The 237,253-nt window shown below is 40.7% G+C and overlaps 9 protein-coding genes across 9 annotated transcripts; 5 read left to right on the top strand and 4 right to left on the bottom strand.

Moving 5' to 3' along the window:
- Positions 1-34,890: 34,890 nt before the first annotated feature.
- Positions 34,891-142,271, top strand: LOC308144648 (complement C3-like; the record flags this gene model as incomplete). The annotated part of the gene is made up of 41 exons (XM_080515823.1): positions 34,891-35,047; positions 120,641-120,849; positions 121,686-121,851; positions 122,597-122,667; positions 122,879-122,970; positions 123,396-123,478; positions 123,556-123,643; positions 123,720-123,822; positions 123,913-124,027; positions 124,751-124,866; positions 124,954-125,097; positions 126,293-126,508; positions 126,596-126,796; positions 127,211-127,366; positions 127,544-127,673; positions 128,535-128,603; positions 130,017-130,313; positions 130,472-130,751; positions 132,170-132,255; positions 132,865-133,004; positions 133,079-133,288; positions 133,710-133,770; positions 133,857-133,944; positions 134,034-134,233; positions 135,023-135,098; positions 135,920-136,082; positions 136,482-136,595; positions 136,690-136,843; positions 137,714-137,877; positions 137,972-138,127; positions 138,222-138,281; positions 138,390-138,480; positions 139,308-139,359; positions 139,695-139,782; positions 139,891-139,980; positions 140,396-140,501; positions 140,593-140,682; positions 140,767-140,850; positions 141,090-141,170; positions 141,379-141,526; positions 142,074-142,271. The coding sequence occupies 41 exons, from the start codon at positions 34,891-34,893 to the stop codon at positions 142,216-142,218; spliced, it is 5,340 nt and encodes a 1,779-aa protein (XP_080371949.1). The 3' UTR covers positions 142,219-142,271.
- Positions 87,487-92,613, bottom strand: wdr83os (WD repeat domain 83 opposite strand). Its single transcript, XM_080521017.1, has 4 exons — positions 92,476-92,613; positions 91,315-91,420; positions 90,816-90,913; positions 87,487-87,865 (listed from the first exon to the last, which is right to left on the bottom strand). Exons 1-4 carry the CDS (start codon positions 92,523-92,525, stop codon positions 87,799-87,801), a joined length of 321 nt encoding a protein of 106 aa, XP_080377143.1. The 5' UTR covers positions 92,526-92,613; the 3' UTR covers positions 87,487-87,798.
- wdr83 (WD repeat domain containing 83) lies at positions 92,737-100,234 on the top strand. Its single transcript, XM_080521016.1, has 10 exons — positions 92,737-92,861; positions 93,728-93,838; positions 94,797-94,917; positions 95,009-95,114; positions 95,246-95,294; positions 96,102-96,228; positions 96,892-96,959; positions 97,188-97,296; positions 98,699-98,813; positions 98,967-100,234. Exons 2-10 carry the CDS (start codon positions 93,736-93,738, stop codon positions 99,114-99,116), a joined length of 948 nt encoding a protein of 315 aa, XP_080377142.1. The 5' UTR covers positions 92,737-92,861; positions 93,728-93,735; the 3' UTR covers positions 99,117-100,234.
- On the bottom strand, positions 110,181-111,345 carry LOC308149320 (transcription factor IIIA-like). The gene has a single exon (XM_080521015.1). It carries the CDS (start codon positions 111,341-111,343, stop codon positions 110,294-110,296), a length of 1,050 nt encoding a protein of 349 aa, XP_080377141.1. The 5' UTR covers positions 111,344-111,345; the 3' UTR covers positions 110,181-110,293.
- yju2b (YJU2 splicing factor homolog B) lies at positions 111,577-117,392 on the top strand. Its single transcript, XM_080521014.1, has 10 exons — positions 111,577-111,695; positions 112,283-112,396; positions 112,484-112,537; positions 112,623-112,705; positions 113,795-113,850; positions 113,940-114,000; positions 114,730-114,872; positions 114,965-115,137; positions 116,143-116,281; positions 116,754-117,392. Exons 2-10 carry the CDS (start codon positions 112,394-112,396, stop codon positions 117,131-117,133), a joined length of 1,092 nt encoding a protein of 363 aa, XP_080377140.1. The 5' UTR covers positions 111,577-111,695; positions 112,283-112,393; the 3' UTR covers positions 117,134-117,392.
- Positions 142,272-169,054: 26,783 nt separating the features above from the next.
- LOC308144639 (B-cell receptor CD22-like) lies at positions 169,055-174,525 on the bottom strand (the record flags this gene model as incomplete). The annotated part of the gene is made up of 9 exons (XM_080515811.1): positions 169,055-169,121; positions 169,200-169,408; positions 170,318-170,384; positions 170,479-170,560; positions 170,682-170,942; positions 171,455-171,715; positions 172,247-172,501; positions 173,414-173,623; positions 174,360-174,525. 9 exons carry the CDS (start codon positions 174,523-174,525, stop codon positions 169,055-169,057), a joined length of 1,578 nt encoding a protein of 525 aa, XP_080371937.1.
- An 8,602-nt stretch (positions 174,526-183,127) lies between these two features.
- fam83fb (family with sequence similarity 83 member Fb) lies at positions 183,128-193,873 on the top strand. The gene is made up of 5 exons (XM_080494357.1): positions 183,128-183,683; positions 188,274-188,441; positions 189,230-189,351; positions 190,204-190,913; positions 192,920-193,873. The coding sequence occupies exons 1-5, from the start codon at positions 183,186-183,188 to the stop codon at positions 192,964-192,966; spliced, it is 1,545 nt and encodes a 514-aa protein (XP_080350483.1). The 5' UTR covers positions 183,128-183,185; the 3' UTR covers positions 192,967-193,873.
- Positions 193,874-196,985: 3,112 nt separating this feature from the next.
- On the bottom strand, positions 196,986-203,798 carry cyth4b (cytohesin 4b). The gene is made up of 12 exons (XM_080520537.1): positions 203,752-203,798; positions 203,508-203,572; positions 202,273-202,339; positions 201,552-201,670; positions 201,388-201,468; positions 200,912-201,024; positions 200,574-200,722; positions 199,558-199,669; positions 199,288-199,364; positions 198,427-198,498; positions 198,163-198,317; positions 196,986-197,717 (listed from the first exon to the last, which is right to left on the bottom strand). The coding sequence occupies exons 2-12, from the start codon at positions 203,543-203,545 to the stop codon at positions 197,636-197,638; spliced, it is 1,065 nt and encodes a 354-aa protein (XP_080376663.1). The 5' UTR covers positions 203,546-203,572; positions 203,752-203,798; the 3' UTR covers positions 196,986-197,635.
- A 5,737-nt stretch (positions 203,799-209,535) lies between these two features.
- rac2 (Rac family small GTPase 2) lies at positions 209,536-224,807 on the top strand. The gene is made up of 7 exons (XM_080520305.1): positions 209,536-209,640; positions 215,053-215,124; positions 217,050-217,167; positions 217,643-217,705; positions 219,666-219,825; positions 220,331-220,464; positions 223,695-224,807. The coding sequence occupies exons 1-6, from the start codon at positions 209,606-209,608 to the stop codon at positions 220,459-220,461; spliced, it is 579 nt and encodes a 192-aa protein (XP_080376431.1). The 5' UTR covers positions 209,536-209,605; the 3' UTR covers positions 220,462-220,464; positions 223,695-224,807.
- The last annotated feature ends 12,446 nt before the right edge of the window (positions 224,808-237,253 follow it).

Raw genomic sequence — 237,253 nt, 5'->3', positions numbered from 1 at the left:
GGGACAAAGAAGCCTTAAAAAAACTAATATTAGGACTGCTGATCATCTATATTACACAAGTCGAAATTACACTGCCCTTTACTAGATGTATCGCTTAATCACCACGTGAACATAAAGAACACATGGCAGTAGGATGGCAGCCATGCTTGACAATGTTCCAGATGCACGTACAAATTTACACGCATAAAGGGAGCATATTTGGACATTAAAAGCAAATTTGTTACAATTAAGCATAATTAAAAGCCCAATATAGCTGTTGAAGAATGTGATTAACGTCCTAAAATGGCTCTCAATGCACACAAAAACATAGGTTTGAAGTACTCGATTATAAATTATGCAAAGGTTTGACAGTTTTTTTGACCATTTTCTTTCTGTTGACTGGTTGACTCTCCTCATTTAAATTTACTTTCAACTTATTTCTCAGAGAAATTAACTGTCAGGAACATTTCTATCGCTGATACACTGCATGCACACCATGTAATCTGCTACCAGCGTACCTCAGGGGTCACCAAAGATTTTCAATTAGGTTCAAATATGTTGACGTACAATTGTCTGATGGAAACACTTTCTGATCACATGATTTTAAACAATAAAAAATTGTATTTGAACATCTATTAATGGGCCTTCAATTCTCTGCACTACAACATAGAAGCTAGAAAAGCATAGAGTGGCAAACCGTGTTGTCTAATCGTAACAATAACTTTCCGTGATCACTGTCCGCAAACGATATTAGATGCATCATGTTGACGATGTGAAGAAATGCTGCTATGTGGCTGGGCTGTGTTGAAATAACTATAATTTGCAAACATAGCTGCTTTTTGATTACCTTATTGCATCACCATATTTTGTTGTGTAGTGTCTAATTATATTACGTACATTCATTCATAAAGACAATGGTTCCATGTCTTTTTTAGTTAATATATATACTTCACAATGATGGTGCCATCATAAGTTGGAGCTGCACTTTAGACAAATCTTAGTATATGAGCTCACAGTTCAAACATTCATAAAAAAATAATGTTTGTATGGGAATCTCTCATTAGATTCACATTAAAAGAAAATGAAACATGTTAAGTCATCAAAATAAAACATATTAGAAAAAAAGATCCAGCATTTAAAGTTGCAGCATTTTCAGCTGATAATGAAAATATACCTAAAAAGAGATTAGATTTATTTCCTTTTATGCAACTTTAGCTTTCAAAAATGTTCTTCATTACTGTGATAATTTGCGGGCTGAGTACAGTGAGCACATTCATAACATGCTGCCATTCTGTAGCAGGCACACCGTGACCACCTAAGCTCCTCCTTCAGGACTGGTAGTTCATGCAAGAATACAATATTTCACTGTGTTGTTTAATGTCATTGTTTGGCTTTTCAAGCTGATTTAACATTGCATTCTTCTGTTTTTGCATAACCTCTCTCTCCGTACGGCTGCATGCATGTGTGTGTGTGTGTGTGTGTGTGTGTGTGTGTGTGTGTGTGTGTGTGTGTGTGTGTGTGTGTGTGTGTGTGTGTGTGTGTGTGTGTGTGTGTGTGTGTACTACATGCAGGCCTGCCACACCATCTATTATTCATCAGACACACACTCTACTGGACTAACAACCTGCTGAAAGCAGGAGGTAACACTCCTTTAGTGAGTGTCTCTCTCCCTCTCCCTCGAACATTTCTTCATCCCACTGCAGTGTCCTGTAATATGTATTGATACTTCTACTTTCCCGTTTCTTTTGTTAAGCATTCCTAAAAACGAAATGAGAGCGAGAGAGCGAGAGAGGGAGAGAGGGAGAGAGGGAGAGAGGGAGAGAGAGAGAGAGAGAGAGAGAGAGAGAGAGAGAGAGAGAGAGAGAGAGAGAGAGAGAGAGAGAGAATACTGAGTGAATCAGAAGCAAGGAGACAGCAGAAATTTTTGGCAACTATGGTATTGGTGAGCACTGCAAAAAAGTGAGTGTTCCTCTCTTGTTAATTAAAATGGCTTTCTGATGGCTACAAACAAGCACTGCACTGTAGAACACACACACACACGCACACACACACACACACACACACACACACACACACACACACACACACACACACACACACACACACACACACACACACACACACACACACACACACACACACACACACACACACACACACACACACACACAATTTTCCAGAAGACAATGACTGTATTTTTTTTCATAATTAAATCCTACTTTCCAGATCAAAACCTTGATATAACCTTCAAGTAATTTGAAGGTGATATTGAATTCCAATGTAGTGTGAAATTATGGAACTTTTTGTACTTTTACATTTTAAGGCAGCATTTCCAAAAACATGACAAATGACCCATCAAGCATTTTTTCTTATGAAAAAAGCTAAACAAGAATGCAAAAGAAAAGTGTTACTGGTTAGTAGTGGTAAATTTGACCGTAAAGTTTCTACGACTTTGCTGGGATTTGCAAACTAGGGTAAACTTGTACATGTTAAGTTTTTCTCTATTAGCTGAATTAGCCTTACTCCGCCAATTCCCCATTTACATGACTATGTTTCAAGTGACAAGGTATCGTAGTTGTGTTTTCATTTCATAAAAGATCCACCTTTACACAGCAACATTCTGAAACCGGAATTGGCAGACAGGCTGAAAAGGATGTATTTAACATGCCAAGACATGAGTTGGTGCTGTTGGTTGTTTTTGCAAAGAAACCCCACACAAGCACGGAAATAACAATGCAATAAACATTGACAATGGCGAGTACATAGATAATCTTATGGACAGACGACCAAGTTAGACTGGGATTACGATTGACTCAACTATAAAACTAAGTCTCAAGAGAATATGAACTGAGAGTCATGACGTGGTTTCTAAGAAGTTGCATTTTCAGTGACTCCAACATTATTGTCGTGTGAAGCGAAAGCCACGTACACCATGCCAAGGACTTGTTTAATGTCATAGTGGTACCTGAACCTCCACAAACTCCTACACCTCTTTAGATTCCTCGGTCTAAGTCGCCCTGTGAAAAATGTCCTTGCAAAGTGGGTGGCTTGTCGGCGTGTGTGTGTGTGTGTGTGTGTGTGTGTGTGTGTGTGTGTGTGTGTGTGTGTGTGTGTGTGTGTGTGTGTGTGTGTGTGTGTGTGTGTGTGTGTGTGTGTGTTTTCAGCTGATGAGGCATTTTGGCGTGGCGCTGAGGCTGTGCTTTAGGGGAGCCGAGGCTGATGAGGGGGGAGATTTTAAATCACACCAAATGAAGCTTTATCAAATAAATGAAACTGTGTAGCACTCGACTCAGCAAGAGTCGGTTCCTTTATGGGAGTGATGCAAACTTTCTCTCTTCCTCTCTCTTTCTCTCTCCCCCTCACTCTCACTCTATCGCCCTTCACAAACACGCAGAGCTGAGAAATAGCCAGCGAGCTCACACACGGTCAATTATTCTCTGTATTCAAACCCAAATTAGGATTCATAAAAAGTATGATAGCACGCTGTATATTTTTAAAGTGTTGTGGGGGTGAATGCAAAAGTGAAAATCAGAACACATGCCAACAAGAAAAAGGTGAAAGAGAAATAACATAGAAAGAGCTGGAAGACAACAAGACACAAGTATTAACAAGCAACCCGGTTATTCTGAAGAAAACCTGAAAACTTCCATTTAATTAGTCATTCAAACACTGAACTGAGAGGTAACTGGTAATCTCTTGACAAAGCATTTCTTCAATTTCAACTCAAATCAACTCAAATATGAAACAGCACGATAGTCCTTATTATGGATGCACAAAACTATCAGCTCAATATATTAATAATTTAGTGTTTTATTCATGGACAAAATGTTAAACTGTCATGAGCCCCACCACTAACCAATACTCACAAAAGACTCAAGTCGATGCCAACATTAAGGCTCTTGTACACAACAACATTTCAACTGAAAATACATTGTTTTTGCATTTTTGTTGTTGTTCAGACGGCAACATTTTGAAAACAATCTTCTTGTAAATGATGTCGTTTTTCTGTAGGGCCACTAATGGCTGCTGTTTTATGTAATGACACTATCTACAAATCCACACAGAGAACTGAAAACACTGAAGCTCATTTACTGTCTTTCTTTGTTGTTTTGGTTTTTTGTAAAAAACAAAGACGAAAGTATAATAAATGTACACTTTATTGGAGAAGCGCTGTTGAATTCAACAGCACACGTTGCATGTTCATTGTGATGAAATAATAAATTAAATAATGTATAATTTTAGAGGTCTAACGTGGGAGCCATTTTCAAAAAGCTGCATTTTCACTGGCTCTGGGCACCGTTGTCGTGCACAGACACCCAAAATGCTCCAAAGGTTGGCTGTTTTAACTTGAAGACATTGGCTGAAACGGCACTATGAGAAATGAGGAGATGTTGTCCTGCACAACCAGCAGGGATTGTCGTTTTGTTGATCTAGAAAAATTAAACTGAGGTACTGTGTATGCTGTGTCAGAGTCACCCTATGGGAGCGATGCACAATCACAATGGACAGTGACATTGCTTAAAAGTTCCATCTTGCTCAGTTGCAAGAAGCAGCTCGTCACGACAATGACCTCACAAATCACAACCTCCAGTACTGCATAAAGCAACATGCATCATACGTCAGCAGCATTTAAACTTAGTAGTTGTTGAAGACTGATTTAAGGTTTGAAATAGGCTCTTAATACAGATAAATTATTACCGGGAATATTTTCAAAATGGAATCAATCTGGACTTTTCTTTAGTTTTTGTCTAACCAGTTGAGGAATTGAGAAATTAGTTATCATAAGCAGGGAAACAAGAGATGCCAGCAGGCAAATTCACAACATACCGACAAGGATGGACTATGCAGAAGTATACTGCCCCTTCTACTGTCATTTGTCATAGGAATAAAGAAAGAAACAAGAACACAGAGTACCTGAGCATAGCTACTAACCATTTACAAGCACAGCTCAATGAGTCCACTGGACTTAAATGGCCTCCACAGTCAGCAGATCTCAGTCCATCAGAGTACCTTTGGGATGTGGCGGAGTGGGAGGTTGACATCATGGATGTGCAGCCAACTGATATGCAGCAACTGTCTCATGCTGTCAAATATGGAGGAAACTCTCCAGGGAACGTGTCTTCATGGATCTATGACACCAAGAAGTAAGCAGCTCTGAAGGCCAGACCATTGCTAGCAAAGAGGCTCGAATGCTGGGGCCAGGAAGTCACAGTTGATTTGTTCATTTCAAATCGAAAAATCAGGGTAAAACGAGTTCTTGGGGAGGTTTCAGCTGGTCTTGTTTAGTGCAGCATGTTCCATCGTGTTCTTAAGCCGTTCTCCACCATCTATATTTTGACCAGTTTGGCTGTATATGGTTTTAATGTCACTGGAACGGTAAAAGGTAAACCAGTAAAACTTGACCGGTACCCAAAGTCTACCACATTCACCCATTCACACGCACACACACACACACAAACACACATACATTCTCACATACATTCACGCACTAGTGGAGGTATGCGAGCTGCTCAATCCATCCATTGGAAATCAAACTTGCAACCTTCGACTACTCGAAAGCCACCTCTAAGAAATTCCTCCACACCCTTTTCTTTCAGCGCCGCTCAAATTCAGCCATGTTGTCTTTTCGTCATCTTGAGCGCGATCATTTCCTCCTCTACCTCTGCTTCCCAGCCCTCCCTTCCATCCTGCGCCGCTCCTCTCCTCCATAAACTGCTATATATAGACACGTGAAAGATAAAAGGGTCTCTCTCTCTCTCTCTCTCTATTTCCTGACCCCAGATCTTTTTGATTCGCAGAGGAAGATTGTATTTATTTGGAGGGGGGGTTGTGCACAACATCCAGCCCGCCACTTTCCTCCCGTGTTGTCCTCAGTCGAGACGTCGCGTCCACCATTTCCAAACCGAAAGGAGATTAAAGTCTCGCACACACTCCATCCATGCACGCCGAAGCAACTGCTCGCGCACGTCCACGCTCGCTTGCGAGCACGCAGGAGCAGTTGCCGCATCTCCTGTGATGCAACTTGAAGAAACAGAGTCATTTCTAGAGAGTGAGAGCTGTGTGTACACACACACACACACACACACACACACACACACACACACACACACACACACACACACACACACACACACACACACACACACACCAGTGTTGATCCAGCTCAGCCGTGTCTCTGCCTGAACTGCCCACTCAAAAATCACAAAACGCCGTTCATCCAAACTTGATCTCCACTTTACTCCTTTGGAGTAAACATTGAAGTCATGTGGAATCAGTCCTCTCTTCTGTTTGCTTTACAATAAATCACCGTCTACGAGGCCAGAAACAAGATTAGATTACAGCAAATGAGATTATAGAAGATCTGATTTTAATCACTGCCATGTGGATTGAGTTATATTGTGTATCAAGGAAATAATGCCTCGCTGGTCGTCAATTTCTTGATTTGGACGACTTAAGTTTTGGTAGCCAGCGTGTTCAATTTCCACGTGACAAAAAAAGAAGGTCTGCTACTTTGCCGGTTCTAACTCTGGCAGGTAACTTTGCTTGAGCAGCTTCTTTTGTAGGTCAACCATCATCTGGAGTCCTGTTCTATTTTAACAATCCAGCCATCGTGTGAATTATTCAATGGGGTGGCTGGTGAATTTACCAGCTGCACAGGACAAAAAAAAAGTATACTTTCTCATGACTTTTTCAGGCTGTCTCGCTCCCAAAATTGGAACAAAGTTTCACCTTTTTGTCGTCCGTTTTTCCAAAGTTGAATCCGCCTCTGTTATACCTACAACGTAGCTTTAATAATCCAACAACACAGGAGGGAGACGGAGTCGAGACACATCAACGAGGTTTGCAATTAGATATAAACAACATCAAAATTAAATATATTCCAAATGTATTTAGAAAAGTGAAACAACACAGTCTGACGCATCTAAACAATCGCTTTTAATAATCGAATATTACAACGTAAACCTGTTTTTGTTAAATGGAAGGAAAAAACACTTCCAAGGTTAACTTGAAGGGCATATTTAAACTCAAACCTTTATAAGAAACTTGTATAAATGGTAGTTTAAAAAGGAAAGTGTCAGCCACGGAACGTGATGTGAGGATATTTAAAGTATTAATAAGCTCCATGATGTCCTTTTTATAGAATAGTCAATCTATGCAAGAAAACTAAACTTATTAAAATACGGATTTCACCATTTACTGGTCTGAAATCATCTAAATTGGACAAAACTTTTGTTGAACTCCTTTAAATGTTTGCCTGTACATGACTGAGTCCAACCACAACATCTATTATTCCCTTTAAAATAAGAAGCAAGTGTGCTTGAATCAACACACGGTGTGTTGTTACAAGCTGCCGAGTCGTACACGTTCCCCCTCAGTTAACGACCAGTAGGTTCAGTAGGAACAGTCGGCACTCAAGTGAAAATACTGATGACACTGTAGTAAATTGGAAATTCAAGAAATTGATGCTTCAGAAAATTTTTATTTAATCAAGTTGATGTCTTTCTTTGCAATTCACTTCAAGATTAAATGTCAATGCAAAAGTTAATTTAGATTTGAATAAGATTTCAAAAATATATATTTTTTAATATTGTGTTTCTTGAGGGCAATTGATTGATTGATTGATTGATTTCTGTAGTTTTTCAAAGAGCTTGAAGGACTTGTTGGAATATATAAACCACAACTGAATGAAATTTAAAAAAATGAAAGTTTTAAAGCAATTGCTACACTTAGGCACCATTTACACAATGTCTGCGTTTTGAAATAATGTCCATTTACGCTGAAACGGCAGAAGCACTGAATACTATGTAGTCATTATGCCAGGCCATCCACAAGTTCAAAAACTTCCATTTTTGGCATTGGGAGGCATTGTTAAAAGTGATTTTAGTGGCTCAGAGCACCTTTGTCATGTAAACAGACCCCTGAAATGCTTTGAAAGTTTTCTATTCTCACAATAGTTCATGTTCACTTTGTGACAACGCTCTTTTTCTTTTCGTGTGACAGTTTACATATGTATACTTTTCAGATTTCCATTTTTCTTCGGTGCGCGCACTGATCTCCACTCACCTCTGTTTGTACCGCAATGACTGTTCGCTCCGCTGAGCTGTCTTGTCTTGTACAAAATGCAATATTTTAGATTCTCTTTGCATCCGGACCTATCGTAAATTAATTTATGCATGGAAACACTCAAGTCTCTTCAATGCATCTTTCCCGTTCAGCAATGCAAAATATGATAATAAACATTTTGAGTCACAGAAAAACTAATTTCAACGCAGCTTCCTGCTTCTCTCATTCAGCCAAAAGGCATCACATCCTTCCATCGTCGCTCCTAATGCTCCCTCCCGGTTTCAGGCTACTACTCTGTCTGAGTAAGAACAAATCTGGATCAACGGAAGTGCCGGAAGAAACTTTCCTGCTGTTATTCCCTCCACCTCTCTTTCTCTTTCTATGCTCCTCTTCTTTCCATCTCTCATTTCGCTCCCTCCTCTCTGACTAATACCAGCATGCAATCTTAACTCGGCCACACTGCAGATGGCTGCAGTTCCCGCATCTCTCCACCAGGACGAGCACGAGTGTGTGTGTGTGTGTGGGGGGGGGGGGGGGGGGGGACGGAACTAAACCAAAGAAAAAAACAAGACAAATTAAACAGAATAATAGAGGATGGATGACAAAAGCAACACAATTAGGGATGAAAGGAGGAGGAATGAAGAAAGTTGGGTAAAGACAAAAAGGAAGAGGACGGAGTGGATGAGGTCGTCGTGGATTTGAAGGATGATGAAGGATGCAAGGAGAAGGAAAGCATGATGATGGAGTCGGGGAATTCAGACGAAGGCAGAGGTAAAGATGAGAGGGATGAAAAAGAGATGGACGGATGCAGGGAGAGAAAAGAGGAAGCGGCACAGGAGGTTGAGCGGGAAGTAAGAGGAGGGGAGTGGAGATGGAAGTAAAGATAGAGCGAGGGAGGAGAGGAGGGAGAATTGCAGTATTTTTATCATTCAGAGTGAGTGGACTCCATAAAAGTAGGTTACTGTCAGCAGACAAGCGCGCGCACACACACGCACACACACACGCACACACACACATGTGTGCGTGTGTGTCTGAGAGGCAGCCTTGAGCATGCTCAATGAGCCACCAGCTAAACTGTTGGTTCCTGCATGAAAATACCAAGTGGACTGTCTAAATGGCAGCAGGAGGAGAAGGAGCAGAACATATCTGCCCCGGAGGCGATCTGGCAACGATGCACCGCCCCAACACAGTGAGTCAACACCAGTACTGAACTCATGGAGGGGGGGTCAGGTAGTGGCCAGACGTGCCTTCACAAGAGTGAAGCTGATTGTCTTCGTTTTCGCATTTTCACTTCAGACAGGTTTTGCGTTTACACAACAATGTTTGGAAAACTACGTCCATTTGAACAGAAGCGACAGAAACACTGAAAATGATGGTCCGCTTGTCGGTCTATCTACTAGCCTATGTGCAGAAGAACTATTTACTACGGCTGTGGTGCATTTCAGACAAGTTGTATTTCCAGAAAGTTCCACCACTGACTGAACACTCCCATGTCAGTTTGCATCTCTTCATTCACATTTTGAAAGAAATTTTCAAATCAGGTTTATTTCTGATGTTACTTGGACTGCATTTCTGAGAATAACTTATTTATCAGTGCTATATGCAGGCCAATCACCAGACTAACTAACTGAAATAAGAACGCCAAAGCTTAGAAAACCGTTGTTTGTACTAGATTTAGCTTCCCGTGGCACATATCCACTGTGTTTTTTAACCAGTTGTGATGTCAGTGGACCCCTCAATCATATGCTGCTCATTCAACCCGTTGCATAAATGCCGCATGTTTATTGGAACATGTCCTTTCTTTTTTTAACACGCGGTTTTCATGCTAAGTTAGCAAATGTGTCCGCAACATGGCGGCACATTAAGGCTTTCGCTGAGCCTCTGCAGCTGTAAATGCTGCGCGTGCACATCGGGCGCAGAATGTCATTGATTTCCTCCAGAAATCACTGCTGCTGAGCACAGTATCACTACAGGAGAAACTACAATGCTTTAAGGAGTGAAATGAGACATGATGCTGACATGGCGCATGAGTGTAAATGCTCCCCCTCCGGCTGTAGCATATCCTCGCTTAATTGCCTTCTGGTCTATAAAGACCACAGTGGGGGGCCAAGTTGTGAATAATGTCAGCGTGACACTTAAAATGAGGTTAGCCAATGAGGGCTTTACATTACAATCCTCCCTGCACAAACTTAGATAATGATTTTAATAATATTTTGAACTGCTTTGAAATTTTACCTGAGACCTCGTTCAAAAAACCCAAAAAACCCTTTCTATGTTTTGACAGGAATTGAAAAACTTATTTGAAAACTGATAAAAGGCTAGGCCCTTTAAAGTCTCTGGATGCTCTGGTCTTGGTCTTGACTCTGTCGTAGCCACTCAAACTCTTGTTCTTAACCTTTAAAATCTTGGTCTTGACTCAGTCTTAGTCTTAGTCTTGTGTTGGGACGATCTGGTCTTGGCTCAGTCTCAGCCTCTTAAAGTATTGGTTGTGTGTCTCTAGAAATTTGCAGTTTATGGGAAATCCAGACTTGTGACTGTATTGAGTATAAGTTGCTTTTATTTCTCCATGCTCAGATGTAACTGCAGAGTTGATCATCCTGGTTACTTTTAACTTTCGGTTTCAATTCAATTCAGTAGTAATGGAGGATTTTGTGACGTACTGTTGCATCGTTTTGTTGACTGGAAATCCCGGTGACTGACCTTCTGACCATAAAATCAGATCCAGATTCGAAGCCTGAAAAAGAAAACCACCTCAAAATCTTTTTAGACCCTCTGAAGGACTCTTGTGTGGCTCACCGCTGGAGCTCTCCCCTTCATAAACTAATCACACTTGGCTTTTTCTTAATTTTTCATATATGACTTGACCCATTTTTCAACTTCTTCCTTGTAGAATTTTTGATGGTCGTGGAAAGACAAAGTTACTCTCTACGTGCTCTGAGACTTCCAAGTCAGAATAATGTTTTTTTTTGTTGTTGTTTCTGAGTATTTTTGATACTATAGTACTTGTATTTAACAATTAGTTTATACATGTGGTTCTGATAAAGTATCAAAATATAAAGATGATGTGTTGCATGTTTATCCTTTCAAGAAAAGAAACTTGAGTTCTTTCTAGATCTTCATTTTAGCCTCAAACACACACAAACCATGACACGTTGAGGGCCTTCAGGTCGACAAGACAGGGTCAAAGTCAATGAGCTCCATAGGTATGTCAATGGAGCTGCCACTGGATGAATAAGCACCCCACACACAGACCGACCCACACACACACACACACACACCCACACACACACACAGGACATAAAGTACTCATGCACACACACACACACACACGTCTGATGTGCGAAGAGGTGGGCTAACTAACATCCCACCACGTCCTGCTAGCTCAGCAGCCGTAAAGCTGTCAGGAGAGCCGATGACCGACCGGTCTGCCTTCCCTCTCACATACACGCCATTCACCTTCGCCACAAATCTTTCAGCCGCCCCTCCTCCGCTGTCACTCGCTCGACACCCGTGCGCACTCATGCGTGGGCATAAATATGCACTCGCACATTGCTCACACATTTCACCTAAAGTGTGCGAAGGATGATGAAGGCAGAGCATGTTGATGAGGAATCTGCAACTGAGGACATGACCAACACCTGGAATCGGACTGATGCACAATCTTTGAGGGTTGAATCTGTAATTCCAACGTATTGAATTAAACTGATACCAAACTTAAACATGGAAAGTTTTGTCGAAAGGAACTTCTGTGCTTTCGTTTCCCTTCAGCTTTAAATGAAGGTTTCTTGCATGATGACTTTCCTAGCAAACCCAAATTCTGTCTGGTTTCGACACAAGCAAGCCGGCTTTTATCCAACGCCAACCTCCACTGCAAATAGTAAAGGTGTGAAAGTTGTGCTGACGGATGAGGACATAACACCTTTTCTCATAACACCGAAGCTGGGCTTGTGTCCTATTCTGTATTTGCTGCTGAAATTTTAATTCCTTCCCCGACCAGTGTTTGCACTGGCAAAAAGTGAATATGATCTTGGTGTCGGCTCTCTGTGCAGTCGGCTTATAGGAATATAGGCTCGTGCTAAATGGCCAAGTATCAGTTGAGATCTTAGGTTAATGCTTCTCTGCCTAATTTGCACTAGCCTACAAACCATCTTCATGCAAGAAGGGATGTGGAACCTCTCACTAATCTGTGATTGGTTGAAATATTATAGTGAAGGTTAACACTGGCAGCAGTTACCAACATACAAGAGCCTTTAAAAGAAAAAAAGTAGGGGAATCTTAATGCAGGCGAATCTATAGACCAGCTTTCTCACAATAAGTTGGAAACCATTGCCTCAGATAATATCTTAATTTGTTAAAGCTTAAAACCCCATTTACAAGACACATCGTTTAGCATTTTTGTCTCAAAAACGTTTCGCATTTACATGGAAACGTTTTGAAAATGATGCCCGTTTACACACAATGGCAGAAATGTAAAAAAATAAACAAAGTAAATTTAATGTTGGGCCACTAGTGGGTGCTGCTGATGGTTGTTTTTGTAATGAAAGCAGAATTGATTATATAAAGTACCATATTAGTCACCTTTGTCAAAACATGTGCTATGAACAGTACAGAAACAAGACACGCTGGTATAGTATTTTAATAATCTGCAAAACTTCCTCGAGAAAATCAAATTACATATATCTGCATCATAAGATAGTGACGGATCCTTGATCCTTCACTATCAAGGATCATACGTTGATAATGAAGTCGTGCTGCAGCGTTCTGGACTAACTGGGGATGTGTGATGGAAAATGGGCCGACTCCAGATTAATGTTAAATGTCTATTCTTGCATAACAACATATGTTTCAGAGATTATTAAATCTCAAACATACTATACAGTCAAGTGCAAGTTTCATATTTGGTCCATTTTCCAGCGGGCCAATTAAAAATGAGCACGGGGCCGCAGTGGGTCTGTAAGCCATATTCTGAGTCCTGTGATCAATTGTAAATCGAAAACAAGTGTTTTTGTTTTCACTGAACTAAAAATCTAACAGAGTGATCATCTGTGTTTATTCCTGTGTGTTGATGCAAAAACGAGTTTAAATTGTTTCTGATGTTGGTAACAATTCCTGACGTGTTGGTTCCACATAGAGGTTTGGGCAATCTTTGTCTTTTTTGTCGGTCCTGTTGAACCAACATATGGTGCAACTGGCAAATCGAAGCTGGATCTGAACATCTCGTTTGCACAGATGCATTTTTTTTTTTGAAGGGGGAATATGAATGAAGGTACGCCATTCAACCTGAATCAGATCATGACCTGAATCATCAGAGACCACCAACAGCAGGAAATAGATTACTGCTGCCACTAAAGCTTGTTTCTTCACACTGATGTTACATTGAAGAATCTTTTCTTGATCCACATGAACTAGAATTAGATGTAAAGGGGCCACAATAAGACAGAAACAGAAACTAAGACTGCAAATCACTATGATATTCATGAGTCTGATGCTCTGATCAATGTCTGAAGAAGAGGCAGGTTATCTAACACACCTGCATGCTACTACTAGTGCACCTACTACTGTCACTAGTTTGATTTCACACCCTCTCAGTCGCTCTCTTGCAGGCTGCTCGCCTGAGCCACGCATCTATACCACTGCTTCATCTCTCGTCCCTCACTTCCTATCTTCCGCATTACTCACAGCCCCTTAAATACAAGCAGCTTGTCATATCGTATCAATAGCTTATATCCTGCATATTGTACTGCCTGCAACTTTGAGACTGAATGTGCCTGCTTGTGTGTGTGTGTGTGTGTGTGTGTGTGTGTGTGTGTGTGTGTGTGTGTGTGTGTGTGTGTGTGTGTGTGTGTGTGTGTGTGTGTGTGTGTGTGTGTGTGTGTACATGCATGCAGTGATTGGCTGATCAATGTCAATGATGAATATCCAGGAAATGAGAAGTCCAGCAACAAAGAGAAGCAAACATATGACATCAGCAGCTTTTACATTAGTCACCAAAACACATCTGCAAAATGAAGCACTATCCCATTATTTAGTGCTTGCACGCATGCAGGCAAGCACGCACACTCACACACACACAAACACAAATATCTTTACGAGAACACACAATGAAACTTCACATGCATGTACACAGCAATGGGGTACTTAATATGCGCGTGTGTGTGTGTGTGGCTGGTTGTGCTCGTGCCGCTGCGGTGACTCATCAACCCCGTGAATCGCACAGAGATTTGATTTAGAAACAGACTGCGTCCACCTGGCTGCTGATTCCACTGTGCACGTGTGTGCATGTGGATCTGCAGACCCACGTATGCACATTTCTGCACACTCAACAATACACACTGATGAGGATTCATAGTTGATGTTGGGTTGTTTCTTTCCCCCCCAGACACACGGATTGAGATAATTTCAGTCGAAAATTTTTGAAACTACCATTAATTTTCTGACACATTGGGGCACTCCAGAGAGCTGATGGAGGTCAAACGATCTTGCTCAGTGATCCTGCGAATGCCTCAACCCAAGTTTTGAGTTGTCAAAAAAAAATCTGGTATTCAAAGATTGTGCGCTCCGAATTTACTGGTTTGGCCCATCCTAATTGAGAAGGACAACCTTCCACCTTGTCATAAATTCAAGCAATTCCTCTTTGGCTTTTTGTGAACATAATTTGGCCTCATTTGTGTTGAATACAACATTTTGTCCGTGATTGTGTCTGCTTGTGTCATCTGGTGCTCATTGTGCTCCGCAGTGTTTCCCCATTGTGTAATACACTTGTAAATCCATTCTGCAAACAAAATCCCATTCAGAATGTGACCCTGTTAAAAACCGAGCTGAATTGTGCTCACTGATATAGTCAGTGAGCCTAAAAACCTTTTAATAAGGCGGCGACAGCCAGTTATTCTGCCTCCTTGTCCTCCTTTAACGCTAAATCCATATTACACTGTGGATAAGTCTACAGCTGAAAAGGAGCCTAACTTCAGCTCGCTCGTCGTCCTCCCCTCCCCCTGATGATTTTGACTTCAGCTTCAAGGGATTTCAGGAGCACGCTGATCTGCATGCAAAAAAAGGGGGGGGAAAAAGCCTTTCAATTACCAGGTGAGCTCAAAGCGAGGAAAACACCTGTCTGCAGCTCTGGCAGCATTTCAGAGGATGACACAAGTGCAGAGATGTGCGCCTCAAATAATTAGCCCAATACCAGAGTCCCCTGTCGCCAAATAGTTAATTAAAAGCTCACCCGGTTTGGGTTTATGCATGTGTCTGGAGGATTAAAGGCTGTAATTATAATTACGTTCGCTCCTCTCCGTCTCTTCTTCCCCACCCTGCCCGTCCCCGAACACGTAGTCTCTTGGTATTTTTACAAACACACACAATTCTCTTTCCTCTACACATATATGGCCACAGTGGGCGACGACGGTGCTTCTTCAGTTTGTGCCAACTGCCAAATTAACAGAAAGTGATGTCTCCTTATCACTGCAGTGAGTCGAGCGATCAGTCTGAGGCTCTCACTGCTCACATCTACTATCTCGCAACTCGAAAATCGACTTTATCCATCACTGGTAGAATCCAAGACAAGAAAGTATTGACGATGACATCCGCCGATGCCCTTTGGAGTTCGAGGGGAGAAACTTTTACCTTCCAGATTGTCGGCATTCTCCCTCTTTTGGCCCAAGTGCCGCATAAGAGATTGAAAATAGCTTCATATAAGTTTCTGTCCAATTGGATTACAGTAGTGTTGCCATGGAAACACCCCAAATCTTCCCAATTTTGAGGGCAATCCAAACTTGTTTCTGTTCCAGTGATGAGGAGGAATGTGTTTGGTCACATGACACCAGACAACAGACTCAGCAAACACTGCCGTCTGCCGCAGCAAAATGTGGCGATGGGAGGTCTCCTCTAAAACAGGAGTCCTGAACGTTTTTGATCTCGTGGCCCAATTTTCCCAGTGCAAAGTGGCCCGGGGTCCGTCTGAAAATTAACGTTTCATTTCAACTGAAACGAGTCTTGGATTGATTTGTATTCAGTAACTGAATCAAGTCCACTTAGATTAACAAGGTAAAACCTTGTGAAATATACGATACACTGTGATAATCTCAAAAACATCTCTTGATCTCGGCTATGTAAACCTACACATACACCACTGAGCAGGAGAGCAATTATAACAACTCAAGTTGCTAAAAGGATTGACATAAAGGCTCAAATCAATATTAACACAAAATAAAAATCAGAAACCCCAAAATATTTTGATTTAAATACTCAAACAACTGAAGAGAAATTCTGATAAAATAAAATGCTGTGGTAAAACCAGTGGCAGTGCAGCTTTTGGGACATCAGTGGAAGAGAAAAGCTCGCTATGCTTTCTTCATTTTAAAAGGCGACAAATATGACGCCATGTCAGCAATACGGCGACTCACAGTGTCGTTCAAGAGTTTGACATCATCAGCATCGCCAGTCAGTGACACGATAGATCGTTACTGCATCTGGAGCCCATTTCCATTTTCTCTTGAAATATTCCACCGGCTTTCCAACCAGCTGTGGACGTTTGATTTCGAGATGCTTTCGGTGGCTCCAAGTACCGTTGTCGTGTAAAAACACAACAGAAGTTTTGCAATTTGACAAAACGTTTGACGTTTTTGTGCCATTATTACCAGCAGATTAAAACTAAATTAAACCATGACACGCAAACATCACACAACAAGTGGGGCTTGGCCATCAACCGTGCACCTGAGTAAGTTCCTTTCACTTCCTGGTCATACACAGCAGATACAAACAGACAACTCATTGACTGCTTTCAGTGCATTCACTCCAACAGAGGGTCATTATACAATTAAAATAATCATTACTTGTTGAATGTATAGCACGTTTTCATATGCTTTATGACAAACAGCTGGTCTTTGCCAAAATCCACAAATGAGATCCATGCACACAGAATATAAAGGAGAAGGATGATTTTGGCAGGGATATACCACAAAGACAACTGATTTTTAAACAATATGCATACTAAGAGGGCCTTTTTTAAGGGGCCAATGATGATGCTGGGATGTGTCAGCGGTGGAACCCGTGCCTGAAGTTGTCGGCCCATGTTGTTTTATTTCTTCAAACCGGCATTTAAACAATTCCTCGACTCAAATCAGTGTGATTTTGTCCTCAGTTTGCCTCTTCTCTCCGACCATATCCACTCCACCGTACCACCCAGAGCACGCCATGAGGAAGGTGCTCTGGGAGACTTAATGACATCGACGTCTCATCCACTCTGGTTCAAACAGGCGACCTCTGACCCCCAAGATCTGAGGACGGTATTGATGCTGCAACCCCGGCTGGAGTAGTAGACCTGCTGATAGACTGTGATAAGAGACTGTGTGTCCAGGCACTGCCGAGACGATCCGGTACAGTAACGCAATTAAAGCTCCTACGCGCTTGTATATGAAACCTAATGGCAGGTGACTTCAACATCCATTGTTTCAATGCTATGTTTTATATCAGGACATAAAAAAAATCAACAAGCAGCAAATTTCTTTGCGTAATAAGAATATAAAATGTTGCCAAAGAGAAAAATCTAATTTCTTTAAGCTATTCAGTTGTGACTCGTGATAATTCCCACAGGAATTGGCTCAGAAGTCTGTGATCATTAGTTGTGGTGTGATTACATGAATAATTATTATATTTGCAATTCGAGAATCCATTTTCACGTTTCACAGATGTGGTCAATCATGGAGAGAAAATGTCAAAACCAAAATGTTGAATTTCACCAAAGTGGACCTGCTAGTAAAGGTTTGCGTGTATACAATTAGTTGAAAACTCAATATTGTGTCGCTATAGTTGTGGTCAACTTGATGCTCTCAAGCTTGGCCAGCTTGAGATACCGCAGATATCAAGTGTTTTTTTTGTTTTGTTTGCTAAATTCAGATCAATTGGTTGTAACACTTGAACATGTCTGTTATGTCCCTCCACCATGACAAATCAATGGTATGACATTTCCGGATACAAGCAAACGAACATAGAAACGATAGTTCAAGCAGACCATTCACGGGTTAACAGGACTGACTGCATACAAAACATTCATTTTAATATTCCAGGTGTTATACTTACTTGATTACCTGCAAAACACACACAAACTCAAAGTGCAATCTCTTGTGCTGCCCATTTTTTGCAAACCGTGATGCTGGTCTCACCGATTCAAACACCAGAAAGTTCACGCAACCATTTACTTAATTTAAGTGTCAGGTCACTTATCCATCCATCTCCCTCCTTCCTCTGTCACCAGACTACTCTTCTGCTCTCTGTTATCCACTCATCTACCTCAGCGTCTTTGCTTCAGGGCCTGCTGATTGACAACCGTGCTGACCTGAGGGCCCACCCTCACAAAGTGTCAGGACCAATCCCCCGGCTCGGCCAAGTGACACGCTAATGTGTGGGACTGATTGTCAGGCCGACTGGCAGGCTGCTGATGCTGCAGTGTCCCAGGCAGCTGCCTGCAGTCGCTTCGCTGAGCAAACACCTGCCGACACCTGACCAAGAAAAACTTGTTTTCCTCCTAAGATTAAAGGTTAACAGGAAGAAAATGATTGAGTGGTTGTTTTTTTCCCCCCCCACACTTTCAGAATTTGCACATCAAGACATCAGGGGAGCTTACTGCTACTACCTGCAAAGAGGAGATTAAAAAAAAAAAAAAAAAATCCAAAAGGTTCAAGAATGCCCTGAAGTTACCAACAAAAAGACATCTTTCTTGTGCGATCAATATCACAAATAGCTTAGACAATATTGACATTAATGTAGAAGATCGGATTAATAAAAGTGACGTAGCTTTCGTTAAGCAACTACTGAGCGTTATTCACATTTACTCTTTCACGGAAAGTAAAAGAAGTGTTACGATAAGCATTACTTTCCACGATTCAGCTGGTAATGAGTTTAAACTAAACTGAAAACAATTCTACAAATAACAATGAATGCTACTCAGGTATATGACATAGTGTACAATACAAAAACATTCCTGAACTCATGGCCAGAGGAACTTCTTGACCAATTTTGTTCACCAAGGCTGGCTTTATCAGGTAAAACTACACCCTTGAAGTGAGTTATGGGTGGATGGGTTTAATTCTATCATTAGTGGCAGTAAAAATGATGGCTAATGACAAAAAATCCTAACAGCTGATTTGACTGTAGTAAAACCACTTTAAATTAACTCTGGGAATATGCACGCACGCACGCACGCACGCACACACGCACGCACGCACCCACACACACACACACACACACACACACACACACACACACACACACACACACACACACACACACACACACACACACACACACACACACACACCTGCACTTGGCCCTGTTTCTGGGGAGAGGCGCCCAGGGCTGCTCAGTTAGTGGTGGTGTGTGTGTGTGTGTGTGTGGTGGGGTGGGGGGGGGGGGGGGGGGGGGGGGGGGGGGGGGGGGGGGGGGGGGCAAAACCATCTCAGATCAAACACACACTGAGAGCATCATTTCTCCTTCATTCCTCCCCTCTTCTCCCGATTCCCCTCCCTCCCTTCTACTGCGTATTCCTCACTTTCCTCTCTGCATATCTCTTTTCTGCCGTCTCTCACCGCCGCGATCTGCTCTCCACACTGCAGTCGACAGCAGCAAGAAAGTAAAATGGAGGGGGGGAGATGGAGGGGGGGAGATGGAGGGAGAGCGGTGGAAGAGAGCGAAACAGAGGAGAGCCGTGAGGGGTGGGGTAAGACGGCGCAAGCGATGAAGGAGGAAGAGTAGGAGGTGGAGGGAACAGCTCGGTCAGGAAGGGCTGGATAAGAGAAGAAATGAAGCGAGAAGATGAAAAGCTGTGAAGAGCATTCAGTCTCTTTTACTTATTTATTTATTTATTTATTTTGGGTAATATCATCGACCTCTACTTTTATCGTGCTGTCCTCGCCTAGCCTTTTTCCCCACCACCATCACATCTCACACCAACCTACTTCTCCAATTATCTATCTGAAATCTGGAATAATGTTCTATTGCAGCTCAATTACAATGATTACAATCATTAAGGTGATCATTTCCCGACGCCACCGTTCATTACTTTGGCAAAATAGCTATTAGCGGAAGACTGGAGGGGATGGAGGGGTGGATTGCCCGCTTTTTACACACTCATTCATAAATTCATCGTCCTCCCCAATTCTATATCCCTTCATTAGCCTTGCATCCATAAGGTTGTGTAATCAAATCCTGCAGCACTTCCATTAATGAGATGCAATCTGTCATCAATTGGCTGTTTTTAGTCAAAAAAAGAAAGCGACCAAACTATGAATTCCAAAAGAAAATTATGTAAAATATAGTAAGAAACACATTAACAATGCAGTTCAGACAAGGTTCTCACAAGCACATTTTGTTTTGAAAACGATGTCCGTTTACGCAGAACCAGCAGAAACAATGTAGTTGGCATGTTGGGCCACACGTCCTTATTGTTGCAATGTAACCACAAAAGAACCGTTTGTGTTAAATTATGTATGTAGTTTTGCTAAACATAACACTTCATTACTATAATTTTGAATTAATTTTGCTGTTTTAACTTTTGTAGCCATTTTTGGCAGTTTAATTGTTTTATCCGACTTCATAGTTTGGTAGTTTTTGACATTTTGATTTATGTATGCAAATTGACTTAGGCATTCAAATAACATTTTAAAATAGATAATAGGGTGAAATATGCTCTCCACAGAATTTTCAAAAAGCTTCAGAGAACCAATGCGATGAAGTTGGTTTGCTATTCCCCACTATATAACTACCAAGTCCCAGGAGAATACGGACTGGGAGTCATGACATTCCAGAGACAGACGTTGTTATTGTTCTACCACAAGGGCAGGTTTTCACAAAAAATTGTTTTCGAAAAGTTGCATTTCCCCCCCCCATTTCCATGAGATGGTGCATTTTTGGAAAGTTGCCTTTTTATCTATTCCCACGGAGACATGTTTTCAAAAGGTTTGACCTTAGGAGCCGTTTTTCGAAAAGTTGCATTATCAGTGGCTCTTCTCGTCGTGTAATCGGACACGCAAAACACAAAATTTTCTATTTTCCCTTCGAGACATGTTTAAAAAAAAAAATGCAAACAATATTCAAAACGCTTCAGGAAACCATGTATTTTCATCTTAAATCTACATATTGGGGTCAGAAAAATAATCTGACAGCCACATTTTAGCGTTTTTTTTTTTTACCACCGTCGTCATGGCAATGAAAAATCTGGCAGCAGGCACAGAATACAGATGGAATGAAGACATCTTAACCAACGGCCATTTTTAACAAGCTTCGCACAATTTGGAGCATAAATAGATGCATAATGGATTTCCAGAAGATGACTAAGATACTGTTTGGGCACCTGAGACGCAGACTACAGAGAAGGAGATGAGACAGTCTGCAAATATAGAAAAGCCACCCACATGGAGAAGCAGTGCCTACTAATAACATCCTGATGTGCCAGCTCAGACATTGTGCAGGTGCATGAAGGAGAGAGAGAGAGAGAGAGAGAGAGAGAGAGAGAGAGAGAGAGAGAGAGAGAGAGAGAGAGAGAGAGAGAGAGAGAGAGAGAGAGAGAGAGAGAGAAAACTGATTTCAAATGTTTGCTATCAGCAAACCATTTTTTGGGGTTTTTTTTTTTTTGGGGGGGGGGGGTCTGGCTCTGGATCTGGATCTGGCCTGGGAGGACACAATGTCTGTAAGGTCAAGTCTGCCATGCGTGCTTTATTGTGCCTCACGGGATATTTAGTTACCGGCTGTGCGTCAGAGCTTGTTGGTTTCTCTCTGTGTGTGTGTGTGTGTGTGTGTGTGTGTGTGTGTGTGTGTTTACTGTGCCAGTGTATAATGTAAATGGATGGGTGACAGTGCTCATGTCTTTTCTGCATTGGGACACCTGCAAATCTGTGTATGAATGTGTGTGTGTGTGTGTGCGTGTGTGTGTGTGTGTGTGTGTGTGTCCATGCATGAATGACTAGGTGTGGTGTGTACACATTCACTCATGTCTGTGTGTGTCCATCTGTCCTATTCATTTCTATTTCCTGTGTCCCACTCTCCAGAAAACAGCACCACTGTGCTTTTCAGAAAAAGCATCTCAGCCCGCGCGCGCGCGCGCACACACACACACACACACACACACACACACACACACACACACACACACACACACACACACACACACACACACACACACACACACACACACACACACACACACACACACACACACACACACACACACACACACACACACACACACACACACACAGAGGCTAAAGGCCAATCAATAATTCACATAGTGCAGATTGAATGTAGATCAGTGACTCAACATGGGGGAAAACTCTTTGGGTCTCAACCTCTATGGCTCTTTAATTTAACTTTTTTTCTACATCTCTTTCTCTCCTCTTCACCTCTCTCTACTTTCTCCAGCCCCCGTCTTCCCTTGGACCGTCACGTTGATGATGTGCAAATAAAATGAACAAAAGTGCAGAACAAAAAAAAATACAATCCTACAGCCACTAAATCCACGAGAGGCACATTTTTCTGCATGAAAATAAGCATTTCTGACTTTTCACAAGCAATATCAGAGGACTCAAGTGCATTTTAGTTCATGAGCCACATAGAGCACAATTTCATCTTCAGTGGGCCAGACTAGTAAAATAGTTCAGGCAAAAACCGCAGGTTGGAAAATACTAAACATATACAAAATAATGCCATTAGTCTATAAATCTATAATGCAAGCGTTATAGATTTCCTTATATGGTCCCAGACTCTGGTGTGAAATGACTGCTCAAAATGACCGCTTGATTCAGACCAATCATGGAAGGCTTTGCAGCAAAGAATTTGGAATTCAATATAAAAGGTTATTTATTGTATGAAAAGGAAATTCAGCGGAGTGTCAAAATAATATAAAGTAGGATAATAGCCTGCCTTTAAAGTTTTTAAGCATATCATATCCATTATTCCCCTTTTCCAAGTCTTCTTTTCTTCCACTACTATTCATCTCTCTCCTCGCTACTGATTCTTTTGAACTGTGTTTTTTTCTATTCAATCTTTTGTCCACTCTTCCCCTCGATCTCTCCCTCATCTTCATCATTCCTACACCTTCAGTTTTTTTGTCTGCCATCCCTTTGAGATGATTTGTTTGAAGATTTTCTTAATCTTGACCTCTTTAAGATCACTTTTACACACACACACACACACACATGCACACAGTGAGTTGAGGAGAGGACAGCAGGGGCATCAGATTTCGCCACAGTGAGACAGACACACACACACACACACACACACACACACACACACACACACACACACACACACACACACACACACACACACACACACACACACACACACACACACACACACACACACACACACACACACACACACACACACACACACACACACACACACTGGGGGAATCGTCTGCGAGGGTCACATATCTGGAGTAGAGTTCTGTCAAAACAACCATCACTGGAGCTCGTCTGTCTGTTGTGTTGCCGTTTCCAGTGAGGACAAACATCCCTGCACTGCATGTAGATAAAAGTGAGGTTTGACAAATCAATCAAGATAAAGACAAATATTTTGGTATGTTATCCTCACAAAGTGAGCATCAGGCGAAGTGCAAGGTCCTTAAATATGAAACTGGTTGGTCGAGTGGTCGTCCCCCGATTGGAAGCTTGCAGGTTCAATTCCCCATTTCCACTTGCCCAATTACCAAAGTGTTCTTTGAGCAAGACACTGAACTCCAAATTGGTCCCAATGGATTGCCAGCTCATTGCATGGTCGCAGCGTTGATTGGTGTGTGTGTGAATGTGTGTGTTAATCGGTGAATGTGATTAATGATGTAAAGCGCTTTGGGACTGCTGACACTGCTGAAAAGCGCCGTATCAGTGAAGTCAATTTGCCATTTAAATACACAAATATTGAACCATGATAGGAACACCTGAGATGCCTCTCAGCATTTTCTTTGTGTGACGAATTCAAAGTATAACATGCAAACTTGACACTGGTTGGTCTTGATGTCTCATAAAAGCTCTAACCACTTCTCCACAGTGCCTACATCTTAAACTGGATATTAGGGCTGGGCTGGAAGATTCGAGTTTAGATTCAATTTTTTTTATTTTTTTCCTCAATGCACAGACTGCAAACATCAAATATATTGTCAAAAGTGCGACTTTATTGCTGTGATTGTTCTCAGCATTAAAATTCATATAAAAAAAACTAAACAGAAAGTATATGAGGCACTGTCATTCAACAAATTCAAGCTTTAACCCTGATTTAAGCAAAAGTGCAGCAGCAACGACAGAAACCCACAAGGAGTGGTAGAACGGAACGCAACACGCTTTTTTAGCTACAAATTCCTTTAATTGATTAAATTGATTTTTTTGGTTAGAAATAAAACTACTTTTTAAGTTAGCGATTATTGGGTTTATTTAGGCCTTGTTATCAAGTGAAAATGGAAATCTTTAATTGTCATGTGAACAGTGCCTCGGTCATCTTGTCTGGCAGACGTCGCTTTACTTGTACATTTTTTTTTTTGTCAGTAGAAATTTCCAGTGAGTTCATGAACCCAGCAGATGTGTACATGGCATGTCGCCTCTGGTTTCCTCCTACAGTAGTAATATGCATTTGCAGTTAATTGATGACTAAATGTGACCTGTCCAGACTTTAACCTGCCGTCACCCATAATCAGCTGCTCCTGCATCCCTAAATTGGATAAAAGCTGTGTAGATATATGGCTTTACCTCCTATTGGTTGATGCTGCGAGCTCTAATACCCCCGAGAAAGGGTTTCCTTAATAAAGATTAAGTTTACCACTGAAGTTATCTGCACTCACTTGCTATCCTAAGTTTATTGAATTCTGGCATTTTTTTGTTGACAATTTCCATTTCTGGGCCTTTTTCGAGCTCTGCCTGGTGTTGCATTCATGTGATATTCATCATATTTGAAGGGGGTCAATCAAAATAGTTGCATTTGAATTAAAAAGACGAACTCCACCTTTGGTCCTTCATGTAAATGTGTTTGTGCCTGGACTTGTGTGGACTTTGAGGGCATATGGACCAATTTCCTGACACTGTATTCTTTTATGTATTTTTTTTTTTTTAAAGCATTAGGTGGTGTAACAAAAGTTAGTTTGGTAAATCACTTGCCTGAACTCTGAGGTGTAGCATACAAGTGAGGAATAAATGATTGTAATCAATGATCCAAGTTCAGATTGTGATTCATGGTGACAGTGAAATGGAGTGATGTGTGTCTTGTTGCATCTTCAGGTTGTGTGTGTGTGTGAGAGAGCGAGAGAGAGAGAGAGAGCGAGAGAGCGAGAGAGCGAGAGCGAGAGAGAGAGAGAGATTGTGCATTGGAGCACGAACGTCCCAAATGGCTCTTTTTTTTGCCAACCACTGGGCTGCATTGACTATGTGTGTGTGTGTGTGTGTGTGTGTGTGTGTGTGTGTGTGTGTGTGTGTGTGTGTGTGTGTGTGTGTGTGTGTGTGTGTGTGTGTCTAGTGGCGGGATGCAGCAAAGCCCCCTGAGGTAAGTGATCCTGCTGAACAGGTGTTACAGTATCACCTGCCCCCCACTCACCACCACCCACCACACACACACACACACACACACACACACACACACACACACACACACACACACACACACACACACACACACACACACACACACACACACACACACACACACACACACACACACACACACACACACTCCAAACCTCAGTTTCATGGAGTCAGCTATTATCTTACCAAATGAACAACAGAATCTGTGGAGATTGCAACAAATGCTGAGCAGGACTCCACACACGGTGCTAATCTCTCCATCAATCCTGATCTTCTCTTTATTCTACGATGGTTGCCTCAAAAGCTTTAAACTGAGTTGTGAAGACGGCCAGCAATGAACCAACACTGAAATTAGAATTAATAATTATGTTTCATGTATTTATCTGCGTGGTGTTCTTAAGGGTTATATTTGAATGGACTCCTTCCCTCTTGCACTCCTTCAACACTTTTCCACCTTTTTCCAGCCGGTATCTCATGTGATTTCTCCCTTGTCAGTCTACAGCAGTCTTTGCGTGACATTGTGTGTTGCTTCTATTGGTCATTGAGCTATTAATCTATCGAGAGCAGTCCTGGATCACCATAAACAGGCCAGTTCAATACTGTACATTTTAGTCTTGGCCCACCCCAAACAAGTCCTAAAATATCTACATACAGAAGCAAATGTTTCTGTATGAAAATAAGCATAACTTCTTTTTCACAATCTATATCAATGGTGTCAAATCCATTTAGCCCTGCAGCCGCTTAAAGACCAATATTATCTTGAATGAGTCGGACCATTAAAATAGTGCCATAATAACCTTTAAACTTGAACATATTCTTTGTTGTGGCGCAGAGTACACATGATACAAATGGCTATATTTTCACCAAAATTGCTATTAATAATGACTACAATCTCAATATAATGCCAATTTTAATGAAACATGTTGGTGGAATACAGTGAAATGTCCAAAAAAAACTTTTCCTCTAGCTGTTGTATTATACATGTTTTGACTAACTCACCCTGACAGCTTGGTTTGGAGGCAAGTTTGAGAGCAACAAAGTAGCAAGCTTTCCTCGCAGCATCACTTATATTGCAGCTCGGGTCTTAGTATCGTGTAATGTCCGCTAATGTTAAGAACCATCTTTTAAAAAATCAATGTTTTCCTTGAAATCTTTACCCTTTGTTTGGTGGTCTAGTGGTATTTTTTGATAAAAAAAAAAATAAAAAAAAATTATTTTTCTTTTTTATAAGATTTTTAAAGGTCACTGTTGCTTCTATTTGGCAGAGATTTTCCAAAACAATGATGACAACATCTAAAAATATACTGAAATGATATAAAATTGATACATAAATAACATAAGCACATTTATTCTATAGATCTACTCAACTCAGATAAGATTTTGAATTGTAATTACAGATGCTTTTTATGTATAATTTTTTAATAATTTTCCAAATCTTCACATACATGACTGAATTAAAAATCATAATGATTCCTACAACTGAAGTCTTCTTTCTATTGAGCTAAAATTAGCATCTTAAAGGCCTATTTCCCTGCTTTATCTCCAGATTATTCATGTGAAATATTTAGAAATAAAAAGGTGTGATTCTTTTTTTTTGTTCGCCTTTGGTATTCGTCTCTAATCCCTGAACTCGCATAACAACAGGCTGCGCAGCCAGAGCCCGGCTGGTAACGTGTGAAACCCACACAGACGATGGACAACCGGGACAGATGGTCAGAGAACGAGTCAGAGACATAGAGAGAGGTGACGACTGCTGGTACTGTCACTTCAGATCATTGTGTCCAGCTCGGACAGTGTACAGGCATTTCATGCTTTTCTGCTCAAGTCAAGGAAGAAATTAGGTGAAAATATCAAGATAATATAATCAGGGTTGTGGTGCTTTCTGCTAGTGGCGTACATCTAAATGGTTATAGTCAGACTATTTCTGAGTTTCTATATTTTTTTTAAAAGAGAGATAGAAACTGAGTAATTAAGTGTTACTCAAACGTTTGTTAAGCTAAAACATTGGCAGACAAAATCTAGAACTTGTACAAGCTCCTGACAATGCAGTTATGTGTCTTTTTTTCTGCAGAATTCACCAAAATCAGTAGAAATTTGGCAACGGTTACCCTATGCAAAAGTAATTGTCCTGCCTCTATTGAAATTCCGTGTATTGTGACAATGAACTGAGGAGAGGAGAGTGATGGTTGCGTAAATGTAAACTGGTAAAGAGAAGTGAGAGAGAAAGAAGATGGAGGACAGTAGATTTAAGACTGGATTGCACCAAGGGGGGAGCAGCGGAGATGAAAGGGAGAGACCGAGACCGAGACCGAGACCGAGAGAGAGAGAGAGAGAGAGAGAGAGAGAGAGAGAGAGAGAGAGAGAGAGAGAGAGAGAGAGAGAGAGAGAGAGAGAGAGAGAGAGAGAGAGAGAGAGAGAGAGAGAGAGAGAGAGAGAGAGAGAGAGAGAGAGAGAGAGAGAGAGAGAGAGAGAGAGAGAGAGAGAGAGAGGAAGGAGGTATAATGAAGTCCTTTGGGTCTCTGGTGGAAGAAGCCACAGCGCCTGCCAGCCAACACAGCCCAGCTCTGCACAGATGGCAGCATGCTGCGAGACACTCGGTTCACTTTCAAATCAGGAAGTGGATGCTCTTTACATTTGAAAATGCCCTGCAATAAAAAGAAGAAAAAAAACCTCCTTGTATGCTGGTAGTAAAAAAAAAAAAAAAAAAAAATTCAGTTTCGAGGTGCGGTTTTTCTAACGACTTCAAAAAATAATACCCTACAGCCTCAAGTGGCTTCACACAACTGCACATATATAGATAAATAGAAAGTGAGTAGTAGCTTATTGTTTTTGTTTGAGAAACGTTTCACATTTACACAGTAATGTTGTAAAAACTATGTCTGTTTACACAGAATCATCAGAAAATTATGCAGTTTGCATGTTGGACCAGCAGTTGGTGCAATTGTTTGTTTTTATAGTGAAACCACAGAGAGAACAACAGGTTAGAAACAGTAACAATGGGGAGGACAGATATTCATATCGACGGACCACCAGGTTGTATTGTTTTTACAGGTCAAGAATAAAACTACCAAGTCCCAGGAGAATATGGACTGGGAGTCATGACAATCTGGAAGCTGCTATTGTTGTTATTATCCAACTACTTGCACATGTGCAGAACTATTTACCTGTAATTTTTTCCCCTCCGTTTCCACGGAGAGGGAGTGTTTTCGAAAACTTCCATCTCATGAGCTTTTTTCAAAGAGTTGTTTTGAGTGGCTCCAGATACTGTTTTAACTGCATCCAACTTCCTCATCTGTCTATACAAATGTTTGTATACTCGCCATTGTTAATGTCTATTGCACATTTTTCTCTTTGCGCATGTGTGTGTAGTAGTTAGGCACTCATACTGCATTGTTCTCAACGTTTCTGCCATTTCCTTGTAAATGTACACGGTTTTCAAAATGTTGATGTAAAACGTGAAATGCAAAAACTATGCATTTTCACTTGAAACGTTGTCTAAACAGGGTCTAAGTTCGCTATATATTATTATTGGAGGGAGTCAATTCAGGGTCATTATAGAATCCAATCACTGGATTTTCACTCTGAAGTTTGTCAGAATGCAAACAAAAGGTAATTAGAATTAATCTCACTTGTGCATTCAATCGACAGCACACGATGTATGTAGCATCACTCGCTAACACTGACATCTACGTCTACAAATCAAACCGTTTCAAAGCATTCAGATGAATTTAACTTGCGGCACCATGGTAAATGGTAAATAGGGATGACCTATGTAACACTTCTGCAATGTGCTCAGTCCACTGGGAGCAACTTGGATTGAACCTTTAACATTTCGATTGAGAGACAACCTGCATTACCAACGGAGAAATGGCTGCCCATGACAGTGAATATCTTGCATCCTTGTAACCTGCTACTCATCCATGATCAAATTTAACATTCTGGTATTTATTTATGGAAAGATGTCAGCTTGATAGATGCCACTGGATAGTGCCTTATTGCATTGTCTAGACGATGGCTGTGTACCAAAACTCAACCACGGGTTGCCCTTGGAAATACAGACTTTAACTTTGTTTGGATCAGCACAGATAGAATAAATCAGGGAGAAGACATAACTTGTACTCTCAAAATAACTTCAGTTGAGGAGCGACTTTACTGATGACTTTCTCTGTTTTCTCATCCTCACAAAGAGAAACTATGCTACAATGATTTGGTGAGTGGCACTCGTCTTCGAACTAAACCAGAAGAGCAAGAATCATTGCCTGAACACAGACAAACAGATTCAGTTCAACACACGTCTCCAACTTCAGAGTACCATGGGCACGGACAAGAAACAACTAACTCTGAGGAAAACGCTCTTTGTAAGTAGCTGTGTTGTAGTCCACCTCTGGACAGAAGACCGAGTCAAGACCAAGACCAGAGTATCCCAAGACCACTCAAGTACCACAACACCAGCAAGTAGTTCCTTCTGTTCAATCTGACGAATCTTCGAGATCCTTGTTGGGTACACTTCTTGACTATTATATATTTGATAAAGGCATAATTCTGCAATTAGAAATACATTACAAATGTTGGATATGATCAGAAATTCAGTTTTTCCAAAGGACATGAGCAGTAATGCAGAAATGACAATATATAATACCAACTTGATATTTCTTGCACAGACGTATGGGAGATGGTCTTCAAACGGGATGCACTGAGGGCTGTGTCTTCCGAAGTATATTCAGCATTTTCTAGATCGCAACAAATACTGGGAGGAGTTTATGCTGATCGATTGAACATAAAGAGCCGCAATGTCTAAAAGCGGATGCAATCATAAACAATGCAATCATTTTCAATGTGCTTGAAAAGGAGGTGTGAATAATCTCAGCCTTTAAATAGACACATTTCCCCAGCTGGCTCTGCACAATTTTTTTTTTTGACTTCCGAGTCATTTCTCTCAAACTCTCTTCTATTGCTCTTGTTTTTCCCCATAGTTTTGACTTTGTGACAGATCGTCTTCTTTTTCTCACAGTGTCACATCCAATCGCTGCATGGTAAATGCAAACAAACATGCAAAAATGCCCATTTGAATCCTCCCGATCACACATCACTGAGATGATCACCCTTCATACTCATGCAAACTAAAAACGCAATCTATTTGCATGAGGATGAAACTTAACAGGTGTTAAATAGGATAAAATGGATTGAACTTATACAACACTTTTTTTTTTTTAATTACTTCAATTGTCCTATAACCCTATGCACGCCAATGGGTTTGGCACTCACTCACCCTACACTGGGAGGAACTAGAAGTTCAATATCTTTTTTCAGGGACACTTTGGGTGAGATATTCAATCGAACCTAAAACTTTGCAATTAAAAGGCTACCTGCTCTACGAGCCAGAGAACGTAGTAAAGGATTCCTAGAGCCAGCTAATGGTATGGAGGGTATAAAGGCATCGAGGTACAACAATGTTTGCCTCCAGAGTATCCTGACTCCCATTCCATATTCTCCTGATACTTGGTAGTTTTATAGTTGACAGTCGCTGTAATAACATTTCAACTTGTCACTGTTCATGTTTATATTGTATTGTTCTCTGTGTGCATCTGTGTGGTTTCATTACAAAAACAAAACCATTGCACCAACTCCTGGGCCAACATGCAATTTATATCCTATTCTAACCTGACTGATCATCACAGTTGTAGATTTCACAAAGTGACAACATGGACGTAATTAAATTTTTGTCTTTAGTCTGTATGTATTTGTTCACATTTTTCGACCTCGACCTGTAAATACTTGTATGTATTTAGAGACGGTTACAAACAGCAGGTCCTCTTTAATCAGCTCTTCATAGGTTCGGGATGACGAATCAAATCCAAAATAAGACACTCAGCATTATGATTCACACTTTCATAGTCTGACAGAACACCGCTGAGTGTAACTACGACTCACCGGCTCTGTACACTTTTAGACTCTGAATCACGAGGTGAAAATAAAAAAAGAAGAAACATTTCACTTTGCAACTGGCATGCATTAACTGAATATAACGAGCCGCAGAGACAGAGCAAACTGGTGGCTTTCCTCAAAAGATTTTGGGTTTTCTTCAAAAAAAAAAAATCCAAAATCATTTTGGCAGGACGATAAGGAACCTTTACGAAGGCAGTCTGCCAAAAACAGTGCTCCCTTTCTCTTCCAATAAAACCTTTTCTCCAACGCTGCACTCCAAAAGTGGAGGGCGAGCAGTTTCAGCATCCTGTAAGTTAAAACACTTCTCAAATATGTGAGCAGTTCTCAACAAAAAGTTAACTTTCTAAATGTGCAATGATTTCAATGTGGAAGGAAAACAGAACTAAACGACAGAAAATAGATTTCAAATAAACCGTGGAGAGAGAGATGGAAAAAGTAAAATTGTAAAATTGTCCTTCAGTTAGATCGTTGTCATTTTCAGTTGTAATTCTTTTGTTTTTGTGAAAATACAGACATTTTCATCATGTATACTTTGCGCTACAACAAAGAAAGCCTTGAAAGTTAAAATGTAAAAGGTAATCGTGGCACTATTTTACCCGCACAGTTATGGTTCTTATGTATGTGGCTCCTACAGTTCCCATAATGCCAAGACAAAAAATTATGTAAGCCTTCCATATTCGGCTGCTTGAAAAGCAGGTTTAAAAAAAAAAAAAAAAAATAGAGGCATGAAACCACAGGAAGTGAAGGAAAGCCAAGGTTTTTATTTTTTTCTCTGGTACCGTGTGAATCTGGTACACACAACCAAGCTCAGCTCCTGTTTCCACCTGAAGCTGGCCTCAACCCTTCCAGGTCCTCAGCCGTCCAGAGGCCCTGAAAGCTGGTTCGCTCGCAGCTATTTGACTAATTACACCCGAGTTTGAAAAATATGCAACAAAGCGAATGGAGATCAGTCCTGTGATGCAATTATTGCTCGGCCTCGCCACGTGCTCGAACGGTCGTCTTAAGACGTAATTATTTTCCAGTTAAATCACAAACACGGTTGGAGGTGTTGGATCAGATGAGCACAGGCTAACAGATTCCGTGTCCAGGTGGGTTCATTTGAACAAGACACAGGAAAACTTGACTTTCTCTCTCTCTTTTTTTTTTTTTTTAAACAATTATTGCACTTTTCAGAAGTAAACCTTTCTTTCCAAAATGCTGAATTATTATTGTGGTATCACCTTTCAGAAATGCGTGACAATATTGACGAAACCAGCAGTTGGGCTATAGAGGAACATGTCGCACCAACATCAGGCCTGCTAAACTCGGGCTACGCAATTTTTCACAGATGTATCGTAATCGTGATATGAACACGTGCAACTTCCACAGGCAAACAAGACCGAGTTGTGGATGTTGCACATGTTCATAGCATGATATCACGTTTAAAAAAAACCATGGCAAGTCACAACTGGTATAAATTTGGGGCAAGAGAAAGAGCACTGTTTCATGAAGGAACAATTCTTAAAGTACGCCGATATGAACATCATCTGCATATGCCTTAGTATTCACCTCATATTGTATCGTTATTGTTCAGCCCTACGATAAAATTATTTTTATATTCATGCAAAACATTTTACCACTTGACTAACTGTTCATTTTTGTTACGTCTGGATAGATTAAAACTACATGAACTTGCTGTTTGTTGTAGCTTGTGAGCTAATGTTAAAGCTCCTTTTGGACATTTTCCCCAACTTCTCTCAGACTCGTGCTACTTTATACGGACAGCAGGTGTTGTTAATTAATATTCTCAGAGAAATCCAACCATTTCTGTTGGATTTGGAACATGGTTGTTGCCACTGGTGTATTGCTCCCTGGAGAAGTGGGTACACTCCTGACTTTTTTCTCCTTCTAAAGCAGCCCAAAATTCTGAGATGGAAACAAGACTTTAAAAAAAAACAAAAAACAAACAAACTAAATGAGCACATCTCTTGGCAGTGTTTTCTGAACCCTTTGGAGTCTCAAAACAATGACGGATAAATTATGACGTCCCTCGCTGAACTCAGGCAGCATAGCAATGGTCTCAAGTATAGCATATATCAGATTTTACTACTCACTTTGGCACCAACAGCTGGATTTTAAAGAAGAACCACATTTGATGCTTCTGTATTGGTAAAGGAGAAGTTAACATCAAGGCATCTATCTTTGTATGCGAGGAGTTTACATGTATAATGGCTACCCAACATAACTGCCATTGCTCAAATCAGGCTTGAAATGTTAAATTAGTGTCATTCCAAGTCAATATAATATACCAAAAGTAACAAAAATGTATAATAAGCTTCGACACTGCAGGACATACAATTCTCTTTTTTCTTAAAACAGGGCTTGATAGCAGTGCTCCAACAACAGAAGACCAATATGTCCTGACGATTACAGCTTTTTCCACTGCTGTCCTGTTGGACAAGCCACAGGCCAAAACCCATATATGGTCAGTAGTAATTAGAGAGAGAGCGAGAGAGAGAGAGAGCGAGAGAGAGAGAGAGAGAGAGAGAGAGTGGGAGAGAGTCATTTCCTCTCCCTTCTGGTGGCATGGTGCTTAAGCCTTCATAATGCTGACATCAGCACTCAGCTACAACAGCCCCAACGCACACGCGCGCACGCACGCACGCGCGCGCGCGCACGCACGCACGCACGCACACACACACACACACACACACACACAGGTCACTAACAGCTAAATTCAAGATGCATCCCAATCAACAGCAGCATCAGCGTAGTTTGTGACTGCATGGTGTCATGACAGCCGCCATCGTCAACAACATCTCTCATTCCTTCAGTGGAGGCATTTATCAGATGAGCCTGCAGCCTGCGGGGCGGCAGTGGGAGAGGAGGAAGGAGAAAGGAGGAGGAGGAGGAGGAGGAGGAAGGGGGGGGAATCATGGCTTCTGTCATGTATCAATCAACACTGAGGATAAAACACAGCATGCAACTTCTCAGATTGAAGAAACATGCACTTCAATGCACAACAAACAACTTTCACTCCTGGATCCAGTGAGAGCACTCCACACTAGGCCACACCTTAGAGCCAAGCACTCCTGCACGCACACACACACACACACACACACACACACACACACACACACACACACACACACACACACACACACACACACACACACACACACACACACACACACACACACACACACACACACACACACACACAGTACCTTGGCTTTGCATTCTGAAAGGATATGGCCATTCGGTGATCTTTTTGGCGTACTTCCTCACCAGGTTGTCTTCGCTGAAGAGGAAGAGGGAGCGGTTGACCGTTAGGCAGCTCTGCCGGACGGGTATGGGGTTGTACAGGGCCATGGTCCGGGCTCTCTGGGCCATCGACTGCTTGTACATCCGCTGCGCTCCGGGGGGCCCCCCTTGCCTGCTGCCACCACGGCCGGGCCCCCCTTGTCCGCCGGCACCCCCGCCACCACCGCCACCACCTCCTCCTCCTCCTCCTCCATACCTGTTGGGTAGCTCGTCTCCAAAACGCGCCATTCTGCAGACACCAAACGCCAGAGGTTAGGAAGGAGCCGCGGGGGAACCTCAGAGTGACACCTCCACATGCCACCACCCCATCAGCCTCGGCTCCAAACACACATGCAGAATGAAGTTTATTCTGAGGCCTCGCGTCTCTCTCTCTCCCCCTTGTCTTTCTCCCCCTCTTATCTATCCGTGTCTCCTTCCCAAGATCTTCAGAGCTGAGAAGATACCTCCATTAGTGAGTGTGGGAGGGGAGCAGAGGGGAGGGAGAAGAGAGGAGAGGGGAGAGGGAAAACTCACGGTGTCTCTGATCGTGTGTTTGGAATATAAATGGAGGGGGGAAATAAAGCATCAGATTTATGTAATTTCTTTCCAATCAGTATTGGCTTCAGTAGCTTGTCACCATAGGAAAGAGCCAAAAAATGTAGATCTCCGTAGTACAAGTACAAGGCATCATTTTATTCAGATGCTTCTTTTTTGGGGGGGAAACCTCTCCAGGAGTGATGACTGTGGATTAAAAAAAAAAAAGCAACACACCAATCAATCGCCTCAAACTAACGCGGTCAAGATGCATAGCTGTGTGTGAGAATAAACATTGCGATCATCTCCACTGCGTCTTTTCCCCTCTCACACCAGCATCTTGACAGGATCTGCAGGTTTTTCTCTCTCTCACTCTCTCCTTCCCCAGGTCCCCCCACCTTCTGTTTTTTTTCCCCTTTCCTTTTCTTCCTCCAGCGGGATAAAAATAGAAGAAAAAAAGATAAGAGTGAAACCTTTAATAATGCATTTATTCTTGTGCCATATATCTGCAGCGTTGGATGCGGCGCGCCCCGCTCGCGGCCGCTGCGCCGGTTAACGCCAACCAAGGGGGGCTTCCCCAAAAATCCGAGCCTGGTGACATTTGTTGATATTTGGGTGATGGACGGTGCGGCATCCCCCCTCTCCTCCTCCTCCACCCTCTCCTCTTCTCCTCCTCCTCCTCCTCCACCCCCTCCTGCTCCTCGCCAAGGCGTCGGTCACCGATTTTTGGGCGTGATTTTACGCGGCACTTGGAGGGACGAAAATAAGTCAATCGACCAAATGTATGTCTTTCCTTCCCCTCCCACCGGGCGCTTGTTGTGTTCTCTCCTCTTTCAACTTCTCCAAAAAATGGTACACAAGATGAATGGATGAAATGAAAAAGGCGTAAAATAAAAAAAGAACGTCCACATCAATCATCTATAATCCAGCGTTTGGAGAATCCCGGACGCGTTGGATCCGGAGGAGCAGAAGAAGACCACTGTGTGGGGAGGCAGCAGCACCACCATCATCATCATCATCATCAATTCTTGGTCGGAAAACACGGCGGCGGTGCGGGTGTGCTGTGGCCGCAGAAGCGGCGGTGGCGGCAACTCGCATCGTCTCCTTCGCCACCGGGCAGAAACCGTGAAGCATCCCCGCCCAGAGGCATCGCTCCTCGAAGCAGAGAGAGGCGGCCAGCCCCGCAGAGCCAAAGCAAGTCCAGCGTCTCCTCCGTCTCTCTCTCTCCCACTCTCTCCCTCCTTCCGTTTTTTTTTTTTTTTTTTTTATTATTTCTTCCCTTTCCTCCTTCGACCCTCCAGGGGGACGCGAGCCAGCGCGAGCGCAGTCAGGTACAGTGGCTGGGTTTGTGGAGCTCAGTTTTAGTTAGAAAAAAAAAAGAAAACATTAAAACAACTAAAAATATGAACCCAGATTAGTGAAGCGGGTTCTGGTGCCGAGCACCTCATCGGTGTGACGGGAACGTAGCGTTGCGCTGCGCCGCGATGCGCACATCCGTGGCCAAGCCTTGCAGCGCACGACACAAGCCGCCTCCTTGGAGCCCCCCCCCCCCTCCAACTTTAACCCACTCCAACCCACTCCCCATAGCACACGACCGGGATCTATGAGCGTCGAGTTGGGTCCCCTATACCTCAAAGGACTCAAGGGAATCAAACAGTTATCTAATCGTGAGCCCTGAAGGCCTTCGATGGTCGCTATATTGGTTATTCTGGTCTAATAACGAATGATTGAGTCTCTTACGAGGCAGAGTCACGTAAAAGTTTGCGCCTTCACCTCACGGCAGGAGCATCAAAACCAGGCTTAATATTTGCATGCTGGTTTTCTTTATTAATGTCCGTTTCTGCTGCTCGTCAATAAAACATGAATTGAAGCTATTTGGTGACTGGGTCCATGTTTGTCCAACATTCAAACAAAGTTAAATTGGATTGGCACCAACTACTAAGACCATTCATTTCATAAAATGCAATAGGTCAGACATACGGTCTGACGAACCACCAAGGGGTAAAAACGTCCATGAAAATATTTCCTTTTATGAACAAATGTGTTAAGAGTACACAACACAACTCTACGATCTGAGTTGAGGTATTGGTAATGCTGAAATGAAAGAAAGCTACCTCGTTGAGAAATACAGATTATTATTAGAATAATAGTAGTAGTAAAAATAATCATAAGAAGATAATAATAGGCGATAGCCTCAAAGCCACGCATTGTTTAAATCTAAAGGCCAATATGGCCCATTCAAGATGAAATTGAGTAGTGAACGTGTGGGGCCCCTCAACTAAAATGTGTTTGACACTGCTGATGTATAGAGGATGGATGGGTGCTTCCCTCATTAGCATGTTTGGGAAAGTATTGGTTGCCAATGCTTAATCTGAGCTTTAGGTTTCGGTGACTCGAATTGCCCTGAGGCGACGCCTCTCGCGGCTTCCTCTCATGGACGCCAAGTGTCAAAAACACAGGTCCAATTCGCCCTGCTCGCTGTTCACTCAAAGCAGAAGGCTCTGCCATGAGCAGAGATGTGTTTAGAGACGGAGGTGGAGGGACCGATACGAGGAATCCTTAAATGAATCACCATCAGGTTTCTGTCCAAAAATAGAAGCAGGACAGGAGATTTCATGGGATCCTCTCAGCAAACACAAAAAAGAAGCGAGTCGGGCTCAGTTGCCATCTTTTGGCCAGTGCACAGGGATGATTATGTTTGATCAATATTTCCTGAGCAACTACTTTTATCCCTCATCTGACAGACAGTTATATAATCAGAGTGCTAAGCCAAATCTAACAGTCAAGGGATCCTGAAGACAATGCGTACATGTTACCAACGCATTCCATTAGTTTATATGTAAAACAAAGGTTGCCAACTTTTGGGAGACTTTGGGATTTCATTTGTTTTCTTTTTTTCATTTTTGTTCTCTGAGGACGGACTGTTATTTTGAGGACAATTTGAAAGAGGTTTTCATATCGCTTCATTCCTCCTCTTCCTCCGAGCCGTCTGTCAGCCTGGCTGAGGCATCTGAGCCGTCTTTGAAGCAGTTCAGCAAGCTGTTTGCCTGGGCTAAACCGACCAAGCTGTCACCTCTCCAGCTCAGGGAGAAAGAGAAAAAAAAAAGGTAGTGTGTGCATGTTTGTACATGAGTGAGGAGAATAAGAAGAGCAGTAAAGGTAAAGGAGGCTGAAATCCACCACATTTGGCCACTTTGTCGCTGTCCTTGGTGCTGAAACAGCCTCCAAAGTCCTTTTTGATGAGTTTTGAAAGGATAAAGCACTGTGCACCACCACCACCACCACCACCACCAACTGCCTCCACGGTGCGTTGAGGTGGGTTTGTGAGCGTACCTCCCACCATCTGTTAAATGCTGACTACTATTTGCAGGTTCGTCTCATCCAGCAGCTCCTCTGGCAGATAACCACACATTGTTTGGAGGCCCGATTCGGCTCTGAAAAACAGTCAAAGAGGCCCATATGGTAGATTCCTTAAAGGAATCTGAAGGAGAACCGCGCACGAGCTCAAAAAGTGTCACAAAACTTCATAAAAGGGGATAACCTAGTTTGTGTAACGTACGATGATTCCTTTCTGCACAAGCAGCTCACATTCTTAACATGCTTATAAATGGACAAAACGGTTTGTTTGATGCTTGTATTGTGAATTAATTACTTTATTTCTTTTCTAAGTCCTTCCAGTAAAGTTTTTGAATCAATTATAAATAATCTAAGGAATAAATTGGCGTCACTTATTATATTGCTGGAATGTATGTACATCTCAGTGGCAGAAAGACACAACGACTAGTATAAAACCCGAATGGAAAAGTACTGCTCTAAGCTATCAACTTAATTACTTTTCAAAACCAGTCCTTTAACAAAGGACTCCCTTTCTTAAACTGCATTGATGGGAAAAGAAGATGGATATTTATGCATCTATAACAATTAAACTACTGTTATATTGTGATAGATGTAGTGGACTACTGTAGATACAAGTAACAGTTTGAGTGTTTCTTAGTAAGAAGGAAAGAGGTTTTAAAATGATTTGTGATTGTTACAAGGAAAAACAAACGATGTAAGAGATGTTGTTTTTAAAACAGTATGAAACGTAATAATAAATAAACCTAAATGGTTGCATGTTCGTATGCTGAATTAAAGTAATATTGTTGAATTTTGTGTAGCATACTTGATCTTTTAAAATGTAAAAGGAGCAGATAAAAAAGCATTGCAATATCTTAAAAACATGTATTTACTTCCTCAAATTGCATAAACTATCCCAAGTTGACATTATTAAAACACGGTTGAGTTTTCAGTTGAACATTATATAATAAATGTAATGAGAACAAAGTAAAAGTTATTGAACAGACATACTAAAGAATTAAAAACACTTCTACTAAAAGCCTGACTCATAAGTCACGTCAGGACATTCAAGCCCAATTTAATTCAACGCATTTGGTGGTGAACCACAGGATGTTTGTCTTCAATTTTTACAGCACCATAAACTTGACTTTCTCTCTACAAGTCACTTTCCCTCTTCAAATCATCTGTAGAAGTTTAAAACAAGTAGCAAGTTTTAGGAATACAAGCTGTAGAAATTGCAGCTATTATTGCTATTATATACACGTGCCATGTGTGCGTGGTTTTATGACAAAAATAAACAACTGCACCAACTTGTGGTCTGGCATGATAACTACATCTGTTTCAGTGCGTTGGTCATCTCCATGTAAACACATAGTTTTCAAAAGGTTGCCATAATAACGTGAAATGTTCAATGCTGTCTAACTCAAAACTTGGAAAAAGCTCAGAGAAGCCAATCTGAAATCACTCAAAATCAAAATCACGAATTCTGAATGTGTAAATGTTAAAGATAATATTGATATTTCAACCAGTAATTAATTAATCAATTAATTATATAGGTGATGAGAATATAATTTGGCATTTATCTGCAAAAGTATGTCGGACTGATGTGATAAATGTGTCTTGTCATGTAAACTGGGAAGTGGCGATTTCCCATCAGGTAACTGCTTATAGTTTTCCACCTGTGTGAATACAAATGTGACATTTTCATTGTTAACTAATGCTTTCAACTAATATATATATATATATATATATATATATATATATATATATATATATATATATATATATATATATATATATATATATATTAGTTAACAATGAAAAAAATTTAAAAAAATAAAAATAATAATGGGTAATGGGTATATAATATATATATTTTTTTTTTTTCTTTTTTTACCTGTGGATTTTAACAGGTGAATGTTAAATTAGCTACTTGGAGCAGTTGCAGTTTGACAGATGTATTTCTCTCCCCCATTGAGATGTCTAAACTTCCCCACTTCCCAGTCAAACGGTGAAGGTTAATCCTGTCTGAATCGTTCCCCTAAAGCGGTTTCAGATCAGTTTTCCATGCAACAGATCGGTTTCACAGGAGGACTGCGGCGTTAGCCTGAGGTCAGAGATCTGCTCGGCCCACACGCTGCAGAGTCAGAGCTCTGCCGGTATTTACGAGATGCCTCTTCAGCGTCACTACGCGTGCAGCTCGTCATCCGATTCCTGCAGACCAGCGGCTGCTAACAGGGTTTGATAAAAGCCCGCTGACAGTGCGGAGAGAGAGTGTCGGGAAGGAGTTGAGGAATGGTGGGGGCGGTGGGCGGATGACGAGGTGCTCGATACCTCGCTAATACTCGGGGACAGACGCAGTGGAAGGTGACGGCTTGGGGGGGGGTGTCTCAAGTCTCGCTTGTTTGCTTTTTTTTCATATTTCTCTGCCTTGTCAGCTGCTGCTGCGGCCATGCAGCTTTCGCAGGCACTGTGTGTGTGTGTGTGTGTGTGTGTGTGTGTGTGTGTGTGTGTGTGTGTGTGTGTGTGTGTGTGTGTGTGTGTGTGTGTGTGTGTGTGTGTGAGGGAGGGTTTCAGATCAGTGCATGCGCTGCCGAGGGGGAGTCGTGCTGAGGCCCCAATGCGCAGCATTATCATTCAGGCAGCGTTCACACAGGCAACCCCCGCAGGAAGCCCTGGCACCTTCCTCTTGAAATCCCCCCCCCCCACAACCTCCTTTTTACTCTCTCCCATCCTTACCCCTCCCCTCTGCTCCCTACTCACCCATCCCTCTCTGATCTCGCGCAGCAGGCCAGAGCTACAGCGCTGTCTGAGAGAATGAGAGGGAGGCGGGGGGGCGGGGGGGGTCAGACCACCTTCCAACTGAGGGAAAGGAGAAATGCTTAAAAATTCACTCTAACAATGAGGGAAAGGAGAGGACAGACCCCTCCCTCTCTGATCTACGCTCCATTACTGATAAAGTTGAACTACTCTGCAGAGATTAAAGCTACTCCAACAAAATACATCTAAATAAACTGATTTTAAATCAAAATAAAGAAGAGCTGTCACCCATGGAGGAATTTTCAATTTCTAAAACCCTTTCCTAAATCCTCGCTGCCGCTCCTTTAAGTTTCTTTATTCATTTGCAAGAGTCTGAACACAGGCAGTATTTTGTCTCGCTAAAGCCAGTTTAACCAGCAGCAGGTCTATTTCCATGTGACGTGTGGGTCAGAGGGTCTGAGCAGGCTGGTGCACAACTGATCAGACACTTGCAAAGAAGGCACATCCTAGGCCCCCAGCAAATTGTCAGTTGGCCTTGTTGTGAGCACTAAGGTAAACTACAGATAACTATCCCAAAGAGAGCAGACATCCTGTACTGAGCGGTGTGCACTGTTTACTGTTAACATACGGGATGTTGTGGAGGACAACTTTTTTTTTTATTAAAAAAAAAAAAGAGCACGACATGCTCCACCAGACAAGTTGAAGTTCAGTTATCCTCGCTTAGATTTCAAAATTCAAATGTCAGAAACTGTCAGAAATGGGAATCGTTTCCAGATTATGATAAAGGTACATGACTTTACACAGAAGTAGACTGTGAATGTAAAAATGTAAAAAGCATTCATTTTGTTTGTTTGCTGTTTCACCTGTGGTCCTTCCTTCACCAGTAATTAGGAATTGAAAAATTGAAGGCAATCCTCATGGTCTATTGCACAAGTATATTGTTGATAATTAGGACACTTAATATATGAATGGCAGATTAAAAACATCCACTGATGAAGAAATGACAATTCGCCCTACTGTAATACCTGGACTATAAGTTGCATCTGTCAAAAATATGTTGCACTGGTGAATAACTTGTATATATTTCTCTATGTCCAGGTAAACGCAGTGTTGATAATCCTGGTCCAGCAGCTGCTGTTCCAGAACCTTCTGTGAATTTCTTCGTCATGCTTTTAGAACACGATTAGCCTTCTGTGTTTTCTTCGTCACGGTAACACAGTTTTCTCGCTCCAATGTATGTTGATAGAAGAAGCTATTTGTTAATATAAGCCACCTGGTCAAACAAAGCAACTAAAAGGAATAGACTGGATGGAATTGAAAGACTATTAATCCCAGATGGAAACGCTTTCTTTAAAGTAAAACAAAGTGTGACTTGTAGTTCAGAAGATACATTAATAGATTTACTTTAAATCATCTTTATCATGATTTATTGATCATCAACATATGGAATGCGTGTATCTGATAGGTTGAATGATGATGTTGGTGTGTGTGTGTGTGGGGGGGGGGGGGGGGTTGTGCAGACAGTCAGAGAGATGTAGCGAGCTGATGTAGCGTCCAAGCTAATTAGAAGATTGCTTCTTTTTTTTTTTGGCCGCCTCTCTCGCCAACTCAACCTGGATTAATTGATTGGCTGCTTAATGGAAATGGAGAGGAGGAACGCTGGAGGAGGAGGAGGAGGAGGAGGCGAGAGAAGAGGAAGATGAGTGTGCTGGTCTCAGCTAATGGGCCTGGCTTTGGCATGTGGAGTAAGCATTCTAGTCAAAGAATCAGCACTATAAGAAAGAAGTTAAGACGGGGAGGGAGGGAGGGAGATCAGAGACCCGGGAGTTGAGTGTGACAAAAAGGAACAGATTCTCATGATTTATAATGAGCTGCATCAGAGAATAAGAAAAAGTACCCTATATCAATAGTTGAGTTTGATCCTCAAGGTGATGCATTTAAAGGAAAGCCACATTAAACTGGCATAACGTTTTCATTCTCGTGACTTGCTTTAAGAGTTGGCACACGATGTTATTTAAGTGTTTGGTTGACATAATCTTAAAGAAACTACACTTTTCACAACATAATGTGGTTCACAAAGCACATTGAAATATGTAACTGTTGAAATCACTATGTCACTTGTGGACAGCGTTCACAAGAAGATGTTTCGATAATCTCCAGTTAATAATAATAACGAATAATCCGGCTTTTGCTCAGGAATAGAAGCTCATCCACAAACAAAAAAAACCCCCACTGATTCTTTTATGGGCAAAGGATTTCTCAGCAGTGGAAAGTACGTTTGTATAAAATCAGCAGCAATTATCCAGCAGAATCCCACACAGACCAATCCCAGATCCTGCACCTTTCGGGCGAAAACCCCAAACGCTCGTTTCAGTGCGGCACAATGCGCGGCAGCCTGCCAGAGTGTGAGGGATGGCCAACATGAAGGCAAGTCAAGCACGTCAAGTCCATATGTCTCAGGATGTCTAATGCCCACCGAGGGGCTGTAAGAACCATCCACTTGGAGGAATGTTAAATTTACGAGACAATCAGCCCAAATAAGTCTGCTAAATATGCTCTGGTTGGTTTCCCCCTTTTCACTGTGTTTTCAAACGAGAGCTTCTGATTGATGTTAAAAATAACTACACTTTTTACTGGGGTCTGTAGGAATATCTAATTAGGGAAATGACAACCTAGACAGTTTAGAACGAACAGCTTGAATTATTCTGCGTAGTGTCATCCAGTAAAACATCTTAATTATGTATTCTAATCTCAGTTTTCCCTTTGGCTTTATGAAATGACTTAACTCGGCTTAAAAGGTGAAATATGCATTCTGTTTGATTTGAATCTACATATTCTCAAATACAACTTTGTGAGTTGCTGCTGTTACAAGTTTTCTTCAGCTCATTTAGTCATGCGGAGCAAGTTTGCACCACAAGATGGTGTATTGAGTTATTTCAAGACACTGCAGGATGAATAGTAAAGAGTATCTCAGACAAGTAAACTTAGCATTCTCTTTTAAGTCTCTTCTTAAAACTAATGTTTCTAAGCTCATATGCTGGTTTTTTAGCTTTCATTTTCTTATCTATATTTTTAATTGTTCTGTTTTTTTATTGTAACTGTAGGAAATGGAAGAATGGATGGAATGACCAGGAGGAGTGGGATGGAGGGGTGAAATTAGAAAAAGAGGGAGGATAGGAACAACAGAAGGTGACAAGACATCTGGCCATAAGGGTATGACGAAAAGTGGAGACGCTGAGAAGAAAGTGTGAGGAAAGAATCCGAGCGGAAGGTGAAAGACAAGGCAGGGAGGAGGGGGAGATGAAGAGGAGGCAGGAAATAAAGCCAGATAGGAAGAGAGAGAGCAGAGATAGTGAAATGACAAAAAGGATGCGAGGAGAGGAGCGGGGCAAGCGAGCGATTGGATGGGAACGATAAGGAGGTGGAGGAAGGTGAAAAGGATAGAGAACGGGGACAGAATGGGAGATAGAGAGAGGGTGAGGAGGAGGAGGAGGAGGAGGAGAAGAGCTGATATGAAAGCAGGGAACAAGATGGGAGGGTCAAGGAACAACTTGTTTTCTCTTCACTGTCAATAAACCGTCTTCCGGCTCTACCAGGTGAAATAACCTTTCTCGCACGTCCGAGTCTGACCCAAAAGCCCTCCACCCAATGGGCTCCATCGGGTTCACTCTGGGAAGCATGAGGTAAACTGTCTCAACTTGCTCCTCCAGCCTTTACTTTGAGTTCATGCCAGGTTACTGAATCTGTCACGATGTCCCTCTTATTTGTGATTTTTTTTTTCCCCCCACAATACGCAGCATGAGCTATAAAGGCCCTTTCAACATACAATGACAGGTTTGTTTGAAGTGCAGCGTTCTACACGTTCATTGTTTGTGAAATACACTGGGGTTCTCCTAACTGCAGGAGTGTGTGTGTTCAGTAAGTAATCCTGCGCAACAAAGGTAAACCAGTCAGTGATAAAGTGACTGGATAAATCTGTGCACTTTCTCCTCTCTGTTGCTTTTGGTGTCCTCACATGCCTCTTGGTCTTTTTAGTTCCGTTCTCTCCACACCACCTGCCTCGTCATTTATCCTCTCTTCACATTATCAACTCTTTAACCCCCCTCACACACACACACACACACACACACACACACACACCATACCTCACTTTGTCCACTCGCCATTATTTTTTTTTAGCATCTCTCTCTCTCTTTCTTTCCCTCTCTTTACCTTCAGTCTCACATATCTCCTTTTCTTTTTTCATCCCTTTGTCCTTCCTCCTACATCTGCCATTTTATCAATTTTGCTTTCCGTTCTGCTATTTCTTTACACTTCCGTCCCACTACAGCTGCCGGGGCTCAAACGTGCTTGTGGGCACGAGTGAAGTTTGGATTTGAGAAGCTATCCTCAGATTGTCTACCCACTCAAGCATGTCCAGGAAGTCTTTCGTCTGCCATCCGATCTCACGTTTTCATGAGATATTTAGAGCACACGACAAAACAGAATTTAAATGCCCAAGAAACTCCTCCCGACAATTTGCTCCAAGTCCAGCGCTTCTCCACAGCAATATGGATGTACACATCCGTCACCGATGGCTTTTCAATGGTAGCTGATGTAAAAGCATATAAGGGTACAGCTTTCTCACATTTATGAACGCGATTAGCATTTTATCTGTTTACACAGGAAAAAAAACACTCTGAACAATCAAACACTTCATTTGCGATGGAACTTTCTGAAGAACGGATTTGAATGAATGGATGCTACTTTGTGAAATGTTGAATACTGTGTGGCTACAATATAAAGCATTCTGTGAAACGTAATCCGGAGCAGAAATGCAAGTCCTGGATGGATTTGATGAGAGGAGCATGAAAGAACAAACAAGGTTGTTTTAGACCCAAAGAGGTTTCTTATACAACAAAACCAAAATATACCAAATGTGAATTTTTTTTCTCCTTTTATCCATGATTGTAAAAGCTCTGCGCAGCTGATGCCTGTTCACTGATAATTGTAATTTTGCAAAAAGTAAAGTTAGAGGCCGTCATGGCTAAGAGTGCCAACCTCCATGCCGCTTTGGAATTAAGCGTACACATCAGAATCCTGCGTTTCGTTCTCCAGCAGCTGTTGCTGAGTACCTGTCGACTAGTGACAGCTGCTGTTCAACATCCTGAACACTGCTTGTTTTCTCAATGAGAATGAGTCATAAAGTGTCTTGGTTAAGGACACAACCTCAAGAATCGAGAGCATTGGAAGCAAATCGGAAATGTACCCTAATTGCAGTATACGCCGTTCAATATATTGCCATCTTGCTATCCAAGTCGTGATGCATTTTCTTTGCGCCTTTTTTCCCCCCCGTGAGATTTCCACAGCGCATCATTAAAAGGCCCAATGCCCCAACTGATGAAGTCTGGTTACAGGCTCACTTCGGCCGTGTTTACACGACATCTTTATGCATTTTGGATGTCAGTTGACATGACAACAATGCTCAGCCCTTTAAATGATCATTTTCTCAAAATGGAGCTCAAGGTGGAACTTCATGAAAACCGTCTCTATGGAAATGGAGAGAAACAAAATTTTTCTGAAATGCTGCAACTGCACATGTGCATTGCGTGTAAATGCATTGTTTTTGCATTTGTTTCGGGACGATTTTGCGCTTACACAGCAGCGTTTTGAACATGCACAAGACAGTCCACAATGGCGGCCTCCAGAGTGTCATGACTCCCAGACCAGATTCTCCTTGGACTTGGTAGTTTTATGGTTGAGCGTCGCCGTAATAGCAAACTGAATTCATTGTCTGTCTATGCTCATGTTCGTGCACTTGCCATTGTTGATTGCTCATTGTTTTTCGCATAAATGTGTCTGGTTTCATTCCAAATACAAACAACAGCACTCACTGAAAACTACATTGTTTTCTACATTTCTGCCATTTTTATGTAAACTGACATTGTCTTCAAGACCAAAATCTGAGTTGAAAATGCAAAAAACTTGCATTTTCACTTCTACACACCAGGCCACACGTTTTTTTCAATCACAATAACTTACAAAAATGTAAGAAATCTGGTGGCTTGCAAGTCTTCAATATCCCCACATTCAAATAACAACCGGATGACATTGTACATAGGAAAATCTTATTAAATGCACCTAAAGATAAATAAACTGACCAGTAAAGACTTGATTGTGCTCGTAGCTCTAAAGCTCTACTGAATATGATCTCCCACAGAGGACAGGTGGGCAAACATTCAGCCAATATTTACTTTTTGTCGGAACACAGGTGGATTTTTAAGTGAAAGCCATGCTTCAATGTGTTTGAAAGCCATTGTTGGTTGACAGTCATTTGCAAAGTCAATACATCAAGCAAGAATAAAGTGGATGTGTTTGCATGTCAAACACGTAATGGTACGAATGCGCAGCAGCAGAACAAATATGGAGGTATTATTGGTGAAAAAGTGAATTTGTAGATGTATACTGTGAGTTGTGTACTTCTGTAGGATCGTTTTGTGAACCTGTAGAATTGTTTTGTGTAAGCTATATTTTACCAGCATTTTCAAGCTTTCTGTCTTGTAATAAGACATAAATGCTAAAAAAATTTACTTTTTCTCTTAAAAAAAAGATGTTTGATTTAATAATATTCATCTTCAACGTCTCCCTTCAAGATATTAAGATATTTTCAACTTATTTTGAGTTGTATTATAGTGACACTTCTCTAGATGTAAGACTGTCTTGTACTTGAAATAAGATTACAAGGATTAAATTAAGCAATTTTAAAATTGTATATGCATTTTACGAATTTCACCTTGTATAATCTTGTCCTTGAAAGAACATTGAATAGTGTTTACCAAACTTGGCTGAAAATACATTTGCTTGTAATATTACCACGGTTCTTTTTCTCATTTTAAATAACCATGCCATGTAAACAGTGCTCGAAATGAAATTAACTAAATTACTAAATTATATTCTCGCCTGTATATTTTCCCGTGCGTAATTTAAATTCGTTTTTTTTAAATGTTGTGTGAGAGGGAAATGTTATTTCAGTTCTTTATATGTGTGAAAATGTACAGCAGAACTGACAAATAAAAAATAGAGCAACTTTGAACTCCTCACTCCCATCTTTGTTGACACCCTGTATGTCACTGCTTGTTTTGCGAGAACTGTTACTTGAGTGTGTGTGTGTGTGTGTGTGTGTGTGTGTGTGTGTGTGTGTGTGTGTGTGTGTGTGTGTGTGTGTGTGTGTGTGTGTGTGTGTGTGTGTGTGTGTGTGTGTGTGTGTGTGTGTGTGTGTGTGTGTGTGTGTGTGTGATAAATGTCCCTGGTGTAAAGATTTCATTGAGAAAAAGCTGAAGCACAAAGTGTACACGGCACCCTCACTAAATGGGAGTGCCTGGCAGCCGGCCAATTACAAAGAGGGGGTGACAGCTCCAGAGAGAGAGAGAGAGAGAGAGAGTGAGAGAGCAAGAGAGACCATAAGAGAGAGGGAATGTCATCTAAATGATGTGGTCACCCTTGAACCAATCACGATGGAGCACTCCCTTGTTGACTCATTCATTATTCTCTTCATAAAACGCTCTCCAGTTCACTCTACGGGGAGCAGTCAATTGAAATTTGGGGAAAACGTGAGTCATGGTTTTGAATAACCATTAAGGTGCAGTGTTGCATTGCGGTAACTTTTACTTCTGTCACAATCAAAGAGCTGTGTGGTCAGATTTCGATGAGCGGTTCTCACCAGAAGCGTGATGGTGGTGATGGTGTGGTTGAAAACTGAAACCAGCATGTTTTTAATCATGATTTGCCCGATTCAACCTGTCCTACATCGCAAAGCTTGTCCACAGCTCAAAAAAAAATAATTTATGTAGCCATTTCAAATATGTTTTGCATTTACACTGCAACGTTTTGAAAATTATGTCCGTTTGACATGGAAACAGCAGAAACACTGAACGTTATGTAGTTTTCACCTTGGGCCACTATGGATAATTGCAATAAATTGCATTTTCAGCAGCTCAAAGCGCTCCTATTTTGCAAATGTACCCCCAAAACACAATGAAAGTTTTACATTGTAATGTAAAATGGGCCTAAAATAGCAATGGCAGTTGCTTTAGTCAGTCATGTGATTGTGTTGCACTCAAACGGAGGTTGAAGACTGAGGTGGTAAACAGTTATTATCTCATTATCACAACACCACATTCAGTTCTTGAAGTTGATGTGTTGACAGACGATGGCCATGGTAATCACAGCCTACAAAAAGTGGTCCAATGAAGAATGAATTTATCTGAAAATAGTTACTGAACTTGGTAAACGTAGACACTTTGTCCATCCTGTTGCAGGATCCATGAAGCCAGTTATCCCAGATTTTTCTGACACTTCCTGCTTAAATCCCACAGGTTGAATACAAACCAAAGGATGCAGAACCTTGGACAACAAGTGCAAGCCCTCAATACAGGAAGGACAAACTGCTCACTCCTCCTAAAGCAAGAATGACCACCTTTGGTGAACAGTACTAAGTGACAAAACACCATGAATGGTACAGACAAGTGATTCTGAAGTATCTGTGCCTGAAAACTGACCCTTTCCACTGAGGCAGTGACCTCCATCCTTGTCACAGACGTACATTTGCTGAATGACAGCAGATCATTTGGGACCAGAGAGTGTGTCAACTCATTTGACCTTTCCCCTACGATATCCAGACTACAGGCTCCCCCAAGAGTCCTCACTCCAAACAGAGTAGACGACAATATGAGCCTTTAACTGTGCTCATTTTGTGGCGGGGTCGTTTGTACTCTGGAGAGTTTTAAGGACTGCTGCACCAGCTGTTCTAGTGGCTACGTTGTTTGGGACCGAGCAGAAAGGCCAGGCCTCCTCTGGAGGCCAGGACCTTATTGTATTTGTAATGTTTCTTATTGTTTTTTCTTACTCCTGACACCTCATTGAGCCCAAGTTTGACCCTCTAAACACACTCAAAAACATCAAGACTGGCGCCAAAAATTTAAGGAAATGTAGAAATTAACCGACAGAATGCACAAATACCTAGAAACACAATAGTCAGAAATATCAGAAAGGCTAATCAGTGTATACTAATTTAGCAAAGCAATGAATTCATATTTGTGTAAGTGACAGTTATGTTGTGAGAGTCCAGCTTCAATTTCAACAATAGGTTAGATCATTTTGCCCAACACTCTTTTTTTTTTAGAGTTACCCAGTTTCATTGTAAGATGAACAGGAGGGTGCCTTCCAAATCTCCAACCCGAAACGCACCACCGTCCAAGACCTTGTCTCCACAGCATAGAAAGAGCTGCGTCATTACAGGAAGATAGCTGTGACTAAGACTATTAACTAATTGATAGGCTGGCTGTGTTGGCCGCCGCCGCCGTCGTCAGTCCAGGCTGACACGACAGAACCAACCACATCGGCCCACTGCAACAATCTCTCCAGATTCCGGGAGATGATTTCCTCCAACGTGAAGAAAAACGTCTTTCTTTGCTTCAGCAAAGAAAAGGAAGAAAAGCAAAAAGCATAAAATATAAAATGAGATGGTTTTCTTGAATCTCTGCATTTTCCATCACAGTGGACATTTAAAAAATGAAATTTTTTTTTAAATGTTGAAAAAGCAACGATGCTCTCGCAAGCCAAAAAAAAAGAAAGGGATCTGATGGAAATAGAGTAGATGAAGTAGCCAAATGATGCTTCCTAAAAGAATGAACCCCTTGCTGGGCTACGGCCCAAAACCTCCACATCTGAGCACACCTTTTGATTTACAGCCCCGAGACTGTAATAGAACAGGAAGTGGAGGCAGAAATTTGCTTTGTGGGGTAACAAGAAAAATGTTAAAGGAAGGCCAAAAACTTTCATAGAAGAATGAAAAGGAAGAATCCAAATGCAGTGACTAAGCTTGTATTTAGTCTTTCTGATTGTGCGTCACATGGTGTGTGTGTGTGTGTGTGTGTCTGACGGTTGTTTAAACTGCTTGCCTTGTACGGAGTTCACTCCTCTGAGAAAACAAATACGCTCTCGGTGGATTTCTCCTCATTAAAATAAAGGACGAATCGATGATTTCTAAACCCTCTATTTATCCTGGAGAAGAAATTGCTGAGCTTTCATGCTTCTTTTTTTTCTTCTTGCTTTTCTTTTTTCTCTTATAGAAAAACTTCACAGCGTGGGCTGCACATTTACACACCTTACATCTCATGTATATTTACATCTGAAATGTTCCCACTGTATTCAACCCAGTTCAGTTGATGATTTGGCTCATCTAGTGGAAAAATCCAAACGTTGAAAACAAGAACAAGGTCTTAGATGTATACAGGAGCCTAAAACACCTACAGAAAACATGGCATTTGTTGAAAATGTGAAGAATTCACACCTCTTCCCCATGATTATTCCAGAGTCATTATAGCACAGATGCGAAGTTGTACTCAGCGTCTCCCTGAAAAAAGGATTGATTCCTGAGTGTAAACCTCTGCTGACACCCTGTGGTCACATAAGGACTTGCGGATACCTGCAGGTACTGCAGATGGATTCTACATTGTTTTCAAAGTGTGAGAGGACAAACTATATTGTGCTTCCCCCTTCTGAGATATTGCTATTAGGACCAATGACCATCAACAATGCAACTCTTCTCGTGTTATTGAGATGAGTCCCGGTATAAACAAGAACATCTTAGACCCTGTTCACACATCAATGGTTTCAAGAGAAAACGGAAAACTTGTTTACATTTTCGGAGACCATTTACATGAAAACGAATCATTTCAAAACTGCTCAGACACATGGGAAAATGCAAGTTTTCAGAAACGCTGCTCCTGCGCATGTGCACCACGGCCGGAAAAAATAGTTTTTCGACACATGTGGAGGAGATGGACAATAACAACAATGGCTATCTCCACAGTGCCACGACTCCCTGTCCATATTCTTCTGAGACTTGGTAGTTTTTTATAGTTCAGAGTCACTCTAATAGCAATCCAACTTCATTATCTGCCATTGTTACTGCTTAAAATGCATTCCACATATATAATGCTTTTCCACCACTTGAGCCCCCAAAGTGCTTTAAACTGTTAACCACATTCACCCATATACACACACATTCACACATGCATTCACATGGAGGCTGCCAAGGGAGGTACTCTATTCATACAATTTCTTTCATTTAGGATACAGTAGCAAGTTCATACTATGATTTGTGTCATATAATCTGGAGCTGAACAAAAGTTTTAACAAAACCATTTACAGGAGGAAACAAAATGCCACCATTAGTATCGAACCAGCTCCTGGCCTTTGGGAAAGGACCTCATCAGACAACATGGCAACTTCAACCCGATGCAGTAGAACTCTCAGATGTGTGTCTACTGACACCTAGCGGTCTCACAGAGTACTGTAACACCCCTGGATTTCTCAGTGAAGGAAGACATGAATACCAGTGCAAAACCCAGAATGAATGCGAGAAAAGACTTCAGAGCATGTCTCGCTCAAGAAAAGTATTTAAAGTACTGGAAATACTTCATAAAAAAGTATCTTAGTTTTTAGAGTCAGGACAACTAAACACGCCTTCACACAATGTATCCCCATGAAAGTAGTACTAAAGAGTAAAAGTTAACAAAAATTTATTTATTTTCATTTTTTGAGGAAATCTTTACCCATTTTCTTTTGCTGAAAAATAACTATGTACTACCAACTTTAATTATTTTCGTTTAATCATTTTTACTGTATTTTTTTTAATAATTAATGTTTGAGTAGATTTAGCAATTCCATCCATCCAGTTAATTAGTTACTTGGTTGGTTAGTTAGTTAGTTAGTTAATGGGCAATTCTTGGTATTCTGGATGTTTTAGCTGTTTAAATTAATTTAGCTGTTTTGAACTGAGATTTGAAAATTGTGAAAATCAGTGTGGAATGAAAATGAAATATAAATGTAAACCAAATCTTTATTTAAAAATACTTTCATGAAAATGTCAGGGAACCACTGCAGATGGGCTGAAGAGATGATCAGTAAAAGGCCAGAGCATCCCAAGACCAAAACTTTGAGGGGCAGTCAAGACAAATACCATGAAAATATGTTTTGGAGACCAAGACCATCTACAACACTCGGGAGAAGAGGCCTCCACTGAGTGCCACCAAGAAACCAAATAAATGTGAAAAAGAGGAAACAAGATGTTTGAGTATTGCATCTAAGATAAGATGTGATCGGACTTTATTCATCCCACATGGGAATATTCAGTCATCACATCAGCCGAACATCACTCAAATGCTTAAAGATCATAAGGATAGATGCACACAGGAGAATAGATTATGTATATTAATAGATAATGGTGTATATATACAGTATGTAGACGTATGGAAATACAGGGGAGAAATATGGGTGGAAAATAGTCAGTAGAAATAATATTTACAGTATTCACAGTGTAACAGTGCCAGGACAGTGGTATTTACACAGTTTATTTCTCAGTTTCTGCCGTTGGAAAGGCTCAACAGAAGTGCTCCTTCCTGGATGGTGGCTGTGGGAGTCTGCCCTGAAGGAGCTGGTTTTCAGCTTAGTCAAAGGATGTAAAAACACAAAACAAGTCCTTCAAGCTTCCTAATTGTTACAAATGTCAGAAACAGCAATGAGCTTGGATGTCAGATGGGTTTTAGCTGCACTTAAGTTAACAAGGCGAAGAATAACTATGAGGCGCAGTGACAAAGTCCCCAGTGAAGAAAGAACAGTGCTTCAAATCATAATAATAAAACATAGCGTCTGTTCTGCCCTCTGAGCAGATACAACACAGATGAGCCCCATGTGGGCCACTGTACAGAAAAAAAAAAACCACCCCGGTCACGGGCCCCCAGACCTTCGGAACCCTTCAAAGTGTTAGTCCTAATCCTTGAATCATGTCCACTGTGTGGGCACAGAGCCTGCCTGCGTCAGTGTGTGTGTCACCATGACGCATTTAGTCCTCTATCACCTTGCTGGAGCGAATACGCACAGTCACACACACACACACACACACACACACACACACACACACACACACACACACACACACACACACACACACACACACACACACACACACACACACACACACACACACACACACACACACACACACACACACACACACACACACACACACACGCTGAAAGAACTGTGATTTATTCTCTTGAGCACATAAAATCAAACGCACGTCACTGTGGGGGAAAATCACTTCATCAGCATGAACACAAGAGGGCAGCACTTTTCCATCGGACGACTCCATCGCTGAAGGAGAGTGTTTATGTGTGTGTGTATGTTCTCGGCCCCCTTGACCGTAGGGACTCATGTCATTGTAGGGGTAAAAATAGAGAGGCCCAGTGGGGAAATCAATGAAATGTGAGGTGAAGGCATGAGGATAAGTTCGAGGTAAGGTTTAGAAAAGTGGCTTTTAGGGTTACTTTTCAGATTGTCCCCATAAAGCATATAAACATAAATTGTGTGTCTTGTGTGGCTCTCTCTTATAGACATCTGAAATGTGTGAGCGCTGATCGGCTCAAAATGCAGTACTTAGGTTAAGATAAGATTTTAGGGCTAAGGTTAGGTGAGGGTGGCACGTAAATATAGCCCTTATGTTTGTGTGTTAGAATGACATGTACTTATTGCTCGCATTATGAGGACCTGTTTATCTTTATAAGTGACGTTAAAACACACCTTAAGGTTAAGGTGTGTTGAGTATTAGTTGGGGAGAAGTAGATATCACAGGGGTTGAATTAGTGAGTCAATGCAAAGTACCTGGAATGTAATGAATGTATACCGTACATATAAACATGGTGACAGTGCGTGCGCCTGTTTGTCTCTCAGAGTAGTCGTCAGTCAAACAAGTATTGAACGGTCAGAGCTTTGATCTACCTCGACTGTCAGTGGGGTGTTGGGTGTGTGTCGGTAGGTAGACAGATCGAAGCAGAATAAAAGCGAGGAAGAAATGAATCATAGAAGGTTTGGGTGTTGGTCACTAGGAAAGAGGGTTGTAGATTGCGGAAGAGGTGATACTCTCAATCAGCACTGGATGTTTTGCTTGAGAATAGTCGCGTCTGAGAGAGGCTCCCTATATGATGCTCGCGTGAGAACAGGTGAGTGGAACTTGCAATGAAGTCTTTCGTGTAAGCTACCGTGTTACCATTCTGTGCAACAAGATGTTTTGTCCTGTATTTTTAAGAACCTCACACTGCAGATTTGTTCTGATAGGTTGAAGCAGGTCAAGAAAGGATACGGTCAATGGTTGGACTTGGGTTCGAAACATCACCAGCAGAACTTATATTCAACCCATTCTTCCATTTCCTTGTTAGTCCAGAGGGGCTCTCAGTGGAAATACAACAGACATGCCCGTTTCTTCCAGCTTTTGTAATCAGGCCCAGTTTGATATGCCTGGTAGATGATGTGAGGTGACCGGGGGGTGACAAGGAATATATAACCCCTCTGGGACCAACATGTCATCACACCTAAACGGCATGAGAGGATCAATCAAAAGACATTACGAGCAGAGTAGCAACATGGTCCATCACCACGGTTAAGTTTGAATACTAAAACTACCTGGCGAGATTAAAATATGAATGCTGACAAGTGTCCTCTCTGATTTTTTTATTAGCAGCTTGGTCTTACATTAAACTTTAAAGCTGCTAAACCTTTGTTTTTGAATTGCTTCATAGAGGATTTTGGATTGTTTCAATGCTTTTTTTGTTCAAATTAAAGGCTTAACCTAAAAAGTTTAAAAAACAATGAGATTTACATAGGAACGCCGGAAAACAATGTAGTTAGCATGCCAGGTCACTGGTGGGAACTGTTTTGGTTGGGTTTTGCTTAATGAAACCACACACACGTGCAAGCAGAAACCAATACACTATAAACATTAACAATGGCGAGAACATGGACATTCGTGTGGAGAGACGACCAAGTTGGATTAGGATCAAAGTGACTCTCAACTATTAAACCACCAAGTCCCAGGAGAATATGGACTGAGAGTCATGACACGCTGGAGGCTGTCATCGTTGATAAGTTGGAGAGTTTAAAATAAAAAATAATACTTCCACCTTGGAAGCCATTTTCAAAAAGTTGCATATTCAGTGTTTCCAAGCACTGTCGTCAGACACCCAAAACGCAAAGGAAGTTTGTCATTTTAACTTAAAAACTGTGATGAAAGAAAGTTAAATGACAACCTTCAGTGGCAAAAAGATATTATGAACATCGCAGGAGGCCTGCATGGTCCATCTAACATAGCGTGTCAAAATAGTGAACAATCTGTAGGCCAAAACCAGATTGTCTGTTCGTAAAGTCCATGACCAAAAAATTATTGACTGTAGTTTTTCTTATCAAAAGTAAATGTTTTTTTTTTTTTTAAGTTTGTTTGAGCTTTGTTTTTACTAGGGATTGCTCTGTTTCATAAAGAGTAGAGGTCCAGAACTGAACGAGCAGCATTGACAGCGAGCTGTGTTCTGTAAAGACAAACAGGATTCCAGCTTGAATTTCACTGTAATGTTTACGTTGTTTATACATTTTTGAAAAAGTTCATGAGATGGGAACTATTTCAAAATTCACATGTGTTTATCTGAAGATAGGGAACACTTTTAAGTTGGTTTTTTTTTTAAAGATTATTATGCTGATATTTTCTGGCTCCCATCCTATCATATTTGGATGTTTGAACTCATCGATCATCAAGATGCTCTGTTCCACTGTAGGATGAAAAAGGTTCAATCGAGAACTTCCAAATATTAAATGAGAAAAATAAAACATTAACCAGAACAGTGTGCTCATTCACAAAGTAACAGCAGTTACCTTTAAAGCCACAAAAATGAACACAGGCTGTACAGTTGTGACTGAAATGAACTTCTGTCTATTTCATTAAATCATGTTTTAGTTGACCTTAGTAAAATATTGATGTTACTAATATGCCTCATAAACAAACAAACAACAACCATCCGTGCTCAAGAAGACCAATAAACTGTTTCTATGAGCTGGAATGCATGTTAAAAAAAATAAGAAAAGAAAAGAAGACAAATGATGAAGAGAAGTGGCATGTATGAACAAATGATGTGGACAGTAAAGGACGGACAGAAGAGGGAAGGAGGGAAGCGGCCACAATTGATAAGTGGAGAAACTCGTGGTCGGGTGACGGATGGATTTAAGAAATGGTGGAACGGTGGAAAGGAAAGGACTGTTGAGTGAACGAGGAGAGGAAAGGTGGACTCGGGGAGGAAGGAGAGGTGGTAAATATTAAAATGAATGATGTGCACTCTGCGGGCAGAAAGTGCAGCTGGCAGCAGAGTGGCGTCGTCAAGCCAGCGTAACTAACTGACTGATGCTGGCACTAATACAAAACAACAGAGAGACAGCCACCGGGGGAGGGACGGAGACAGAGACGTTTTACCTTTTTTTTGGTTTGTTTTAAATCCCCCCCAGCAACTGCCATTCTCACAACACGGTGCCTGAAAGATGAAATGTCTGGTTTGTATGAACCCTTCAAACTCCAGGCATTTTGGTCTCTTTACGGAATAATGCACATCCAATCTCGTCGACCTTTTCATGCCCAATCAAGTGACAAATATTTTGTATTTACAGGAAAATCTAAAGCTGTAATAATACATGAATGTATTAAAAGTTTGCATTGGTTAATATTGCCTGACTTCCAACTTGGAGACCTTCCGGTGGTTTCCCTCCGGGTACTCAGATACTCTACCACAGTCCAAAAACATGCGTTTTGAGGCTAATGTGTGACTGTTGTGCCCCGTTTCCATGACAATATTTCAAGTGAAAACATTTTGTTTTTGCATTTTGTTCAGGAAAACCTCTGTGTTGACACAGCAATGTTTTGAAAACGATGTCCGTTTACATGAAAACCTTAGAAATGCTGAAAATGATATCGCTTTCATGGTGTAATGAACTCACATACACATAACTAGACTAGAGGTTAGAGAAACAGATTTGGGATCCGAATAGTTGCAGGTTTAAATCCTTCAGCTGAGGGGGTCACCACTGTGGGTCCCTGAGGAAGACCCTCGACACCCATCAGCTCCCTGGAGCGCCCTAATGTGGCTGCACCTCCGCATCCTAGAGCCTGTGCATTTTTCAAAAGCAGCATTTTCCCCCTTTTCATTGAGACGGAGTTGGAGCGTTTTCAAAAAGTTCCACCTTGGAAGTCGTTTCAATTTTTTTTTTTTTTTTTTCATTTTCAGTGGCACGGAGCAATGTTGTCATGTCAACAAACATCCAAGATGCAACAAAAGTTTTTAGTTTTCATTTGAAAATGTGTAAACAGTTCCTAAATTTGTAAGTAGGTTTCAAAGAGTGTGTGTGGTTGTCCGTCTCAAAATGTTTGTCCTATGATGGACTGGAGACCTGTCCAGGGTGCAATCTCACTTGGCCCACAGTCAGCTGGGATTGGCTTAAGCCCCCCTCAACCCTAAGCTGGATAAAGACGATAGATGGATGAATGGGTGAACTTTAATTTCCTATATTGTAGGCTCTATTACGTGTAATATACAGCATATATTTAAAAAAGAAATCCAAACCAGGGGCTCAATTATCTTGGAGAAATTTGAATCTATTTCCTTTCGCTAATAAAAAAAAAAGGCCATAGACTAAAAATATGTACCGGTCACAACATTTAATTATCTCAAGCTAAACTGAGGTTTATTGCCTCTTTAAATGCTGGAATTCATGCAGAGTTGTCAGTGGATCATGCTAAGTTATGAGTATACTAAATGAAATGGGTTTTTATTATATACTGTATAGCATGAGGAGTATTGTGTCTTGTTTTTAATGACTATTTAACATGCTGAAAGACCCTCATATTGTAGTTCTCTTGATAAAAACAAGGAATTTTTGTGATGGATTTGTTGCTGCAAATGCATTTGAAAAATTGCAGACGGGAGGGAAATATTCCCTCATTCTTCATTTTTATCTTCAATAAAAAAGGCAAAGGGATCATTTAAAAAGACGTGCTGTTGAGAAAAGTTACAGGATGGACATAAAAACAAGGAAGAGCTGGTGCTCTTCCAAAAGAAAGTCATCCAGTAAGGACACTTCTCCATGAGTGATTGTGCTGAGGTACGTCTCTTCTCTTCAGCCCTGATGATCACACACTGTACGAGAGTGTGAGGATGATAAACTGCCGATGAGTGAATTACAGGAACGAGTCACGTGACTGATGAAATCTTACGCTGTGTACTCGGGGGCCCAGAGGTTGCTTGTTGTGCAACGCTGTCTGCGGGAATGTGTGTTGGCGATGTGGCGGCGGCAGATTTTGGCACAGAGCTCAAGGCTTCGGCGTGAGGACACTGCAAATGGTCGCTACTGAGGAAGAGTGGAGAAATCAGTCAACTCCAAGAGAGGGAAAGACAATAGTGGAGAGGGAAATATCCAAAGGCTAAAAGAAGTACGGTTATTCGGTTTGCGGTGAACTTGCTAACTCGTGGTTTGTCGCATAATCTGGAAACGCTTTTTTTGGTTCCGTTCATGTGAACATTGTGATAAATAAACCTGAATGCATTCACACAAATCATTACTTAAGTATTTGTGGGTTGAAATTGTTAAAATTGGGTTAAATTTTGCAACAAAGATTATGTCGTCATGCACAGTAGCAGCGTTGAAGAAAAGTTGTGTTTTTTCACCCATTTACACAGAGACGGAGTGTTTTTGGAAAAGTTCCATCTTGGGAGCCGTTTTCAAAAAGTTGCATTTTCAGGTGCTCCAATCAATATTGTTGTGTAAACAGACCAACCCAAAATACATCCTTCTAAATCTTTGTTAATCAGGAATTAGCCAACTCGAGTTTACTGAAGCATTTTTAATTAATCACCCTCAAGATTCTGAAAGGAGTGAAATCGTTTCAGGACAACATGACAAGTCAATACCTGCAGCGGTTAACTCTTCCCTCCGACCCTGCCTTGGCCTATTTTTGCCCTGTGTGTGGTTTTTTTTTCCCACAAACCACAAGCTTTCTCAGCTTACTCTGACCTCAAGCAATGTCACAGTCTAAAAAGTCATCTACAGTAACCGAGTGCTGGTGACAGTCGAGGGCAAGAGGAGTGAGACGGGGAACTGGGTTCACTTTCAAGGCTTTTGGGGAGGGGGGGGGGTCAGGAAGTCAAAATGAAAGGTTACTTCTCTCTCAACCACAAAAAAACTGAACATTACGTATTTAAATCATTTGGATACATCTAAAATTGTGATGATAGTCTATTCGGCTGCTTCGTTATTCAATTCCCAACGGCAACTGGGCTGGTCATTGGATGCTCTTCCTGTCACATCAGGATTTCCCAACACTCCAGGTCAAAACTCATCAAGATCACCGTGAAAAAGCAGCAAACGAAGCGTGGCTTGGCTTCCTGGGAAAATGGTGATAGTTTAAAACACTGTGATCCAGTAAGTTCATGGACAAAGTATTTTTCAGGTTTTCTGAGTTTTATAAAATGTAATGATGTTGGATATTTGCTGGAATTTATAAAATGAAAGGGTTGATATTACTGTTCTGCTCAGTTTCCCCCCCCCCCCCAAAAAAAAAGCACAAAAATAAATGTTAATGTTAATAAAGTTGTGAGAAATCTTAAAATACCACCAAAAGAAAACAAAATTAAGCCAAGAAGAAAGCAGACAGACAGTTTTGCCCCCTAATCAGAATGTGAAGGAGCAATGAGTCGAATGTCTTCGGTGTTCCCCTGCGTTCTTTTTTTTTTTTTTTTTTTTTCCCTATAGAGCATGTTAAACTGCTGATGTTAGCTTTAATCTCAAGGTCCTGCAGTGGCCAAATACAGCTGCTGGGACTTACCGACATGGCTGTGCAGTAACTTCAGTCTTTTTCACTGAAATCGCCATGAGAAGAGAATTTTACACGTATCGGAAAAAATAACAAAGATATACAATGCGATTGCCCTAAATTGAGCCAAATTGACCGACTGGCTGACTTCAGACTACTGGCTTCATGCTACTTCTATATTTTGGTGGTTAGTGTCAATTCTCAAGGTTCTGAAAGGTTTTCCTGTTAGGAAATCCAAATGATTGTTTTCTGCTCTAACAATTGAACAATTGTACTGTTATGTCTGGCAAAATCTTCTCCTGAAACAATACATCATCTTCAGCATTCAAAGTGGGTGGAATCTTTTTTAAATCTCAGACTCCTAAATTCAACTAGCAAAAAAACCCACAATTTGACTCGTTTTGACTGTCGCATGTACATTGGGACATAACACAACTTTTCAAAAACACGTTTTTCAAACCGGTCATTTCCGTGGAAATGTTTTCTAATGTGTCTTAAGTGAAAAGCGAGAAATAAAAAATTCGAGATACCAAACTTCAAACGAACCAGCAGTGAAGATAATCAAAATGTAATTCCACATTTTATGTAATTGTGAAATAATTTAGTGTTATTAAACTTGTCCCTTCTCATTACGTGGTTCTTACCACGTCTCAACCGACCTTAATGAAGTAATATGTTGTTATTCAATAACGGAGTGTCGTCTGATTAATTCCATCCTTTCTGGCAACATATGGCGCCCGGTATTCTGCTAATAATGAACTCAGTGAGCTGCCGTGGTGCCAGAGAGCGCGAGGCAGCAGACAGGTGATGCAGCAGAAGCTGTGAGCATGCTCTCCATCATAATTAGTGGAGAGTAAAAGCAGGGGACAGATGATGAGCTATAGCAGCTATGGGTCTTTTTGAAGTATTTGCCATTTGCGTGTGATACGCTCGCCGTGTTCTACCGTGGGGAGTCCTAAAGAAGGATGCAAATGGGAGAAAGACAGTTGAGGCACTGAGACACAAGACAGGACCAAAGGGTAAATAAAAGAAACTCTCTCCAGGACATGGGTGAGCTCTGCATCCATGGATCTACTGTGTGACAGGGTAAATGGGGTTTTAACCTGTCATCTGTAATAAAAATCAGCTTCGCCCCTCCGGGCTTCGCTGACACACCTGGTCTGATCCGCAACTGGGTCAGCAGCTGCCTGCTTGTTCATCTGTCAACAAAATGAAAAAAAACAAGGCAGCATAAAGTGTCTTTCTGTCACCACCCGCGGCCTCCGTGAAGCCCCGGCCCTCGACAGGCTCAAGGACACATCAGGTCAACCTCTGCCAGCGGGCGGTGAGAAGGTCAAGCCAGGTAAGCGATCATAGCTACTGGTCTAAGCCGATTTCAGCCCGAAGTGACGAGTTTGCATGTTCACATGGTCGCCACAATCACTTTCATTTCACTGATTACTGGCTCTCCCCTGATGGTGCGATAGTCAGTCAAATTGACTGCCGGAGAATGTAATTGCAAGAAAAACCTCAAGACCTGCAGTCAGTGTGGCTCGGGACGGATACTGCCAAAACAGCAATATGTGTACGTCTCTATTAAAATTACCTGTTAGAAGTTGTCTTTGATATTGCTCAGATCATGAAAAACATGAACGCAAAAGGTCAGCATTTCACATCTTTTTATTTATTTTTATTTTATTTATTCAACTGTGAAAACCTCACATTTTTGTACTGAACCAAAAATAAACAGATCTATTTTCCCTTTGCTTGCTGAATCACATAATATTGCCTGTACTCTGTTTAGGTCAAAACGTGTTACACCAATAACGAGGATGCAGTAGTGAGCACTATTGTCTTACAGCCTGAGGCTTCAGCATCAATTCAGGGAGAGGCCGTTCAATGGGAGTTTGCATGAGTCAATGTCATTTTGGGATCGTTCTGGTTTACACGGATCAATAAGATCCGATTGTGTATTAGAGATTCACTTAAACCCAGTGGATTTATTATTGGGCGACGGTTAACACATGAGCTGCATATGAGTGACGTCTATCCAGGGATATTAGATGAAAGACAATTTTGTGTAGACTTGGTCACCTTGATTTTTCCCCTTTAGCCACCAATAGATGAGTCCCTTTCGAGAGTGAGCGAACGTGCAAGTCAACTTTGAAGGTGTTGAGATATCGCTTCAAAGACAATACCATCATACAGATGCATACAGACAGATTGTAAAGGCAATCATTTCAAGCATAAAGGATTTTACAGTTCTTTTGTGTTATCCAAGGCTGATGGGTGAAGTTGTATTTGGAGTCGCCTGCGGCAAAATATGAGTGATACATAAGCAAAGTGTAATTCCAGTATATTGGACAGTGAGAGTGTGAGCTAATTCACTCCAATGTGATCTTATAAAGTGAAAAGTACTCACTCCCATTGTTTCCTCCTGGCCTGCGGTGTGTTGTGCAGCTTGTGTGCTTGGTGAGCCAGAATGACATCGCGGTGATCCACCAGTCCTCCCCTCCGGCGAATCAGTGGGACCGTGGGGTCACTGTTGCTGGCAACCAGGGAGATGGAGCCGCGGCTGGAGCGAACTCCATAGCTGCCGCCCCCGCTGCTGAAGGGCACCTCGCTGTACTGCTCCACCCGGACGTCGTACACAGTGTGGTAGTAGGTGGGGTTTGGGCCCACGCTGCTCCCGCTGATGGGTGGAGGGCGGCAGCGCAGCGGCCGGTGGAGGCCCGGGGACGAGGAGGAACAGGACGAAGTTTGAGGCCACGCCACCGAGCCGCCATGGTCCGGATAGAGGGGGGACAGCATGGAGCTGGGGAGGGAGGAAGGTGGCAGAGAAGGGCGAAGGTAAAACTATTGTTTTTGATAATAAAACATACACAGAGGTAAATTACAATTTCAAAAATAAGCTTTACAGCAAAATCGTGAGTTCGACCACAGCTGCACATTATATGATTACATTACTAAATAAAACCCCTGAACTTCTTATTGATGATGAATCTCAACAGGCGTTAACTAATACATGTTAGGCCTTGTTTACAGGATTTTTTTCAAATGTAAAAAGAAAACATTCATTGCGTTTTTGAGGCTTATTTTCACAACAATGGTGCTTGGAGCCACTGAAAACACATTTCTTTGAAAATGGCTCCCAACGTGGCTCTTTTGGAAAATGCTTAGACTCCATCTCCATAGAAACGGACTCTGTGTCCATAAGGGACATTGCAAATGTGTGTAGCGGCTCTGACTCCGTCTCCATGGAAACAGATGGCAACACAACTTTTTGTGACTCCGCCTTCAGAAAACACAAGTCTTCTTAGAATGGGTGATATTTTGATATATACTATGACACATATAAAGGGCACTATTTTCAGAAACAAAGGAAAACTTCTCCTCAAACCAATCCAAGAAATAATGTCAAGCTCTGCTGCATCAAATTTACTTAAAAGGTTTTGTGTTCAGACTGGAACACAGAGGGAATTACTTGAGAGAGGAATACTCTACACCTGACAGGGAAATGGAAGAAATGATGTCCAGAGAGATTTCAGAGGGACAACTGAGGTATAAAGAGTAGAAATCTGGTTTTAGAGGGGAAAATAAAGGAAACATGACCAGATTCGAAAGTCAACCCTGCTCACAGTATATTCCCGGGACAAGCATCTTTATACTGCAAAAATGTTCCCTCAGCAATAGTACTTTGAAAGAATGGTCCCAAAAGTTGCCTTAATCTTTTGTCAACTCGGCATAAAGCAGCTTCAATACAAAATTGTGTTGAACACGTCTCCAGTAAGGAGCTTTCACAGATCAATTTTCTCCAAACAAGTTTCAAAGGTAAGTAATAGCAGCAGAATAAACACGGCAGATATTGTCCCATTAGCCACTAATACTACCTTCCAGAGTTTTAGCAGCTTGACCATGTCAGCATGTTTGAAGATCGGAGTGTCTTTTATTAAGAACACTGCACTAAAAAGGTATGCATTATTGTCAATTTAACAAATATGGTTGAAATCCTCCATTTGTTTTGACGGAACATAGGATGAGTTGAATTATATTTTGCTGTCAGTTTGCAAAGAACAACAGTCAGGATAATACATTCCTGCTTTCATGGAGAGATTATGCAGACATTCAGTTTAAAAATACTGTCACTAAACATAATCTGTAACTTTGCTGAATTCCTATTTTACTGTCACGTTGGGGGCACTCTGACACGGCCAGTGCTTATCTCAGGGATGCTAAGTAATCATGTATGCACTTCAGCTGTAAAAGCAGGGACAATGGCTGCATGCTCAGTGAAAGCAACCAGTCGCAAGGATAACGTTTCTACCTTTCTGCAATGCAAGGATAGGTTCAATACTCACCTTTTCTGACTGCAAATATATATTTAGTTCACGGACCCCAGTCGTAGACAGTAAGGGGGCCCCTTGTGATTGCTGTAATTGCAACACAAATGCCGAGGGAAGCCGTGTTAATATATTTGTCAAAAGTGAGCAAATGTTGTGGCACTCTAATCCTGAGGCTCTGTTAACGCAGGGGACCAGCAATATTTCCAGCAATTTGTTCCAAAACTGGGGGTTTGGACTTATTGTCCCAGATTTTTGTAACAATCATCAAAACCAGACCGCCGTTCATTGGTATTTGCACCAGTCTTGACACTGTGCTGGTCAATGTTGGTGCTTTCAGAGCTGAACAGGTCTAACAATGGCAGTCTCAGTGGTCTCTGGCGATCCGTTTGCACATCTGGATGCAATTTGGACTGACTTTGTAACAGCTTAAAACAAAGTTTTTAGAGTAGTGGCATTTAGTCATTCCTCAGATATATCTATGAGCCCCAATCACCTACAAGTTCCCATTTATCCTTCCTCTGAGGACCTTATTTGGTAGACAGCAAACTCAAAGGCTAGAAACCTAAAACACATGCTATTATAGAGATGCTTTGACAAAATGAGGTTCCTCTTAGGCTCACTTGGATTCCTACAGTTGTCCAGCCTCAGACTCATCAACTTCCGGAACTGAGCCTCGATAAGTTGGCCAACATATTTGACGTAAAACAGAAAATAAATAAATAATGAAAGAAGAGAAATTCACACAGCAACGGTGGGACATTAATAAACCAGACATTCTATGCAACCGCAGAGGACAAACAACAACGAAAAAAGAGGGTGGACAGGAAGATAAAGAAACACTCTTAAAGAAATGTCTGGTAAGAGTAATTACACTGCCCCAAATATCAATTTTTGCTACTTAATTCCCCCCCCCCCCCCCCCCCCCCAAAAAAAAAGAAAACCTCTTCCCCTGCTTGTGTACACGAGTGCGAGTGCACCTAAGCTCGTCTAGAGGCATGCGAGAGAAGTGTGTGCAAACGAATGGGGAAACAGTATTTTTTTCCTCACCAGTTATCTGCTGAGAGTGCATTACACATTATTTCTCCCTGACATGGTGTAAAGTGAAAACTAATTCATGGAGACAGCCGCACACACACACAGATTTACGTTCACACACTGCAGGTACAATGATGAGACATACTGCTATGGTAAGGACTTTGTTGGGTGATTGAGGGTGGGTGTGCGTGAGCGCACACACCGCAGGGCTTGAATAACACAGGTCTGGTTGTATTAGTGGCAGCAGCTGAGAACGGACAAACTTGGAAACTGTGCACAAAAAAAGAAAAAGAAAAAACACAGAGCAAGGGCAAACTACAACACGAGCAAGGTTGCAGAGATTTCACAAAGAAGTGAGGGAGAGTATAGGCAAATAAAGAGATAGGCATGACTTGAGAAAACAGCAAACTAACATCTACCCTAAAGGTGCAATAGTGGAAGAAGTACTTGAATAAAAGGCACAAATGTCAGCAGGATGAGTGAGAAAGAGTGGAAGCGATGAGTGACCAAGACACACGAGTGGAAGAAAGACTGATTGCTGAGAGTGAATTAAAGACAGAGAGGCAGAGACATGCGGAAGAGGCACAATCCTCTCTCGCTTTCACTCATTGTGTCCATCGCGTTCACGCTCTGGGAATGACAACATAAGAGAGAAAGAGCTCTCGGAGCTGAGACAACTCCACAGAGTATAAATATAAGGTGTCCATCAAAGAAGACAAGCCAAACCCAGCGTCTCAGTCACAAACTGTAAATACAAGTGGAGAAGTTCACAGCTAACCGTCTGTGAGAGTCGCGTTTCAAGTGTCTGTGTGTAGTGTTATACCAGTCAAATAAATGAGATACTTCTTATTTGAGTAGGATGATATTCAACAGTGGGCTAAATGGGGTATTCATATGTCACAATTCGGTCAAATCAATTAATGATTAAGTCAAAATCTAAGATCTTCTGACATTTGAGCCACTTAAAACCTGCCTTGGTGCAGAAACTGTTACAACTGTTATTAAAATTGAATTACAACTCACATTTCCACACAAGTGAAATTGTAGAATTTGTCTCAAAGAGTGCCATTTAAATTTCTTTTTTTTTTAGGGGGGGGTCAGCATGAAATTGTCAGTGAATGTGGACCTAACTAAGTCACAATATGCATTATTTGTTTTCTTTATAGATGACAGCAATCTAACATTCCCTATTTTCCAGTATGTAAACCAGACTTTGATGACTCTTAAATGCTATTCCTCCATACCATACATCCATCAATTCATCTTCAAACTCCAATTCAGGGTTGCAGAAGACTGAGGGGTAACAAAGAGGCTACCAGAAATAGTGAATGAATGATTGGAGCAGGTTTACATCTCAAGTCACTAGTCTACAATTTGAAAAATGATAAAAATGGTAAATGGACTTCACTTATATAGCACTTTATAGCCGTGAGAGCAGCCCCAAAGCACGTTGCAGAGCTCATTGCATTCACCCATTCACACACCGTGTACAAGGCACTGTCACTCCAATGGGAGCAGTTTAGGGTTCAGTGTCTTGCATAAGGACACTTCAGCATGTAGGCAGGCAGAGATGGGATCCAGCAAAACAATTAGCTGAAATAGATGCGAATCCCGAACGGAATGAAAGAGAAATTCAGCTTCTGGAGTGGGTCAGTCTAACCCCTGTCCGAATCAAGCAGATATGCTGTGGCATGAGCTCAGAGAGCTGCTCACAGCAGACATCCTTGGAACCTGGCTGAGCTAAAGCTGCTCTGTGACGAGAAATTGGCCAAATATAACCCTTGAACTTTGTGCAAGTACAATCAGCAGCTGCTAGAAGAGCTTGGTTAAAGTTTCCCAGCATCAATGTTGATGTTTATTACTGTTGTCAAAAAAAAAAATGGCATGGCATTTTGTTAACTCCGTCCAGGCATATCTCATTTATGACCAATTCAGGCAGGAACCTCAAAATGGTTTACATACATTTGGATCTAAATGTATTGTGGGGCGAACTCCTCTGATAGAACCTAAAACAAAATTCAAAGCACAATAGTTACAGTAAAAAAAAAAAAGAAATCTGGTATTTTATTCCTGAGTGACAGAAATGCTCACTTGGCAATTAGGAAAGGACCTGGCACCAGACACTTAAATGAATGAATTCATTCATCCTGCTGACTCCTGCTACACTGACGTCAGAAGCTTCACTTTTCAATGTGACACCAATAAAAAACAGTAGAGATGAACATCCAGACTCAGCTCAATCAATTAAAAGCGCCCCACCCTGTATTAATAATTGGGGCCCTATTCAAAGTCATTTTTCAAGGGATGACTCAGTTGAGTTTCTCAAGAAGACCAGTGCCACTTTGACCACAACTGAAACGTTTGCTCCTCGCAACATGAGAAGGCACACATCTATCAGGGGAACTGGATGAAGTAATATGGGTGCGTTGGTTTGGTGCAACTCATAATAAATGGATGTAAAACAGGCAGCAATATCTCAATGTCACCTAAGGAAGGATTTTGATTAGAAGGTCATTGAACTGAATCCCTGGGCAGCCGAGGAAAAATCTGGCCAGGGAAAGTAGACAAGTAAAATCATTTTCCTTCCCTCAAAGCAGCCACTTGGGCCGTATTTCCTCAAAATTTACCACCAGTGCAGAAAGGAACCGGCACTCAGCAGCTGACAAACAAAAGTATTTTGCACATGTGAGTTATAGGAATGACATTGAAATTCACCGCTGGTTGCATTTAAGGTGTCGAACACCGAAAGTCACCGTGCAGAAATCTCACCACAAGATGAACGAAGCATGATAAAGGTTCTTACTTCTCAAAATGTAAAAGAGGAACTCACCATTTATCTTATTGTCCAAATGACAAACACCACAAAGTCCAAATTCAGGTCAAACCTGTACCGATGGTTTCGGGACAGTCGAGAGGCTCAACGGTGCTCCTCCGATCCCCCGAGGAGTTAAAAGGAATGTGTTCACAATCTCACACTTTTCCAAGAGGTGCATTTATCATGCTTTACCATTCTCAGCAGACATGGACCAATTAAGAAAGCCTGAGTTTGCAGGCCGGTTTGGTGTCGATGTCAGCTAATTAAATGTTAGCCACTTTTACAGTCCTGGTCCTGTTTGAATTGCATTTTCAAAGCCGATACAATTCAGCTGTCATGATATCCAGGAAACTATAAAAACAGACAATGTTCAACATTCAAAGTGGTCATGAGTAGGCAACTGCGGCTTTGTCAGTGTTCTTGGGGAAGACACTAAACTCAAAGACCTTTCCCAATTTAGGCTGAGCAGCTCTTAAGAAAGATGCTAAATTTTTAACATGTGTCTCACTGTCAAAAAAAAGACAGTAATATTGCAATAACTTGTAACATATCATGCTAAATTGTCAAAAACAGTAAAAGGACTCATTCATTGTACATTTTTTTGACAACTGTGCCATAAAATCTAAATAAAATCCATGTGTGTTAGTCATGGGAGGGTTAAACTCTTCTGGCTTTTTCAGCCTTAATAATTTGATGACTGAGATCAACATAATTAGAATTTTAATTATAAGACAATCCCAGTGCGACTCGGTAATATATAGTACGTCTTCAGAAAAAAAACAAAAACAAATATGCACTGTCTAACATAACCTTACTGCTGACTGCAGTGTCAGAGCAGCTGGATACATGAGCCTAGAGTGATTAATTATGGTGAAATCAAGCCCTCCCGCCACAGGAAATTACCCAACAAGTGACTGAAGTCACATTGAAGCGACCTGAATGGCCATTTCCTCGGAAACTCAGGGCAGGGCAAGCACAATAATTTTATGTAATCATTTATCATGTCCACGCACCCACTTATGACAAATTTCCAATTCAGCCATTGAGAGTGTCAGAGCCTCTCAGTCAGCCCATCGCTCATTCTGCAGGGATGAAAAATGATCCAGCTTTTCATTGAGAAGCCAAACACACCTTTTGGTCTCGAGGTGTTCTGACCGTCTGACTGCCGCTGACCTCTTTCTGCCTGTCAAACACCCCACCCCCCCAAAAAAAAACAGACTCTGATCTCTCCGGTCACAGCTCTCTGACTGCTACATCAGTCGAGGGGCAAGAGAATGCTAACAACCAACACATTTTACCCACATATAGGAAACAGCATCGGACATCAATGAAGCAGTCTTTTGATTGTATCTGTTTCCATTGCGAGCGATATTTATTCATTGAAAAGAACTTCGGTCCAGTATTTCTATCTAGCCACACACACACACACACACACACACACACACACACACCAAAGTGAGCGCTTCGCCTTGTTTCTAACTCATCATCCACCACAGACAGGGCGGCATATATATCTGCTCACCAACAACAAATAAACCAGGAGTGGTGTGAGTAATAGTGGCGTCTGCAGAGCCAGTCGAGTTCATTCATTGGACAGTACAGAAATAATTTGGGACTTGCTTGGATTGGAGACAAAAGACATTGAACCTATAAAAAGGTGCTACACAAGATGTAATGTGGAGGTTTTGCCACAAGAGGAAACACAAGAATTGTTTATGAGAATACGGATATAAAAAAACAAAACATCGGAAGATATTTTTATATCCACCTCGTAGAGATTTTTGTCTAATGTGGTGCAGCTGTGACAGCAAAACAGTAAAACTCAATTCTAAACCACAACAAGGCCCCACTTCACCTACAAGACGTTTCAAATGTAAACGCATTATTTTTGTGTTTTAGAGAAAAAACCCAGCAATGTGTTGAGCACCATTGTCATTTAAACGGACAGCTAAAGTGCAAAAAAGTTATTCATTTTCACTGAAATGAGAAAAGGGGCTTAAAGAAATCACTCTGAGACTTGGAGTCCCTTAAAGAAGTGATCTCTGCAGTCCAACTGGTATGGCCTGAAAGCGATCACTGTGTACTGTGGATCAAATGTCTCACACATGCAAGTTTGAAGAATAAAAAGGTTTCTTTAGTCAGATTAACAATGAAGATGTCTTTATAAACGCACTACTATACTATAGTGATGTGTATGACGTGTTCAGGAAACGCCTCATGAGGAGCGGCTTGATCTGGTCCATGTAACAATGGTGCAAAAAGGTGAAGTCAAGCCTTTAATTCATCACAAAACAAATGTGCATAGCATAATGTGCTGTGAAATGCTTAGAGTACATGTTCTGAACTGCAACAACTGTTTTTTGTGGGATGGAAAAATAAGAAATATAAAAAAATTTAGAACACAAATGAGGAAGGAAATTAAGGCACATGAACTATGAAAGATAAATAGATATAGATAAACATAGGTAGACCCATGTCAATACGGACAGTACGCAATATATGCAAGGCAAATTGTGGGGTTTATTTTCTCATCAGCAAGCGGACAGCCTGAGGGAAGAAGCTCCTCCTCATTCTCTCGGTGTTTGCCTTCAGAGAACAGTCTATGGCTGGGGTGGGCGAACTCACTCACTCATCTTCCTGGCCTTTAACCTGCATCGTTTGTCGCAAATGTCCTGCAGGTTGGGGAGGGTAGTTCTGATGCACACACAAAACATCCAATCCTGTGTAACAGTATGAATGTTTCCCAGACCAGACCAGCTGAGAGATCTAATCTCCTGAGTCGTCTTTGGGGCTTCGTACCAATTGTTCATGTCTGGTTAATCTTCAACAGATAGTGGCCAGGGGGCTTCCTCTTCAGCTGCCCAAGTCACCTCTCAATATCGAGGAACAGCAGCTATAGTATGTTGACCTCCTCCTAAAAAGGCCCAAACGCTTTACCTCGCCATGAATGGGGATCGTTCACAACATGGTTTCAGTCAAGACCCAAAGTTGGGTGCCGGTTGTGAATGTTGACTGATCAATGGAAAGCAGATGATTTTGACAGATGACAGCTCAAGTTCCACATTGGCAACCAATAAACAACCGTTTTAGGGTGGGATTCCTTTTCCATGAAGGTTTTCCCATCAAAGTTTTGAAAAGAAATCATAATAACAAGATATAAATGAGAATATGAGATGAGAAATGCAAAATGAGAACTATTACTAATTTCATGAACCCTTTATCTGGCATGGCCATATTCAGAAATTCTAAATATGTTCGTGTTTCTTCGATTTCTTATTTGAGGAGAGTCAAACAGTCATTACCAATTATATCTAATAACATGGAAAACATTAGGAAGCTCTGCTTTTAACTAAAGGTTATTATTCGGTGACAGATAAAACATGAGAGGAAGAAAGAAACAAGCGACTGTATTTTACATGTTTCAGTCAAAACGCATGCAAAGCGTCAGTTTTAAGTCTGACCCTCTTTGACATTTCCCTTTTATTAATAGATTAAAGACAGTACCATATGTTTGATATTCTGCCAATGTATAAAAAAACATGTTTGGGAATGAACTAAGATTTGCATATGACTCTATACATAAATCATATGTGTCAGAAAGCGAGGGTCACATCAGGGTTTCACCTTCATGGTCACCGAGGGGGCAGTAATGAAATAAAGATTTTCTCAGTGGCCGTGTCAATAAGTGTACAAAATATTGGATATTAATTGCAAAGGAAGCGATAAAATGTATGACTAGCATAAGCAGAAATGACCTCTGGGGAAACCTTCAGGAGTCAATGAGCAAAAAGAGAGTGAGACCCTGGAACCATTTCCCTGTAAAGGGACAGTTTTAGAATTTGGATGGGTTTAATTTTTAAAGTCCAATTTAGTCGGTTTTGACTTTTTGAATCAGATTTCCTTTGAATGAGTCAACAAGGTCACCTCTACAAATGAAACGGAACTTTAATAGCTACTTCAAGCCCATTGCCGTTGTCACTTCGTGTTTGTCTTCGTGTGAACGGGGAGGAATTCTACTTTTTGAAAGCGCTCCGATGCACCTTTTCAGAAATGCTGATACTGCACATGCACACCATGGCCTTAATAAACACTTCTGCATGAGTAGATGGACAATAACAACAACAACAACAATGGCGGCATCTAGAGTGTCATGACTATTAATCCATTTTCTCCTGGGACTGAGTTTAATAGTTGCAATCCATCTTGGTCATCTGTCCATATAAATGTCTGTATACACACCATTGTTGATTTTGATAGCATGTTGCTCTCTGCACATATGTGTGTGGTTTCATGGCAGAAACAGTGCCCACTAGTGACCCAACATAACAACTACATTTTCAGCATTGCTGCCATTTCCATACAAATGGACAGTGTTTTGAAAACGTTGTCATATAAATGCAAAATGTTTCTGAAAAAAACAAAACAACAATGCCTTTTCACTTAATACAATTGATAAACGAGGCCAAAGTCTGCTGACTTGTCTCTTGACAGTAGTGCAATTATGTTTTAGTGGTTTAATGTGGACTCAAAGTTTATTTTGAAATGAAAGATTCCTGCTTTCCAAAACTAAAGCATGGGCAAGTCAGCATAAAAAGTGGATGTATGAAACCATGATAAAGCAATATTCTACTCTCGTTCTTGTTTGAGGCTGCCTCTTTTGACCTCATTCATTTTTTAAGTGAATACTACATCATGGGCTATGTGTACGTCACCTTAACATGTCAGTTTGAAAACACAAAAGCAAGTCCCAGTTGACAAATAGAGATCGAATGATTGGCTTGTGAAAGGGTAATTAAATTGTAAACTGTCTAAATGAGTCACCCAATCAGCTCCGGACATGAATAAAACCTTCTGGCAACACGGCTGACATCCATTATCCTGGTGGGAGAGGTAGCCAAAGCTATGGGGCAGCAGTGTTATTACTGCAGCTTACGAATTACACAAAGAGACACTGAGCCAGACAAAGGCAGATGAAACAGATCTTAGAAAAAGAAAAAAAAAAAAATCAGGCTTGGAGCCGCCATCCGCATCACTGCTCCTCTCAAGCCTGCAGTGGAAGTATTCACTTCAGGTTTCACCCAAGGGTGTAACGACACACTGACTCACTACTTACTTTCAGCACAAAACCACAAATGGCGGCTGCTGTTTACCCCACCGAGCCCCGCACGCCCATTAAAACCACATTGGATTTACGTCATACTGTCAGTAAGCAGATCTACCTGGATCACAGAGAGGAAATATAAACAGCGGAGAACTCGACCAGCGGATGAGCAGATCATCAAATAAATCTAATCGCAAAAGCATCTGCAACAACACAACAGGACCATTCAGATGGAAGAGGCCTGTGTATGAATATATATTTAGTTCAAAAACCAGCAAACTACAATAAAGGGTCAGACATGAGGTATATTTAATCAACGCAACGCAATGCAAAGAAATAGAATATCAAATACGTTGTTATGTATTGTTGCTGATTTCATGTTTCTCAAACTGATTTTAAAGGATAGTTCCATGTATTCACCGGTACTGTGAGTATTAAAACAAAAAAGAGAATAATAAGGGGTATGTTATTAATCACATCGTCATCACATATGTATCTGATATAAAAAGCTCCATTTTTCAAATGAAACTCATTTTAATGAACAATTAAAACATTAAATAGACATATATATATATATATATATATATATATATAATATATATATATGTGAATGTGAATGTGCTGTGAAGAGAAAGGTCACTGTTATTTTGAAGAAAAGACATCAGCGCCAAAATTTCACATCATCAATGTAAATATTTGCACTTATCGCTCATATTGTTAACACCATACTCAACAAGATCATCACATGTTAACTTAATGTTACGCAGCCCGATTGACAGGTCGATGGACGCATATACGCTAACAAACATCAACATCTGAGCTGCAGACGCTCGTCTATTCACTATGAGGACCGGGATTCACACTCATCACTGAGAAACCGTTTTAACATTTGTCTTTGGGTGGAACATTTTGGTGTGACACAGACCACAGACAAGAAACGCCCCCCTGGACTTTTGACGATGCTCCAACTCAGCCGTCTCGCCGTCAGTATTTGGCCGTCGTCACATTTGCTCCCATCCGTCACGCTTGTCTAGCTTCCCTGATCTCAACGCATCAACTTTGAGAACATAGTGTTCACCTGCTACCTAATTTAGCCCACTCTCAGATAGATGACCTTGTAATGAGTTAATCAATGTTCTCCACTTCACCGGTCAGTGGTAACAATGTTATGGTTGGCTAGTGTCAAAAGACCAACAATTACTCCAGGATACAATTATTACTTATGGCAGAGGATCACCTTCAAACAATGTGTGCTGCCAGCACAGAGTCCACTCATTATCCTGCTTATCTGTTTACATGGAGGTGCTTGGCCTCGCTGTTTTCTATAGACATGTATATTTAAGCAGGTCTGTGGTTTGTCCCCTTTACGGGACATTGTTGACTTTTCATCATTGGCCACTTCTGTTTCTTGTCCGCTTAATTTGACGGCAACAGACTTTAACAACGTGCACTGTTTATTGTCATGGCAATAAGTCTATATGGTCCTATTCAGTTGAGTAAAGCTGAAGGACGAAAAAGCACAGAGATGCACTTGGAGATAAGAGGATGAAGGCTTCATGGAAAAAGAAGAGTCGGGCAAAAAAATGACCCAGAAACAACAGGCAAGAGTTTGTGTGTAGGTAGAAGGAATCCTCCCCTCCCTGAAGGTTCGATCTGTCGATGTAACACTGATGCCAGGTTTGGACCAGCACATGTCGAAATAGTAAAGGAACAAAAAGAAGAGGGCGTATTCTTGGCAAAGGGGCACTGAAGTACCTTCAAGTGATCTGTTCATAGAGACTTTACATAACTCACTTATCCGACAGTAGATTCGACACTCGCTGACTGTGTTCAATAATAGCCTTGGGAAGAAAAACCACACCGTCTGCCACAAGCTTGACTCCTTTGGATTCAGAGCTCAGATTTGTGGTTTTCTTTTCCTTCAACAGGAGTAGGAGAGCTGCTTGTTCTCTGTGCAGCTACAAGATGGTCTCACATTTGAAGCACCAGTTCAGTTTGCCCCCACCTCAACTATATTTGAAGTACCGAATCACCCTCAAGGGCTTAGATAGATTATGAGAGATCATTGTGAGATCATTGTGGGAGGCTTTTTTTTTTTTTTTTTAAGCAGAATGTAGTCGAAAGTTATATTTCTGTCAGTGTTGTGTTTTTCCACATTGTTCTCATTCACATTGAGCCTTTAAACATATAGTTGCAAGATTTATCTTGAGGGGTTGGTTTTTCTTTATTAATAGAAAAAGGAACCAATAAAAAAAGAGCAAAGTTCCCAGCAACAGTAAATAGACTGCTCTCCCTCTCTTGGCGTCTCCTTTATCAACAGTGACTGAGCAAAAGGCAAACAGTTTTTATTACATTGAGATGGAAATGCTCCAGGGCCTGAGCAGCTTACGTTTCCTGTTTTACATCGGTACATTAGTTGTTTTTTTAGCCATGTCTCTCACAACATGTAATGTGAAATCTGAACTGCTTTTCTCATTTTCAATAAACATAGCGGTCAGATGTGTTTCTAAGAAAGCAAACTCAACAACCCCTGACCTCGTCCTGATTAACTGCATGCTCACATGACAATTTTTCAAGTGAAAATGCAGTTTTTGCATTTTTGTTGCAGAAAAGTTTCACACTTAAAAGGATGTCCGTTTACACAGCAATGGCAGAAACATTGAAAACACTGTAGTCAGCACTGTTGATGGGGTATTTTCTTATAAAACCACACGAGCATGCTTACAATACACAATAAACCTTAACGAGCAAGTGCACAGACATTCATATGGACAGACAACAAAGTTGGACTGATATTCTGGGCGACTTTCAACTCTAAAACGACAAAGTTCCAGGAGAATATGGACTTGGAGTCATGGCACTCTGGAGGCCACCCCTTAGTGTTTTTCTATTCTATTTACCATGGCGGTGGCGTCTTGTCGGGACAGAGTCAAAGCTTTTTCAGAGGGTGTTTTACATGGCGATGGATCCAGAGCATTTTCGAAAATTTCCACCTTAGGAGACGTTTTCTAAAAGTTGCATTTTCAGTAGCTCGTTGTCATCGTTGTCGTGCAAACCTACACCAACAAATGTTTTGCATTTTGACTTGAAATTGTTAAGCTAAAAGCTTATTAAGCACTCCTCTGTCTGCCTACTCGAGAATCTATTCACGCGTTCAGTCCTACCCAATGGACAAAACCAAGTGGTCAGGAATTAACAAGTCAAAGTTTGATTTAACTTCAATTACAAAATCTGAGGAACTTTTACCTTCCGTTTCTTTTTTCCATTTCAAACATAGTAAATGTGTGGAGACATTTTCTTATAAAATTTCACTTGTTATGCCTCAACCATTAGTGCTGCTTATTAGCCAAATGTGTCACTTGTCATGAAGGATCAATCCAATTTTGTATAAATGAAGCGAGCTCCATCCCAAATTCATGCTGTGTAAAAGGTTTACATAACAGTGGCATATCCAATTAAAGCAACATTACAAAAGCATTCCAGCTAACACTGCGCTAAGAGGCTGCACAAACTGCTGGTAAATGACATCAACACATTTTTTCATACAGCCAAAATGCTAAAAACGAAGACCAACTGAATTTTAACTTTAGTCAGAATGGAGTGGCCCTGTGAATCCAGAACTACTGATCAGCCATCAGGATTTTTTTTTTCTTTTTTCTGCCATATTCTCCAGTTGGTGATTGGACTGGGGGACGAGGCTACATGTTAAGAGTGACTCACTCGACCATCTTGCTGAAGAAATGTGTATGAACAGATCAAATGAGCCAGTGTTAGTTGGTTATTTGCCTGACTTCACTAGCAAGACACACAACAGAGGGATGAGGTTATGATTGTTTGCACAAATTGTACTGGTCCTTCTGGGGGGGTTATTCATTATTCTAAATCAAAAAACAGTAAATGGTACCTTCTCTGCACTACAAATCTCTTAAAGACTAATCTGTCAGTTGAACGACTATTATTTGTCCAATGATCACGAGAGTTGGCCACAATGTCTTAATTCCTGGTCTTAAAGATCTATAATCCTGCGTGTTAAAAGTCTCCTTCAAACTGGGACTTTATAGGTTTCATAATTTCATAGATTTGAGTATGACTGTGCATTTCACGATCAATCGCTTCCATAGTATGGAGTTAGACATGAATTCAGGCCCCGGCAGTGCCTATCCAGCACATTTCAGGGGTTTCCCTGCTTCAACACCCCTCAATCGAATGATCATCAACAAGCACCACACGACCACAAGCACAACGCGACCACCTTGCTTTAGTGGGATTCCTGCTTCAAAACCCTTGATTGTCACGAGTGGCTTGTTGTTAGGCTGTCTGCAGAATTGATTATATGACGTTCATTTGATTGACGTGTGCTTGAGCAGGGTGACTGAAAACATACATATAGTGACTTTTGAGCTTTTTGTAATTTTTCCCTTGATTTCTGAACTACTGAATTCTGTCCTAGTTGTACCACTCGGCCTAAAATAATTAGGACTGCCAATTTTTGTTATTTTTTTTATTAGTTTTGAGAACTATTTATAATGTCTTGCACATTTAAAATTCTATCATTCTGAGGCTGTTTACACGACAATGTGTTCAAGAGAAAATGGAACATTTTCATGTGATTCGGCGGTCGGTTTACACAGCCATGGTGCTTGGAGCCACTGAAAACAGCTCCCAAATCAGGAGAAATGTAACTTTTTGAAAATGGTCTGATTTCATCTCTGTGCAAACGGAGTAAAACGCACCTTTTCTGAAACGTTTTTGCTATAGTCAATACGTACCATGGCTGTCATAAATAGTTCTTCTGCCATTGCTGGAGTAGATGGAATAACAATAATGCCAGCCTCCGGAGGGTCGTGACTCCCAGTCCATACTGTCCTAGGACTTGGTGGTTTTATCATAAGGTCACCCCTTATAACAATCCAACTTCGTGATCTGTTCATACAAATGTCTGTGTAATTACCATTTTCAATTTGTATAGAGTATCGCGTGTGTGGTTTCATTACAAAACCTACCTACCACGCCAACGAATGGTCCGGCATGCTCACTACATCCTTTTCAAAATGTTGCCATATAAATGCAAAACTTTTCTGAAAGGAAAACACAAAAATAATGCGTAAACTGGGTCTGCAAAGCATGCATTTTGCAAAGCATGAATGCAGTGTACGACAAACTAATTTATTAAGTTCAGTCTTTTTGCGATATCAAAATAAGGATTTACTGACGATATATGGTGCAACGCTCGCTGTCCTGCAGCAGCTGCTTCTCCAGAGGTGGTGAAGCATGAAGTCCACCACAAACTACTGTTTTTTGCAGTGAAATGTTTGCAGCCTCACCTGCCTGTCAGGTGCTCCTCTCCCCGGGGACTGCTTCTAACCTTGCGGGCTTCCGGGACTCCAGATCTGCCCGCGGGATCTCCGGCGGCCGCGACCCGCTCACCTGTCGGGCGGCGGAGGCGGCTGGGAGCCGGGCGGCGGTGCTCGGAGGACTGGCGGACCGGCGGAGGAGAATCGGTACCGTGCTGGCCGCCGGAGGGGAGGACAACTCCATGTTCACGCGAGGAACATCCCGATTAAAGTGATGTCCGCCGGCGAGGAGTCTGAGGAGCGGCCGGAGGGGGGTGAGTGCTGCGCTCCGAGGGTTAGTCTTCCTCCCGGTAACGCTGTGTGCGCGCGCGCGCGCGCGTGTGTGTGTGTGTGTGTGTGTGTGTGTGTGTGTGTGTGTGTGTGTGTGTCCGGGTCTGGAGGGGGGCGAGTCGGTCAGTGAGCTCCGAGAGTCATCCACTACTCAGGAGCTCTCTCTCTCTCCCTCTCTCCCTCTCTCTCTCTCTCTCTCTCTCTCTCTCTCTCTCTCTCTCGCTCTCTCTCTCTCTCTCTCTCTCTCTATCTCTCTCCCAGAAGACTTTTTGCACTCACTTCAATGTATTCATATTAAAAATTGAATATTTGTTTGAGGGTTAGTCTGTTTTTTTAAATAAAGAAAATGAATTCAGCATGATGTGATGTTTTACACCTTCCACCTATTTCTTTTTTTTTTGTCATGATTTCATCTCTAAAGGAAGAAATCAAGCTGGGAGACTATAGACTGACCCTTCAGATTCACCCAGATGCTGTAAGACCTCCTGAGGCTCCCCGCCGGCCCCCAGAAGAGGAGCACGCCATACATTGCATACAACCGACTGTACGATCTCTGGCCATCCTAAACGAAAGATGGTGGGTGATATCTTCGGTCTTGGCTCTCAGTAGATGGATTCCGTTGCACTGTGAGACGGGTTCGGCGATGGTCGTTTTCATGGTTTTTTCTAACAAAGACAACCTGCGATAAAATCCTGACCGTGTCAGATATTTGTGGTGATTGTGGCTGCTGCGACATCAACTATCAAACCAATAGAAATGCAGTAGGAAATGACTACTTATCAGGCTGACATTGGCGCAACACTGGCCATGTGCTGATCAGTATGTTTAAGACTGATTTTAACCCCATGCTTTTGCAGCTTCAATAGTAAAATGCATTAAAAGAATTGTGGCAGCGGCTCCGTTTGCTTGACACCACATCAAGAGAAAAGGCATTTCTGTTTTGTGTTTACGTGGAAATGTTTTGAAAACAATGTCCATTTTCGGAATTGTGGCGTGTACAGTGTTTGGCCATTGAGAATATGTTGTGATATATTTTCTGTGATATAGATTCACAGAAAATGAGCTTTTAAAAAAAACTGTTTTGTTGGCAATTACTGTATCATCATCTATTAATTATGTTTTTCTTCTTCCTGTTAACGTCTCTGTGGCTCAGTTGGTTAAAAAAAAAAATAATTAAAAAATAAAGTGTCATTTGGAAAGTATTGAACCCCAAATTGCAGCTGTCACCATTACTGTGTGTGAATGTGACTGGTCAAGGAAAATCCTCAAGTGGGAAAATATCTTACACCAATACATCATATCTATACCAATACAAAAATGCATATGAACACTGTCAAACTGGAAGCTTCCCACTGGGAAAGTGGAAGGTTTCTGATGCTACTTTCATAAGTCTGTTGATCCTTTTTCCAGTGTGAATCAGGGATGTCACGAGACCGAGTGTACAAACGGGACCTTGTTTCGGAAATCTTCTGGCCTTTCTGTGACTGCAAGATGTCAGAGAGTAAGTAGAGTAACTTTAAATGTTGCAGACCTTTGACTGTGTACACTTCTCGCTGTCTGGTGCATTTTCTTCCGTCAATAGTTTCACTTTATTACATCAGCCTGTGTTATTACATCAGCCTGTGTGTGATATATTGCCATGCTGTATTTCAAACTAGCCTGCAGCTCTGACCACTTTTTCCTCGTGTGTCCATCATTCTGTGAAACAAGTATGATACTTGTTGGATTTCTCACGACTTTCCACGGTTTAATAGAAAGGGAAGTCCGAATCCTGCTTTCGCAAAAAAATAAATATATCCATCTTTTAAGGAAAACCACAATATTTTGAAATATAACGTTGACACAAATAGAGTTGATAAAAGTAAACTGAGGCCCTGTTTACATTTCAAGTGAAAATGGAAAACTTTTTAGGTGTCCGTTTACACGACAATGATGCTCGGAGCCACTGAAAACACAACATTTGGAAAGCAACTTATTTTAAATGCTCTAACTCCATCTCCATGGAAACGTGGATAAACGCAACTTCTTTTTTTTAAATTGCTCCAACTCTGTCTTCGTGTCGCTGGTGGAAAATGCAACTTTTCTGAAATGTTGCTACTGCGCGTTAATAGCTAACCTGCACATGCAAAAGTAGACAGACAATAACAATGGCGGACTCCCAAGTGACTCCGTTGACTGTCATCCATGACAGCAATCCAAATTGGTTGTCTGTCCATACGAATGCCCGGATACTCACCATCGTTAATGTTCATAGTGTATTGTTCACTATATGTGTGTGGTTTCATGATCAATAAAACCTAACAGCAGCATTTCTTTATAAATAGACATTTTCAAGCATTGCAGTGTAAAAGCAAACCTTTCCTAAAATGAAAGTTCTAAAATAATGTGGTTTCAATTGAAACATTGTGTATGTAGAGCTTGCTATATCACAATAGATACGTACCATGTTGGATCACTAGATACATAGTAAATATGCGCCTAAAACCAAATATTGAAATGTACGTGCTGGATTTTGGGCTGCACAATGGTTTAGTGGTTAGTACTCCTATTACACAATGATATGTGGGTTAGCATGTTCTCCCTGTGCATACATGTATTCGCTCTAGTTTTCTTACGAATGCTAAAAAACATATAAACCGACTCTAAATGGGTGACATTGGTTGTGTGTCCTGTGATTGACACCCCCAGGCTGTACTCTTCAGCCTTCAAGCGTATTCAGCTGGAATCTAGTTGGATGAAGTGGAAGAGAAGATTAAACTGACAAAGTAAATGGTGAAAAATATGGTATTGGGATTTAAATGTTGTGAATGAGAGTCAAATGTGTAGGAAAGTCCAAATTCTCAAAATATATTTGCAGTGTTATTTTTATTTTGTATTGCTTCTTTTTTTTTTTTTAATTACCAATCCACCTTAAATGCAAAATAGGACATTTTTCTCCTAATAGTTCTTGTTCAATGGGGTCCAGAAAGCCATCATTCTGTTGAGTGTCTCTCAGTCTCTTCTGCTCGCTCCGCTGGAGTGTGTCATACAGCTGGAGAGACAGCAGATAGTGGACAACGGTGGATAAATATTCCAATCATTCCAGATGAATAGGCTCACTGTTACATCGGACCGACGTTGCCAAAGTCAGATCTGACTGTTTGTTTTTGGGTTTTTTTTAATCCAACATCCAGCTGTGATACAGATGGCAAACTCACCTCGTAGTATTCCTGGTTACAGTGTATGCACTCCATCATATGAACGTGCTATTTTCACATGTTAGCATTTCTTTGTGTGTGTGTGTGTGTGTGTGTGTGTGTGTGTGTGTGTGTGTGTGTGTGTGTGTGTGTGTGTGTGTGTGTGTGTGTGTGTGTGTGTGTGTGTGTGTGTGTGTGTGTGTGTGTGTGTGTGTGTGTGTGTGCGTGCGGCAGGATGCCAGCCTCAGCATCTTCCCAGCTCCGGTGGTCCCAGCAATAGCGCCTCACTCATGAAAATGAAAGCCTGGTGATGTGCATGCGCACTCCCTCCATCACACACATTCGCACACATGCAAAAAAAAAATGTGAATTATTGCAGAGCCCGAGTGCAGTTTAACCTCGTTTGAGGAGGCAGAAAAAGCTGGAGTAAGTGGGGTTTGGTGCACAAGTACAATCTCACGCAAATTCACACAGAATGTAGTGTTACGGCATTAACCAACGTCAACATCTCTATTAAAATGCTTCATGGCCCTTGCAGCGCCTCATTATATGTGTTTATAGGGTGGTACTGCTGTAATTTGCAGGATTTCATATAAATCCAAACTGAAGGAGCCCTTCGATGAGACATAGTATTTTGAATCATTCGTCTAAAGACGTTTCCAAAATGTGACGCTAGCAAACTAGAAAGATGTACTTGCTCTGTATTCCAAATATGCAACGCTTCAGTCGAAGTGACCTCCTTTAACCGAGGAGGGTATGACAGTTGTGTTTCTAAGGTGACATGTAAGATTAGCTCCCAGAGGTTTACATTTTAATGTGTGCTCATCAGGGGATTAACTGCTTCATTAAGCAAAAGGTGCAAACCTGCACCTCCAAGCACTGGAATTAGATCATTGAGCGGAGTCGTTCAAAAGACTCGATCGGTGGATCATTCAGTTTCCTGGAGCTTCTTCCACTTTGTCGTCCCGTTTACTGAACTTTAACACCGTCCAGCTGCGTGATTTCTAATTGATACACCCTAATCAAACCGGGTTCATCCCAAATAGGCATTAGTGTACAAACTTCATGTCTCTTGTCATGCAAGGAAACGCGTTCAGTTTTGATGTGATAAAGGACTTGTGTTGAATGGTCCTACTTTTTGCTGGACTAACAAAGAGTTCCATTTGGAATTGGATTTATTCAAATAGCATATATTCATCCCCACCCCTGAATCATAACGTCTTCCATACTTGACGGAAATTGAGATTTAATGCAAGCAAACACTGAGTGAGAATTGGGGAATGGACAGGACAGGCCAAAAAAACTTAGCAAACAAGTTCATGTATCAAGGAAGGAAGGCTACATACCTGGAGAAATCTCACACCAGGACACTGAGAACATGCAAACTCCAAAGATGTCTACAGCTATCATGCAAATTTGTTAAAAGCATGTTTGATTGCAAATTAATTCACATCATCCAGAGGTGATTATCTGGTCTGTCTCCTCCGTACATGTACATTTTAGAGAGGAGACAAAAACAAGGTACAAGTCAAAAGGTCTTCGTTTTTAAGATTGTCTGAAAACGAAGCTTGAATGGAAACATTCCACAGTCTTCTGATTTGGGTCCGAAGAAAATGACGACTTCATGCATTCGTTGGACAAGTGAAAGCACTAGAAACTCAACCTTCATCTGATTAAGAGCAACCTTGTCATTAGAACAGCTGTCTGTTAATTCCTGGTTTTTATTACCCTCTTTGTCCATGAGAGGCCCAGACCTCTTATTATGTGCCCTGCAGCGCCCTGAAACATGTCCTAGAGAAACACTTCCAGGTCAAACACCAGTCACACTCGCTCTTGGAGCAATCTTAAAGTCTCATCCCGGATATGCTGTGTACTTCCAGCGAAAGCCAACGAGGGGACATCCTTATCACTTTCCCCAACAGCCTCAAGTAGCTCAAGTAGCTCCCCGTTGTTTGCTGGCTGAATTCATAATCTTATCACAAAACGTAACCGCTGTAAAGAAAACTAATTTTCACTCCTTGTATCGACAATGTCTTTCTTTTAGTTGCTACCCAAAGGTCATGGCTGTCGATGAAGGTAAGGGGGTAGATCAAACTGAACAAAGAGTTTAGTTGCATGGGTCACATCGCAACTTCCAACAACCGCCAACATCTGGCAATGCGAGGTTCCAGACAGGGAGACGTTGCAGCTCGCTCACTCAGGACTGTGAACTTAGCTGGACTGAGTAATGAACGCATCGTTTCAAAGAGATCCAGTTGAGCTCATTCACCCGGAAGATGAGCGAATCGTTCACAGTCAACACAACACTATGAGGCAAAGGAAATCAATCTAAGACGGCACAAAGAAACTTGACACATCACCAAATGGATATTTTTTTTTTTTTTTTTTTGTCCTCTTGTGGACCAAGTTTCAAGCCTGAAGAATTCACTTTGGGCACAAATGAACAGAAAACAATGACTCTGTCTGAAAGTCACATAACAGATTTCTTTCCGTCTCATCAATAAAGCAGTTGGTAGAGTTGGAAGATTTTCACCTATAAATAGGGGAACCATATGAAGACCTGCTGGTTCAATATGCCTTCATTTGTGATACCGTCCTGCCCTCTAGTGTTTTATTGTGATACTGGCCTTTTTTCCTCCCTCCCAGTGAGACTGAATTATCCAAATCAGATTTAATTAAAATCGCTCCCAGGGGTAATCCACTGAACTTAACAACTCCATTCAGCAAACTGTGACAGTTTTTAATATCGAAATTACGTGGCCCACAGATCAATGCCAACAGCAACCGCTGAGTCGGACAAATTCAATATCCTCCCTTCTGATAGCAATCAACAACAATTGCACTATCACGCCGGGGGCAGAAAGAATGGGGAGAACCTTCCACAATGGAATAAAGGGCAGCGTTCAAGTGTCTGGTAGGGAGGAAAATAAAATCACACAGAAGTTTGCGAGGAGATGAAATCGGGATAACATCCAGTGGTGGAGATGTGGCAGAGAGCCCAATAGTGGTCGGCCGATTGCTGCTGCTGCTGCCGAGCCAAGCCTGGAGGGACATGAGTTACAGGCCACTTAATCAGTCTCACGTCCTGCAGACTCCCTTATCCAACACCAACACACACACACACACACACACACACACACACACACACACACACACACACACACACACACACACACACACACACACACACACACACACACACACACACACACACACACACACACACACACACACACACACACACACACACGACGTTTATGGCCTGGTTGTCAATGGCCGTACCTGGTGAGAAACTATAAACACACAACCACAGTCTCTTATTGAGGGAACGCACAAGGAGGATTAATGAAGTAATGGACGGATAACTTGAAAATATGAAATGAATTGGAATCAGACACTTCGATTGAATCCTTGAGGACCAGGTTTGTGTACAAATGGCAACCTAATATTTACACCATGTAAATTATGAATCAAGAGACTTTGGTACAATTTGAATTGGAGTCTATGACTCTGGTCCCGATTCAGGGAAAGATGCGTAAACCTTTCACGACATCTGAGTTCATGTTTTCTCCCACTGAAACTTTGATGCTGGTTTGGTCATCTGAAATCAACACTAATAGGAATTGATTACAGTACACAACTGGAACCAATGTTTTTTTTTTTCCTATTACTCCAGCTGTTTATTTAAATGACCCAATGCAGCACCTACTGGTGAAGGCATGTACTGCAAGACGAAGGCCCCATGAGGTTTCATATGAAAATGTCTGCTTGCTTCAGAAAAGTTTAATATTTACACGGCCACGTTTTGAAAAAGATTTGCGTTTACACAGAAAGTGGGGACGGTCTGAAAAACGATTTCACTTGAAAATTGTTACGTACACTGGGCTTAATGAGTCGGGGCAATTTGCCTGGCTTGGTGACTTTGACAGGCGTCATCTTTCAGAGCTTCATCTCATTGAAGTGCTTCATATCTATTTTGATTTGTTAGTAAAAGTATTAGAAAAAATGAAACATGCCCAAACCATGTTCTGCTATAGACCAAAGAGCTACATGGTAAATATTGACACTGCTGAAACCAGTACATAACAAGTTAGAAGTACACAAAGGCATTGAAGTGAAATATGTCAATAGTCAGTTCAAGCCTTGTGACGTTTTCTACTTTAAAGATGAAGTGAGATTCACTGATGTAATACATGAGTATCTGTTATTGTTCCAAGACAAAAAAAACCCTTCATTTTTCTTTAAAAGACATCTTTATTTATATTATGAAACAGATAACTTGAACGTTAATGTTTTGACGTTCTAAATTAACCAACAGCAGACTTAGCAGTTAAAAACAGAATTCTGACGTCTGATCTTTTCCATCTTGACGCAACATCCTTGTTAATGTCCACCTGTGTCTGTTTTCGCCTTCTATCTCGTGATCTTCCTTTCTGTCTCTGCTTTTCCTCATAGATGACCGGGGGATGAGGTGGGGTGGGGCGGGTCAATCAGCTGTCCCGTCCCCCACTCCAGCGTCTACAATTCACTTCCCTCGTTGCTTGGCTCCTGGTTACCATGGCGGCGACATTGGCTGTGGGTTCTGGAGGTAAGACATCACCACCGCTGAGATGGAGAGCCTGAAAACAACAGGGAAAGAAATGGAATCCCGTTTTCATTGTGACCACATTTATTAAAACTCTTATCCAGAAGTGAACTTGCCCAATTGTACAAGACAAACGTAATCATTTATATTCATGCATTTATACACGATTATTGAATTCTGCATGTTGAAACGTAAAAATGAAGCTGGTAATATGATACGTATTGTATTTCAGGGTATTACAATTACAATGAGCAAGGTGATATATTAGTCAGTGTTGCAATCCCGCCAAAACATTTTTTCCGCAGAGAAAATTCGCCTACAGTCTTAGCGCTCATGGCGAATTAATGACGGAATCGAAAAACATTGAAGGCCTGTTTACACGACGACATTTTTCAGTGGAAAAGAGAAAACCTTTGTTGAGTTTTCGGTGTCAACGTTGCTTGATGCCACTGAAAACGCAACTTTTTAAAAATGCTTCGACTCAGTCTCCATGGAAATGGCGGAAATGCAATTTTTTTGAAAACATTCCAGTTCAGTCTTCCTGGAATCGGAGAAAACGCAACATTTCAAAAAGGCTACTGCCGCATATGTCCACCACAGTCGTGCGAAATAGTTCTTCTGCACATGCGTGAGTAGATGGTCAATAACAACAGTGTTTGCCTCCTGAATGTCATGACTCCCAGTCCATATTCTCCTGGGACATGGTAGTTTTATAGTCAACAGTCACCCGGAATAGCAATCTGACTCAATTGTTTGTCCATTTCAATGTCCGTGTACTAGTCATTGTTAATATTTACAGCATATTGTTGTCGTTTACACCACCAAATAGTGGCCCAACATGAAAACGACGTCGTCCATCGCGTTTGTGCTATTTGGACGTAAGCGGGCACCGTTTCCAAAACATTGCCTTGTAAATGTGAAATCTGAAATGAAGACTCAAAAATTAAGCGTTTTCACTTGAAATGTTACGTAAACTTGCTGTGCTTAATATTGCGTCAAGAGAACTAACCAAGTAGGATAACTTGCTGACTTTGGTACATGCAACGAAAATGATGCATTTTTTTTTTTTTACCAGATTTTGTCTGAACTCAAGCCGGCAGCTCTGTGGAGAATTCCCCTCGAAACACGTGTGAAGCCAGCTTCACCTGTTCAGCTCAATGACATGCCTGCCCTCCACGCCTCATTTATCCTGTATAGGCACTCACCTTTGTTTAATAACACACGGCGACTCGGATTGTATCTTGGCTCCAGACCCAACGTCCTAAAACTGGCCTTGAACCACTTACGACACACACTCCTGGCCGGTGCATCAGGTTCGCCGGCTGACATTATTTGCTGAGCGCGACGTTTTGGCGTCGCTAAACTGGGAGTGGCTGGAGCTCACCTTATGATACAAACTCATCTAGACGATGGAGCAGAAGGTTTTCCCCTCATTGTAAATCTGTCTGTGAAGCCTGGACGAGTGCCCCGGGCCCACGGCGGGGCTCTTTTTATAAGCAAATGCATCACTCGGCGAGGTCGCTCACTTAAAAGCTTTTGGACATTAGAGTCGTCTGGAGTCCCAATAAGAGGCGGAGGCAAGGTTTAACCTCCAGTGTTTAAAATGCATGAGGCTCAGACTCGATGTAAACCGCATTGGCTCACAGTTAAGTAGAGATGAATACTTTACAGCACAACGAACGTGGACAAACTTAATTCAAAAGTACAGATGAAAACTGAAAACTCGGGATGCACCGGAGACCGATACTGCGCTGGACTTGTGAAAGCTCCCCGATACAACCCCGGCGAGTATTACGTGACATCATCCGTCAGAGACGTCAGGAGCGGGTAGACAGGAGAGGACGAGCATTTGGGAGATTCTTTGATATTAAGGAGAATGGCAACAGTAAAAGACGGTAAATTATGTTCTGGCAAAATATCAAGAGGAGCTGATAGCTGGTTCCTACAACACCTGCAACAGTCAGCAGTGACAGTGGGATACATGTTGGACATGATTAAAGTATGACTGATCCAGTCAAACAGCGAGCTCGGTCCCTCGGTCTACAGTCTGCAGTTCGCATTGGGCAGTGCATGTAATAGTGTACTGTTGACACAATAGTATCCTGGAGCCTTCAAGGCTATTGGAGGTGGACGTATTGTGTATTGCAATACATAGTCCTCGTTTGCGTTTGGATTATGATTAGTTTAAATAGCATTTAAAAGTACTGGTATCAGTACTCAGTATCGGCAAGTAGCAAAGGGTTACTGCTCTTACACGTCCTTTAAAAAAGTGGTACAGATGCATTACATAATATCGAAATCTGCCGACAAAGAAACTATGCATTGGTTTGGATACCGTATTTCAGAGAAATTTATTTGCAACTGACAAAAACCAAGGTGAAGATTCAGTTCTGCTGCCTCAGTGGTGAGAGAAATTTGACACTCTAAAACATATCTCACCAATTCCCTACAAAATTCATGCAGATCCTCCGGGAACGTTGCCACCATGTTTCAAAACTCTTCCGATCAAAGCAAAGGATTTGATGAGATTCACGTTAGCCTCTCCCACTGACTTTGATTCATTAAGTACTACAGCATCAGACCACTAAATAATTAAAAATATTAAAATAATATCCATTTTTTCATTTAAAATTGGCATTTTAAGAAATGTATTGCATATTTAATTAACTATTAATTAAAGGTGTCATTAATTAATTAATGACACCTTTAGGCATTTATTTAATGGTGTATTTATACATTTAATGTGGGCGCATTTATGTTCTCCAAAAAATGTGAGGTACAATTTAAAGAGTTGTGTATATAAAAGCAATAACAGCATAATTTCACCACTGCATCTAAAGTCACGGTCGTAGATGAAAACATTTTAACACCAGTGTCCTTACAGCCTTAAATCAAACAGCTGTGCAGGGGAAGTTTGGCAGGGGTTTCAAACGTGTGCACTCGCATCCAGCTGCTACTGGGACTGGTGGGAGCGCCGTACTCACATGAAGCTGCTCATCATCTGTTTGGTGTCCTCTGAGCTTCTGGAGTTTGCAAAGCTGATGAAAGAGCAGTAGACTGCTATCCAGGCACACCACTTCAGCTGAAACACAGACACACACACACACACACACACACACACACACACACACACACACACACACACACACACACACACACACACACGTTAGCATTGAGAGGATCAGGGATCAGGAAGACTGAACCTGCCGAGTTTGTTTGTTTGTTTTTTGTTGAATGTAAAACAGAAAACCAACTGGAAGTCAATCATAGAAAATCCATCAAGACCCAGCTTGCTTCTCCTTCTCCTTCTCCTTCGTTTTGTTTATTGTGTCCTATGCGCTGAAAGTCAGCAGCTGTCCTTCATTCGTCCATCTGAAAGGTGATTTCACCTTTAATCTCCTAAATGGAGTGAATGGGACGGGCCAAGGTTTCACATCTAATGTAGGCACATGTAGAAAGTGGCTTCATGTGTGTGTAAGTCACCTTGAGCATCAGGCCACACATGCTGAAGATCATGCCGAGCAGGTTCATGTAGTCGGGGGTGGGGTCCTCCAGTGTGGGGTTGGTCTCAGTGCTGGGAGGTTTGTACCTGTCACATGACAAATTCAAATCAACCAAAGTTACAATGTAGAATCTCTCCTTTTAAAAGGTTAAGACTGAGACCTTTCCATTTAATAAAGATGACACTTGGTTCAGAGCAGGTCACCCTGGACCATGATTCATGATTCATGATTAATTTTATTTGCCATTTGCAGTAAAACCACATTGGAATACATTTGTAAAAGTCCCCAGTGTGCACAAGACAGGTACAGCCATAAAACAACATTAATTAAAAGTACATAAATAAAACAAGATAAAAGTACAGAAATAAAACAAACAGAACAGTAAACAATTGACACTGTGAAATCGATCGACTGAAACAGTTTCAATAAAGGACCACCTCTTTCTCCTACAAAAAATGCCTTAAAATTAAGGTTTTTGTATTTGGCGCTATAGAAATAAAATTGAATTGATACACTGATGGCAGACTCCTATCAAGGTCATAACAGACACAGAAAGACACTGTCATTGCAGATTCTCTGACATGTTTCTCCTGTTATAACCATAATCAGGCATACGTTTTTCCTGCATTTGCAAAATTAATGTCTAAATTATTTAGACACTTTAGTTCAGGTTTAGATGTAGCAATTCCTGCATGCATTAGGTGGGGTTTAAGCCAGAGCTAATACTCTTTCATTGGAAAATGATCCAGAATGAGTGTCATATTCTTACAGAATAATCATAAAGAGTACGATTTGGATGAAATACCTTGACTAAATGAGCAGAGTTTGTTTTTTTCCATGAAAGCCTGATACATATCACAGCTTCTTAACTTTCAGGTTGTATTTCTACACAATAACTAACATTCAGTCATAGAGAAGCCCATTGACAAGATCACAAACGTAAATAGGGACATCATAAATAGCAAAAACAAAGAAAACTTCGGTGTAATACCCGTTTATAATTCTTGAGTGAGTTGCATTACATCCCATTGCTAAATCACCACGCTAATGCTAATCCCCTTCAAACTGAGCTAACAGTCGCTAAATGAAACAATTACACGACAAAAACAACACCCTTTTCCTATAGGAAGACATTACGAACCTCAAAATCTTGTTCTGCCTCCTCGGGTCTGCCATATTGTTGGTAGACATGCTTTAAAGTCGCGTTTTCAATTAAATTGTATAATTTAAAGTCCAGTGAGTGCCAACACTCAGCTGAGCAGCAGCAGCGAACCGGAAGAAGAAAGAGCAAGCGGACGGTGTTTCAAACTAAAAGCTTTGGACAGTTCAAGGCATCGGTTCAAAGGACAAAACAAATGGGAGTGAAATCATTTTGAACTTTTAGCTTGAAATGACAATTTTCTTCCGGCGATGGAACAACATGGAGAAATGGATGTGTAAATGGAGACGTCGATTATTGCTTTAACTTCAGCAGAGACCGTTGTGACACGTCTTTGAGGTTTTACTGCAACTATCGGGTTCACTCAAGTAAGTTTATTTGTTTGTTCTTTAGTTTTTGTTTTTTTTATATTTAATTACTTCAGGAAGTCCAAAGTTAACAATGTTACTGTCGAAGTAACCACGTTCAAGACTACTCACTGGTGCAGAAATAGACTTAAATTCATCTGAAATAGACAAATGCATAATTTACATACAGAAGTAGACATACTTTTATCACATGCATGTAGAAGTAGGCACATGTTTATCAGAAATAGACGTGCATGTTTTACTTGCATAAAAAATAGACACGTGTTTATCACATCAATACAAAATTGACAAACTGATCAGAAATGGACATAAAAGTATCATATATACACAAAAATGGTCATAAGTGTATTAGAAATAGACATACATTTATCACGTATATACTAAAACATAATATGCACAGTTCTGTTATTTATATAAATTTAGCTTCTTGTGTAAGCTAAGGCATTCAATTACATCTACGTTAAATGCACCAAAGTGAATAATAGCCTAAGTTACGATCCAGATTCAGATACAAACACTGCAGGTCCGCATCATTCCATAGAGGTTAAAGATTCATTCAAAAAAAATTCTGCAAGGAAAATTTCAGAAATTTAAGGAAGTTCAGTAAGCGTATTCAATACTTTTCCCCTGTGTCATTTCACATTATTACACATAATTTATGGACAGCCACTGTTTAATTCCTTGATACCACAATATCTGGTAAAAATCTCATGTCAGTAGCGCCTTGAGAAATCTCTTTACTGAGGAAAATATTGATGTGTTCAATAGTTATTCTATCCGCTGTATAAATATACTCATTGTTTTTACAACAGGATTAACTGGAATCTGAAGGTACGACTAGTCTGTTTGACTGTTTTCCTACCTAGGTCATACGATGGCGTTTCCTGAGCCCAGACCTCAGGTTCCTCAGCTCCCTCGACATCTCCTGCGGACCATCGACTGTCGCCAAGGACCCGTCAGGGCGGTTCGTTTTAATGGTGCGCTGCGTGAAAATCATTTGTTGGAAATAATGCTGACTTTAACTTCATACGATTGAAGAAACTGAGGAGGAACAAACAATAATGTAGTAGAAATGTCGTAAAAAGTCATTGCAATGGTCAAAAAAAGATTAAAAACACTCTTCATGAGAACATCTCACTCAGTAGAGCCGTCTTGACAATTAAAGTCTTTTAACCGAAATATACAGACCTGAAAAAATTTATTTCCACTTTACAAGACCAATATTAAGCAGCAAAAGATACTTTGCCATCAAATGATTTTATGGTAAAGACAACATCTTAGGCCTGTTTACACCGCAACATTTTCATTTAAAAATGCAAAACTTTGATTGCGTTTTGGTTGTCCGTTTACACGGCAACGGTGCTCGGAGCCACTGAAAACACAGCTTATTGAAAATGGCTCCGAAGGTGCAACTTTTTGAAAACAACCAACAAGACCACCTCCTGGCCTGGCATGCTACCCACATAATTTTCAGCGTTTCTGACATTTCACCGTAAATGGACATTGTTTTCAAAATGAAACTGAAACGAAAAAACAAAAACGATGCCTTTTCACTTGAAACATTGCCGTGTTGACAGGGTCTTCAGGCCAACTCATACTCCATAAGAACAAAAGTCATTTTGAAGAAATCTGTCAGCTCCTGCAGTCAAAACCGGACCAACATGTCGGTTCGGACACAAACTTTCTCTTTTGTTACTGAAACAGTTCATTGAAAGGTTTTTCTGAAAACATTTGGAACGAGAAGTAAGCTCTGCCGTTGAAAAGTTAAAACGCTGCTTCATAGAAGTGTGCCTGTTGTAAGGGGGCGTGGCCTGTGGGCTCGACAGCTTATGGAAGTATGCAGGGGCCCTCAATGTGGTGGATTGTAGCCTCCTCGGTGTAATCCATCCATGGTGAGTCATCCTAATCTCGTTTTCTTTCTCCCTCCCTGCTCAGCTGACGGGAACTACCTGCTCTCCTGTGGAGCAGACAAGTCTTTAAAGCTGTGGAGCGTGAGCAGCGGGACCCTGCTGAAGACGTACAGCGGACACGGATATGAAGTTCTGGATGCTGACGGGTGAGAGGAGTGTTGACAGCTGTGAAGGAAGAAAACTCTAACAAAATAACAGTCCCTTCACGGAATAACTCTCTGCTATTTGTTTCCACAGTTCCTACGACAACTGTCATGTCTGCTCCTGCAGCTCAGACAAGTCGGTGATTCTGTGGGACGTGGGAACTGGACAGGTCACACGCAAGCTCAGAGGCCACGCCGGGGTTCGTTGTTACTCTTATTACTTGCTGAGTTATTCTTCACTGCTTCATTGTTGATCCTCCGGTTTTGATCGTTTTACATCTTTGAGCTTCTATTTCGTGTGTTCCTTTCAACTATTTTCTCACTTTTCTAGAAAGTCAACTGTGTGCAGTTCAATGAGGAGGCGACCGTCATCTTATCTGGTAAGCTGTGGTACGCCGATCAGCCATAACATTACGACCACTTAAATAAAAAAAAAAAAAATCCCTATGTCCCATTTTTGGCACTAAACAATCCCGACTGCTTGGACTCCACCAGACACCCGACGATCATTTAAGTCCTGCAACATGCAAGGTGGCGCCTCTACTGGTAACCGTTTTACAGATGGCCACTGCCTTCTCTGTCTTGAATCCCACCTGATCGACCGCTGTAGGCCGGGAACTGGGAGCAAAACCTGCAGTGACTCAGTCGTCTCACCCACACATTTTCCACTTATCAAATTCCGTCAAATCAATAACGATAATCTTTATTGCAGACACAGGTCCATATAAGGCAAGAACATACAAGTGCACAAGTAGAAAGTAGCAAAATAAATGTAAAAAATTATAAAAGATACACCATAATAAACTGTACGTATATTTTATTTATTTATCTGTCGCGGCTTTGAAAAGGGCAGACAAGGGCTTCTGCAATGTGATTATCAAACTTGTCTCGTCGACACATAAAACTGAAGGTCAGCTGTCTCAGTCATCACATTTTGGCATACTGGAGGACACGAACAATTGACACATAAATATTTCCTGCTTCCAACACATCAAAGACAAAATGTTCACTTGCTGAATGATAAACGGAGCACAGTGGCTGATCTGTGTATAACACACTTTCCGCCACTGTGTACTTTACTGATGTGAAAACACACATCAGATATGTGACGACTTTAACTTTTTGGGTACATTTTTCTTAATCATCAGATTCTGCTCATTAATCCTAATCCTATCTTGTCCATACAGGGTCCATCGATGGGACAGTGCGGTGCTGGGACACCCGGTCCAGACGACACGACCCCATCCAGGTTCTTGACGAGGCTCGAGACAGCGTCAGCAGCATCAAGGTGGAAAAGCACGAGCTGCTCACCGGGTGAGCAACAGACAAGTTTGGTTCAGCAGCGAATGCTCCAAAAACGACTGTAAAATGTGCTATAGCTTGTTCTTTTTCATGCATTATTTTTGTCTCCGTGAAGTTTTTTTTCCGTTGACACGAAAACGTTTTGAAAACGATGCCTGTTTACATGGAAATGGCAGAAACGTCGTCGTTTTCATGTTGGGCCACTCGTGGTCACTTTGTGTTTGCCATGAAACAACACAAGCGCAGAGGACAAAACGCTACAAATATTAACAATGGCAAGTACCTGGACCTTCCTATGGACAGACGACCAAGTCGGATCGCTGTTCTGGATAACTCAATTAGAAAACTACAAAGTCCCAGGAGAATATTGACCGAGTGTCATCACACTCTAGAGGCTGCCATTGTTGTTATTGTCTATCTACTCACGCCTGTGCAAAGAAAACTAGTACTCCAGCTGTGGTGCATGCGCAGCAGCAGCGTCCAGGGACACGGAGTTGGAGCATTTTCAAAAAGTTCCAGCTTGATAAGCCGTTTTCACCGCCGTCGGGTAAAAGGACTGTCACCTGTAAACCGGGGGTATCAAACATCAGGCCCGTGGGCCAAAAGTGGCCCGCAAGAGGCTCCAATCCAGCCAAAGCAGCAATCTAACGGGGACCATGTTCTCCTTGTCTTCAGGTCGGTGGACGGCAGAGTGAGACGCTACGACCTGAGGATGGGACAGATGCATGTGGACTTCATCAGCAGTTAGTCACCTCTTTTAAAGTCTTTAGAGCAGGAGCGTCAGACTGATTTCAGTTGAGGAGCCACATGCAGTGTGAATGCATCTTGAGTGGGCCAAGTGTCATAATTACCTTTAAAATTTAAGCTGAAAAGTTATTCTTTGTTGTGGAAATGTCTCTATTTTCACAAACCGACCAATTATTACTGAAAATGACTCCAATCTCAACGCGTGTGTGTTTGTGTGTTTTCAGGTCCGATCACCTGTGTGTGTTTCAGTCACGACGGTCAGTGCACCCTCAGCTCCAGTTTGGACTCCGCCGTCAGACTTCTGGATAAAAGCACGGGGGAAATGCTGGGAGAGTAAGTCTCGTATCAGACTGGCACTCACTCCCCATCCATTTATTCATCCAGTCATTTACCTCACCTGGTTGCACCTGGAGAGATTATAGGACGCAGAGATTATCTTTGCAGGTATTAGACAGAAGACTATGGATAGGCCAGGTCCTCAATGGACATTTATTAGTCAATGTATACTGTAAACTTAATTAAAACTCTCTAAAGTCTCACAACTTCATTACAAATGCATTTCAGGCTGAAATCTTTAAAAAGAACACTTTAGTTTCCTGAACACGCTCACCAATTTAAGTTAGGTTTAGTAGTGATTTCACACTTAATATAACCAAGAGCTCTATATTTGAAGTCAATGTCACTATTGATTACAATTAATACACTGAACTAAAATCTACACTTTTAGAAAATAAACAAAGTTAATAGGTAAGAGAATTTGACTCCCCAACTGAGGCATACCTGCCATATCTGGCAACACAGGTCAGTGCACATAGATCCATTTTCAGGTGGTTGTTAAATACGAGCAGACAAAATAACGAAAGAAAGAAAGAGAATGGGGGGGGGGGGGGAGCACAGCTTTTAACATTTTAACGGCACTGCTTCCTCCCGCACTTATCCGTGACATCAGTCACACGTCAATGAGGAGGCAGTTGCATGTAAAGAAACTACCCGAATTGGCCTGGGTGTGGTGTGAAGAAAAATCAGAATTGGAGCTTTCACACGGCCACAAAACGGGTCAGATATGAGTCGCTGCTGAGACAAAAATCTGAATTGGGTCCCTGCAGTGTGAACGAAGCCGAAGACACACCTTTGCAATACTCGCGTATGTCTAGTGAGCATCGTACCACCATTGAGCAACATTACCACATTTCAGGGGTTTATTGTGTTATGTATTGCACATTTTAGAGGTATATTTTGTTATATATTGCACATTTCAGTTTTTTCACTACTATTTTAGTATGTTGTTGCATGCATTTATTTGCTTATCTCTATTTTCTCATTCAATTCTATTGTGTGTGTGTGTGTGTGTGTGTGTGTGTGTGTGTGTGTGTGTGTGTGTGTGTGTGTGTGTGTGTGTGTGTGTGTGTGTGTGTGTGTGTGTGTGTGTGTGTGTGTGTGTGTGTGTGTGTGTGTGTGTGTGTGTGTGTGTGTGTGTGTGTGTGTGTGTGTCGACACAGTCATAAGGCAAGCAAGACGACATTTTGTTTCCACCCTGTGTCTTGTGTGTAGAGCAGAAAAGACAGTAAAACTTTAACTTTGACTTCTGACAGGAAAACTGGCATTACTGTGTGAACGAACGGTATCAGACACTCTTAACACACTTTGCTCCATTCTACTGACGCTATCACAGAATTCATTAATGATTGTGGGTCTGTTCTTGTATGTTTTGATAATAATGCTTGTTTTTGTGTAGGTACACTGGACATAAGATGAAGGGCTATAAGCTGGACTGCTGCCTGTCCAGCAAAGACACTCACGTCCTGAGCTGTTCAGAGGACGGACACGTTTACTGCTGGGACCTGGTGGAGGTCGGTACACAATCGACTGTGGCTCATTTGGTGGAGTGGCTCGACTCCAACCCCAAGTTTTGTGGTCACAGACTGTGTTGGACGTTGAAGCTGGTCAAAACATGAAAGTTCAAGATCGTTCTCCATCTCTCTCTCTCTCGCTCTCCGTTCCAGGGCTCTTTGTCCTTGAAGTTGCCCGTGGGGAAGGCGGTTGTCCAATCACTGTCCTTCCACCCGACAGAGACCTGCCTCCTCACAGCCATGGAGGGGTCTGTCCAGGTGTGGGGGCCGGAGGAGACGGAGGAGGAAGCCATGACCATGTAGAGAGGACGGACAAACTGTGAAGAAAGGACTCTGCTGTCTTTGGTCCTGGAAACACAGAGACTGGGAAAGCTCACGGACCCTGTGTTTTAAGCTTCAGCGCGCGAACAGAGGAGATCTTCCGAGGTTTGAGGTCGGGATGAGCAGGGATTATTCGGGAGAAATTAGTCCTTTTCATCCCACAATGCCACAATGATAGATTGTGCTTGTGTTGGGTCGTTCATACTGTAAGTATTAAAGGGATCAAATTGAAACTCGAGACCAACAAATTGTCACAGGAGGGACAAAGTTTACTTTATTTTTGGCTCAAATTTGTAGATTTAGCAAATTACTGGATGCATGCCGAGAGATTGTGTTTGTTTTGTTTGTTTGTTTTCATTGGAGCAATTATTGAAGACAACACAAGAGTTATAAGACATACAATAAATACTGAGCTTTGGCTCAGATGGATGGACTAAAACACAACATTCTCATTAAAATGTACCTTTGTAGTAAAAAAAAAAAGTATAACTAAATGATGGATGTATGTATTCACACAATTTCTAAATTTTTTATACAAAAAAAACCTTCAATAAAATTGTCAAATTACATCACATCATGTCTATTTTCGACTCCAATGAAACTCCCAAGAATCTTCTGTTGTGTGCAAGTCTGTTTATTTTTATTTTGTCAAGCACATAAAAAAATACCACAAATCAAAATAAGTTAATCACCATGACCAAGAAAATCAAATAAATAAATAACTTATCTTACATAAATACATGTTCATATTTGTGGCTGTAAAAGTTTTGACTGGAATGGATCTTGCAGCTTTGTACACATGAAACTTCATCTTAAATAAATACATGTTAGAAAATGATCAAGTGAATGTAGGGCAGGGTTGTAAAACAATAATCCTGTGGGCCAAAACGGGTCCACAAGAGGCTCCAATCCAGCCGCCAAACCATCAAGGAAATTGTCAAGATTTTCAAGAAAACATCGATTTCTTTTTCAAACTAATTTCATAAAAGCAGTGAGCACGACAACACAGAGTGCGAGCTGTGATATCTGTGATGCTGCCAAACTAGCTTTAGTCTCAAAGCCATGTTGCCAGGGTGAGTTTGTAAAAAGGTATATAATGAAACAGCTATAGGAGAAGGTTTTTGGATATTTCACTGTATTTTCCACCAGAAAGTTTCATTAAAATTGGCTCTATGTTGAGATTGTGGTCTTTTTTGGTATTCATTTTATGAAAATAACATTTTCGTCACATTTACTTTGCACCACAACAAAGGAAAAGTTTAAATTTAAGGGTTATTATGACACTATTTTACCAGTCCAGCCCACTCAAGATGAAATTCAGCTTTATGTGGCTCCTGTACTAAATTTGACATCCCTGATGTATAATTGTTCATTTTAACATTTCCCCTCCATCCTCAGATATTTCAGAAAAATCAACACGCAAAGCTTTCAATTGTCATGAAAGAAACGAAATGAGCTCTCGCTTAATGCCCTGCACATTATTAATGCCGATAACAGGTCAAAACTCTTCTTTAAGACACTGAGGTTTTCAAAAACAGCTTTGTCTGGTTAAAGAGTCCGAGCTCTTCCCCCCCCACCCCCCTCCACCGTCTAGTCCACACAGCTGCAGCCGGCAGCCGACAGCTTCTCCACCTTGTGCCAGCGGTGCGAATTGTCCAGGAATGCAATGTCCTCGTGGTGCGTGGGCCTGCAGCAGGGCGCGCTGTGCCACAGCTCACCGGGTGCCGGGTGGGGCAGCGTCCCACCAAGCAGCAGGTTGGAGAGGGCCAGGTCGTGGTTGGAGCGGACGTGGGGACACGTCCCACCGCAGTACTTGAACACTACTGTCTCGTCCGAGTCGTAGCCCAGCCCCAGGTCCCGGACCTGCAGCAGGACTGAGCGCAGGCCACACGGGGGGGCCTCGGTGGAGCGGCGGACCCGGACCCGGACTGAAGCGACGGGGTCCGGAGGAAGACGTGATCCCGAAGCCTCTGTTTGACTCTCTTCTGCTGCTTCAGACATGTGTGCAGAGGCTGTTTCCTGTCGTTGATCTGGAAAAGACAGACAAAAACGTGAGCTCTGTATTCATGTAAATTACATTCCCCACAAAGGTCATTGGTCAGAAACATCCTGTCAACCATAACTTACAAATCAGAGATCGGAGCCAGTGGCCCTCTCCGCTCTGCACGCAGTAAAGAATTACCACCAGCTTCAACAGGGACCTAATCGCTTGCATGTCTGCGTTTTGCAAAACCAGACTGAACAGCATCTGCGGGTGCGAGTGATGCTCAAGATGCAGACGAGTCACCACCTCCAATATATAGCCCCTGGAGATAAAGGGGGGGGTGAACGGGATGAGACGAGGAGGTGTAGGTGGGAGACAGACACTAACCCATTGCTTGCCAACAGGCTATCGCGCTCACCTGAGGCTTGACAGGGAGCGTAGGAGGGCAGGCGGGCGCTTGACCCAGAATTTGTCCTGTTGGGATTATCTAATTGATGTAAATCACTCCTTTTATTGTCGAGTTTCCTCCAGATGTTTTTCCAGAGGACGTGATCAAAATGGACTCACCAAAGCTTTGGGGATTCTTAAAAATACCTCGTCAGGAGTGGACAGTGTCGTCACTTTGAAGACGCTGTGTAATGAGTCAGTGGAAAAGGTTTTGACAGATGTAGGGAGGGAGCGCCATGGACAATGCATAACCACAAAAATTGATCCATGCAAGAAGTCTATGGGAATAAAACGGCCGGCCTTCAGTCTGTTTAGATTTCTGTGCCTTACTCCATCTGAACTTTACCTCAAACACTTAAATACCAACATTAAATGGAGGCTATAATTAGAATACAACGGGACCTGTACCAGCAGACATTCCACAATGGGTGACTCGTCTTGATCTGGTCCATAAATTGAGGGATTTCCTCTGCAATGTGGGGCTGACATGTAGAATATGTAGAATATGCATTACGTAACAGGCATAGGGCCTGACCAGACTCTGAGTGGAATTTGGAGTTTACATGAAAGTGCATATTTGAACCCTACTTTCACCATCCATGCACAGCGCTGACACCTCAGTATTCCCTTTTTAGAAACCAGTGTTATCCAGCAAACAAACACAAGTTGTCAAACAACTTGAACACTTTTCTGGTGTCTCCCCTTATGGGGCTTTTGTAATATCTGGACTGAAGCTTGAATTTTTATATTTGTGTTCGGGGATGTACATTGGATATACAGTTTTTTTTTTGTGTCTGGACTGACAGATCTCAGGGAGACTGAAGTTTTTTTGTAAGACATTACATGCAGACACAGAGAGACCACAGCGACCTCTACCAGCAAAACCCGAATCTGATTTATTTACATTGTTTAAAGGAGAGGAAATTGACTTTATACAGCCGAAGAATAGAAAAACCATGTTTGTTAAAAGAGTACTCACTCCATAACCTCCTTCCTTTGTTATAACAACTTTATTCATGCGGCATTAAAAAAAAATTAGGTTACAAAGTACTTTACAGTAATATGATGGTTCAAAACAATAATAACATCACAACAATAAAACAATAAAAGAAATATGAAAAACCACCAATTGGTAAATGCCAAATGAGGAAAGTTTGTTTTCAAGCAGGTTTTTGTGTAAACGAGAAACTTTTGTGGAATGAAAATGCAAAAACAATGCGTTGTCACATGAAACGTGTAAACGGGGCCTCAGAAGTCATATAGCCTTGCCTTTTGCAGTGATTTCGACTGCATTGACATTGTCTACATGTTTTTGGATTGTTCTCCTCTTTCAAGCTAATGGCATCGTAAAGAATATTCTGTAAGATTTAACTGTCCAATAATGTGTAGATGTTATCGGTGAGACGCAGATTTTATGAAACCTCTAAAGGTCTTCGAGAGTTACAGATACCAGGAGATAAGCAGTGTGGTTGCACTTAAAGCCCAAGTTCATCTTGAGTGGATTAGACCGGTATACTAGAGACATAAAAATCTTTATATTTCAACTTTAAAGTCTTTCTAGTATATGTGATGGAAATATTTCCGAAAAACCAAACATCTAGCTCTGAAAATTATTACAATCTCAACATAAAGCCAATTTTAATGAAACCTTGTGATGAAAATTACAGTGAAAAGTCCCCCAAAACCTTCTCTTTTAACTATTGCACTATGCATGTTTTTATATTGCTGATCTCAGCTGGGGTCTCAGTGTTGCGTTGTGTCGTGACTGAAAAATGTCTAGAAGAATCGATGTTCTCTTTGAAGTTTGTACAATTTGCTTGGTGGTTTGGCCAGATTTGGAGCCTCTCGTTGTTTTGGCCCCCGGGCCTTATGATCGACATCCCTGCTGCAAACCATCAAGATCCTCTGACACTTTCGGAACAAAGTGAAATTCAATTACACACACCCACTTTATGAAAAACAGCATCATTATAAATTTGGCCAAAAGGTCATCAGTCAATGTTTATTGCATTATCTAGCGAAATCTAAAAAAAAAAATTTAAAAAAAAGAATGGAAAGGAAAACAAAATAGAGCATTCAAACAGAGGAAGAACGTGGAGAAAACCCACACAGACATGCAGCCTGCACAGAGAAAGCCAAACCCCAAAAAACATTGGTAACCAGTGAATTGTGGTTAATATGTTAGAATAATCTAACAAGTGTGAGTTTTACCTTATAATTATTATGACCACAGTAATTACATCAATGATAACATGTGAGATAAGTTTGACGGAGTCTTTCTAATATCTGAGCCCTGGCTTCACTGAGTTATCCTCAGACAAGAGGAGTGTGTCCACTGAGACTACAACTTTATTTATTACTGTTAAAAGGCCTCATTTCTCATGTATTATAGCTCTGTTGATATGAATTACTGAGGAATCATCCCTAAATCTCAAACAAATAATGGCTCCGCAAAATTTACAGTGTGGACTTTCAGGCATTCCTTCAGGGATAAAGTCTCAAAGCCTGTACTGGATCATCAAAATGAATGAAAAATGAAAAGTATTTTTTTCAACCAAGTGCTTTATAAGTAATAAGCTAGTCTATTCAGTGTGAGCACAGTGATGTGAATCCATATCTGCAGGACAGATTAGTTTTAGTGGGGGGGGGGGGGGGGGGGGGGGGGGGGGTTCTGTTTTTTGACACAATGAATAGTGGACTGAAAATGATCCGATATTGACATGGTGTGAAACTTTCAACTGTCCTACATAACTGTATAGTCGACATTATTTCCCAGTCCCTTTTCACTATGGACCTGCTTACACAACCTTTTCAACGCAAAACTTTAGTCGCATTTTAGGTCTCGTTTTGTTTACGCGACAGCAGCGTTTGAAACCACTAAAAACTTCTTCTGCAGCCGTAGGACAGTAAATAGTTCTTCTGCACATGCACAAGTAGACAGACAATAGTTTTATAGTTGAGAGTCACCCAGAATGGCGATACAACTTCATTGTCTGTCCATAAGAATGTCTGTGCACTCACCATTGTGATTGTGTATAGCATTTTGTTCTCTGTGCGCATTTGTGTGTAGTTTCAATACGAAAATAAACGCAACATGAGAACTACATGAAAATGCAAGAGCTATGCATTTTCACTTGAAATGTTGCATAAACAGGGCCTTAAGATTTGATTATTGTCTTTTTTTGTTTCGTTTCTGCCTTAACTTTGTCAAATTGGACACTGTTTCATGATCCACTTTTTTGAAAGTTACAAGAAATAACTGTACTGCTACTTTTGCATGACATGTGCAAGGAATTCCAAAGCATAGGACACGTGTTATTTGTGAGATGTTGTTAGAAGCAACATGTTTTTAGTGCCAATCCATTGTGATTCAAAACAGACATTGCTGGTGTTTCGTGAATTGTCACAGTCTGGCAAGAGTTCTAACCACATTTGACCTGTTTCCTGAACATAAAAATAAAATTCCAATGAGCTTTTCATAACTTTCTGAGTGTGTGTGCTTGTCTGCATGTGTGTGAGCGACAAAATGAGATTTCGATTGTAGAAGTGGAATATTCTAAAGCGTTCTGGCACTGATGTGGGGCAACATAAGCAACGATTTATAGGATAAGACCACCTCCAGATGTATCATACCAAACCAGTGACCCCTCTCCTATCTGGACCTGAGGCTAATGTTAGTTATTCTGAAACATCTCAGCTCTCCACTCAGCTGAGACAGTCAAAGCTCCTGTCATAGAAAGCTTCCATTCCCCGGTGAACTCGCACGGAAAGCAGGCGCACGAAAGGGCAAAGGACCTGATGCATTCCTTCCACTTCTGGAAGTGACAGGAGGATGAAAGTGGGAGATGAAGGGAAAGATAAAAAGACAGAGGGAAAGAGGAGGCGCTGGTGGATACAGTGGAGATAGAGCAATCCTCTAGGATTATGGCCGGGAGAACCAGTCTGGAATTCAGTGCTGTCAGAAGAAGGGAATGGAAAGAACGCTGCATCAGTTCCTGTAAAAAGCGTAGGAAAAAAAAAAACAAAAACAAAGAAGCAAATTGGTCATGATGTGGCAAGATATGATACCAGTCACTTTAACCAGCACAGCAGACTGTGTTAGCGTTGCAACATTGCATAAAACGAAGCAAGCCCACTGCCTCTGTCGTCCATATTCATCAAGCCATTCAGCTTCTTTGTACAAGATACCGTTGCAGTTGAAGTACATGCTCGATGACAATGGGTGAAATTCAGGGTACTACAGAGAAAACGCATATCTTCTGATTTTGTGATCAAACCAAAGTACATGGAGAGAAAACAATGCAGACGCCAGGGGAACATGCAAACTCACCTAAACAGGCCATGACTTAAAACAATAGTGGTGATCCTGCAGTTTCTCCAACATCTTGGATGCTGGGAAGTCAAATTAAAGCAATCATGTGTCCAAAATTGTCTGGTCCCTTGTTATTAAAGGTTGTGATAACTCAAAAAGCAAATGAATCAGATCAGTTGACTAACGGATGAAACGTCTCCCAAGGCATATGACCAAGTCCATTCGACCTGATTCATTCTCTTTGGGACGCCTCTATAATGACAATAAGCATGGATTTATGAATACTGTGTCCAAAGCCAGCCTGAAAAAGAACATGTCCAGTTCACGAGCTTCATGGTTTAATCCACATCTACTTTGTCAATGTGGCAAAAGAAGCTGCTCCCAACTGACAAAAAGCGCCTTTCACTGTCACAGTCACGATTAGTACTTATGTCTAAAGTGCCAAAATGGTGAAAAGGCACCATACAATGAGGTCCATTGAACAGTGTGGGAGATGAAGTGCAGTAGTATCTATCTTGTTCCGCCCATACTGACCGTATCGTTTGTTCTCAGACGTTTTTGAGCATGAAGGACCACTCAGCAGGTCAATGGGGACTGTTGTAAGTATTCTGCTTTTCTTCTTTTCTGGCAATAGGTTTTTGCAATAATGTACCTTTGACATGTTTGGATGAGTCTTCAGGTGACATTTCTGATGAAGATGGAAGAACGCATGACAAAACATGTCAAAGGTATGTTGCAAAATCCCGTTTGCCTGAGAAGAACAACGGCAAAATACTAAAGGCATAATAAAGTTAATAATTATTACAAGGGACTGTGTCTGTCAAAACTGGACGACTACAACACCTTAAGGCACCAACTTCAGGTCAGCACTGAGGGTAAACTTCATGTGGGAAGAGATGAGGGCAAAATTTGTATTATTTTTAAACAAACTCTTAAAAATGTGATAGGAATGTTTTTATTACAATGTTTTAAAAGACAATCTATAAAGTGAGCGATAGTCCAAACTAAGTGTGACGATTGCATGCTGTACATAAAGACAGTGATCTTGGGAGGCAAAAGTTTCAAACGATTGGATAAGTCCAGCATTTAACTAAGGAGGTTGATATGAGACTTGAACAGCATGTGGCAGATGTCCACTGGTCCTTCATGGCCCCGACAGCAAAACGTTTACTCATGCGCTGGATCTGCAATGATCTCATTACATGAAAATCCACAAGTCCATATTTAATGTTTAAGTCATCAATTCACAGTCAAATTGTTGTGTGTGGCTGAATCATGCTGGCGCGATCAGAGATATGATAGATGAGGAGCAGTGTTCTAAAGCCACATAGCAACCTAAAGCCTGTCATTTAAGCCTCGTTGACACAGCATTTCAAGGGAAAGTTAATCATTTTTGCATTTTCGTTTCATAAAATTCTCTAATTTAAAGGGCAGAATCTAGAAAACGATGTCGTTTTCATGTTGGGCCACTTGTAGCTACTTTTTTGTTTGTTTTTGTAATGAAACCACACACACACACACATGTGCAGAGAACAATATGTTATAGACATTAACAATGGCGATGACACGGACATTGATATGGACAGACGACTAAGTTGGATTGCTATTACAATGATGCGACACCTCAGAAATGTCTATTAAAGGATTATTCCCAAAGAGAAATCACTACATGTTATGAATCCTCTGCATACCAAGCAAAACAATTATGAAAAGAGATCTTTTCAAAAGTACAAATCATCTTGTGAATGGAAATATTGTGTGTGTAATCTTGATTTCAGCCTTTAAAAACATAAGACAGAAAGACTTGGAGAAAAATGTATAGTCACCAATGATTTTAAAAGAAAATATTTTTACAAAATGACTACTGGGTAATAAGTTATTGGTTGAATTTTGGATTTGTTTTTCATTCTGTAAGATCACACTGTTTACCACTGTTGGGATCTAATAGCCAATTTATTGACATTATAATCAGTATGAAGTCAATTTTAATTCAAGTTTAAACAGTTGTACTCTTTTTGTTTTGAAAATCTTAAAAAAAAAAGAAATAAAATTTTTTTTTTAAACAATCACACAGGAAAAAGGAATCCCCCTGACCTTTACCCCAAACTTTGAAAACCACGGTTCGGGACTGATGATAACCAAGAATAAATAGAAACAGAAGCAGTGAACTGAAAGCAGAAAAGTGGTTCAAGTCACACGTAATGAAAAAGTTACAACACTGTATCTTGACATGCTTTTGACCGCAGCCTTGCAGGACGTGAGCGGTCAGTGTTTCTGCAACGAGACGAATGAAGTCTCTGATGAATGCAGGTTTCGTCACTCCAAGGTGGCGGGAGCTCTTAGCAGAGGAAATAGTTACGCGACATGTTACGTTGGGATCCTTTGAATAACGCCATGATGAGATGTGACGTTCAATCCTGGAACCAGCTGCTCAGACAGCCAGTCCTTATACGGCTCGTCTGAGCCGAGCGTGGCAGGAATGCGGGGAGCAGCCTCAGTTCGGAGCTGGAAATATTCAGCGATGATTTAGCTTCGGAATCTGAAACTTGCAGGGAGCTTCTCCTGTTTACGCTGTAAATCTGCTGCGTTTCTCCGCAGTTCGTTATCAGAGCTCAAGAATGTGCTGCCGCTCAATTCCAGCTTTCCTCCGCACCAGACGATTCCACAAACACACCCACCTGGTGTGGTGGGAGGATGAGCAAGGCCGTCGCACCAGTCCTGGACCGTAACGACAGGCACCAGTTGGCCATAACAATATGACCACTGACTTACCTGTTTATCAAGTCAGGATGTCTCTCGAGCTGCGGTCAGCCTGAGAGCTGCAGTATTATAATATTTATAATGAATGCAAACATGATCAAGTCATTTTGCGTTGCGATTTGTTCTTCAAGTAACTGCTTGTTCTCTTGCTCCTAATTTACACCATCATTGACTGGACCCTTTTTTTTTTTTTGTTAGGCCCTGTTCGATTAGAGCCCAAAATGTAACAACCCAAATTGTTATAAAATCTAGTGTAGCAAAACCCGAAATGTAATAACTGTCTATAATGTAACAAGTGTTGAGCCTGAAATGTAAAACTTTTTTTTTTATAAAACCCCAAATGTAAGGGGATGGGAGGGGGTGCAGCCCCCAGTGTGTTCTCTTCAGTGGAAATGGGTCCAAATGGCTCTTTTGAGTGTTTAAGTTTGCCGACACCCGTTTCTATGCAAAGGGTTTTGTTTTCCCCCCCGAAGTCTGTCCTCGATTGTAGAAAGTGTCTCATCCTGGGTTCTTTTGACATGCAAAAGTGATTTTGACAACCTAAGAGCAGGCAAAGCCTCAGGCCTTCTGATCACTGGCAATCACGTGAAACACATCCCAAAGTGCGTAAGAATGAAAACCAACCGGTGCCCTGTCCACGAGCTCAGGTTGCTTTAAATGACAACTTGCGATAATGTAAAATGTGACTTTTAACCTGAGAAGTCTTTTTATTTAATATGCTGCTTTTTTTTTTCTTTTAAAGCAAAGGATTTTGAGTTTGTTTACTGTAAATGCTGTTGATAAAAATTATTTTAAGCCCCAGTTGCATAACGGTTCAAATGAAAACGCATGTTTTTACTTCAGATAGGTTTTTTTTAAATGTCGCAAAACTTATGTCCGTTTACTCGAAAACGGCAAAACCGTTGTAAACAATGTAGTTAGCCTGTTGGGCCACAAGTTAGTGCTGTTGGTCACTCTTGTGAGGAAATCACAGAAAAGTGTTCACAGACAACATGAATAATGGTGAATACAGACAGACCACAAAGTGGGATTATTACGGTAATTAAAGTATAAAACTTCCAAGTCCCAGGAGAATGTGGACTGGTAGGCATGGCACTCTGAAGGCTGCCTATTTTTTTTTTATATTGTCAATCCACTTGTGCATGTGCAGAAAACCCATCTATTTCAACTATTTACTACAGCTGCAGTGCGCATGGGCAGTAGCGGTGTTGCAGAAAATTGCATTTGGCTTTGTTTACACAAAGCATTTTCAAAAATCTACACCTCACGGAGCCATTTTCAAAAAGGTTTTCAGTGGCTCCAAGCACTGTTGTAGTGAAAACAGGAACCAAGTTTCCAAAAACCAACACAAATAACTGAAAAACAAAAATTCTGACAAAACTGATCTGTAATACAAGTACAAGCACCACAACGAGACAAAAATACATTCCAGGTTCCAAGTTTTATTGAGACACCATGATGCCACAAAGAGAGGAATTTGGCAAAAACTGACATTTCTTCAAGCTTCTCCAATGTGAAGAACATACTTTTCCTTCATACACACATAAATATCGTGAACATAAACGTCCCAAAAAGACAAATGCACCTTTGCATTGTTTGAGCTTCATATGAGACGTTCACGGCCGACAAGTGCCGGTTTGAGTCCCTCGACTGTCTCTACACTGACAGAGGTGCAGTCAGTGCATTGCTCAGTTCTTGCGCATCCACGGCCGGGCTGCACAGCAGCGCCGTGTCGTGCAGGAGGGACGCCAGCTCCACAGGACCAGGTGGCTCCTTCTCCTTCTGGGGTTTCTTGTAGACCACCTTCTTAACGTCGAACCCGCTCAGCCTGGAGGCCAACGACCTCTTGGGCCTGGGCTTGGCCAGCCTCTTCCTCTCGGGATCGTGAACGATGCTGTGGCGCTGCAGGCTGCGCTTCATGGCGAAGGCCTTCCCGCATCCGTCGTGGGCGCAGGCGAAAGGCCGCAGCTCCTCGTGGAAGGAGCTGATGTGGCTCTGCAGGTTGAAGGCGGTGGTGAAGGACCTGTCGCAGTCGTCCCGGGGGCACCGGAGCACCACCCGGACGTCGGAGTGGACCCGCTGGTGCTGTTGCAGGAACCACGAGTCCCTGAACACCTTGCTGCACTGTTGGCACTTCAGCTCGGGCCGATGCTGCTCCTTCTTGTGCTTCAGGTGCTCGGTCCAGGTCTTACTCGTGAAGCCACAGCCACCCTGTTGGCACAGATAGCCCCGGTGCACCTTCTCGTGGCGTTTGAGCTTGCTGGGGAAGGTGAAGCGCATGTGACAGCCATCATATGTGCACATGTAGGGCGGCTGCTGGGTGTGCTGCTCGCACATGTGGGCCTTCAGCTGCTTGTTCTTCCTGAACTCGTGGCCGCAGCCTTCGAACTTACATGCGTATGTCTTGCTGCCCTGCGTGTGCACGCGCCTCACGTGCCGGTCCCTGTTGGCATTGGTGGTGAAGGCCTCCGCGCACGCGTCCACCGTGCATGGAAAGGGCTTGACGCCGGTGTGGGTGAGCTCGTGCCTCTCCAGGTGGTAACGGCTGCAGAAGGACCTCGAGCAGCTGGGCCGCGGGCACGCGTGCGGCTTCACGCCTGTGTGCTTACATAAGTGAGCGTCCAGCTTCCATTGCTTGTTGTAGCAGGCCGAGCAGCCGCTGAAAGAGCAGATGTAGCGCTTGTGTCGCTCCTCTGGAGCCTCCATTTTCAAAACATGTGCACTCCGTTCGCCGCTTCTCGTCGCTCTCTAATTGAGGTCACATCCCCTCGGTGGCGTCATTTCCTATGTTGCGGATCAACTGGTTTCCGTGTTAACTGGTGACTGCTTCCTCCAATGGCCAGCGTTGCGGCTAATAACAGCGTCAACGCTTTCCTGGCGGATGCCGTTTATCCACATTTTCAACAACGTTTCGTATTGTCACAACTTTTGTGAGTCTCTTTTAACATCTTCAACGACGGAAGCGAAAGGAAGGCGGTCACCATTTAACAGGGAAACCAGGTATTCCGAAGCACCGGGCTCTGCGGTTAGCTTGTTTGTTGACTCCACGACGATACTTGTAAGTAAAACGTGAATCAGAACCATGCAGTAAAGTCAACAGTCCAATTCACTGTCGTGTTTATATCATAATATAATTGTGTATAGTTAGAGCTTTAATCGAGCTGCACACTTTTGATTCTGTGCGAAAACCTTACACTAATGCGACACAGCGAGCTTGGTGTCGCTAAGGTTGGCTTTTCTTTAGCAATCGTTTGAGCTAAAAAAATCACTATAATTTGTTGAGCTCACTACTTTAAGAACAAATTGTAACGTAATATAACTTTTAAGTTATCGGCTCACGAACTCGCAGTATGTTTAACTTGAGAACGAGTTATATTAGAGTACTTAAGTAGTTGTTTACATTTTAGTGTTCCTCTCTCATTTTCTTCCGTTTAAAACAACAAACTGTTTTTCTTTGCATATTCCGAAGAGTTAACTGAACTCAAATGTTTAGATTTGGGATGTATGAAAATGGAAGCTTCACGCCAAGCTTCAAGACACAGATGGAGAAGAACCTAAAGCCAATATTGATACAGCATCACCAAGATTTCTAAGAATCTTCAGACCCTCTAGAATGTCGTTATTTTTTATTATTTTTTTCTCCAGCTCATTGTTAAGTTTGGAAGAAATCAAGCAGAGGTGTTGGCGGCTTCAGCGAGGAGGGGGAGGACATTGAAGAGCTGAATATATTAGTGGGGAAAACCTCCAGTCGTCACTATGGTAAAAGTCTTGGATTGGACACGTCATCTGTCTTTCTCCTGATATGTATAAAATGTGTGTAAACTGTCTTATGTTGCATCTTGACAGGGTGAAAGAAAAGGAACAAACAAATATTATCCGCCGGATTTTGACCCAGCCAAGGTGCGTGTAAATAAAAAATCATACCAATCTTTTTTACTTCACTTATTTCTGGTTTGCTGACAACCTGTGTTTTCTGTGTCTACAGCATGGATCCCTCAATGGCTACCATAAAACCCACGCTCTGCGGGAGAGGGCCAGGAAACTGTCTCAGGGCATCCTCATTATCAGGTCAGTATGCTCACGTAACAGTGGAAATGAACTGATGTTGATGACAACTGTGAGATTGTATTTATTTATAAAGCTCCTGATAATTAAAGGAAATACATAATTTCTTGCTTGTTTCGTGGCAAAGTACAGTTATGCAGTTACTGCAACTTCTACAAGCTGTTTATCATTTAAAGAATATTCAAAATTCTAAAAAAGAAGCAGAGAAATAGAGCCTTTTGACCTTACAAGAGTCATCACTGCAGAAGCTCTCACCTACTGCACATTTTGTAACAATTCTACAATCAAAAAAACAACAATTTCTGTAATCAAAATGTATCCCATCAATCTAGTATTAAAAGGATTACACATGGACATCAAGCAGCACCAAAATGCTCCTTTCACTAAAACAGTAAATGTGTTTAAGATCGGTAACCTCATATTTTCATTTCCTTAAAGTAATGATGATGCCGTCTCATTCAAATTTAGATATTTTACTGCCTTGAATTTTATTGGTTTGTAAATATTATTAATTGCAACATCTAGACTGCACATCGTTAGGAATTTATAAGTATATTAGTTCATAAAGAAGCATGTGAACAGGTCAGACAGGTGGAAGAACAAGGTCTCTTAAGGCCCGTTCATGTTCCTTTTACGCACCTGCATTTTATACTCTAAACTAGGGGTGTTAAACATAAGGTTCGTCGGCCAAAACCATCATGAAAGAAGCTCCAATCTGGCCAGTCCACCCAGCGAACTGTTAAAAATGTATTTTGTGAGCAAAAATGAATAAATCAGCAGCTCAAAATACTATTTTCTGGGGAAAAAATCTCTCAAATGTGGCTCAAAATTAATAGTGTGTGTCCACAATTTCAAGTTTCGTTCCAGACTTCATGTCTGGGGCTCTACAAACTTGTTCCTTAAGTTGTTGTGGTTGTTAAACAAAACGTCCAGTAGAGGGCAGTGTGGGAGAGACACTAAACCCAGAAATCATGACTTTAAGACTCCTAAAGCAGTGAAATGACACCGTATGTTGAAAGTAAGTTTTTACCATCAGTCAGAGTAAATCCACTTAACTTCCTCCTCCTCCTCCTCCTCCCTGCGTCCGTGCAGGTTTGAGATGCCATACAACATCTGGTGTGACGGCTGCAAGAATCACATTGGCATGGGTGAGTTCAGCTCCAAACGTGAAGTTTGACCAAATCTCAGTGTCACTCTTCATGTTTCAGGGCCTTTAACGCGACTTGTCTCCACACAGGGGTACGTTACAACGCAGAGAAGAAGAAAGTGGGGAAATATTACACCACGCCCATCTACAGGTAACACAGGAGGAACAGCACCAAGTTCAGAAAACAATAATCGCATAATAACAAATGTGTGTTTCTTCTATTATTTCTTCGTCCTAATAGTTATGAATTTATTGGATTGTTTTAAAACTGTTTTTTAAACATTTCATCTATATCATGGGTTTTCAACCTCTGGATCACATGTGGCTCTTCAGGCCCTCTGTAGTGGCTCAATGACGCCTTATTAATGATATTTATTATACTTACAGACCAGGGTGTTTTTCAAAATGACTCTTAACCCTTGTTTTAAAAAGGATTTAATAATAGAAACAACCAAATTCTGGAAGAATAACTAAAGCCACAAGAAACGTGGAAAACAATGAAATTAAAAAAAACAAAACACTTGAAATCAGCACTTTCTAAAAGAAAAATAATAAATGGGAATGGGTAAAAATGGTTAAAACCGCTAAAATGTCAAAATTGTGCAACTGTTGAATTCAGGTGCAAAAACAGGAAAAAAATGTAATGACATGTTCACGATCCTGAATTGCCATTGAAACATCAGAAATGTAAACAAGATACACTTTTTATATCAAAACCTTAGAAGCTGCATTCGCCTCATTTTAAAGGGTTAAACCTGATTTGCGGCTCCAGTTATGTTTGAACATTTGTAGTAATTCTTCCAGTTTTCGTTCCTCCGTTGTGCAGCACTGTGATGGTTCAGTTTTTCAACGTGGGCCCTTCCTCGCTGTCCTCGTGCAGGTTCAAGATGAAGTGCCACCTGTGTGTGAACTACATCGAGATGCAGACGGACCCGGCCACGTGCGACTATCTGATCGTGAGCGGAGCTCGCAGGAAGGAGGAGCGCTGGGACATGGCGGAGAACGAGCAGATCCTCACCACAGGTAAAGGAACCACGTGGACTTGAAAACAAAGCTCGTGAGGAGGAAAAACAAGGTCCTCGTGGTAAAATCCTGGCCTCGGCCTCGTCCACCAGAGCGGGAAGAGAAGGAGAAGCTGGAGACGGACGCCATGTACAAACTGGACCACGGAGGAAAAGACCGGCAGAAGCTCACCAAGGCTCTGCCCTCGCTGTCGGAGATCCAGGATTACCAGGCCGGCTGGAAGGACGACTTCCAGCTCAACAGCTCCCTCCGCAGGAAGTTCAGAGTAAGCTCAGCTCGTGACTTCTGCTGATGGACTGATCCATCTGAGAAGATTCAAAACAATGGATCATTCCATTCAGGGAAACGTCAATATTTCCAGATTCTTTTGTTTGTTTTGCTTTCTAAAGTAAAAAAAACAAATCCAGTGTAATAGTCGAACTTGAAGCGTTGCCTGACATAAGGAGGAAGAAAATGGACAAAACCAAAAGGACAAACTTTTACAGGGACAAAGTATTGATATTGGTCAAAAGAGTTTTATTTATTAAAAAAAAAAAAACAAACAAAAAAAACCAACACCCATACAATCATAACCTGAACACAAAGTGATATCACAGATGGCGCCGCGTGGTTCCAAAGAAAACATCAGAAATTCAAATTTTCTGCACCGAACCCAGTTCTTAGATTTGTGTTGATGAAATAAAGAAAAATCTGAAATTATTCTGGCAAAAAGTGGAAACACTCATGAAAGACAAAAAACTGTAATGGTGGGATCTCAATAGCTTCAGGAGGAGGTAATCAACAGAAAGGATTGAGTGTCTAAAGGAGAAAAGCAATCCGACGGGGAAGATCCAGAAAGATCGTCCCAGTGCCTCTGCGATTCAGCCGTCCCTCTCCGTCTCACTACGGATCTGTTGGTCGATTGACCTCTCTTCACCTCCTTCACGATGCACATCTATATCAGCTTCACACAGTGGAAGTAATTTACAGCAAACAGAAAACACAATAGAGATATTTTACTTCCCACTTCTCTTTCATGTTGTGTTTCCATCTATTTTATTGGTACGTTTGTGTTTTTATGTCCCTCAAACTGGATGACAGTCACAACAGTCACGAAGTAACTCCAGTTCATTAGGTCCCATTTTCCTTCAAGCAGAACCAATAATCACTAACCAACAGAACTATTCATATTTTAATAACAGAAATGTATTTCACACAAACGACTAAAAAGGATGAATGTCGATCTGCCTGATTCTCTCTGGGTTATTCAGTGCTTCATTCATCTGTGCAGACGGAGAAGAAAGTTCGGGCTGAGCAGGAAGAGAAAGACGACGCGGTTCGAATGAGGACGAACCTTTCCATCCCGCTGCTGCCAGAGAGGGAGGAGGACAAGAAACTGGCCGCACTGCTCACCTACCAGACGCCCGACTGTAAGCTGCAGGAGACTTCATGCGCCGGTTTCATGTGAAAACGTCGCGTTTTTCATCATTTTGGAGACGGGCCTCAAATTATTCTCTGCCTTCATAATTTTTACACAATGAATCCTGCCTGAGGGGCTGCAGCATCTTCTACTTTTTTCTCCCAGCTCCTAATTCCTCTGTCACTTTAAAAATGTTTCTGTTTCCATATTTAATCCAAAGTACAACTGAAAACCAAATCTGGTAGTTGTAGTTTAAAAAAAATAACATTTTCTGCATAAATTGGTTTCAATACATGGAACTTTTCTGAAACAAAAACACAAAACGAAGCCTTTTTAGTCACGCAAACTGGGTCTGAAGCTGCAGTGTTTTACAGTATTATCAAAAACCTTGAAATCACTCTGATTAATCCTCTTTAATTGAACATGAATATAATTAGTGAATTTGAATCTTGACCTGGAAACTCCCCTCGTTTTGTTTTCAGCCTATGAGGACAAGAAGCACATCAAACGCAAAGAGATCTCCTCTCGCTCGTGGTTCACCTCCTCCTCCTCGGCGCCACCGGGGGGCGCCGCAGGCTCTCTGCTCCACAAGCTGGGCCTGCAGGGGAAAAGGGCGGCGGTGGCCAAAGCCCTGGGCTCCTCGCACAGCCCCTTCATCCGCAGGCGCTCGGCTAAAGAAGAAGACGTGACGAAGGTCAGCGCAGAGGTCACACAGAGCGAGGACGCGGCTTCAACAGAAGGTCGGCAGGTCGACGGAGGTCACAAGGAGGCGGATGAAGGACGGACAGAAGAGAAGGTCACGTGTTCAGGATCTCTCACGTCTCTGGTGGCCGACTACAGCGACTCGGATTCAGACTCGTAACGAAGACGACGAACTTAAATATAGACTTTCTTTAACGTCTCACTGGAAAACATTTCAGCTCGATCATTAACGTATCAGAAAGAGACTCTACTGCGAGGATGTATTTTTTTTCTGAATTTAGAAAAACACACACACACGTCCAATGATGAAGCTGCTCTGTACTCTAATAAATGTAAATTACTGATCAAAGTTTTTTTTTTTTTTCCTCAGCTTTTTAACATATTACTGAGACCAGGTCAGTCAAACATCAGGCTTAAGCAGGAGGCTCCAGTCTGGCGCAACAAACTATCAATTAAAGAAAATATTTCAAAGAGAACATGGGTATATATTTTTTTACAAATGTATGATACTATATTTGACTATGCTCTATTACAGGGGTTCTCCAACGTTTTGATCTTCCCAGCACAAAGTGGTCCGCCGCCCTTTTAAATATTAACACTTTCTTTTCTTTTAATCCGAGTCTTGGTTTGATTTGTATTCAATAACTAAATCAAGTCCACTGAGATTAACAAAGTTAAACTTTGTAAAATAAGTTCTACGATACAGTGTGGTGCTCTGAAAAACATTTTTTTGTTTTGTTTTGTGTATGTAGGCGTGTATGGCTCTCGGCTCTGCCTCGCGACCTCCGTTCACACAGCCCAGCTTAATAAGTCAGGGTTGTACTTGTGGACGTATTTCGCCTTTGAGGAGGAGGTAGCATCACTTTTATCTCTTTTTTTTTTTACCCCCATTTTTAAAACTTCCATCACTTCAGTCAAAAGTTTATTTTCATCTGCGTTTACCCTTCCTGCTCCATTGTCCAGACTGTGGTCGGGAGACTCGGGGAAACGGTAATCAATTTCTTCTTTCAAAACCTTGACAGTAACTATACATGTGCTAAACCTGCTCTGATCTGACCAGTAGTTGGTGCTCGCAGACCATCTTTGGCCTAATGGGTGAGAATTACTGCTCAACTCCAGTATATTAGAGTATTATAACGTGCAACACTCGACTACGGTGGCCAACCTGCTGCTCTTTGCCTGTGAGGTTGTGGCTCTTGGATTCATTAACAGAGCTATAGCTAATAAAAAGGAAAGAAAAGAAAGTGCCATGGTCAGGAGTTGAACCCGAGCCCACTGCGTCATCACTGAGAACACTGCTGATAACTTTTTGTGTACCACTATTCATCACATACCCATTCATTATCGAGTACTGTGGTTCTAAAATACAATGTGTTGACACACCAGATATACACAAGGCTAACTGGACTTTCTGTATCTTAAAATAAGTTGAAGATCATATCTCTTAGCATATTTCTTTTCATATTTTTAATACAAATGCATAAATCAGGATAAATGTATCTGAAAAACTAATAAGAAAAATCTGATGTTTTGCAATTGCGAAGATTGTGATTTTTATTCTACTGTTAGAAATAAAAACTTGCACAACTATATTTTCCTTCAAGGATTTCCTTCAATTAAACGTTGTTGCTGCTGAAGAAAAACCCAAACAAATGCACCAGTTGCTAGTATTTTATGTTCCATAATGTGTTTCGTTGTTGCGTTTTTGAGTTGAAGTGGTGGAGACGTGTTGAAGTACAGGAAGGTACAAAATCTGACCTTGTGTTTTAGTGCTGCCCTTTGACCTCTATGAAGGACTGGTGACCTATCAGGATTTAACCGAGTTAAATACACTTAAAACTTTCATACCCTTTATTTGCCTAGTGTTCAAACAGTTACAATCCACTCCTTGAATCTTTCTTCTGACAAGTGTCACTAAGTTATCACCATACAGGATCTTATCTGTCTGTTTCTCTTTGGCCCTTTGGTCATGACCAGCTCATCCTGTTTGTTTTTGTGTCTTTTCCCCGCAAATCGATCAGGAAATTCCGGACCGCCGTCACCCTGTTGACAGATGAGGCAAACCCTGGGTTTAAACACTGCTGACCGCTTTCCATCCACAGTCCATTCAGTCAACATGTCGCCATGGAAGCTGCACGGCATTTTCTTATTCTTCTCCATCCTGTGTCGCACAAATGGACAGCTATTTTATGAGAGGTAAGACGTTTTTACTCATGAGTTATATCTTTACATCAATATCTACTGTATATTAACTCTTTATTCAAACTTTTCTAGTTTCAGACCACCGTGGATAAGGTATGTGCGTGTCCAGATGTTGTATAAACCAATACATAATACCTGTATAATCCTGTTGAAACCCTTAAACTTCTTTGAACTTATTTGCTCTCTGACCCCCAGATTGCCATACGATGCGCGGTTCGGGGACAGGAGTTTGTAAGTAATGCAAAACATGAGACACTCTCCAAAACGAATTCTCATTTCATTTGATATTTTGACTCAGTGAAGCTACGTACCCTCTAAAATACATCAATAATACTGCAGATCAAAGCTACTGGGGATACAAACTAATGCTCATGCTGCTCGCAGTGGGAAATCTTCTATGCTGCTTTATGCTGGAGAACCTTGGATAATGCAAATTGTCACATATGAGCATAGGCCTGTGCTACAAAGCAGTCAATTCAGGGTTTGCCGTACTACGACACTGGTTCAATTATTACCAAGGTAAATCATCCCGGTAACTTACTCCGAACCTCTAACCTGCTCTGGATCAGGTGACGTTCTGGATAAGAGATCAACCAGTATATAAATTCCGCCTTCTCACCAGTCAGGTGTCTTGGAAAATTTTGTCTTGTGTCTGGTGTTGATGATATTAAATTCCCAGGATGTAGAGATACTAGTCATTATGGAAACATTGCACTGGGTTGATGTCATTGCATCAGTAGTTGGCACAATTGGCACATGCACCCATACATATACCACGTGTATTTTTTCTTGTACATGCCCATTTGATATATTTGGATTTTTAACATTTGTATTGTCTATTTACAGCTTTCAACCTGCGAGGGTGGCCATACCGACTGTGTCATCAGAGCCAAGGTACGCTCACTGACACTTTGAAACCAGACACAAAATAATCCCATCTGAATCTCACGAATGCACTAAAATCACACAGAAATTAATTTTCCTATCCCAATATTTCATCAGGCCAGAGATTCTCAACGTTTTTATTGAGGAAATTAAATTTGTACTATTGTAAATGGGAAATGTTGAAGACAAACAGACCAGTGTCACTCTTCCTTGTAGATGTCATGTAGCTTGGTCTGACCACTCATCTACTCTTTCTGCTCGTTCTCCGAGTTTAAAAGACAGTTTGCTTCAGTCTTTTTGACAATGACAGTAATCATATAGTCCTCAAACAAAAATCACCGATTTGACCTTACTCTTAAACTAAACATCGAATCGCACTTTATCATTCCATTGGGAAAATTCCTTTTTCCGCATTTACCAATCTTATTTCTGTGTTGGGCAGCCACATTAAAGTGCTCTGAGGAGCACCTTTTGGCCTTTTGGCTGTTTGATTTGAACCTGCCAACCTCCCAAGTCCACTTCTATAACAGAAGACCACCCACTGCCCTTGCGATCCGAGCCCAGTCATCAGTGTGAACAGTTGAACCTTTTCCCTGCAGGTTCACCCTGCTGGCCCCGGACCTGCTGAGGACGGACAGCCAGGAGAACATCTTCCTCCAGGCCGAAGGTCTGGCCGGCCCTGTCACCGCCTCCATCTCCATCCAGGACTTCAGTAAGACCACCATGCTGCTGCAGGACTCCGTGATCCTCAACAAGGAGAACAACTACCACGCTCTCAAGACCATCCTGGTGAAAATCCATTCAAATCATCTTCAGTAATATAATTACTCATACTGGCAAAGAGTGGCCTATTTTTCCCCAGATACTCACTGAATTACTATCTAACATATTAGAGCGAAGGTAAAAGGTGACTTTTGACACGAGGCGTGGTGTCCACGCCAGAGTTGGAGGAGAGAGGGTTTGCATGGTGTGAGGCAAAAGATACTGCACAGGGTCAGATGGGTCAGTGCTAGTGTTCCTGATGGAACCTGTTTCATCAGGAACAACAAGGAATAATACAGATTTGAGGTGTGTAGCAATTTGAAGCCTTTTTCAATGTAATGAAGCCCATAGTGTAATAATTTGCCAACAGCGTATTCCCTTATCGTAATAACATTTTGTCACTAATCACTAATCAGTCATTATCTGATTAAAGCAACATTAAAAAAAAATGTTTTCAATATGTAATAACTGCTGGCAATAATGTAATAATGCATATATAGGGCTACATTTCTTAGAAGTAATATTTTTTGGTAGGTTTTGTGCAGTTCCCTTTTTGAAAAATAGGTAAAATGGCAAAGATTGTAGTCATATCCAGGAAAAAAAATGGGTTTGAACCACTGTAATAGAAAATTAAACAGGATGGATGAACAACTGGGCATTGATCTTCCATAAATAAAAAAATTCTTGAATTACATCCTACTTGACATGTTGCTGCCAAAATTAATCTGGCAATTTAATGCCAGATGAGTGGTTTTTGTGCTAAGCAGTTTAAAAATGGCAGCAGAGATTATTTGACTTCATCACAATGGACTTTAAGCATGACATTGTGTCCAAACCAATTTGTGGGTCTGATTTCTTTCCAGCTTCCTTCAGGTGACTTGAACCGTGATGAGAAGAAGAACAAGTTTGTGTATCTAAAAGTAAACTTTGAGGGATTCCACGTGGAGGAACGAGTGCTGATGGTAAATTTTCACTCCGGGTACATCTTCATCCAGACGGACAAACCCGTCTACAACCCCGGAGACACCGGTGAGAACACAGAGACTCAAAGATTAACACAACCACATCAGAATCAAACATGCATATCTTATCAAGAGTATTCATCTGTCAAATAAAAGTATTTTGGTTCTTGTGAAGTTATCTGGTAGAACCAAAAATCTTTTACTAGAGTTGTAGTCAAGACCATCGAACTCAAGACTGAGTCAGGACAAAGACCAGAGCATCCAAGACCAAGACAAGATCATCATTAGACAAGACCCACACTTAATGGGGCCAAGACTGAGTGAAGTCCAAGACCAAAGTCTCGTAAGACCAAGACCTTAAAGGTCAGAAACCAAGTCAAGACCCAGACCAGACTGTAACGAGTTTCAAGACAGTCAAAGACCAGCGCATCCAAAGACATAAAAAAGACCAAGAATGTAAGGGGCTGGGACTGAATTGAGACCGAGATCAGAGCATCTCAAAGCCAAGATCTAAAAAATGTGTCTGGAGCTCAATCTTTAGTGTAATAGCTCAAACAATAGCTCTTATAGTTCTTAAAGAACAAGAGGAACCTCATTCAAGATTTATGAATTTGAAGTTTGGACAAAAGTGTAGAAATACTTTTTGAAAGAAATGCTCCAAAGTCCAGATAATGTTCGCCTTGTTTGGCGAACATTATTATTGTATTATTGCGATTTGAATTATTTATTCAAAATGTAAAATACAGAAACGATTGAATATTTTGTCTTTTCATTGTTATGTGACTTCTTAAATTTTTTTTTTCTTTGTCCAGTTCGACTGAGAGCCTTCGTATCCTCGCCAACCTTCAAGGCCTTTGACAGCTCCATCACCATAGATATTCTGGTAAACTGGGATGATATACTGATTTATAGACTGGAAATCTTTGTTGTAACGATGTGTATGGGCATTTCATCTCATGTTTGACCCGTTTGCAACGAGCATGCGTTCATCCTTGTTCATCATTCACATACCTTTCAGATCACATCTTCTGTATATTCCAGTCATTTGTTGGTGAGTCTGATATAAATGAACATTCTTTCTATGTGTGTTTAAGAATCCAGATGGTGTGGTGGTGAAACAGATCTCCAGAGTCAGAGCGACCAACGGCATCTTCAGAGAACAGTTTCCTCTCTCGGAAATTGTCAAGTATGATCATCTTATTTGGATCTTTGGATGTCTTTGCAGTCTTCACTCATATAGTTTGATCTTTACAAAAAAAGCTAAATTCGTGTTAACGTGTCAAATTTACACGAAACATCAGCGTTGATAAAACGGATATGTGTGTTGATGAAGCAGATTTAAAATCCATAAATAAAAACAACTTTTCGGGTGGACTCGAAGCACTCCCGAGATATACTTTTAAAAAGAATTATAAACATCTACTTTGACAGCACAGGAAATTTGGAGAAACTTTGAATGAAATTATGATCAATGGTACACAACTTAAAGATAATATCTTCAACTACAACTATCTCACATGCTTTTATGGTCATTGTCCCTGGTAATAATAATCTACCAGGTTTGTAGAGAAAGTGGTTGGATTTCCTCTGACATGACCGATTGTTTCACAGTGAAGGATTGTGGGTAGTGACTGCAAAGTTCGACCACTGGCAGCAGAACACGTTCACCTCCCGGTTCGAGGTGAAGAAGTATGGTGGGTTAAGTTGTATTAACTCATTTAATCTCATTTCCTGAAGAATTTCGAGACGGGGTTTGTTTTTCTTGTTTTAGTGCTTCCTGCTTTCAACGTGACCGTGACACCGAAGACGTCCTTCCTCAGGCTGGATGACAAAGAACTGGCAGTAGAGATTTCTGCCAGGTCAGTGGAAATACAAAATAAATCTCTCCATCTTCTCACTGTTTTAACTCATTATGTATTTCATGGCCTGTTTCAGGTACCTGTACGGAGAGACGGTCCAGGGAACGGCCTACGTTGTGTTTGGAGTGAAAATCAACAAGGACATGATCCGACTGCCCGCCGTGAAGCAGGTGTCTCAGGTGAGTTCACAGAAATTCCCTTTGATTGGATGTTTTTGAAGCTGACTGCATCATTTCGGATCAACATCACTTATGTTGTGCCTTCTGCAGCTGGATGGCGGAGTGGTCAAACTGACTATGGACGAGCTCAAAGAAGCGTACCCAAACATCCGGTCTCTGGTGGGCCACTCTGTGTATGTTAAAGCCTCTGTTCTCACCAAAACAGGTAAACAGCTCATCTCAGTACAGATTCAGGATAAATAAAAAAAACAAAAAAACAAAACCCTTCTATGGTAATTTTGATAACAAGCTGTTTTTTTTAAGTTTAAAAACACTAAAATAACCCTTAAGGATCTGTACATGTTCATTAAAGGTAAACTCACTGTTGTATCACTTTGCATATCATGATGACGTAATGAGTCACTGAGGTCTGGGCTGAACACTGGAGTCAAAGTATCCCGCTATCCAATGAGTATCTATATTCATGCAGTGCTCTGCCAGAGTATACATGGGATTTCTGTCCACCAACTACCTAAAAATGTTTCATGTGAATTTGATGCACGGTTAACAGCTTTTTGCACACTGCAAGCAGAAAGTAGCTGCCACCCCCAACAACCCTTCACAAGAGAAACTATCTTTCAGTTCCATGTTGATTTTAGGGGACACGATCAACAGAAAAGTTCTTCTAGAGCCATTTCAGGGGGGCAGTTGTCTGTTTTTGTGCGTTGTTGTAATTTCCTTATTGTTGAGGTCCAACTCTCCAGTGTGTTAGAACCAGACCAAAGTTTGTCACGGTCTGCTCAGTCACCCACACAATTCTCCAGTATGACTTGGGACTAGATGAGTATCTACATGCCCAAAGTCATCCTAAACTTAAAAGATGCTTTTCAACTCCAAGAAACTTTTGGATTTTAAGGTAGGACTTTTTCCCCCCCCCCCACCAATGCAGGGAGTGATCTGGTCGAGGCTGAAAAAACTGGCATTAAAATTGTGGAGTCTCCCTATGTAGTATTGTTCAGAGACACTCCGAAGTACTTCAAGCCAGGCCTGCCTCTGGACTTCACAGTAAGTTCTAGATGATCATTTCAAATGAGAGATCTTCAATAAAGTGGATGGAAACCACACTGGAGACATTTTTTCCACCTTGTCCAGGTCCTGGTAAGCCACCACGACGGTTCCCCGGCTCCTGTTGTGATGGTGAAGCTGAATCTGCTGGACGAGCCGCTGGTCGTCACCTCTGGCTCAGCCAGAGTCTCCATCAATATGCCCAGCTTACAACGTCCACAAACCATCACTGTGAGTCTGGGTCCCTGCTTCTTTAACTTGTTTTCGGGGCGGCTGTGGCTGTGATGGTGGAGGTGGTCAGTGTATAAGGACAGTATATAATATGACATGTTGACATGTAAAGAACAAAGTTCAGCATTGAGATTATCAAATAAGAACAATGAGTTTCTCTTTGGATGTCATCTGTTTGTCGAAGGGATTTATGTCAGGAAGTGAATGTTTTGTTCTTGAACTGATTTGTGAAAAGATGAGTAATGGAGAAATGTGGTTGACAAGGGTCAAATTGAAAAGACAGCTTAATGTGGGCTCTACAGTGGTCAGTCTGTCCAATGGGATCATAGAAAGAAATAAACTAACAAAAAAGAGGATCCTGATTAGTTTCATGTGCTCCAATGGAGGCTTCTCATTTCAACTTTTAGAACTTAAAGCATCTACTGCTGGCATCTCTGGAGTTTATGCTTTTATAGGCCAGAAAGTGAGTCCATTACAACACGAGTCAGGTGGTAATAATATTCTGGCTGATCAGTCTCTATTGACATCATTTTGATGAATGTATGAAGTGGTGCTGTAGTCAAGGCCACCCAACCCGAGACTGCATCAAAACCAAGACCAAAGCATCCAAAGACCATGACAAGACCAGGACTTCAAGGGTGCAGAGACTGAGTCAAGACCAAGACCAGAGCATCCTGAGAGATTTTAAGGGTTCAGATCAAGTGAAGACGAAGACCGGAGCGTCGTAAGATCAAGACAAGGCCAAGATGAGGCCAGTATGTTAAGTGGCCGAGACCAAGACCGCTCTCAAGTACTACAATGTCAGTATGAAGCAAATCTAAGACAGTCAAGTCTATGTTTTGAAAGTCTTTGAAATCTTCTTCACGACCAGTGGCAGAGGCGATTTCAAAACGTGTTCTCAGTGGTTCCAAGCAATGGAAACAGACGCCAAAAAAGCAACAAGAGTTTTCCATTTTCAGAAGAGAAAATTGTCTCATTAACAGGACTTAAATATGGATCCCAATTCTTACTAAAACTATCAGTCGTACAAAGAACCTGCTTGTTAAGTGTAAAGCACTTTGAACTGAATCCTTTCGAAAAAATATACTATACAATATAAATTCACTTTCCTTTGAATAGCATACTTTTATTTGTTTTGCCTCACAGGTCGTCACAGACCACCTGAAAACATGTTTGTGTTATGTATGTTTTCCAGGCTGAGACCATCCAGGCAGGCCTGAGACCCGAGCAGCAGGCCAGACAGAAGATCACGGTCAAACCGTATGTCACCTTCAACAGGCGCCTCCAGAACTACCTGTCTATCTCCACAGGAAGCAACCGGGTGTCTGTGGGTGACAGCCTGTCCATGAAGCTGAGCATCATCACTGCAGACCAGACACACAAAAACTTCATCAAACACCTCACCTACATGGTAACCGCACACACACATTATTATCCCTCAACATGAATCAAAGACACCAGCAGATACCAAATCATCATGCTATTATTCCATCTTCAGGTGCTCAGTAAAGGTAAAATCATCACAGCGGAGCGGCTGGATGTCAGCGGTCAGGTGCTCACCAGCGTGGGTCTGTCAGTGACCGCAGACATGATGCCGTCGTTCAGGTTCGTGGCCTTCTACAGTATTCCGTGGGCCGGACAAGAGGAAGTGGTGTCGGACTCTGTCTGGATAGACGTGGTGGATTCCTGCATTGGAGGGGTAAGTGCTGGGGGTCAGATTTTTATCGATGTGATGGGCAGAAATTGTAGACATGGGTCGACATCTGCAAAGATCAGAATTTAGTGCACCGCGAGTTGAAACGATTCTGAAAGTTTTGGAGCTCTGATCATACATCAGAAGCTAAACTTTAGGAGCAGCTACCAGATTTGGTCACTTTGTCCAGTCACATTGTTAAATAAAGACCTTGGGCAAAAAAGAAAAAGCTATGTTACTTTCCCTGCAGTTACGGTAATTCTTTGGTAGAAAACATTGATTCAGTGTCACTAAAAGAAGTGCATTTTTTTTCAATTCTTTTCAAATTTTTACAAAACAGTATGCAACAATCAAACAGACAAACTAACATCTCCATTTATCATTTTGCGGGTGTATTTTTTTATCGTCTGTGTCTTTTAGCTGACAGTGGGCCCAGTGGACGGCAGGGCCAGAGACCATGTACCCGGGAAGACCTTCCGCTTTGAGATCCGCGGCGACCCGGGGTCAAAGGTCAGCATGGTGGCTGTGGACAACGCTGTGTATCTGCTCAACAAGGACCGACTCACACAGAAGCAGGTGTGTATTTGATCAAGAGTCAAAGAGTCTCTGGTGCCAACTACTGTTAAAAAGAGCCTCTCAAAAGACAACTTTGCCATCTGTACCATCGGAGATCAGTTAGAGGAGCAATCCCGCCACAGGACTGTGGAAGAAGTAAAATCAGACAGTGATTTCTTCCTCACTGGTTTTGCTCAGGTCTGGGATGTGGTGGAGCGCGGCGACATCGGCTGCACTCGTGGTGGAGGCAGAGATGCTTCTCAGGTGTTTTCAGATGCCGGGGTACTTTACTCGTCCAGCAAGGGGTTCAAAACTCGGACCAGAGCAGGTATCTGTGTGGACAAGATGTAAAATAAGCTGATTGGTGTTCACAGTTTCAGATGTCCAAACTTTTTGTGAAAAGTACGCGAGTTGCCATAATCATCATACCTGTTACCATATTTTCTGGATTACAAATCACATTTGTTAAAAAAAACAAAAAATATATCTGCTTTTCTTCACATTTCTCATACTGAACACATTCTGGTGCTCTCTTCCTGTTTTGTGTTGCACATTTGACCATTTAATGTTTTTCCCTATAAATATGGTAGTAATGAAGCGTTTTCAGTGGTAACGTAGCAGCATTCTGTTGTCATACAGTGACATCTAGTGGTCCTAGGATGTATGCATGAGTATGGTTTCATATATTGGTTGCTTCTTAATATACATTGCATGAGTAACAATACAACAAAAAAATTGAATAAACTAAACTTAAAAAAGGTGACTTATACAGTATAAAAGATACAGTAAATGTGTCTTATTTAATCAATGTGCATCCATTGACACATTTACCTTGATATAAATTTGGTGTTACATAAACTTTGACTCCTTTCAAATGACATATTATGGATCTATGTGGTTCACATATGCTTAGAATGACCATCGTCCAACTATTAACTGTGAAACCAACGATTCATTGACTTTTAATAATTAGTTAACGGGAGCAAAATACACTTATGGGTGTTTACAATGGCTTACTTCATCATTTTAATTAATCTCTATCCGAGTGACATCACATTTACAACTGTGTGTGACTCATAAACTACATATGGTGAAGAAAATAAGAAAATGTATATGATTGTACTTTTAATATCAGATTTTGTTCTACTTGGAGTATTTTCTGAGTTATTTCCTCTCTTCTCTTTTCCAGCCCTGCAGTGTCCAGGTCATTTCAGAAGGAAGCGCTCTCCTGAACAGGTGCAGCGCAAAGTGCAGTTGGGTGAGTTTCCTGTCATTGGGTCTGCTCAGACTGAATCTTTTACCTGGAGTTTGTACTGGGTTGACTCTTTAACATAAAGAATCTTGTTTTTTTGAGGATGTGCGATATGAAACATACGTTAAATGACAATCATCCACGTCTGACACAACGACACATTGAAATATTAGAGAAATCTGACAGCGCACAGGTGTGACATCCTGTGTTTTTTGACATCTTCCTGCTGCAACACTTCACTTATAATAATTCAAAATAAACCAAGGATGATTGTAAAATATCTGACATCAAGCTTCAACTAATCTTCCACTTCTACTTAATGTGTTTTACTGTTCACATTTCTATGTTTTAGATTTGTATGTCTAGTTATTACGTCCTCCAAGGATGTAATAAAATCATCAGCGTATGTTTGTCTGTCTGCATGACTTTCAGGAAGGTTACGTCAAAACTACTACAAAGATCTTGTAGAAATGTTCACCACAGATAGATACAGTATTAGGCCATGGAAGATTCCATTAAATTTTGGAGGTGATCCGGGAACTGTTTTTGTTTTTTTTCTGAGTCCAGGTCAACCTTTGGCAGACATTTTTGTTTTAGTACTTTGATTAAGCTGCTTTTGTTTTTAAAGTACTTTATAAATAAAGTTGAGTTGAATTGTGTCTTGGATCCAGCTTCAACTCCATTGGTAAAGCACATTTTAAATCCCATTACTTTTCCAATTTCAATACATTTGACATTTTTCTGACAGAAAAAACATTTTCAGACACTATTTTCCATCTATCTTTTTATCTTCAGTACTGCTTTATCCCCTTCAGGGCCTCTAGGCACTGGAGTCAATCCAACTAATGAAAACTAATCAACCAATATAACCAAGGACACATTATTTACAAGATTATATAAGAAATATGTAAAAGTAGCGTTCATACAAAGGAAGCAGTTTTTGCAAAGGAAACAGAATCAGGTCGACAGGTTGAATTTCCTTTAAGATTCAACTCTGATACCTGAACAAATGAGAACACAATGAAATGATTCCTTAATGCTTTGCATTTTGATCAAGACTTTTAAGAAAGGAAAACAACCACATGTAATGTCAGGAACTGCTGATTGCAAATAACAACAAAAAATAATTCTGAGATATTTCACATTTCACTATATTTTAGTTTTCCTGGTGAAGGCGTTGAAGTTGAAAACGATTGTTTCTGCTGCAGTACATTCATGTTCTTTAGCAGCGAGCCTTCTCGCTCCTTTATTTGATTCTTGGAAGCAAATGGTCAAAATTTACATTTTATTTTGAACCCATCTGTTAATTGTACTAAATAATGTCCACGCGACAGTCTTCAACAGTCCTGCCCTGCTGATTTTAGAATTACCAAATGCTAATGCCTGCATACGTCCATGTTTGTCCCCGTCTTTCCTAAGAGAGTCACTATAAAGAGAAGCTGTTGCGCCGCTGCTGTAAAGATGGCCTCAGGGAGATCCCCATGCCGTACTCCTGCACACGACGCTCTCTGTACATCACCGAGGGCTGGGAATGCATCCGGGCTTTCCGCTACTGCTGCGCCACCTACAGGGGCCAGGTGTTCGACACTGAGGTGCCCACCACCCTGCCTCCCACAACCACGATAGCTCCCACCACGTCAGCTCCAATGCGAACCTTCCGTCCGTTTGGAGTGGACGTGTCTGCACGAAGGCACATGCCAACCAAATATTCGTTAGGTAATCGATGCTCCTTGATCAACTTTGCACTTCGATTGAGTTTGCAGGATGCCTTGAAACTTTTTGATGGATTCATTATGAATTCACATTGTTGTGTCATTGTTAGTGGAGCATTAATGGCCTGATCGAGCTCATTGTGTTACAACGTTTCCCAACAGACACGGCACGTTTTCACACCGTATCACATAGAGAACCTATAAGACCTGCAATGGCAGGACAACCTGGACCACCTGGACCCGGTGGCCGCACTTCTTATACAGATGCAAACAAAATGGCAGAAGAAGAGTTGTCGATACTGAAAGAGGTAGTCGAAGAGGAGGAGCGGGAGGAAGAGGAGTGGGACTACCTGGACGAGGCGGATGTGTACCTACGATTCAAGTTCTATGAGTCCTGGCTGTGGACGGACTTTGACCTGCCGACCGAGGCAGACCGAGATGGGTGAGTGTTTTTCAATTCATGTAAGATTTGTATTTGGAAATGATCCATTGAAATCTAAATTATAGTGAATAATGGTATCGGGTAATTGGATCTGATACGACACAGTGTAGTCATACTTATTCATACGACACCAGCAACTTAATACCCAGAGAAATTTGGACCAACGAATAAGTCAGATGTCTCTCATTACTATAACTGCCCAGTGGACCCATGAGGACTTTACTAATATGAGCAACATGCTACATAAAGTGTTTCATGACTCACACACCACCAATGCTTCATGCTACACGCGATTGAAAGTATGCGCGAAAGGTTAGCATATCTGTGCTCATAAGAAGAAAGTCAAGTTTTAGAAGATCAGTATCATATGGTTTCATGAAGAAATGGATTTGTGTATCATCTGCATAAGAATGGAAAGTAATGGAGTGTTTCCAGATAATACAGGAAGCATTGTATAATGTGAAAAGCATAGGTCCAAACAGAGAACCCTGTGGAATACCAAGTTAACTTCAATCTTCAGTCTGAAGAGTCTTCATTAGCATGAAAAAAGTGGAATCTCTCTGATAAATGAGTGTTTTTAAATTATGTCCTTCATTTGAAAAGTAAGGAATATTTTATTAATGGTGACTATCTGGTGTGGTGTACACTTGGTCAACTCATTCAGTATTGTGCAATCATCCGATTGCACTTGTTCAACATATGCTGCACTTTCAGACCTTAGATGTTTTTTTACTGCTGGTAAAGAAAACAGTGTTTGGATCAATAGGTTGACAAAACAAACCAAGAATTTGTGTGTCTTTATGCGCCTCGCATGTTGACAATGACACAAATATTTTGTTAGTTGAAAGTACAAGACGTTCTTTTTTCTGATAGTTGCCTCATTTTGTTGATGATGAAGGCATGAATCATGAACACAGTCCTGATCTGTGTCACTCTCCTCTGTGTATATGCTCTTGGTTTTACTCTTGTGTAACATCCGATGCTGGATATGTGTGTCACGGCCTTGTTTGACTTGCACAAGTTGTTTGCTGAAGCTTTGGAAGCCCAAACCTGTGATGGCATAACCAAGATTATAGACTCACTTGCAGAAATCACACAGTTCTCAATCCCAAAAAAACAGGTTTGTTTATGCAACAAGTTGATAAAATTGTGAACTCATAGTAATAAACAAGAGGAGATTAATACAGAAAGTACGTTTTTTCTTAATCAACATGTGGACGTCTTGGGATGTATCTATATTGAGCAATTTAAGAGAGAGAGAGAGAGAGAGAGAGAGAGAGAGAGAGAGAGAGAAACATATTGTAATTTTCTGACCTGCTATGATTTTTACATCAGTTACATTTTGTTGTTTTTATTAAAAGTGTGCTTTGGCATTAAAACTTGGAAGTGAAGATAATGAATCTGAATTTGTTCTCCAGGAAGGCATCTCTGGTCGTGAGTAATGTCCTACCAGACAGCATCACGGAGTGGGGATTCCTGGCAGTCAGCACATCGCCTGATACTGGTGTGTGAAAGAGGAGGAAGTAATCATAATAGTGTCAATATGTTTTCTATGTAATGTACTGACCATGTTGAATGTAAAAGTGCTACATAAAAGTGCATTTAAAACAATAGGGAAAAAAATGATAGAACAGGTAAATTGGAAAATAAGAAATGTGACGATTAGTTTATATTAGATATTCCTTCATCAGTCTTATTAGTGTGGCAGTACTTAGATTGCAGACGCAAAGAATAAAAGAAAAGTTGAGAAATATTTACACAGTAAAATATTGCATGCAAAACATAATCTTATAGAATAAAATATGAAATTAGAGACATTAAAAACCCAGTAAATATCAGATAATATGCAGATGATGTAGGATTATATATTAACAATATAAGACAGTAAATACAAAATGTATAATGTAAATACAATGTGGTATAGACACTGTGAGACATTACATGAACAATGTATATTTAAATTACATACGTATACAGTATGGGATGGTAGGTACATGATGTTATAAGGTATTTGTATAAGTAATATACAACATGATATGTAAATCTATAAATAAATAAATAAATAAATACAAGAGTATGTAAACACTGTTATATGTTGGCTCACTGTGTCCAGGTTTCTGTGTGGCGGAACCTTACAATGTGAAGTCCTGGAAGCCCTTCTTCGTGGACCTGAAGCTGCCGTACTCGGTGGCGAGGAACGAGCAGGTGGAGATCAAAGCCGTGATCCATAACTACGGCGATGAAGACCTCCACGTAAGAGAATCCTCTCCTTTCCGGCTCGTGGCGGGTTCCTCCTGCGTTTGTCATGGCTTGATATTTCTGCTCAGGTGAGGGTGGTGCTGATGAAGACGGAGGGCGTGTGCAGCGTCGCGTTCAAGGACCGACACACGCAGGAAGTGAAGCTGCCAGCCGGCTCCTCTGTGGCGGTGCCGTACACCATCGTTCCCTTGGTGGTGGGGAAACTTCCTCTGGAGGTGATGGTGCTCGGCAGAGACTCGATGGGGGGAGACCGCATCCAGAAATTTCTCCGTGTGGTGGTGAGTCAACCATGATGATGACGACGTGAAACCTGATGAAGATATCTTCCTAGTCAGAGATGACGAATGTCTCAGTGTAAAGGAAAAACCTTTGCTGCAACGGTGCTTGGAACCACGGAAAATATATTTCTGTAAATATTGTTTGCAATGTGAACATTTTCTGGAATGAAAACACAAATATAATACGTTTCCACTTGAAACATTGTTGTGTAAATGGGTTCTCAGTTCAAGAGCCTCAAACATAACTAATAAATACCGCCGACGTCAAAGCTTTCCCTTAGTTTTTTGGGAAGAAATACACATACAGGTATATCATCAAAATGTTCACATATTCTGAGAACTTTATTTCAATGCTGCTGCAGTTTAATTTGAGTTTATGATCTGAAATGACCTCAATTCCCTTTTGTCTTTACCAAAACAGCTGGATGGAGTGCAAAAGACTAAAGTCTGGAGTTCTGTGTTGAACCCGTCTGCTGAAGGAGGTGCGTGGATTGCTCATATACAAGCAGCAAAGTCACAGTGCATGAGGTCTTGGAGCGTGTCGTAACAGTGCTTGTGTCGACAACAGGAAAACAGACGGTCCTTGTTGGTAAAGTCGACCTGGAGTCAGTCGTTCCAAACTCTGTCCCAGAAACCTTCATGAATGTCCGAGGTCAGTCACGGTTCCAAGTGATGACACAACGATAAATAACACTTGCAGAGAGACGATTGACTCCTTCCGTCTCCCCCTCCCCTTAACAGGCAGCGTGTTGGCAGACAGCATCGATAACTCCATCAGCGAGGACTCGCTGGGGTCTTTGATCCGGATGCCCGGCGGCTGCGTGGAGCAGAACTTGGCCAGCATCACGATGCCGCTCATCGCCACACATTACCTGGAGCGGAGCAAAGGATGGGAGAGTGTTGGGGTGGAACGCAAGGCAGAGGCCATCCGATACATCAGGAGAGGTGAGAAACCCAAGTGGAGCAAGATGGACGCAAAGGGAAATCAAGACATTACCTGATTAGCTGCACCCACAAATGTTGTGAACTGACGGCAGAATGGATTAATGAGATGGATGAATGAACAAAAATGAGTGGGTGGATGTCCTGATGCTTTTTGGATGAATGGTTGATGAGCTGATTGATTAGAGTATTAGAAGATTTCTTGGATTGTTGATGGATCTGTATTATAATACTTTAATGCATTCAACCAATAGATAATTGGCTACTTTTATCCACACATAGTTTCTTGAGGTTTGTGAAAAAATGTTATACGTGAAAACTGAACTGCAGGGATACTTTCTCTTTCGTTCCTGTTGCCTGGGTCCACTGTTAGCTTTACCATGAACATTAACATCAACTCGAACGCTTGTTCCACTCATGACCACATGAAATATATCAGACTGGAAGTAACATGAGCTTTGGCTTGTTTCCACAATACCTGTGATGCATTGCCAGTGTAAATAATCATTAACATATTGTCCTCACCACAAGTTGCACTTTGTTTTCAGTTTTTTTTTTTGATCATGTGACTTATATTAAGAAAGGAAATTGTATATTGAAATATACTAGTGCATCTTTGTCAATATGTCACAGATATTGATCTAATATCAGCAATCAGTTACAGAACCCTAGTATCTTGAACAAGACTGGTGATTTGTGGTTTGGGAAACCAGATGATGACCTGGACTGAAGGACTGAGAAACTGGTCTCTGTTTGAATCAGGAGTTAATTGATGCTGCTTCACATCCTCAGGCTATGAGAAGCAGTTGGCATACAGAATGCCTGTTGGCTCTTACCCGCCCTACAGAAGACAAGGAGCGAGCACATGGTACTGTCTATACGTTACTGTACATCTTTCATTCGATCTCGTCATAAAACATGGTAAATAAGGACAATCTTGTGTTAACACATGTATTATTTCAATTCAATATAATTATTTGGAATATGTTCTGCGTGCAAATAAAGATTTGTGATTCACAATCTCAACAATCTTAACATGATTTTCTCCAGGTCAGTTTATGTAAAAGAGAAAGGAATGCACACATATGGCTTTATTCTCACAAAAGGCTGTCCAAGTGACATGAAAATATAAACAGTCTAATTTGATTCACTTTTCATCATGTGAAAAAAAGCAAGCTGACCTTGAGTAGCTATTTGAAATATTCATCTGATTACTGTAACGAGTGATCAGGATACACTTCAATTATATAATATAATTTGTTAATTAATCATAAAGATTATAAATACATTATATCTATATTATAGATATAAGGTATATTATTATATCGGATATTCAGATTCATAAGCAGTGAAGATTAAATGCTGTTTTGGAAAAAAATTAATAAATGAAAGATATATACATTTATTTAAAGACAAATACTTTTAATTGGAAAAACTAAACAAAGTCAACATAAAAAAAACAATAAAACATGTTGATTTTTACCTCGTAAAGCACTATGAATCACCTTGTGTCTGAATGCTGCTATATAAATAAAAATGTCTGGCCTTGATGTGTTTTACGAAATATATCCTCAATTTGAATCTAGTAACACATCTGCAATGTATCCCGAGTTGCGGCTGTACATCCACTCAGCTTTTATACAACTAATGATCATTTTAGATCCCCCCCCCCCCGTCTCTGCCTGTCAGGATCACAGCGTACGTGGTGAAGGTGTTCTCCATGGCTCACCCCATCATTGGAGTGAATAAGAAGGAGGTGTGTGACCCCATGGTGTTCCTGATGCAGAACAAACACCGGCCTCTTGAGGGGAGATTCGTAGAGAGCAACCCGGTGTACAGCACGACCATGACGGTGAGTCACTGAGGAAGGTCAACTCAAAGTTAAAGACAAGTTCAGGCAACATGCAAAAAAGTATAAGAAAAAAAAAACCAAGATTTAATGAGATCAAATAAAAAGAGCTAAATGCAATAAACAAATAGGTTCTTGACTTCTTGACCAGGAGTCTGCCTCTGGAGCGACACGTGGCTTTTTAGCCTCTCTGTAGTGGCTCTGAACCTTTCTCAAAAGTATAATAAATTATTGTTATATTGTGCAGAAATAGTTGTAAATGACCATGATTGCTGTGGACTTCCTCACAACACTCAACATTACAAATGATTAATATTGACATTGAGGAATAAATCGGACCCGGCCTCCTGTGTATCAAAAGTTTTTAAACAAAGGATTCAAACCTCTGCTGTTTGTCTCCAGGGTGGACTTCAAGGCGACGATCCAGAGGCGACGCTGACCGCGTTCGTCCTCATCGCTCTGGCCGAGGCCAAGCAGGCGGGCTTCCACTGCGACGGTCCTATTGTGAAGATGGAGGCAAAGATAATTTTTTTTATAAATCTGCGCTGCGATTTGTTGTATTTGTTGGAGACCGTGACTAACCTCCCTGCGTGTCACCTGTATAATGTAGACGGTGATGAGTAGGACGATAAATTACCTGAGGAAAGCCATCATGAAGCCTGGAAGGAGACCGTACACGGTGGCCATCATCTCCTACGCACTTTCTCTGACAGACAGTGGACGCTTCAACCCGACAAAGGTTTTACTCGAAGCTGCAGCTGAAGGTATAATATACAAAGAGGATTCCTGACCTGAAATACTTTAATGATACTTACTCAAAATATGAGTCCTCGACTTGGATATAGAGTTTCATGTACGTAACAAAATAACATCTCAGTATATGAATTCACAAATTCAGCCTCTCAGAAGTTACTCAAACTGCTGTGATATGCGTGAATGTATCTCTCTTCACATCAACGCTCCAAAAATGATTGAATTGAGAGTTAAAACAGAATCTAAACTTTTTAGTTTTTACTGAAGGGAATTTTCTCTTCAGTTCTTCTGAGGAGCAATAGTTTGTGTACGCATTACAAACTCTGATGTCTGCTCCTTCTGTTTGGGATTTTTAATAGTACCAGACATTTTCAAGAGCTTAGACCTTTGGAAAAGTTGCATTTATTTCAAAGCATTTTCAAAAAGTTGCATTTCTGTGAAGATGGAGTCATAGCGTTTTGGAAAAGTTGCACTTTTGCCCATTTTCATGGAGATGCATCTCCATGAAACTCCATGGAGATTTTCAAAAAGTTGCATTTTCCACCACCCCCATGGAGACAGAGCATTGTCAAAAAGTTGCATTTTCCTGTTTCCACATAGGTGGAGTGTTTTCAAACACTCCCCCCCCCCTGACATTTTCCTTGGAGACTGAGTCAGAACCTTTCAAAAGTTTTGTTTTCCGCCTATTTCCCCGGAAGCAGAGCGTTTTTAAAAAGTCCCCCCCCCCCCATTTTGATTGACACAACAAACATTTTGCCATTTCACTCACAAAGTTGTTGTGTAATTACAATAGTATGAGTGGACGGTTTGGTGTTTTGGCGTTTTGGTGGTTTGGTGGTTTGGTCTTTTGACCTCTCAGTGAGCGCTTCTTTGTCGTGCAGGTGGCAGCCACTGGCCTGATCGGGAAAACTCTTTGTTCACGCTCGAGGCGACCGGCTACGCTTTGCTGACTCTGCTCAAGATGCAGCGCATGGACGAAGCTGCAGCTGCCTTCAAGTGGCTGAACAGCCAGAGACGAAGAGGAGGGGGCTTCGGCTCCACGCAGGTACCAGCGGGCTGCGGGGCCCCGGGGAGATAATCTGCAGCTTAATCATCAAAAGTGTCAAATGTTCTTTCATTTCTATTTCCTCCTCTCCAAGTCCACCATGGTGGTCCTTCAGGCGCTGTCGGAGTATCTGATCAACCAGCCCCCTCCTCAGGACCTCAGCCTGGACGTTGACATCAGGATCGCCGGACGCAGTGAAATCCGCTACAACTTTAACCCCAACACTGCCTACGTGGCTCGCTCCTCCAGGGTGAGTAAACTTTAAGGTGTCAAACACGATCAGCCTGAAGAGCGGTGTGGATTCGTTCTGACGTATTTCACAATTTTTTTCCCCCCCTCCCTAGTTGTCGACTAATCAAGGATTTGAAGTGGAAGCTCGAGGAAACGGACAGGGAATACTTGAGGTTGGATTTTTTTTCCACAATGAAGCAGTAGTACATGAAGACAATTTGTTGAGTTTCTTCACTGATCTGTCCCCTGTCTTTAACATCACTCCCTTCTTGTGTCACTAGGTGGTGACTTATTACAACCAGCTGCACGAGGTGGATGAGAAACAGCCCTGCAACCACTTTGAACTCAACGTCGTCGTTGAAGAATCCGGCGGTAAAGATGAAAATTATTCAGTCACACATTTTTCTTTTTAATAAACTTCATTCATACAGGTACTCTCACTGAGACACAAGTTCTCATTTTCAAGAAATCTTTGAATGATCTTTGTTTTTGCGACATGTTTTTATTCCTTTATAATCTCGAAGACCGTTGTACTGCCTCAGTTACATAAAACACACACATTGCAAAAACGATGAAAAAAAAAACATAATTCAAAGGATACAAATATTGAGATACATCATTCATTCTATAGTAGGAAAAGTAGATAAAAATGCCTAATTTGTCCAGTATTTTAAGGCAACATTTTTGTTTTTAATGTCTATTAAACCCTTTGTGATACAGAATGTATGAAAAGTGCCATTTGGGTCAAATTTGATTTGATTTAATCAGACATCTATCAAGGTAGATATCATGCAACGCTTCCCATTGAAATATTGAAACCCACATGGGTTGCTTTTTTCTTGCATGGAAACGCACCGCATGTGAAAATTGCACGCCTGGTAGACGTGTTCACTTGCGGGCCACAAGGCAGTGTCTACAATTGCGTCACTCTCTGTCTGGAATTGCACTGTGTTGCTTAAAACATATCACATACGTGAAAGGAAACATGAGCAATATGAGCATCTCCGGTGTAAATCACCCTGATGTCATGCTTTCCGACCATTGAGGACTCGAGAAGGCAACACCAGCGAAAGAACAACTGTCTCTCGTCAAAGGATCTATTGAACCGTGACCCAAAAACCAAGGTTCAGACGACCTGGGCTTCCTGTACTGCTGCACCCCTAATATCTGAATCCAGCTTTGTTTTTGACTCGTTCCAGAAAAACCTCCAGCAGATGTAGAAAAGTCCTACCAGCTCACCATCAAAGTGAGGTCAGTTCAGCAAATAAGTGGGATGAAATATACTTTATTTCTGAAGAAATTACATCAATAGTGCTACGATGTTTGTTTGATTTTTTTTCTACCCTGAAACATTGATAAGTTTCTGCTTCCTTTTTCCCTGTTCCAGATTATTCTCAATAATGTATTTGGTGGTTCCTTATTTTGTGTGTGATGGTGTTTCAGTTTTACACTGATTTCTTTCAAGGAACTATCTTTAATTTTACAGTCCTGTGACTGACTAAAAATCATATTTTAGACCTGAATCACAGGAAATTACCAAGATCTGCTTTACCTATTCTTGCTATTTTAATTCCTTTCCTATCCAGGGCTATTGGGCCTCGAGATGTCAGGATGGTGGTCCTGGATATCAGCCTGCCCACTGGATTCACTCCTGAAAACTCAGACCTGGAAATGGTGATAATTCAAGAAAATCTTTAGGCTTACATTTCCAAATAGCTGCCTGACATTTGGCCTCTTCAACAGTTATTATAAGTTACTTATTTTATGTTTCTGTGTGTCTAGTTGTCCAACTCTGTGGATCGCTACATCAGTAACTTCCAGATTGTGGATAATCTGAGTGACAGAGGCTCCCTCATCATCCACCTGTTCAAGGTAATGGTGATGTAAATCCACCGCATGTTTATTTAACTGCAAATTCTTCAAAGACATTAAAAAATGTCATCAATGAAAATAGGGTAAAGTCAGAAAGAAAGGCATCATGGAGTGGAGGAATTGACATAAGAGACCAGGGCTAAGACCTGTTTATGTTATGAAAACGGAAGGCTTTCATTGCATTTTGGGTGTCTGTTTACACGACAGTGGCACTCGGAGCCATTATGAAAACGCACATTTTGAAAATGGTCCTCACAGTGGAGCTCTTCGAAAGTGCTCCAACTCCGTGGAAAAGGGGGAAATACAACTTTATGAAAGCACACCGACTCTCTGGCCTGGCATGCTAGCTATATCGCTATCAGCATTTGTGCCGTTTCCATGGAAACTGACATTTCCCTCTCTTCTCTTCTCTCAGGTTTCTCACATGGAGCCGGAGATCCTGATCTTCAGACTGCAGCAGAGATTCAAAGTTGGGATCCTCCAGCCTTCCTCAGTTACTGTTTATGAGTATTACAACCCAGGTCGGCACCAGATTGGTTAAAGTGTAGATGAAGTCTTTCATTCTTTTTCCCCGCGTTAATTCAAATTCCTTCCCTTCTTTCATGGACGCAGACCACCGCTGCAGTCGCACCTACACTCCCACTGAGGACAAGGAGGAGCTCGCTCAGATCTGCAGGGACAACGTCTGCCGCTGCACGCAGGGTACAGCCTGCACCAGTCTGCACAGAGATGCTTGTTTGTGCCTTGCTTGATGTCTGACGTTTCTCTTCGCTGACTGCACCGCAGGCGACTGCTGCATCTCCAGAACGGACGACCAGGATTTCTCCAGCTTAGAGAGGGAGACCTTCGCCTGCAAGAGCCTCCACCATGGTAAAAACAGACAGTCAATTTGTGTCGGGGATCTTTTGCAAGTACGAGTCCTTTGTGTCGGAGCCAATACTCGACACCGGTATTGTTGTATCCCAAGTTGTCAATCATATAAATGCTATTAGGCTGTAATTTTAGCGGTCTTGACCAGAGTCAATAGTGTCTCTGAAGTAAAATGAGAATGACACTCTGATCTGATGTTTGCCAGGCTATGCGATTCTAAACTGATTCCTTCTCTTCAGTTTTCCAGGTGAAGGTGCTCAATGTCAGCCAGAGTTACTACGACAAATACGAGGTGGAGATCGCACAGGTGATCAAACTGGGTGAGTTTCTTTTCCCTTTCTCACTGCACACGTGAGGAACTATTCAAAAATGCATTATCGCTCAATGAAAAACACAAAATCTGAATATTGTAGCAGTTTAATACACAGAACAAATGATAAACAGCTGAACCACCGACCGTCACATACGTCTCGCCTTCCTGGTGGCTTTGTGTGCAATAATTCCTCACTCTTCTTCTTCCTTTCTCAGGTGTGGAAGCTGGAGTTGAAGTGGGTCAGCGGAGGGTTTTTATGTCTCACGGAGGCTGCAGAGACAGTCTCAGACTGGAGCCGGGCTCCCAGTATCTCATCATTGGCCCTAAAGAGGACTCCTGGAACGTCGAGCCCGAAACCCACAGGTGAATTAAATTTAGAGACCGCAAGAGAAATACACAAACTTTAAAGGCTGGTTGTTCCACCATCCGTTGCTGATCTCACTTTCTAATTATATCAAAGTGTCCATGGGAAAGAACTCAAACCTAAAGAACTTTAGTTGCTTCTAGTGTGCGAGTTATTTACATGGCAGCCGTCAATAAGACCTGTGGACATTGCTGACTATGAGTTTATGAGTTAAAAAGTCCATTTATGACACAAAGACACAAGCCATTTCCTCCATTTCCACAGAGATGGAGCATTTTCACCAAAGACAGAGTCCCAGCATTTTCAAAAAGTTCAGTTCTGACTCTGAGCATTATTGTGATGTCAACAAACACCCAAAAGGCAACAGTAATTTTCAACCATTGCACTTGGAAATATTGTGAACGGGGCTTTTATGGGTCGAGCACAAGTGAATTTACATATATAAAGAAAAAAATTCTAAATCATTTCAATTCAGTTGTGTCGCTTGAAAGTCGAATAAAGATAAAACTACAGTGTCTTTGTCCCCGCTTTGATTTGTCCTGTCAGATACGTCTACATGTTGGGGAAAGACACGTGGGTGGAGCGCTGGCCTTCGTCTGCAGAGTGCTCCGCCTCTCCCAGCCTGCAAGCCAAATGCAAGAGTCTCAAAGACACCGCTTACGAACTCTCCATCAACGCCTGCAGGCTGTAGACAAACCCGAGGAGGAGTCTCAAATTTTTGATCTTCAAGTTCTTTTCACTCTGTGAGAAGAGGACTTCTTTAAAAAAAAACAAAAGACAAAAAAAACCCCACGTTTTTGTTTTTTTTGGCTGTGGAAAGATGAACTGAAAGTGTAAAGAAAATGGTTTCTATGTTCGTTAAGACACAATGAGGAAGTTATAAAAACAGATGTCAAGTAGTGAAAGTTCGCGGAACATATCATGCATTGCTTTTTTTTTTCTTCCATAGTTTAACAAAATACCAAAGAGATACAGGTTGTAGTAAAGTTTAAATATTCATGTGTGGAGAATACAAATGGATTTGTCTAATACTGCTTATGATTGTCAATTTACAAAGGTACTGTCCAGGATCAAGAGCAGAAGATTTTGATGGATCCTGCTTTTGTGTGTTGTTGAGACCCACCATCCACCAACCTTTGGCTTCACTGGGATGTTTTGGAAAAAAAATTGAGTCGTCCATTAAAATTCACTACAAATCCATGAAACATTTAATGTTTAATCATGTATGTTTATTGTTAAACCGATGATGAAATAAGCAGTTTTCATGTTGATTATTGACCGAAGCAAGCTGAAGCCCTCTGATGAAGGAGTATATTTTATAGGTGAGTGAATATATTAACTTCCTTACATTATTATACTTTAGTTAATAATAGAGTTAGACCGGCGTTACGACCACAAGGTTCCAGTTGTGTCACTTGATGAGATTTTCTGACCCAAGCAATTTTTTACTCATCGAGCTGTTGACAACAGTATCTTGTACTTTGTAAATACAGAAATTCGAACTAGAATGTATGACTTTTATTTCGAAGCTGCAAGTCACACAATTTCTAGTTGTTTGCTGATCATTTTGACTGATATCAAGAAGTGACTTATGTATGACAATCTTCAATATATACCACCTGGGATCACCACTGTATGATAACAGAACAAAAAAAATAAATAAATACAGGGTTTGAGAAACTTGTGAGGGGAACAAAATCAAATAAACTTATCATGATGAAGAAACAAAGAAGTGTCCTAAAATTGATAATGTCCAGAGTTGAGGAACAAATTCACAAATACACCAGTTCAACATATGTCAGTACAACATGTTTATTTCTCAAATTGTTTGACAGATGCAACTTAAAATAACATGTGACTTCTAGTCCAGAAAATATGGTAAGAGGCATGAATATTGCAACAACTAGCATGCAGAAGCTCCAAAAAAAAAAAAGAAGCCAAGGTTTAATTCAATTTAAAGCACATTTCGGCCCCAATTATATTACATTTCAAATGAACATGCACCGGCGTTACAATTTCGGTTTGGGGTAGTTTCACATTTGTCTGTTTACAAGGAAATGGTAGAAATGCTGTAAAAGATGTCGTTGGCATGTTGGGTGCTTTTGTTTTTGTGATGAAACTGCATATGTGACATTAATACACTATGAATATTAACAATGGTGAGTACATGGACATTTGTATGGACAGAGGATGAAGTTTTTTAAAAAAGTGTGATTTTTCAAAAAGTTGCATTTTCAGTGGCTCCAAACAGTTGTGTGTTGTGTTGAGTTAGTTCTGAATTGTATCAGGTTTTTCTTTGTTTTGGTCTGGAGGAATGACACAGGAGGGCGCTATCAAGCTGAGCATGGAGGGGGGGGGGGGTGTCACCTAGTATGCAGGTAGAGCAAGAGAAGCAGGCCTCATCAGGAGGATCAGAGGCAGGTGAGTAACATGCTGGATAGACAAACATTGTTGTTTAGGTGCGTGGATTCGCCATTGGTTGGAGATTTGTTTAACCAATTGGGGGTTTTATCACAAAAGCAGGTAAGGCTTGAGATATTTATGGTGAGGTGATTCACTTTCGGAGCTTAGCTCGACTGACATGTGGTTGTTCACGTTCTGAACTGACATGGTTTTCTCATTGTAAGTCTTTCTCACGTTTCAAAGTCGCATCAACAGTGTTTGTGGAGGTGAGAATTGATGTTTTGATTTTGCTTTAGGATTGCATGTGCAGTAGGAGTGTTTAAGAATAGTCTTCCCTCGTTTTTCAGGACATGGGGTCAGAGCATTTGGAAAAAGTTTGACTTTTGGAACCGTTTTCCAAATCTTGCGTTTTCACTCCTGTACAAGGACACCCAAACATGTTGCATTCTTTAGCCCAGTGGTCCCCAACCCCTGGGTCCCGGACCAGTACCAGTCTGTAGGTCGATTGGTACTGGGCCATACAGAAAGAATAAATAATGTACATTATTTCTGTTTTATTTCTAATCAGAGTCTGAACTATGTGTTATTTTGAAAAATGACTGAATTCTCTCAGTTACATCCGTCTATGACTCACGCTTGTGTCGGGTGATACATTAATGCTAATATTAAACCCACAAGCCAGTAAAATGAGTAAAAAAAAAACAACTGGCGTCTTTGGAAAGTTTCTTTGGAAAGGGGAAAAGGTCCAGTGAGGAGACGGAAGAATAACATGACAGTAAGTAGAAAGACATACAAGTACACAGTGGATTCATGTTTATTATTATATTTACAAAATACCACAGTTTCTATGTTGGTTGTATCATTATATTTTGCTCTATTTATCCACCACACCTTAAAGGCTGGTCCGTGAAGATATTGTCTGACATTAAACCAGTCTGTGGGGCTAAAAACGTTTGTTCGTCCGTTGCTTTAGTTGACCTCGGATGTAATAAATTAATGGCTATCTTTTATACACACACACACACACACACACACACTACAGGTGGGAGATTGCTTTAGTGTTGTTGACGGTACTGTACAAAGCGGTCAGATCCTCAGAACATTCTTGATTCGTGTCCCTGGGAAGGATGACGAAGAAGTGGTTAGAAAACAGGCCGAAACAAACCTCATGCTAACATCACTGTAAACACTCACCTGCTGTCATCGGAGTATTTGATGGCTGAGTAAAGCACAGCCTCCTCCTCCTCCTCTGTGTGTCTGTGTGGCTGAACTGGCCGGATGTTGGAATACAGGCATTCGTCCTTGCGTGCGGAGAAGTGAATGCTGGCATAGTGAATCTCTCCGGCCTCTTCTTGCTGCTTATGATTGGGTCCGAGCTGCATGCACAAGAAAGATTGTCATATTTGTCTTGGTAGTATTGTAACAACAGCTCTCACTTGTGGCCCAACATGAAAACTACATAGTTTTCAGCATTTTTTGTATAAATGGACATCGTTTTTTTCGAAATCCTGTGAAACATGTCTCAAATGAAAATGCAAAAACATTGCATTTTTACTTGAAATGGGGCCTAAAATTAGCAGCATACCTGGTCGGGGTGAAAGCAGCTTATTTTCAACCCAGTCTCATTCCAGATTGTGTAATGCCTATGCTTGTTCATAGCACAGAACTTCAGATTATGTGAGGAGCCACTTTCGCAATGGCTCAAAGGAAAAAAAAAACCAACCCAACATAACCGATAGAAATTCTATTTTTAGTGTAAATGGCTATATTTTAAGATGGCTTGTGGCTTTAGCTTTGTTCTAACAACAAATATACACTGATTTATCATTATCCATTCGGTTTATATATATATACAGTATATGATAAATTTTTTTTTCATTTAACGTACTTTCTTTCAGCTTAAAGTTTCACCCTAACCAGAACCCCAACCCTAACCCCACAAACTCGGCTCGACCCTGAGTGAATCGATCATTAACAGACCTGCACTTCTGACAGTTCAGCAAACCAGCCATATTACAGCAAAGTTTTTAATTCTTCCTCACCTGCTTTGTGATATTTCCCTCTCCGGGCTCATGTGTTCGCTTGCAGATCCTCTTTCTTCTAAAAAAAAAAACATAAAATGTCCTCTTTATATATTGCTGATAATTGACTTTTATAAAATAATGGAAATTTCTACTTTTTAGATAAGCAGAAGTTCTCACTGAACTGCATTTGCATATATATAAATAGTGAATGAAATAAAAGTGAAAGAAAAATTATGATCACATCCTCTTTTTATTCAACCTAACTCCCAAAGTGTTGGTTTCTCGAGCTATGATTAGATAAAGTACATTTCACCAGGTTTATGAGAATCTGATTCAACACTTGTGGAATTATGTCCTTAAACCTCAGCTGCTACAGTGATGCCAAACAACTCACCTCATTAATATGAAGACAACAAGGAACATGAACACCAGGATAACAGAAGTAGTCACTCCAACAACTGTTGTTTTCCTGGATTCTGGACAAAGGAGACACAAAAGTGTCTGATTAGTGGACGTTTGTCCTTGTAAATGTAACAACCCTTGCATGAAATGTCATTCATTCATATATTCACCCAAAATGTCTGAAATGATAAACCCAGTCGAAAGCAAACAACAAAAATCATAATCAAAACTGGATGTGCCATAAGTCCTGCATCCAAATTCTGTCCCAGAAAGTCTTATTTATTAACTTTTATATACTTGGATTGCATTAATGCAGCTGTACACGTGACATGGTGGGACAGTGTCCCCCAAACAGGTGAGACTTCCAACACTGGCCCTCAGCCTTTTTAAGATCTTAGAGGCTTTTACTGAGCTGCGGCATGTTGGAATGGAAACTTACTTCTGACCAGCAGGTATATTGTGGATCTTTCACATCCTCTGCTGTTCTGAGCCACACAGGAATAATTGCCACTGTGTTCAGGACTGATGTTGCTGATGTTGAAACTCTGTGCTGATGCATTGGTTGAATCCTCCTCCTTGTACCAGGTATAAGTTGCTGCGGGGTTAGCATCACTGCTGCAGGTCAGAGTCACTGAGCTTCCCTCCGCGATCTCACCAGACGGACTCAGCAACAATGAGGGAGGCTTTGGAGCATCTGGAGGAGAACGTGCAAGTAAACCACTCATGGTTTGCAAGAATCAAATCAAGCTAAAACAAGTTGGTCAACAAGGTTGCCCTTACACTGAACATCGACTGACAGGGATGAAGACATGTGTCCGTGTTGGTTCTCAGACTTGCAGCTGTAGATTCCTCTATCCTCTGAGCCGATGGAGGGGAATTCATAAATGTTATTTGGCCCATGAGCTAGCTGTTGGTGATTCCTGTACCAGGTGTAATTAGCTGCTGGGTTAGCATCACTGCTGCAGGTCAGCGTCACTGAGTTTCCCTCCACGATCTCTCCAGAAATACTCACTGACACTTCTGTTGTCTTTGGAGCATCTGGAAAAAGAAAAAATTTAACATAAGTCAATGGTAGACAGGAGAACCTTTCAGTGAGCAGACATCTGCTTTCCAAATACCTTTCATTTGACTCACATTTGACATTAATAAAAACGAGTTTAGACGTCCTCGTCCCCCACTCATTGTCAGACGCACAGTGATACCGTCCCGAGTCAGAAGGCTTGATGGACCGGAGGACAAGCTTTGGGCCTTCGCTCACCACTGTTTGTTCGTTCTTGTACCAGGTGTGTGTAGCTGTTTGGTTAGCATTGTTGCTACATGTTAGAGTCACTGTGCTGTTCTCCAGGATATCACCAGAGGGACTCACAAGCACAGAGGGCACATTCGGAACATCTGGAGGGAAAACATCAGTATATTTAAGCTTAAGAAAAAAACGAAATCCTTCACTGTTGGCTACAAAAACAAAACGACTTACAAACAGAAGGAGAGGCGTGGCCCTCATGTCCTGCCAGAGCACACGAGATGAATTCTCCTGGCTGAAAGCGGGCCTCATAAATTCTCTTCTTATTCTTGACTACCATCCCATTTTTGAACCAAACGTAGTCAAAATGACTAGATGGAGGACATGTGCTATTACACTGGAGCCATGCTTCAGTATCGGATGGGTGGACGGTTGCTCTGATCACTTGCACCTGGAGAGCTACATAGTCAAGGAGCAAGAACCAGAAAAGTATTAGATATTGGAAGAACTAATCCACACATGCATACTTTGATTGTACTTTCTTCATCAGATTATAATCTGAAGGAGAGAATTTTAGAAAACAAAACTATAGTTCTGTTAAGTGTTATCACTATCTCCTCATGTACCATTGACTTCTTAATGCACCTCAAGGCTCTGAATGCTTCAATCAGTGTAAATGTCTCGACCTTCATATTTTGGGATGAGTGTTTGGCATGAGGCGCTTTAAACCCACCAGCCTGATATCAAGAAGGAGACTGAAGTTCTTTTTCAGAAAACAGAAAAAGGAAGTCTGGCGGCGACGTGTCAAACTAATGTTAATATTGAGAAGCACAATTGAAGGCACCTTGGTGGATGTTGACGTCTTAAACATCCCAGGCTGTCACACGTTTGCTGTTTTTAGTGCGGCACCTACACAGTTCAGCCAGTCATCTACGTTATTCGTTATATGGACTTTCCTATATGACTTCAGCTTGACAAAGAGCTCAAACGCGTCACACAATTGGTCAAGTTCAGTCTCACTCACAGACTCTTTAAACTGCCAGGCAATCTGCTCCTACATCCTCAGAAGCAATATATTGGACACAATCAGTCACAGTCAGCCTAATTCTGGAAACGCACAAACCCTAAAGGAAATGCAGTTCACGTCCAGAGTGCTTACCTCCCAATGCAAGCAACCAAAGGGAAACACTATCTTTTCCATCTTTGTACGTTTACATTAGCCATGGAGTGATTGGATGAAGCACTGAGCCCCCAAAAGCACAAAATATAATGTGATACCATGGAGATGAACATGTTGGTGGAGGGATTTAGTATTACAGCAAGCTGATCTGAGTTTTGGGGAAAATGATGCAAAATCGGAGAGATTTGTCAAAATATCAAGTTCATGAAGAATAAAACGAGCTCAAAAGGAGATTCAGAAAAGACCCAAGGAGGAATACAATGCAGACAATATAATGAACTCTGAAAATAAAAGTTGTGACAAGCCAAACTAAAAAAGTATTTCACCACAATAACATCAGCATCTCCGCTAAAAGCTGAACTTTATATCGAACACTTCATCCCAAAATATTATTTTTATGATTATATTCCACATTCATGAAGGGTGTGTGTGTTATGTTCTGTTTGTAAATAGACTTACATGTGTCTGTTTGTTCAATTATACGTTTTGCATGTCATCCAAGAGGAATGAGTCTCATTTTGCATCGGAAACTAAAATCTTGAATACAAAGTTTAAACCATGACATTGCAGGTTTTAGCTTGGATTCAATGGTACCTGTGACACTGAGTCTTGTTCCAAATGACGTCCTTCTCCAGTAGTATTGCAAGTGATTGCTTGTGAAATTAAATTGATATTGGACTGAATCAGTCACTTTCAGGTCACTGAGTGTCAGAGTGGAGACTCCTCGTTCTGTCTCGAAGACTTTCACACGGCCTGCAAACTGTGAGTCTTTACTAAGGTCCTGTGGATCCCAATATCTCCCTCTTTGATCAAGAATGAACCAGAACATGGATTTAACTGCTTCACTACTTTCATAAATGCAGGAAATGTCCACGGATGAGCCTGTGGCAGCACAGATGCTTCTCTCGGGGTAAACCAGTCTGTTGCACTGTTGACCGAAGACACCTGGAACATAGAAAGCTCTTCTCAGTTAACTTCATTCTGCCTCATGAATGCAAGTATGAGGTATAGCATTCAGGAAAAGATCTCCACAAACTGTTTGAAGTTCACTATTTACTGGGAGGCTTTTCTCTCTGTACTTCCTGTCACTATCGTACCACACACTTGTTGGTTTAACTGGAGGCTATAAGTCCAGGTGATGTGGGTCTGATTCTCTAGTGATGGACTGGCAGCATGTAACACCCTCTTCTAAGACTTAGACCAGCTTCTACGACCCTCGTATCAAAAGTCAAATCATTGGGACAACAAGTAGCAAAGCAGATTTTGAATGAAAATCCAATAGAAGTGACTTTTGTGAGGTTCTGGGACAGGACATGCCTATGGCTCAGAACAGGAGGCTGAAACTGCGTGCCTGAAATGTTTGTTCCAGCCTGTGAAATAACCTTGCGAGAAGCTGCAAATTTCAAATAAATACAACTGCTGTTCCTGATTTGTACACATGGGAACGTATTGTTTCAGCAGGAGAAGATGACGTAACATGAAACTGAGACCATAACTGAGCAGCAAGTGAAACAGAAGAGGGAACTTATCACTAGGTGAAGTAGCAAACGTTTTTTTAGTGCACTTGTACTTTTTAGCCAAACCCATCCAGATAGACCCCCCGCCCCCTTGACCCACCCACAAGCGGCATGCCCCGCGCTGTTATTTTTCCACCTTGTGACAGTTGTTTTTTTTGTCACACCGTCAAATAAATTGTACCCACAGTGCATACGGCCTATAGTGCACAGGAGCGCCGGAAATTTGGAATCATTTTACTGGCCTGACCCATTTGAGACTATATTTAAATGAATGTGGTCACTGAACTAAAATGAGCTAAGTCCCCTGGATTAGAGGCAGTTTGTACCAAAGGCCGTGATCACAGTAATACAGAAGACGGCTGATTAGTAAACTGGTAAAAAAAATGTTTAGTATATTAAGCCATATAACAAGAAAACGTTCCAATATCTGATCTGTATTCAAGCAACATAGTTTTGCAATATTTTTAGTAAGAAAAGTCACTTTAGCAAAATTTGAGGAGCCAGTTGGGAATGGAAACAACTGGCGCTTTGTAGTGAGCTGATCCAAAGCAACATGATTAAAGATCAGGGTTTCTCATCACTACAATACAGTACATCAGAGGTGCCATCAAGTTTGGAGGTTTTGGAAAATTACTCACACACTGGAGGAGAGGGAAAATCTTCATATCCTTTCAGAGCACAGGATACGACGTCTGTAGCAGTAAAGGAGCTTGAATACTCAGATGAGCTTCTTCCTTTCACCACCATCCATCCATTCTTGTACCAAACATAGGAGGGACGAGTGGGGAGGAAACATCTGCTGTCACATTGCAGCTCTGCCCATTCATTAAATTTTCTTGTCACCTTCACTTGCAAATCTGGATCTTTGTACAAAAAAAACCAAAAATACAAATACCGGTAGTAATTAATCAAATATTCCCAGGGGGACATGACAACCTGAACAAAACTGTTGGGATGTTTGTTTGTTTTTTCTTAAAAAAAGAATAAGTACAGTAGATGTATATACATAAACATGATATTGATATGTTGTTTCGATTTATTTTTACTGCATATGTTTTCCATCCCCTGACCTTTTATAATCTAGAGTCTAACCAATATCCTACAATAGCTAGATAGATTAGCTTTAAGCTGCATCATTTCTGACAGATGAAATTACCCGTAGTTCAAAATGTAATCTTTTGAATACTTTACTTCAGTGGATTTAACCTTTGAAGTCCTGCTGGTGTTTCCGGCTAAATAGATGTGCACAAATGAATTAGACATAGCTCGACATTAAATACGTGTATAGGCAGACTCTGCCTTTATGTGAAGGTGGAACCTCAGAGAATGTATTTTAATCAGTGGGGTTTGTTTTGGTGCACGCTTGCATACAATGCTTGATTTTTTAAATGTATTTATTTATTTTTTAAGCTGAGACTAAAGTTAACCTTTCAACAGGGTTCTGTGCTAGGACCCACTTTTCCACATTATGCATACTCCTTGTAGAGAATCTTATTAGGAAACTATTAACTTTCATTGTATCAACATAAAAGCCACTTTTTTATGCTTCTTATTATATTTGGCCCAGAACACCTGAGAGACTATTGTTTTCAATATATTATTACTAACATGTTACTTAAACAGACTGGATAGTATTTCTTTGACTTCTGTTACCACTGTGAGGAATCTGGGAATCAACCTTAACCAGTGAATGGATCTATGACTTTGTTTTAACTGATTTTTTTCATGTCACCCTCTGTAAGGATCAGGGTTTGTAACATTCTCTGAAAGAGTTTTTCTTTTCATTCTCGCCAGTGCTTCCTCGTGGCGAACAGTTGGGTTTCTCTCTGTAAGAGCCTTGAGATGCCTGAGTTGTTCTTTGTGCTGTTTCATTTTGAAAATGTCTGGGTTCACGTTGCCTTTTGTGACCCTACCTTCTGGGTAACTTGTCATACCTTCTGTGAATATTGGACATATTGTTCATGGAGTTGAACACGAGCCCCATCAGGTGGAAACACAAGCAATGTCTACAATGACTGGTTGTCGCACAAATGGTCAAATGTGACTTGGACCTTGTTTGAAAGTGAAAATTCGTTCAGGAAGTAGATCTATTAAATAGTTTAGAAATGTTTTTCAGTAGTTTGAAACAAACTCCGGTGAGTGTGTATCCATACCTGTGACAGTCAGAGTTATCCCAGGTAAACTACTCCTCCATTCAAAGTTTCGTGTTTTGAATGTGCAGCGATACTCTGCTGAATCACTCTCTCTCACGTTACTGATGCTCAGTTTTGAGTTTCCACCTCCATAATTTTCTGCAACACGATGTCCAAACTGTGGCTCTTTGGTGAGTTTCTGCGGCTGTGAAGAATTCACCCACTGATGTCTCTGATCAGGACTGAACCAGAACATTGATGTGAACGGTTCATTGCTCCTGTACCAACAAAATAAGACCACTGAGGAGCCTTTCACAGCGCAGACATGTCTGCTTCCATAAATCAGTCGGTTGCAGGATTGATCATTTAAACCTGAAAGAAGAAACTCCGTTAAGATAGAAAAACATTAATGGCAGCAACTGCTCATAATCTAGACGTCCATACATGTAATTGCCTCATGAATTAACACAACCACTACTTCTGGTTCTTACTACTAAGTTTACATAATGATTTTATTAGATAACGGTTTGAACTGTTTTTCCAATGAAGTTATGACATTTTGACCATGATGAGTTTCTACATGTTGTGCTGGTGAGCCTGAAGTACACTCACACTCCGGGGAAGAGGGGAAGTCCTCATGTCCTTCAACAGCACAGGAGAAGCTGTCCGTGGAAGAATCACTGAAAGATGGCTCTCCTGGGATTTTCTCTCCGCTTTTGTACCAGATGTAGGAAACATGATCTGGGAGCTGACATGTGCTGTGACACTTTAGCTTTGTGCTGGGGTAATATGTAGTCTGTGTTTGAAGACCTGTGTTCATGAAGAAGCAAGAAAAAAGGGGATCTCTATTCATGCACGTACAACCTCCGTCATAGGCACTCAGTTCTGCCCCCCCCCCCCCCCCCCCCCCAAAAGTACATTCTTTTCGTAACTAAAAATCAAGCTTTGAAATGTTTACCATACATGGTAATGAAGTGACCATAAGCATGTCTGAAAACCAAAAAACTGTCGTGGCATTTTTTGAAAAAGGATCCCAATGTGAAACCATGAAACTTTGCAAAATTGTTCCAACTCTGTCGACAGGGGAAGATGCAACTTTTTGAAAATAGTCCAACTTTTGTGAAACGATGCAACTGCACACGTGCACCACGGCCGTAATAACAATGTTTGCCTCCAGAGTGCCATGACTCCCACTTGATATTCTCCTGAGTCTTGGTAGTTTTATAGGTCAGAGTCACTCAGAAAAGTAATCCGTAAGTATGGGTGTGTGTACGTGTATGAGAGTATGTGAGTGTGTGGGGGGGGGTTTACGCCCCCTAGCCGCTGGCCTCTGGCCGGGCTCGTGCTGGGCCATGCGGGTCTTAGACTCTGCTCTTCGGCCGTCGGGTGGGGTGGGGGGGCTTCCTGTCCGGGTCCTCTTGTGGTGCCTTGTCGGAGTGGGTGTTGGTCCCCGTGTTCCAGGCCGGCCACTTCGGGGTGGGGCGGGATGGCGCGGGGGGTCCAGCTGGGCTAAGTCCTAGCGACGGGGGGACCTTCTCCCTCTCAGCCCCTCCTACCTTACCTCACCTTACCTCATTCAACAATAGGGGCCAGTGGACGGGGCCTAGGGTGGGGGGGTCCAGGCCACTTAACTGTGGTCTGCCCCTCCCCCGACTTTGCGCCGCCCACAATTTTAACTACACTTAGGCACGCAGGGTCTTGAGGGGATCAGCTGGCTTTCGGGGTTCTGCCGCTGGGCAGCGGTAGAACACCCGGGCCCCCGCTACCCCTCAATTTTAAACCGCACCCTAGACACACACATTGCACCACCTCTTCAAAACACAAATACATACATCCACATGCACCCAACACCCCACAGGGTGGAGGGGGGGGGGGGGGTGGGGGCTCCCCCCAGCACCTCCCGCTGTGGTCCCGCCGTGTTCCGGGGTGAGTGCGGCTGGAGTGCGGGGGGCACGCTAGCTCGGGCGTGGCACCTCCGGGGGGGCTGGGTAGTGGTTCTCCCTCCCTATTCACGGTTGGACTGGTGGAGGACGAGATCCCGTAGTGGCCTGGTGGGGGCCTGGCTGGCGGCCTGGGGAGTGGGGGGCACCCCCCTCCCAACCAAATAAATGTATGTACGTATGTCTGTATATATGTAGATATGTATGTCTGTGTGTGTATGTGTATGCTTGGTGTGTGTGTCTGTGTAGGTGTGTATGTATGTCTATGTGTGTGTATGCGTATACTTGGGTGTGAGTGTGTGGGTGGGCTGGGATTAGGTGATGGGGTGGGGGGGGGGGGGTCTGGGGCTCGGCGGCTGGGGCCTTCTCTGTCCCGCCGGGGGTTGGGGGGGGTGGTGGGGGGATGGCCCCCGGGGGTGCGGCGGGCTCCGCTGTCGGGGCCGGGGGGGCTCCCTGCCCGCGTGGCCTGGGGGCGCTGCGCTGGCCGGTCCCGGCTTGGCGGCTCGGTCGGGGCCCGGGGCTCTGCACCCTTTATCCTTCTCCTGTGGGCCCCTCTGGCCTGGGGGGGGTCCTCTCTGCGCGCTCCATCTGGTGCCTTCCGGGTTGGGGCGTGGCTCTCCGGGGGGGTTTGTCGGGGCCTCCCTGGATCCGGCGGGTCGCTGGGTGCCGGAGTGGCGGCGTCCGGCCCTGGTGGCCTTGGGCTCCGGGGTGGTGCTGCGGCCCCCCCCACAACAGTTCCATTCACATCCAGAGGACAAACCACACACACACACACACACACACACACACACACACACACACACACACACACACACACACACACACACTTCCACTCCTCATTGACGAGATTGTTCTGTTTAATTATCAAAACCAAGTTGTTGTTTGCTTTTGTTGTTGTTGTGTTTGTTTGTTTGTTTTATTTATTTATTTTTGTTCTATGTCCTTTTTGTTTTTGCTTTTGTTATAATTGCTGTCATTATTTAGGTCTTTTGCTCTGTTGTTGCTCAGGCTGGTCTTAATCTCATGGCAGTTGGAAAATATTTAGATCACTATGGTTAATGTATTATCACAAAAAAAAAAAAAATAGTATGTAGCACTAACAAGGGTATTGTATGTATTTTGTATTTTGTATTTTGTATTTTTTGTATTTATTTTGTTTCACCAAGCCTTTCTCTGTCTCTCCTCTCCTCTCCTCTCCCCTATCCTTCCACCCCAACCGGTCCGCAGAATGCCGCCACCTCTGAGTCTGGTTTCTGCAAAGGTTTCTCCTTGTTGAGGGAGTTTTTCCTTTCCACAGTCGCAAACACACCTGCTTGCTCATGTGGATATGTTGGGTTTTTCTATTTTCTCTATAACAGCAAATTGGAATGACTGTAAAGTATTAAAAAAAAAAAAAAAAGAAAAGTAATCCGACTTGGTCGTCTGTATATACAAATGTCTGTGTCCTTCCATTGTTAATGTTTGTAGTGTAATGTTCTTTGTTGTTGTGCCAACTCGTGGCTTGGCATGTTAACTTATTTCCAGCGTTTCTGCAATTTTCAAAACATTGCTGTGTAAATACAAAAGTTTTCTGAAACAAAAATGATGAGTTTTCACTTGAAATATTGTGTAAATGGGGCTTCTGTCTTGGTTTTGCGATCAAGAATAGGTTGAATCTTGCACTTTGTCTACTTTTTGCTGAGATGGGCTAATTTTGAAGAAAGTGTTGAAAGAATTCATAGATATCATATGCTAATGATGCAGAGTATGGTTTGGAAAACTTGACAAAACAGCTGTTGCATATAAACACAGCTGAACCATCATTTCCCAAATTTGACAGACACTAGTGGATCCAAACTCCATCTCAACATGTACAAGTCAGAACTGGCCAGTACCTGTAGCACCGTTACTGCTTGTATCTATATTTAACGTTGTTTAAATATTTCCGGTCATTTTTTTAAAAATCATGAAATTTCAAAGGAAAACATATGTATGTGATATTGTTTACTGCTGTCAACACAATTACTCAGTCTTTAGGGGTCAGAGATGTTTCATAAGAATTAAAGAAGAACTTCTTCATTTACCGTCAATGTGATCTTAAGTTCACCATATGCAAATGTTTCACGGACTGTGTGCTTATGTCTGGGGAAAAACGTGTGGGAGGCTTCAGAGCTCAGTGACTCCACAAAATGGATACAAAAACTAAAGTGGACAGTTTGTGTAAAGAAAATAAATTTCAACTGATCTTAACAAATATGATTTGGTATTCATGATAAAAATTTAAAAAAAGAAACACAATTTTTTAACACTTATTCAGCCATTATCCTGTTTATATATATATATATATATATATATATATATATATATGAAATGGTCCGATTTCTCATATGTTGAACCTAAAAGAAAAAAAGAAATTTATCACATAATATATTTAGATTTATTTTTGTAAAAGTCAGAAACTACTCAAATGTACCTTTTAAAAATTATTGTTATTATGGTGACACTCAACAATAAAACTACCAAGTCCCAGGAGAATATGGAGTAGGAATCATGACACTCTGGAGGCAAACACTGTTCTTTTTGTCCATCTACTGAGCATGTGCAGAAGAACTATTTACTGTGGTTGTGACGTGCAGTCGCAGCGTTTCAGAGATGGAGATGTCGTCAGCTTTTTACGAAAGTTGGTTTCCATGGAGACGGAGCGTTTTCAAACCACACCCAAAACTCAACAAATGTTTTGCAATTTCAATTAAAACATTTTGTATATAGAGCCTAAATGTCTTAGTAAATAATGTCACACTTTAATGTCTTCCTGTTCGCTGGATTGGACCTGTTGGGCACCCATGTGTTCGATTGTTTAAAAAAAAAACTAGCAAAATTACACAAGTCAGGAAAATTAAAAAAATTACCTCCAACAGACAGAGTGACTCCAGTTGAACCAGTATATCTCCCACCCCATTGGTCTGTAATAAACCTGAAGCAGTACTTCTTTGAATCCTCTCTGATCACGTTTCTAATTGTGAGAGTGCAGTTGTTACTGACGTTACTGCAACGATACTGCACTCGCTTTCCATATCGAGGGTCTTCTCTCAGGTCCAAAGGCTCCGTTCCACCACATTCTGTGCTCCAGATTCTCTTTACAACCTTGTGCATGGTGGATGGGTACTTGTAGGAGCAGGAGATGTCCACTGTGGACCCTTCTAATTTGCAGATGTTTGTTGAAGTGTAAGTCACTCCCCAAGCAGAAGTGTCTCCCCAGCAATGAACCACTGTAAGACATCGTCATCACCCATTAGTGTCTCTACAATCTTTAAGTTTTACCTTAATTAAATGGCTACAGATGTGCAAAGAAACGGATTAAGAGAAGCAGACTTTCTGTTGTCACCACAACCAGAAGGGCCCGTGCAACGTTTGTCGTCGCACATGAAACAAACACATTCATAGAATTTGTTTGCTTTGTTTTCCACACTCTATGGGACAATTCAGTATGAATATGCTAAAACATTCAACAAACACAAATAGAGATGGATACAATAAAACTATTACCTGGCATCCAGAGAAGAAGAACGACAAATCCATGGCGAGCTGCTGTTAAACCCATAGCTGACACCTCTTGGTGAGATCAGTCGCAAGGAAACTAAATAAAATAAAACCCACGAGATCGAACTCATGCACATCTACAAAAAGGTCTTCGTGTGAGCACTCCTCTGTGGTCGGCGAAGTGAGTCGAGAATACAAATGATGGTGTTAAAACTACTGCACATCCTTCCTCTCCGCAACTTGAACCAGATGGAAACAGAAGCCACAAGAATAAGGCAAGTACTTCTCTAAATGACTGTACATTAAAATGTCATCTGACTTGAGTCCTTTTGACATAAGTGATGGAAAGTTTTGTGGTTTCACTTGATAAGACTATGGAACTCCCTTTCAATGAAATCCTGATGTACAGTATGTCTCCTTAACCTTTTACTTTCCTCAAAATTGAGTGATTCCATAATTTTTTCTCTCTGCTTGATCTAAAAAAAGCAATTGTTATTGATGACCACAGTTTTGTTTCTTGATTTCCTTTAGTGTTTGTTAGACCCAGGAAGTTTTGCGGCATGTCTGTGATCTGTATTTTTTCCTACAAAATTTAACAACTGAATGAACATCCTCTAAGAATGGCGAGTCCATCATTTGTGCCTGTCGTTAGATAAGTGCATAGTCACACGGACTGGTCTGAATAATAATTTATTTGCTGTTAAAACGGAACATTTCCTTTCTAAAGAAAATATTCAGTGTAGCTGATTTACAGATTCAGACACACAATATGTTTTACTAACATTCTGAAATGACCTGGTGCAGCAGCAGAGTCTGAACGTCTTCAGGAGCTTCTCCTTCCGGGTCACATTGTGGTTCATATTGGTTTGGTTGAAGGGGTCTCTCCATAACTTAGCGATAGAATGTAAACAATAGCACATGGCATAAGGACAAGAAGTACTTCCTCCAATTCCCAAGATAGGCATGTAGGGCGGAGCCAGTCCAGCTCCCTGAAACCCAGCACATTCTAAATGAGGCTTGAATGATCGAATATTCAACTGGCTGAAAATCGAGAACAAGCTGGATTTGGGGCAAAAAAACCCAACTTTGAATACAGTGTTTTTGGACCAATAGGCACCATGTGAAAATATTGAAAAGTTGTGTGATGCCTGGACTTTATGCATGAACAGATGCATGACCTGCAGCTGGACAACGCTGAGCTCCGATCAGCTCTGAAAATCATCTTGAAATTTGGAAAATTCAAATTCATTCAGAATGTTGTAAAGGGGGATGGTTGGGAGCTGAGGGGGAACGAACTGTGGCATAAACAATTTATTTCATTTCTTTTTCCTCCTCTTCTTCACCTCTTTACCCCTCACTCATTCAACCCCATCTCCCAAACACACACACACACTCCCCCTGTTTCAGTGAATTCTGCTGCACTCATCCCTCATCACAACAGCCTTCCCTTATAAAACACATTTCATACACTGACCACAACAGAAATCCCCAATAAGGACACATGCAGATTAAACTACAGGCATTCATTCGCCATGACTGCTCACATTGCTATTAAATGTCGAAGATAACTTTTCTATCCAAGAATGTGTATGGCATTAGCTCCCAGAGAGTTGGTTGAATTAACAACTGTTTATGTTAAAGGATGCTAAAATGTGTGTGGAGGTTATTATCACAGGAAACATTCCATAAAAGTGATCTCCTCTGTTTTGACAATGTTCAGGAGATCTTCAGCTGGTTATGAATGTGCTGTCGAGCTCTGGTACCAAGTAAATGATTAGTCAAAAATATAGTGGGAAAGCTATTTGAACAACTCAAATAATTAAAGTTAATATAACATGAGCTATGAAGAAAGTTAATTATTTATTCTTGTTTAATATTATGTCAAGCCTCGAACTGATGGGTAATAATAAAGTTCATGCTTCAGTGTTTAGCTAATGAGGAGTTTTTTCCTCTTCCTCTGTCGTTGGTGCACATTTCATAGTTTCCACTCAAAACCTCCATATGATGAGGCGAGTGTGAAACAGTCGGGTCTGACAAACTAATTTTTTATTAACCATTGGCTCAGATAAATTCAAGGCATTAAAATATCAAGCAGATACAGAACAATAGAGATGACATATTGTAAGCACGTAAACATGGAGTGAAAGAACCAAAGGCACCTCATGCAGTCTTTCTGGCTCTCTAGCACTACCTTGTGGCAACTTGAACTGACAGCAACGTCGACTTCATGGAAGTTGAAGACAAATGTACTACAGCAATGGTGAATTTAAGAGAAAAATACAGATTGCCATCTACTCCTCACATCATGACCAGGAGAACTCAACCACAAGTAACCAAATCAACACATCTTCATGAAGCAGTTCTGTGTTTAGCCAACTTATTTAAGTAATTCCCAGTAATTAGTTGACAGAGTTGGTTTGTCATCCAGACTGGAGGAAGCGCTTTGGTTTTCATTTAGCATCTCCGCGCTTACTGCCCATGTTGCCTGGTACAGTTTTTTTTTTTTCTCGGTTTTCCACCATTAACTTTTATGTGCCCCGTTGTTGTTATAATGCATCACTATTGTCGTTACGCCATGTCACTCATTCTCATAAAAAACAATTCCTACACAGTTGAAATACAAAAGGTGAAGTCAAGTTAGAAATTGTTGCATTCCTCAGGTTTTGTTGACTGTGCCGTACAGTTCAGGTGGATCAGCTCCGATGTCCTGGCCCATGTTTCTGAGATGGAGAGAGAATTGAAGTCATGTCGTTCAACAAAAACACAAATACACCTGGACATAACTGAGTTCCTAGTAATTAGTGAGGAGATTGTGCATGTGTGAGACGCTGCTCACCTCAGGGCTGCAGTCTTCAGTTTAAGAGCAGCATATTCAGTAACGTCCTCGTCTTTCATGTGTCTGTGAGCGTGATGTGCTCCGATGTTGGAGTACAGACAGTCTGTCTGGTTGTTAATGAAGTGGATGTTGGCATAGTGAAGGTTAAGCTCCCCCTCTGGCTGTGCAGCATCAGGCAACCCCTACAGAATGAAACAACTGTTATCTCATGTAGCAGAAGATGTTTAAGTTCAGAAACGAGAGTCATCGTACTATAATAATGACTGAGAATAAAGGTAACTATTTATTTGGAAAATGAAATCACCATTCCTAATCATTATCTTTTTCAATTCCGTGGTATTAATGTGTATTACTTTAAATTTTGCAGTGACACACATGAGCTGTCAGCATTATATGTATCTAGTTCAAGTATTGAGTTGAATTGACCAAATAAATATGAACGCAACAGACTTTTGTTTTTGCTCCCATTTTCCATGAACCGAACTGAAAGATCCAATACTTTTTCTATATGCACTAAAGGCCTATTTCTCTTACTGCTCACAAATGTGTCTAAATCTATGTTACTGAGCACTTCTCTTTTGTGGAGATAATCTCCCCTTCCTCACAAGTGTGGTAGATCAACATGCTGACGAGACAGCAGGATTATTGCACCATGTAAAGAAGGAAAGCTTCTGATAGATATCGAAGAAGGGTAGCAAAAGTGTATATTCCAACATGAAGTCACTGAAAACAAGCCTGAAGGATGTGTGCGACACTTCTCAAAAGAGTTGAAACCTTTTTATTTTTATGTCATGTGAGAATGACCGTCTCACCTGACCCATGTGGTCTGGTCTGTCTTCAGGCTCTGATGATGCCTTCAAATTTCTCTTTTTGCTAATCAAGAGAATCGACAATCAGCAAACGGTATTGACATGTTTTGACATACACATTTCCAATTTTTTGTCAACAAATTAAAAGTGATACTCACCGAATCCACAGGAATACAAAGATGAATGCGACAATCAGGAGAACAGCAGGGACCACTCCAGCAGCAATGTATTTACCTATGGACACTGATCAAAATATAATGCTGACGGTGAATGGCATTATGCAGCATGTGAGGAGTGATCAAAACAGACATTAAGACCGATTGATATTTCCAAAATGCATGCATATTGATGTCCTGTTGTATAACTGAGTATAGAACCAAGACTCGCATTAATTTTGAGTTTTGCATGCTTTAGAACTGGAAAACATTCAAGAAAAGCCATTGCTTCAGTTGCAATTGGCTCAAAGGTGATATTACCTTCTAATAAAAGCATCAAACAAAAGTTGTAGTGAGCCAGATGACAAATTGCATCTCGTCACAATAGTAACATCAGAACTTCTGCTAAAGGAAGCTGGCTTGTAATTTGAAACCCAAACACTGCACTTCAAAACAGGCATAATTTGGTGGTCCAAAATAATATAACTCAGTAAATCATGGATGGTACGCCCTAGTTCTATTCCTTTTATCATTCAAATGAACATACCTCCCCAAAGAAAATTCAGTTGAATGATATCAAGAGGTGGCCCACAGGCTTTTTACAATTTTATATTTTCAGCAGTTTTGTGAAAAGAAAAGAAAATGGAAAAAACCTCCAATTTACTAATGGGACAGCTTCACAATAACAGCTTACATAGGAAATGCATTGCCAATTGAACAGTTCAGCGTAAAACACTCTTTTATTGTCTATGAAAAAAAAAATCTTTCTTCCTCTACCGAAATGCATTCTTTTGACATCATATTGCACACAGTGTATTTACAACATTTCCAGTAGTTTATAACCATCACAAAGTGGGCAAATTATGTCGAAACTAGATAGTGATGAGCCACCTCTAAATCTGAAGATATTGAGCTTAAATTTCACACATATCATCAGGATTGCAAAATAAATAAATATGGGGGATACCATCATCAGTATTAGTAACTTTTTTTTTGCCTATAATTTGGACCAACCAAAGGCTCAGTCATCAATATCAGAAATGTTTTGAGATGTAATTAATCAGATTGCGCTTTGTACATCAAGCTATGAACAGAAATAAATCCTCTCCGTGTTTGTACAATCTGGGAGATATAACAGAGGTTCCATGTCCATGAAGGCAAATAAATAGTTTGTGTATTAGTCAGAAGCAATTCTCAGTGTGTCAAGTAGACAGACAGAGAAGCAGGCTTTACAGGAGAACTTCCACTCATTGAGGTGAATCAGTGACAGGAGATTCCCCAACATGTTTTTTCAAACAATATGTCAGTAGTCACTGATGTCTGTGAAACTATAATCCACAAATCTATATCACAGAATCGATCTGTGGCACTGTGGCTATACCAAACTCATTTCTGATCCCGTGAAACCAGAAACAAACAATTCAGTTGAATCTTTGGTTTTCGTAACAGAGGAAAGATATTGGTCCAAAAATGTAATAATAATAATAATTTAAAAAAAAGTGCTTCTCTCATCACCTGCTGTTTCCGGCTTTTGCGTCCTCCCTTCACTCATGACTGAGGAAAGAGTTGTTTCAGATTCATCACTTCCATGACTGCATTATTTTTTTGTTTTGTATTTCTATTCTATGTTAGCTTTCAATATGTGATCGAGTGCTCTGTGTGCTTTATGTCTATATGTGAGCGAGTGCTCTTGTCTCTGCATTGGCTGGAGGATCAGCAGGTCTTTCAGTAGACCAGGCTTCAATGTCTTACATTCAATGCCGGCAAGTTTTGTTCCTGGTAAGCTACAGGAATCTTCTTGTGTTTTAGGTCATTGTTTAGTGCAGGGTTGGGCAATCCTGGTCCTCGAGGGCCCTGCACGTTTTAGATGTCTCCTCACATCAATACAACTGACAGCAATTAGTGGCTCCTTGTCAAGCTTTCTGCAGAGCCTCATCATGATAATGCAGGTGTGTTTGAGCAGGGAAACATCTAAAACGTGCAGGACTGTGGCCCTTGAGGACCAGGATTGCCCACCCCTGGTTTAGTGTAATGTTGACTTACTTTTACTCACATTTCACATCAAGAAAAGTGTATTCAGACAGCTTGCTTCCCAGGTTGTTATCAGCTTTGCAATAATACTCTCCAGTGTCCGAGGGCTGGATGGCCCTGAAGACAAGCTGCACGCCGTGACTGATATTTCCAGAGTGTGGTTGTCCTCTCTTGTACCAGGTGTAGGCAGCAGCTGGGTTGGCATCACTTTTGCAGGTCAGAGTCATTGACCTGCCCTCCATTATCTCACCAGAGGGACTGACTGAAACAACCGGGCGCTTTGGAGCATCTGGGGAAAAAAAGCATGTTAACATCTGATTTCTCTTCTGAACCTTCAAATGAGATACGGTTTATGTTGTGTCTTCCACCAGATTGAAAATCTGTAAAACTTGAAAGACTGTAGAGCAAACTCACACACTGATGGAGAGGGAATCTGGTTGAATCCTGACACAGCACAGGAATATCTGTCTGAAGACTGAAAACGTACTAACATTGAAAATGATGTTTCTCTCGTCATGACCCGCCCATTGTTATACCACACATAAACGAGAGGAAGAGGACAACTGTTTCGACATTTTAGCACAATGTTGAAGGAACCAAATGAACTGATCACTTCCACCTGGAGATCTGAAACACATAGAACGCATAGAACTCAAAGAACACGTACGCACGCACGCAAACACACACACACAGTAAGAGAGGGACTCTCAATATAAAGGTTACCTGTAACGGACAGCTTGATGGCCGCCAGACAAGGATGAATTGCTTCAAACTTAAATTTGTACAATCCAGAGTCGCTCTTTGTCACGTTGCTGATTCTCAAAGAGCAGCCATTTTCATGGCAATAATCCCACAAACGGTTTTTGTAGCGTGAGTCTGTTCTGAGATCCACTTGTGCTTTATTCCCCTCTTTGGTGAACCACAGTTCTTTAAGCATTGGAATGGATTGATAATTTGCTATGAGTGAGTGTCTGTAGGTGCAAGTTAGGTCCACTGTTCCTCCTTCTACAGCACATAACTTAGTCGCGTCTGTCACTCCCCAGTCATCCTGACCGTGTACCACTGTAACACAGACAGAAACTACAGTCAGGGTTAACAACCTCAGAATACAAGCTGTTCATTTGACAGAGCCATAGCTGCTCTCAGTGAATACATCGAGGACGTGAAATGTTTTGTATGTGGTTTGTAAGATAATCTAATACAAGCACGGTGGCGGTTTCAAAGGCTGGAACTTTTTGGTTCATAGACATGAACAGTAATGCGGTCTTACTGGAGTCAGACATGTTGATACAGGACGTTATTGATGATGTAGCAGTGGTGTATAGAATAGTAAGAAGTAGAAAACAGTAATCGTACAAAAATACATTTGAAATATATCTGAAAAAAACAAGTACAAAACGTATGGGAGATGGTCTGTCAGTAAGCCACAAAGTAGTGGAAGAAGAAGCAGAAAAGATGGTGTGTTTGAGATCAAGTTTGGGCCTGTTCTCATGCAGCAGAAACTGTGAAAGTGGTGTAGGTTTCATTTGGGGCCATTCGTGGGTGCTGTTGGTTGTTTTTGTCATGAAAACTCACACAAATGCTCATGAACGGGTTCCTTTAAATGTCGTCGCCGCAAGGAATTGTGGGGCAGCATTATCTCACCTTCTTTGGTAAAAGCTGCATCAGTGTTTCCTCAGCTAAAGGAGGTTGTAAAGGAAGCATTGAGCCTCCTTTGTATATCTTTTGGAGAATTCGAACACTCCTTATCATGGCCACTACTTAAACAATTCTGGGGGTTTAGGAAAAGTGGACATGAACATGAACATTCTCTGTTGTCTCTTCTCTGACAGGCTGCGAAGAGCGTAGTGCAGGAAAGCAGCCTCGCCACAATTTCCTGTATTAACAGTGTGAATGATTAAAAGGCTGGTGTTTGAGGATCTGCAGGCTCATTGGTTCATAAGTTAAAATGACATTTCTAACATGCAAAGACTTTTAAAAGTCGTTACCACTACAATACTCTTATTACTAGTGTAATGGTATCCTGGCGTGTGGTTAACATGCTTTACCTGTGGAATAAATTGTTCCAAAATCATGCCCAGGTTCTTTACTTGATCTGATGTTTTAACAGGTCTAGTTTTGATAAATATTTATCTCCCGTCACCAATAACAAACGTCAGTTTTGTCCTTGAGTTGGGAGATGTTTTCTGTCACCTAAGATTTAATTAAAAAAAAAAAGTTAAATTGGCTGCATGTCTCCAGGAGGTATAGAAATGTACAAGTTGTGTGTGACGAGCTGTGAAAATCAATTTGATGAATTGATGAATGAATTGGGCCTATAATTGATTCTTTGGGCACACGGCATTTGATTTCATGAACCCCTGAGAAACATTGCAAGGAACAGCCAGTTCATTACCCACATGATCACTCGCAGCACTTTAGCTGTTCACAAAGCACTTTAACACACACCACTTAAGGATAATGTAAAGTTTTGCACATATAAAAGATTGCATAGGGTTGTCATTTTAAAACTATTTATTAAAAGCTTTTGTTGTATTGATAGGCCCAGTCGGGGTGCATCACCGGTCAGGCAACATGATAATGAGTGTGATGTAATATCTAAGTGATATGAGAGTAGCTGATTCCTCTGGGTGTTGATGTGCATGTGCTGAATGTTTTAAGGTGTAGGCGAGAGTGTTTTGCAGTATGCAAACGTAAAAGCTTTACACTTACCTTCTCCTCTTGGGTTCCCCCAGGGAGCACACATCTTTAAAATGGGTCCGGGCTGAACCAAGAGCTGCGGTGTTGCATTTAGTTTTGGCGGGGTTTATAATTTAGTTTATTATTTGGATGTTTGGTTTTTAGGTTTATTTGTCAATATGGGTTTTCTTTTATTGAACATGGTTATACGTTTGGTTTTATGAAGTTAATCTTACCTGGGATCACCAATGGAGTTTTTAATTGTTTAATCCAATTGAGTGGACTGTACTTTAGGCACCTGTTCACATCATTCTCTGTTCTGGTGCTGAAGAAGCTACATTCCTGTAATCTCCCAATAAACGTTGCATTTTTGGAAAATAAAAACCTAAATTAAACAAAATGTTAACCACCCAACAAGCTGCCTCATCATATCATTTTAAGACACACACACACACACACACACACACACACACACACACACACACACACACACACACACACACACACACACACACACACACACACACACACACACACACACACACACTGCAGATTCCCTGGGACACGAACCAGCATGTATCCACAATTACTGGAAGTCAGAAGTTAAACTGGGGAATCGTTGAACAGAAAGTTATCTGATTTGTTGGGTTTTTCTCTTTTATTTGTAATCGCTAACAGGCAAGAAGATAACAGAGTTCTTTTCACATCCTGTATTGTGTATTTAGTTTCGCTGCTGTGAAATGTAAATGTTGACACACAGTACCTGACAAAGAGAAAAGACCGAACAAAAATCCATGTGTTGCTGCTGCTGTTAAAATCATCGCTGATCCTCTCAGTCTTCAAACTGGTCATGAAGGAAAAAATTGACAAAAGTTTGTTCTCTCAGTAAAACACACTGCAGATTTCTGTTGTGGTTTGTGGTAGCAGACTGAAAACTAGAAGACTTCCTCTTCACGGGTTGAATATGCTGAACGAGTCGAATACCAAGAAATGCCCTTTCTTACTGACGCAAGTGTCAGTGCACTGTTGTGAAATCTGTTTCACAGATGTTCCATTAAACTGCTGTGAAGATTCATATCTTTCAGACTATTTCTACCCAATAGTCTTAACTATGGGTGAGCAAGTACACCACTATCTGTATCTGTATCTGTTCAATCATCTAAATGATCTGTATCTGTACTCGGAGTGGGTGGGGGCTAAGCCATAAGTGGTTCAAGTGAAACTGGGTGGGGCTTAAATCAGTACATTATTTTAAGTCTGAAATTGATATGGATTGATCAGAAGTTGCTTTATTTATTGTTTATTTGAAAACTATTTACAGAACAGCCCCAGAATTGAGATTCATTTTTATATATAGAAAAAAATATACACTATATACAGTGTATAAAGCTTAAGTTGTAATATTTATAATGTGATATTTATTTTTATGAACAGCCATATACAATAAACATCTTAATATAGGCTACTTTGTGTGTTCAGCTATATGTGTGTATGTGTGTAAGTGGTCTGTAAGACTGTTTATTTTTTAATGATCTGTGTAAACCCAGTGATTCATGTAAAACATTCAGTGGTGGCAAACAGGAAAATAATATGTCAGCTTTGTTCATTGTATTCTTCTCAAAAGCATCGCATTCAATACAAGCAACACCACCAGTCCTAACTAACTAAGAGCAAGCAGATGGTTAAAAAAATTAATAAAAAATGCGACCGGAGTGGAGGCGGTGACCGACGCAACATGAGGCGTTTTCACCTCTGTCTTGTCAAATGCACCGCGTACGTTACGAAACAAGTTCACCAAGTAACTTTAAATATCATAAAAACCGAAATAGAGTCGAGCTGAAGAAAACCTAAGGACACAGTGCTTCCCAACACTGGATCTGAAATACGTATGTGTAGCGCTGCCACTATTATAGATGGCCATCTAGATTAACAAAAGTGTGTAAATGTAATGGCGAATTTCCATGGTAATGGTTGCTGAAGTGAATGAACAGTTCTCCTGGTATGGACTGATTTGTTGGAGGACCTTTAGATATGGAGGATTACGAAACCTGGGATGTCATCTGGTGCCAGTGCGCCAGCTGCTGCCAGCAATGACACCATGATACTTAGTTTAAAGTATGGATGCACCAATTTTTTTCACTTCCCATCCAATCCCAATAGTATAGTATAGTATAGTATTACCGATACTATTCCGATTCCAGAGCTCCGTTTGCTTTAATGTCATTATCATTTTTGTTTATATGAGGCTGTAATAAACTCCTCTCTACAGGCAAGTAAAGTATGAAATGTACGAATGTATGCATGTATATTCCCAAAAGGCAACTTGAGGTTAGTATAGGTACCAACAGATGGCATGAATTGCAATGTTGAAAAGGTAGAGAAGAAATTGGAATCTATCAACACGTTATCAACACTCTATCGACACAATAGTGGTAAAGGAATTTTAAACTCTATTTAAAGAAATACAGAAAAACGACGCATCACTGACCCAAAAAAACCAACAACAAACAATGGAAACAATGGACATGAGACCAAAACAGCCATGCATATGGCATATGGCCATACAACTGATTTCTCTAATATTGGAATTGCTTTAATGTCATAAATCAGAGTAAACGTATGCCAAGCAAACAATTACAATAACAACTTGTGTCAAGTTGTCACATAATTTTGTTGACTGTACTGTACACCGTCATTGATTCATTTCCATTTTCTTCATATCTTGTTCTGCAGAAGGACACAAAACATCATTCACAATGTCATAATCTCTAACCAACGCTGTGTTCTTGTTTTACAAACACTCACCTTGCAATATGATCAAATGTGATAACACTGTAGTCCAACTCATCCTCTTCTTTGACTTTCTCTGCTTGTGGAGTGATTCTGCTAATGTTTGAATACACAGCCTCTGCCTGGCTCTGAGTGGACCTGATAAGGCTGGAGTCTTCCTCTGGTTCTGCTGGTTGTCTTTCTACTGCGTCTGATGGAGTGTTGTGAACTGGATCCATGTTTATCTGACCGGAAGAAGAGAACTTGTAACCCACGTTGCAGAAAAATACATTTATTGTGTTTTTGTTAAATTTCTGTGCTATGTGGAATAATACCATTATACAACCTCTATGTGCTGTTGGGATTTCAGCGGACACAACGCTGTTTAACAGTATTTCCATTATAGTTTAAAGTATCATTCTGTTTGTTTGTTTCATTTTAACATCGGCTGCTTCTAGTGGCTTGTGGCAGAAGTCACCAGTTAACAGGGGCACCAGTGAAACCTAAACACCGGACAGTGAAACGCGATCGTTACAATTCACATTGTTGACGTTACTTTGATATTTTAAAGTTGATCTCGGAGGGACATTGATTTTTGAGGTAATATTGGAGGTACATTTTCAAGTAATATTAAAGGTACATTGTGATTTTGAGGAAATAATGGAGACACATCATTACTTTTACCAGATCGTTAGTCACAATGCATTTTGTATGACATGTCGCATCCACATGCACGTTTACTCTTCCAAAGCAATGTCAGCTGCACACACACCATCTGGAGTAAATTGGGTGATGAGATTTGAACTGAAAACTGCTGAATTGGAGGGTGAGCGATTTTCAGCTGGCCTCATCAGTTCCCAAATTCTTCCAAATTGGTTAATAGTTGTAATTCAAGTGAATCAAAGTTCCCTATAGAGCATCTAATATGTTGTTTTTGCATTGTTCCTAAATGAATGCAGAACTGAAGAGATTGGCTCGGTTTTGCATTGCATTTTAGGCCGCTCCCATGGCAACCGATTCAGAACGATTTCCAGAACGTTCTACCATCAGACTGGGGTTTTAACTTTGCGTACATCCAGAACAAACATTTTCAGAATAAAACGTAAATCAGTGTTACATGTGAATGTGGACTTTCAGGATTTGAACTTTCTCACCTGTTCTGTGTTGGCAGACGTCCCTCCATCCTGACTGTGTTGTTTAAATCGCTTAGATCTTCTACATCTAATTAAGGAATGAATGTGTGCATTTATTAATGCATTCAACCAACATATAATATGTTTTGAAGAATAATGAAAATGCTCATTGGGACATTAACCTCATATGAAGATAGACAGCGAGGACAATCAGAGTCAAGATGATGATTGCTGATACTCCAATAGCTGCTGATTTCCATGAGTCTGGAGAGCCAGAATAAAACAATGGCGATTTGTTTCTCTGATTATTTGATTGTGTCAATATCATTTCATTACTTTTTAAACCATCTGAATGAAGTTTTTGATTACCGATCGCCAGACTGACCTGCTATCGCTGTCGGATATGAGGTGGATTTATGAAGTCCTCTGCTGTTCTCAGCCTCACAGTAATAACTCCCACTGTGTTCAGGTCTGAAGTTGTCGATGATGAAGGTCTGACCGGAGGCTCTAGGTGAGTCTTCATCCTCCTTGTACCAGGTGTAATTAGCTGCTGGGTTAGCGTCACTGCTGCAGATCAGAGTCACTGAGCTTCCCTCTTTTATCCCACCAGATGGAGTCACTGACACTGAGGGAAGCTTTGGAGAATCTGCAAGAGCAAATACAAGGAAACAAATGTTTGACCCTATTAACAAAACCTCCTCATGCTGTCCTGCTTATTTGTACGCTTTCTTTATTTTACTCCCTTTTTTTCTCTTCTTTATTTGTTCTATATTGATTTGCTTATGTTGTAAACTTCAATTATTAGTTTGTCCAGTGTTGTTGAATTTGTGGGGAGCGTTCTGTTATTAGTTAGTTGTTTTTTGTTTTTTTGAAATCCAGACACCAATAATAATTCAGAACGATACTGGATTCTCCTAAGCCGATCACTGACGATGACTCAAGATCAATGAACGGTTATGAGTGAAAAGACACAGCAATTTGTTAAAAAGTTTTCTACCCTTTTCTTCCCACATAACGGCAACTATTTGGTTCATGATTTTTTTCTGTGATGTTTATCAAAAAAATCCTGGTTGTTTTAAAAATCAACCCAACTTTCCCAAGTGGTTCCAAATATGTCTAATCTGGCAACCCTGGATGTGACGAGTGTTTCCGACTTACACTGGACATCTAAGTATAGTAGCGTAGAGTTGGTCCATCCGTGTTGGTTCTCAGATCTGCAGTAGTAGTTCCCTCTGTCTTTATAGCTGATGGCGGTAAAGTGAAGAACGCCTCTTTGCTCTCTTGACAGAGTTTGTTTCCCCCTGTACCAGGTGTAGGTAGGTGTTGGGTTAGCGTCACTGCTGCAGGTCAGAGTCACTGAGCTTCCCTCCACGATCTCACCAGATGGACTCACCGACACTGAGGTGTTTCTTGGACGATCTGAAAGAAGTAAACTGAATTCTATTGGCAGAATCACTGGAAATTATGTAGTTAGCAGGCCAAGGCCACAATTTAGCTGTTTATTGTTTTTGGAATGAAACCACACACATATGCGTTTAAATAACTGGGGTCATAAAACTACCAGGTCCCAGGAGAATGTGGACTGGAAGTCGTGACACTCTAGAAGCAGACATTGTTGTTAATGTCTATCTACTTGTGCATGTGCAGATAAACTGTTTACTTTGGTTGGAGTGCACATTTGCAACAGCACTGTTTCAGAAAAGTTGCATTTTACTCCGTTTCCACGGAGACTGAGGCAGATGGTCTTCAAAGAGTTACATTTTCTTGCGTTTCTACGGCAACTGAGCAGATGCATTTTGTAAATGTTACATTCTCAGTGACTCCGAGCACCATTATCGTGTAAACAGACACCCAAAAATGCTATGGAAGATTTTCATTTACACTTGGGCCTAAAAACTCAGCCAAACCTGATATATTTTGTACTTTTAAAAGCATAGAGGATTTACTCACACTTCACATTAATAAAGACAGCTTTGGACACAATGCGTCCCAGACCATTCGCAGCCACACAGTGATATTCTCCAGAGTCAGAGGGCTGGATGGACCTAAAGACAAGCTCCTCCTTATTAACCGGTTTTTGGTTCGTCTTATACCAGGAATATGTAGCTGGTGGATTAGCATCACTGCTGCACTTCAGAGACATTGAACTGTCCTTAAAAACGTCACCAGAGTTGCTCATCAACACTTTGGGAACTGTTGGACCATCTGTAAAACAGGAACAGGCATTGACATTGAGTGGCTTTCAGATGCACCACATGTAAGAATTTGAGGTGTAATGTGTCACTAGAAGTATGAAATGATCACGATGTCACTGCATAACATACCCCACCCACAAACAAGTACCATGATAAAGAGATAGTGTTATGCACTGTTGAAATCAACACGCTAATATTGGCAGGTGACTTCATAACTTGCCAATGAGGTGGCAATAAGAAATTGAAAATAGAATAACTGCGGCCGATGAGGCAATAATACATCAATTGTATCACATTTCCAGGAAATAAAAGATTTCCAGTTTATGTGCAGTTTTCTTTTCAAAAATAGGTACAGTGGGTGGCCATCATAGTTATTGAATGAGGCCACATTGTCCCTCAGATACGGCTGTAATGGTACTTGATTACACTATAAGCAAGTTATGACATTCACAGCTTCATTGCATTTAAAGTAGTCAAAATTATTGTTATTGGTTGTGACATTGATGTCGCTGTCACTGTTCATGTTACAGCTGTGGGTGTATACACAGCAACATATGGCATATACAGTATCTATATGCATTCAGCCTAATATGGTAAATAAGGGAAGGATCAGTTTTTCTATTGAGTTATAGTCCTAAATTTAAGCTTCATAAACCAACAAATATCTGATTTCTAGTCTTCCTTAGGAGTAAATATATCACAATCAGACCAATATTTATGTTTTTATTATTTGCTGTTTTACCGTGTGTTATCCTAAATTAACTTGGTTAAACAAAAAGGACAATGATTGTATAGAACATCCCTACTCTATCATAAGAACAAACAAAAGTTTTCAGTTAAAAACGCTGTGTAAATGTCATCATGTTGTACAGAGATGCTGCAGTCTTGTGTTTTCTGCAAAGGTACTGTGCAGTGAACTCACACACTGAGGGAGAGTGGTAACCGTCATAAACACAGGAGTGATTGTCTGAGCCATCAACGACTCCTCCGAATAGGAAAAGTGTTTCGTAGTGTATCCTCTCTCCATTTTTGTACCACACAAAAGAGGACGGGCCAGGGCGTAAACAGCTGCTGTGGCAGATCAGCTGTGGACCAGAGGAAGACCAGATCACCTGCACCTCGATATCTGGATCTGTGCGTGAGGAGGAAAAAGACAAATACACAGCAACACACATTACCAACTCCCCTCTCATAGATCCAGCACATTAAATGTACAGTAAAAGAAGCAGTGCACCTTTTGGAATATCGCATATATATATATATATATATATATATATATATATATATATATATATTTTTTTTTTAATCTTAATTGCTCAATAAAATCCAATTAGATCTACTGTTAAGTCACAAGCAGAGTCGACTGGCCCATTAGGCAAATGCTGAGGCCTCCAGGGGTGGCCAAAAATTTAGAAATGAAACAGTCACCTTCAACATAGTGATATTAAAATGTGTTATTACTAATACCTCTTCAAATGGGAATGCTTATAGTGATTATTCAAATGTAAACCAATGCCCAATTATTACTACAAATGTTAATACGACATGAGTCCTTTTGTATATAGTTGTTTAGATTAGTTTTGTATTTAATTACTGCACAGTGTGAATGTAGCTTATGTGTAGTAACTGTGTTTGATGTTGACTTGTATTTAGAATTTATTACTATTATTATTTATTCAGTTATTTACATGGCTTCATCATTTAAGGGGGAAAAAATGGGTAATGTAGCTCATGGATACACCGAAGTGGAGCATATATATGACGTATACCCACGTATACCCCGGAACTACACTTCTGGCTGTAACATGGTACCATATGCGACCTTTAATTTCTACCTGTGACGTTCAGAATTGTTCCAGGCAAAATACTTGTCCACTTATCACTCGTCTGTCCAAATTTGAAGCGATATTCTCCCGAATCACTCTTTGTCAAACTCCTGATGGTCAGGGTGGAGTGTCTCTTATTCGTCACATGACGCCCAGCTTGAGTTGTGTATCGGTGGCCTCTTAGATGGTCTTCAGGCTGCGTGGTCATCTCTTGTAGACGGAACCAGAATCCTGGCACGTCGGCATAATTATTTTTGCTGCTGTATGTGGCAGAAATGGTTACTGATGATCCTCTGAAGGCACAGATGCTTCTTTCAGCATATGACAATGAAGTGCATGAATCACTGGGGACACCTGGAAATTAATATATAAAACCTCCATCAAAAACTTGAATAGCTCTTGTTACATCAGCTCAGGTTGCGGCCTATGAAAGAGTATTATGAAGTATACCTACACTCTGTGGGAGAGGGCAAATCCTCATAGCCTTTCAGAGCACAGGAAAGGCGGGATGCAGAATAAAAAGCATCTGAATATGGGTTGGATTTTTCAATTTTCTTCCCATTTTGGTACCAGATGTAGGAAGAATTTTGAGGTACACAACCGCTTCTACACCGCATCTTTGAATTTGTGCAGGACCTAATCATGCACTTAGATGTTTTGAGCTCCAGCTGCAGACCTGAGTGTGTAAAGAAACAAAGACAGCATTTAAACCGTGATCAACGTTGATGAATGGTGAACATTTCACGTTATAAAATGTACTTTGAAAAAGTGTTGCTACCTGTGACAGTCAGTCTGACTCCTGTTTGGCCAGTAAAACTCCCATTAGGCTGGTTTGTGATGAACCTGAACTTGTACAGAGCTGAATCGTTCTCTGTCAGGTTTGTGATGCTCAGAGTGCACTTTTTCTCGCTGCAGTGATATCGCACACGACCTGCATACTGCCAGTCTGTTCTCAGGTCCACAGGTTCTTTGTTCTGGAGTTTTGTGAACCAGAACATTTGCTCCACTGTAGTATTTAGTCCAGCCATTCTGAGAGGATATTCAAAGGTGCTGGATATGTCCACTTTTGATCCTTTTAAGGCACAGATGACAGTTGGAGTATAATTCACTCCCCAGCCAGTCTGACCCTGTGTCACTGCAACAGGGAACACAGCAGAAACCTCCATCAGGTCACACAGTGAAGTGAAAGTTACCAGAATTGATAGTACACCATGCAATATCAGACCCGATACTCATATCGGTGCATCCCTACTTAATAATGCGATTCTATTTCCGAGGAGTACCTTCAGGAATAACCAGCTCAGATTCCTGATATTTCTCTCCTTCTGTGCCTCTTACTTCTGTTTTTTTTTTTTTGCCATCAAGTATAACATTTTAGTTCTGTCAAACGATTAACGTTTTTAATCAAATTGATCACAGGGTTGCTGTGGATTATTTTATTAATCACAATTAAATATCTTTACTTTTCAAACACAATATTAAACATGTTTCACTTTGTATGAGTAAACAGATTCAAAATAAAGGGAATAAATATATGCACATAACATGTTAATTAACCACCTTTAACAGATCATGTCTACAAAAAACTTCTCTCTGTTTCAAACAACCTTTAATCCACATCAATGTGGCCCTCGTACTCCTTCAGCCAGTTATTCACTAATTTGTTGAACACTCAACAACTTTGACATCATGTATAAGGATATATGCTCATTATAAGTGTATCCTCAGTTGTTTGTTTTTTTTGCTCATGTATGTTTATAGTTTTACCTTTGTACTGATAGATTCTTTTGGTTGGGCTGTGCGCCACAAGAGTCGTCTTTCAATTTTGTTAAAGTTGATTCTCACTTCTCACATCGGTTGGTTGCTTTTATCAGATAAGAGCTTCACCATTACTTTTCTAGAAGCCGTAAGTGAGACAGGAAGTCACACCAAGCTGCTCTTGCGATGTACACACATCAGGTTAAAGTACAGCCAAACTATCATGTGGTGTCTTTTTCTATTTGAATCTTTCATTATACACATCTGTGATACATCTTTGCAGCAATTGTCCAAAATGTATCTCCTCCAATCAGATTATTTTGTCAGAATGAACAGTTTGTATATTTAAATCAAATTTTCCAACATCTTTGGAAGCTCTTGGACCGGGGGTCTGCAACATGTGGTTCAGGAGTTGATTTATGGCAGCTCCATAAAGTTTTCCTGAAATTAAGTTGAAATATACCTTTATCTTAATCTGCACATCAAAAGAATTAACAAATCATAATAACAAATATGTCTAAAATAGTGCGAATTCTAAAATGAAATAGATTCTAAAAAGTTGGAGAAACTAAAACATCTCAAATGAAGAGAAAATTTGACAAAAGGTCTCTGAAAATTTGTTGGAAAACCAAAAAATATACAAACTGTCAGAATATTTAAAAGAGTCAGGCATTGTATGGACAGGATCCCAGTTGTACAGTCGATCTCATGCAACCTCAATTTGCAACTGGAAAAACGATCAACAATTAGTCGCATCTGAGACTATTCTCGTGGCTTGAATACTCCTTCTTTGAGAAAGTTATTTTTTAGTTAGTTTAGTTTAGATCGTTTTTTTTTTGTTTTTTTTAACTGAATTGGTCAAATTTTGATTTCTTCACTTAAGCTGCCACAATGCCATTTTTCATATCCCAGAAATGCATTTTTCCAAAGATGATGTCAGTTGAGCAAAACATTAAATAGTTTGATGGCTACAAAATCGGTTTGTAAACATCGACTTTGGTGTGATCAATTTAGGCAACTGCGAGTTGGAAATTTGTGGACATGAGTGGTCACGCTCTTGTTTTCATGTATTAGTTTATTCTCTGTACGGAAGTGATACCGTTTATGGGAAGTATATTTTTAAAAAATGTTTCTGGTACAGTAACTTTAAAGAAACACAGCAAGACGGGATGGTCCATTTCAGAGAATTCAAAAACTACTCTAAACCGTATTCCACTCATCCAGCAAGATGAAACCTTGGCCTCGTCCATGCGGATCCACACAATGGCGGGGATCAGGTCAGCAGTTCTGTCGACTGGAAGCGAGGAAGAGCCGGCTCAGAATAGTTTTGTCCCGGCTCGGACTTCCAGCCAGGTGGCTGTATTCCGGTCAAGCCATTGACCAATGGCTGCTGTGAGTTTGGGCCTGGGGTGGGATTTCACATCCAGGTGTGAAAACTCTTGCTTGTCCAGTGGTGGCGAAACATGTTGAACTGCTGCCCCCTGTTGGGCCGCGTGGTGTAGTGGTTTTATGAATTTTGTTCTCAGAGAATCATGTGCGCTGGGAAAGAGTTCCTTTATTCTCAGAGGAACCTGTGCTCATTACTCCTTACTGATCTTAGGTCCCAAACCCTGTGCTAAACATTCTTATTGGTAAAGAAAAGGAAAAATACACACAAAATAAGGGAGATAGTTAGTTTCTTGTTCCTGATCTCTGTACTGTGACACTGCAGATAAAATGTTGATGTGAAACTCATCAACACCTTCAACAAAAAAGAAAAAATGAAGAATGGAACACCAGCTGGACATAATGGTGGAAAATGTAAATACTGGGGACTCCCCACATTTAAATGTGAGCTTACTGTAAAATAGGAATTAAGAACGACAAGCCAATGCATATCACACAGGGATACTTTTTGTTCAGGATTTTACTAAAACTTGTGAAAGAGAGCAGTGACAGTGTGCACAAAGATTACTTTGAGTTGCCTGTAAGGTTGGTGGTGACCAGAAAAGTTCAGACGTACTTTAAAATAACAATATGGCAGCAGATCGCTTCACTACCACAAGTCACAAGACCATCCAGGAGGCAGTAGTTTCATATCAGGCATACCACATCAGTTTTCTCCCCATCCGGAATTGATCATCATCACACTTGTACTTCACAACTTTCCCTTCAGCATTAACGTCATTAAATGTCATGTCAATATCATTAAATGTAGAATGAATTCATTAAAATACCAATCTAAAATACTAAATCATCAACAATTATGTATTCAATTTCAGTATTTAATATTTTCGTGCATAATGACACTGCGTTCTGCTGCACCACTTCTCCAGGACTGCATATATATGTATATATATATATATATATATATATATATATATGTCCATCTATCTGATAGATAGATAGATAGATAGATAGATAGATAGATAGATAGATAGATAGATAGATAGATACTATACTGTAGTTTCGTTTATATTTTATATATTTTTGCTCCAGGCTCGATCACTATATTCTCTTTGGTGTTACAAATAAATGTACAGGATGTCTGACCAACCATACAGGAAGTGAAATCTGAGTTTACAAAAGGGACTTATTACCTTTTTAGTGAAACATTTATGGCAAATTGTGTAAATACACCAAAATTACATTAAAAAAAATAATTTAATTGTAGAAAACAAAATGTAAAGGTTCAGTACCTGAAGTAGAGAGAATAATGGCCATGAATCCCTTCACAGCTGTAAATAAACTCATGGCTGCTTTTCTCCTCGTCTCTGGGTGAAGAGCAGTGCATGGGAACCAGTTACCCGAATTAATGATGAGTGGAGCTACAAGGATGTGGTCTTGAAGGAGAGACCTCTGTGGTCGCGACTGACACTCAACACAGCTGCTGAAGACCGTTCTGTTTTCCTTCCTCTTTACACAATCAGCAGGCCTTCATCACTGAGACGCTGCACTTCCACACCATGAAAGCAAAACTACACCGTCTTCAAACGTTTGCTTATTTATACCTGTCTGCTGAACGAAGCAAGCAAATCACAGCTTCCGGAAGCCCCGGAACTGTTTCTTAAAGAATACTTTCTTAGGTTTCCTCAGGGAAAAATTATTACGAGGAGGGAAAAGTGTTCCACGGGATAGAGCTTTTCCTCAGCTTTAAAATGAGTTGTAGGCACATTGTGTCAACCGGCGCTGATAGGCCGTGTGGCATCGAGTGTTTATATCTATAGTCGCAGCGTACTGGCCTGGCTAAATGCCAACGCTAACCTGACAGAAGTGAAACTGTTGCGATGGAACAAACTATAAATGTATTTCACTGTTGCTGGCATTACATCACCACATATGAAAGAAAAACTTTCATTTTCTGTCATGTTGAACAGTTTCGATAGTTTCTGTCGCTTGCAGAAACGAGAAATAAAATCACTGCTGCAGTCTTCAACCCGAGCAGTTCACTTTTAAACGGCATACTACAGCGTCCAGCTCTTACACCAAAGTGGCTGTTGCAGAGTAATTTAACGCACCCTATAGCAGTGCTGTGCTAATTGATATCAAAGTGTCAATATTTCTTATACCGAATGTACCTCTTTGATTTTTGTGTTTAAAAGATCAATCTGGAGACAGAATTTATTATAATACACAAAACTTGTCATTGCCACGCTACAGTAGACAGATTGCGCTATTTTTGAGCCATTACTGAACTCACTGGTGTCGACAATGGTTGATCACAAATGAAGTCATGCTTGGAGAATTTTCAGCAGTGAAAACGGCACTGTGTCCAGCCTTAGAGAATTCTAACTTGTGCCTGCCTATGGCAAAGCGCAAAGATTACTATTTCTGGGGTCCCGTGTATTGTGTGAATGCAAAAGGAATTTACAACTTTTTTTGAACTATCGGTATTCAAACTTTTTCATTTTTTTTTTTTTAACTTTTATGTAAACTACCAGGTTTAAACTTTTTGAACACCACTCTTTAAATGTTTTTTTTTTTACAACTTTTAGTTTTTTATTGGGGAAAGGAAGGTTCTCTTTCTTTCCTGTTTGTTTTTCAGCTGATGTTTTGGTGTATGCTCTTGGTTAATTCGGTGGCTCTTTTAAAAAAAATACTTTTATTTAAACTACCAGTTTTAAACTTTTTAAACTTTGTTTTAAATTACCAGTCTAAATGTTTTTAAACTTTTTCAAAGCTTTTTTACACTTTGTTTTAAACTACCACTCCTCTAACTCTTTTAAAACGATCATTTCATTCAACTTTAGGTCAATCATGGGCCAAAGAACAACACAAAGCTCAAGGCCTCATTATTTGCGACTGTTTCTTCCTATTGACATCCCATCCCTCCACTCTTTATCTACACCATGTGCAGCAATTATGTGACCTTAAAAAAAAAAGAGAGGAATCTGTGAAATACTCAGAAAATCAGGATTTCAATCCTTTTTTTCAAAATCGGTACACATACAGATTTTTATCATTTCAAGATTGAACATGTTCTAGAAATTAATGTCCTGCTGAATTTCTGCAATAAAACAGAAATTTCTTTCCTTTTGTGTAAATACACACTTTATTAATTTGTTATTTGACGAGTGTTTAGAACAAGTTCATGCAGTCACAGTCACCTGCACACATCTCAACAGACAACGATGCAGTCAAAACACTGTTGCTGTTATTTCCCAAAAAATTGTAAATCAGTGCTGCAGGTCCTTTTATTTAATCTTGTAGAAAATTCTCAGCGCATGCATGACAGCAGAGGGCAGTACAGCATTACCTTTCGTTTGGAAAGATCTGTTTTCACTTTCCTCTCGTAATCTTATGTAGCTTCCTCCGAACTTAATAAATGAATTGGACATTGGACTGCACCCAATATTGCCATGTGTACATTACGGAGACTCCCTGATCGAGAGAGATGGTTAGAAGAGTTACTCTTCCAAGTAATACATCGAGTGAAGTCACTCAATTACACTATTAAAGACATAACGTGCAGGTGGGATCCAGTTTATTTTTTTAGTAACTTCAGCAATACTTTTTTATTTTTTTGTTTTGTTTCAAGAAAGTGAATGAACAAACATTGCACCACTGAATGCCTGCTGTTTTTAACTTTTTATCATGCAATTTATCATGTTTTATATTGCATATTCCATATCGCAATGATATGAGGCTTTCGTAAAATATGAAAAACAGATCTTCATATCACTGCAGTTTAATGGCGTTTGACGCTTTACCTGATTACTCACTGCAATGCACCATGTATGAAGACGTTGTGCAAGCACTTAATAAGTAATCCATTTGGATTATTTGTTCACTTTCCTGATCAAGCATGCTCAGAAATGCATGAAGGGAAAGCAAAAGGCTCTCGCATTGTGTGATACATTGTATGTTTGTATGAGTACCTGGTGGCTGATAGTCAAAAACTGAATACTGATTTTATTACATTACGATCTTGTACAAAAGAACATCCATTGAGTTAAATAGTGTGTTACATTTGGAATAAAAAAAAACTTAAACCTGATATAAATGAAGGTTGTTGTGTAGACTTCTTTGGACAGCAGACACACACACTGCCTCATGTGGCATATGTTGATTGACCTGGTGAGTAACGAGGCTGGTTAGTTTTATGGCGTCTTTAAGAACAGGAAGCCTACACGGTAAAGATAATCTTTAGACAGCATGCTTTTACAGCTCCAGCTTTTCTGCAGCTTCAAGTTACATTTCTTTAAACCCTTTCGTTTTACCTCAAATAAATATGGTTTCATATAGATTGCATGCAATAGCGTGATTCATATTCTTACCTCACTGCAAGTTTTAGTGAGAGTTTGGGAATCTTGGGGAGGATGAGTTGTTAGCATTCCTGTACAACAGGTTTTCTCCAGGATCTCCTGTTTCCAGTTTCTCTCTGGGTCAATAAAATAATTCTATTCTATTCTATTCTATTTGTATATAGGTTTTTCACCACATTTTGATACTTTTTAGAATTACTTTTTTTTTTTATCGCAATACTTATATTAATTTGTAGAAAGTATGATTTATTGTGACCGTGGTGCGCACGCACAGCAGCAACGTTTCGGAGAAGTTGTATTTAAGTCCAGGACATCTAAGTCCTCGTCTATACGTAACAAAAACTGTGATATTCCAATACATTTGGACCTTTTGTTTACACATAACAAAGTCATTTTCATATCTAAAAACTCAAAGTAGAGATTTGGAAAAACTCAATCTTTACATTTGCATGTAGACATACAGGAGAAGGGTTTAACATCACAGTATGGGGTTCATATGGTTGTGACCCATGTTTACAATTTGGCTACTGTGATGACTATGGGGTGCTCTTAAAGCAGTGCAAATGCTTTTAACTTTCTTCCATTTACAATCACAAATTTCTCTGATATGTTGAGAATCAGAGGCTTCATGCTTCTTATTACACTGTCGCCTATAGTTTGGTGTGCTCATAGTACAGATACATCTCAAAAAATGTACATTACAGAAAAACAATGCTATGTTGGGATTGATGCAGTAACTTATGCAAAGGCAGGCCCAATGAAGTATTGAGTGCATAGAAATGAACATACTTTCCAGAAGTAACAGACATTTTCAACATGTCTGTTGAAAATGTCCTTTTTTTTAAACTGATGTCATGCATTATTATACATTTCTGAGATGGTGAACTTGGGGTTTTCATTATCTGTGAGCCACAAATTTCATGAAAGAAAAGCTTTAAATATTATTTCTAAGTGTGATGAATATATTTAATATTTAGGTTTCAGTTTCTGAAATGAGTGACAAGATATTGAACTTTATCATCATATTCCAATATTTAGGATGTATCTATAGTTCTTAACGAGGTTTATTCGGGTTTGTGTAAGTGAACCTTTATAATGAACTGGTGGCAATACTGTTATTTCTGAGAACGTAGCGGGGGTAAATGTCCATTTTAGTAAAACGCATCACAAGCTTTCCGTTTTCTGCACATAAAGTTGAGCAGTGTTTATTCCGCCGGCACTTGAACGCAGCACAGCTGAGCGCCCCACCTCCGCCTCTCGCGCTCAGGTAGGAAGAAAAAAAACTTCAGTTTCACCTGTGCGGGGAAGCAGGTCAAGCAGCCGGCGGCACTCTGAGCTCCAGGAGCGGAGCCCCACCGCCGCGGCCATGGCAGACTCCCAGCTGATGTGCATGGAGGACGGCCACATCGGGGTGAAGGTCCCGGAGAGCAGACCGGAGTTCTACTACAGCGAGGAGCAGCGAGCCGCCATCGAGGAGCTGCTGCTGAGGGGGGACGGAGCCTTCAAGATGCGCCTCAAAGACGACAACATGAAGGACTTCCTGTCCGCCAGGGAGGTCAAGCTCCTCGTGAGCACCTTCACAAAGTACGACCCGGACGGGGAGGACGGCGGGGCCAAAGTGCGCCCCACCGGGTCCGAGGAGGAGGAGGGGGGGGCGGCGGAGGACGGAGACGCGGACTCCGGGGTCCCCTCCACCTACTGGCCCCAGATGTCGGACACCGAGGTGCCGCCGCTGGACATCGGCTGGCCCGGCGGGGCGCTCTTCAAGGGGGTGACCCGGGTGGCCGTGCACACTCACCCGCCCAAAGACAACGGGCCCCACATCAAGGAGGTGGTCCGGAGGCTCATCCAGGCGGCCAGCAAGGTGAGGGCTCCGGACATCTAACTATTTATTTATTTGTTTATTCATTCATATATAACTTAACTATAAACATATTGATTTACCGTCTCACTTACTGATCCATCTTTTTTTTTAAATTGCTTTTTATAAACTTTACAAGCATGTTGTACCTGCTGATGGACATGTATATAATTTATGCATTTACTTATTCTGTCTATGTATCTAACTATACGCACATAAACACCTACATTTATATAAATAAATAGTTTTTGTGAATATGCATATATATAAGGACAAAAGACATAATTTTGTCTGGAGTGTAAAAGAAAACGTTTAAAACTAAAAGTTTACACACCAAGAATTTAGTCACTTACTTTTTCAGCAAGTTTCGTTTACTGTGAATTTGGATGTTTTTTTTTGGTCTTTCTATCAACATACCTTACATTTTGAAGACTGATATATTTATATAAAATAAACCTTGCTTTAAACCCATATGCTACGGGACATACATGTTTTTCATGTTTTTCACTTAATGAATGGGTATTTTACAAGCACTTCTCCCTCGCTCAACCAGAATTTGTTGTAATTGTGAAATAACATTTCAGACCAGTATGACAGAGTGTGTGTGTGTGTGTGTGTGTGTGTGTGTGTGTGTGTGTGTGTGTGTGTGTGTGTGTGTGTTAGCACAGTTTCATTATCTGTCAGCTTCAACAGAAAGTGGCTTTTTTGACCTTTTTGTAAAGTCCTTTTGTTCAGACACAATCTTGTGGTTGGTGGCTTTAATGGACCTGGAATCTGGAATTGTGTGGCAGGGACATGAACATCCACACCAGGCTTGATGAGAGATTACTTTCCACACTATACAAGAACTTTTGGAGAAAAATCTTTGAGGACATATTCGGTTTGCTAAACCTGAATACGTCCGTGGATACGTGCTTAAATTCATCTCACAGAGCATTACTCGAGGCTTTTGCTCAGAGTTTGAACTCACTTCTTCCAACAATGTCACTGTGTGGTATAATGTCAAATATCTCTTTACTGTTTCCAAGGAAAACCAGCTCCATTCACAGAGTGGACACTGGTGTCTATTTACCTCCATGTAACTTAGAGGTTCGTTCGCGACAAAGCGCTCTGTGGGATTCCGTTCATTCACACAATGCCTGGGCAACGTGAATGAACAATTGATCCCTGTTCACACAGAAAGTGAGGGCCTGGAGTGGGTGGGTTTATATGAGCTGCCAGTCATAGCCTTTCCTCACAGCCAGCCGGAGCCGGGCTGACTCAACTGTTCCGGCCCACAGTGCCCGGTTCTACTCGCCTCAAACTGCCTCATTACGCCTCTTTAAATCTGGGTCAGAGTGTGTGTCATTGTATTACTCTAGGCTATTACACCGGCTATCTTATTTTTTTGCACACAGCTCATCTCAGTTATCTGTAGTTTTCCGATGGAATCCCTCGATCCCTTCACTTCCCACTCTGTTGTGTGTTTATAGCTTCATTCCTTTTTGATTACTTACACTCTGTTATTTCCACAATTGCTTCCATACTTGTTAGTATTTATAGCATCAAGGCAAAGCACCTGGGCCATAACAGAGCAATGTTGCCCTTCTTATCCATTTGGTTTTGATAAGAAAGATTTACAACAAGTGCTTCAGTTCCTGCTTGTTCCCACCTCTCGTCGTGAGCTCACGATAACGTCATCCGTGTGTTGCGTTTACTCATATCCCGGCATTTTCCATGACTAATCAGGAGCTAATCTGACTTTGGAGAGTGTTTCCTGAAGTCTTTAGTTTAAAGACAAACAAGCATGTCAGGGCAAAAAACATTGTGGTTGCGGCGCCGTCCACAATGCTTTGCACACCTTCGACAATATGGACGACACCATGTGGGAAGCTAGCGCCGAGATCGCCGCTACAGTCTGCTGGCTTTCATCTGAAGCGAAGAAAAATCACAGCCGATCTCTGAGCCAACTTGCTCATTATGACCGCAAGTGCACAGTCGGAACATAAACACGATATATAAAATGAGTTTCGAGGGATTCGTCTTTGCCCCTACGGTGGTGAGCTACTTCGCTATCCTCTGCCCGATGGGAACTCCAGACGCAGTCATACACCGACGCCTTTAGTCCTACATTAGAACAAAGTCTGATTCTTCGTAGACCGATATGACATTTACTCTCTTAGTCTGTGAAGGTTTGTTTGATCCCGTTCTGCGTCAGCCGTCCACAGATCCCAGCTTGTAACTTTGTTGTTCTCCTCACACGCTCACTCGGCATTTTTCCTGAGTGACACATAAGCGTGGAAACAGCGGGCCTTTTCTCCCTGACAGAGGAACATTTGTTGCAAATTTACAAGAAACTTTTTTTTCTTTTTTTCAGTTTTCCATGACTTTGGCACAGTTGTTGTACAGTAATACAACTCTGCTAAACCTCCACCCACTGTTTGCTCTCTACATGTCTCAACATGTTAAAAGTTTCAACAAATGCAGTAAGCCTCCCTGCCTTCCTTCTTTTCCAGCTCAATTGTTATTTTACACGTTATCAGATTAGGTGTGTCTTAGTTCTTTAGCTCTGATATGTTTTCTTCTAAGCTTTGTGTAAACATGCTCATTAAATGACTGAATGAGAGATACTAGTGTCTTTCTTTGTGGTATGATGAGGTTGAACCATCCAAATGATATTTACACCATTATACATTAGTGATGACAGTAAAAGGGAAAGATACGTCATTTCCCCCTCCCCCCCAGATTTCTATTCAGTTGTCAGGCCCCTATTTACATAGTTTTTTTTTCATTTTCGTCTCAGAAAAGTTTGGCTTTTACACGGCACTATTTGAAAACTATGTACGTTTACATGGAAACAGCAGAAACCAGTTATGTTTTCAGTGGCTCAGAGCACCGGTGTCTTGCAAACATGGCCTAAAACTCTATTGTGCTGTCTACCTATACAACCACTGACTCCATAGAAGTTATTCTCTTTGGTGAAAGTGAAGTGAAAACGTTTTTCTCCCACTGCTTCGACGGGGACATGGCGGTGAACCTCGACAGTGATTTGACAGTTGTACCATGGCCTTCCAGAAACAAGAAAACATTCTAGATATTGCAAACAGTCTTGGAGGTGTGACAATGACAATTCAACATGCCCAAACCTGTCAGTGGCATGATAGGAATGCAAGTGTTCATTTTTTTTTTTCTTTTCTAGAATACCTTCACGGTATTTCCATCACATTAATCACATACAATGATGAAAACGCATTGATTTTTTTGTTTGTTTTTTGTTTCAGAAAGGTTTCAACATTTTGAAAGGGATTTACACAGCAATGGCAGAAACGCTGACAGCGATGTACTTTTCATGTTGGGCCACCAGTGGGTGTTGTTGGTTGTTTTTGTAATGAAGCCACACACGCGCTGAGAAGAAAAACGCCATAAATATTAACAGTGGGAGAGCACGGACATTCGTATGGACAATCGACAAAGTGGGATTGTACCTACGATGACTCAACTGTAAAACTACCGGGTCCCAGGAGACTTGGGACTGACAGGAGTCATGACACTCTTGAGCCCGCCATTGTTGTTATTGTCCATCTACTGACACATATGCAGAACTGATTACTAGGACCGTGGTGTTTGTGTGTGTAGTGGCAGTGTTTCAGTAAAGGTGTGTTTCCCCCCCCCCCCCCCCCCCCCTTTTTCAAGGAGACAGAGTCGGAGCATTTTAAAGAAGTTTCACCTTGAGAGCAGATTTCAAAAAGTGTGTCATCTAAACGGACGCCCAAAACCCAAGGGACGTTTTCACTTGAAAATGTGGTCGTCTAACCCGAGTTGCTATTGCGTTGCTTGTTCACCATCAAAATCTTTACATTTGATGCAGTCTTGTCATGGTGGTCATTGTGAACTAGTCTAATTTCAGCAAACAAGTTCATTTGTTACATTGGCACTTAGTGGCTTTGAATATGGGAGCATTATTGTAGCACAACTATCTGTCAATGGGTCTGGAGAGATATGTGCATTTCAATCTGCCTGCCCGAAGTGAGATTTAAAAAAAACAAAAAAAAAACGTATCAAGGCAAACAGGAATCTGCAAAAATTGTCTCAAAATTTGTCTGTATGTACTTGGGTTTTCAAATGTGTAAAAAAAACCATCTGCTCATCTGTATTGGAATATGTTAATTTAATAAGATTTTATCAATGTGACTTAAGAGTTGTTGTGAGTCGAGCGGCTCCGCCGTCCTTTTCCATATGACTTTTGCTCCACTTCTGCCGTGAGAAGATTTGTTTCTGTAAAGCCAGGGTTTACTCACTACTTTGGACGGACGGATTCAGATACAGACAGACAACTCTCCCTTCGCCTTAATAAATAGCTTTGCTAGAATAATGCCTCCATATTAAAACGTCTTCTTTAATTTCTTCTTTGCAACATTCCTGGTTGGAAGATTTCCAATCAGGAGGTGGTTTGTCTACTTTCTTTGCCAACCTGGGGTTTCTGAGAAATTCGTTGTGATCCGAGCGTTGCCACAGCACTTCATTCTGTTCTTGTGCAGTAAATTGACCAAAAAAAAAAAAAAAAAAGTTTACTAATGTTGCTTTATAAAATGATGCACTGGTTTCTTCTTGTAGGTAATCGCAATAGTGATGGACCTGCTCACGGACGTCCAGATCCTGCAGGACCTGATGGATGCGGCTTGGCGACGCTGCGTCCCTGTTTACATCTTGTTGGATGAGCAAGGCATGCCACACTTCCTGGATATGTGCTCCAGGTTGCAGATTGCTGCGCACCACCTTCGGGTAAGATCTTCATGCAAGTTGCAAACTTCAGACACAGCAGGAAAATCAAAACAATCCAGAGCATAATCTGGTTAATCTTTTAAAGATTAAACAAAATCCTATGGGTCATTTTTTTTATTAGCCTTTATTTTTGCAAACACTATACATAAATATATAAGTGAGTGGGCGGGACCTCCTCTGCTTGTTGGGGTGATCGGGTCTTGCAGTTCTGGAGAAACAGCTGTTCCTCAGTGTGTTTCTACACCTCCTGATGGGGCGGTGCCTTTTTCTTCATGGTGGAGGAACAAACAGGACTGTTCCACTGCCATCAAAAGGTGGTTGTGATGTTTAATTTAATTACATATGTTTTTGTTCCTTTCATGAAAGTGGAAGCAGAAATTCTACAATAATGTTCTTTACATATGAAAACAACACCCCAAGGAAGAATTTGATCAAATTGAACCAATACAATCGTCTACGTGAAACTTGCATTTTTATTTGAACCACGTAAACAAGGTTTTACACTGAAACTGTATAAGAACTATCCTGTATTTAAATAACTATGATGTTTGTGACTGCTATTGCTATTTGAGGCTTCTGAATAATTTATCGTTTCTCTAACACTGAGCACCCACTTGAAGGTTTGAAAGATCTTAGTTTAAAAATTGGGTTGTAAAACATCATGTCCACCTGATTCATTTCATGGAAAATGCCTACAACCTGGACAAAGGAGAAAATGCACAGACATCCTGACATCATTTCCATATTTTAATCCATTTCACCAGACATCTGACGTCTTGTCATTGCAGAACATGAGAGCCAGAACTCTTCAGGGAGTGGGCTTCGGTTTGTGCACCGGACGGATGCCTGGTGCCGTCTGTAATAAGTACATGCTGGTGGATGGAGACAAAGTGATGTTTGGCTCCTACAGGTGAGATCGAACTGTGTGTGTTTGCAACTAATGGAGCAAGGCAGACTACTATTTGGTTGCATTTGAGCACATTTCTTCTGAAGGTTCTACGTGCCTTGAGATGCTCGACAACAAAAAGCATTTAGTCATATCCATTCATTGAACCACTCCTTAGCAATTTTGGCTTGATGTTGTCGTTGTCCAAGTCGACGTGCGACAAACCTGATCATCAGGTTTTCTGAAATGTTGATGTTTTGAGGTGGAGAGTTGCACTTATGGGTTTGGCCATCTCAAGATTAATGATGACGCCTGGGATATTAAGTGAAGCAGATAAACTCCTTAATGTCACTTAAAGCCTTGGTTACACAGCAACATTTTGAAAATGCAAGAAAACAATGTCGCCAGCATGCCCAGCCACGAGTTGGCACTATTAGTTGTTTTTGCACATGTGCAGTCACAGCATTTTCCAAAAAGTTGCATTTTCCACCGTTTTCATGGTGACAGAATTGGAGCATTTTCAAAAAGTTCCACCTCGGGATTTGTTTTCAAAAACGTCCATTTTTTTTTGTGGCTCCAAGCACCGTTGTTGTATAAACAAACACCCAAAATGAAACTAAAAAAGTTTTCCGTTTTCATTTGAAAACTGGGCCTTCGAGTGGCCATTGACACGAAATAATAAGGCATTGTAATGACATAGTAACTCATGGAAATTGGATAATTATAATAAAAGTCACTCAGGGAACAAAAATATGCTTTAGGTTCGTTCAATGCCTGCTAATTGCAACAAGTTTGTCATTTACTATAAAGTTAGCAGAGAAGAAATATAATTAAGTCTAATATCATCAACATAACGATTGGTTATCTGTGTTGCAGCTTCTCCTGGTGTACGTCTCGTATGGATCGCAACATGGTCACCGTGATGACAGGACAGGTGGTCGACTTCTTTGACCAGGACTTCCGGGAGCTCTATGCCATCTCTAAGAAACTGAACCTATACAAGGAGTTCCACATCAGTCCGCCTGCCGCCCAGAAGATTGACGCAGCTCGTTCCAGAGCAGGATCCAAACGGCCACCGCTACCGGCCACCACGTCCCGCTTCCAGGTTACCTTGGGGGATTCAAAGAAGGCCGGCATTCAGGTGCCTGCGCACAAATTCTACAACCCGAAGTATGACTTGGTGTACGAAAGTGCAAAACGTCCGACAGGTTCTCTGCAGGAGCCAGGACTTAAGAAGATCTCTGATCTACTTGAGGAAAATAAGCAGGGGACGCTGCGGTTGGCGAACAGCGAGAAGTTGGACAGACTGAGTCCGCTGCCCGCAGAGGCCCCCAGCGACATCTTCAAGAAGCCGAACGGAATTCAGTCGGACAAAAAAGGACGTTTTTCATGGAGGCCGAAACTCTTCCGGAAACCTAGTAGACTTTCCAACAGCAACGCAGCGACTCCACCTCCAGAAACGAGCGAGATTGACGAGATCCAGGATAGTGTCGCGGTAAATCTGCCCAAAGGGAATAAGAAGCCGTTTGGAATGATTGGAAGGACAGCGTCTGAGCAGACGATCAACACTGAACAAGACACGCAGGGTAAGTCACAAGTATAACACCATTTCCACAAAAGTTGGGACACTGTTAAATGTAATATATGTCATAACTCATAAGCATTTATTGTGTTGAAACTGAGATATGTTTCACATTTTATGGAATACGATGGCTTGTTGACTGTTTGCTAGCCAAACCAGAGACTGTAACTTTTGCATGACAAAAACCATGCTGGGAACATCTGGCGAAAAAAAACTAATTAATAGACAACAGGTCCGTAAAGTCGGTTGGGTATAAAATGAGCATTTCATAGAGGAAAAGCTTCTCAGATTTAAAATTGAGCAAGAGTTCACAGATTTAGCAATTGTGGTACATATCCGACACTGAATTGTAAACAGATATGATTCTCTGCTGGATCTCACTGCTTGTGCTCAGAAAACACCTCTCGAAATGACTTCCTGTCTGTGAACAAATGCAAAGAAGAAGCCATTTGTGAGCACGAGTCGAAGAAACAAAAAACAGACTTCCAGGGACAAAACTCACTTAAAATGGCCTGAGGCAAGTTCTGTGGTGTGGGATTATTCAGCGGGCAGTTCAAAAGCCTGCATCTCTGATGATACGAGGTGTTATTAATTCCTAAGGTGTGTGCAGCTGGCACATCTGGAAAGACATCATGGATGCTTAAAAGTACAAAAAGTTTTTTTTTTTTTTTTTTTTTTAGAGCAACATCGGGTCACAATTAAACATTGCCTGAACCTGCTGCAGACCTTGGACTCAATGATAAGACCACATTGTCTGACGTTTTCACTTTCGCAATAAAAAGAAAATCTGTATGCATGCGTTTTAGATGATTTCTATTAGAAATATGTGGTAATTCTTCATGTCAAATCAAACTTAGTCAATAATGTTTTTTTTAGCTTTTAGATTGCATGATGAATTTGGTTAAAAAAAATAGTTTTTGATCCTCCAGCATGACATGTTTTTATATAAACTCACTCCCACAGTTTGCTTTCAATAATGTACCATTGATTTACTGACTCAGGTATCAGGTACTCTTTACACCATACTGCACAGTGTGTGTGGCGTCGTCACAAAAAAAAAACAAAGCAAAAAACCAAACAGCACCACCCACTAGTGGCCCAACATGCTAACTACATCATTATCAGTGTTTCAAAACATTGCCGTGTAGATGCAAAACTTTTCTGAACATTGACACATTGTGTAAAATGTGCCAAAAAGAACTTCAATGGCTCTCAATCTCCATCTTCTATCCCGTTTATCCAGTTCAGTGGCGCTGGAGCCAATCCCGGCCTACTGTGGGCGAGGGCCGGGTACACCCTGGACAGGTCGCCAGTCTGTCACAGGGCAAACACATATAGACAAACACTCACATTCACATTCACCGAGGGGCAATTTAGTGTCATCAATTGACCTCACATACATGTTTTTGGACTGTGGGAGGAAGCCCGCGCAGAACATGCACACTCCACACAGAAAGGTCCCGGGTCATACTTGAACCTACGACCTTCTCGCTGTCAGATGTACGTATTAAAAACAACGAGATTAGAGATGCATAGAATCCCAGAAAGTTGGCAAAAAGGATGCATTTTCACTTGAAACGTTGGCGTGTAAATGGGGCCTCAATGTGTGACGTCTGCTACTCTTACTAAAACACTTTTCAGTGAACAAACTGCACTTTACGTTAAGGAGAATATTCCAATCGAGTGCTTTATATTTACACTTTACAAAGTCATCTTGAAGTCATATTAGAGTCTCATTTGTATCCAAGTTTTTCTAAATACATTATATCTCATGGAAGTGTATTCCAATATTCACACAAAGTCAACCAACATTTAATATCTAAGCAGATTTTATTTGTTTTTTGCCACTCTCAACTACATAATGCCTGTCGGCAAAAGCATTAGTATCTGATTGAATTCAGCTGAAGCGTCAACCGGCAGGGCAGCAGTTCCAGTTGGTCCACATTTCATGCATTCATCTCCTCTTTCCTTTGAACGCTCTATTTTTAACGCCATGTTTTGTTCTCACAGGTGGTAAAAGTCAGCGGAAAGAAAAACAACCCTGCAAAGTGTCCTGAGCTGAGGTGGAACTGAGCCACACGTTCTCAAAACGCGTCAGACAAAAGACTCGGAGGAGTTTGTTAGAGACCAGGTGAATGTACAGCTGTACTGATGTGGAATCGATGTCACACCAGTAGGATGATAGAGTCAATTTGGTTTCCTACTTTGCTGCAGTAGAAAATGTGAAAAATATGATGAATTTACCAAATTACAATATTTCTATTTTGACTCCTGATGACACATTTCCTCCTTTCTATTGTGGGTTTTTAACCACACCATGATTCCTCTTTATGTTTGCTTTCTCCTTCTTAATAAACTGGGGATCTTCAAATGTTATACACGCAGACAATTTGATGTAAGTATCAAGGAGGTGGAAAGTTATGTACAGCCTGGTCATGCAGACCATTCTATTCTGTTTCATAAGGTTGTAATTTATCATTTATCAACATTTCTCCCTGATCCACGAGTAAAAATGTGGGCTCGTTTGTTCTTCTGTGTTTGTTGGGAAGGTTTCAAATGACTAACCACTGCCACATCACCGGGTTCAGTCTTATGCAATCCACTTCAGAAGGCCTGCCTTGGAATTCCTCTTCATCAAACACTTAGAAGTAAAGGTTGACTCTGTGGAAATGGGAACTCGCAACTTTTCTGAAATGCTGCTACTGCGCATGCACAACACAACTGTAGTGACTTCAGTAATTCTTCTGCACAAGCACAAGTGAGACGAACAATAACAACAGTGACGGCCTCCAGAGTGTCCTGACTCCCAGTCCATGTTCTCAGGAGAGCAACCTATAATAGCAATCCAACTTCTTTGTCCAAACGAATGTTTTGGGGTTTTATTACAATAACAACCAGTGGCAACCAGTGGCACCACTCCATGGCCTGGCATGTTAACTACCTTGCTTTCAAGGCTTCTGCCATTTCTGTGTACATGGACTTTTTTTTTTTTTTTCAAAATGCATCCGTGTAAATGTAAAACCTCTCTGAAAATGCAAAAATGCTGCGTTTTCACTTGAAACATCTAGTAAACGGGGTTAAAAAAAATGCAGTGAAAACTCAAGAATTTTGAAATTAGAATATCTTATTTTGATAGACATTGCATCATACCTGAAGTCGTCAGGTCCTGCATGGTGGTGCCGTGGTTTCAGAGCGAGACATTTGTTGGTTTGAATGGAGTTTGCATGTCCTCGGTGTGTGTTTCTTTTGGTGGTGATCCATAGGTGTATGTGAGTGTTCATACACAGGGAGAACATGCAGAAAGCCTCTCAATCTCACACTCCGTGTCTCCTCACAGTATGAAGTTGTGGTTGGACGTCAGTGAAGTCATATAATAGTAATATCAAATACTGAAAATGTCCATATTGTATACATAGGTAGTACATTTCTGCATTCTCTGCTGACTCCACTTCTTAACTTGATTAATCACTTTGACTCTAGCGCCCCCTGGTGACCATAGTGTAAAACTACAACTTCGAGACTGAACTCCATGAATCAGTTTAAAATTAAGGTTTGGAATAAAACTGAACTCTTTCGAATTGAAGGTTATTCTTGTTAACCAACAATAAATCAATAGAAAAATTAATTCAAAACTAGGCAAAATTCGAGCTGAGTGTATTTTTTGTAGGGGAACACTGGCAAATGAAAGTTTGAAACTTTAAACTGACCCGGCTCCAGTCCACCAAACATCCTGACACAGAATGTGAGTTTATCTTCAACTGTATTTTGTAATTGTACAGGATGTAGTTGGGGGCTTACGTCAGTCTACAATGTAAAAAGGTTTGGAATCACTGTTCTACTCTCTCAATTATGGTTCTAAAAAAACTTTTTTTTCCCCAAAAGGCCAATATTTTTCCAATACTGACAGAGCCAGTGAAGCAAAAATGGGCTTGGCCAGTCCTCTGGGTGTCACTGTGAAATCTTCAATGAAATGAAATTACTGTTATTATTGGCTTTATTACATCTAAAAATGGTCACTTCGTACAAGTTATTGGCCATTATTACGTTATTGGTTGAATTTATCACTTTAGCTATCTGGCAACTCTTAACTCACCAAAAAAAAAAAGGTTTCACAGTGGAAAAAAAAAAAAAACATTTAATAAAGAGAATATAGTTTTTACCTCTGAAATTCAAAGTTTTGACAAATTTTATCATCCGAGTCTCAGTCAAACAAAGATTGGGACGCAGAGCAACAGTACCTCATAAATTGTATTTGTTTTTTTTAAATAGCTTTTTATCAAGATCGTTTTTATGATTTCAGCTAATATTTCAAGAGTTGCCCATCCTTGAACTGAAGAAAAAAAGGGGTCATATTTCAGTCATATTTACATTTGCAAGTCTTGATGCCCAGATTGGATTTTTGTTTGCATAAAGAGGATTTAAAAAAAAAAAGAAAAAGAAAAGTGCATTTACATGTATTTTATCAAGTGACCCATATCTCATTGTTACGATTACACTTGCCTCATACAAGTTCACTTGTCGTGTTTCCAAAACGTCAGGCTACTTCTGAACCACGCACTTACTGCAAAGCCAAAGAAATGGATGAATACAGTACATGTTTGACGTTGATGTCGCTCTCCGGCTCCTCCATGCTTCTCGTTTCTTTACTGCATGTTCACTATGTGACAAAATGTGCAAGATGATTGCAGATTTGATGACGTTAGAGATGCAATGTTAAGAAAGTCTTATCAGCCTGGTTAAACGGCGATCGCATTTGCACATATCCAATAGTTATCTGATTTACTTCCTCATTATGAACCTGGTATCTGATCTCAAAATATCTGAATGCATGCGTCTTTTTCCTGCTAACACTGTCCAAAAGCAGGTTCATCTTATCTGTGCCACATGACGGCAAAAAAATCAGATCTGTGTCATATTACATCAAATGCCGCCTCAGTATAAGTTTGAAGTTGAATCGTGAACCAGGAACCAGGTTTTGGTGCAAAGAGTTAATTTTACACCAATCGAAGCTTTAAAGACGTGATGTAATAATAATGCAGTCTTTCTCTCTTTCTATTAGAAGCAAAGAAGTCTTTCCCTCTAGGTCACATCCATCCCTCCCACTTATTATTGTACTTCACAAAGCCACCGCCAGCTGCCTCTGTGCACCTTCTTTAGTGTTTCTGCTCAAGAGGAACCAGGGCTGATGGGAACTGGAGGTAAATCTGAGGGGGTTGCGATTCGTATGTGGTGCAACACTGAAACAGGAAGTTAGAGCTGCTGCAGGAGGAGGAGGAAGAGAAGGAGGTGTTCTTATTGGCACACAGCAGAGAGCGTGTTGCTTCCTGTGACACATTTCATGTCGTTGAAAAAAGAACAGTTTCTTCAGAAAAAGGTTTAAAGAGCCGAACAGATGTGTTTGAGTGGATTTAACACAACTTCCTTACATAGAACAAAGTTACTAAAAACCGACATGTTCAAACCCATTTTAAGGTGTACTCATGAGTAATGGTTGGTTTCTCCAACAACCGCAGACTGCCTGCCAGATTTTGAAGTTTCCATGTCATTTTGCACTCATTTCAACAAGGAATCTGCTAAAATAACGTCAAATTACTGAATGAATGAGTTTGTTTCAAGGGAAAAAAATGTACTTAAGAAATACCTGGATGTTGGAAATGAGTGAAGTTTTTTTGGGGTGTATTTTCATTTTAGAAAAGTTTCACATTTATGCAGCATCGCTTTAAAACCAATGTCAATTTCCAAGGAAACAGCAGAAATGATTGCCATAGAGTTTGCATTTTCCACATAGAGACCGATTTCAAAAAGTTGCATTTTCAGTAGCACTAAGTACCATAATCCTCTTAAATCCTTGAATTACTGCCCTCGGTACTGACAATGACACTTTTTCTGCTCCAACAATGATAATAGTTGTAAGTTTTTTCAGTTTCTACGGTAAAACCACAAAGGCACTTTGAGAATCAAGATGCACGCGAGGAAGTGAGGTGAGTGAATATGAGGAATTGAGCCGCAGCTGCTCACCTTCCACTTTCATGTTAACAAACCTCTGAATACTTTGTTTCTTTTATTAGATAATGACTTCATGAGAACAGAACAAACACAGAACTCACACAGCCTCGTACATGTGGAACACAATATATAAACAAAGCCAAATGATTTCTTCCAAATATTGCATATGACACAAGAAAGGTTTTTATGATGCAGACGAGTTGTGTTGCCAATATTGCACGGTCAAAAATCTTAATTCATCACCATCATGATAAAGTACAAACACTACAATGGGGTAAATGTAATATTTACATAACAAAAACTTTAAGATGACACATAACTAAGCAGAGTGTTTATGTATTGATCTTACGAAGAGGAGTGAAGAGTTACAGGCTATTTTGCCTCTAAATGTCCATTTGTACGCCTAATGAAAAGTACCGGGAGACAGAAAGTGCAGTGGGTCCACAGCTTGAACAACATCTCTGGACTAAAGTAGGCCTGATACCATTGAAGATCATTGAAGATCTGTAGCTCGCCACGCTGATAGTAGCACAAGCTGAAACGCGTTCTTGGTCCGGCACTGGTTTTCTCAGGAGCCAAAGAAAAGAAACAAGCGGAAAGCGAAGTCCCTCTTTTAGCCCGCATGTATTGTCCATGTATTTCCGATGCGACGCGGTTATCATCAACACAACTGTGTTGCAAATGAAAATGTACAGGAGGACCAGATCCCACAAAAGCTGCTCAATCCTGAGGACTTTGGTTTATCACCTTCTTCTTGCGGAGTGAGACTAAGTCGTAGAAAGGATCCCTGGTGATACTCGCTCTGTGGGAAGTGAAGATGGTAGTCATTAGTCTTGATTAAAATGAACTGAATTTCACAAAATCAATATATTCAAACAGGATGTGCTGGGGGGGGGGGGGCTTACATCCTGCAAGAAAAGTCCTTCATGGAAACAAGGGAGAACAGCTGAAAATGTAAATTACAGATGCTATAATAAACTACACAATGGCAAAAATTAGTCATCTGCCTTTTAAATACTGCTGAGTGATCAATCATGGGGGATTTTGAAGTAGGTGTACGCTGAGTGGAAAATAACCTGACAAACACTGTACACCAAAGACTACACAACTAGATTGGACCTATGGCCAAGTCCAGTTAACCCGATTCCATTGCTTTAAGATACATCGTACCTGGACAAAAGAGAGCCTGAATGAGCAGACCAATCACTGGAGCTGCAATCAAGAAGGTCAACGAGATTTCTATCTACCTGATGGCTTCAATCCACGAGTCTCTTTCCTCAGCGCTGGCAGCACAGATGGTGTAGGACTGGTGCTTCCCCTCCACCACACGGCCGTCTGTTTCAGTCTTACAGGCTTTGATCTTCTGGCCTCGACCGTTGGGGTTGTACAGCTCCAGACAGTACTAAATAACACCAGGCCGTAAACATTATGGTCAGTGCTTCAATTCATCCACCAGGCATCAAACCTTCACAAGTTTCTGCCCATTGGAAACATTGCCGAGAGGATCTCACCGGTTTGCGAGGGTATGGCACTTCCCTCACAAAGAGATTCTCCAGAGGGATGATGCCTCTTGGCTCTTTATCCTGCAGACAGTTTACAAAGAGAAGAACTGAGTCAATCGACGTGTTCCAGAGGCAAGAAAGAACAGCTGTGATTAAAAATGCTACCGACGTCAAGAAAAAAGGGGAAGCAGAAGAGACTAAGAACTATGATCTGAAGCTCAGGAATATTAAATACTTTCAAACATAAAGTGAAATAGACGCAGGACTGAACAGCCCTCATAGAGATTCTAGGCAACCATAAAGACAACAATGGAGACGTATCCACAACAGTAATGGGTAGAAGGACAGTGACACAAGGTAAATGATGACTGGTAGGTCCTAAAAATGACAAAGTTTCGCAGTGAGTTATCTATTATTCCCATTTAACGCATACCGTCGGTGTACATTTTTGCCATGTTTTGAACATAGATAGAGTCTCCAAAGATAGTTCATCAGGACTTTTTGCTTAATCACATCCTTAGCAATATTCCGGTTTGGTCTTTGCTACGAGAAGTTCTTGGTAAATTATTAATCATCTAACTGGCCAAATCATCAAAAGTGCAAACTAAATAAACCCCATGAGTCATGATGATTGGAGTTCTGCTTTTGATTTATCTATGGCACCATCTTGTGGCTGCAGGAGTTTTGACAAGAGCAATGGATGATAACATGTGATTTTCTAAATGAATTGTGGTTCCACTGCTTCTTCCTTCTATCTTAAAGGTTAAGAGTAGAATAAGGGTAGAACCTAAGGGTAGAATAAGTAAATCTGTTTTTGGACGATTCATATGACACTGGCAGAGTTTATCAAGCATTGTGTGGGCAGCTTACAGTGGTGAACTCAAAGTAGTAGAGGCAGTTGTCTGTCAGGATGAACCATCGTCTCTTCCACGTCTTTACCCGACCCCCTGAAAAACAGACAGTGAAAATGGTAGTGAAACAAACAAAAATCGCAACTACCATATGTGTACCTTCCAATATTTAGTAATTTTCTTGGTGCTTCCTCTTTACTTTCTTGTTTTTACCTTCTCCTCAGATGTTGATGCAGCACAGTAATTGTTTAATGTACAGTAAATGTTAAATGTGGTAATACTATCATACCGAGCTTGAGGAGCCAGCCCTCTCGATCTGGGTTGAAGAAGGTGTGAGTCAGGTCGTTCCCGTCATCCTCTGGGATTTTAAATGGCTCATTATGGATGCTCTCGTACAGTTTCTGAGTGTCGAGGGGTTAAACGGTAAAAAAAAGTTAGAGATATGAGGCCAACAATGGCTTCCATCATCATTTCCAGAACCTCCATAACACAGCGATACATCAAGAAGTGTCAATGTGTCATGTTCTTATAAGATACTGAGTTATAGGACGGTTTTTGAAAAGTGGCATGGACAGGTAGTGATCCCAATAGGAGGTACAGTGTGGGGGTTCCAGACAATGACACGAGACTTGATTATGTGGATGTGTGTACATTTTTAAGGATGCGATCATTGCAAGATATAAGAACTAAGCACTATGTGTTTGCGTGAGCCATTTACATCACATTATTACTCAATTAGGGAAGGTTCTTTGTATGGGATGGACCTTGAAATTGATTTCATCTGAGTAGAAATGGTGAATCCTCCTGTGTTCTTAGGTGATTCATGAATTAATAACTGGACAGAGAAATTAAGGAGATATGCAGGAGTCTTAGAAAATCGAATCCTACACCAGAAATAAAATATACAGAGTCTTAAAATTGAACTTAGCGAATGAGACATAAAACAGCTATACTTGAGAAGCAAAAATGACCTTTATGAAGTGTAAAAGACGATAAAAATTGCAAACGATAATTAGGAGGCAAGCACAGAAGACACCACAAGACTCTAAACCATCACACTGTGATGCAAAACATCATTACATAGATGTAAAATCATCACAAGTTACTTCTGCAAACATACCACACAATACATGGTGATCTGCATGGTTATACTCAGTTCAATGAGTGGGACGTTTGACAAGGCTGATTTGAACACGGGATATTCATTTCCAAAGTCAAAAGTCTCATATGACAGGAAGTTTCTGTGGTTTCCCTGTGATTGTTCCCCTGGAATTGTTTCCCTGGGATTGACTGTAACATTCTCACCGAGAGCAGGTCGTTGGGTAGATTTTCACCGTTGTTAATGCCTCTGTTCATGGAGATGAAACGCTCCAGACTGGTTTTGTCTTTGACGTTGGGGTTGTGAAGGCTGGTGTTCAACATGATGATGGCAAAAGACAGGATGTAGCACGTGTCTGGTGTTGAGAAAAAAAGATGCACACGTCAAAAGACGAAGAGGAATTACAGCATGACATTTGAACCCTTGTGGTTTTTTTGGAAACGTGGGGTATTTCAAAAGTGAACATGTGTGTAAAAGAGGTATTCAAAGAGAGATTGGTTGAGAAAGAAATGGATGGAAAGTTGATATGTTGAGTGAAGCCCACCGGTCGACTGGAAGACATGAGTGTTGCAGTCACAGTAGCGTGTGGCGAAAGCCTCCATCATGCGGTCGATCTTCTGAGCTTCACCAGGGAGACGGAAACTCCAGAGAAACTGTCTGTCTCACACAAGATAAGGCACCTTTATTAGTAAAACTCTCTCCATGGTTGTGTGAGGAAGTGAAATACTTAGACTCACGCTAAGTTAGACTTTGTTTGATATTGGATTTCATTCAAATGATTTCTGCTTTGGTAATCCATAACCAATACAAAGTTTTATCAAAGGTGAGCAAGGTGGAAGCTTTTGCTGAGAAAGTGGAAGTGGATGTACTGTATATGCTTTTAAGAGCTGTTACATACTGTTTGTTCATTATAGTTTGTTTGTTTGTTTGTTTACAATAAGCAGTAAATCCGTGTATGTATCGGCTGTGGGTTCGATTGTCGTTAATCTTGAAAAGGAGTTTGGAGGAAAGCGATCTAACCTGAGAGCCTGGACCAGGTTGAGGTCGGAGAACTCATGAAGCTCCACGAAGGCCTTGAGGGTCTGCAGGTGGAGAACCTCCCTGTGGGGTGAAGATGGGAGATTTGACCTCCTTCTTATGTGCTAAACACTCAGGGTTTCCTCCCGTTTGTCCACTCTCCTCACCTCTCTCCGAGGAACTCTCCAATAGCCGTCTTGTTGAGTCCATCTTCCTTATAGAGAAACACAGCGATGGAGTGAGCGTCTCCATCCAGCAGCTTGTTCTCCACCAAGTAGTTGATACCCTGCATGTCAACACATTGGGGATAAATATCTGCAAGTTTGAGCAGTGGATGTTCGTGACACTGTGCTTGTGACTCATGCATGCAAACTTGCGCTGTCTTCTTGTGGTTAAAAGTGTTATGTTTCACAATGAGCTCATCTCGTGTTGGTAAGCTCGCAGCTTCTGTAAACTGGATTCCGGAAGAAAAAAAAAACAATTTCTCTTCCCTTTTCTGCTCCAACACAAACATCAAAAAGGAAAACTATGGTGAAATATTTTAACTACAACTCTTCTGTCACATCTGTACTAGAAAATGTGAAGCGTCCAGGACAAAAAAAACTATCAAATGCGTCTTGTTGGTGAATTTTCGGGGTGCAGATTAGGACATTTACATAATTTTCATGCTTGACCTGACGGCAAAACCACTGAAACCGTGCTATAGAGCCGTTTGCAGAGTTTTAAAGGAAGTCAACGCTGCGACAAACAAGGGCGAGGAGGAAAGAGCAGGAGCAAGACGACTCAGTAAACATGATGTCAAGCGTGGTATTTAACTGCAACATGTTCACTCTACTTTGTTGACTCCCAAACACACACATAATCAGGTTGACACATTTCTGAGCCCACCTTCTTGGGGTCCATGTTGAACTTCTTCTTTCCGATTAAGAATCGTTTGCTCCTCTGAAGCGTCTTGCTGAAAATCGACATAGAATAAATAAGGATTTAACTGAAAGTTTGACAAGAAACTACTACTTTTGTGATCCAGTTCTATGTTGAAATTCTTTTGAGATGAACTATATAAGCTTTTAACTTTTATCACCAGTGTATTAGCATATTTGCTTTGGTAACAATGAACAAACAAGCCGTAATCACAACATAGAGCCAACATGTTTTGTAGAATATCTGTACTGCCACTGTAATGCAGTACAATGTGATACAAACATTGGTTAATTTTAAGAAAATAGTCATATATGGCTATTTCTAGCATTCAGAAATTAAAATTCATTACGGTCCAGTTGGGAACCACAGATATTAAAGCATCAGAAGGGTATGTGTCTCATAATAATAAAAAAAAAAAAAAAATTAGGTGGTAGAAGGACCATTACTTCTGAACACATCAATCAAAGAAACAAAAGAATGTTATTGTTTATTTGAATGATGCTACTGGAGGAGAAGGCGACCTCTAGTGGCTGCAGCCTTTCTGACTGATGTAATAGTGATAAGAGATTTAAGTATGCTCATAGCATGCTCCATACTTTTTAGGCTAAAACGTGCAGGACGCAGATCTTTGAGGACCAGAGTTCAACAAGTGTAGAAAGTGTTTGAGTCGGCTGTAGTTCACCCACAAAACATCCATAATTTCCCATTTCTAGCCATCGCAATAAATGTTCAGTAGCGGTCACTGTTAGCCTCAACATGTTGATGCGTGATGCATTTTTGGTTTGGAGATTCAACAAATTGGATTTGCAAAAACAACTACTACAAATATATTAAGAAAAATATCTTAATTCAACTTTTTCAAACCTGGTAAATCAAATAAATACAACCCATTCGTCAAATAACTGAATAATGAGCATCTTACATGCGAAAAACTCAATTGCAATCATGACAGAGTTTGATTCTTCTGAACAAATATAGATCCAATTTCAACTTTCTTTTGCCTTTTTAGGTTGAAAAATGTATGAAAGTTGAACATTTATGAAAAGCTAATGTGACCTAGATGTGGGAAATGGTTTAACTACCACTGTGAGGCAGTCATGTGGTTGACATTTAGAATTTAGCCCTTAAATAGCAAATGTATAAGAATAAATCATAGGGTGCGTGTGACGTGAGTGTCGGGTCCTTCCCAGACAAAAACTCACTTTTCCTCTGCAGATTCGAAGCTGAGTATTTCCGCCATGACACTGTCGATCTCCAACTTTAATCTCTGGTTGGAGTAGAAATGACGGAGAAGTCATTAAATGTTTGTTGCCTTAAATTCAAAGCAAATCTAAGTTATAATTTACAAAGCACAATCAACATACTATGACAAACCCTCTCAAGGTTAAGTGAAAATTTTTTTTCATTATCAGGGTGCAGACAAATATGTTGTGGTGTGCAAATTACTTGTATGTCATCCAGGAGGTCTTTCTTATACGTCTTTATGCTCTCGATCTCCATCTTCTCGTCTGCCGTGAAATCTGAGGAAACTGAACCGACATCAAACCAAATTATGAAGCAGATTTTTTGATTCCACAGAACGATTACACATTAATTCTAACTTACTGTTAGTCAGTATACTCTGTCAGAAGGAGGGCGTGAATCAGTTCAGTGATTCATTGTAATATACCAGCAATTTAAGAGGAAAGTCACTTTATAAACAGATCGCTGATTTCACTTCATATTTATATGTTTTGTATTTATAGTCAACCATAGCACAATGAATGGAGGTTTTCACTGGAAGACGTGTAAGAACAGTGTGTGTGAGTTTCGCAGAATGAAACTTGGTTCTATGAATACCATTCTTTAAAAAAAAACACTCAGAGCATGAAAACCCATGGTTGTATATTTAGAACTTCAGCCCTGAGCATGTATCTGCTCTACAAACAGCTTGACATTAGAAGTGAGTTATAAACAAATCCAAAGATTTACTAAAAGATGAAAACACAGTACAGCATTACCCAGTGGAAGATATTGTTAAAGGTCCCATATTATGCAAAATTCACTTTATAATAGTTTTCTGGAAGTAATATGTGTCACCACAGCCTGTGTATGAGGCTCTGGAAGTGAAGAAAGTCTGTCATCTCCCTCCCTTGTTTGCTCCACTTTTTAGTGACTGTGTGTTCATACGGCTGAATAAGAGATTTTCCCTTCATGATATCATGCAGGGAAATGGCCACACTCTCTAATAGTGGATAGATCAGAAGACGAGAGACTATCCAATAAACTCCCAGGGTTTTCAATCATAGGGTTTCCAATTATATCAGACAAGAGGTTCTATTTGGTAAATTAAGGGAAATACTAGAATATTGGAAAATATAACTGAGATGTGTTATTTTTGTCCAGTGTTTAGCTTGATCATTGCATGTCTTATTTACAGTTGGTCAGAACTGTGAAGCCAGTGATTGTATCTGTTTGATTGTATCAGTCATTGTAAATAGTGATATTTAGTGTCCTTTCTTAAAAAAAAAAAAAAAGAAAATACACTCAATAATAGCGGCAATTGTCCTTTCAGATTCATGTTGAATCTAGAAATGAGAAATATAAGTGACTTTGCTAAGTTTTATGTCACCTTTAAAGAGACATCACTTCATCATTGGATGTAATTATGGATCTTTATATTAACTATAAAGTTTTTAACTTCAAAAGTAAAGCTGAACAGCAAAAATATTTTAGTGAATGCCTGGTGAATGGAGAAAAAAGACTTTAGAAATTATATTACAAAATTATTTGCTTAGGTTATGTTAAATATTAAGATGTCATATAGAGAAATAATGATGGCCATTTCAGATTATTTTCTCTTAACTTATGTACATTGCGATCATTTCCCGGCTCAGACTTGGATTTACTTGCAGGATTCTTAGAAATTGTGCTTCTAAACTTTTCTTTAAAAAAAAACAACATAATAATGCATTTTCACTTGAAACATCGTTGCGTAAAGTGATCCTTACCGAGGTCCAGCCACACACCGTAATGTAAAAGCAATTTAAAAAAAAAAGGGTAACATACTTTCGGTACATTTTTGTATGTATTGTTAATAACATGCTGATGTAAAAGAAAGAAAAAACACCAACATGGTTACATTTGATCAATCAGAAGTGAAAAAGTAGCAATGAAACTGTGGTAGTATTTTTAAAACCACTGAAACTCGACCTGAGAGGACCTTTTTAAAGTGCAAGATTGAAAAAATAAAATAAAACTTGAGCAGTGTGCTCTCTGTCTCTCCTCACTAAACAGCTCAGTTACTAATTCAATAAACTCATGTTAACCTGAGACGACGCACCAACATCAGTCAGTATAAACTGCACCTGCTGTGGGTTAGCAGTAAATGTTGCTGTTCTTTCTCACTGATAGAAATCCACATTTTGCTTGGATTTCTGTCAGTGAAAAAGAATAGTTTGCTGTAAAAATGTCAATAATAACAGATATTATTCCACAAACTTCTGAAAAGTAGCGGACACAATTCAACACTAAGACCCAAGCTGAGATATTGGAGATGCTGCCATGAAAGATGACAAACTAGAATTAGTGTCAAATCCAAGCTGTCAAGGTGAATTTGTAATGAAATTCATAGCACAACAACTTTAGAAGTTTTTGGGACACTTCACTGTATTTTACACCAAAGTTTCGAAGGGTTAATTAAAATTGGTCTTATGTTACTGTAAAAATTATCTGTAGTAATTGTTTAGTTTTGCAAAAATATAGAAATATTCATCACACACCACAACAAATAAAGACTTTAAAGTTTAAATTCAAAGGTTATATTTACAGGTCCTTCCAACTCAAAATGAAATTGGGTTGAATGTTGCCACTGAACTCAAATGTGTTTTGAAACCCCTGATTTTGAGCATCTTCCGCCAATAAACTCATATAACCTGTCTGACCAACAACAAAGTCTCAATATTCAGTACTCCAGCTCTGAAAATACTGATGAGACGCCTCTGATTGAAATAACTCTGTTACTGTTTTAACCCCCTTCTTCTAATATTTAGCAATGGCAGGGAAGACACAAAGAGACAGTTTATCTCTCCATCTCTCTCAAACATGCCCTCATATAAACGTGCTATTTTTCTATGGAAAGAAACATTAGTATTGGAGAACAAGCAGATTTCCTTGTCAGGACTTGAACCCACAACATTCCCCTTATGACACAGGAGTGTCTGCACCATTGTGCATCCCTTCAGTCAAACTATAATATCTATTTTTTTAAATTTCCACAGACAAACAGTTTTTGTAACAATACTTTGAATGAAGAACACCATAAATAGTTCATTCCAGTTAGTCTGGCTTCATGTCTTTTTAAGTTTGTGTTTCCCAGCATCTATTTTAAAGATTAACTGTAATCAGGTACACATTTTTTGAGAGACTGATAGTCTCTTCTAGAAGCTTTTAATTTCAGATGATTAGAACTAAAAACAGGGACCGGTCCTCTGTGAGAGAGATCTTTCCGAAGAGTTAGGAGAGCAGTATCAGCTGCTGCTTCCTGTACAGATATGTCACTGGTTTGCTGGTCGTGATCAGACCACTTCCACTCCTCCACCCTTCCTTCACTCATCTTGAGCAACAAACCTGACGCACGTCACCCGTCGGGCTCCCCAGACTTTATTGTGAATCCGAGACACCATAGAGCCCATAACGCCTAAATTATATAAGGTATGTAGACGTCCAAACAAAGATAGCAACTTCTGTATTCATGTTATTACCGGAGGTGTGTGAGCATGAGTGTCTCTTCCCCATTTCAGCTCACACTATGTGCACTGTGCACGGCTTCACTACAGAGGACACGGTGGCATACCCAGACATTTGTGACTATAATTGAACTACTCAAAGCACAACTGTTCAAAGGGAGCAGATAATTGACACAAGGAGAGACACATCAGAAATTTGACAGTGAGAGAAAGTGCAAGCAGCTTATAAACAGCAGTTTTTAATCTAAAATATCAAATACAAATAGGATCATATGGTAGAATCAATTAAAAGATACAAATCACATGAAATATTTACACTAGTACAAATATGACAACTGTCAATATTTAAGTTGATATTTTAACCAAGAAGTTGGAGTACTTTACAGTTTAAAAGTCAGAAGGAGATCAGATCAGGTCTTACCCATTTGGCAATCAGTCATTTATATCCAGGTAGGAATGAATGAAGTCAATAAGCAAAGAGATCCAACATTAAGGTACAACGGGCTGCCTGAACAGACGGTGCAATAGCAGGCGCCTGAATGAAGTGGATGCTCTCCTCTAACTCCACCTCTTCCCCACCCAGTGCTCTGTTGAGCTGACATAAGCACAAAGAATGAGAACGTGACCAGTGGAACACGTTTCACAATAAGCGTTTAGTGATGGATTTCAATATTTAGAATAAGACTGGTTTAGGTATTTTGAAACATGAGCTCCTGTCACAGGCTTTGAAACACATGAGTCAGGTTGTCCATGCAGGGAACACAAGACAGGAAAAACTCAACTTTTTTGAAATCATTCAGATTCCATCTCTATAGAAACTTGGGAAAAATGACTTTTCTGTGCTTCTGTGCATGAGCACCACAGCCATAGTAAATAGTTCTTCTTGGTGCGTGTTGGTTGTCAGTCTCTGTGTGTTTATCCTCTGGCATACTGGCGACCTGTCCAGGTGTATCATGGCCATAAAGCAATATAGAAGATGCATGGATGGGTGGATGGATATGAGAAGAAAAAGCAGAAGTTATGCTCCAGAAAATGACCTGAGCTGAGATTTTGGTGATGCTGCCATGAAAGATATCAAACTGGCATTGCTCACAATGTCATGCTGTCCGGGTGAGTTTGTTTAAACAAGCTTAGTGTTACACTTTTTTGAGGGATGTTGCACTGTATTTTGCACCAGAAGATTTCATTAAAACTGGCTTTATGGTGAAATTGTAGTCATTTTTTAGTAATTGTTTGGTTTTTGTGAAAACATAGACATTTTCACAAAAACATCCTGTTTTCATCATGTTTTCAATTCATCATGTATACCCTGTGCTACAACAAAGAAAAACTTTATAACTTAAGTCAAAAGGGTATTATGGCACTATTTTTCTTGTCTGGCCCACTCAAAATGAAATTGTGCAGTATGTGGCCCCTCAACTAAAATCCCTGCCTGTGTCGTTTATTTATTCATTCATTTGCAATATTATAAACAAATGTGCTGTATTTCTGAGGTTGTATGTTTCACTCAGCTTTTTAAAGTTGGTTGCCAAACAGTCTAGGAAGTGACTTTTATAATTCAGGAAACTCATTACACAATGGGCTAAGAGCGAGGCTGTCATTCAGTATTCAAATCTGACACGTTTATCCCTCTCCCTGTACTGTCACTTCACTACTTTTCTTAATGAGGTGCACAAATTACAGCTGAAGCCTTCAATAAAACCCATTTGTCACCAATGGCAGCAACAAAAGGAGGTGTTCATGATATAAAGCTAAGTCATCTTGATGTGTAAAAAACTGTTAAACATTTTGATGGATTAACGGAAATTTTCTTTGACCTATTTTAATGAAGAATTTATATATTTTATAATAAGATCATTGTGTCAGTAGCTTTAAGAGACCGGGGATGTGCGCAGTATTAGAAATTATGCTGAAGCGGCGTCATCTAGTGGTCACACATGAGTATTACAAGCTCTGCTTGCTGATATGAATCTACTGGCATGATGATGATGATGACGATAATCCAACTGCTTTTGGATCATAAAGTCTGAGCTGAAACTCAGTCTTGAGTTGTCTTGATCTCAATCATTACATTTTAAATCAAGAACATTTTGTTTGAAGGATTATTGTGTTTGACGTCGAGGGTAAATCTCCAGGAAAAGAGGACGAGCCTTTCGTGATGTGCTCAATCATGTCTGTGTCTTTTTCTGCTCATGCATGGAGCATTGAAAACATGTACAGGAGGAAGCTTTAAAGAAAGCTGGTATTGTTGCTGCAGCACCTTCCCCTTCGTACTTATCTTATTGCAACAAGGACTTTCTGTCCAAATCATTCGCCCTGCTGTTTGGGGCAGGTCGAGTTGTTTAGAAGGAAGAAAAAGAGAGAAAACAGGAAGGAGTGATGAGTGCAAAAATGAGGGAAGATAGTTCGAAAGAGAGAGAGCGAGAGAGAAAAAAAAGTGCAGCAGAGGGAGGGGAGTGAGGGAGGTGTGCAACAATTTCCTGTAGCTGCATGCTCTTCTGCTCCTCCGACCTTCCTGCACGGGTCTGTTTCTGTCGGGGTGAAGAGGCGCGAGCGACGCTGAGTGGAACAGGATGCAGGCTATCAAATGCGTGGTCGTGGGAGACGGGTACGCCTTGACTTCATTTCAATTCACATTTTAGTAATTTTGAGCTACCTCGATAGGTAAAAATTTGTGTTGGTTTTGACCATCCATGTCGGAGATGTTTGGCCTCGGGCTCTGGATGTTAGAACACCGGGTCCTCCGTTTAGAGCTACGAGATCCTCGCATGGCACGAGTGACAGTTCGATCAACTTCTACAGAAGATGTCTCTCGGTCTTTTCACAGGAGAAGCCGAAGGTTTCTGTACTTGTTTGACTTGTTGGAGAGCACAGTCAGTCCAGGGTTACGTCTTGATCTCGAGGTGTGTGTTTGACAGCTGGGATTCACTGTGAGGGCGCTGAGATGAGCCGTACAGGCCAGAACATGCAGGGAAATGCTTTGAAGCTGCAAACTCAAGAGGACAAGCTGCCGTCTGCAGATGGAAACCCACGAAATGCCAAACAGAGAAGTTCCCCAATCAAAATGTCAAGACGTTAGGGCAGAAACCTAAACTCGACTCTTTTAGATTTGAAAACCTGTTGGATCCTTCACATTTCTTAAGCATGGAAGGTGGGGCAGAAGAGTTGGTTGTCACAAAGGAGGAAATTGTTAAGCGGAAGTTGCAGAGTTGGTTCCAACCGATCAGCGAGCAGTGGTAGAAAATTAACCTCTGACAGGCACATAGACAGAAACTCAACAGCGTGGCTTACCGAAACAAACATATGCATGACAACCGTGCTCGGAGCCACTGAAAATGCTACTTTTTGAAAATGGCTCCCAATATGAAACTTTTTATAACTTTTAAATACTCTGACTCGGTCTCCATGGAAACCTGGGGAGGGGGGGTGGGGGGGGGGGGGGGGGGGGGGTGTTCTACAATGTCATTGTAAATGAACACAGTTTACAAAAATACAAACTTTTGTTGAAGATGCAAAAATAATGTGTTTTCTCTTCAAACATATGAATGTGACCCAAAGATCCTATATTCCAACTCCAGTGAGGGGTGTAGACTTCTTCTCTAGAATAAATAATCAACAACAATACATTTGGAGAGGGTTTAAGTTTCTGGCAGAGCATATGAACATATTTGTGAGTTAGTAAAGGTGGATGTAGGAGTTATTTGACGTAGAGAACGATGAAATGTGATGCTGTATTCAGAGGGTGAGTCCAGAGAGTGAAAGGAAATGGTGATGTGTATGGCTGAGAACACAAAAAACAGCTTTAAGTTAACTGCGAGTAGTACCTCCTCGTTATTTACTTGTTTGTTAGGAAATTACAGAATATAATATGGCAAAATCTGTAGGTGTCACAAAGACTTTAACCCTTTAACCTCCGCAATGGACAAACTGTTTCATAAATCAGAGCAGACTCCTTTAAAGAGGCCCAGATTCTCTAAAGTAGACTCAAACTCCTAAAAGTTTGCCTTTGCAAACCAGACCTCTTTAGTTGAGACTTCAAATGTGGAGCTGTGTTCTTTCAAAAGCAGACAAGAGATATTCAAAGCAAACCCACATCATTTAAACAAGATTCATGATTTTTCAAAACACCAAGATTCATCAAACAGGTTTGCATCTTTAAACTAAATTCACATTGTGAAACCCAAAACTTTACATTCTTTAGAATGGATCCAGACTTTTTGAACTAGACTCAGAATATTATCATTTCTTTTTAGCTGAACTCTTTGAACCAGATTTCATTTTTTTAAAGAAGTTGCTACTATCAAAGTTTCAGTGAAAAGAGCAACAAAAAATTGCTCAACTGATCAGTTGAATATTCACCAGTCATAGAATTCCTTGACAGATCTAAACAAGATATAACATAAAGCACAATCTATATACTACATATATATTCTGTGTATGCTGAAATAAATACAGGAAGAAATCTAAAAGACCCAAACAAAAAGAACGAAGACAATCACAGCTGTTTGGATTTAATATTGTAGTTCCATATAATTCAGAAAGGCTTGGACCTCTGCCATCGCCTCAAGCAAAAATATAACAAATCATGGACAGAATGTCTTAAACTTTTGTCTTTAAGAGGTTTCACACATATTCGGGCCTGTGTTATTTTTTTCTTTTTGATGAAGCTTCTTGAAGCAAGTTGACCTGAAAAGTTTAAAACAAAGTTCAGCGGCTGTTCTGTCAGTTGGAACATGTGTGTGTTCGTCCGTGTGACTCGACCAGATGTCAAAAAAAGAAATAAAGCTTCTCTGCGCAGACTGAGAAGGGGAAGCGGGTCTGAGGTCATAGGGAAGTTTGACACGCTCTAAATATTGAACCTAAGCTTGTTTCTCACTCAGGACAGATTGTTTTGTTTAAAAGCTTTTCTCGCTCTTCGAATTCCAACAAGAGTTCATCAGATAAGACACATTTTGAGGAATTGTGAATTAGCTTTGAATTTCACGTCAGAATTAGTTAAGGCCTTGTTTTAATATGTAAACATAACAAAACTTAATTATAGTTTGCACGGAGTGCTAATAGTCACTTCAAAGAACTTTATCTCTTTCATTTTAGGTCTTGTGTGCCCTCCCCCCCAAAAAAACTATCAATAAACCAAGGACAGTTTAGCAGTGAAAGATAGTAACCCCCAATACAATTTTGGTCCACATTTTTAACTGCTGGTTTTGTTCCCAAGGTGTGTGTCTGACTACTCATTTTTTGTTTTTTTCCCCCCAATGGACTTCATCCACTTTCACAACAACATTACAGAAATGAAACATTTATTTAAAAGGCTATAACAGGAAAGAGTGCAAACAGTTGGAGGTGTGTCCGTTAAAAGGTTTTTGAGAAATATATCTTTTCGATTTGTGGGGAAATGTTGATCATGTTGCAATACCAGCAGTCACCACTGCTGAGAACTGGCACCAAAGCTAAACATTTCCCTTGAGGCTGCGAGATGCTACATTTCCAAAATAAATATGCCAAAATGTTCTTACAAACAGCAATAGCCTTAGGATATGTGGATATGACTCGTTCAACTCCTGAAGGAGGACTTTGTCATTGTTTTTGTTTTTAATGATAATTAGCAGGTTTTGATAGTGTTTGCCTCGAGGTTAGAGAAGTGGACTTGTGATTGAGAATTCACAGTGGACATGTTACCACTGACAGTCCCTGAGCTAAACCCCTGACCCTGATCAGCTCCCCAGGGATCCCCAATGTGGCTGCCTATCACATACTACAAATGGGTACACACGAAAAAGGATATCCCCAAGGGCATGAGTACAGTATGGTTTGTTGGTTTAGTGGAATTCACTTGTAATTTTGTGCTTCTGCTTACTGCAACGTACCAAGTGATTTGAAAATGGGTGTCTTGAATAAAATGTACACGAAATGCCGGAAAGTACATACTTATTGTTGCAGGTGTCCAACCAATGGGAAAAATCACACATGACACAATGGAGGGGAAAAAGGAAGAGCAGGGGATGAGAAAGAAACAAAGAAAAGCTGATGAAGACGCTTGTTTGAAAGGTTTACAACGTCAAATGTCTGATGCATCCAAGGGGGAAACTAAAGTTCAGAACCAAATTCAGCACAAAAGGATCTATGAAAGAAAGATCGAATCATGAAGTTGGAGGCTTTTTTCATGATACCATCGTTGGGTTGGTTCCTGTTTTCACTTTGAGCTGATGCTTCTGAAATGCATTACTTCCTGTTTGACTCACACACGACCACAAAAGGCCAACATGCTCGTTCTTCATGCTTCTGAAATCTGACACAAGGCGACAAACACTGGTTAACATAAGCATTGTGGCCAGACATTAGCACTTTTCCGAAACCATAAGCTAACCTCACTGGTACAAACAAAACCGTAATTCTCAAGCAGTCTTAGAAAAGTGATAGGAAGGCCTGTGGATCTCAACAGTTGCTAACTATGACATGTCATTATGTGAAAAACATCAAGAGGTCTGCCTTATTTCAGTACTAACATGTTGTGGTTCTGCCATGTTGTTTGTGCCGTGTGGTGTCCCACACGGGGGTTGGGGACCTACAATTTTAGATATGAAACAGAAATCATCCTTTCAGCTTGTACCAGTGTTCACACTTTAACACTATTTTAGTCTCATGGCTATGCACACTCCATGTTTCCATAATGCTAAAGGTCAGTCTGGTACTAAATGTTTCCAGCCCAATGTGATTATGTCTTGTGTAAAGACGTTGCTTTTCTCTGTGTTATAGTAAAAAGATCAAGCTAGAAACTGAAAGTAATTTGAACAGAAAGCGGAGAACTATACTTATTATATATTGTATTTCTCTATAGCAGGGGTGTCTCTTAGTTGCAAATTATCTGATTGCAATGAGGGGCTCATTATTGGGCTTTTTTTCAATCTTGGTGATGACATCATCCCTGGATTCAGGTATGCTGAAGCAGGGAGAGAACTAAAACATTAAGGACAGGGGCCCAAGGGGCCAGGGTTTAGCACCCCTGCTCTATATTTCCATGTATTTATGCTGGGTTTTTTAATTTTTTGTTTTGTTTGAATGTGATAGCTGACAGTACTACAGCGCACCACTGACATGTCCCAGGATCTGATCCCCACTAACTGAATTCCAGAAGAAGAGGATCTTGAACAGAGCAATGTAACCAGAAAGTTATATCCAAAGACTGACAAAGGAAAATAGATATATCGCATCAAGAGGAAAAATTAAATCAATGACACATCAACGTGGTGGCTATTCTCTAACCAACTGCTGTTTGTAATAATGGCTGAGATAAAGTAATAAAGACTGTAATGGAATTAAACAACATTTTCCCATTGATTAGTCTAAGGCCTCGTTTACGCAACATTTCAAGTGAAAACGCATAATTTTTGCAGAAAAAAAATATGCGGTATACATTAAGAATGGGAAGTCCATGGATGTTCATATGGACAGACGACCAAGGTGGATTGTTATAACAGTGACTCTCAACTATCAAGCAACCAAGTCCCGGGAGAATACGGAGTCATGGCACGTCACATTTTCCCCCTGTTTCCATGGAGACGGTGTCGGGGCATTTTAAAAAAGTTCCCTCTTGGAATCTGTTTTCAAAAAAGTTGTATTTTCAGTAGCTCTGAGCAACACTGTTGTTTAAACAACCCCACCAAAATACAATGAAAGTTTTCTGTTTTCACTTGAAAATGTTGCCATGGAAACAGCCTTTATATGTCAAACTTCCCCTTGACAACTTTCTTTGTAAGAATTACAGTCATGCTTTAAATATGCAGTATTGAAAATGTATGTGATGCCAATCATGTGCAATAGGTGACAGTAATTCTCTTCAGTTTGTGTAATTTCTTTTGTCTGTGTTTTATTTGTAAGTTTATTTAGATAAACAGTTTTCAGGACTTTTAATTTTTGATGTTTTCTGTTAATTCTGCTTTTTTTTCCCCTTTATGGGCAAATATAAAAATGTTTTTCAACTTTCTAACCTGTCTCTCTGTGTGTTTTTACTTGATTCCAGAGCTGTGGGTAAAACATGTCTCCTCATCAGCTACACAACCAATGCCTTCCCAGGGGAATACATTCCTACTGTGTGAGTATGACACACACACACACACACACACACACACACACACACACACACACACACACACACACACACACACACACACACACTTGCAGTACAGTGTGTGTGTGTGTGTGTACGCGCGTGCGTGCGTGCGTGCGTGTGTATGCGCGTGTTTGCAGAGACAGGTTTGGGCTGGCAGCAGCCCCCAGGTTAGGAGAGCACAGTCATTTCTTTAGGTAAACTTTTCTCGGTAAAAACCAATTGCAGCTTTGAGTGGGGCGAAATTTTTTTTTTTTTCTTCAACAAGCAGAGTTATCATAGCCCTGAGCTACTGAGATACATCAATCCAAATCATTTAAGTTATTATTGTTCCAGTTGTGCGTTCCTTTGAAAAGTTAAGGTAGGTTTTTTTCGTTTGTTTGTTTTTTTTGTGTATAAAGCATTTTTCCATCATTCCTGCTATGACCAGTGGGCCTGAAGTGGATTCCATCTGAACTTTAACACACATGCGTGCACAGCCAGTTCAGTTCATTATCTTTACATATCTGTTGATTCTTAAGAGAAGACAAAAATGATCCAACTTGAGTTTCATCTCCCTGAAGCCGCAGTGTGAAGCACTGCACACACTGTGCAGCCTGAATGAATTAAAATAATCTAACTAACTAAATGGGATCTAGTTTGCAGTGATTGAACAAAATAATGACAAAACACCTTAACTTAGGACATCAGACTGTCCAAATTGTTTCAATTTATAAGACCATAAGAAACTTAAATGACCCTGAGGATGTACAACTGATCGTGCTCAAATATGCTGTGAATCTCACTGAAAAATAACGACAAAAACTACACGATGAGACGTGGATTTTCATGAAAAGCCTTTAAATGTTTAACCTTGTCTCAAATCCACAACAGAGAAATCATTTCATTAAGACAAACTGAACAAGAAGCGACTGTATTTTTAGCCACGTGTGTTAATTAGTGATATAATGGCTAGAATTATGCAACACCTTTATAAAATAGTGCTCTGATAAAATCACAGTTTAAACGTAAATAATTATATTTAAAAGATGCCATTTAGCCTAGTGATGAATTTAAATAAAAACAAGTCAATAGAAACAATATAAATGTTGAATATATCAGTGTTAAATTGTCTTTCGATCATATGTTTTTGAATGAGTTATAGGATGTATTTAGAGGAGGTACATGTTTTCATGGTGTGGTTAGAGCCGGTGCCTCACAGTTAGCAAACCCCCAGTTCAAGTTCAGTTTTTTTTTTCTTTTTCTGCAGAGTCTGCATGGTCATACATACTCCAGTTGTCTCTCACTGTCCAAAAACATGTGTTTGATGGAAAAGCATGACTCTAAATTCTCTGGAAATATTTTTATAATCTTTCTCTCTCCTAATAAGCTCGACTTCAGCCCTCCAAGTATGTTATAGAAGAAGGCTATATGTGTTGTCTGCCTCAATTACCCTGAGCGTAATGGTTATGTAATCAACTGCTGGAAAAAACCCAAATGAGACGCTCCTCATTGCGTTTAGGATTTAAAAATGGACTTTCCTGATCTGGATGCCTGCATAAACTGTAGTTTTGCAATGTGACCACACGGGGACAGTGTTGCATAAATGTTATTATATCTCCCTGCATGTTTTCCGTTTTGAGACGAAAGAGAAGAATCATCAAGCTTCCAGATTGAATATGTATTTGTCTTCGTGTGTCTTTTGAATATTTGCTTCCTTTTTTCATACATTAAAAGTAATCAAGGTTGTAAAAGCAGTTCTGTCATGAAGTTTCTTCTCTCGGTTCAATAAAACCAAATTTCAGGTGATGGGACATGTGATGTCAGTGACAAATCCACTGAGTGATTGATTGATTGATCGATTCATTGTTGAAATAATCATTTAAATTAGAGCGACTGACTGATCGCTGACCCTGTTTTGACCGTGGCAGGTTTGACAACTACTCAGCGAATGTGATGGTGGACAGCAAACCGGTCAATCTGGGCCTGTGGGACACAGCTGGACAGGAGGACTATGACCGGCTCCGCCCACTGTCCTATCCACAGACGGTATAAATCAACACACACACACACACACACACACACACACACACACACACACACACACACACACACACACACACACACACACACACACACACACACACACACACACACACACACACACCACATTTCTTGATCACCACTCATGCATTAGGTAACAGACACACTCGTGCTGCACACACTGTAACTATCTATCTATCTATCTATCTATCTATCTATCTATCTATCTATCTATCTATCTATCTATCTATCTATCTATCTATCTATCTATCTATCTATCTATCTATCTATCTATCTATCTATCTATCTATCTATCTAGTTATGTGTTGAATAGATATAATCATTAAAGCTACACACCAGGCATGTGGTTTAGGACATATAGATAGGAAATACACTCTTTTCAATAATCAAAGCATGTGAGCCACAGAGTGAGGGTGTCGCTGTCTTAAAGCTCATGGCTCCTCTGTGTTTGTCCATGCAGGATGTTTTCCTGATCTGTTTCTCTCTGGTGAGCCCGGCGTCGTACGAGAACGTCAGAGCCAAAGTAAGTCGTTTGTGATGCATTGTTTCAAAAGCCACCTCAAGAAACACCCAGAGAAGTGTGTGTGTGTGTGTGTGTGTGTGTGTGTGTGTGTGTGTGTGTGTGTGTGTGTGTGTGTGTGTGTGTGTGTGTGTGTGTGTGTGCGTGTGCGTGTGCGTGTGCGTGCGTGCGTGCGTGCGTGCGTGCGTGCGTGCGTGTGTGTGTGTGCAGGTGTGTAAAAGATACACACGGTCCGTTCTGAGCAGGTGACACCATTTTGATGTCTTTGAACAATTTGCAGGATGGAGTGACAGCAGAGGTATTTTTTTTATGGACTTCTTAATTTTCCACTTGTGTCACTGTGAGCGGCGCCACAGGCAACTGCTGATTTCCATTCATCCGTCTTCAGTCACAAATTGAATCCTCTCATAGCATCATAAACAGCAGGTGGTTCGTTTCACTGCTCTTAAGTGAAAAGGCGTCTTGATTGGTGCATTCAGTACCTCTAGCGTTCTCACCAAACACGTCTGGAGTATCACTATCCTCCATAATCCTTTATACTCTAATTAGAGTACATCTTGAGGATTATGTTAGTAGTTGTACTTCGATAATTAACTTTTGGGTTACTTTTGAATTTTTGAAATTAACACCACCTTTACATCATATCTACTGCATTTCTGAAAAAAATTTTCTTTGCAATGCTCAACCATTTTGGAGTCGATATTGCACTTTTAGGTCAGTTTGACAAAAAAGGAAATGCATTATTAAATCCATCCATCCCTGTTGTAATTCCACTTCTGAGTGACAGCGGTTAAATTGTTCCTCCATGAATCCACTGGAAACAGATTGTATGACAACATGAGAGCAAGGCTTTTAGTACTTTCACATTTGTACGTTCTCTGTTACATTTCTCATGGTGTGAAGTGGTACCATACCAAAAGCAAACCTCTACAATATGATCCGCTCAGGTTCTTCAGCTCTATAAATAACGTCCCTACAACCACGCAGTGCAACGACGCGGTAGAATTGATCGTTTAAAAGTTTGGTCCACCTCCGAGTCTCTATAGTAACAAGAGGGACATGGCCCAAACTCCATTAGTTCAGATTAAAGGAGGTCAGGAGGCAACATAATGAATAAAAGGTCAAAATATTAACCCTTTGTTGGGTCGAATGACCACATTTGGCCACTTCCACATTTCTCCAAAACTAGTAAAACCGAGTTAATGAGAATGAGAGAATCCATGCCATACATGGATTCTACAGTATGTGTTAAACATCCACATCATCTTAACAAAACATGTCACTATTGTCAGGTATTTAGGTAGTTCATTCAGTATAATAACAGGATGTTACACCCCTTCTTGTGAGATATATAACTCTTTAGAAACATTTTCAAGCTATAATCAATGACAAACATGTGATTTTGGTCAGTTTTGACCAAATTTTACGTCGACACGATAATGGATTCAAGGAAAATTAACTGAAAGAATGAAGTGTGTTTCGTCAGGAGAAATCCAATGTCAAATAAGATAGATTTGCCAGCAGAAACAGGATGAAATTAAAGAGGAGAGAAAAACATGAGATGAGGTGGAAGGAAGAGAGGCGGAAGAAGATAAACTATTGGTCCTTCTTTAGTCCCTTTCGAGGTTCTATAGATTGTCGACAGATTCTGAAGACCTGCTTGGGGTTGAGTGCAGGAAAGACGTCAGCTTATTCAACACATTGTTGAGTTGTAATAAAAAGCCATTGTTGACCTATTTGATATGGAAGCTGAGGATGAACTGCAGGACTGAAAACGGTGATTTGCATGCATCAGACTTTACTCAGATGTGTCATTCCTCCTGAATTCCATTTGAATTCATTTCATATCAATTTTGTTAACCTTTCATCCACATTTTTGTACCGGAGGCCCTCAAACTCCTCTCACCTCCTGCCGTTTCTCTCATCACCAACACTCTCTTTTATTATCTTCCATTCCTGCCAGTGGTACCCGGAAGTTCGCCACCACTGCCCCTCCACACCCATCATCCTGGTGGGCACCAAGCTGGATCTGAGGGACGACAAGGACACCATCGAGAAGCTAAAGGAGAAGAAGCTAGCGCCAATCACCTACCCACAAGGCCTTGCTCTGGCTAAGGAGATAGGTCTGTCACAACAAAAATGCAGCAACAAAATGTTTTTACTTGAAACGTTGTTGTGTAAACGGGGCCTAAGAATATTGGACTTCATTTTAAAAGTTTGAAATTGTTTGTGATTCAGTTTAATATCGCTAGTGACAATTAATGTACTTATTTCTTGTAAATAATTCAGAATTGCGTTTCTCTATCTATTTAAAACTTGTTTGCAATATTATCAGCAGTGTTTTGTCAAGCAGAGATGAAACTGACAGCGGGAGTTGTTTGAGAATAAGATGTTTTTATTACTCTCAGATTCTAACCCACGCTGATTATGATATTGCAGTTGCTGCAACTTAAAATAGATTTGGACACAATGTGAAGATATATATATAGAGATAATTCTGCTTCAACTTCCCTTATGTTTGTTCTCTGCCCTGCATCTATAACATGAGTTGATCAGTTTTAGAAGTTGGCTACAATACAGAGCATATTTCTTACCTTCGACTGTGTGTGGGTCTATTTCCGTGTCTAGATTCAGTAAAGTACCTGGAATGCTCCGCCCTGACCCAGCGCGGGCTGAAGACTGTGTTTGATGAAGCCATCCGAGCTGTCCTCTGCCCCCAGCCCACCAAGGTGAAAAAGAAGATCTGCACTCTGCTTTAAGCGGTAAGAGAAACATATTTCAACTGTATTTTAGCACTTGAGTAATGATTAGTTTACTTTCTGTTCATAAAAGTTAAAGAAAAAATAAATTGGATGCCATTAAGCTCATCCAGTGGAGGTTTCTGATGAAGCACAAGATTTTGCAAGCCTTTTTTTTTTTTTGTATTATTTAAGTCAAAGAAAAACGTTGGGATTAAAGGCTTGTTGGTATTGTTTGACTTCATTTGTTATGAAAACATTCTCTTTGTGCTCCCTTTTAAACAAGTGCAGATTTTATCATCACATATTGGATGTACTTGGTTTAGCTTATTGGTGATCTATTAAAGTTTTGCACATATAAACACACACACATGCACACACACGCACTCACACACACGTGGAAGCAGATCTCCTAATGGACATGCAACAACAGCAACAACAACAATGACAACAACAATGACAATGACAATGACAATATATTTCATTTGTATAGCACACTTTAAAATCAAATTATATCTCAAGGTGCTTAACAGGAGGAAGAGTAAAAAAAATGAAAACACATTGGTAAAAGTATTAAAATTAGTAAAGCAAGAACTGTAATAGCATCGAAGAACGAGACATTTAAATCAAAAATACTAACAAAATAAAACATGTCTTCTGCTGATTCCCCATGACTTTTATGAATGCTTTATTAACTTTATTATAATTAAGTATAGCGTTTTAGCTCTTTGTGGGGGAATCTGTATGTCTTTTTTTTCTTGTTCTCTGTACCTTTAACTTTTCCCATATTGCTTTTTTTGCTTTTTTCCCATAACAAAATACACACATGAAACAAGACAGCAGATACTTGGTTGAGTAACAGAACACAATGAAAACCTTGGAGGGATAAAAACAGCATCTGACATAAAAGACCAGGATAAGAACATACAGTGAAAGAGTCACAATAATAAATAGAGCTAACAAAAATGTCACTGTTCCTTATTCAGTTCAGTCACAGCGACAGAAACAAAGCGGCTTTTATGAAGTTTTGTCCTGCACCTTGTGACTAAACTGGAAGCTGGAATTCAACTTGTAGAGGAAGGGAGTTATTATTGGGAATTGATGAAGCCATTCTCTGTACCTGTTTAGTGAACAGGGAGGCTGGAAAAAGCTGTGACACACTATCACATGACTCAACCATTCCACTATTTGGTTCAGTGAGTTCGTCTCTTTAACCGAGGTCTGACTGAACCATGCCACCAAGCAATAAAAAAAAAAAAACAACACACACTCAATGAAAGGATAATAAAATAGAGTATTCGAAGCTGATAGCCCTTTTTACAGACAGACTTGCAGTTTTCATCAAAGTTCAGTTTGTCATCAATAATGGTCCCGTGGCACAATTTTTTGAAGAAAAATAGAAAATGTTACATAATTTTTCAGACTTTTTCTTGCAACCAGATTTAGAATCGTTAAAGGTACATCTGTTAAAAGGCAGCACTGTGATGCAGTGATTCGTGCTCTCGCCTCTCAGGGTTCAAATATTGTGAAGTTTGCTTGCTTGCCTGGTGTATGCATGAGTTTCCTCCATGTGGTTTCATCTCATAGTCCAAAAACATGCTTGTGAGATTAATTGGTGACCCTAAAATGCCCCAAGGTGTGACTGTGGGTATGCGTGTCTCTCGTAAAGCTGGGCTCGGCTCCCACGGCCTTGATCAGGATTAAGCAGAAGATGAAACATACATCAAAAAGTCAAATGAAATGCGGATCCATTTACATGACACAATGCTTTGATTTTAGTTTTTCAGGTGGCTATAATTCATTTTCACTAGTGGAGGTTAGTGCTTATGGATGTAAAGCCACTCGTATTTAAAGGTAGAGCAAACAATGTGTACATCTCAAACCTGTTGGCTTGTGGTTCAGCTCAATTTTTGATAAGATGTCGAGGAATCTAAACGATCAATACCAAACCCACTTGCTTTCATAAATAGATGAATAGATATCACGCAAAGATGGCGTCGATATACCATTCCATCTTCCTCAGCAAAACATGCGCTGATCATTGATGAAAGGTTTGGTCTGACCCTTTCAAAAGGCGCATAAATAGAATAAAAGTGAGCCACAGAGAAAGAGAGTCAGACAGTCACATCCACGCTACAGAGGAGGGAACAGATGGTGGTAAACTTAGGATAAAAGCACATTCTTTAAAGTGATTTCACTCGTGACACATTTGATATGTGAAATAAGACTTCCTGTCACATCACTTGGGTAATTATTTCCACACCTTCAGGGCATATTTCCAATTTGCCAGGAGGAAGACAGACACATAATTCACTGAGCCTGAAATTCTGCAATTATTTGACAGACAGTGATCCAATTTTTACACCGTATGAGATTAATGACTGAAAAAATACATCCAGCGAAAGAGGTAATTTGGTGTCCCCCCCGCCCCCCCCCCCCCCCCCCCCGGTTTAATACATTACCATGATAATTTAAGATTTCTTGCAGAGTCCTGCTCTCACTTAATCTGCCAAGGTGCAGATGATACGTGAAAACATTGTTGTTTTTTTTACTAAATCTGCGAGATCAAAAGTAATTTTTGATAAAAGAATTCAAATCTGTTGTGAAACACAAACATGTGCTTCGAGCCAGCTGACCTATTAGACAAGGCAGGAAAATGCTAAAGGCGCTGGTAAAAACTCGACTTCCAGATATTTACATTGAAACTCGTTATTAAAATGGAAAAGCTCACATTGATTCAAATGTAGGGCAAAGGGCCATTTATATGACTACAAAGTGAAAATATAAAATAAGTCCAAATTTTACCAGATTTCAATCAAAATGCTCTCCCTTTTTCAGCCCTTTATATATCGCTTTGTGAACCCGCGTTACAGTTCATATTGTTTAAAGCATGTTGCAGTAATAATAATAATTATTATAATCATCATCATCATCATCATTATTACTACTCCATAATGTGGCATTCCCCCACATTTAACAGCAATTTACTGCTTCTTTGCATCTGCAATCAACATTTCAGTGTAATGACATAAACTTGTACTATTCCACTATACATGCATAGATAACATGGATCTATTGGATTTTAATTTTTTTCTTTTAGGAATCAGCATTTTTTTGGGGTTTCCATGTAGCACATTATCTCATAAATTGAAGACATGCTATCCATTTTCTTTTTTTACGTAAACCTCCCAAAGGGCACCACATTCACTCTGCTTGACTCTCTCCTTCTGACTTGTGTACTTTTAATTTTACAGTGTTGCAGAATCACAGAAGAAGAGAAGAAAGCTTTCAGACTGTTGATGATCCCCCGTTAAAAGAGGAAGATTTGAACATCCTGTTACGTCGACATGAAAACTTTCACCCGTGTCTTGTCCAAAAGTTTTAAAAGCAGTTATTTTGCATGTATGTTTTCAGTGCAGCACACTCAGGCAGATGTGGCAAACATTTAGGTATTGCTCTGACATAGAAAAGTTAAAGGTTGTGTGTTCCGTATTTGATTGACGCTTTCAAAAGCCATTGAAGTGGGACTCTGCACTTCAAAGTCATGGATAGAAACACCAGGGGTGTCAAACTCAGTTTAGTTCAGTTGTGACATCCAGCCTCATTTCATCTTGAGCGGTAAATGAGTGATAGTTCCACACCAAACCAAACATATAACAATTATAACATAAAGCCAATTTAATGAAACTTTCTGGTGCAAACTACTGAGAAATGTTCCAAAAAATGTCTCCCACAGCTGTTGCATTCTGCGGGTTTTAACAAACTCACCCTGACAACATGGCGTGGTTTTTTTTTTTCATGAAATAACTAAACTGGAAGACACAAAGTACAAATCAGACACAAATACATTATCAGAATTGGCCATCCTGTAAACATTCAAATGTTTTTGAGTGTTTCACGCCATCAGGCCTCACAGCTGTGCTTAGAAAGTCTCTACTGGATGGAGAGTCAGTGGATGAAGAGTCATCACACATTCAATACTGGAAGAGAAAAGGAGACTGTCTATTTGTATATTATTTGTCACAAATCAACACATAAAAGTAATAATTAGCTCAAAGACATGAGATTAAATAAACCGGGGAAATGTCATATTCGGTTTATGGGGTCTTTACGTACATATTAAATGCTTCCTTTAATATACAGTTTTGATTGACTGACCCAGTCGCTAATCTATCTTTATCAAGTGTCCCAACGTATTTCCGTGTATTGTGTTAAACCTTAAAATCTATAGCATTTGTTACAGTGTTTCAGTAAGATTTACAACTTCTTTCTCGAGAGTTAGGAACAACGACAGAACAAAAAGTGTCTGCTGTCTGGTTACGTTTGAATAAAGTGTATTATTTGTTTGATATTGAATAAAAAGATAATTATTATCTTGCAGTCTTTTGTGACCAGCCTCAGATAATCATCAGGGTAATGAATGAGCGCGGGGTGCGGACTCTGTCTACTGCAACGCTGATGTATCTGAGAGTTTTTCTTGCCATCTGTTACAAGTTCCATCCATCTCACTTTGCCTTCCTAAAGGGTAAGACACCGAGACCATCGTATTAATCTGACTTTGTTTGAGCCGATTATCAGTCGCCAGCTGATAAATGTTGCTAATGAGGTTCTTATAATCGCCACGCCAGGTGTGAATCATTGCTCATTATTTGTTTAAATGTGTGTGTTTGATGACAAATAATGTTTCACAGCTTGTGAGTACAGAGATCACAATCTCATGCAGAATGACTCACAGATCTTGTTGTGTGTACAGTAGAGATTAGCTCAAGAGAAACGAGTCGGTGTGGAGGCGTCTTTCAAATACCCACCAGACAATTAAAGTGCACGAAATATATAATCGGTTATAATTTTGTTCATGAAATTCATTTAACGCACTATTTACAGCTGTTTAGTAATTGGGGCAATTATTACACCTTGTAGTAGAGACATTAAAAAAACAAAAACACTTTGGTGCTTCAAAGCGATGGTACCCAACAGTTGTTTCACCACGGACCAGTTTTAAGCAGCAGAATTTTCCCATGAACTGAGACATTTCTTCCCGGCTTTAATGAGGAATTAACGACGCATGAAGAAAAAAAATTGAGACAGATAGCTCAATGCAGACTGATGGAAATGGAAATGTACATTTTCAAAATAAAACCTTTTTATTCTCTTTGCAGCCCAGTACCAGACTTGTACTGCTCCGTGGCCCAGTGGTCGGGGATTCCTGCTTTATAGGGCTCTTGTGGTTGCAGTTTCAAATGAAAGTTTTGTCTATTTACACGACAACCGTGCCCAGAGACACTGAAAACACAACTTTTCGAAAACAGCTCCCAAGTTGGAATTATTCAAAAATTAAACTTTTTGTAAATCCTCTGAATCTGTCTCTGTGGAAACGGTACAACACCACTGAAAATGCACCGACAGCATGGAGACACAACTATTTTGCATGCCGACACTGGGCATGCACACCACGGCCATAGTGTGCGTGGTTCCACTGCAAAAACAAACAACAGCACCAACTTGTAGCCTGGCTTGTTGTGAGCATTTCCATATCAAAAGACATAATTTTCAAAACTTTGAATACATGAAACTTTTCTGAAAAGAAATGGAAAAATGATTCGTTTTCACTCCAAACGTGGTGTGAACGGAAGTGGCAGTGCATGCTCAGTCTTTAAGACTGAAGGAAAAATGGCTGTACATGAAGGGAAAGTTATGACAAAATAATAGAGTCCATATGTCCCTCATTTGTCATAACATCCCAACTTTTTGAAAAACTTTGAAAACTTAAAGTGAAAATAAGGCACTCAGAGAAGTTAAAAAAAAAATCCACAGACAAGATTCTGTCAGGTTGTTGACAAATTGCAGAGTAAATAACATACAGTAAGTGAGATGGAAAGCTTTTTGATGATCTTTGTACTGGCACAGAATCAACTTCTTGTCAGAGCCTTTTCAGGGGGCTTTGCGATTTGTCGAACAGCAGCCAGTTTAAAAGGCTTTCTGTGTGCGACAGTGAGGTAGGCAGCCTTTTCACACCAGATTAAACTCCACTTGACGACTCCAGAGTTCCTGAGGCCGACAGCTCTGATTAGTATCGGAACAACCCTCACTTGAAAAGGCATTGATGGGCTTCAGATGTGCAGTCTGGTTGAAAAGAAATAAGAGTAGCAGTATCATGAGGCTTGGAGCATGTTTTTGCAACAATCTGCATGACACACAGTAATCGGGATATAAAGGACCAATGGGAAATCTTTATTTAGGGACCTCGCCAACGGCTGGGCCCTGGGCCCAGCCAACGGCAGGTCTCTTTTTATCCTTTACAATCTAATCTGATGAATCTTCAGCTTGTCAGAACAGGTAAAACAGCAGCAGAATTATAAGAGTCCCACCAGGTTATGGCCGCTACACACTGTGCAATTTTTGTCCATGAAAGATCCGACGTAGCACTATGGGAAAAATTCATGGACGGACCTTTGTCATGGTCTTGTGGCCAAAGACAACAATAATATTCAGACAATGTCAGACATTTCAGGTGTTTGCAACTGCTGCAGCTGTGAACTATGAAAACTAATTAACCAATACAAATGCAGTTTAAAATGATGTACTGATCAACACAATGGGGGTGGGGGGCTTCTCTCCTAAAACAATACAATGGACTCGAGAACAATATGTTCTAAACTTTAAGAATGGCCAGTACATGGACATTCGTATGGAGAGATGACCAAGTTGGATTGTTATTAGAGATGACTGTCAAATATAAAACTGCCAAGTCCCTGGATAATATGATATATGATAATATAATATATAATATAACACTTAAGTGGCTCCAAGCGCCGGTGTCATAAGTAAAGTTTTCTATTTTCACTTGAAACCATGTGTCAACGGGGCCTGGCTGTCACTAAATAATCTCAAATACAAGAAACCATTCTAACAATCATAATAAGACAGTAAAAGGCAAAACAAGAGGGAAAAAAGACCTAATGGAAAGTTACCCTGAACATGTTTATGTAGGATGAATTGAAAACTTGATGGTACCTTTGGTACGATATGATCTCAAAGCAATTAACAATTTGCAATGAGATTCCCACTCTGCGGGGAGTCCTTGAAAGGCACATTTCAACAGATTCCCTTTATTAAAAGTCACTCAACACTATACAATGATTAGATATAAAACTGGAAATTTTTATCAAGATTAAGATAAAGCCAAATGCACAAGGAAAAATAAGAAGTAGCTTCAGTTAAGTAAAATCAATTGTATTACTTTGATGTATCCTCCTCGGAAGATTATTCCCCTGCATTTAACACATCCCATTCTTTATTCGTGTTAACCCTTTACAACCCACGAGTGGTGATGATGAGGGTTAAAAACAATTCAGCAAGCTCCATCCTCTGACCTGTAGTCCACCATTTCCTGGAGGGAGGCATGAAGGGACTCTAAACAGGTAGAAAAGTATCATGGTACAATTTGACCAGGATCCTATATTTCAAGAATTTGGTAAACTCTTATTTCAGATTATTCTTAACTCCAAGAAACACTTAAAGCATATATTATTTCTTTACGTCGCGGTGGCGGCTCTCTCACTGCTGAGGCTTCACTCAATGAGATGCTGCAGAAATCAACTCTTTCTCCGATGAGAGCTTCCACACAAGCTGAAAAATCCATCAGCTGCAGGTCCTCTCACTTTGACAGGGTAACAACATCAGCTTTTCACAGCCTTCAATTATTCTCCTCTGTGGAGCCGCCTCCGTGCTCACTGTGATGTATAAAAGAGGAATTACGAGATGGCCACGAGTTAAAACAGCATCTGCTTGCAATCGAAGAGAAAAACACTTTGACTTTTATACAGGTAGGAGATGTAAATGAAGTCTCTATTTAGCTGAACAAGGCAACGTGGTCAATGTTTGCACTGGAAACGTGGTTGTCAGTGATGATTCACCCTGATAAAATGGGCAATAATGTGTTTATCTGAAGCCTGATAAGAACTCATTTCTTTCAATCAGGTGTCCTAAACACACTTGTATAACCACAAAGTGTTAAAAAGTCATCGAAAGAAACTCAGCGCCTGAACACGTAATTTCATCGTTCATTTCCATCATGTCCCAACATACATTACAATCTGGTGACTGTGGAGGTCATCGGAGAACCATGAGCATTGTCGTACATGTTAGAGCCTGGACACTGGTGGTGGTGGAGTAGTTCAAGGAATGACGATGACTGGTGAAGATCGTTAATCAGCTCTACAGAGTGATCAATAAACTCGGACTCAGGTGAAAGATGGAGGTGAATAAAGAGTCGTCGTGTTGCATTGATCTAATACTGAGGTTCAGTTGATATTTAAAATTGGACGTCAGTATGGGACTTGACTCGGACACAGAGGTTCGGAACTTGAAGAAATTAGATTATGGCTTTATTGACTTGACTGAGAAACTGAGATTTGATAAAACAATACAATCGTAAAAGGAATGCAACCACTTCAGAAGACGTCAGCCACAAATGCAATACATGTCACAACAGTTATAGTTGATACGGTATACGTGTTAATGGTGTTATTGATTTTCACCGGTGCAGTCGTGATGCAACAAAATTGTCACCGCAGACCTTACAGACCCTGTGGGGGCCACCAGCTGCCACTTGGAATGGAGACCTCCGAGGGGAAGGCTATGCAGGTCCCCAGGTGTTAATTGCTCAAGTGAAGATCAAATAATGGTCCAGTTGCTTGGGTACTGACCTGTGCCATTTTTACTCCTGAGGCCAAGTGCAATATGTTTGCAGATCACACACACACACACACACACACACATATATATATATATATATATATATATATATATATATATATATATATATATATATATATATATATATATATATATATATATATATGCAGAGCCCCGGGCCCCGACCCAAGTTGTCAAGCCGGGACCGGCCGGAGCAGTTTGCTCTGCAGCCAGTTTGCATTTTCGCATCAAGGAATCAAGTTTTCATCCCAGCATCACGAAATGTGTCTATTCTTTTAAATCTGCTTGGTGGTTTGCTTTGTCTCTTAAGGGTCCGTTTTGGCCCCCGGGCCTTAGGTTTGACACCCATAAGCTAAACTAAATATTAAATCAGTGCTATTATTGTATATATACATTTTTTATTTTTAATAGGAAATTAGTTCTTATGAAAAAGGTGTTAATTAAGAAGTACCTCACGTGCTCAACGCGGTCAGTGTTGGATTGCCTGAGTGAGTGACTGAGGATCATGAAGGAAAATACGCAAATATGGCCATTTTTATAGCAAAACACCTGAATCACATAGAAATTACGTTTCTAGCACATGCATGCCATTACAAAATTATTATTGTGTACATATTTTTTTCACTATTGCTTTCCGTGATGAGAGACGCTCTGGTTCGTGCGGATTGTGTTTGTGTGCGTGCGTAATTACGCATCGGGGTTCAGGGTGGGCGGGTTGGAGGCTGCGCTTTACTTTCCCTGCTCTTACACACTGACACACACACGCACACACGGAGCTGTGCGAGGATCGCGACAGTCTTGACGCCAAATTTATTCCACTTCCACGCTGAAGGAGAGAAGAGACGGGTGCACAGAGGTAAGCGCGTCTTTCCCCCACTTCACCCGTTTAATCGCTGTACTCTGTTCTTCCTCAGGTTGCCGCTATCTAATTCCAAATTGGCACGTGGCATCACAAATGAAATGCAAAGTTATGTAGATCGTCAGGGAAATGTTTCCTCTCACTGTTGGGTTATCTGATTTGTTCTTAGATAGGCTTTATCGGATGCACATTTGTGAGCAGGATTCGCATCATATGGTCAACAAGAGCTGTGTGTTGGATGAAACTTCAATGCATATTTCAGTTTGGAGTATAAATGTTGCTTCAAGACATTCAAATAACATTGACCATATACCCCCAAAACAGACATTTTATGCATTTATAGTTGCTATTTTTATATTTCCAAGCGTAATATCTATTGCGTTTTTGTTGGCAGGAATCAGCAACATTTCTCCTGTTTTTGCATCATCTGTCTGTCATTGCTGCGTCAAACCATAAACAGTATGAGTGACGCTGATCATTTGCCTGCTGCTAATCCTTAAAAAGTAATCAGCAGGGGGGGGGGGGGGTGTTTGAAGAGAGAAAACTGGGAGGGAAACGTTATTGTGGATGAAGATGAGAGAGAGGAGGAATACATGATAATGCAGAGGGGGGAAAGGGTGACAATGAGGCAGAGCATGTTGAGAGATTGGTTGGCAGGGGAAGGAAAGAGTAATGTAATTTAATAAAGCAGCAAATCTGTGTACTGTTGATCCAGTTAATTTTTTTTTATTTCAGTTTGAACTGTCACTGAAGCTTCCACATTTTCATTAATAACCCGCAGAAAGAAAACTTCTCATGCATCAGTTGATAATAAGTTCAGATTTTGACACATCTTACATTATTGCTCATACTTCAAACAGACACATGATTTTAATTTTTTCATAGTGATATTTCTTCCTTTTGTAATAATTTCTGACAGTAATTACTGCAGTATGTTCTCTATAAGTCTGCAAAGGTTAAAGTCGTGTAAAAATGGGTCAATGTAAAAAAAAAATATCCACGAACAGTGTTTGGACCAAACACCTCATGTGGAGGAAATTGTGTAACAATAACTAACCCCAAGTAATGGAAAAAGCTGATCATTTTGAATGTATGAAAACTAATAACAATGATTTAATAAGATAGTCAAATATGTTTTCCAAACATAATTGAGAGTGCTGCATAGCATGAATGCTCATTGAATGAATATGATGATTCTACCATTTCACGTTTTTTTTTTAAATGTATAAACAAACTGCACAAAAAAAAAACCCAAACTCTTTAACTTCCAAGAAATACAGCTATATTGATGTAGTCTAGTTGTTATTGTAATAACATCTGACGTTGTTGGTGAAATGTTATTACAATAATGGATCAAATATTCTATGACACTTTTGGTTGCTACATTATTCACTTCATTATATTCAAAATGGCCAAAAATATTAATATAATATATAATAATATTGTTTGTTACAGGGTGGGGCTGGTCAGATGGGTCAAACATAAGACTACAACATATGGTTTGTCAAATCCAACAAACCAAGTCCACTTAAACGGGATCTGATTCAGATCCCGTTTACACAATGTTACAGGTACTAATGATCCCTATAACAGGTATAACAGGTCACTTTACCATAAAACCACCAAGTCACAGGAGAATATGGACCGGGAGTCATGCCACTCTGGAAGGGGCCATTGTTGCTATTGTTCATGTACAGAAGAAATGTTGACAATGGACATGGTGCATGCGTACAGTACAGTTTCAAAAAGTTGTGTTTTCAGTGCCTCCAAGCACTTTTGTTTTATAAAAGGACACTCAAAAAGCAACAAAAGTCTTCCGTTTTCACTTCAAAACAATGTGTAAATAAGGGTGAGCTCCTCTGAAAATTTCCTGCCCTGGCCAAATAAACTTGGAAACATGACATTGCACACAGATAATTGCACATCACTTATTTTTTCACCATATGTCCTATATTCTGATGTCATGTAGTGATGCCAAGAAGGATTTACTGACTTATATTGCACATTTTATATAATCAGCAGTGTTCACTCTTTGATTCACAATCATTTACTCGCTCTCAAACCAATCACGGTGGCTGAAGGGGTTGAACAGTCTACATCAGGTTTGTAAAGATGCATATTGGCAAGAATGTTGTGGTACATTACACAATCATCAAATCGAGTTCATATTTTATTGCATTTACAACTTTTTGGGGAGAGATTTTATTCATTCCATTCTACTTAAATATCCAGTATTACAATATTTGATGCAACTGAAGTAAAATTCAAAGACAAATAACCAAACCAATCATTTATTTATTTTTTTTCAAATTCCATGTTTTTATAGTTGCTTAATCTATTTTGGCTATTTAAACTAATTACCACATGCCCTGAACCTTTCATGTTTCTTGGTGGGTGACTTACTCGAAGCAATACGTTTCAACATGATTGAGTCTCGTAGGCCAACTCGTGTGCTGAACATGAAGGTTCAAGACATGGTTGCTAGGCAACGTGTTTGCACTCTGCCATATATGGAGATAATTGCGACCTTCTTGTTAAAAGTCTCTTGTTATGCCTGCCGTGGGGATATTTTATACCACCTTGCAAAATATTTAAAATGAAGTGAAAATATGTGTATTTCGGATATGTGCTTGCACGCTTACTGTGTTCTTGCTTTCATGCCTTGATTCATTGATTGAGGAACGTGGTTCCCAACCTTTTTCATTCGGGACCCATTATTTAAATTTTTTTAATAAAAAATCAAGCACCCTCAAGACACAGTATGTGAAGTACAGTTGGATGGATTAAGCTCACATTTTTTTCCCCATTGGTTTAATGAAGCCATATTCTATTATACGTCTTGGTTATCCTTCTTTCTTTTTTGACAAAGTTCTCTTCCTCTTTAGCCTGATGCTTCATCCTTTCTTCTCCCTGTATGCTGCAGACCATATGTTCATGTTTCAAACGACCATGCCTGCATAATATTTTAAAACTTTATAATTGTTTTTGTCTTTTTTAAATAAATTATCCTCTTGCAAGTTCATCATTTTTAAAGGGAATAACTGCTTACTCATTTGTATTTAAGACGTTTAGATTTGAAGCTGCCGTGGATCAGTTGGCAGAGTGGTTGTCTCACAATCAGAATGTTGTAGGTTTGATTGATTTCCCATTGCCTCCTGTCCACATATCAAAGTGTCCTTGAGCAAGACACTGAACCCCAAACTGGTCCCAATGGATGGATTCGGCACGTTTAATGGCAGCCGCCTCCATTGGTGTGTGAATGCGAATGTGAATGTGGGTAAATAGTGTAATGTGCTTTGGTGACTACTACTACGTTGTTCATTGTCTGAATAGAGAAAAACATTCTATCACTTAAAAATCCATTCTGTGATTGTATGAAGAGAATCCGTTTCAAAAAGCACAATGTTTTAGTACTTGGTGTTGTGGGTATCACTCTGGTGCCATGTCAGGAATGTCATAGGCCGGGTTCTATTTGTGACTGAATGGTGAATCAAAAAAACGATTGGTGTGAAATGTGGGTGTGAGCGGTTGTCCTTTTCTCAGTGTTCACCCTGTGATGGATTTATGACCTGTCCAGGCGCAGCCTGGTTGAACTCGTAGCTGGCTGGAATTGGCTCAAGCACAGATGGAAGTGGTCTAAAAGATGCAGGGATGGATCTTGTTATATTTAGGTGCATTGTTTGTTCTCTCAGACCTCCACTTATTGTTACATGACCTTTACCATCTCAAAGCTCTAATGACCGCCACATCTGATGTCCTTGTGTGAGATGTTGGTCTTGCGGATGGTGCAATATCTACCTGATGTAGATTCACAGCTCTTTGGGAGATAAATAAAACAAGGGAACCATCTGCAACACTTCACGCAGTTCCAATATGGACGACACCGTGCAGGAAGATAGCTTTTTGCTCGCCATTACAGTCTGCTATCTTCCACCAGAAGTGGAAATTTGCAACATTACTACCAGTCTTGGTGCCAAATTGCTAATTATGACCTTAAAATAAACACAATGAATTTCATTCTCTCTACACTGTAATTAGCCTATACCCCCATCATATTCATATACAAGTGGCAAGTCATTACCATTTGGGAAATTCACACTTGGACACACAATAGAATTTTCAAATAACAACAAGAAACTGATGACAAAGGGATGACATAATGAAGGGATGCTTGAAATGTTGTTGTTTTTTTATAGATATTACTTACAATACTGCTTCTTTCTTTTGGGTGTGTTTATTTCCTTGAAGCAAAGTGAATGAAAACCCAACTTTTCACTAAAACTGGAATACATTTTGAGTGTTGTCGAGTGAACACACAAACAGTGTTTCTGAAATGTTGTTGTTTTGTGTGATTGGTTGAGCTTTGTGAAATTAATCCGTTATAAAATCAGAGTATTAACCAGTAATACAGGAACTACGCGCCAATATACTGTATATTCTTCATGCAGTCCCCACAATCGTTTTCTAAACTAATATTGATTGGGTAAACTTTGTCAAGTGTTATAGAAAGACAGTGTATGTTGTTTATTGGGGGCTCAGGAAAAAAAATCTTCCTTTATTCGGTTATCTTCATTGACACAGTTTTGTTTGAATTAATTCTCTTTGTGAACCGCCCGCTTGATGCAGGAAAGTGTTTTTGGGGGGAGGGTAATTAACAGGTTTGTCACATTCTACATTGGTATACAAACTTACCATGACTGTTTTCCTCCCAAAGCATGAACTGGGAATACTGCGAGGTGTTATGTTTTCTACTGATAGCTAATCTCTTTTAATTTGTCTACAATTATCTGTATGTGCAGGCCAGATTTCTACTTCGAATACATTTTGAAGAATGTTCGATAGTAAGTAAAGAAGTAGAAAGTAAGCTTCTTACTTCTTGATCCACATGAGGGTCCAGTCGTATTGGCCACAAACTGGCCAATCTTGTTGCTCCTGTGAGTCTTTCTATTGAAGTCTAAGCAGTGTGGCTGAGAGGCAGACTGGCTTCAAACTCGGCAAATCTGTTAATTGAACAGCAGCACTGGCAATAAACCGTCCCTTGGGGCACAAGATAGATAGATTGTTCAATAGATGGATTACTTTATTGATCCTCTGTGAGAGAGTGTGGTGAGCACTTGCAATTGACATCAATAAATAAATAAATAAATAGAAAACTGCATAAATAACACAGAACTGACAATGAGGTAAACAAAATACAAATGTATGAAATGTGTTAATTCCCCTCCAGCCACATGTGAGGGATCACTGCTGTTAGTCTGGTGGGCAGAAATTGGCTTTCTGGTGCGACCTCCATTACAGCAGCCCTCTGCTGTCTGGCCAGCGGGTCACGCCTCCATATGTTACACTGAGTGCTTCGTGTCCTGTCCTCCTCAACGGTCTGCAGTGGAGAGACAGCCTTCTTTATCAGCGTCCCCACCTCGAACCCCCGCCACCCCAAAAGGTTTCTACGGAGGAAATTGCGGGGCTATTGAAGATGTGTGGTCTGTGCAGCTTGATATTTGAAATTCGGAAATGGGAAAATGGAATAGGAGAACTAAATTTGGTTTTCTAAATTGTATTTCCTGTGAGTTCTATTAATAAAAAGTAAAAAAGTAAAAAAAATCACTGAATATCGGAAACCATTTATCTTTGCATCCTTGACAGGATTTGACATATAGCAGATAGGCCAGTTTACCCATCAGATTCACTTCAAGTTTAATTGGCGTGCACGGCGTCTTGTCCCACCCACAGATTTGCACCCACTCTGCATCTAATTGGTGTATCCTGAAGGTGAGGTCGTTGCCCCAGCTGAAAGGATATACAGCATATTGCCCAATGTAACCCAGCGGTGTAGTGTATATGAAATATACAAGTATATGATGCAATTTGGAATGAGACCAAAGACAATGTGTTTTTGTGCAAAGCTTTATTTTTCTGCTGTCTGGTTGTTGTTTTTTAAAAAATGTTAATGTTTTTAGTATCAGAAAATATGTTTGAGCTTTTTTTAGGAGTTTTTTTTAAAGTCTTTTAGGAGTAATAAAACAGGTGATTCCATGACAGTGGTGGAATGGGAGGTATATATCAGATATATATCTGAGTTGCGGATCAGGATAAGCCTACGAATAAAACTTCCAACCAAAATAGTAATGTTTATTCCTGAAAATAATGTTAACAATCTTAACATATTTTAGCATCAGCTTGAAAGCAAAAACATAAATTATTTGTTTTATATAATTGTAAAAATCAGGCATCTATAGGTTAACTGTTCAAGGATTCCAACAGCTGTTAGCAAAGAGCTCAATTAAGTTGTCCATATGAAGCCTGCCTAATTGCACACTCATGTAAATGCAAAGTGTGTGTATTTTGTATGTGCTCCAACTCAGAATAATACTGTTAGTGACATTACATGCAAACACGAGTACACAATGGAGTGTTTTCCATACATTACTGTTGAAAACATTAGGAGTGGGCGAGCACTCAAACAACCGAAGAATGTGTAAAGTAGAGAAATTAAGTCTGTAAATAAAAGTGGTGATCGAGCTGAGGAAATGCTTTTTGCCACAGCAGCAGCATTTATGCTGAAGACCAAGCTGTGTCTCGCCACTCAAAGCCACTTCACATAGGACACTAGTTGAGTTTTCCTTTACTTATGATATAATGTATATCATTATACTAAGAGCATAATAATATACAAAATAAGGACTTTTCTGAGGCGTTACATATTGTCTAGACTCTATACATTTTTCCCATCCACTGTGGAATGTGGAAACTCTTAAATTATTAAATAATGTTGGAATTCTTTGCCCTCTGCAAATGCTAGTAATTCCTTTGCTCTGTGTCATTCACTGAATTTGACAAAAATGCAGGATAACTCAAATCAAATGTCTGACCCCCTGAGCCCCACTTCACACTGAAATGGACCTGCTGCTGCTTAAACAAGCCCAAGCATGAGGAACTGAATGCGCCCACCCTGTGCCCTGGGCAACAGTCCTGTTTGGGGCCCCCAGTGGCGGGCGTGTTCGCGAGTACCTGAACCAGTGCAGGACTCTGCTGTGAAGGCAGAGACTTGAAGTAGTGGTGTATTTGTGACAATTAAAAAACTTTTTTTTTTTTTAAAAAGCGGCGGTTAGGATTTAGGAATGGTGACCTACCACTCCTAAATTCATGTACAGAAAACCCTAAAGTGCTAAATTGATTCCGTCTGTTATTTTGCGTCTCTGACAGTTGCAATCCTCATTGTGCATGTTTAATAGATTG

This window comes from Blennius ocellaris (genome assembly GCF_963422515.1).
Source record: "Blennius ocellaris genome assembly, chromosome: 3".
NCBI classification, from domain to species: Eukaryota; Metazoa; Chordata; class Actinopteri; order Blenniiformes; family Blenniidae; genus Blennius; species Blennius ocellaris.
The sequence above is the reverse complement of the archived record's forward strand: the minus strand, read 5'-3'. Positions and strand labels throughout refer to the sequence as shown.

What these genes read in the sequence shown, in the direction of transcription:
- wdr83os (XM_080521017.1), bottom strand. Translation starts at nt 92,525, where the DNA reads ATGTCTACCAACAATATGGCAGACCCGAGGAGGCAGAACAAGATTTTG. An exon ending in AGGCAGAACAAGATTTTGAG is followed by an intron (nt 91,421 to 92,475) that starts GTTCGTAATGTC and finishes GTCATGTGACAG; the next exon opens with GTACAAACCTCCCAGCACTG. An exon ending in CAGATGATGAGCAGCTTCAT is followed by an intron (nt 87,866 to 90,815) that starts GTGAGTACGGCG and finishes TGTTGTTTTCAG; the next exon opens with GCTCTCCATCTCAGCGGTGG.
- wdr83 (XM_080521016.1), top strand. Translation starts at nt 93,736, where the DNA reads ATGGCGTTTCCTGAGCCCAGACCTCAGGTTCCTCAGCTCCCTCGACAT. An exon ending in GCATGTGGACTTCATCAGCA is followed by an intron (nt 96,960 to 97,187) that starts GTTAGTCACCTC and finishes GTGTGTTTTCAG; the next exon opens with GTCCGATCACCTGTGTGTGT. An exon ending in ACGGGGGAAATGCTGGGAGA is followed by an intron (nt 97,297 to 98,698) that starts GTAAGTCTCGTA and finishes GTTTTTGTGTAG; the next exon opens with GTACACTGGACATAAGATGA.
- LOC308149320 (XM_080521015.1), bottom strand. Translation starts at nt 111,343, where the DNA reads ATGGAGGCTCCAGAGGAGCGACACAAGCGCTACATCTGCTCTTTCAGC.
- yju2b (XM_080521014.1), top strand. An exon ending in CGGATTTTGACCCAGCCAAG is followed by an intron (nt 112,538 to 112,622) that starts GTGCGTGTAAAT and finishes CTGTGTCTACAG; the next exon opens with CATGGATCCCTCAATGGCTA. An exon ending in CAGGGCATCCTCATTATCAG is followed by an intron (nt 112,706 to 113,794) that starts GTCAGTATGCTC and finishes GCGTCCGTGCAG; the next exon opens with GTTTGAGATGCCATACAACA.
- fam83fb (XM_080494357.1), top strand. Translation starts at nt 183,186, where the DNA reads ATGGCAGACTCCCAGCTGATGTGCATGGAGGACGGCCACATCGGGGTG. An exon ending in TCATCCAGGCGGCCAGCAAG is followed by an intron (nt 183,684 to 188,273) that starts GTGAGGGCTCCG and finishes TTCTTCTTGTAG; the next exon opens with GTAATCGCAATAGTGATGGA. An exon ending in GTGATGTTTGGCTCCTACAG is followed by an intron (nt 189,352 to 190,203) that starts GTGAGATCGAAC and finishes TCTGTGTTGCAG; the next exon opens with CTTCTCCTGGTGTACGTCTC.
- cyth4b (XM_080520537.1), bottom strand. Translation starts at nt 203,545, where the DNA reads ATGGCGGAAATACTCAGCTTCGAATCTGCAGAGGAAAA. An exon ending in TCATGTCTTCCAGTCGACCG is followed by an intron (nt 200,723 to 200,911) that starts GTGGGCTTCACT and finishes TCTCAACACCAG; the next exon opens with ACACGTGCTACATCCTGTCT. An exon ending in ACTACTTTGAGTTCACCACT is followed by an intron (nt 198,499 to 199,287) that starts GTAAGCTGCCCA and finishes AACTGTCTGCAG; the next exon opens with GATAAAGAGCCAAGAGGCAT.
- rac2 (XM_080520305.1), top strand. Translation starts at nt 209,606, where the DNA reads ATGCAGGCTATCAAATGCGTGGTCGTGGGAGACGG. An exon ending in GGGGAATACATTCCTACTGT is followed by an intron (nt 215,125 to 217,049) that starts GTGAGTATGACA and finishes TGACCGTGGCAG; the next exon opens with GTTTGACAACTACTCAGCGA. An exon ending in CACTGTCCTATCCACAGACG is followed by an intron (nt 217,168 to 217,642) that starts GTATAAATCAAC and finishes TTGTCCATGCAG; the next exon opens with GATGTTTTCCTGATCTGTTT.